Source organism: Scyliorhinus torazame, chromosome 2 (assembly GCF_047496885.1).
Source record: "Scyliorhinus torazame isolate Kashiwa2021f chromosome 2, sScyTor2.1, whole genome shotgun sequence".
NCBI classification, from domain to species: domain Eukaryota; kingdom Metazoa; phylum Chordata; class Chondrichthyes; order Carcharhiniformes; family Scyliorhinidae; genus Scyliorhinus; species Scyliorhinus torazame.
In genome coordinates, this window is record NC_092708.1 from 190,061,738 (window position 1) to 190,347,421 (window position 285,684).

The window sequence follows — 285,684 nt, forward strand, 5'->3', positions numbered from 1 at the left end:
TGGGACCCTGGAGCTGTGAAGCAACAGTGCTGCCCCCTGTGCTACCGTGTTGCAGCTGTACTGGAAGTTTGGCTGAGGGGGGCTTGGCAGTTCTGGAACATAAGTATTCAGTACAGTGTCGGAATATTGTCAGGGTCCATAGCCTTTGCAGTCTCCAGAGCCTTCAGTCATTTCTTGATATCACAGGGAGTGAATCGCATTGGCTGAAGATTGACATCTGTGATACAGGGAACTTCTGGAAGAGGCCAAGATGGATCATCCACTTAGTACTTCTGGCTGAAGATTATTGCGAATGCTTCAGCCTTATCTTTTGCACATACGTGCTGGGCTCCTTCATCATTGAGGATGGGGATATTTGTGGAGCCTCCTCCTCTAGTATGTTGTTTACCTGTCTGCTGCCTTTCGCCTTTATTCAATGCAAACTGATTATGAGCAACCACACCGAATAGATTATTAAGCAATCCATCTATTTTTATGGTGTTTGAAAATTGGACCCCATTTCTGACGGAAATCCTGCGCTGGGAGATTCAGAGGGTCTTTCAATGGAGCTTAGTTTGTGTAGGGCGGCATAAGAGCTCTTATTTTTCTACAAAATAAGGTAAACAGCCTGGTTGGAGGTGTCCAAAACACGATTTTATTGCTAAATATTCACTTATACACTTGTATAAGAACTGAATCAAAACTTAGATCAAAATAATACATAAACCTGTCAAGACATGGCGAGAAAGCGTTGAAACATAAACCCAAGAAAAGTGTAAAGAAATTAATTTAGCAGATGCTTCAAGAAATCAGGAAAGCTAGAATTCTGCACCCAAGTTAATCATAGAACATAGAACATACAGTGCAGAAGGAGGCCATTCGGCCCATCGAGTCTGCACCGAACCACTTAAGCCCTCACTTCCACCCAATCTCTATCACCAAATAACCCCTCCTAATCTTTTTGGTTACTAAGGGAAATTTATCATGGCCAATCAACCTAACCTGCACGTCTTTGGACTGTGGGAGGAAACCGGAGCACCCGGAGGAAACCCACGCAGACACGGGGAGAACGTGCAAACTCCGCACGGACAGTGACCCAGCGGGGAATCGAACCAGGGACCCTGGCGCTGTGAAGCCACAGTGCTATCCACCTGTGCTACCGTGCTGCCCTAATCATACGGTATTATTCTTAAGGAAATCCTGAAATGCTGAGATGCCCTGAATCATTCAAAAAGGTATCAATCACTCAACAGATGATTAGTTAATTAAACATTAATAACTTACTCAAGACTAATTTTTATTTCCCTGACACAATCCAATTTCTCTGGCGCTTTCGCACGGTTAGAGTATTCACGTCATGACTAGCCACGAGCCTTGCTATAGTTACATGATTGTTGCAATTTGCGAAATGTGCCTTCAACACAATGGCACATCCATATTATTGTTTCTTTAGGTAGAGCTTACATAGAACATTCTTTGAAACAATGTTAGTATCTGCAGACATGACCTTAAGAGTTCAACAGTTCACTCATTTTCCAGAACATTGATTATACTTTTTGCAGACAAAGTATTCAGGATGTAATTTTGATGATTTCTTAAAAGACGCTAAATAATTTAAAAATCCCACAAGCGGCTGTGAAAGGCTCTGAGAGACGGCTTGCGAACATCACTCAGGTTTAGTGGCCAAGAGACAATAATATTTGAGACTGAGTTCCACAATGGTCTCACTTGACCCTCCAAGTGCGTTTATAAGCCTAGAGGAAGAGGGAGAGAAAATTTATCAAAGTTTAATCTACAGAATCAAACTCTATTCAACGTATAGGAAACTGAAGTGCAGCCCTTCGAATAGACAATAAATTGAGGGAATCACAGCATCACACAGCATGAAGGAGATAATTCAACCCATCACATCCTTTGGAAGCGCTACAATACATCCCACAACCCCGCTCTTTCATTACAGCCTCAAGCTACCTTCCCTTCAAGGATTTATCAATTCTTTTCTGAAATAACTATTCTGGTATAAGGTTCTGGCATAGAAAAGTTTAACATGGGCCTGCGTACAGTACTGCCCCCAGTGTGATGTAAAAGAACTCAACAACACCCTGGGGGTAACCATTGGCCAGAAACTCAACACTATTCGGCATATAAACACTATGGCTACAAGAGCAAGTCAGAGACTAGGATTCTTGCAGAGAGTAACTGACCTCCCAACTCCCCAAGCCTGTCCACCATCTACAAGGCAAGGTCAGGAGTGTGATGGAATACTCTCCACTTCCCTGGATGAGTGCAGGCTCCAATGACACTCAAGAAACTCAATATCATCAAGAACAAAGCAGTCTGCTGATTTGGCATCCCATCCATAAACATGCACTCCCTCCATGGAACAAAACACAGTGGCAGCCGTGCGTACCATCTACAAGATGCACTGCAGGAACTCACAAAGGGTCCTTTGACAGCACCCATGACCATTACCATCTCGAAGGACAAGGACAGCAGACGCATGGGAACACCATCACTGGAAGTTCCCCTCCAAGCCACTGAACATCCTGATTTAGAAATATGTTGCCGTTCGTTCATTGATGCTCGTTTAAAATCCTGGAATTTCCTCCCTAACAGCATTGCAAAGTTGTGCAAAAGTTTTACTGTAATGGAAGTCGGAGTGAGTGGCTTCAGTTATCTGGAGGGACTGGAGAAACTTGGGTTGTTCTCCTTGAAGCAGAGAAGGTGAAGGGGAGATTTAATAAAAGTTTTCCAAATCTTGAAGGCATTTGAATGAATAAATAGGAAGGAAAATGTTTCCAGTGGCGGAAGGGTCAGTGGTTCAAAAAGGCAGCTCACCACCGCCTTCTCAAGGGCAATTAGGGAGGGGCAGTAAATGTTGGTCTGACCAGTGAAACCCACATCCTGTGAATGAATAACCTTTTAAAAAAAAGCCTGTTCAGTTGCATTGTAAATTGTACAACTCTCACTATAAACTCTTAATACATTTGTGATTTAGTGCAGGAAATTCTACCTGGTTACAGGATCCAAGGTGACATTTGAGAGTAGAGAAGCTGGACATTTTTATATTCATGCACAGGATGTGGACAACACTCGCAAGGCCAGCGTTTATTGCCCATTCCTAATTGCCCTTTAGAAGGTGGCGGTGAGCCGCCTTCTTGAACCGCTGCCATCTCTATGGTGTAGGTACATCCACAGTGCTGTTAGGGAGGGAGTTCCAGGATTCTGACTCAGCGGCCGATATATTTCCAAGTCAGGATGGTGAGTGACTTGGAGGGGGACCTCCAGGTGGTGGTGTTCCCAGGTATCTGCTGCCCTTGTCCTTCCAGGTGGACATGGGTTTGTAAATTGACGGTTCAGTCAAGGTGAAGGTTTGGGGAATGAAATCTGTCAAAACTGAAGATATTACAGCTGATCAAAGGAGGTTTTGCTGTGGGATATACTTTGTAACAGAGGAAAGGAAAGTTTAAAAAGCAGATGTTCAAAAAATACTTCAGAATTTAACATGGGTTGGCCTTTAAGTGTAATTATTATCGTTCTCATTTTATGTCTAATGTCTCTAAAATTCAATAAGTGCCTCTGAAATTTACTATCTTGTATCTTCATTATCAGTTACCTGTATATAATTTGCCAGATTACCTATTTGATCAAACGTATCTGTCAGTCCCCAGAATTTAACTGTCTGCTCATCTGACCAGTTCCTTCAGCCTTTCCGAATCTGAGTCATTCACATGAATTAGGGGCGTGAGGGGTTCTCCAAACATTGACCCTGTGGGCCAGCCTCTGGGAGTCACTGGGAGCCCTTAGCTAATCTCATACTATGGTCCAATTAAACATTACGAGACAGATCGGCAGAAAGGGTGTGGTTTTCATAAAGTTTTATACCTTTGTTCAACTTTGTCCAGTGAGGCTTTAGCATTTTCCGGATCATTCTTCAGGTAGATTTGATATACACCGAAGGACTTCAGATATCCCTTGATCCATGAGACAGGTTTTTTGAACTTGATGTAGATGTCTTCAGCTCTGTGTTAAAGAAGATGTTGTTAATGTAGGAACAAAACACTAATGTTGCACTGTCATGACACTCTTGGCTTGTGTGTGGTCAATTCAAGCCCCACTGGACCTGGAGTCGCAGCACAGGGGAAATAAGATTTTGTGCGTGATCTATCGGCCCCATCGCTCCGGACCCGGGACGCGGCGAAGCTGGTAAATCTCACGCAAGGCCTCTTGTGTGAGATGTATTTGGCTCATCACGCCTTGCAAGGTCTAACGAGATCTCACAATCTGGATCTCGTCCTCACTGGACGTGATCCAGTTTTGCATATTCAAGTGAGCAGCTAGTGTCACTTGTATGGCTCTATGCAGGATCTACCCAGCGCATTGGACCTAATAGCCTCACCTCGGAGACCCTGAGCGGGCGGTGTTTGGCATTGTTTCCACAAACATGGACCAAGTGTACCAACACTTGGGGAGGTCTTACAGGCTTTCGAGGGCCTCTGGATAGTCGGGCTCTGGGTAGGGTGGAACCCTGGCACCTCCGATTCCACCCTGGTACTGCCGATCCGGCACCTTGGCAGTGACACATGGGCATTCTGGCTGTGTCACCTAGGTGCCACCCTAGCAATGCCAGAGTGCCCAGGTGGCACTGCCAGGCTGACTGGGCACTGCCAGTGTGCCAGTACCAAGGTGGTATTTTTCCTTGCTGGGAATTGGGCCTGTGGTGTCCTACCCGTATGAGGTGGGGTTTGGGGGACTTGATGACCCCCCTAATTGGTGACTTGAGGTTTTGGGGTGGTCCAGGGTCCATGGTGGCCACCCCCCCCCCCTCCCCCCCTCCCCCCCCCCCCCCCCCCCCCCCGCCCCCGATCTCTTCCTGCACGGAGCGGAGATCGTTAGTTCAGGAATTGGGACTAAGTGCTGCTTCAGCGGGGCGTTCCTCGCCGAGTCCCATTTAAAAGCGGGGTCATTCTCGGCACTGCCAGCACCGGGCAACACCGGCTAAACGCACCCGACATGGAACTCATTTTCATTTCCGTTAAATCAAACCCTTTCATTAAAAATACCCAAAGTCCTTGGTTGAGTCCAATAAACTGCAGCCACCAGTTTGCAACCTTAACACAAGTGATCTTCTATTATGTACAGTATTATAATTAAACAGACAGAACATGTAAATGGCTATCTACTATCCTTTGCAATCCCCACCCCTTTCTAACTTCCCCCACACACAAAGAAACAACAGAGGGGAAAGGATGGTGGAAAGGGAAAGAAAGTATTAACAAAAATAAAAGGATATGGATCTTTGATGCACGGGAATGACCTTTAGCAAGAGAGAGAGAGCGAGAAAGGTTGTTCCTTTTGCTTCTAAGGTCTAAATGCCTCTGTTTAGTTCCCTCAGAAAGCATCACGCAGGAACCAATCACTGACCATTGTCAGGCAGAACACCATCCCTGGGAGCTAGCAAGATGGCGGAAGCTGGGCTGCCTGGTGGGGTTTACAGCAGAGAGGATGACTGAGGTGATGTCTTTGGAGCTGGAGATGCAGTTTGCCAAGCATATGGAGGCGTTGAGGAAGGAGATGGCGCTTGCTTTGAATATGTTGGTGGAGGAGGCAGTTGCCCCAGTGAGAGTAGCTGTGGCCGAGGTGAGGGAGCAGAGCGAGAGGTTGAAGAGAGTGGAGGAGGCCATGTCGCAGCACAGCAATCAGCTCACCTCGATGGGGGATGAGCTGCGGAGGGCGGTCAAGGCCAATAAGGGGCTTCGAGCAAAGCTAGAGGACTTGGAGAACCGCTCGAGGCGGCAAAATCTGAGGATTGTCGGCTTGCTTGAAGGGATAGAGGGCTCGATGGAGTACTTTGCCAAGATGTTGGCAGAATTGATGGGGGAGGATGAGGAGCCCTCCCGGTATGAACTGGACCGAGCTCATCGGTCGCTGAGGCTGAAGGCAAAGTTAAATGAACCGTCAAAGGCAGTGATCATCTGCTTCCACAAAGAGCACATGAAAGAGAAGGTGTTGAACTGGGCGAAGCAGAAGCGGGAGGTGCAGTGGGATGGTGCTGGAGTTCGCATATACCAGGAATTGACGGTGGAGCTGGCAAAGAGGCGATTGGCTTTCGGCCGAGTTAAGATGGCTTGAGACAATAGTGGGCTGCGATTTAGGGTGGTGTATCCAGCGAAGCTGAGGGTGACCTACGATGCCAGAGATTTCTACTTTGAGATGGTGCAGGCGGCGGAGGCGTTCGTGAAGGCAGAAGGCCTGGGATAGAAGTGAAGACTGGAACTGAAGAGGGGTTGTGGACTGCAAATGGGGAGTTGGCAGAGTGTGTAAATGTTTTAAATGTTTTGTTTTTTAATCTACATTGTTCTTTATTTACTTCACACTGTTATAGAGTTTAAGTTTTTTGATTGTCATTCTTTGTTGCGATGGTTTTCTGTTACGTTATTGAGATGTTTGGGTTTGGTTGTTGCTTCCTGGGACGGAGCGGGAGGGGAGGGGAGGGAAAGCCTTGGATGGAGGCCCCCGTGCTAGCTAACTTAAGTTGGCTAGTGAACGGAGGTGAGGTGGGGGGAGGGACTGCGGACATCGGAGCCCGGCGAGTAGGTTTCGATGGGCCTGAGGTGTGAAAGGAGGGGGAGGGGATCGATACTGGGTAAGGGTTTTTCGAGAGGAAGAGCAGGGAGGGATTCTGGGAGGGGATTCGATGTTAACAGTGGATAGGGGCGGGTCAGACACATGGGGCAGGGCCCGGTGGTATGATGATGGTGGATAAGAAGGGAGTGGGGTTAGGATAGTTACGTGGAAGATGAAGAGGTTGGGTGGCCCAGTCAAGAGATCAAGGGTGCTGACGTATCTGAAAGGTTTGAAGGCTGATGTGGCGATATTGCAGGAGCTGGGTTAGCCAGGTGTTTCATTCGGGATTTGACGGAAGGGCTCAAGGGGTAGTGATCCTGGTTAGCAAAAGAGTACGGTTCCAGAGGGAGAAAGTGTTTGCAGATCAGTGGGGTAGAGATGTGATTGTGGCAGGAGCATTGGAAGGGAGGTTGGTGGCGTTGGTAAGTGTGTATGGTCCCAACTGGGATGATGTAGGAGTTGTGAAGAAGGTGTGTGGGGCCATCCCTGACTTGGATTCACACAAATTGATAGTGGGTGGGGACTGGAACCTGGTGCAGGAGCCAAGATTGGACAGGTCACGACCACGCTCGCTTGTCCCGTCAGGGGGGGGGGGGGGGGGGGGGGGGCGCGGAGGTGGGGGGGGGTGTTGGCTGGAGTAATGGCGGAAATGGGAGGGGCGGACCCTTGGGAGGTTTCTGCACCCGGGGAATTGGAGTAATCTTTTTTTTCTCCTCGGTCCACAAGGCTGGTTTAGCTCAGTGGGCTAGATTGCTGGTTTGTGATGTAGAACAAGGCCAGCAGTGCGGGCTCAATCCCGTACCAGCTGAGAATTCTGAATTCTCCCTCTGTGTACCCGAACAGGCGCCGGGATGTGGCGACTAGGAGCTTTTCACAGTAACTTCATACTTGTGACAATAAATAGGTTATTATTATTAATTGCAAATTGACTTCTTGGTGGTGGGGATGGCGCTGTTGTCTGGGGTTAAGGGGTCGGAAATGCGATATCGGATCATGCGCCGCATTGGGTGGATATGGTGTTGGAGAGGGGGGCAGTGCAGAGGCTGGGGTGGAGATTGGATGTGGGGATGTTGGGGGACCAAGGGTTCTGTGATCAGATTGGGAAAGTAATCGAGGAATATATGGGATTCATTGTACGGGGGAGGTTTTGCAGGCGGTAGTTTGGGAAGCTGTAAAGGCAGTAGTGAGGAGGGTAGCTGATCTTGTTTAAGGCAAAGGTGGATAAGAAGGAGAGGGTGGCGCGGCAAAGGGTAATAGATGAGATGCTGGAGGTAGACAGGAGTAATGCAGAAGATGGGGATCCAGCAAAGTTGGAAAAGAGAAAGGAGTTGCAGGCAAGTTTTGACCGGCTGTCCACAAGGCGAGGAAAGTAGCAGGGCCAGATGGGTTTCCAGTGGAGTATTACAAGAAATTTAATGATACTTTGGCGCCGCTGATGGTGGGGATGTTTGAGGAGGCAATAGGGAAGGGGATGTTGCCACAGACTTTGGGACAGGCATCGATCTCCCTGTTACTCAAGAAGGATAAGGAGCCGACAGAATGTGGGTCGTATAAGCCCATATCACTTTTGAATGTGGTCGCAAAGGTGTTGCCGAAGGTATTGGCGGGTAGGTTGGAGGAGTGCCTCGCGAAGGTGATAGGCGAAGATCAGACGGTGTTTGTGAAGGGGAGGCAGCTCTTTTTGAACATTAGGAGGGTATTGAACGTGGTTATGGTGCCGGCGGAGGAGAGGGAGACAGAGCTGGTTGTGGTATTGGACACCGAGAAGGCGTTTGACTTAGTAGAGTCAGGGTATTTGATGGCAGTTCTGGAGCGGCTTAGGTTTCGGCCACGATTTGTAGATTGGGTAGGGCTGCTGTACAGGGAGCCGAGGGTGAGTGTCTGCACGAATAACATGAATTTGGAATATTTTGCTCTGCACTGTGGGACCAGGCAGGGATGTGATATGTCCCCCCTGTTGTTCGTGCTTGCGATTGAGCCATTGGCCATCGCATTGAGGAGTTTGGAGGTGTGGGAAGGGATAGTGGGGGGTGTGGCAGAGCATAAGGTAGCTTTGTAGGCAGACAACTTTCTGTTGTACGTATTGGAACCGAGTAGGTCGATGGATGACATATTGGAGTTGCTTCGGGTATTTGGGTCTTTTTCAGGATATAAACTTAATTTAGAGAAAAGTGAATATTTTGTGGTGTCTTGGCCGGGGGCGGGGGGTAGGGATGAGGGGTCTACCATTCCGTGGGGCGGGGTCCCATTTAAATATCTGGGGGTGCAGGTAGCACGGGATTGGGGGGGGAGGCGGGGGCAGGGGGGGGGGGACGCGGGGGGGGCAGGGCAGGGGTGGGGGCAGGCAGTGGCGGTCTGGACTGTGTATGTTGTTGGTGACTATATATGGGTGGATGGTGGATTCCTGATTCCTTTTCTTTGATGTTTGTATTTAAAATGTTGATGGTTGTTTGGGGGTTGGTGGGAGGAAGGGATTGTTGGCCGGGGGATTGACATTGTGTTTGTTACCGTTGATTGTTTGTTGGTGGGTTTAAATTTGGATGAAAATGTGAAAAAGGAGAATAAAAATATATTTTTTAAAGCATTTGTTTAGGGATGACCCTAAAGCATTGGAGAAGAGGTCAAACCCTGGCTTGTGACCAATCAAAATGGAGGAGGTCCATTCAGGAAGGCACTGAACACATCGAGAGGTTTGGGAGGGAACATGAAGAGGAAAAGTGCAGGTGTCGGAGAGAGTGCACTTCCAAACAAAACACCGACCCAGTCCTCCGAGTCCCACCTGCTCCATCTATGGCAGAGCCTGGAGATCGCACATTGGATTTATCAGCCATCTCAGAACCCATCAAACCAGAGTAAAACCAAGTCATCCTTGAGCACAAGGGACTGCATAAGCAGAGAAGATCTCCTTGAGAACTGCTGCCAGAGGATTTCAAGAATAGCTGTAAACATCTATTTAGTTAATTCAATATTAAGAACAAAGAACAAAGAAAAGTACAGCACAGGAACAGGCCCTTCGGCCCTCCAAGCCTGCGCCGACCATGCTGCCCGACTAAACTAAAATCTTCCATGCTTCCGGGGTCCATATCCCTCTATTCCCATCCTATTCATGTATTTGTCAAGATGCCCCTTAAATGTCACTATCGTCCCTGCTTCCACTACCTCCTCCGGTAGCGGGTTCCAGGCACCCACTACCCTCTGCGTAAAAAACTTGCCTCGTACATCTACTCTAAACCTTGCCCCTCTCACCTTAAACCTATGCCCCCTAGTAATTGACCCCTCTACCCTGGGGAAAAGCCTCTGACTATCCACCCGGTTTATGCCCCTCATACATTTGTAGACCTCTATCAATGGACTTTGTTCCAGTGAGAACAACCGAGTTTATTCAACCTCTCCTCATAGCTAATGCCCTTCATACCAGGCAACATCCTGGTAAATTTCTTCTGCACCCTCTCTAAAGCCTCCAGTAATAGTGGTCGTCTGGCGACCAGAATTGAACACTATACTCCAAGTGTGGCCTAACTAAGGTTCTAAAAAGCTGCAACATGACTTGCCAATTTTTATACTCAATGCCCCGGCCAATGAAGGCAAGCATGCCATATGCCTTCTTGACTACCTTCTCCACCTGTGTTGCCCCAGAGGGGGAGTCCTGCAACGACCCAGGGTGTACAGGCGTCACTGGTCATTCGAACAAATGACGGACAGCGTGTGCTGCAGCAGGCTCTGCCTCAACAAGGAGGTGGTGCGACACCTGTGCCATATCCTTGCTGACCAGGCACCACGAGGAGGAGGACGACACCCGCTCCCGGTGGCTGTCAAGGTTACCGAAGCCTTGAACCTTTATGCCACAGGATCATTCCAGGGCTCGAGCAGGGACCTGTGTGGTAGCGCATAGGCCACAGCCCACAGGTGCATCCAGCAGGTCATGAATGCCCTGTATGATTACATAGTCTTTGATATGAACCAGGCCCAGCAAGATGCCTGGGCAGCGGATTCTCCGCCATGCCGGGATGCCCCAGGTACAGGGGGTAATAGATGCCACACATGTGGCCCTGTGCTCACCGGGTCATCTGGGGATGCCCCACTGATGCACGATCAATTACACTCAAGCCGAAGTGATTTCATAACTGAAGGCTTTAATCGACTAGAACTGTTCCCCAGCAGCTTCGGTACAGAAAGTGAAGGCTGCTGGGATGTCACCGGTTCTTATACTCCGCCTGTCAGGGCGGAGCTATGTATCAACAGCCAATGGTAAACTCCTAGGTTTAACCAATGGTCATCAGCCTCTTAGGTACCGCAATAGCTGATAATACCACATTCACTCCCTGTTAAAAAAGAGTCCGGCGGGGGTGGTGGCCAGTGGTAACAATCTCATTTAACATGGTATGATCAGATATGGAAGTACCGTGATACCTCCTTACAGGGTTGTCGAGAATATTTACAAAGTGTTCGTTCAAGGTTAAAGTTACAGTGAAGCAATCAGTCGGTCGGGTGGCCTGGTCGTCCTCCTGGATCGTCTGGGCTTCGGTGGTGATTTTGGTGGGGGTCCAGGTGGTTGCGACTCTGGGAGCGTGGTTTTGGCCTCCATGGCAGCTTCGTCACCCCTAGGCGGCACTGTTGGGGTAAACGGTTGACACGGGAGGGGGGGGGGGGCGCCTGTCGGGGGCGTCGGTGGGTGGGCGGGCCTAGGCAGGAGCGGCGGGAGTACTGACCCTCCAGTTGTTGAGAAAAATGCAAAGGTGACATTTGAAACATGAAGGTCTGATGGAAAAAAAACCAAGAAACATGAGAAAAAGCAAAGTAACAGAAAAAATCCCATAAAAGTAAATGTAATGAAATGCTAAAATAAAATAGCAGAAGGCGCTCGAAGGGTTAACTGCAGACAAAGGTTCTTTAGAAAGCAGACAGCCATTATCACACAGGCCTTGAGATAAGGAAGCAGTTCATGCTGCAACTTAATATCTTTAGTTCAAGAAATTCTTATAAAAAATTAAGTTTTAAGTTAAATAAAGAGGATGAGTTTTATACCCTTTAATAGAAGTTAATTAGTTTAGCAAACAGTTGATTGGAATTATCAGAATCTTAATTTTGAATAATTTGAAACATTTAAGAATACAAGAAAATACAATACTTCCAAAAGATAAGGGAATGAAAGACTGGAATGCACCAGTATAATTAACAAGGAAACCTCCCTTCCAGTAAGCTGGCAGACCAAGGTCAGGTTTACATGAAGGCCCTCTCATGATATTATGAGGACTTGATGTGGAATCACATGGACAGGAAAAGTATTGCGATCAGGAGCAGAAGAAAATACTTTAGAATAATGTCATGCAATCAGCAAAGCTGTTTTAAAGGTGATATATATCCTAGATCGCCCCCAGCCAGGCACTCACTCTCAGCCTGCAGGGTGATTTCGGTACATGGGACTGACAGGAGACGAAAGCCGAGCAGAACCGTAGAACAACCGGGAAGAGACCAGCAGATAAAGGAGAGAGATTGTCGAGGAGGCCCAGGAAGGTCTGATCAACTGACCAGGAGAATCCAGAAGCAAGATCTTTTTATTTTTCTGTAAAGACAGTGATTTTATCTTTTAAAAGAAAAAATAAAATAGCTTAAAGTTTAAACCTGAAACAGTGGTTTATTACAAAAGTCTACTTTACTTATCTAGCAACGCGGGACCCAGGATCGAGGCTACTAGGTGGTAAGTAGATAAAATTCTTCTATGAAGATACGGGTTATCCCGGGGAATAACTTGAAACACTAGTTTGACCTGAATAGCACCCGTTAGTAAGTCTGCATAGGAGTCGGGGAGTGTGAATCCCTGTCCACCATTTAGAATCCCTTGACCCCTGTTCCGTAAAGGGGAAACCTAAGAATTCTAAGAATAGTGGTGATGTTTAAATACATGGCGCTCAAACGTGGTTCATTTTGAAAGTTGAAAGTTTGTGGGGCATCAGGACCTAGCGGGTTGTTTTGAATTACTCCATGGCACCCAACGTGGAGGCCTAGAATATTAGAAGTTTCTAGTTAAGCAGAGTGGGGGCTAGAATATTAGAAGTTTCTAGTTTCCAAATAACGGTTAGAATACTAGAAATTTCTAACCGGCACAAAGTCTGGAATATTAGAAGTTTTTGGTCTCTGTGTGAGTCAGACTTTACCTGCCGAGTTTAGTCTGGAAAGTCATGTGTGATTGACTTTTGGAAGGATATTCTGTGGATCGAGGGGGACATAAAACTCAGGTTGGGTGTGGAGATCAGTAGACTAGAAGATACTGACCCCGAGTAAAAGTCTGCGAGACATCTTCGTGACAGCACTAAAAATCTTGCATCCATTACTGGTAAAAGGAGGCCAAAAAATAAATCATCCTTCGAGTAAGGCAGATTGTGAGGTTACATCCCTAGAGAAATGGGGACGCCTAGCATCTTTAGCGACCAATAACCAATCGACCCTTAACTAAAACAGGAAGATAGTGCCTTAGTTAGCCTTTGATAGGGCCCAGAAAGGGTACTTGTCCTTAATTTCAGATTGCAACTGAAAGGGACAACCAGGAACAGAACTTAGAATTCCGAAAAATGGCAATTAGAATAATCCTCTTGCTCTGAAACACGGTCAAGAGAGTTGAAGCGATGAAACAAGAGTGGAAAAGAAATTAACAGAGGCAAAAACTCCTGCATAAGTGAAACTTTATCAGCATGGAGGGATCTCAATTTTTGTTAAGACTAACTAAAACCCTACAGAATAGAGGTCCAAGATCTGAGTGGATAAATGTGAGTGTGTATTTAATAAGGATTTGTGAAATCCTACAGAGTAGAGATCCAAGATCTGAGTGGATGAGTGAATGTGTGTGTGTCTAATAAAGAATTGTGAATTTCCTTTGGTGTTTGTATTTTTAAAAAAATGTTGTATTTTGTAAAACCGAGTTTCACATCAATTGGAAGTTATAAACGGCAGATAGAAATGTGATCAGTATTATAAGGTAGTAAATTAGTATGTTCAGAACTAAATTGGTCTCAGCATAAACACAAAGTGAAGTTTTACTCGCGAACAGTCAGAGCTTGGTGCAGAAAATTACCTTGAAACTAACACGTTGAAATTGACACGGCACAGCTGCACCAGGGTCCTAGTGCCCGATGATTCACAAGATAGTCACGGGCAGGGAAAATGATGTTTAGAATTTTAAATACATTGTAGAAGGAGCTTCAGGGAATAAAGATGTCAGACCAGGGGCGTCATTCTCCGACCCCCCCGCCGGGTCGGAGAATGGCCGTTGGCCGCCGTGAATCACGCCCCCGCCCCCGCCGAAGTCTCCGGTACCGGAGATTGGGCGGGGGCGGGAATCGGGCCGCGCCGGTTGGCGGGACCCCCCGCTGGATTCTCCGGCCCGGATGGGCCGAAATCCCGCCCAGAAATTGGCTGTCCCGCCGGCGTAAATCAAACCTGGTATTTACCGGCGGGACAAGGCGGCGTGGGCGGGCTCCGGGGTCCTGGGGGGGGCGCGGGGCGATCTGACCCCGGGGGTGCCCCCACGGTGGCCTGGCCGGCGATCGGGGCCCACCGATCCGCGGGCGGGCCTGTGCCGTGGGGGCACTCTTTCCCTTCCGCCTCCGCCACGGCCTCCACCATGGCGGAGGCGGAAGAGACTCTCCCCACTGCGCATGCGCGGGAAACTGACAGCGGCCGCTGACGCTCCCGCGCATGCGCCGGGAAACTGACAGCGGCCGCTGACGCTCCCGCGCATGCGCCGCATTTCCGCGCCAGCTGGCGGGGCAACAAACGCCATTTCCACCAGTTGGCGGGGCGGAAATCCCTCCGGCGTCGGCCTAGCCCCTCAATGTTGGGACTCGGCCCCCAAAGATGTGGAGCATTCCGCACATTTGGGCCGGCGCGATGCCCGTCTGATTGGCGCCGTCTTTGGCGCCAGTCGGCGGACATCGCGCCGTTGGGGGAGAATTTCGCCCCTGAAGTTAGATTAGGAGAATTACTTGCAGTATCAGGAAATGAGAATCTGATGGCAGGGAAAGATTTCATAAAAATAGATGTAGGAAAAATTAGGATATTAAAACCAATTGATAACACAGAGGAAGTTTGGGTGAAACTACCAACTAAAACCACGGGGAAAGTAATCAGTGAAGCTGTCAAAAGGTAAAGACAAGATCATTCAGAATTTAGGTGAACATACAGTTGAATTAGAGAAACATGGAATCTGGAGCAAAAAGACATTGTATCAGAACTAAAAAATCTGACCCAATTAAATAATAAGAGGGATTATTATAATCCATGGGCAACCTATTGGCAGCAAACGAGGAAACATAATCAGTGAGGAATATGGGATGATAGATCAAGGGCTGTTATTAATGGACCTCAGTTTAAATTGATTCATTGTGAACATAATGAAACATCGTGTCAAGGATGTGGCATGTTTTGTAGCCCAATGGTTTGGACAGGGAGTAGTCATATGAAACCTAGGAGAATGGCAGATACAGTGTATTCAGGCGATTTGATAGTGCATTTAAAACGACAACGATGGGGAAATGCTAACGCTCCCAGGGAAATTTGGGGAATTCCGATTGTCACAATTGTTTTGTGAAATATCAGGCAACACTGATGATTGAAGTTTGTGACCACAAGATAGATTTTGACCATGGGAGGTGTAATTGTGTATGGGATGGTGTGATAATGACTAATTGTGATTACTGCAGAGAAAACCTAGCTGACGAAAAAGTGGTTGTGAGAGGATGTGCAGAATTGTGGAGAAGTGGCAAACTTATGGTACTAGTCAGTGAGGGAGTGCATAGTTTAAAAAATGTTGGGATGACCCGGAGACGTAAAATTGGCCTGACAGTGTTTAGAGACTGTATCACTGCAATGATACCATGCCACAGGATAGATCATATCACCAAACCACTTGGACAAGGGAAAAAAGAATGTTGTACTAAATTAATGATTGACCCGGGATATGGATTTGGAAAATATATGAAGCAAAATAGACCCCAAGACAGGGAAGGGGGTTCTGTGGATAAATTAGAAACTCTGGACGATGGACAGGCTGTAGAGGGAAAGGAATGTTTAGTTATGAGTGTCAGGGGATTACTGCACTTACTGGTATCATGTGATGAAGTAGAGTGGGGGGCGGAATTCTTCGCAATCGGCGCGATGTCCGCCGACCGGCGCCAAAAGCGGCACGAATCAGTCCGGCATCGCGCCGCCCCAAAGGTGCGGAATCCTCCACATCTTGAGTGGCCGAGCCCTAACCTTGAGGGGCTAGGTCGGCGCTGGACTGATTTCCGCCCCGCCAGCTGGCGGGAAAGGCCTTTGGTGCCCCGCCAGCTGGCGTGAAACTGACTTTGCCAGGCGGCGCATGTGCGGGAGCGTCAGCTCACGGCATCCCCGCGCACGCGCAGTGGAGGGGGTCTCTTCCGCCTCCGCCATGGTGGAGACCGTGGCGAAGGCGGAAGGAAAAAAGTGCCCCCACGGCACAGGCCCGCCCGCGGATCGGTGGGCCCCGTTCGTGGGCCAGGCCACCGTGGGGGCACCCCCCGGGGCCAGATCGCCCCGCGCCCCCCCTAGGACCCCGGAGCCCACCCGCGCGGCTATGTCCCGCCGGTAAGTGAGGTGGTTTAATCCACGCCGGCGGGACAGGCATTCCAGCAGCGGGACTTCGGCCCATCCGGGCCGGAGAATCGCCGGGGGGGGGGCCCGCCAACCAGCGCGGCGCGATTCCCGCCCTCGCCGAATATCCGGTGCCGGAGAATTCGGCAACCGGCGGGGGCGGGATTCACGCCCGCCCCCGGCGATTCTCCGACCCGGCGGGGGGTCGGAGAATCTCGCCCCTGATGTCAGTGAATTGAAACCTGGGCCCGGATGGGCTGAAGTCCCACCGCTAAAATGCCTGTCCCGCCGGCGTAGATTAAACCACCTACCTTACCGGCGGGACAAGGCGGCGCGGGCGGGCTCCGGAGTCCTGGGGGGGGGCGTGGGGTGATCTGGCCCCGGGGGGTGCCCCCACGGTGGCCTGGCCCGCGATCGGGGCCCACCGATCCGCGGGCGGGCCTGTGCCGTGGGGGCACTCTTTCCCTTCCGCCTTCACCACGGTCTCCACCATGGCGGAAGCGGAAGAGACTCCCTCCACTGCGTATGCACGGGAATGCCGTCAGCGGCCGCTAATGCTCCCACGCATGCGCCGCCCGGAGATGTCATTTCCGCGCCAGCTGGCGGGGCACCAAAGGCCTTTCCCGCCAGCTGGCAGGGCGGAAATTCGTCCGGCGCGGGCCTAGCCCCTTAAGGTTGGGGCTCGGCCCCCCAAGATGCGGAGCATTCCGCACCTTTGGGGCAACGCGATGCCCGACTGATTTGCGCCGTTTTGTGCGCCAGTCGGCGGACATCGCGCCGATACCGGAGAATTTCGCCCCAGTTAGCAGCATAGATAGGACAGATGATAAAGTGAAAATGTCATGTTCAGAACTTATCTTTCATAAAAATAATGTCATAATCAGAAATAAAGAAATTGAAATAAAAGCAGTAGCAATACCAGAAATGTATCAGGCTAAGTTTTGACCTGATTGGACCACTGAGCGAGCAACAGAGGAGGAATTTGAGATTCTTAGAATCTCACTTAGGGGGGGGGGCAATGATAGAAGGAGGAGGCTTAACAGGCCTTAATTGTATGATGTACGTAAATGATCAGAAAAACAAACCAGTTAAAAAAGAAAAAAGAAAGAGATGGTGGCAAAGGAAATCCGGAAGTCCTGGAGAGGGCACTTCTGGAAAATCCAAACAAGAATAGAAAGATACAAATTTAGCATTCGGGCCCTCTCCAGCCTTAACCTGTTCTTTTGATTTTACAGATGGAAAAAATAATACAGATTAATTTGTTGGGATGGAGAAAGAGGACTACACTCAAGAGAAAAATAAGGATCAAGCTTGAAGAAGGAATGGAAGAAGCTAGGACTAGGAGTAGGCTTGTTGGTTAAAATGGAGGGCGACAATATTAATGGGGGTTACAGTAATTAGTTTGGGAATATTAGTACGGCTAATCACCATGGGAAAATCAAGTGAAGTAATGGGGGATGGAAAGATAGATACCAGATTGAATCACATAGAACATGTAATAAAAATAAGAATAAACAAATGTTTAAATGTAACAGAAGAAATCATTAATTTCCAGGACATCCAGGAGGTGGGGCTCAACAGCAGTATGTTAGAATCAAGCAACAGTGTCAGTAACAACATGTTCAGTAGAATGTGGGGGGCGTTTACAAGCAGCCTGGGATACATACTAAACCTATCCGACAGATTAAAGATTTTTCGACAGTATTCGGGGAAAATTAATGATACTCAATGGGACCCCGAGAAAAGGCAAGTTAAGAAAGGAAATACATTACAAAACAAAACCACAGATAGGAGAATGAAACAAAATAGATGGAAGAAATGCCAGAAACCACCAATAAAAGGAAGTTTATGTGAATTAAAAAATAATCTCACAGGGTGGAACATTAGTGATGTATGGGTGAAGGAAGGAAGTATTGAGTTAACTAAAGTGGACAGGTACAGAACAGGTATGGGTAAAGGAAATAATAGATAGATTAGAAGGCCGGCATGAAGTCACTATAACAAGGAATGTAATATTAATAGATGGGGGACATGTTATGAAGTAAAAAGCAAAGATGAAGTCACACAACAATTTGGCTTAAATAGTCCTAATCCTAATAACAATAACAATAATAATAATGATAAAAGTTCAGATAACCAGATGAAAACCTGGTGGACAGATTTAAAGGAGAAGTGGTGGAATGGATTACATGGCATTGCCTGTGCTCCCATGTTAACAAGAGGACCAGTGTGGCTGGTAATCAGACCAGAGGATAAGAGCAAAGTAAAAATAGCACTGAACAATTCATTTCCATGGGTACATTATAGAGAGGAACGGGGGTTAGCTATAGATTGGGACCAAAAAACTTCCGGACGAACAGCAAGTATAAAAGGAATTATTGGCATTAGAGGAGAGAAATTAAAAGAAAGTAGAGTAGGAATATTTTATCGTGAAGGATGGAACGTGGACATGGATAAAGTTAAGGAGATAGAAAAAGGGATGATGAGAAAAATAATGGAATTATGGCATGGTAGACAAAAGAAAGATGTTACTAACGGATGGAAGGGTTTGGCCACCCACTCAGAAGATGTTGAAGAATGGCTATTAGGATATAAGGAACAATGTGTCAGTAGTAGTCTCTCAGAAAGGGGCTTATTTTTTCAGGCTGCGTCACTGGTTAAAGCTCTTTGCACAGTCAGTGCTCTGTAATAGTCCCACATGGGTGTGTGTGTGTGTGTCTCAGTGTGTCTCACACGCAATGACTTGTGATGCTTCTGAAAGGAAATACAACTGTACTGAGCAGTTGCACGAAGAACGAATGGAAAGGTATCCAGTGAGACAAAGAGTAGCAGGAGGATTTAGTCAACTTGAGACCTATGAAGGAAGTATTGGCAAAGCCTATACATTTATTGGATTTACTGAAAGAGAACTGATTAAGATAGTAGAAAAACCAATAACGTGGACACCTGAATATACATTGATATTAGCGAAATGGTTTGGTGACTTCTACATCAAAAATTAATTAAAAGTAGCGACACCATTAAGAGGGAGACTATCAAGAGGGAGATACCTCTGGAACAGAGAAATTAAAATTGCACCAAGGGCAGTGGACACAGGATATAGGGCAGTTGTTCCAATCCCGTGGGTAAAAACCAAAAAAGGATATAAATTTGTAGGAGAATTTAGTAAATGGAGAGAACCGAAGAAGGAGATTGAATTTGAGCGATGTACATGGGGAAATATGATGAGGGTGAAAGATAGTAGTCAGGCAAAACCAGTATGTTTAAAAAGGGAACAGCCTGAGGTGCTGTGGAGGAGGGGGGGGGGGTAATAGTTCGGGTGCGCGTGGGGTTCCGGCGGGCGCCAGGTCCCGAAGGGAGACTGTATCTTGCCGGCCGTCAGGGAACGCCACGTAGGCGTACTGGGGGTTAGCGTGCAGCAGGTGGACCCTCTCGACCAATGGGTCCGACTTGTGCGCCCCCACTTGCTTCCGAAGCAGGATGGGTCCGGGTGTCGCTAGCCAGGTTGTGAGCGAGGTCCCGGAGGAGGACGTCCTGGGGAAAACAAGGAGACGTTCATGAGGTGTCTGATTGGTGGTTGTACAGAGCAGCGACCGGATGGCGTGGAGGGCCACCGGGAGGACTTCTTGCCAGCGGGAGACTGGGAGGTCCCTGGATCGTAGGGCCAGTAGAACAGTCTTCCAGACCGTTCCCTTCTCCCTCTCTACCTGCCCACTTCCCCGGGGGTTGTAACTGATTATCCTGCTTGAGGCAATGCCTCTGTTGAGCAGGAATTGACGCAGTTCGTCGCTCATAAAGGAGGACCCCCTATCACTGTGTATGTACGCGGGGAAACCGAACAGTGTAAAGATACCCTGGAGGGCCTTGATGACGGTGGTTGCGGTCATGTCTGGGCAGGGGATGGCGAATGGGAACCGGGAGTACTCATCAATCACATTCAGGAAATACGTGTTGCGGTCGGTGGAGGGGAGGGGGCCTTTGAAGTCCATACTGAGGCGTTCAAAGGGACGGGAAGACTTTATCAGGTGCGCCCTCTCTGGCCGGTAGAAGTGCGGTTTGCACTCCGCATAGATTTGGCAGTCCCTGGTGACGGTCCTGACCTCCTCGATGGAGTAGGGCAGGTTGCGGGTCTTGATGAAGTGGAAAAAACGAGTGACCCCTGGGTGCAGAGGTCATCGTGGAGGGCTCGGAGGTGGTCCACTTGTGCAGTGGCACAAGTGCCGCGGGACAGGGCATCAGGAGGCTGGTTTAGCTTCCCCGGACGGTACAGGATCTCGTAGTTGAAGGTGGAGAGTTCAATCCTCCACCGCAAGATCTTGTCGATTTTAATCTTGCCCCGCTGTGCATGATCGAACAGGAAAGCAACCGACCGTTGGTCCGTGAGGAGAGTGAATCTCCTGCCGGCCAGGTAATGCCTCCAATGTCGCACAGCTTCTACTATGGCGTGTGCCTCTTTTTCGACCGAGGAATGGCGAATTTCGGAAGCATGGAGGGTACGGGAGAAGAAGGCCACGGGCCTGCCCGCTTGGTTGAAGGTGGCCGCCAGAGCTACGTCGGATGCATCGCTCTCGACCTGGAAGGGGAGGGACTCGTCGATGGCGCTCATCGTGGCCTTTGCAATGTCTGCTTTGATGCGGCTGAAGGCCTGGTGGGCCTCCGTCGACAGGGGGAAGGTTGTGGACTGGATTAGGGGTCGGGCTTGTCTGCGTAGTTGGGGATCCACCGTGCATAATAGCTGAAGAACCCAAGGCAGCGCTTCAGGGCCTTGGGGCAGTGAGGGAGGGGGAACTCCATAAGGGGGCGCATGCGCTCAGGGTCGGGGCCTATAACTCCACTTCGCACTACGTAGCCTAGAATGGCTAGACGGTCGGTGCGAAACACGCATTTATCCTTATTGTATGTCAGATTAAGGATCTTCGCGGTCTGGAGAAATTTGCGGAGGTTGGTGTCGTGGTCCTGCTGGTCATGGCCGCAGATGGTGACGTTATCCAGATACGGGAAAGTTGCGCGTAAGCCGTACCGGTCAACCATTCGGTCCATCTCTCGCTGGAAGACCGAGACCCCATTAGTGACACCAAAGGGAACTCTTAAAAATTGATAGAGCCGCCCATCTGCTTCGAAGGCAGCGTACTTGTGGTCACTAGTATGGAGGGGTAGCTGATGGTAGGCGGACTTGAGATCCACCGTGGAGAAGACCTTGTATTGTGCGATCCTGTTTACCAGGTCGGCTATATGGGGGAGAGGGTACGCGTCCAGCTGCATAAACTTGTTGATGGTCTGACTGTAGTCAATGACCATCCTATGCTTCTCCCCGGTCTTTACCACCACTACTTGAGCTCTGCAGGGACTGTTGCTCGCTTTGATGACCCCTTCCCTCAGCAGCCTTTGAACCTCTGACCTGATGAAGGTCCGGTCCTGGGCACTGTACCGTCTGCTCCTGCTGGCGACGGGTTTGCAATCCGAGGTGAGGTTCGCAAACAGGGAAGGCAGGTCGACCTTAAGGGTCGCGAGGTCACAGACAGTAAGGGGGGGTAGAGGGCCGCCGAATTTAAAGGTCAGGCTTTGCAAGTTACATTGGAAGTCCAACCCCAGGAGTGTAGCCGCGCAGAGGTGCGGCAGGTCATAAAGGCGGAAATTGTTGAATCTCCTGCCTTGGACCATGAGGTTTGCTAGGCAGAACCACTTTATCTCCACCAAGTGTGACCCGGAGGCCAGGAAGATTCTTTGGTTTACAGGGTGGGTAACAAGTGAACAGCGCCTTACCGTGTCGGGGTGAACAAAGCTTTCCCTGTAAACCTCCCCTTACTGTCAGCGGCCTCGCGACCCTTAAGTCGACCCGCATGCCCTGTTTGCGAACCTCACCCCGGATTGCAAACCCGTCGCCAGCAGGAGCAGACGGTACAGTGCCCAGGACCGGACCTTCATCAGGTCAGAGGTCCAAAGGCTGCTGAGGGAAGGGGTCATCGAAGCGAGCAACAGTCCCTGGAGAGCCAAGTAGTGGTGGTAAAGACCGGGGAGAAGCATAGGATGGTCATTGACTACAGTCAGACCATCAACAGGTTTAAGCAGCTGGACGCGTACCCTCTCCCCCCGTATAGCCGACCTGGTAAACAGGATCGCACAATACAAGGTCTTCCCCACGGTGGATCTCAAATCCGCCTACCACCAGCTACCCCTCCGTAATAGTGACCGCAAGTACACTGCCTTCGAAGCAGATGGGCGGCTCTATCAATTTGTAAGGGTTCCCTTTGGTGTCACTAATGGGGTCTCGGTCTTCCAGCGAGAGATGGACCGAATGGTTGACCGGTACGGCTTACGTGCAACGTTCCCGTATCTGGATAACGTCACCATCTGCGGCCATGACCAGCAGGACCATGACACCGACCTACGCAAATTTCTCCAGACCGCGAAGATCCTTAATCTGACATACAATAAGGATAAATGCGTGCTTTGCACCGACCATCTAGCCATTCTAGGCTACGTAGTGCGAAGTGGAGTTATAGGCCCCGACCCTGAGCGCATGCGCCCCCTTATGGAGTTCCCCCTCCCTCACTGCCCCAAGGCCCTGAAGCGCTGCCTTGGGTTCTTCAGCTATTATGCACGGTGGATCCCCAACTACGCAGACAAGCCCGACCCCTAATCCAGTCCACAACCTTCCCCCTGTCGACGGAGGCCCACCAGGCCTTCAGCCGCATCAAAGCAGACATTGCAAAGGCCACGATACGCGCCATCGATGAGTCCCTCCCCTTCCAGGTCGAGAGCGATGCGTCCGACGTAGCTCTGGCCGCCACCCTCAACCAAGCGGGCAGGCCCGTGGCTTTCTTCTCCCGTACCCTCCATGCTTCCGGAATTCGCCATTCCTCAGGCAAAAAAGAGGCACAAGCCATAGTAGAAGCTGTGAGACATTGGAGGCATTACCTGTGCGGTAGGAGATTCACTCTCTTCACGGACCAACGGTTGGTTGCCTTCATGTTCGATAATGCACAGTGGGGCAAGATAAAAAACGACAAGATCTTGCGGTGGAGGATAGAACTCTCCACCTACAACTACGAGATCTTGTACCGTCCAGGGAAGCTCAACGAGCCTTCAGATGCCCTGTTCCGCGGCACGTGTGCCACCGCACAAGTGGACCGCCTCCGTGCCCTCCACGAGGACCTCTGCCACCCGGGGGTCACTCGCTTTTTCCATTTTGTCAAGACCCGCAACCTGCCCATCTCCATCGAGGAGGTCAGGTCAGTCACCAGGGACTGACAAATCTGCGCGGAGTGCAAACCGCACTTGTACCGGCCAGAGAGGGCGCATCTGATAAAGGCTTCCCGTCCCTTTGAACGCCTCAGCATGGATTTCAAAGGCCCCCTCCCCTGCTCCGACCACAACACCTATTTCCTGAACGTGATTGACGAGTACTCCCGGTTCTCTTTCGCCATCCCCTGCCCAGACATGACCACAACCACCGTCATCAAGGCCCTCCAGGGTATCTTTACACTGTTCGGTTTCCCCGCGTACATACACAGTGATAGGGGGTCCTCCTTTATGAGCGACGAACTGCGTCAATTCCTGCTCAGCAAGGGCATCGCCTCGAGCAGGACGACCAGTTACAACCCCCGGGGAAACGGGCAGGTAGAGAGGGAGAACGGAACGGTCTGGAAGACTGTCCTACTGGCCCTACGGTCCAGGAATCTCCCAGTCTCCCGCTGGCAAGAAGTCCTGCCGGTGGCCCTCCATGCCATCCGGTCGCTGCTCTGTTCTACCACAAATCAGACACCTCATGAACGTCTCCTTGTTTTCCCCAGGAAGTCCTCCTCCGGGACGTCGCTCCCAACCTGGCTAGCGACACCCGGACCCATCCTGCTTCGGAAGCACGTGTGGGCGCACAAGTTGGACCCGTTGGTCGAGAGTGTCCACCTGCTGCACGCTAACCCCCAGTACGCCTACGTGGCGTTCCCTGACGGCCGGCAAGACACAGTCTCCCTTCGGGACCTGGCGCCCGCCAGAAACCAACGCGCACCCAAACCATTGCCCCCACCCCCACCCCCCCCACAGCACCTCACTGGAGGGTCAGTACTCCCGCCGCTCCTGCCTAGGCCCGACCACCCACCGACGCCCCCTACAGGCGCCCCCCTCCCTGTCAACCTTTTGCCCCTACAGCGCCACCTAGGGGTGAAGAAGCTGCCAGGGAGGACGACACCACGCTCCCGGAGTCGCAACCGCTGGGACCCTCATTAGAATCACCGCCGAAGCCCAGACGCTCCAGAAGGATGACCAGGCCACCCGATCGCCTGATTGCTGCACTATGAACACTTTGTTAATACCCTCGACATCACGGTACCTCCATACCTGGTCATACCATGCTAAAGGCGACGATTAACGCTGGCCACCACCTCTGCCGGGCTCTTTTTTAACAGGGGGTGAATGTGGTAGTACCAGGTATTGCGGTACCCGAGAGGCTGATGACCATTGGTTAGACCCAGGAGTCTACCATTGGCTGTATTACGTAGCTCCGCCCTGAAGGTGGGGTATAAGAGATGGTGCCTTCCCAGCAGCCTTCACTTTCTTTATCGAAGCTGATGGGGAAAAGGTTCTAGTAGATTAAAGCCTTCAGTTATGAAATCACTTCGTCTTGAGTGTAATTGATTGCGCATCAGAAATCTCATCCTTAACGATGGATTCTAGAATCTTGCCAACAACAGAGGTTAGGCTAATTGGCCTATAATTTTCCATCTTTTTTCTTGTTCCCTTCTTGAACAGGGGGGTTACAACAGTGATTTTCCAATCCTCTAGGACTTTCCCGGACTCCAGTGACTTTTGAAAGATCATAACTAACGCCTCCACTATTTCTTCAGCTATCTCCTTTAGAACTCTAGGATGTAGCCCATCTGGGCCTGGAGATTTATCAATTTTTAGACCTCTTAGTTTCTCTAGCACTTTCTCCTTTGTGATGGCTACCATATTCAACTCTGCCCCCTGACTCTCCTGAATTGTTGGGATATTACTCATGTCTTCTACTGTGAAGACTGACGCAAAGTACTTCTTTAGTTCCTCAGCTATTTCCTTGTCTCCCATCACTAGATTACCAGCGTCATTTTGGAGCGGCCCAATGTCTACTTTTGCCTCCCGTTTGTTTTTAATGTATTTAAAGAAACTTTTACTATCATTCCTAATGTTACTGGCTAGCCTACCTTCATATTTGATCCTCTCTTTCCTTATTTCTCTCTTTGTTATCCTCTGTTTGTTTTTGTAGCCTTCCCAATCTTCTGACTTCCCACTACTCTTTGCCACATTATAGGCTTTCTCTTTTGCTTTGATGCATTCCCTGACTTCCTTTGTCAGCCATGGCTGCCTAATCCCCCCTCTGATAATCTTTCTTTTCTTTGGGATGAACCTCTGTACTGTGTCCTCAATTACTCCCAGAAACTCCTGCCATTGCTGTTCTACTGTCTTTCCCACTAGGCTCTGCTCCCAGTCGATTTTCGTCAGTTCCTCCCTCATGCCCCTGTAGTTACCTTTATTTAACTGTAACACCTTTACATCTGACCCTACCTTCTTTCTTTCAAATTGCAGACTGAATTCTACCCTTTTATGATCACTGCCTCCTACGTGTTCCCTTACTTTAAGATCTTTTATCAAGTCTGGCTCATTACATAACACTAAGTCTAGAATGGCCTGTTCCCTTGTGGGCTCCATCACAAGCTGTTCCAAAAAGCCCTCCTGTAAACATTCAATGAATTCCCTTTCTTTGGGTCCACTGGCAACATTATTTACCCAGTCCACCTGCATATTGAAGTCCCCCATGATCACTGTGACCTTGCCTTTCTGACATGCCCTTTCTAGTTTGTGGTGCATTTTGTGCCCCTGGTCCTGACCACTGTTAGGAGGCCTGTACATAACTCCCATTATGTTTTTTTTTTGCCTTTGTGGTTCCTCAACTCTACCCACACAGACTCCACATCATCTGACCCTATGTCGTTTAGTGCTATTGATTTAATTTCATTCCTAATTAACAAGGCAACCCCGCCCCCTTTGCCCACCTCTCTGTCTTTTCGATAGGTTGTGAATCCCTGGATGTTTAAATGCCAGTCCTGAACCCCCTGCAACCATGTCTCTGTGATGCCTACCACATCATACCTGCCAGTCACAATCTGGGTCACAAGCTCACCTACCTTGTTCCATACACTGCGCGCATTGAAATATTGCACCTTTAATTCTCTATCGACCGTCCCTTTTTGTTTTCTTAGTGTGGTGGACCTTGGTTTACTGAGCCTTTCCATACACGGTGTCATATTTTGTGGGATGGGGACTATCGTAACCTCTCCTGAGTTCTGTCTTTTCGTGCTTTTTTGTATTCCTAAGCAGCTACACTTCCCACTGATTACTTCACCTCTCGGTTCCCTGACTTTCCCTTCCCCCCAATCTCTAGTTTAAAGTCCTATTGACCACCCTATTTACTCTTTTCACCAGAACACTGGTCCCAGCTCGGTTCAGGTGGAGACCATTCCAACGGTATAGGTCCCCCCCTTTCCCAAAACTGATGCCAGTGTCCCATGAAAAGGAACCCCTCTTTCCCACACCGCTCTTTCAGCCACGTGTTAACTTCCCTTATTCTTGCCTCCCTATGCCAATTTGCACGTGGCTCGGGCAGTAATCCGGAGATTATGACCCTTGAGGACCTGTTTTTTTAATTTGAACCCTAGCTCTTTATAATCTCTAAACAGGTCCTCTTTCCTAGACTTGCCTATGTTGTTGGTACCGACATGGACCACAACAACTGGATCCTCCCCCTCCCTCTCCAGTATCCTTTCAAGCCGGTCAGAGATGTCCCGCACCCTAGCATCGGGCAGGCAACATACCATGCGGGTCTCTTCATCCTGCTCACAAAGGATACTATCTGTCCCCCTGATAATAGAATCCCCTACAACTACAACTTGCCTATTTACTCCCTCCCCTTGAATGGCCTGCTGAACCATGGTGCCTTGGTCAGCTGACTCATTCTTCCTGCAACCCTGTTCGCCATCCACACAGGGAGCAAGTGCCTCATACCTGTTGGACAGGGTCAAGGGCTGAGGCTCCTGAGTTCCTGACTGCTGGTTCCCTTTACCTGCCTGACTTGCAGTCACACCCTGCTGTCCCTGGCCACTGGCAGGATTTAAACTACTTACTCTGACAGGTGTGACTGCCTCCTGAAACACAGTGTCCAGGTAAGTCTCCCCCTCCCGGATGTGCCTCAGTGTTTGAAGCTCAGACTCCAGCTCATCAACTCTGAGCTGGAGCTCTTCGAGCAGCCAACACGTACTGCAGATGTGGTCGCTGCAGCTCGCAATGGGATCTGCCAGCTCCCAAATCAAGCAGCTCAAGCACATCATCTGACCAGCCATCACTAATTAATTAATTAGTTTAATTTAAGTTTACGAGTTTAGCTGTGTTTTTTTAAAATTTGGTGCAGATTTGCTATCAACCAATCAGGTCACAGCTTCCCTCTGACGTCACTGGAAAACAGGAAGTTACCGTTAGGTTTTTATACTCACACAGAGACTGCTCCTCCTCCTCTGAACGGCTCCCGAAATTAGGCCAGAAGAGAGAGAACAAAACAGTAGGGAAAAAGAACCTTCTCCCACTCTGCACCAAATTACCTCACTGCACCAAATTACCAAGTTTCAAATTCCCACTCTGGCTGTGTCTCACTCACTCAGGCTGTGTCTCTTTGACCAGCGCAATGCTTACTAAGTGCGCTTTCTGTCTGTTTTTTATACTGTCCGCATCCAGCAACTCCTCCAGCATGGTCTCTCGGGGCCCTAGGGTACTTCATCGTCTCCTTGCGTAGAAAGGTTTTGATTTGTAAATGTCAGAGTCTGAACATAGAACATACAGTGCAGATGGAGGCCATTCGGCCCGAGTCTGCACCGACCTATCCCTGTAACCCAATAACCCCTCCTAACCTTTTTTGGATACTAAGGGGAATTTAGCATGGCCAATCCACCTAACCTGCGTGTCATTGGACTGTGGGAGGAAACCGAAGCACCCGGAGGAAACCCACGCAGACGCGGGGAGAACGTGCAGACTCCGCACAGACAGTGACCTAGCAGAGAATCGAACCTGGGTCCCTGGCGCTGTGTAGCCACAGTGCTAACCACTGTGCTACCGTGCTGCCGACTACCGGTGGTGGTGTGAGTGGTCGTGCATTTGGCAGCTCCCGCTCGAGGCTGTTGTTTCGACCTCTTCCCCGTTTGTAGAGTGGGTGTTTTGTAGAAAAGAGGTGTAGGATCGGCTGGAGAAAAGTTTAAATCCACTGATGGGGCTGGTGGATGGATCCACAGACCAGAAGTGGGTCGAGAAGAAGGGAGCAGTTGGAGCAACAGAACCTTTGTGCGCCACAGGTCAAGATGGCAGAAGGTAAAGGGCCTGCTTTGCCTGTCCAGTGGTCGATGGGAGCAACTGGTGGACTTTTTAAGTGAAAGGTTTCGCTGACAGAGGAAGGAGGACCTAGCCAAGGCGGTGGAACCGTTAAAAGCGGGAATTGATCGTGTGGAGCAGAGGCTGGAGTCCCAGGGCCAGGCCATTCGGAAAGTGGGGGAAGCAGTGTGGGAGCGCGAGGAGCAGCTTGCCTCATTGGCGGCCGAGATAGGTGTGATGCGGGAGACTCATTCGCGGTTAAAGGAGAAGGTGGAGGACTTGGAGAACTGCTCCCGGCGGCGGAACCTAAGAATCGTGGGGTGCCTGAAGGCATCGAGGGAACGGACGCTGCCGCCTATGTGGCCAAGGTGTTGGAGAAGTTAATGGGGGAGGGGGCCTTTGGCCCCTGGAGATCGACCGAGCACACAGGACACTGATGAGGAAGCCGCAGGCGAATGAGCCGCCAAGGGCGATTGTGGTGCGTCTTCACTGGTTCCTGGATAAGGAAAAGGTATTGAGATGGGTGAGGCAGACGAGGAAGTGCACCTGGGAGGGGAGCAAGCTTTATGTGTACCAGGACCCGGGCCTGGCGAAGAGGAGAGCCAGGTTGAATCGGGTGAAGGCTGCCCTCTTTAAAAAGTGGTGTAGTTTGGGATGTTGTACCCGGCCCGCCTCTGGGTGACTTAATAGCTGAGAGCACTATTTTGGAACACTAGAGGAGGCGATGGAGTTTTTAAAGAGACAATGGACTGACAGGAGAAGGAGGACATTAACCTGTGGAGGAGGTGTGAGGAGATGGGTGCTTCCTCGGTCCGTTTTTTCTTGTACTTTGTTTTTGTTAGTTGTTGGAGAACTTTTCTCCTTCGTGATGTTTTGTTGCGATTGAGGGTGAATGCACCTTTTCTTTTTCTTGTTTCATTGTTGTTTGTGAGGTGTGCGAGTGGGGAGAAGGGGAATAAGCGGGGGGTAGGAGGCTTCGGCATCTTGGGCGGGAGCTGCCAGGCCAGCTGGGCGGGCTAGTTAACGGGAGCGCAGTGGGGGGTGATGAGGTGGCTAGTGTAGAAGAGGGGGATGAGGTAGTTGCTTTGTTTAAGGGAAGGGGGAGGGGAGGCTGTTGTTGCTGTGGCGTAGCATGGGAGGGTGTGGTGACAATGGACATCTGTGGGTGGGCCTGGAGGATCGTGTGGCACAGGCGGGGTCTGGCCTAAGAAGGGGTATGGTTGATCGGCAGGGGAGTGGGGGGGGGGGGGGGGGGGGCAGGGTACCCTCCAACCAAGCTGCTCACATGGAATGTGAGGGGGTCGAATAAGCCAGTTAAACGGTTGTGTGTTTTTGTGCACCTGAGGAGCTTGAAGGTGGACGCGGCCTTTTTACAAGAAACACACTTGTAGATCGGGGATCAGAGAAGGCTGATGCAAGGGTGGGTCGAGCAAGGGATTAGACATGAAGAAGCGGGATGTGGCGGTGCTGGTACATAAACGGGTGGCGTTTGAGGTGGGGAATATAGTAGCAGATTCGGGGGAGAAGGTTTGTGATGGAGAGTTGGAATTGGGGGGGATGCCTGTGGTCCTGGTAAATGTTTAAGCCCCGAATTGGGATGATGTGGTGTTTGTGAGGTGGGTACTGGGGAAGATTCCGGACCTGGACTCGCACCGGCTGATTATGGGTGGGGAGTTTAACATTGATCTTCGGGTTTGTGTAGGAGGGGAAAGCCCCTCAGTGAAGAAGGCACTGCTGGAGCGGGAACATGGGGGGGCTGGCTGGCCTTGCCAAACTTAACAAACTATTACTGGGCAGCTAATATAGCCATGGTAAGGAAGTGTGTAGTGGGGGGGTCGGTGTAGGAGCAGATGGAGGCAGCCTCGTGTCAGGGACTAGTTTGGGAGCACTGTTGACGCGCCTCTGCTGTTCTCGCAGGTCTGTACCTCTACAAGTCCGGTAGTGGTGGCGGTCCTGAGGGTGTGGGGGCAATGGCGACAGCTCCTGAGGCTGGAAGGGGCCTCAGTTTGGGCTCCTATTTGTGGAAATCACAGGTTTGTTCCAGGGAGGCTAGATGCAGGGTTCCGGGTGTGGCGGCGGGTGGGGAATGAGCGGTTTGGGGACCTGTTTGTGGGTGACAGCTTTTTGAGCTTGGAGGGATTGGTAGGGGAGTATGAGCTGCCCAGCGGGAATGGGTTCTGTACTTACAGGTTCGGGGCTATCGTCTTTTCCCGTCCTGCCGCCCCCGGGGTTGCAGGACAAAGTGGTGTCGCAAACAGGAGTTGGTGAGTGCAGGGTGCCGGAGATTTACACAGAATTAAGGAACTCGGAGGGCGCCCCATTAGGAGAAGTTAAGCGGAAGTGGGAGGAAGAGCTGGGGAGGGTGCTGGAGGCTGGATTGTGTGAGGAGGCTCTGGGAAGGGTGAATGCATCCTCTTTGTGCGCTAGGCTTAGTCTCATCCAATTTAAAGTAGTCACAGGGAGCATACGACGATGGACAAAATGAGCAGGTCTTTTGAAGGGGTGGAGGATAGGTTTACCCTGAATCCTCAGACTATGACCCCTGGTTCTGGACATACCCACCATTGGGAACATCTTCCCTGCATCTACCCGGTGTAGAATCATAGAATTTACAGTGCAGAAGGAGGCCATTAGGCCCATCGAGTCTGCACTGGCTCTTGGAAAGAGCACCCTACCCAAGGTTAACACCTCCACCCCATCCCCTTTATCCCCGTAACCCAGTAACCCCACCTAACCTTTTTGGACACTAATGACAATTTAGCATGGTCAATCCACCTAACCTGCACATCTTTGGAGTGGGAGGAAACCGGAGCACCCGGAGGAAACCCACGCAGACACGGGGAGAACATGCGGACTCCACACAGACCCAAGCCGGGAATTGAACCTGGGACCCTGGAGCTCTGAAGCAACTGTGCTAACCACTGTGCTACCGTGCTGACCCAGTCTAGTCCTGTTAGAATTTTATAGGTCTCTATGAGATCCCCCCCACATTCTTCTGAACAATCCTAACATTCTCTCCTCATATGACAGTCCCGCTATCCCTGGTAAACATTTGCCGCACTCCCTCGAGATCAAGAACATCGGGCGGAATTCTCCCCCCCACGCCGGGTGGGAGAATCGCCGGAGCACCGCGCGAGTCCCGCCACGCCGCCCCGGCACCCGCACGCGATTCTCCCCCCCCCCCCCCCAAAACCGTCGCGGCGAGAATCACGGCTGGCAGCTCGGAGAATCGCCGCTCGCTGTTTGTAACGGGCGAGTGGCTATTCTCCGGCCCGGATGGGCCGAGCGGCCTGCCCAACACGACAGGTTCCCACCGGCGCCGTCCACACCTGGTCGCTGCCGGCGGGAACAGCGCGGGAACGCTGGAGGGGCGGCCTGTGGGGGGGAGGGGGGTTCCTACACTGGGGGGGGGATTCAAAACGGGTCTGGCCCACGATCGGTGCCCACCGATCGGCGGGCAGGCCTCTCTGAAGGAGGACCTCCTTTCCTCCGCCGCCCCACAAGATCCATCCGACATCTTCTTGCGGGGCGGCTGCGGGGAGGACGGCAACCGCGCATGCGCGGATGACGTCATTTACGTGGTGCCGGCCGCGTCATTTACGTGGCACCACTTTTACGCGGTGCCAAGGCCCGGTGCGCGTAAATGGCGTGGTGCCGCTCCTAGCCCCCCGGGGACGGGAGAAAAGCGGCCTCCGACGCCGGAGTGAAACACTCACTCCGCGCTGGGACTTAGTCTCCCGATGGAGAATTGCGCCCATACTTCCTCAGAAAAAGAGACCAAAACTACACACATTGGGCGTCATTCTCCGCCGGCGGGAGTCTCCGTTCTGCCGGCGCCCGGGGGTTTCCCGACGGCGTGGGGCTGCCCCACAATGGGAAACCCCATTGACCGGCCGGTGTTACGGAGACTCCCGCCGGCCGGTCGGCGCAGAAATGTGGCGGGGCGGATAGGAGAATTTCGCCCAATATTCCAGGCAAGTGGAGAGTATTCCATTACACTCCTGACTTGTGCCTTGTAGATGGTGGACAGGCTTTGGGGGGGTCAGGAGGTGAGTTACTCGCTGTAGAATTTCTAGCCTTTGGCCTGCCCTGGTAGCCGCAGTATTAATGTGGCTAGTCCAGTTCAGTTCCCCCAGGATGTTAATTGTGGGGGAATCAGCGACAGTAGATCCTCACTTGTAGGAGATGGTCATTGCCTGGCACTTGTGTGGCGCGAAAGTAACTTGCCACTTGTCAGCCCAAGCCTGGATATTGTCCAGATCTTTCTGCATTTGGACATGGACATGGATTGCTTCATTATCTGAGGTGTCGCGAACATCCCCACTTCTGACTTTATGATAAAAGGCAGGTCATTGATGAAGCAGCTGTGGCTAGGACACTCCGAGGAACTCCTGCGGTGATGTCCTGGAGCTGAGATGATTGACCTCCAACCACCACAACCATCTTCCTTTGTGCCAGGTGTGACTCCAACTAGCGGAGAGCTTTCCCTCGATTCCCATTCCAGTTTAGCTCAGACTCCTTGATTCCATTCTCAGTCAAATGCTCCCTTGATGTCAAGGGAGTCACACTCACCTCACCTCTGGTATTCAGCTCTTTTGTCCATATTTGAACCAAGGTTATAATGAGGTCAGGAGCTGAGTGACTCTGGTGGAACCCAAACTGAGCGTCCGTGAGCAGGTTATTGCTGGGTAGGTGCTGTTTGATAGCACTGTTGATGACTCCTTCCATCACTTTGCGGATGATAGAGAGTAGACTGATAGGGCGGTAATTGGCTGGGTTGGATTTGTCCTGTTTCTTGTCTATAGGATACCCTTGGGCAATTCTATAACATTGCCGGGTAGATGCCAATGTTATAGAATTTTTGCAGCTTTTTCCCCTCCACCAGAAGCTCTGCGGTCGGGGCCTCGGAGTATTTTCTGTCGACCTCCAGGATGGAGTCTATCAGTTGCTGCCTAGCTGCTCTCTCTTCCCTGTCTCTACTAGCCTCGTAGGCTATAATCTTTCCCCTAATCACCACCATCTTTCTGATCTGCCTCGCCGCTGTCTGCTTCCTAAATTGGTGTTCCAGCATCCTACTCGCCTTCTCCCTGTACTCATACACTGCCCCTCTGACCCTCTGCAACTGCCCGACTGCCTTCCCCGTGGACACCAATCCAAACTCTATCTGGAGCTTCTGCCTCTCCTTCAACAGTCCTGCCTCCACGGCCTCTGAATACCTCCTGTCGACGAGCAGAATCTCATCCACCAGCCAGGCCATCGCTGCCCATTCCACCTTTTCTATAATCTTTATAATCTTTATTAGTGTCACAAGTTGGCTTACATTTTAACATTGCAGTGAAGTTACTGTGAAAAGCCCCTCGTCGCCACATTCCGGGACCTGTTCGGGTACACTGGGGGAGAATTTAGAATGTCCAAATTACCTAACAGCACGTCTTGAAGGACTTGACAATAATACTAATCTTTATTATTTCCACAAGTATGCTTATATTAACACTGCAATGAAGTTACAGTGAAAAGCCCCTAGTCGCGAATCACGTGCACATGTTTTGGGGTTGCGAAAAATTGGGAGGATTCTGGGCGGGTGTGTTCGCGGTCTTAGCCAGGATAGTGGAGAAGGAGGTGGACCCGGACCCTTTGGTGGCGATATTTGGGGTTTCAGAGAAGCCGGAGCTCATGGAGAGGAGGAAGGCCGATGTCGTGGCCTTCGCCTCTCTGACTGCACGGCGGCGAATTTTGCTGGAGTGATGGTTGGCATCGCCACTGGTGTTAGCGGCTTGGTTGCATGACCTGTACGACTTTCTGCGATTAGAGAAGATAAAGAGTTAAGGCAGGCTTTGTCAAAGTCGGGGGCGGGACCTGCGGGCGGGTCGCGGGCGGGTGTCGGGAGGGTCGCGGAGCCGTCCGTCGCGGTGTTCTCAATCGCGCAAATCCGCGTGCAACAGCCGCAGCAGCCGGGTTTAAATAATGCCGGCTGCGAGTGGCCTTCAAAATGGCCACGAACATATTTTTAAAAAAAATGCGGCCGCAATGCGCATACGTACCCGCTCATCGGTGCGCATGCAGAGTTTTGTGCATGCGCACCGATTAGTGGTCACACATGCGCAATGCTGCTGCATTTTAAAAAGTCTGGTCGCAGCCTTTTTGACGGCCGTTCGCAGCCGGCATTGTTAAAAGCCAGCTGCAAAAAGTTTGGGGAGGATGATGTGATTGGTTGCTTTCTGAACTTTGTTGCTGATGAAATGGAAGTCTCTTACTCCAAGAATGGTGAGTGTTTCACCGCAGCTGCAACTTCAACCAAGAGATGTCAACTTTTTAAATCTTGGTTTTTAAACATCCCAAAACATTTGGGCGGGATTCTCCCATCCCGCCGCAGAATGCCCACGCCATCGTAAACGCCGTCAACGGGCCGCTGCCAGGACTAATTCTGGCCCCTACAGGGTTTGCGCCGCTCCAGCTGCCGATCCCGGCGCGAACTGTGCGCTGCGGGATTTGCGCATGCGCAATGGCGCCAGTGCCAACGTGTGCTTGCGCAGTGGCCTCCTTCAACGTGCCAGCCCCGACGCAACATGGCACAGGGCTACTGGGGCCGGCGCGTAGGAAAGGAGGCCCCCAGCCAGAGGGGCCAGCCCGCCGATCGGTGGGCCCCGATCGCGGGTCAGTCCACATCGGAGGTGGCCCCCGGGATCGGACCCCCCTCTCCCCCTCCCCACAGGCCGCCACCCGACCCTTCAACGGCGCGTTCCCGCTGGCTCAGAGCAGGTTAGAACGGCGCCGGCGGGACTCGTTTTTTTTCTTACGGCTGCTCGGCACATCCGGGCTGGAGAATCACCGTGACCGGCGCCGCGCCAACCATGCCGGCGCCAATGGCGCCGATTCTCCACTCTGCGTGGCCCGGTCGCGAGGATTCTCCGGCCTGGCCCAGGGCTGGGAGAATCCCGCCCCAAGTGCCTGCAGGTCGTATTTGGAAGCTTTATCAATTAAAGGGTCATTTATTTTTTTACATTTTTAATTGTATGTTTAGGTGAAATGTGGTGAACCTCCAATTTCTAGAGGATGAAAACATTTTCGGTTTCTGCATTTTTTTCCTGTTAAACTTTATCAAATTAACCCCCCCTGAACTTTTGGAAAAAAAGCTGGCTGCTGCAGCTGTTGCCTGCGAATTTGCGCAATCGGCGACGCAGAAGATTTAAAACAAAGTTCTATGTAATCTTCCTGCCTGAAGGGAGGCAGAGAGCAGGTCATGCCCCCCGAACATTGACATCATGTGCTTTGGGCGTGATTGTGATTCCTCCATTTTGTTAGCAGCAAACAAGGTAAGAGAAAATGGTGGGTCGCGAAGGTCAGCTGGCGTGGGCCGCGAAGTTCGGCCGGCGTGGGTTGCAAAGGTCGGCTGGTGTGGGCTGCGAAGGTCGACCGGGTTGGGTCATGAAGGTTGCCCTGTTGGTAAAAATAGGTCCCCGGAAAAAAAGTTTGAAAAACACTGAGCTAAGTGGCTCAATAGGGGGGTTTGAGAAAAGGTGGGGGTTGTTTGTAACCGTGTTTGAGAAGCTGTTTGTTGCAGGGGTGTGAAAAAGGGGGACAATCTGTACAGACTGTGTAGTTGATTGTTGGGAAGTATTTTTCCCGGGATGTTTATTTGCTGTAAACTGTTTTGATACATGTTTGTAATCAAATACATTTAAAAAAAAAAAGAAAAGCCCCTAGTCACCACACTCCGCTGCCTGTTTGGGTACATGGAGTGAGAATTCAGAATCTCCAATTCACCTAAAAGTACATCTTTCGGGACTGGTGGAGGAAACAGGACCACCCGGAGGAAACCCAAGCAGACAGTGCGCCCGAATCAATATAAACTCCCCCCTGACCACTGTCTTAAGCATCTCCCATAGCCTGGCGGCCGACATCTCAACCGTATCGTTCAGTTCCACGTACCCCCCGAATGGCAGCCCTCAGCGGTTCACATGCACTCCATGAACCCCTTCAGCTCCTTCATCACTGCCGACACCCTCCCCGACTTCGGGCTCGACTGGTCCAACCCTGGTTCAATGACTGTGTTAAAATCCCTTCCCATGATCAACCGGTACGAGTCCAGGTCCAGGATCTTCCCCAGCACCGTCTCATGAACTCCACATCGTCCCAGTTTATGCCATAGGCATTCACGAAGACCACCGACATCCCCTTCAGCTTTCCGCTCACCATCAAGAACCTCCTTCCTGAATCTGCCACAATATTGCCCACCACAAACACCACCGCTTGTTTATCAGCACCGCCACACTCCGTGTCTTCATATCTAATCCCGAATGAAAAACTGGTCGTATGATACCAATCAATCCAGTCGAAACGGTAGTTAACAAGAACTATGGTTTTAATCAGCTAGAATGTGCCCACCAGTAGCTTCTCCCGCACTGAGAGGCTGTCCCGGATATATGGGTTATATACCTTCTCAGAGGGGCGGAGCCACAGGCGGAGCCAACAACAACATCAACACAACAACAGTAACAGTGAGTAAATACAATAATATATACAACAGCCATATGTGGCTCACCACACCGTACCCACCCTTTCCTTAGCCTAGTCTGGTCCCCGACCTTCAAGTGCGTATCATGCAAAAAGACCGCGTCGTCTTCAAGCTCCTCAAGTGCACGAACACACGTGACCGTTTGACTGGCCTATTCAACCCTCTCACATCTGTGTGGCCAACCTGATCGGGGGGCACCTCCTACTACCCTCCCCCCCCCACTCCCATTGATTTCTCTCACCACCGCTCGCAGGATCGTCTCCAGCGCAAGCATGTAGACCACGTTCGGTCCAGAAGACCATTTCTTCCAAAGTTTCCCTGCCCCCGGAGCTCACTTCTCACTTCTACAGCCACAGAAACCAGACATAGTGGAGAGTATTCCTCACAATCTTCCTCTGGTGCCGCACTCAAAGCCTGCGCAGGTCATTGCAGAACCGGGTGGAGATAGGGACGCCGAGGTGAAGGAGGCAGCAGACTCTGACTCCGAGATGGAGACTCAGGACGCCTCAGAGGGGGAATCCTCGGGCCCACGGGCTGTGGATGTACAACCGTTACACCGTTCATCACGGAAGCGCCGCTCTCCGCCTCGTTACACGCCGCCCGATCCAGCGCCCCGTGCAAATGGTGTCCGGTCTGCGGCAAAACATCCTCCTTCACCAGGGTCTTTGGTGGATTCCTTGGACTTTGGGGGGAGGGATGTTATAACCTGCCTGCTTACCACTGGCTGGGGACTAATGGCAATCCCACAATCCTTAGAGAGTATGAGCTTCCCCAATGAGGGAGGCGGAGAAATCATTAGCAGATTCCCTGCATAAATAGAGCTGGCCAGTATGGAACCAGCTAGAGAGGAGTGTGCAGCAAGGGAGTTACTGCTGCTGTTGTATTTAAATATGTTATTGTTAATGTTATTTCTTTCGATTGTACAACTCATGCTAGATTCTTCGTGGCCCTCACAAAAGTCAGGAAAAAGATACAAACGTTTGAGGTCACGTACCAACCGACTCAAGAACAGCTTCTTCCCTGCTGCCATCAGACTTTTGAATGGACCTGCCTCGTATTAAGTTGATCTTTTCTCTACACCCTAGCTATGACTGTAACATTACATTCAGTAGTCTCTCCTTCTTTCACTAAGTACGGTATGCGTTATCTGTTTAGCATGCAAGCATACTTTTCACTGTATACTAATACATGTGACAATAATAAATCAAATCAGGTCCATCATAGTTCTCTTCTTTCTCCCCGATGTTAAAATATTTTTATTAAAACATTTATATAAACATTAAACATGAACCATCACAAGAGTAAGAACAAACAGAAATCTCATAAAATAAATAACTACCCCAACACCCGACCTCCCTGCCATCCCCCTCTCCCGACCGACTTTCCCCATTTTAACCCCATTATCACCCCGCAACCCCCACCCCTGCGGACACCTCAATTTTCCTTGAAAAAGGTCAAAGAACGGCTTCCATCTCCGGGCAAACCCATGTTCCGGTTTCCTCCCACAAGTCCCGAAAGACGTGCTGTTAGGTAATGGGATACCCTCAATTACAACTCGAGAGAGATGGTTGGTAATACAAAGGCTTTAATTAGCAGGGGTTTAGAGAACCCCAAAGTGTATCATGGAGCTCACCTGACCCACAACTTTTAATAGATTGTGATATGGGGAGCACACGGCCCACTCTACAGGTGTGGTACAGCAGAAATGGAAAAGTATTTTTTAAAGCAAAACAATGTTTATTCTATGAACTCAAGTTAACCTTATTAAAACATACAGTAAACATCTTAGCAACCATTAATTCAAATACAACCCCCAAAGAATACAACACTGAGTAATCCTTAAGCTGTCCTTTTGACATCCATAAGACTTAAAAAAGAACTTTTAACAGAAGCACATCAGGTTAAAGTCACTACTGAGAGCAGTTATTAGTTTTAAATCACCAAAGGGTCAATTTACAGTTTTTAGATTACAGGGGGAGAGACTAATACCCCTTCTGGCTGTGACTGCAGCTATCCAGCTCGGAAAACCAAACTAAAACACACCCTGCAGCAAACAGCCTAAAACGAAAGTAAAAAGCTGACAGACAGCCCAGCTCCACCCACACTCTGACATCACTGCTAAACACCCATTTCTTAAAGGTACATTTCTTAAACACCCATTTCTTAAAGGTATTCTCACATGACACTGACCCCCACAAACAGGTCCACAAACACTCGATTCCTGCCCGTCTCCACCCCCGATATCCCGCATCTAACCCCCTGGTGCAAATCTATGGTTACCGCAAGTCCGTGGCACCTTCCGACCTCAAATGCTGCCACTACTGTCCCACACCCGGCAAGGCCACCACCACCACCAGGCTTGTGGAGTACTTGGCTACCGAGAACGGGAGAAGCGCCATCAACGCCCCCCCCCCCTCCAACCCGTGGGATTTCCACGCCCACATAAACCCCAAGATCAAAGCATTGACTTTCCTGAAGAATGATTTTTGGACAAAGTTCGGGAGATTCTGAAAAACAAATACAAGCCTCTGGAGCAACGTCATTTTCATTGTCTGCACCTGCCAGTGATAGCAGCAGCACATCCCACCTCTTAAAATCCCCCCTCATCTGTTCCACCAACCGCGCCAGATTCAATTTGTGCAGCTGTTCCCACCCCCGAACCACCTGGATACCCAAATATCTGAAGCTCGCCCCCACCATCCTAAATGGCAGCTCCCCTGCCCCCTGGCCTCATCGGGAAAACCTCACTCTTCCACATGTTTAGCTTATATCCGGAAATCCGGCCAAACTCCTCTGATACCCATAATTCCCCCGATGCCACCCAGTGGGTCCGAAATATAAAGCACTCGTCCGCATATAGCGAGACTCTGTGCTCGACCGCACAATCCTTCTCCAACTTCTGACGCTCTAAGCGCCATTGCCAATGGCTTTATTGCCAAGGCGAAAAGCAACGGGGAATGTGCTCACCCCTGCCTTGTCCCACGGTGTAACCTGAAGTACCCGAACTCACCTGGTTCATCCGTGTGCTCGCTGCCACTGCTATTTTTTTTTCTTTTTAATATTTTCATTAAGGTTTTTTAACAACACAATTTTTTCCCCTTACAAACAATAACCACCGCCGCCCCCCCCCCCCCCCCCCCCCCCCCGTAACAAAATAACGCAAATTCTCCCTGAGCAAGATATATACAAGGCAAGATGGTACATTTACATATCTTTATACACTGGCTCTTGGCCGCGCGAACCGTTTTCCCCACCCCCCATGCTATCTCCCGCTCGTCCATCCCCTCACACAGTCTCTCGTTCCCCCCTCTCCTCCGCCCCCCCCCCCCCCCCCCCCCCCCAGGGTTGCTGCTGCTGCTGATCGACCTTCTTCTAACGCTCCGCAAGATATTCTAGGAACGGTTGCCACCGCCTGTAAAACCCCTGTGCAGACCCTCTCAAAGCAAACTTAATTCTCTCCAATGTTATGAACCCCGCCATGTCATTAATCCAGGCCTCCAGGCTAGGGGGCTTCGCCTCCTTCCACAATAGCAAGACCCTTCGCCGGGCTACTAGGGACGCAAAGGCCAGAATTCCGGCCCCTTTCGCCTCCTGCACTCCCGGCTCATTCACTACTCCAAATATTGCTAGCCCCCAGCTTGGCTTGACCCGGACTTTCACCACCTGGGATATTACTCCCGCCACTCCTCTCCAGAACCCCTCCAATGCCGGGCATGACCAAAACATATGGACATGGTTCGCCAGGCTCCCTGAACATCTTTCGCATCTATCCTCTACCCCAAAGAACCTACTCAGCCTCGCCCTCGTCAAATGCGCTCTGTGAACCACCTTAAATTGTATCAGACTGAGCCTGGCACACGAGGAAGAGGTATTAACCCTACCCAGGGCGTCGGCCCATAGCCCTTCCTCAATCTCCTCCCCCAGCTCCTCCTCCCATTTACCTTTCAGTTCTTCTACTAGCGCTTCCCCCTCTTCTTTCATCTCTTGGTATATTTCCGATACCTTGCCCTCCCCGACCCATATCCCCGAGATCACCCTATCTTGAACTTCTTGTGCCGGGAGCAACGGAAATTCCCTCACCTGTCGCCTCACAAAAGCCCTCACCTGCATATATCTAAATGCATTTCCCGGGGGTAACTCAAATTTCTCCTCCAGTGCCCCTAGACTCGCAAATGTCCCGTCAATGAACAGGTCCCCCATTCTTCTTATCCCCGCCCGAAGCCAGCCTTGGAACCCCCCGTCCATCTTCCCTGGGACAAACCGGTGGTTACCCCTGATCGGGGACCACACCGATGCTCCCATTGCACCCCTGTGTCTTCTCCACTGGCCCCAGATCTTTAATGTTGCCGCCACCACCGGGCTTGTGGTGTATTTTGTCGGCGAGAGCGGCAGCGGTGCCGTTACTAACGCCCCCAGGCTCGTTCCTTTGCAGGACGCCATCTCTATCCTCTTCCATGCCGCCCCCTCTCCCTCCATAACCCACTTACGGATCATCGCCACATTTGCTGCCCAGTAGTAACTCTCTAGGTTTGGCAAAGCCAACCCTCCTCAGTCCCTGCTGCGTTCCAAGAACCCTCTCCTTACCCTCGGGGTCTTATTCGCCCACACAAACCCCATAATACTCCTACCTACTCTCTTGAAAAAGCCCTTAGTGATCACGATGGGGAGGCACTGAAACACAAACAAAAACCTCGGAAGGACCACCATTTTAACCGACTGCATCCTACCCGCCAACGAGAGCGGGAGCATGTCCCATCTTTTAAAATCCTCCTCCATTTGCTCCACCACCCTCGTCAAATTCAGTTCATGTAGGGCCCCCCAACTTCTGGCTATCTGGATCCCCAGATACCGAAAACTCCTCTCCGCCCTCCTCAGCGGCAGGTCCCCTATCCCTCTTTCTTGGTCCCCTGCCTGTAGTACAAAAAGCTCACTCTTCTCTACATTAAGCTTGTAGCCCGAAAACTCTCCAAACTCCTTCAGAGTCTGCATGACCTCCACCATCCCCTCCATTGGGTCCGCCACGTATAGCAGCAGGTCATCCGCATATAGCGATACCCGATGCTCCTCTCCCCCGCGGACTATCCCCCTCCATTTCTGAGACTCCCTAAGTGATATGGCCAAGGGTTCGATCGCCAATGCAAACAACAGGGGGGACAGGGGCACCCCTGTTGCTGCCACTGCTATATACAACAATCGGTCCCGGTCTACAAAACCCTGCCCGAACCCAAACCGTCTTAACACTTCCCACAGATACTCCCACTCCACCCGATCGAACGCCTTCTCCGCGACCATAGTAACCGCCACCTCCACATCCTGTCCCTCCGGGGGCATCATTATCACGTTCAGTAACTCCTGACATTCGCCACCAGATGCCTCCCCATTACGAACCCCATCTGGTCTTCCCCTATCACCCCCGGCACACAGTCCTCAATCTGTGAGGCCAAAACCTTTGCCAACAATTTGGCGTCCACATTGAACAACAAAATCGGGCGGCAGGACCAGACTGCTCCGGACCTTTATCCTTCTTTGATATTAGGGATATGGACGCCGGCGATAATGTAGTGGGGAACTCCCCCTTATCCCTCGCCTCATTATATCACCAGCAGGGGCCCCAGATCCTCAGCAAACGTCTTGTAAAAATCTACAGGGAACCCATCCGGGCCCGGGACCTTCCCTGCCTCATCGCCCCCATGCCCTTCAGCACCTCAAATCAGTCCAATGGGGGCCCCAACCCTCTCCATGAGTTCCTCCTCCACCCTGGGAAGCTTCAAACCATCCAGGAACCGCCGCATTCCTCCCCCCCAAAAAAACCCTACCGGGGGCTCCGATTTGTAGAGCCTCCTATAAAACTCCTCAAAAAACCCATTAACCGCCCCCTGTAGCTGCTTCCTCAGCTGGTGGGCCAGCATCCTGCTCACCTTCTCCCCGTACACTGCCCCTCTGGCCCTCCGCAACTGCCTATTGCCTTCCCTGTGGACACCAACCCAAACTCCATCTGGAGCTTCTGCCTCTCCTTCAACAATACCGACTCTGGGGTCTCCGAATACCTCCTATCTACTTTCAAGATCTCATCTGCCAGCCATGCCATCTCTGCCCACTCCACCTTTTCTATAATCTTTATAAGTATCACAAGTAGGCTTATATTAACCCGCAGTGTTAAAATAACAGTTTAAGCTTATATTAACACTGCAATGAAGTTACTGTGAAAAGCTCCTAGTCGCCTCATTCCGGCACCTGTTCGGGTACACGGAGGGAGAATTCAGAATGTCCAATTCACCTAAAAGTACGTCTTTCAGGACTTGTGGGAGGAAACCCACACAGACAGTGCGCCCAAATCGATATAAACTCTCCCCTGACCACTGCCTTAAGCATCTCCCATGGCCTGGCAGCCGACATCTCACCCGTATCGTTCAGTTCCACGTACCCCCGAATGGCAGCCCTCACCAGCTCACACACCCCTCATCTGCTAACAGCCCCACATCCAGTCTCCACTGCGGGTGCTGCCCCCCCGGATCCACTTATCCACTTGCAACAACCCCCGCCAGCAGTGCCTTGCCCACCACATAATAATCAATCCACGAGTACACCCTATGCACATGGGAGAAGTACAAGAACTCCTTCGCCCTCGGCCTCCCAAACCTCCACAGATCTACCCCCTCCCATGTGCTCCAGACCTCCTTCAGCACCTTCACCACCGCAGACACCCGCCCCAACCTTGGGCCCGACTGGTCCAGCCCTGGGTCAATGACCGTGTTACAATCCCCTCCCATGATCAACTGGTGCGAGTCCAGGTCCGGGATCTTTCTCAGCACCCACATTGTCCCTGTTTGGGGCATAGACATTCACCAAGACCGCTGGCATCCACTCCAGCTTCCCTCTCACCATCACGAGCCTTCCTTCCGAATCTGCCACAATATTGCCCACCACAAACGGCACCCGCTTGTTTCTCAGCATTGCCATCCTCCGTGTCTTCATATCTAATCACGAATGAAAACCTGCCCTACCCACCCTTTCCTTAGCCTACTCTGGTCGCCAACCTTCAAGTGTGTTTGTTGCAAAAAGGCCACGTCCGTCTTCAAGCTCCTCAAGTGTGCAAATACACGCGACCGTTTGACTGGCCCATTCAGCCCTCTCACATTCCATGTAACCCAATCTAATTCAGGGGCACCTCCTACCCAACCATTGATTCCCCTCCCCCCACTTGCACACCTCCATATCAGAAACAACAATGAAATAAGGAAAAGGTGCACTCACCCTCCATGTTTCCCAAATACCCTGCCACAGAACCCAACAAGACCCCTCAAAAAAGAGAGGTTTCCCCATAATCAACAAACAAAAGGCAGCAAAAATGACAAAGGTAGAAAAAAAACATCTCCTCAAACTTCTTTCACAGTTCAATGTCCACCTTCTCCTGCCAGTCCATTGTCCCTTAAAAACTCCGTCGCCTCCTCTGCTGTCCCAAAATAATGTTCTCGGCCGTTGTGAGTCACCCAGAGGTGGGCCGGGTACAGAATTCCAAACTTCACCCCCTCCTTGAAGAGGGCAGCCTTCACTCGGTTGAACCCGGCTCTCCTTTTCGCTAGGTCCGTGCCCAAGTCCTGGTACACGCAGAGTTCATTACCTTCCCAGGTGCACCTCCTCGTCTGGCTTGCCCACCGCAATATTTTCTCCTTGTCGAGAAATCGGTGGAGACGCACCGCCATCGCCCTCGGCAGCACGTTCCACTGGGGCTTTCTCATCAGTGCCCTATGTGCCTGGTCGGCCTCCAGGGGCCAACAAAGGCCACCTGCCCCATCAGATTCTCCAGCATGTTGGCTACATACGAGCCAGCGTCCGCTCCCTCGATGCGCTTGGCCATCCCCAGATTCTTAGGTTTCGCTTCCGGGAGCGGTTCTCCCGATCCTCCACCTTCTCCTGTAGCTGCTTCTGGGTCTCCCGCATCATCCCGATCTCGGCCGCCAACCAGGTAAACTGCTCCTCGTGCTCCCCCACGGCCTCCTCCACCTTCCGAAAAGCCTGGCCCTGGGTCTCCAGCCTTTGTTCCACCCGATCAATTCCAGCTTTTAGCGGGTCCACTACCTTGGCCAGGTCCTCTTGGTCCTTCCTCCTCTGCCAGGTGAACTTCCCATTTAAGAAGTCCACCAGCTGCTCTGTTGACCACTGGACAGGCAGGGCTGACCCTTTACCCTCTTCATCTGCGGCGCACAAAGAATTTCTTGCTCCAACAGCTCCTTCCATCTCGGCCCACTTCTGCTCCATGGATCCACCCACCACCAGTGGAATTTAACTTCCCTCGATTACCTTTACACCTTTTTCCACCAAAACATCTGCCCAACAAAAGGGGAAAAGGAACCAAAAAAACTGCCTCAAGTGGGATCTGCCAAATGTGAGACCACTCACTCCATGGCAGCCACCGGAAGTCCTTAAATCTCTCCATTTCCTTCCTCTGTTTTGCCCTCAGTGCTGCCTTTCCTGCCCCTTGTCCAGGCCATTTGTCCGCATGAACTCATCTGCCTCTGCTGGGGTGTTGAAATGGAGTTCCTTATATTGGAACATGACCCAGAGCCTGCAGGGAGCAGCATTCCAAACTTCACTCCGTTCCTGTACAGGCCGATTTCGCCTGATTGAACTCGGCCCTGCGATTTGCCAGGTATGGCCCAATGTCCTGGTAGACCCGGATTCTATGTCCTTCCCAGTTGCTCGCCTTCATCTGCCTTGCCCACAGCAGGATCCTCTCCCGGTCCTGAAACCGATGTAGTTCGGCAATTATAGCCCTTGGCCGCTCCTCCGCTTTGGGCTTCGGTCAGAGCGATCAGTGTGCCCTGTCGATTTCTGGCGGTTTGGGGAAGCTGTCGCTCCCAACCAGGTTGCCCAGCATCTGGGCCACATAGTCCATTGGGTCCCTGCCCTCGATCCCCTCTGGGAGGCCCACGATCCGTATATGTTGGCGCCAGGACCAGTTTTCCTGGTCCTCGACCTTCCCCTTTAGGTCCCCTGGGTTGTCACCAACCTTTTAATTTCGGCCTCCAGAGCAGTAATCCTGTCGCTCTGGTCTGTTGACGTCTTCTCAAGCCTCTGGATCGTCTTCCCTTGAGCTTCCAGCTTCTTCCCCAATCCGCCGATTGCCGTTTGCATGCCGACTAACGCCTCTGTCACCGCCACCTCGGCGGCCATCTGGATCTCCACCTTTAGCACCTCCCTCATTGCCAACAATTCCTTGATCAGGAACGTCTTCCATCCAACTCCAGGCGGGGGATGGGAAGGCTGTTGTTCGGGTCATCGGTCTTCCTCTCTCTGGGATGGTCAGGGACCCCTATCCTCCTGGGTCCGCCGACACGTTCACCCGCGCTCTTGGACTTTCTCTTCGCTCCTGCCATCTCTACGACCACTAGAGCTCCCGTTCGCTGGCATGTTGTTGTTCTTCTCTCCCTTTCTTATTTATGGGTGAACTAAGTCTGAGGTTTTGGGCTAAGCTCAACTGGAAGTGCCCGTTTGGTTGTATTCTGGAGGAGAGACACCTAATGTGTGACTGCTCAGCACATCACCGCCACCGGTGGGGGGGGGGGGGGGGGGGGACACATTCATAGTCAGAATCACCAAAACCAGTGTAAAAAATGTCACTTTTTGTTACCCTGGCTGCACCAATAATAATTTCAATGGGAGGAAAACAAGTGATGTCAAAGGGTAATAGATCTAATCCTGAGCAAGGATCCTGTGTAGTGTAGCTGCTGACTCTGAAATTGCACAATAAGATCGGGGCAGAATTAGGCCACAATTAGTTGTGTGTGTGTGGGGGGGGATGGCGGGGGGGGGGGGGGGGGGGAGGTGGCAGTTGAGGAGCAGAGAACACCATCATGGTGGCTGGCAGCAAAACCAAAGGCAGCATGAGGAAAGATGTTTCACGCTGCGAGTGGTTGGGATCTGGAACGCACTGGCAGAAGGCAGGGAGGCAGATTCACTCGTGACTTAGAGACAATTGCAGGGCTACAGGGAAAGAGTGGAACGAGCTGAACTGCTGTTGCAGGGAGCTAGCAGGGACAGGATAGGCTGAATGGCCTCCTTCTGTGCTGTGACCATTCCATGATGCTTCTAGCCCTAGAAAACTATCTGTTACCTTTCAGATTGGTGCCAGAAACATCATTGCAGAGTTAGACCATAAGACCATAAGACATAGGAGCGGAAGTAAGGCCATTCGGCCCATCGAGCCCACTCCACCATTCAATCATGGCTGATTTCAACTCCATTTACCCGCTCTCTCTCCATAGCCCTTAATTCCTCGAGAAATCAAGAATTTATCAACTTCTGTCTTAAGGACACTCAACGTCCCGGCCTCCACCGCCCTCTGTGGCAATGAATTCCACAGACCCACCACTCTCTGGCTGAAGAAATTTCTCCTCATCTCGGTTCTAATGTGACTCCTTTTTATTCTAAGGCTGTGCCCCCGGGTCCTAGTCTCCCCTGCTAATGGAAACAACTTCCCTACATCCACCCTATCTAAGCCATTCATTATCTTGTAAGTTTCTATTAGATCTCTAGAGTTAATGTTAAACATAATATTTCCCACTCAGGATCCAGGTGAGAGAATAAACTGGGGGTTTAATTGTTGATGGGTGTTGGTGAACATTGCTGTGTACATTATATATTTACCTCTCTTTGTCAGGGAAAGTGATTGCATCAAATAGTTCCTGGTAGTCAGTCCAAACCGTTTTATATCCTTTAGTTTCATAGGGCTCTAACACTGCACACATCTGTAAATGAAAAATACAAGAGAAAGAATGACCACATTGGATCATAGGCCTAATGGATATTACATTAACTCTGTGTTCAAACATGTTCAAAGTAAACTCTTATCAAAAATAATTCCTTCATTGGAAACCCAGGATACAGCTCCTGTGAAAGCAACTCCCACTGGACCACTGCCCTGTCAACACTGCAAAAAGCAGGACCACCGTCCCATGGCCTGGGCAGCCTCTCGGTAGTCAAGAGGTGGTTCACAGCTTTGCTGGATTCCAGATGTAACCTCTCCTCCGAACAATAGTAAGTGATCTTTAAATACATGGGAAATCTGGCCAGTTTTGCTGAACAGCAGAAAGCCAAATGGAGCAGTGCTCCTGCAATTGTTGTTAAGCATGAGCGCCGTTACTTTAAAAATTCCTCTCACTTTTGCTCTGGAGGGCAGCGCGGTGTTGAGCACTGCAGTCTCACAGCACTGAGGTCCCAGGTTCGATCCTGGCTCTGGGTCACTGTCCGTGTGGAGTTTGCACATTTTCCCCGTGTTTGCATGGATTTTGCGCCCACAACCCAAAGATGTGCAGGGTAGGTGGATTGAAGACGCTAAATTGCCCCTGAATTGGACAAAATGAATTGGGTACTCTAAATTAAAAAAAAAAAACTTTTGCTCTGGTTACCAACTGTGAGGAAATGAATTCCTGGAGGTTTCATCACATGACTTGCCCCCATGCACCAGCCATTTATTGACCAATACATCCACCCCGATGAAATACGCCTTCCTGCACCGATTGGAAAGCAAAGCGACTTGTTACCCAATTGGACAATGCTTGACGATCAGCTAAACAGTCTTTCTTTCTCCCCTCCTTTTCAACAGTTTTATATTGGGGAAAGAGAAAATTACAAACCAAAGCAATCTTTCTTTAATGTCACAATGATTTTTTTCCAGGGTCGAACACAGCAGTGTCCTGGAGATTGATCTTCAATTCCTGGAGATTCCAGGCCAGCCCTGGAGGGTTGGCAACCATAACAACTGCTGATAAATGTAATGGAGGGGTGGGAGGGGCGGGGGCGGGAGGGGGTTCAGGGCATTGGGAGGGGGATGCGAGGGAGGGGTGGTAAGGGGGAATCTCACACCCTCTTTGAGAGTCTGCTCCAGGAGGTGCAGGGAAATAATTTAGCCCAGTTTGGGAGCAAAGCAGAGGTTAAAGGTTGTAGCGTACGGAGAAAGTGAATAGAGTCTCACAGATTTAGGGAACTTGGAATCAGGAAGAGGTTATCAGGAAGAGGTTATATAGTTTCAAAATGAGTGAGAATAAAGTTACCCTAGGCCTGTATGTAAATATGTATGCTGCGACTCCCATGGAGAGTTTGCAAGGCAAATCATTTTTTCTTCTTTTTAACATGTTTTTAACGCCGTAAAATGAATATTTGGCAGGACATGCATACTTTGCACTGGGACACATATTAGAAGCTATGTTGCCATTGGAATCAGGTGCTGTGTTGAAATGTTTTGACTCTGAAATAGCCAAGGGAGCCACTGAGTTATATTCATGATGGAAGCTCCCCATCACCTGCAGGAGGTGCTGTCTCAGAATGGAGTCATGCAACAACAATAGCAACAACTTGCATTTATACAGCACCTTCAATGCACTAAAACATCCCAAACTCTTCATGGGAGTATCATATACATAATTTTCTCTTTCCCCAATATAAAACTGTTGAAAAGGAGGGGAGAAAGAAAGACTGTTTAGCTGATCGTCAAGCATTGTCCAATTGGGTAACAAGTCACTTTGCTTTCCAATCGGTGCAGGAAGGCGTATTTCACTGGGGTGGATGTATTGGTCAATAAATGGCTGGAGCGTGGGGGCAAGTCATGTGATGACAAGAATCAGGAGGAGGCCATTCAGCCCCTCGATCCTGCCCCATTTAATAAGATCATGGCTGATCTGATATAATCTCAAATTTGCACCCCTCCTACTCCTTGTCCCTTTGTACTTATAGTGAAATTGTGGAACATTACATTATGGGCACGATTCTCGGGAAAAAGTTCTAAGTGCTGCAGCGAGCAGGCATTGCCCCGTGTTTCCCGGCGCTCGGCCCAGCGAGGCCGGCAATAATATTCAACGTTAATTGGTCCACTTAACGAGATCTCAGGGGCTTCCCGCCCCGAATGCCGGCTCAGGAGCTGATTCGCCGGCACCGCGCTCGCCAGCCCCACGCTAACGACGTCGAGCAGCACTTAGCCTCACTTGCTCAGCCAACCCGAGCCAACTCGCAACAATGGCGCTGAGGACACCAGCGCCAAGATTCAGGGATGCTGACCTGGGGAGGCTCCTGGACACAGTGGAGGCCGGGAGTGTGACCTGGAGGACTGGCGTCCAGTGTCGGAAGATGGTCAACGATCTACAACGGGCAGCACGAGTGAGTAGACACCAGCGTCCCACCACCTCCTTCCCAAGGGAGCATCCCCCCAGGCGACCCCCAACCCTCCCTCCATCCCCCTCCCCCCTCAGCATTCCCACAACCCACCCCTTCAACTCTCCCTCTACCACAACCATTCTTTCACACACACCCTCCTCCACAACAGTGAACCATGCGTGTGGCTAACGATGCCCTCTGTGTCCCCTTAGGAAAGGCTCTCCCATAATCGGGGGGAGAGGGCCCAGACTGGCTGTGGGCTGCCAGACTTGTGGATCTTCACCCACTTTGAGGAGCGGGAGGCGACAGGTGTGGCCGAGGACAGGGTGGTCACCCACGCAGAGGCTGGCGGACGCCGCAGGGGTGAGGAACCACCGGGCCCCATCGGATGACCTGTCAAATGTGAGTAGTGACTGCTTTACTGACTGAACCATCCCTCCCACTGACCACATGTCCATTCTTCTGCAGGCCCTCCAGCCGACGGCGTCGGCCCATCCTGGGCAGCCCCCTTTCCGGACTCCGAGGAGAATATCTTGGAGGAGAGCTCCGAGGATGCAACTGGCACCAAGGGTGGTAAGACCGCAGTGGAGAGCCTGGTGCATGACGGCTGCACCATGAGTGAAGGTGTCCAAGGCATTGCGCAGTCGGTGATGGCCATGGCTGAGGGTCTTGGCAGTATGTTTGCCTCCCTGGGGATGACACCCAGCACCAGGCCGACCTTGATGGGGTTCTGCGGGACATGTCCTGTTCTCAGATGAGAATGGACGAGGCGCTGGGGAGCCTGTTCCAGTGACAGGTGGGCATGGCTGGGGCATTGCAGAGCACGGCCTTGTCACTGGGGGATGTGAGGAGCATCGCCAAGGGTGTCAACAGGGTGCAGACTATGGGGAACCCCCAGAGCTGGTAGAGCCAGATGATGCATGGGCAGCCGAGGCCCAAACTCGTTGCCCCTTCACCCAAAGGTGAACCCCAGGGCCCTATGGGCACCGACCAGGAGCAGGAGATGCTGAGTTCCATGGGGCGGCGACCGTGGCCACCAGCACTCCCGGGTTTCACCCCTCTGATGAGGCCGCGTCTCGGGGTCAGCACACGGGACAGGGCAGCACGGCTGTGCATGTGCCGCCTGCAATTGAGTCAGGGCCTTCCGGCCCCAGAGCCCCCTCACCAGGGGCATCGAAGGCCACGGGGCGAGGTAAGCAGCTGGCTGCCCCCACATCAGATGTGCATCATTGGGAAACATCAACACATAGTGGTAGATCGAGGAGGGCCAGGCACATTGAGCATCACTGAAGGCACTGAGGTGGGGGGAGGGGTTAGGTAGGGGGTTGGGGTCCGGGAGTTTGGTGGGGGCGGCCCTATCGGGAATGGGGTATCGTACAGCACATTAAACAACTTTTTGCACAACCATTATGATGCCTCTGTCACTTCCTTCCGCAATGCGGGCTGACCTCCGAACCTTTGCCTGTCTCTCCAGGCAAACCCCCTGTGAGCAAAGATTGCTACACCCTCCTCGGCACCCCACAGCTCTTCTGTCAGGTTATAATGATAAAAATCTTTCTTGTCACACGTAGGCTCACACTGCCATGAAGTTACTGTGGCTCACGTTTTTAAAAAGGAGTACTAATCGGCGCCAAGGTGAGCACTTGCTGGGGAGGTCAGTAAATGACGGGAGGCCATTGGATGACAAATAGCTCTCGTTAATTGTATGGAAATGGGGCTTAAATGGTGATAATTGGTTTTGCGCCACGCTCTGGCGAGATTCCGAATTCGCCTACTGGAGCAAGCCGGTTGCACCAAAAACTTTGGTGCCTGGCACGGTTTCCATTTTTGGCCTCTCCCGCTATTCACTGGCTTCGTTACGCTTGAGCACGAGTGTAACGAGGTCAGAAGATCGCCCCCATGTATTAAAGTGGCCCTCAATTCTGCACCCCTGGGAAATCGATTGAGGAATGATTATTGCAGTGTAGGTGGGCACTTATCCGGTGCCCAACTGGTCAAAGGGCAGCACGGTAGCACAGTGGTCAGCACTGTTGCTTCACAGTGCCAGGGACCCAGGTTCGATTCCCGGCTAAGGTCACTGTCTGTGTGACGTCTGCAGGTTCTCCCCGTGTCTGCGTGGGTTTCCTCCGGGTGCTCCGGTTTCCTCCCACAAGTCCCAAAAGATGAGCTTGTTAGGTGAATTGGACATTCTGAATTCTCCCTCAGTGTACCCGAACAGGCACCAGAGTGTGGCGACTAGGGGATTTTCACAGTAACTTCATTGCAGTGTTAATGTAAGCCTACTTGTGACACTAATAAAGATTATTATTAAATATAACTAGCCTATCCTTAGACACCGGTAAATTGCCACCTCCCTACTGTTGTGTTTTTTGTATTGTTCTTCAGGATGGTGAAGGTTGTAGTGTTGACAAAGAACCGCAAGCAGTGTTAACAAACAAAGCTAATTTATTACACTACACTTAATTAGATTTGAAGATTTGCAAAGGAATTAGATAAGTAAAGAATACACTACACTTCTACAATACGAAACTTTGCTATCAGCTAAACTATGTCACATCCACTCAGTCTGGCTCCCTTCCACTCTCTCCCAGAAGTCACGGAGGCATGTGATATTTAAATGGTTGCTCTATAGGACTATCTAGTGATTAGAGTAGTAACATTACATTATCTCTTTATGTTCCTCACAATATCCACATATTGTGATGCCTACCTTATCAAACACTCCCAGATGAGAGTTCTTCCACCCAGTTCTTAATTGTTCAATAATTTATACAATATGCTCTTCCACTTTTATATCACTGAGGTACTGAGAACAATTTCTGTTTGATTGGAAATTAGTTTGTACCGTGAGCCTCCTGTCAGCTCAAGGCCCAGTCGGTAGCCATCTTGTGGATTCAGACCCGTCTCCAGCCACTTGGGTGCAAAGGTCCAGCATTGACATTTCAGTTCAAAATTGAGGGAGTGCTGCACCATTGGAGGTGGAGTATTTCAGAAGAGATGTTAAACGGAGGCCCATCCTTTTGAATAGGAGATTTCCCATGGTGCTACTTTGAAGAAAGGCCAGTGAGTTCTCCTTGATGTCTGAACCAATGTTTATCACTCAAGCATCAATCACGAACATAGATTATCTGCTCATTCATCATCACCAGTTCCTCAAAATGAGGAAGGACACCGTCGGGCTTCAGGGTTTGTGTGTCCTTGGGTGACTGAGGACAATCCTGGAGCCACAGTCCTTTGGGCAGAGAGGTCACAAGTTGACCTGAGGAAAGGGGGTTCTTGAGCAAGGGTCCTGCTGCCTCCCAGCCGGGTTTATAAGGTCAGTTCCTGCTTTGATGTCATTGTGGCTTGTTGGATGAGGCACTTTTGTGAGGGCCACGAAGAATCCAGCACGAGTTTCAAGAATACAAGAAATAACATTTATTTACAATAACATATATATACATAACAGTAGTAACCTCACTTGCTGCTTACTCCTTTCTGCTAGTTCCAAACTGGCCAGCTTTATTTATACAGGGAGTCTGCAAAATGATTTCTCTGCCCCCCTCATTGGGGAAGCTCATACTCCCACAGGATTGTGGGATTGTCATTAGTCCCCAGCCAATGGTAAGCAGGCAGGTTATAACAGGCAATTTCATCGACTAATGGCAAGTCCCTCCCATGCTCCCATGTCAACTAGTCCCCTTTTCAATGAGGCCTTCAGAGTGTCTTTAAAACATTTTCCCCGGCCTCCTTGAGAGGAGCCATCTTCATGTTGTGAAGAGAGGGTGTGTTTTGGGAGGGGATTACTCACCATATGGATGCAGTGTCCAGTCGAGTTCATTTCACATGATCATGGATGGGATACTGGAGGAATTGGCTTCAGTGAGGAAACTGAAGAATGTTCACCTCTCCTCCACTTTGAATATCCTGTAGAGACACCAGCATTGGAAATTCTCCCATTGCCACTAGTGCCTTTGGTAGGTGACTCCAGTCTCACTGCCTTATAGAAGGTAGCGCCAGCAACAGTGTTACAGACTAAAGCCCGAGTCCTGTTGTGGAGATCTCTGTTTTACAAAGATCCGGTTGTATAATTTTTGGAAAGCTGGACTGACACAGCTGATCCTGAGCCAGATCTCCTCTTCGATTGTGATCTTCTGAGAAAGGTCACCATTAAAGTGGAGATCTGCTCATTAACCACCTCGTGGTGTGTGGGATCTTCCTGCGCACAATGTGGTTTCTACATTTTTGTGGCTACACTTCACTGGCTCTAAAGCACATTGGAATGTACTGAGGTTGTGGAAGTTGCTATATAAATGCAAGTCTTTCTTCCTGCTTACTTACCTCTTCGACAATCTGGGCTGGGTCCTCAGGACAATTGTCGTAACCTAACAAAGAGGGATAGTTGTAGCCATACAGAGCCACACAGCCTTTAGGTTTTAGAATCCTCTCAGCCTCCTTCATAAACTTCTCCATGTCAAACCAATGAGCTGCTGTTCCTGCTGTTACCAGGTCAACGGAACCATCCTCAAACTCCAGCTCCTCTGCAAGGCCCAGCCTGACAAATGAATCAACAAAACAAAAATACAGATTATCAATGGAAATACCGGGACATCACAGAATTGTTCCGTGTAGAAGGAGGCCATTTGGACCATGCTGACTGCACTGACTCTCCAAACCAGCATCATGACTGAGTGCCATCCCCCAGTCTTCTCCCCGTACCCCTGCACATTGTTTCTGTTCAAATCATCATCGAATGCCCTCTTGAATGCCTCGATTGAACCAGCCTCCACCACACATCCAGACGGTGAATTTCAGACCCCGACCACTCGCTGTGTGAAAAAGATTTTTCTCACATCACATTTGCTTATTTCACAAATCAGTTTAACTCTGTGCCTCCTTCCTTGATCCTTTTACAAACGGGAACAATTTCTCCCTATCTACTTTGCCCAGCCTCTTCATCATTTGCGCGGCACGGTAGCGCAGTGGTTAGCACTGTTGCGTCACAGCGCAAGGGTCAGGCAATCCGGAAGGTAGAGGAGGTGGTGGGGAAGCACAAGGAGCAGCTTGCTTCGGTGGCTGTGGCGATGGGGCTGATGAGAGATCAACAGAAGAGGCTGCAGGACAAGGTGGGGGTCTTGGAGAATAGATCGCGCAGGTAGAACTTGAGGAATGTGGGTCTGCCGGAGGGAAGTGAGGGAGCGGACGACGGTGCATATGTGGAGCGGATGTTCGAGAAGCTGCTGGGTGAAGGAGCGTTTGCTCGGCCCTTGGAGGTGGACTGGGCGCACGGGGCGCTTATGAGGAGGCCGCAGAGAAACAAGCCGTCGAGGGCGATGGTGGTGCGGTTCCACAGGTTCCTGGATAAGGAAAGGACTTTGAGGTGGGCCAGGCAGACAAGGCGCTGTACATGGGAAGGCAACGAGCTGTGTGTCTATCAGGACCTGGGTGTGGAGCTGGCCAAAATGAGGGCGAGCCTCAACAAGGTGAAGTTGGCCCTCTTTGAGAAGGGGGCGAAGATCAGCATGCTGTACCCAGCGCGTCTTTGGGTCAAGTACGAAGGCCGGGAACTCTACTTTGGGTCACCAGAGGAGACGATGGAATTTATTATTTTTTAAAAAAATAATTTTTATTAAAGGTTTTCATAAAATATCAATAACAAAATGAGAAAGAAAAAAGAACCCAACAGGGTTACGTACAAAACACAATCTAAAAAAGCAACCCCCCAAACCCCTCCCCCCCCCAGTACATAAATAATAAATTAACATTAACACCCCGACTTAACACAACAGGTGTATACACCCCCTCAGACCCTCCAGTGTAAATAACATAAACAAAAATAAAGTAAACCCCCTCCCCCCGAGCTGCTACTGCCATTGACCAATGTCTATCGTTCTGCCAGAAAGTCTAAGAATGGTTACCACCGCCTAAAGAACCCTTGCACCGACCCTCTCAAGGCAAATTTCACCCTCTCCAATTTAATGAACCCTGCCATATCGCTGATCCAGGATTCCCCGCTTGGGGGCCTCGCATCTTTCCACTGAAGGAGAATCCTTCGCCGGGCTACCAGGGACACAAAGGCCAGAATTCATGCCTCTTTCGCCTCCTGCACTCCCGGCTCCTCTGCCACCCCAAATATTGCGAGCCCCCAGCCCGGTCTGACCCTGGATCCTACCACCCTCGACACCGTCCTCGCTACGCCCTTCCAAAATTCCTCCAGCGCTGGGCATGCCCAGAACATATGGGTGTGATTTGCTGGGCTCCCTGAGCACCTAACACGCCTGTCCTCACCCCCAAAGAACCGGCTCATCCTTGTCCCGGTCATGTGTGCCCTGTGTAGCACCTTAAACTGTATGAGGCTGAGCCTCGCGCACGAAGAGGAAGAATTCACCCTCCCTAGGGCATCTGCCCACCTCCCCTCTTCGATCTCCTCTCCCAACTCCTCCTCCCATTTACGTTTCAACTCCACCACCGAGGCCTCCTCCTCCTCCTGCATCACCCGGTAAGTTTCCGAGATCTTCCCCACTCCCACCCACCCCCCCGAGAGCACCCTGCCCTGTACTGTGTGTGGCAGTAGCCGCGGGAATTCCACCACCTGCCGTCTGGCAAACGCCCTTACCTGTAAGTACCTGAAGGTGTTCCCCGGGGGGAGCCCGTACTTCTCCTCCAGCTCACCCAAGCTCGCAAACCTCCCATCCACAAACAGGTCCCCCAACCTTCGTATCCCTGCCCTGTGCCACCCCGAAAACCCTCCACCTGTTCTTCCTGGGGTGAACCGGTGGTTCCCCCGTAATGGGGTCCACGCCGAGGCCCCAACTTCCCCCCTATGCCGCCTCCACTGCCCCCAAATTTTGAGGGCCGCCACCATCACTGGACTCGAGGTATACCTCCTTGGAGGGAGCGGCAGCGGCGCTGTTGCCAGCGCCCCCAGACTCGTACCCACACAGGACGCCATCTCCAGCCTCTTCCATGCAGCCCCCTCCCCCTCCATCACCCACTTGCGCACCATTGTCGCATTGGCGGCCCAGTAGTACCCACAGAGGTTGGGCAGCGCCAGCCCCCCCTATCTCTACTCCGCTCCAAGAACAACCTTCTCACCCTCGGAGTCCCTCGCACCCGCACAAACCCCATTATACTCCTGTTAACCCGCCTGAAAAAAGCCTTCGGGATAAACACGGGGAGGCACTGGAACAGGAACAAAAACCTTGGGAGCACCGTCATTTTGATTGACTGCACCCTACCCGCCAAGGACAGCGGCAACGCGTCCCACCTCTTGAACTCCTCCATTTGCTCCACCAGCCTTGTAAAGTTAAGCCTATGCAGGGCCCCCCAGCTCCTGGCCACCTGGACTCCCAAATATCTGAAGCTCCTCTCCGCCCTTTTTAGTGGGAGCTCGCCAATCCCCCTCTCCTGGTCCCCTAGCTGAACTACGAACAGCTCGCTCTTCCCCATATTGAGCTTGTACCCCGAAAAGTCCCCGAATTCCCTAAGGATCCTCATTACCTCTGGCATTCCTCCCACCAGGTCCGCCACATACAGCAGCAGGTCGTCCGCATAAAGCGACACCCTATGCTCCTCCCCACCCCGCACCAACCCCCTCCAGTTCCTCGACTCTCTCAGTGCCATAGCCAGGGGTTCAATCGCCAGTGCGAAGAGCAGGGGGGACAGGGGACACCCCTGTCTCGTCCCTCGGTGCAACCGAAAGTACTCGGACCTCCTCCTATTTGTGGCCACACTCGCCATCGGGACCTCATACAACAGCCTAACCCACCTGTCAAACCCCTCCCCAAACCCGAACCTCTTCAGCACCTCCCACAGGTCCCCCCACTCTACCCTATCGAAGTCTTTCTCAGCGTCCATCGCCACCACTATCTCCGCCTCCCCCTCCCTCGCCGGCATCATGATAACGTTCAAAAGCCTCCGCACATTCGCGTTCAACTGTCTCCCCTTCACAAACCCCGTCTGGTCTTCATGGATGATCTGCAGCACACAATCCTCAATCCTCGTGGCTAAGACCTTCGCCAGCACCTTGGCATCTACATTTAGCAAGGAAATCGGTCTGTAAGACCCACACTGCAGGGGATCCTTGTCCCGCTTCAGGATCAAGGAGATCAGTGCCCGGGACATCGTCGGGGTTAAAGCCCCCCCCTCCCTTGCCTCATTAAAGGTCCTAACTAACAGCGGGCCCAACAGGTCCATATATTTTATATAGAACTCGACCGGGAAACCATCCGGCCCCGGTGCCTTCCCCGCCTGCATGCTTCCTATCCCTTTGGTCAGCTCCTCCAGCCCAATCGGGGCCCCCAGTCCCGCCACCAGTCCCTCTTCCACCTTTGGAAACCTCAATTGGTCCAGGAAACGGCCCATCCCTCCCTCCTCCCGTGGGGGCTCGGATTGGTACAATTCCTCGTAGAAGTCCCTGAAGACCCCATTGATGCCAGCCCCACTCCGCACCACGCTCCCTCCCCTGTCCTTAACTCCCCCGATCTCCCTAGCTGCGTCCCGCTTCCGAAGCTGATGCGCCAGCATCCGGCTTGCCTTTTCCCCATACTCGTAGACCGCCCCCTGGGCCTTCCTCCACTGCACCTCCGCCTTCCTGGTGGTCACCAGGTCGAATTCGGCCTGGAGGCTGTGCCTCTTCCTCAACAATCCTTCCTCAGGTTCTTCCGCATACCTCCTGTCTACCCTCACCATCTCCCCCACCAGCCTCTCCCTCTCCCCCCGCTCCCTCCGCTCCTTGTGGGCCCTAATGGAGATCAGCTCTCCCCTCACCACCGCCTTCAGTGCCTCCCATACTATCCCCACTCGGACCTCCCCGTTGTCGTTGGTCTCCAAGTACCTCTCTATGCTTCCTCGGACCCGCTCGCTCACCTCCTCGTCCGCCAACAGCCCCACCTCCAAGCGCCACAGCGGGCGCTAGTCCCTCTCCTCCCCCATCTCCAAGTCCACCCAATGCGGGGCGTGGTCCGAAATGGCTATTGCCGAAGACTCGGTATCCTCTACTCTCGCTATCAGCGCCCTACTCAAAATGAAAAAGTCGATTCGAGAATAAGCCTTATGGACATGTGAGAAGAATGAAAATTCCCTAGCCCCTGGCCTTGCAAATCTCCAAGGGTCCACCCCTCCCATTTGGTCCATAAATCCCCTCAACACTCTAGCCGCCGCCGGCTTCCTACTGTAGCCACGTAAAATGGCTGATTCCCGATTGGAATGGTCAAACCCCGATTTAAAATGGCGAACGAAAGAGGCCTTTGGGAAAATCAGCCAACAGGACTCAAACGGACAGCTGCAGGTAAAACAGTGTATTCGGCTCTGGGGAAGTCAGCCCAGACCGATACCTGCAGCAATCAACATCACAACTACCCAGCCATCTGCATAGTAAGCAGCCATCCCCGGGAACAATTGCTACACATTAGCAACATAAAGCCGATCCAGACCTTTCGGCGCCAGCAGTGGCTGTGACAAAGAAAGGTGAACGACCACCCCCCGATCAAGAAATCGCCCCATTATTGGAGAATATCGAACCAAGTGATTGGGACCAAGTCCAATCACTTGGAACCAGGTACGAGGTCCACCCCGAGAGGCGGGAAGCCCCTGGGGACTATAAGAATAGGGGCCAAGTTCAACTCGACCCTTCTCTTCCTGCTCGCAACCTTCGAGACCCTTCGACAAAGAAAACCGTAAGTCTTACTCCAGCGATCGCTACCAGATAGACACTCCTTACTATCGACTTGTACCAGCTTTTGAATCCCGCAGGCTCAGAACCAATTCGAAAGACCATTCGTTTCCCTGACCTGGTGGGCTATTTCCAAAGTTAAGTATTGGCCTTTAGTGGTAGGTAGTAGTTTAGAAGTAGGATTATTGTATAAGTATTAATTGCTGTATATAATAAATGAGCGTTGATTTAATTCTTACTAAGCGGTGTGTTGCATTATTAATCATTACTTGGACTTGAACCACGTGGCGGTATCAGAAAGATACCTGGCGACTCATGAGCAAAGGTGACAGAATTAGAATAAAGTAAACTAAGGCTAAAACGAGCAACACTACCCATCCTAGACCTGGAGCGATCCAGTGCCGGATCCAACACCGTGTTAAAGTCTCCCCCCATTATCAGGCCCCCCACTTCCAAGGTATGGGATCCGACCCATCATACGCCGCATAAAACCCGCATCGTCCCAGTTTGGAGCATACACATTGACCAGTACCACCCTCTCTCCCTGCAACTTACCACTTACCATTATGTACCTACCGCCATTGTCTGCCACAATGCTCGACGCCTCGAATAACACCTTCTTTCCCACCAAGATCGCCACCCCTCGATTCTTGGCATCTAGCCCCGAATGAAACACCTGACCTACCCACCCTTTCCTCAGTCTTACCTGGTCTGCCACCTTCAGGTGTGTCTCCTGGAGCATAACCACATCCGCCTTGAGCCCCTTCAGGTGCGCGAACACGCGGGCCCGCTTATCCGGCCCATTCAGTCCCCTTACATTCCAGGTTATCAGCCGGATCAGGGGGCTACCCGCCCCCCTCCCCCGCCGACTAGCCATAACCCCTCCTCGGCCAGCCACGCGCCCGCACCCCACACCCGGCCCGTTCCCCACAGCGGCAAACCCCCGCCTCGACCCCCCCCACTTGCTCCAGCTCCTCCTTGACCTTAGCAGCAGCAACTCGATCCCCCCCCCCCACCACAGCGGCATACCCCAGTGTCGACCCCCCCCCCCCCCGCCCACTCGCTCCAGCTCCTCCTTGACCTTAGCAGCAGCAACTCGATCCCCCCCCCCCCCCCCGCCCAGCCCCCCCACCCGGCTAGGTCCCATCCTAGCTGGTTTACTCCCCCCATTGCACTTCCGCAAGTCAGCTGACTCCTGCTGACCCCGGCCACTCCCGCCTCCCCTTCGACTCCTCCCATTGTGTGGCACACCCTCCTCTCCCGCTCCCCATCCACAGGTTCTCCCCCTCCCCCCTCCGTTCTATGCACGGGAAACAATCCTCGCTTCCCCACCCCGCCCAATCTTCGGCGCGGGAAAAAAGCCCGCGGTCTCCACCTACCAGGCTCTGCCACCAACCAAAACAGTGCCCAATCCGCCCCATCCACCCTCCCCAACCCGAAAGAGAAAAATACAGAGAAAAAGAAACCCAAAACAATGCAAAGGTCCCTACACCCCCCCGAACCAAAAATAGGCATAACATATCCACCGCAGTCCCCAATTGCCCATCCCGACCCTCAGTCTGTGTCCAGCTTCTCGGTCTGAACAAAGGCCCACGCCTCCTCCGGAGACTCAAAATAATGGTGCCGGTCCTTGTCGGTAACCCACAATCGCACCGGCTGCAACATGCCAAACTTCACCCCCCTCCTGTGCAGCACCGCCTTCGCTCGATTGTACTCGGCGCTCCTCTTCGCCACCTCCGCACTCCAGTCCTGATATATCCGAACCTCCGCGTTCTCCCACCTGCTGCTCCTCTCCTTGGCCCACCTGAGCACACACACCCGATCGACGAACCGATGGAACCGCACCAGCACCGCCCGCGGAGGCTCGTTAGCCTTGGGCCTCCTCACCAACACTCTATGGGCCCATTCCAGCTCCAGGGGCCCCTGGAAGGACCCCGCTCCCATCAGCGAGTTTAACATGGTGACCACATAGGCCTCCACGTCCGACCCCCCCAGCCCCTCCGGGAGGCCCAGAATCCGCAGATTCTTCCGCCTCGACCGATTCTCCATCTCCTCGAACCGCTCCTGCCATTTCTTGTGGAGCGCCTCATGCGCCTCAACCTTTACCGCCAGGCCTAAGATCTCGTCCTCATTGTCAGAGATCTTTTGTCGAGCCTCTCGGATCGCCACCCCCTGGGCCGTCTGTGTCTCCAGCAGCTTATCAATAGAAGCCTTCATCAGCTCTAGCAGGTCCGTTTTAATCTCTCTGAGGCAGCGCTGGATACCCTCCTGCTGCTCCTCCGCCCACTGCCTCCACTGCCTGGTCTCCACCTGCCGCCACTTTGTCCTTCTTCCCTCCCTTCTTCCGGTCCACCACCACCTTTTTTGTCACCCCGCTCCTAGTTAAAGCCATATACTGACGGGGAGCTATTAGTAAGTCCTTCCCACACCGGGAAATATCGGAAAAGCGCCCTTGGGGGCCCTGAAAAGAGCCCAAAAATCCGTTTTTGCGGGAGCCGCCGAATGTGCGACTTAGCTCCGCATAGCCGCAACCGGAAGTCTCGAGAGGGAATCCTTTTGGCAGTGTTCGCTTCACCAATCTGCCCCAAAAAGTCTGTGGAAACTTCTGAAAAAGGTCTGAGAGTCGGCTCCAGATGGGAGCTGCCGAATGCGCGACCTATTCCTCCATGGCCGCCACCGGAAGCCTCGTCCCCGCTTCTTCAGTGGCCTTGGTAGATCTTTTCACAGTTGTTCCCTCTGCTGCTAGAATTCACCTTGAATAAAGGCCCTCAAGTCAGCTTGCCCTTCCCCCGCCTGCATGCTGGAAGAGGCTTTGTTTATCCTGCAGTTACAGCCAAATCTTTTATTGTTTCTGCCGGGTCTGGTAACCAAGATAGATACCCTTCCTGGGGGACACTGTCGGGGGAGTGTTGCAATCGTCTTCCCACACCGGGAAATGTCAAACAAATGCCGTGGGGCCCCTGTAAAAGAGCCCAAAAGTCCGTTCCAAGCAGGAGCTACCGAACATGCGACCTAGCTCTGCATAGCCGCACCCGGAAGTCGTCCAAATTTATTAGAGACAATGGACTGGCAGGAGAAGGAGGACATTGAACTCTGGAGTGGTTGTTCCTATCTTTTATCTTGGTTTTCTTCAGGTTTGTATGAACCACTTTTGCACTGTACTTGGGGATGCAGTTCTGTTTTGGGCTTTGGGTCTGTTTTTTTTTGATGGGGGATGGTGGGTTGCTTTTTTTTCTTTCTTTGTGTTTGGTGTAGATTGTAAAGTTTACACTGGGAGGATGGTTGAGCGGGGGGGGGGGGGGGGTGAAATCAATTGGGGGGTAGGATGCTTGGTGCCATGGGCAGGGGCTACCAGGCTAGCTGGGCGGGCTATCTCATGGAAGCACAGTGGGGGGGCGAGCAGGTGGTAAGTGTGTTGATGGGGGTTAGGATTGTTATTTTGTTGTGGGGTGGGGGGGGGGGGGGGAGAGGGAGGGGGTTAGAAGTCTGCTGACAGGGGAGGGATTGGTGAAGGATGACAGGGTGAGGGTCGATGGTGGCGGTCGCCTGAAGCCAGGCCTGAGGAGGCGTGGGACGCTGGCTGGAGACTGGCCTACGAAGGACTATGGTTGATTAGCACTGGGTGGGGGGGGGGGGCACCAGGCTGATCACATGGAAAGTGAGAGGGCTGAATGGGCCAGTCAAGTGGGCCTGTGTGTTCGCACACCTGAAAAACTTAAAGGTGGACGTGGCAATGCTACAGGAGACATACCTGAGGGTGGTGGATCAGACTAGGCTGAGGAAGGTGTGGGGAGGGCAGGTATTCCATTCGGGGCTAGATTCCAAAACAAGGGGAGTGTCGATTCTGATTAATAAGCGGACGGCATTTGAAGTGAGAAGCATAGTGGTGGACTCGGGGGGGCAGATACATTATGGTGAGTGGGAAGTTGGAGGGGATGCCGGTGGTGCTGGTGAATATTTATGCACCAAACTGGGATGACGTAGAGTTTATGAGGCGGGTATTGGGGAATATCCCGGATCTGGACGAGCATCAGCTGATTATGGGAGGGGACTTTAATACGGTTTTGGATCCAAGGCTGGATTGGTTGAATTTGAAAACTGGAAGAGTGTCAGTGGCTGCGAAGGAACAAAAGGGGTTTATGGTACACATGGGGGGGGTGGATCCGTGGAGGTTTGGGCGGCCGAGAGCAAAAGAGTACTCATTTTTTTCGCATGTACACAAAGTGTACTCCTGAATTTACTTTTTGTCTTGGTTAGGACGTTGTTGGCGGGGTGGTGGATGTTGAGTACTCGGCGATAGTAATGTCAGATCATGCCCTGCACTGGGTGGATTTATGGGTGAGACAGGAGGGGGGCCTATAGGACAATTAGCAGAGGAGGAGGTGTATGTGCAGGTGAGGAAGGCCATTCGGAGGTATGTGGAGATAAATGATATGGGGGAGGTCTCAACAGCTACGATATGGGAGGTGCTGAAGGCAGTGGTGAGAGGGGAGTTTATCTCGATACGGGCACACAGGGAGAAGGTGGAGTGGGCGAAGATGGATAGATTAGTCAGGGAGATCCTCCAGATAGACAGGAGACACTCGGAGGCCCCGGAGGCAGGGTTGTTGAAGGAGCGGCAAAGCTGCAGATGGAGTTTGGGTTGTTATCTACGGCGAAGGCGATGGGGTAGTTGAGAAAAGCAAGAGGGGTGCTGTATAAATATGGGGAGAAGGCTAGTAGGATGCTAGCACACCAGCTAAGGAAATGGGAGGAGGCAAGTGAGATAGGGAAAGTAAAGTGTCATGTGAGAGTACCTTTAAGAAATGGATGTTTAAGCAATGTACCTTTACGAAATGGAGCTGATCATATTACTGAAGTGATGTCAGAGGGTGGGGGAGCTGAGCTCACTTCTGCTTTTTTGAGTTTCAGTTTGAGAAGGCAGCTGGGAGTGTTTGTGTGTTTTGCTGTGAGCTGCAGGAAGAAATACAGAGTTGGTCTGTTGATGTCTGCAATCCAAAGACTATAAATATATTAAATGTAACCTAATGTGTTCTTATTTTTGAAGGTTTGAAGTCTTTTGGATGTTTAAAGGAACAGTTTGAAGGATTATTGTAGTCTTTTGGGGTTATCTTTGAAGTAATGGGTGTTAAGATATTCAATGTTTGTTTTTAAAAGGTTAACTTGAGTTCATAGAATAAACATCATTTTGTTTTAAAAACCAATTGTCCATTTCTGCTGTATCACACCTGGAGAGTACGCCATCTGCTTCCCACACCACAATCTATTAAAAGTTGTGGGTCGGTTGAACTCCATGAAACATTTTGGGGTTCTGTAAACCCGGACACATAACAATTGGGGGCTCGTCCGGGATAAAAGTCTATCGATTGGATTGGTTTAACGAACTTAAAGACAGTGAGGGGTGAGCATATTGTGGTTGCTTTTCAGGTGTGGTATTTTAGTTTAAGTGGGGAGTGTGTTGTGGACAATGGCTCTTTCAGAGACTCAGAAGTTTTTGGAGGTCGACACGGTAACACGCAATACCTTACGGACAGAGACTAAAAGCAGACTGTTAGATTTGGCAAAAGCATTGCAGTTAACATTGCCTGGCAAAATGCGAAAAGATGAGGTACTTACTGCGATGGCTGAGTATTTAAATTTGCCTGAGATACATTCTGACTCATTAGAAATGGCAAAGCTCCAGTTGCAGATTAAGCAATTTGAACATGAAAAATAATTAAAGCAGCTTGAATATGCAATGAGAGAAAAAGAAAAGGAGAGAGAAGAAAGATACAAAGAAAGAGACAGATAGGAAAGGGAAAAAGAGAGAGAGTTTGAACTTCATAAAATGGCTATGAATCATGAAAATCAGTTAAAATTGGCAGATGCAAAGGGAAACATACAGTTGGATGAGATTGATGAGGATAGTGAGACTCCATGAAACATTTTGGGATTCTGTAAACTCGGACCCATAACAAAAGGATAGAGGTGGGAATACAATCTTGGACCCGGTGGGGGTGAATGAGGTGTTTAGGGACTTTCATAGCAGGCTGTACGAGTCAGAACCCCCAGCCGGGGTGGAGGGGATGAGGCCATTTTTGGAGGGTCTGGAGTTTCCGAGGGTGGAAGAAGAGCTGGTGGAGGGCCCAGCGGCCCCAATTGAGCTGTTTGAAGTGGTTGGAGACGATGCAGTCGGGCAAGGCCCTGGGGCCTGATGGATACCTGGTGGAGTTTTATAAAAGGTTTTCAGGAGTGCTGGGGCCCTCGCTGGTGAGGGCGTTTAATGAGGCTAGGGATCGAGGGGTACTCCCCCCAACAATGTCACAGGCCTCGATCTCTCTTATCCTGAAGCGGGATAAGGACTCGGAACAATGTAGGTCGTACAGGCCAATCTTCTTTTTAAATGTAGATGCCAAGCTGCTGGCCAAGATCTTGGCCTCGAGGTTAGAGGATTGTGTACCAGAGGTGATAGGGGAGGACCAGACAGGGTTTGTGAAAAGGAGGCAGTTAACGGCTAACATCAAAAGGCTGCTAAATGTGATTATGATGCCCTCCAAGGGAAGGGAGGTGGAAGTGGTGGTCGTCATGGATGCAGGGAAGGCCTTTGATCGGGCGGAATGGGAGTATCTGTGGGAGATCCTGGGGCGATTTGGGTTTGGGCAGTGTTCAGTGGACTGGGTCCGGTTGCTGTACCAGGCACCGGTGGCGAGCGTGCGGGTGAACTCGGATTATTTTTGGCTGCACCAATTCAGGCGAGGGGGCAGAAGAGGTGATTGGGGGTGGGTGCCGTTCAAGGTGGTGGGAGTGAGTTTGGGTATCTAGGTGGGACGGGACTGGGAGCAGCAACACAAGCTAAATTTGGTTCGGCTAGTGGAGCAGATGAAGGGGGACCTTCGAAGGTGGCATATGCTCCCGTTGTCACTGGCGGGGAGGGTGCTAACGGTAAAGATGACGGTTCTCCCAAGGTTTTTGTTTGTATTTCAGTGCCTGCCTATTTTTATCCCGAATACTTTTTTTAAAGAGGGTGAACACGGTGATCTCTGGTTTCATATGGGCAGGTAAAATAGCTGTTGCTGGAGCAGGGTCAATGGGGGGGTGGGGGGTGGCCCTACAGAATTTCAAGAACTACTATTGGGCGGCGAACATAGCAATGATCAGGAAGTGGGGGAGGGGTCAGTGTGGGAGCGGGCGGAGGCGGCATCATGTAGGGGCACAGATTTATGGGCACTGGTAATGGCACCTCTGCCGTTCTCGCTGGCTCGGTACTCCACAAGCCCGGTGGTAGTGGCAGCTTTGAGGGTGGGGGGACGGTGGCGGAAGCACATGGGAGTGGAGGGAGCATCGGTATGGACGCCAATTTGTGGCAATCACCGGTTTGTGCCGGGGGGGGGGGGGGGGGGGGGGTAGATGGGGAGTTTCGAAGGTGGCAGTGAGCTGGGATTGAGCAGTTAGGGGACCTGTCGGCAGCTTTCCGTGCTTGGAGGACTTGGAGGAGGAGTTTGAGCTGCCCGGGGGGAATGGGTTCTGGTATCGGCTGGTGAAGGACTTTGCACGGAGGCAGTTTCCGACCTTTCCTCACCTACCTTCCCAGGAGATACAGGACAACGTAGTGTCGAAAAAGGGAGTGGTGGAGGGTAAGGTCTCAGAAATTTATAAAGAGCTCATGGAATGGACGGGAGCCCCGATAGTGGAAGTAAAGTGAAAATGTGAGGAAGCGTTGGGCAAGGAATTCGAGGCGGGATTGTGGGTGGATGCCTTGAGTAGGGTTAATGTGGCCTCGTCGTGTGCCAGGCTTCGCCTGATACAATTCAAGTTGGTCCACAGGGCGCATATGACTGTGGCCCGTATGAGCAGCTTCTTTGAAGCGGTGCAGGATAAGTGTGGGCGGTGTGCGGGAGGGCCCACGAATCATGGCCACGTTTTGGAATTGTCCGAAGCTTCGGGGATTCTGGCAAGGATTTGCCGATGTCATGTTCACTGTATTAAGGGTACGGGCGTTTCCGGGTCCAGAGGTGGCAATTTTTGGTGTGTTGGAAGACCCGGGAGTCCAGGGGGCGAGAGATGGCGAAGTGTTGGCCTTTTCCGCCCTGGTAGCCCGGAGATGGATCTTGTCAGCATGGAGGGACTTGGAACCCCCAAAATTGGGGGTTTGGGTAAGTGACATGGCGGGGTTTCTCAGGCTTAAGAAGATCAAGTTTGCCCTGAGAGGATCGATGCTGGGGTTCGCCCGAAGGTGGCAGCCGTTAATTGACTTTTATGGGGAAAAGTAAGCTGTCAGCCGATACAAAGGGGGGGGGGGTTAAGGCAGGAAACAGTTAGTAGGAAAGGGGGACTGGGGAACTGTGTATGTAAGCCATGATGGCTGGGTCTGGTTGTTGGTTGGGTGAGTGTTCTTTGTCATGATATTCAAGTGAACATCACAGCACATACACACATACATAATGATAGACAGAGCAACGGACCAATTAGCACACATAACACGACAGCCAATCACAGACAAGAGCATACACAGTACAAAACAAGAAACACAACACTTCCTGGGCAGTCCATCAGGAGACGGCACAGGGCAAGGACCTCAAAGCCAGACACTCACACAGTCACCACGTGCTGAGTACCAAGTTTGTTATATAAATAGTTTAAAGGAATAAAACTGCGTTGTACCAATCGCAACCATGTTGGTTCGTCTGTATCTCAGAGCACCCAACACATCATTCTTTACTTTGTTATTTTACTTCTTGGCAATTGTTGTTAAAAATTATAAATGCTTTAATAAATATTTTTTTTTAAAAATAATCTGCCCTCATGACAGACGTTTCTCATTCCTGGCACCATTCTTGTAAACGTCTTCTGCATCCTCTCCAATGTGTTCAGGGACTGTCTATAGTGTGGCGCCCAGAACTGCACACAATATTCCAGTGAGGTGTAATTGGTGTTACGGTACCCTGAACAGACGCTGATTTTTTTCGGAAACCGGACAAGACGCCAACAATTTTTTGCTTTGTCAACTGTAAGGAAAGGATACTTTGCTTGAAGAGTGATTCCACTGACACCTCGGAATCTTGTATATTAAAATAAACGTTATTATTGACATGGGATTAAACCCATTGACATTCAAGGAAAAAACAGTTTTTCAATGAAGAGTGTAACATTTGTTTAAAAAAAAGCAGCCGGATTCTCCGTTCCTGAGACTAAGGGCTGGATTCTCCGATTTTGAGACTAAGTGCCAACGTTGTCGTGGAAACAGTGGTGTTTTACGACAGAGAGACGGCACAACTGCTGCATCAATTCAGCTAACTTAAATGAGCGAGCACCATCGCCACATGGAACACAGCCAATTCCTTGCAAAACGGCGCCGGATTCGCCGGGTCTGTGATTGGTACACGAGGCTCACACGCCGCAGCCGCATTTAAACGGTCCTTCCCCTCCTCATACACCGTCCCAGCCAACAAGATGGCTGGAAGGAGAGCAGCACCACGGTTCAGGGATGCTGAGCTGGACACCCTCATGGATGCCGTGGAGGAGAGAAGGATTACCCTGGACCCCGGCCCGGGAGGAAGGCCGCTCGGCGCCGCCGTTCGCCGTGCCTGGGCGCAGGTGGCAGAGGTGGTCAGTGCCGTGAGCAATGTCGCCCGGACTGGCATGCAGTACAGGAAGAAAGTGCACGGCCTCCTCAGGGAGGTCCCCAGGTCACCAAACCCTCCGGAAAAAGATCTGGGAGGGAAATGGAGGTGCCCAGTATCGAAGGTTGGGACGGAGAGGGGGGCCCTCCTCACCACCATCGTCCAGTGACCCAGGGGTCATGTCGCTGCCTCAGCCCCCCAACGCTTTAAAAATGAATGCCTCAGGGATTCCTCCAGCACTCGGCCCCGAGGCACCCTGCTCGGGCGACTTCGACAGCTCAGTGGCTTCTGCAAGTTTTCTTGTCTTGTGTGTCTTCTTCCGGGGGCATGGCATAAGGTCGAGGGATAGGAACAAGGATGTCATGTGTCTGGCACTGGGGGCGGTGATGTTCCTCTCCCTCCCCTCCAAGGAGTGGTGCCTCTTCTGGGGGGTGGCCTACCGTGGCCACCTGGTTCTGCAGAGTGCCACCGGCTGTATGAGTGCCCCCACCCCAACACCCCCAAACCCCAGCCCCCACTCTCCACCCCAACACCCCCAAACCCCAGCCCCCACTCTTCACCCCACCACCCCCAAACCCCAGCCCCCACTCTCCACCCCGCTATCCCTGCAACCCAGCCCACCCCACCCTCTGCCATACCACCCCCTCTCCCCCAACCGGCTGCCACCCACCGGCGGGGTATCACGCAGCCCATCCAAGGGCAATGACCACAGTAGCTCCTACAGGGGGGCGCCAGATGGTGGTCGCAGTGCATACTGCTGGCAAGGCAGCGGCAGCCATCGTTACCCCTGTCAGCAGGGACGGGCGCCAAGGTCAGTGGCCCCCATGGTGCCGGGCACTGATGGGGCCAGGGGTGCGGGGAGGGGGGTGGTGACATGCGGGGGCAGGGTCAACAGAGCCAACCGTGGCCACCATGTAGCCCGTTAGACCTGGTTGGGCATGGGGGTACGCACCATGCTAACATGTCTGCCTTTCACCCTGCAGCCAATGGATATCGGAATACAACCAGCAATGGTGGCCTTCCTGCTAGTCGCCACAGCGATAGGGATAAAATAATATTCTTTATTGTCACAAGTAGGCTTACATTAACACTGCAAAGAAGTTACTGTGAAAAGCCCCTAGTCGCCACATTCCGGCGTCTGTTCGGTGATACAGAGGGAGAATTCAGAATGTCCAAATTACCGAACAGCACGTCTTTTGGGACCTCCGGGAGGAAACCGGAGCACCGGGAAGAAATCTACGCAGAACGTGCAGACTCCACACAGACAGTGACCCAAGCCGGGAATCGAACCTGGGACCCTGGCGCTGTGAAGCAACAGTGCTACCGTGCCGTCCTTACTGAGAAACATTTTAGAATGCTATGCTGCTAGCTTGTGAGCCTGACCAACTTTAACTGCTTGTTCCAAAGACAGCTCCGATTCCCTCAGTAACTGTTCCCTCAGCTTATTTTCAGTCACACTGATGCACGATCAATTACACAAAGACGAGAGTTGGATGCAATCGAGGCTTTATTGCACTAAGATGTGTGGCCTCCCACAGCAGCTGGCGAAATGGCTGCTGGACGAGGAGCACACGTATTTTTACTCCGCCTACTGGGCGGAGCCAGCAGGCAGGGAATTACCCCCATGCCTGTAGTACAGGGCCTTACCACAAAGCACCTAATATATACATCAGTGGTGTCTACCACATTCACCCCCTGTTAAAATTGAGTCCGGCGGGGTTGGTGGAGAACTATATACAAGTAGATGTTTTAAAGTACAGGAAAAAAATTGAGTCCAGCGGGGGTGGTGGAGAGTTATACAGAGCTGATGTTTTTTTTTTTAAAGAGTCCCGATCAAGTTACAGATTCAGTCGGTCCGGAGCCTTGATCTGCTGTTGGGAGCGCCGCAGTGATGGCGGCGATTCCGGTGTCGGTCTGGTCTTTGGTGACTCCGGGAGCGTGCCAAAATCGTCTTCATCCTCGGGCGTGGGCAGGGGGAGGGCGGATTGTCCTGGGGCGGGGGTTGCGTCTGGGTGCTCTGGGGGAGGGGAGGGTGGCGCCAGGCCAGAGGGGTGTGTGTGTGTGGAACCAGCTGGTGCCAGGTCCCTGAGGGAGACAGTATCTTGGCGGCCGTCGGGGTACGCTACATAGGCGTACTGTGGGTTGGCGTGGAATAGCTGTACCCTCTCAACCCTCTCCTTGTGGAGTCATACGTGCTTACGGAAGAGTACAGGTCCTCGAGCTGCGAGCCAAGTCGGGAGCGACACCCCGGAGGTGGACTTCCTGGGGAAGGCAAAGAGACGTTCATGGGGTGTGTCATTAGTCGCAGTGCATAGGAGCGACCGAATGGAGTGGGTCGGGGAGGGCCTCCTGCCAGTGGGAGGCTGGGAGATTTCTGGACCATAGGGCCAGCTGGGCGGCCCTCCAGACCGTCCCATTCTCCCTCTCCACCTGCCCGTTTCCCCGGGGGTTATGGCTGGTCGTCCTGCTCGAGGCGATACCCTTGTTGAGCAGGAACTGATGCAGCTCATCGCTCATGAATGAGGCTCCCCTGTCACTGGATGTAGGCGGGGAAGCCGAACAGAGCGAAGATTGTGTTGAGGGCTTTGATGACGGTGGCAGACGTCAAGTCGGGGCATGGGATGGCGAAGGGGAATCTGGAATATTCATCGATCACATTGAGGAAGTACATGCTACGGTCGGTGGAGGGGAGGGGCCCTTTGAAGTCCACGCTGAGTCGTTCAAAGGGGCGGGAGGCCTTCACCAGGCACGCACGGTCCGGCCGTGTGTGGTTTGCATTCCGCGCAGACCTGGCAGTCTCTGGTGATTGCCCTGACTTCCTCGACGGAGTAGGGCAGATTGTGGGCCTTGATGAAGTGGTACAAACGTGTGACTCCCGGGTGACAAAGGCTGTCATGCAGAGTAGGTGGAGAGCTCGATCCTCCACCTCAAGATTTTATCGTTCTTGATCTTGCCCCACTGCGTGTTGTTAAACATGAAGGCTACCGACTGTTGGTCAGTGAGGAGAGTGAATCTCCTGACGGCCAGGTAATGCCTCCAATGCCGCACAGCTTCAACGATGGCTTGGGCCTCTTTTTCGACGGAGGAAGCCGAATTTCGGAGGCATGAAGCGTTCGTGAAAAGAATGCCACGGGCCTGCCTGCCTGGTTGAGGGTGGCGGCTAGCGTCGCTCTCGACTTGAAATGGTAATGTCTCGTCGACTGCGTGCATCGCAGCCTTGATGATGTCAGCCTTAATACGGTTGAAGGCCTGGTGAGCCTCGGCCGTTAGGGGAAAAAGAGTGAATTGAATGAGTGGGCGGGCCTTGTCCGCATAATTTGGGACCCACTGGGCGTAGTAAGAAAAGAACCCCAGGCAACGTTTGAGGGCCTTGGGGCAGTGGGGGAGGGGGAGTTCCATGAGGGGGTGCATGCGGTCGGGATCGGGCCCCAGAACTCTGTTCTGGACCACATAGCCGAGGATGGCTAAACGGTTCGTGCTGAACACGCACTTCTCCTTGTTATAAGTTAGGTTGAGGAGAGTGGCGGTGTGGAGAAATTTGGCAAGGTTGGCGTCATGGTCCTGCTGATCGTGGCCGCAGATGGTGACATTGTCGAGGTACGGGAAAATGACCCGCAGCCCGTACCGGTCAACCATTCGGTTGGTCACGCCAAAGGGAACCCTAAGAAAGTGGTAAAGGCAGCCGTCTGCCTCGAAGGCAGTGTATGGGCGGTTCGCCTTACGGATGGGGAGCTGGTGGGCGGATTTTAGGCCGACAGTTGAGAAGACCCGATACTGTGCAATCTGATTGACCATATCAGATATGCGTGGGAGGGGGTACGCGTCGAGCTGCGTGTACCGATTGACGGTCTGGCTGTAGTCCACGACCATTCTGTGTTTCTCTCCAGTTTTCACAACTACCACTTGGGCTCTCCAGGGGCAGTTGCTGGCCTCGATGATGCCTTCCCCAAGCAACCCCTGGACCTCGGACCTGATGAAGATCCTGTCCTGGGCACTGTGCCGTCTGGTGGTGACGGGTTTGCAATCTGGGGTTAAGTTTGCAAAAAGGGAAGGTGGGTCAACCTTTAGGGTCGCGAGGCCGCACACAGTAAGGGGTGGTAGGGGCCCGCCGAATTTCAATGTTAGGCTCTGGAGGTTGCACTGGAAGTCCAGGCCGAGTAGCAAGGCAGCGCAGAGGTTGGGGAGGACGTAGAGGCGGAAGCCGCTGAACTCCATGCCCTGTACAGTGAGAGTGGCTATGCATTACCCCCAGATCGCCACGGAGTGGGACCCGGAGGCCAGGGAGATTCTCTGATTGGCGGGGTGTACCGCGAGGGAGCAGCGCCTTACCGTATGGGGATGGATGAAGCTCTTGGTGCTCCCGGAGTCCAGCAGGCAGGAGATCTCATGCCCATCAGTTTTTACGTTGGTACAGGACGTTGCTCGGTTGCGTGGGTGGGACTGGTCAATCGTGACCGAAGAGAGAGGCGGCTGGTCGTTGATGGTGGCAGACGATGGGGTGCCTGGGGGGCATGAGTTCTGGTACGATGGCGGTGCCCACGGGCTGCACGTGTCGTGGGGGAAACAAGATGGTGGTGCCTGATGATCCTGGGGAGGACAAGATGGCGGCGCCCATGGGCCGCACGTGGTGGGGGTCGAACAAGATGGTGGCACCCATGGGCCGCACGTGGTGGGGGTCGAACAAGATGGCGGCGCCCACGGGCCGCACGTGGTCCGGGGAGGGGCAGATGGCGGCGCCCACTGGCCGTAAGTGGGGGGGGGGAGGGTCGGAACGATAGCGGCGACTGCGCGGGTCTGGCACACTGCAGCGAAGTGTCTCATCTTGCCGCAGGCCTTGAAAAGGGCGCTCCGGGTCGGGCAGCGTTGTCGGGGGTGTTTTGGCTGCCCACAGATGTAACATTTGGGACCCCGGGGTTGGTTGGCTGCCGCGCGGCTCAGGCGTGGGGCTGGATGAGGGTCGTCGCTGGTGGGGTCCCCGATGGGGCAGCCGTCTGCGGAGTCCACGATGCATAGGAGGGGTGGGCCGCGCGGATGGGGTTGTAGGCCTAGATGTTGCACGAAGCGACCGTCAGCGAGAGCGTTAGCTTTTTGCTTGCCGCGAGGTCGCGTGTGGCTCCTTCTAAGAGGCACTGGCGGATGTAATCCGACCCTATCCCCGTAACAAAAGCGTCGCTCATGAGCAAGTTCGAGTGTTCCGTGGCCGTGACGGCCTGACAGTCACAGTCTCTGAAGGGGAATTAGAGCACACCAGAAATCTTCCACTGACTCACCAGGAGTTGACGACGAGTGGAGAGGATGTGTCTGGCGTAGAGCGTGTTAGTCCACTGAGCATAGTTTTCAGTAGCGCCATGGCCGCTGCGTAGGTCGGCGCGTCCTGGATAAGTGGAAAGACGTTAGAGCTCAGCTGCGTGTAGAGGATCTGAATCTTCTGAGCTTCCAGAATTGGGTCTGGCGCAGACCCGATGTAAGCTTCGAAACAGGCTAGCCAGTGTTCAAAGTCCTTTTTGGCGTTGCCTGATTGCGGATCCAGCTGCAGGCGATCCGGCTTGATGCGGAGGTCCATCTTCTGAAAGCTTTAGTGTAATAAATTGATGCACGATCAATTCCACAAAGACGAGAGTTGGATGCAATCGAGGCTTTATTACACTAAGATGTGTGGCCTCCTACAGCAGCTGGCGAAATGGCTGCTGTACGAGGAGCACACATATTTATACTCCGCCTACTGGGCGGAGCCAGCAGGCAAGGAACTACCCCGTATCTGTAGTACAGAGCCTTACCGTAAAGCACCTAATATATACATCAGCGGTGACTACCACACATACCAAACACAATCTGGTCCCAATCAGGCTGTGTGGTCTGGACACTCCTGCAGCTGGGTGATGTGCACGGCGTGTTGGATGGCATCCTGAGGGATGGCAGGAGACAGGAGGATGGGGATGCTTCAGATCCGAATGTACCGGGGTGGAAGCCATCGTCAGTCTCACACCCGCTTCAATTCCTTACAGATATTACATTATGGATGATACCTTGGACCCTGCGGAAACTGCCCATCGCGGTGGCATTGGCAGGCCAGGCGGCTAGACAGCAGAGAAGGCGGCGGCACCAGCGGCGATAGAAGCTCGAGATTGCATCCTATGTGTAGAGCCCTATTCCACACCCTGAGGATCCGGCTGCCCATCAGTCCGGGGAGGTACCCAGAGGGGAAGGCCAGTAAAGGCCCAGGTTGTACAGGCAACACTGGTCTTTCGAGCAGATGACGGGCAGCGTGTGCTGCAGGAGGCTCCACCTGAACAGGGAACAGTGCGGCATCTGTGCCATGTCCTTGTGGACTTGGCAACACATGGAGGTACCCGGCGGCCGTCAAGGTTACCGCAGCCCTGAATCTTTATGCCTCAGGATCATTCCAGGGCTCGAGCGGGAACTTGTGCGACATTCCCCAGCCTTCAGCCCACAAGTGCATCCGTGAAGTCACTGCAGCCCTGTTTGTCCAGGCAGCTGGCTAGATGAACTTTGACCATGACCAAGTCCAGCAAGGTGCCTTGGCAGCAGGATTCTCTGCGCATCGCCGGAGTGTCCCAAGTCCAGGGGATAATAGATGGCACATTTATCGCCTTGCCCTTCATTAACAGGAAGGGGTTCCACTCTACGAACGCTCAATTTGCATGCGACCACCACCTGAAGATCATACACGTGTGCTTCCCAGGGAGTGTGCATGACAGCTACACCCTGGGGCAGTCAGAGATTGACAGCATCTTCTTGGGACACCGCAGGATGGGCTGCTGGCTCTTGTGGGAAATATGGGGTATCCATGAGGACCTGGCTAATGACGCCAGTACGGAGGCTGGAGACCGAAGTGGAGGCCCAATACAACGAGGCCCAAGTGGCCACCCGGGCTGTCATTGAGCGATGCATCGGACTGTTAAAATAAGGTTCCGATGCCTTAACCACTCTGGTGGTGCGCTGCAGTACACCACCCTGAGGATTGCCCGCTTTGTTGTGGTCTGCTGTGTCCTCCACAACCTGGCACAGCAGCGAGGCGACATGCTGGAAGTGGCAGAGGAGGAACATGCGACCATGTCGGAGAAGGAGGACAAGTAGGCTCCGCACCAGGAAACACTGGAGGATGAGGCCAGGGAGGACCCATGGGCCAAGCTGGATGGTGGAGGACAGGTGGTGGCAACAAGGGTCCAGCATGCCCGGAGGACCAGGGAGATCCTCAGCTTCGCCCACTTCTCATAAGACGTGGTTTTGTCCGTTATCTCTCGCCCTCTCCCCTTCGCACCGACCTACGCCCACACCAGTGCTCCACCCAGCCACCCAAATGTATTTTGGAAGGTCTAATACAGATGGGAAATATACCGTAAATGGCAGAATCCTTAAGAGTGTTGATAGGCAGAGGGATCTGGGTGTGCAGATACACAGGTCACTGAAAGGGGCAACACAGGTGGAGAAGGTAGTCAAGAAGGCATATGCATGCTTGCCTTCATTGGCCGGGGCATTGAGTATAAGAATTGGCAAGTCATGTTGCAGCTGTATAGAACCTTAGTTAGGCCACACTTGGAGTATAGTGTTCAATTCTGGTCGCCACACTACCAGAAGGATTTGGAGGCTTTGGAAAGGTTATAGAAAAGAGTTACCAGGATGTTGCCTGGTTTGGGGGGGCAGCACGGCAGCACAATGGTTAGCACAGTTGCTTCACACCTCCATGGTTCCAGGTTTGATTCCCAGCTTGGGTCACTGTCTGTGCGGAGTCTGCACGTACTCCCCATGGCTGCGTGGGTTTCCTCCGGGTGCTCCGGTTTCCTCCCACAGTCCAAAGATGTGCAGGTTTGGTGGATTGGCTATGCGAAATTGCCCTTTAGTGTCCAAAAAAGGTGAGTTGGGGTTAATGGGTTACGGGGATAGGGTGGAGACATGGCCTTTGTAGGGTGCTCTTTCCAAGGGCTGGTGCAGACTCAATGGGCCAAATGGCCTCCTCTGCACTGTAAATCCTATGATTCTATGATTAGCTATGAGGAGAGGTTGAATAAACTCGGTTTGTTCTCACTGGAACGACGGAGATTGAGGGGCGACCTGATAGAAGTCTACAAAACTATGAGGGGTAGAAGAGTCAATTACTAGGGGGCATAGGTTTAAGGTACGAGGGGCAAGGTTTAGAGGAGATGTACGAGGCAAGTTTTTTACACAGAGGGTAGTGGGTGCCTGGAACTCGCTGCCGGAGGAGGTGGTGGAAACAGGGACGGTAGTGACATTTAAGGGGCATCTTGACAAATACCATGAACAGGATGGGAATAGAGTGATATGGGGCGAAATTCTCTGTTATCGGCGCAAAGTCCGCCGATCGGCGCAAATCCGACTTGCGTCACGTCGGAAGAATGGTTCGAAAGTCTCCGGCCCGAAATGGGCTAGCAGCGACGTGACGGGATCCGCGCTTGCGGGCGTGGTTCACGCCGTTCAGCGTCATACACGCCGCATGGCGTGACGGCTCATAAGGCCGCGCTGCTCCCCCCCCACCCGACCGGAACACCCGACTGGATGGCTGGCCGCCGCTCAGCCCCGAGGTTCCAGTCACGGGATGTGGAGACGCTCCTGGACGCGGTGGAGCAGAGGAGGGACGCCCTGTATCCCGGGCACGGCCGCAGAGTTGCCCCACGCCACAGCCGGCGTCTGTGGAGGGAGGTGGCAGAGGTCGTCACCGCTGCGGCCCTGACACCACGGACAGGCACCCAGTGCCACAAGAAGGTGAACGACCTCGTCAGAGCAGGCAGGGTGAGCCTCCCCCATATCCCCCCCTCCCCCATATCCCCCCTCCCCCATAACCCCCCCCCCCATATCCCCCCTCCCCCATAACCCTCCCATATCCCCCTCCCCGTATCCCCCCTCCCCCATATCCCCCCTCCCCCATATCCCCCCTCCCCCATAACTCCCCTCCCCCATAACCCCCCTCCCCCATATCCCCCATATCCCCAAGTGAATCCAGCCCTAACCTTAACCTCTGCAATGCACGCGCAACCGATGGCGTGCATTCATACACCTGCCTAACAGTGTTGCCTTTTACCCCTGCCACCGCCCCCCCCCCCCCCCCCCCCCCACAGGAGAAACGCGCACACAACACCAGGGAGCATGTGAGGACTGGAGGAGGCCCCGCTGATGAGAGGCCACTGACCGAACACGAGGAAAGGCCCTGGAACTGGCTGGCGGACCTGACGACCGGGAGGTTGCTGATGCAGAGGTCGGGGGCGTACTAGCAAGTGAGCCACCGTCAGCCCGTCCCCATATCCCCCCTCCCCCATATCACCTGATCACTGCCTGATGTCTAACCATGCATGCTTCATTGTGTATCGCAGGAGCAAACGTCGAGGCACCCATCCCCGCAGATGCAGACCGCCCGCAGGATGCCCCTCGGAGGCCATGGGAGATGGAGAGACCCGGACCCTCCGGCATGCGAAGCCCGCAGGATGCTCCTCGGAGGCCACGGGAGACGGAGAGACCCGGACCCTCCGGCATGCGATGCCCGCAGGATGCCCCTCGCACACCACAGGAGACGGAGAGACCTGGAGCACAGGGAGACGACACCCCCGTCACGTGCGGGAGCGACGAGGCAGGCGGTGCCACCCAGCGACAAGGGGGGCAGCCACAGGCCCCCGTCACATCCGAGCCAGGACACCACTACCCAGGACACCACTACCCAGGACACCACTACCCAGGACACCCCTACCCAGGACAGCACTGCCCAGGACACCCCTACCCGGGACAGCACTACCCAGGAAGACGAAATACCGGACAGTGACTCAGAGTGGATGGGTGGAGACGAACCCCCACCCCAAAGTGCCATGGACTCAGAGTGGGACGAAGAGCACGACACAACGCCACTGCTGTCACCAACACCCTCCACCATCGCAGAAACACTCACCTCGGTTGGGCACTTTAGAGATGAGGCGTCTGGTACACTCACTGGTGCGCACAACACAGCCGTCCCGGTACAGCAGGTGGAGGTAGGAGCAACAGAGGGGCCGGGCGGTCGGAGGGCAGCCCAGCCCAAGCGAACATCTGCCGCCCAGATGGATCCCGGGTTCCTGGAGTTACCACACCCACACATAGATCCGATGCAACCACCGAACCGGAGACGAGCGAAGAGGGTGACGGCCGGCTTGCGGCGGCTGCGGTCGCAGGTGGAGGAGTCCACCCGCGTCCAGGAGCTGGGAGTGGTGCCGGTCATGCGTGCCACCCAGGCTGACACCGCACGGGTGGCGTCTGCGGTGGAGGCAATGGGTGCGACGGTGTCAGACATGGGGGGCGGTTTGCGAGGCCTGGGGCTTTCCGTGCAGGCGGCATCTGTGGCCCAGGACATGGCTGCCCTCTCACAGGAGGCCATGAGCCAGTGCCAGCGCCAGATGCGCTCAACGCCATGGCCCGGTCTCAGCAGGCCATGGCCCAGTCTCTGCAGGCTATCGCTGAGGGCATCGGCGCCAGTGGCCATGTGCGAGCCGGCGTCGCACTGTCACAGACAGGGTTTGCCAACCCCCTGGGCTCCATGGCTGCAAACCTGCAGACCCCTGTTGATACCAGCACGGGCCTCCAGGACTGGCAGCACCAGATGTCGGGGGGAGCGTCGGATGGCCAGTCCGTTCGCATCCCCCACCCATGTAGAGGCCTGGGGGCCATCGGGCACCCCGAGGGAGGAGGAGGTGGTGTGGTTCGTCCCGGCTCCCCCTGGAGGGGAGGTCCCGGAACACCGCGACACCTCGGACTCCCCCCCTTCCGTCCCAGGTGCATCGGGTGGGCAACGGGCAGGACAGGCTGGCAGCTCGCCATCCCAGTCGCCCGGGCCGCAGCCTGGCCTATCTAGGCCAGGACGCCCCAGGAAACGGCCGCCAAAGGGATCCAGTGTCAGAGGGCAGGAATCACAGGAGTCCACCTCCAGTTCTGCTGTACCGTCTGGGGAACCACGGAGACGTAGTCAAAGGGCCCGTAAGGCCAAACAATTAGACACTGAGTAAGTTGGCACGGGTGCAGGGCACAGATGAGTTTTAGGGGCTAGGGCACGTGCATGAACTCGTTTGGTTATTAAAGTCAATGTTACACCTACAGAAGCTGCCTTTGTGCTCTGTCCAAAGCGTGCGGGGGTGTCATGTACGTTGAGCGCAGCTGTGTGTGTGAGGGGTGGTCTCACCTCAGCCCCAGGTGAGTCTGCCCCCTTCCCCCTGGGCCGCCATCAACATCCCCCCGGGCAGAGGACGGGACTGTGCGCTGCAGTGTCACAGCCGCCTGCAGGGATGGTCCGGGTGGATGGTGGTACTGTGGCCATGGGTCAGACATAGTCCAACGATGTGGAGCCAGGAGCTCACCGCAGGGCGGGTTGTCATCATCCTCCATGGCCTGCGATAGACACGCGTCCACCCGCAACTGTGTGAGCCCGGCCGTTGTGCCGCAGGTGGATCGGCAATGGGGGGGGGTGGTGTGCATGCGGGTGGGGTTGGGGAGGGGGGTGAGGGTGCTGGGTGGGTGGATGGGTGGGGGGTGTGGGTGGTCAGCTGTTGCCATGGTGTGCGGTCTGTGGCCATACTACCCGATTCCCACGCCCATCTAGTCAGTGAAGCGGGCGGTTATCAGTCTGTCCCGTGCCCGCTGGGCCAGCCGGTAACGGTGGACAGCCACCCGCCTGTGTCTAGCCCGTCTGTCCTGACCATTGCCCCCATCCCCCTCATCTGGGGAGGACTGTGCCTCTTCCTGCTGCTCCTCCACTCCGCCCTCCTCTGCCTGCGGCACATCGCCCCTCTGCTGGGCTATGTTGTGCAGGACGCAGCACACCACAATGATGCGGCCGACCCTATCTGACCGTTACTGGAGGGCGCCCCCAGAGAGGTCCAGGCACCTGATACACATCTTCAGCACGCCAAAGCACCTCTCTATCACTCCCCTTGTCGCTACATGGGCATCATTGTAGCAGTTCTCCGCCTCATTGCGTGGCCTCCGTATAGGCGTTATCAGCCACGATCGCAATGGGTAGCCCCTGTCGCCCAGCAACCAGCCCCTCAGCCGGGGATGGCGTCCCTCGTACATGCCGGTGATGGATGACCGCGACAACACGTATGAGTCGTGTACACTACCTGGGTAACGGGCGCAGATGTGCAGGATCATCATGCGGTGGTCGCAGACCACCTGTCTGTTCATCGAATAGGTCCCCTTCCTATTGGTGAACACGGCCCTGTTATCTGCAGGTGGACGCACGGCGACGTGCATCCATCGATCGCGCCCTGGACCATGGGGAACCCGGCCACGGCAGAGAAGCCCACGGCCCGGGCATCTTGGCTGGCCCGGTCCACAGGGAAGCGGCTGTAGCGGTGCGCCATGGCATATAGGGCGTCTGTCACTGCCCGGATGCACCGATGTCTGCGATATGCCGGACAGGTCCCCACTCAGTGCCTGGAATGACCCGGTTGCATAAAGGTTCAGGGCAACCGTAACCTTGACGGACACGGGGAGAGGGTGTCCCCCGCCTGTGCCACGCAGTGACAGGTGTGCCAGCAGGTGGCAGATGTGTGCCACGGTTTCCCGCCTCACCCGGAGTCTCCTCCTGCATTCCCGGTCCGTGAGGTCCTGGTATGACTGCCGGGGCCGGTACACATGGGGCGCCCTTGGGTGTCTCCATTGCCGTGGGGCCGCGACGTCCTCCTCCCCCTCCTCGTCCTGTCGGTCAGGTGTCCATCCAGCCTGGGCAGCTGCCGCCTGCCCCTCTGCGGCAGCCTGCGCCGCCTCTCCAGCACGCTCCTCATCCTCCTCCTCCTCCTCATCCAGGGCAACATGGACATTAGCGGCTGCCGCCACGGCAGCCAACATCGCTGGATGATCGGAAAACATGACGGCCTGGTGGTGGTGTGGGGGGGTGGGGGGGGGGGGGGGGGGGGTGGGGGGGGGGAGGGACGACATGTCATCATTGCCCATCTCCCCGCCTTCCCCCCCAGCCAGGTGGCATGGACCGCATGTTGGAGGCTTGGCGCCTGGCCAGGTGGACCAACTCACTTGCCCCCCCATCCTCCTCCCCGGCACGGACCCCAACCTCCTCCCCGGCATGGACCCCCCATCCCCCTCCCCAGCACAGACCCCTCATCCCCTCCCCCGGCACGGACCCCCCCATCCTCCTGCCCGGCACAGACCCCATCCCCCTCCCCGGCACGGACACCCCCATCCTCCACCATGGCACGGACCCCCCATCCCCCTCACCGGCACGGACCCCCCCATCCCCCTCCCCGGCATGGACCCCAACCTCCTCCCCGGCACGGGCCCCCCATCCCCCTCCCCGGCATGGACCCCCCCAATCCTCCTCCCCGGCACGGACCCCAACCTCCTCCCCGGCACGGACCCCCCATCCCCCTTCCCGGCACGGACCCCCCATCCCCCTCCCCCGGCACGGACCCCCCATCCCCCTCCCCGGCATGGACCCTCCCATCCTCCCCCCCCGGCGCGGACCCCCCTCCACACCCCCCGGCATGGACCCTCCCATCCTCCTCCCCGGCACGGACCCCAACCTCCCATCATCCTCCCCGGCACAGACCCCCCATTTCCCTCCCCGGCAAGGAACCCCCATCCCCCTCCCCGGCACGGACCCCAACCTCCTCCCCGGCACGGACCCCCCATCCTCCTCCACGGCACGGACCCCCCATCCCCCTCCCCCGGCACGGACCCCCCACCCCATCCCCCTCCCCGGCACGGACCCAACCTCCCACCCTCCTCCCCGGCGCGAACCCCCCCATCCTCCTCCCCGGCACGGACCCCAACCTCCTCCCCGGCACGGACCCCCCCCCATCCCCCCTCCCCGGCACAGACCCCCCCATCCACCTCCCCGGCACGGACCCCCCCCATCCCCCTCCCCGGCACGGACCCCAACCTACTCCCGGCACGGACCCCAACCTCCTCCCCGGCACGGACCCCCCATCCCCCTCCCCGGCACGGACCCCAACCTCCTCCCCGGCACGGACCCCCCATCCCCCTCCCTGGCACGGACCCCAAACTCCCATCCTCCTCCCCGGCACAGACCCCCCATCCCCCTCCCCGGCACGGACCCCCCCATCCTCCTCCCCGGCACGGACCCCAAACCTCCTCCCCGCATGGACCCCCCATCCCCCTACACGACACGGACCCCCCAGCCCCCTCCCGGCACGGACACCCCCATCCTCCTCCCCGGTACGGACCCCAACCTCCTCCCCGGCACGGACCCCCCATCCCTCTCCCCGGCACGGACCCCCCCATCCTCCTCCCCGGCGCGGACCCCAACCTCCTCCCCGGCACGGACCCTCCATCCTCCTCCCCGGCCCGGACCCCAACCTCCTCCCCGGCACGGACCCCCCATCCCCCTCCCCGGCACGGACCCCCCCATCCTCCTCCCTGGCGCGGACCCCAACCTCCTCCCCGCACGGACCCCCCCCCATCCCCCTCCCCGGCACAGACCCCAACCTCCTCCCCAGCACGGACCCCCCATCTCCCTCCCCGGCACGGACCCCAACCTCCTCCCCGGCACGGACCCCCCATCCCCCTCCCCGGCACGGACCCCTCCATCCTCCTCCCCGGCCCGGACCCCAACCTCCTCCCCGGCACGGACCCCCCATCCCCCTCCCCGGCACGGACCCCCCCCCATCCCCCTCCCCGGCACGGACCCCAACCTCCTCCCCAGCACGGACCCCACATCCCCCTCCCCGGCACGGACCCCAACCTCCTGCCCGGCACGGACCCCCCATCCCCCTCCCCAGCACGGACCCCGCATCCTCCTCCCCGGCACGGACCCCCCTCCCGGCACTCCCCCGGAGCTCAGCCCACTCTAACCACCCCCCCCTCCCCGCCGCACACACACACACACAACCCGAGACACACCTCTCCCCACACATTCAGACTGCGGCCACGCCATCGCCTGCCCAGCGGCCAACCCCCCAGGCCGTCACTCACCTCCACGCTGGTCGGCGTGAGCCTGGAGCACAGGTTCACGCCGATGAAAAGCAGGTTTGATTTACGTCGACGTGAACGGTCATCACGTCGACGGGACTTCGGCCCATCCGGAAGGGAGAATATCGGCAGGCCGAAAATCGGCTGCCTTGCGCAGACCCGTGCCATTCTCCGACGTCTGCGGCGCCATTAACGCCCCGCCGACTTTTCTCCCTTCGGAGACTTCGGCAACCGGCGGGGGCGGGATTCACGGCGGCCAACGGCCATTCTCCGACCCTCTGGGGGGTCGGAGTATGACGCCCCAGATCCCTGGAAGGGTAGGAGGTTTTAGTTCAGATGGACAGCATGGTTGATGCAGGTTGGAAGGACAAAGGGCCTGTCCCTGTGCGGTAATTTTCTTTGTTCTTTACTCACCTCCCCCCCCACCCCCCTCACCCCCAATTGCCCTGTTCCACCCTCCCATTACATCACTCCAGTGTGATGGCCCTGTGTCAGCACTGTCAGGGGTCAATATACAAGGCAGGAGGGTGATGATAACCCACTGTGAGCTGAGCTCTGGTGCTCCCCAATCTATGGCTGACTCTGCCCGTCTGCTGAGTGGGCGGTCACACCCATCAATCGTGAACTTAATTGTCCCTGGTTACCGATGGTCCCCACCCGCCAGTGGCCCTCTCAGTGATCCTCAATCTGCTGCGCCCTCCAGGCTCGATCGTTATGTTGTGGTGTTTCCCCAGGAGGCACATAGGAGGTGGGGGCAGCCTGTTCTTTACCTCGTCCCTTGGCCTTTGACACCCCTGGCAGGCATCCACTGGAGGCTCTGGGGCCGGAGGGCCCCTGCTGACTTAGCAGTGGCACATGCCTTGCCGTGCCACCCTGTTCCGCAAGCTGACCCCGAGACGCACCATTGTTGGGGACGGATGGGGTGGACTCCGGTGAGCTGGTGACTGCAGTCGTCATTGTGTAGGGAGGCTCTAGGTTGGCCTCAGGTGCTCCCTCCTCCCGATCGGTGACCGGAGGGCCCTTGGGGGTCACCCCGGAACGGAGGGACAGCTGGATTGAGCTTCAGATGCCCCTCCACCATCTGGTTCTGCCAGCCCTCGTGTCTCCTCAATGTCTGCACCACAGTGTCGATGCCCTCAGAGGTGTTCCTCTGTGACCAGGCCATGCTCCGCAGTGCCTCGCCATTGTCCACCTGGGCCAGGAACACGTCCCCCAGTGGCTCGGATATGATGCTGAGGTGCTCAGCCATAGCTGTCACTGACTGAGCAATGCCTTGGATACCACCACTCATTGTGCTGACATCGTGCTCCAGGTTGTCCAGCCCGGCCACCACCCGAGCAGTATTGCCAGCGCAATCTCCTGTGCCCATAGTCTTTGAGACTCTCTAATCGGCTATGGACCTGCTAGAGTGTCGCTAATATCTCCCCCTGCATCACACAGCACACCCCATTGACTGGATCAGCTCCGGGTAACTCGGTTTCACAGGCTCAGTATCTGGCTGGGACCCAGCTGGGTTCTGGGTTCCAGCAGCCCTCCGACTGCTGTCTCGCCTGCGGGTTCCTGCCTCCACCTGATGTGCATCAGCAACTGTGAGGTGCTCACCAAATTGTGCCCCTGAAGCTTGCCCCTACTTTCGCCCACCAAGCGTGTGTCTCTGCGCTGGTGGAGGGTGGGTATACAGGTGTGACTTGATGATGGTGACATCCTCGGAGGCAAGGGGGTGACCGCCCCGGATGGGCCGGCACTGCTGGGTTGTGATCCTGTGGAGAATGGACATGTGATCAGTGAGAGGGAAGAATCATCACCCTGGAATGAACGACTGGCGTGTGACAGGTCATTTTGGTGAGGGCCGGTGGAGATTCTGAGTGAGCGCCGGTTGGTACTGTTCTCCACAAACCAGGAGCAGGCGTACTGGCACTTGTGGAGGGTCTCCCTGGGTGGGTGGGCTCTGGGCAGGGTGATACCCTGGCACCCTGATGCCATCCAGGCACTGCCAGGGCGCACAGCTGGCAGTGCCCAAGTGGCAGTTTGCCCACAACGTGGATTGGGCCCGGGTGTGCCCTTATTAGCTGGGATGTGGGGGGCTCGATGACCCCCTTATAGGTGAGTTGGGGCATTGGGGGTTTCTGGGGCCCGCGTTGGGGAGTCTCGAGCAAAGGTCTTCAGTGCAGGAAATGGGTCTCAGTGCGGCCCCAATGGGGTGCTCCCTGCTGAGCCCCAAAATGAAACAGATATTAGATAGCAGAGTCTTTCTCGATGCTGCAATTGCCGGATAACACCCGCTAAACGCACATGGCATGGGACTGTTTAGTTTCTGTTAAATCGCGCCCAATGTTTCTCTCTCCACAGATGCTGCCGGCCCTGTTGAGTTTTTCCAGCATTTTAATAATAATAATCTTTATTGTCACAAGTAGGCTTACATTAACACTGCAATGAAGTTACTGTGAAAAATCCCCAGTCGCCACATTCTGGCGCCTGGTCGGGTACACAGAGGGAGAATTCAGAATCCTCAGCTGGTACGGGAATTGAACCCGCGCTGCTGGCCTTGTTCTGCATCACAAACCAGCTGTCTAGCCTACTGAGCTAAACCAGCTGTGTTTTTATTTGAGATTTCCAGCATCCGCAGTATTTGTTTAGCACAGTGGGCTAAATCACTGGCTTTGAAAGCAGACCAAGGCAGGCCAGCAGCACGGTTCAATTCCCGTACCAGCCTCCCCGAACAGGCGCCGGAATGTGGCGACTAGGGGCTTTTCACAATAACTTCATTGAAGAATACTTGTGACAATAAGCGATTTTCATTTCATTTTTCATTTTCATACTTTAGACATGTGCAGAGCTTACGGGGAATCGACTGGAGGTTTATAAAACGACGAAGCGAATAGATTGTGTGTGAGTGGGAAGCGTGTTCAAATTTAATAGATTGGGAGGAGCAGGGACAGCGGGGGAATCACAATTCAATGTTCATAAAGACAGATCTCAGTTTGATATCAGGAGGTGGTTCCTCCCCTAGAGAACAATGAACCCCAGGAACAGGCTGTCATCTTAGTGGGAGTACATTGATTCACTGGAATCCTTCAGGCAGGAGCTAGTCCTGGATCAGTCTGGATGGAGATACCGGGTAACATTAATCAAGTCCAGAGTGATCTACTGAAGTTGCTTTCATTGTCTACGTGGGCCTGAGGGAGATTTCTCAGTTTCCATGTTGATTGATCTGGATTCTCACCTCTCCCAGGGGATCACCTCGTTTTGGAAGGGGTGTATATATTGCGATGGACAAGGCATCACTGTTGTGCACGACAGATAGATGGACCCAGTGTGTCTTTTCCTGACCATCAGTGTTCACATTCAAATTGTGGCCATACCAATAAATTCTACAGGATTAACATTGAATCTATAATCAGATCACCTCAATATAAAGCACAGGGCGTGAATGTTGACAATGGCATCACTTTGACTGGATATTTTGAGTCAATGACCCATAATCACATCCAAATCCTTTTTCAACATTCCTAATGAAACCTCCTTGTATCTGCATCCCAGATCCATATTTCCTGTTGTCACTCAGGTAGTTTTATTAAATCCCATCGAGAATTCCGATCAGCATGAACTTTATTGGTCTCGATCAGTCTGAATGTGATCAATCTTACTGAACTAAATTGGATCATTTTCAACAAGGCTGTCTCTTCAGTTTTTGTAGTCGCTGCAAAGCCCCGAGATCGCTATGGTTACCTGTAAGAGACGTTATCAGGCCCATCCACCTTCTTGGCTTCTTCAATCTGAGCTTCACTCACATCAATTCCGACCACTTTTTCAAAGTAAGGAGCCAATCCCCTGGTGCTCTGACCCGAACCACATCCAATATCCACTGCGAGGGTGAACGGCTTCCCCTTCTGAGAATAGAATCACACCTTGAGTCAAACACACCAGGGGACGGACACACAGGGGACGGACACACAGGGGACGGACACACAGGGGACGGACACACAGGGAATGGGCACACAGGGGACGGGCACACAGGGGACGGGCACACAGGAGACGGACACACAGGGGACGGACACACAGGGGACGGACACACAGGGGACGGACACACAGGGGACGGGCACACAGGGGACGGGCACAAAGGGGACCATGACCCGGGAGACCGCGGACTTCGGGTCAGATGAAGACATTGACGTTGCGGCACTGCTATCTCCTGCACCGTCCAGCACCTCAGAGACTATCACCTCTGTTGGGCAAATTAACGAGGAGGCTTCTGGGACAATCACTGGTGGGCACCACACAGTCAGTCCAGTCCAGGAGGTGGAGGTAGGAGCAGCCGAGGGCCCGGTCACTCGGAGGGCAGCTCGGACCCAGCAACCAGCTGCCATCCAGATGGGTCTTGGGTTCCTGGTACATCGATTCCCCCCTTGTCCCTGGTGCACCTGGTGGGCAGCGGGCAGAACAGGGCGCACCACGCCACCCGGGATGTCCAAGGAGCAGCCGGCCCCATCCAGGCCCGGCCGCCCCAGGAGACAAGCACCAACGGGGACCCTAGTCGCAGGGCAGGATGCTCAGCAGACCACGTCCACTCCTGCTGTACCGTCTGGGGAACCACCTGGACATAGTCTGAGGGCTCGGAAGGCCGAAACGTTAGACACAAGTTAACTTGGCACGGGTGCAGAGCACAGTTTAGTTATAGGGGCGAGGGCACAGACTGTATATACCTCTTCACATTAAACACCTATTATCACCGTTCAAACCTGCCTCTGTGCTCTGTCTGATTGGTGTGGGGGTGGGGCGATCAGTAATGGCCACTGGGGGTGAGGGGGGATGGTGGACGAGAGAGGCCCAATGGGTGGAACGTTCAGCCCCCCCCACCTCCCCTTCCCTAACCGTCCCCATCACTCCGTCCCCAGCTATTCGACAGGACCGTGTGATGGACTGTCCAGCCCGCATGCAGTGCTCACCCTGGTGGGAGGTGCTAAAGTGGGCATGAGTCGGATATTGTCTAAAGATGTGGAGCATGGAGCTCATCGCAGAGTCATCATCCTCCATCCCATGGACCAGACCCGGTGCCCCCAGTTCATTGTGCCGTAGGTATATATAATGGAGGGGGTGTGCATGCCGGTGGTTCGGTGGTGTGGGAGGGGAGGGTGTCAGGTGGTGTGGGAGGTGAGGGTGTCAGGTGGTGTGGGAGGGGAGGGTGTCAGGTGGTGCGGGAGGTGAGAGTGTCAGGTGGTGTGGAAGGTGAGGGTGTCAGGTGGTGCGGGAGGTGAGGGTGTCAGGTGGTGTGGGAGGGGAGGGTGTCAGGTGGTGTGGGAGGTGAGGGTGTCAGGTGGTGTGGGAGGGGAGGGTGTCAGGTGGTGTGGGAGGTGAGGGTGTCAGGTGGTGTGGGAGGTGAGGGTGTCAGGTGGTGTGGGAGGTGAGGGTGTCAGGTGGTGTGGGAGGGGAGGGTGTCAGGTGGTGTGGGAGGGGAGGGTGTCAGGTGGTGTGGGAGGGGAGGGTGTCAGGTGGTGTGGGAGGTGAGGGTGTCAGGTGGTGTGGGAGGTGAGGGTGTCAGGTGGTGTGGGAGGGGAGGGTGTCAGGTGGTGTGGGAGGGGAGGGTGTCAGGTGGTGTGGGAGGTGAGGGTGTCAGGTGGTGTGGGAGGGGAGGGTGTCAGGTGGTGTGGGAGGGGAGGGTGTCCGGTGGTGTGGGAGGTGAGGGTGTCAGGTGGTGTGGGAGGGGAGGGTGTCAGGTGGTGTGGGAGGTGAGGGTGTCAGGTGGTGTGGGAGGGGAGGGTGTCAGGTGGTGTGGGAGGGGAGGGTGTCAGGTGGTGTGGGAGGTGAGTGTGTCAGGTGGTGTGGGAGGGGAGGGTGTCAGGTGGTGTGGGAGGGGAGGGTGTCAGGTGGTGTGGGAGGTGAGGGTGTCAGGTGGTGTGGGAGGTGGGGGTGTCAGGTGGTGTGGGAGGGGAGGGTGTCAGGTGGTGTGGGAGGTGAGGGTGTCAGGTGGTGTGGGAGGGGAGGGTGTCAGGTGGTGTGGGAGGGGAGGGTGTCCGGTGGTGTGGGAGGTGAGGGTGTCAGGTGGTGTGGGAGGGGAGGGTGTCAGGTGGTGTGGGAGGTGAGGGTGTCAGGTGGTGTGGGAGGGGAGGGTGTCAGGTGGTGTGGGAGGGGAGGGTGTCAGGTGGTGTGGGAGGTGAGTGTGTCAGGTGGTGTGGGAGGGGAGGGTGTCAGGTGGTGTGGGAGGGGAGGGTGTCAGGTGGTGTGGGAGGTGAGGGTGTCAGGTGGTGTGGGAGGGGAGGGTGTCAGGTGGTGTGGGAGGTGAAGGTGTCAGGTGGTGTGGGAGGTGAGGGTGTCAGGTGGTGTGGGAGGTGAAGGTGTCAGGTGGTGTGGGAGGGGAGGGTGTCAGGTGGTGTGGGAGGGGAGGGTGTCAGGTGGTGTGGGAGGTGAGGGTGTCAGGTGGTGTGGGAGGTGAAGGTGTCAGGTGGTGTGGGAGGGGAGGGTGTCAGGTGGTGTGGGAGGTGAGGGTGTCAGGTGGTGTGGGAGGTGAGGGTGTCAGGTGGTGTGGGAGGTGAGGGTGTCAGGTGGTGTGGGAGGTGAGGATGTCAGGTGGTGTGGGAGGTGAGGGTGTCAGGTGGTGTGGGGGGGAGGGTGTCAGGTGGTGTGGGAGGGGAGGGTGTCAGGTGGTGTGGGAGGTGAAGGTGTCAGGTGGTGTGGGAGGGGAGGGTGTCAGGTGGTGTGGGAGGGGAGGGTGTCAGGTGGTGTGGGAGGTGAGGATGTCAGGTGGTGTGGGAGGTGAGGGTGTCAGGTGGTGTGGGAGGGGAGGGTGTCAGGTGGTGTGGGGGGGAGGGTGTCAGGTGGTGTGGGAGGGGAGGCTGTCAGGTGGTGTGGGAGGTGAAGGTGTCAGGTGGTGTGGGAGGGGAGGGTGTCAGGTGGTGTGGGAGGTGAGGGTGTCAGGTGGTGTGGGAGGTGAGGGTGTCAGGTGGTGTGGGAGGTGAGGGTGTCAGGTGGTGTGGGATGGGAGGGTGTCAGGTGGTGTGGGAGGGGAGGGTGTCAGGTGGTGTGGGAGGGGAGGGTGTCAGGTGGTGTGGGAGGTGAGGGTGTCAGGTGGTGTGGGAGGTGAGGGTGTCAGGTGGTGTGGGAGGTGAGGATGTCAGGTGGTGTGGGAGGGGAGGGTGTCAGGTGGTGTGGGAGGTGAGGGTGTCAGGTGGTGTGGGAGGTGAGGATGTCAGGTGGTGTGGGAGGTGAGGATGTCAGGTGGTGTGGGAGGTGAGGGTGTTCGGTGGTGTGGGAGGTGAGGGTGTCAGGTCGTGTGGGAGGGGAGGGTGTCAGGTGGTGTGGGAGGGGAGGGTGTCAGGTGGTGTGGGAGGTGAGGGTGTCAGGTGGTGTGGGAGGTGAGGGTGTCAGGTGGTGTGGGAGGGGAGGGTGTCAGGTGGTGTGGGTGGGGAGGGTGTCAGGTGGTGTGGGAGGTGAGGGTATCAGGTGGTGTGGGAGGGGAGGGTGTCAGGTGGTGTGGGAGGTGAGGGTGTCAGGTGGTGTGGGAGGTGAGGGTGTCAGGTGGTGTGGGAGGGGAGGGTGTCAGGTGGTGTGGGAGGGGAGGGTGTCAGGTGGTGTGGGAGGTGAGGGTGTCAGGTGGTGTGGGAGGTGAGGGTGTCAGGTGGTGTGGGAGGGGAGGGCGTCAGGAGGTGAGGGTGTCAGGTGGTGTGGGATGTGAGAGTGTCAGGTGGTGTGGGAGGGGAGGGTGTCAGGTGGTGTGGGAGGTGAGGGTGTCAGGTGGTGTGGGAGGGGAGGGTGTCAGGTGGTGTGGGAGGTGAAGGTGTCAGGTGGTGTGGGAGGGGTGTCAGGTGGTGTGGGAGGTGAGGATGTCAGGTGGTGTGGGAGGTGAAGGTGTCAGGTGGTGTGGGAGGTGAGGGTGTCAGGTGGTGTGGGAGGGGAGGGTGTCAGGTGGTGTGGGAGGTGAGGGTTTCAGGTGGTGTGGGAGGTGAGGGTGTCAGGTGGTGTGGGAGGTGAGGGTGTCAGGTAGTGTGGGAGATGAGGGTGTCAGGAGGTGAGGGTGTCAGGTGGTGTGGGAGGTGAGGGTGTCAGGTGGTGTGGGAGGTGAGGATGTCAGGTGGTGTGGGAGGTGAGGGTGTCAGGTGGTGTGGGAGGTGAGGGTGTCAGGTGGTGTGGGAGGGGAGGGTGTCAGGTGGTGTGGGAGGTGAGGGTGTCAGGTGGTGTGGGAGGTGAGGGTGTCAGGTGGTGTGGGAGATGAGGGTGTCAGGAGGTGAGGGTGTCAGGTGGTGTGGGAGGTGAGGGTGTCAGGTGGTGTGGGAGGTGAGGGTGTCAGGTGGTGTGGGAGGTGAGGGTGTCAGGTGGTGTGGGAGGTGAGGGTGTCAGGTGGTGTGGGAGGGGAGGGTGTCAGGTGGTGTGGGAGGGGAGGGTGTCAGGTGGTGTGGGAGGGGAGGGTGTCAGGTGGTGTGGGAGGTGAGGGTGTCAGGTGGTGTGGGAGGGGAGGGTGTCAGGTGGTGTGGGAGGGGAGGGTGTCAGGTGGTGTGGGAGGGGAGGGTGTCAGGTGGTGTGGGAGGTGAGGGTGTCAGGTGGTGTGGGAGGTGAGGGTGTCAGGTGGTGTGGGAGGGGAGGGTGTCAGGTGGTGTGGGAGGGGAGGGTGTCAGGTGGTGTGGGAGGTGAGGGTGTCAGGTGGTGTGGGAGGGGAGGGTGTCAGGTGGTGTGGGAGGTGAGGGTGTCAGGTGGTGTGGGAGGGGAGGGCGTCAGGTGGTGTGGGAGGTGAAGGTGTCAGGTGGTGTGGGAGGGGTGTCAGGTGGTGTGGGAGGTGAGGATGTCAGGTGGTGTGGGAGGTGAAGGTGTCAGGTGGTGTGGGAGGTGAGGGTGTCAGGTGGTGTGGGAGGGGAGGGTGTCAGGTGGTGTGGGAGGTGAGGGTTTCAGGTGGTGTGGGAGGTGAGGGTGTCAGGTGGTGTGGGAGGTGAGGGTGTCAGGTGGTGTGGGAGATGAGGGTGTCAGGAGGTGAGGGTGTCAGGTGGTGTGGGAGGTGAGGGTGTCAGGTGGTGTGGGAGGTGAGGATGTCAGGTGGTGTGGGAGGTGAGGGTGTCAGGTGGTGTGGGAGGTGAGGGTGTCAGGTGGTGTGGGAGGGGAGGGTGTCAGGTGGTGTGGGAGGTGAGGGTGTCAGGTGGTGTGGGAGGTGAGGGTGTCAGGTGGTGTGGGAGATGAGGGTGTCAGGAGGTGAGGGTGTCAGGTGGTGTGGGAGGTGAGGGTGTCAGGTGGTGTGGGAGGTGAGGGTGTCAGGTGGTGTGGGAGGTGAGGGTGTCAGGTGGTGTGGGAGATGAGGGTGTCAGGAGGTGAGGGTGTCAGGTGGTGTGGGAGGTGAGGGTGTCAGGTGGTGTGGGAGGTGAGGGTGTCAGGTGGTGTGGGAGGTGAGGGTGTCAGGTGGTGTGGGAGGTGAGGGTGTCAGGTGGTGTGGGAGGGGAGGGTGTCAGGTGGTGTGGGAGGGGAGGGTGTCAGGTGGTGTGGGAGGGGAGGGTGTCAGGTGGTGTGGGAGGTGAGGGTGTCAGGTGGTGTGGGAGGGGAGGGTGTCAGGTGGTGTGGGAGGGGAGGGTGTCAGGTGGTGTGGGAGGGGAGGGTGTCAGGTGGTGTGGGAGGTGAGGGTGTCAGGTGGTGTGGGAGGTGAGGGTGTCAGGTGGTGTGGGAGGGGAGGGTGTCAGGTGGTGTGGGAGGGGAGGGTGTCAGGTGGTGTGGGAGGGGAGGGTGTCAGGTGGTGTGGGAGGTGAGGGTGTCAGGTGGTGTGGGAGGGGAGGGTGTCAAGTGGTGTGGGAGGTGAAGGTGTCAGGTGGTGTGGGAGGGGTGTCAGGTGGTGTGGGAGGTGAGGATGTCAGGTGGTGTGGGAGGTGAAGGTGTCAGGTGGTGTGGGAGGTGAGGGTGTCAGGTGGTGTGGGAGGGGAGGGTGTCAGGTGGTGTGGGAGGTGAGGGTTTCAGGTGGTGTGGGAGGTGAGGGTGTCAGGTGGTGTGGGAGGTGAGGGTGTCAGGTGGTGTGGGAGATGAGGGTGTCAGGAGGTGAGGGTGTCAGGTGGTGTGGGAGGTGAGGGTGTCAGGTGGTGTGGGAGGTGAGGATGTCAGGTGGTGTGGGAGGTGAGGGTGTCAGGTGGTGTGGGAGGTGAGGGTGTCAGGTGGTGTGGGAGGGGAGGGTGTCAGGTGGTGTGGGAGGTGAGGGTGTCAGGTGGTGTGGGAGGTGAGGGTGTCAGGTGGTGTGGGAGATGAGGGTGTCAGGAGGTGAGGGTGTCAGGTGGTGTGGGAGGTGAGGGTGTCAGGTGGTGTGGGAGGTGAGGGTGTCAGGTGGTGTGGGAGGTGAGGGTGTCAGGTGGTGTGGGAGGTGAGGGTGTCAGGTGGTGTGGGAGGGGAGGGTGTCAGGTGGTGTGGGAGGGGAGGGTGTCAGGTGGTGTGGGAGGGGAGGGTGTCAGGTGGTGTGGGAGGGGAGGGTGTCAGGTGGTGTGGGAGGGGAGGGTGTCAGGTGGTGTGGGAGGGGAGGGTGTCAGGTGGTGTGGGAGGTGAGGGTGTCAGGTGGTGTGGGAGGTGAGGGTGTCAGGTGGTGTGGGAGGGGAGGGTGTCAGGTGGTGTGGGAGGGGCGGGTGTCAGGTGGTGTGGGAGGGGAGGGTGTCAGGTGGTGTGGGAGGGGAGGGTGTCAGGTGGTGTGGGAGGGGAGGGTGTCAGGTGGTGTGGGAGGTGAGGGTGTCAGGTGGTGTGGGAGGGGAGGGTGTCAGGTGGTGTGGGAGGTGAGGGTGTCAGGTGGTGTGGGAGGGGAGGGTGTCAGGTGGTGTGGGAGGGGAGGGTGTCAGGTGGTGTGGGAGGGGAGGGTGTCAGGTGGTGTGGGAGGTGAGTGTGTCAGGTGGTGTGGGAGGGGAGGGTGTCAGGTGGTGTGGGAGGGGAGGGTGTCAGGTGGTGTGGGAGGAGAGGGTGTAAGGTGGTGTGGGAGGGGAGGGTGTCAGGTGGTGTGGGAGGTGAAGGTGTCAGGTGGTGTGGGAGGTGAGGGTGTCAGGTGGTGTGGGAGGTGAAGGTGTCAGGTGGTGTGGGAGGTGAGGGTGTCAGGTGGTGTGGGAGGTGAGGGTGTCAGGTGGTGTGGGAGGTGAAGGTGTCAGGTGGTGTGGGAGGGGAGGGTGTCAGGTGGTGTGGGAGGGGAGGGTGTCAGGTGGTGTGGGAGGTGAGGGTGTCAGGTGGTGTGGGAGGTGAAGGTGTCAGGTGGTGTGGGAGGGGAGGGTGTCAGGTGGTGTGGGAGGTGAGGGTGTCAGGTGGTGTGGGGGGGAGGGTGTCAGGTGGTGTGGGAGGGGAGGGTGTCAGGTGGTGTGGGAGGTGAAGGTGTCAGGTGGTGTGGGAGGGGAGGGTGTCAGGTGGTGTGGGAGGTGAGGGTGTCAGGTGGTGTGGGAGGTGAGGGTGTCAGGTGGTGTGGGAGGTGAGGGTGTCAGGTGGTGTGGGAGGGGAGGGTGTCAGGTGGTGTGGGGGGGAGGGTGTCAGGTGGTGTGGGAGGGGAGGGTGTCAGGTGGTGTGGGAGGTGAAGTTGTCAGGTGGTGTGGGAGGGGAGGGTGTCAGGTGGTGTGGGAGGTGAGGGTGTCAGGTGGTGTGGGAGGTGAGGGTGTCAGGTGGTGTGGGAGGTGAGGGTGTCAGGTGGTGTGGGAGGGGAGGGTGTCAGGTGGTGTGGGAGGGGAGGGTGTCAGGTGGTGTGGGAGGGGAGGGTGTCAGGTGGTGTGGGAGGTGAGGATGTCAGGTGGTGTGGGAGGTGAGGATGTCAGGTGGTGTGGGAGGTGAGGGTGTCCGGTGGTGTGGGAGGTGAGGGTGTCAGGTGGTGTGGGAGGGGAGGGTGTCAGGTGGTGTGGGAGGGGAGGGTGTCAGGTGGTGTGGGAGGTGAGGGTGTCAGGTGGTGTGGGAGGGGAGGGTGTCAGGTGGTGTGGGAGGGGAGGGTGTCAGGTGGTGTGGGTGGGGAGGGTGTCAGGTGGTGTGGGAGGTGAGGGTGTCAGGTGGTGTGGGAGGTGAGGGTGTCAGGTGGTGTGGGTGGGGAGGGTGTCAGGTGGTGTGGGTGGGGAGGGTGTCAGGTGGTGTGGGAGGTGAGGGTGTCAGGTGGTGTGGGAGGGGAGGGTGTCAGGTGGTGTGGGAGGTGAGGGTGTCAGGTGGTGTGGGAGGTGAGGGTGTCAGGTGGTGTGGGAGGGGAGGGTGTCAGGTGGTGTGGGAGGGGAGGGTGTCAGGTGGTGTGGGAGGTGAGGGTGTCAGATGGTGTGGGAGGTGAGGGTGTCAGGTGGTGTGGGAGGGGAGGGCGTCAGGTGGTGTGGGAGGTGAGGGTGTCAGGTGGTGTGGGAGGTGAAGGTGTCAGGTGGTGTGGGAGGGGAGGGTGTCAGGTGGTGTGGGAGGTGAGGGTGTCAGGTGGTGTGGGAGGGGAGGGTGTCAGGTGGTGTGGGAGGTGAGGGTGTCAGGTGGTGTGGGAGGTGAAGGTGTCAGGTGGTGTGGGAGGGGAGGGTGTCAGGTGGTGTGGGAGGTGAGGGTGTCAGGTGGTGTGGGAGGTGAGGGTGTCAGGTGGTGTGGGAGGGGAGGGTGTCAGGTGGTGTGGGAGGTGAGGGTGTCAGGTGGTGTGGGAGGTGAAGGTGTCAGGTGGTGTGGGAGGGGAGGGTGTCAGGTGGTGTGGGAGGTGAGGGTGTCAGGTGGTGTGGGAGGGGAGGGTGTCAGGTGGTGTGGGAGGTGAGGGTGTCAGGTGGTGTGGGAGGTGAAGGTGTCAGGTGGTGTGGGAGGGGAGGGTGTCAGGTGGTGTGGGAGGTGAGCGTGTCAGGTGGTGTGGGAGGTGAGGGTGTCAGGAGGTGAGGGTGTCAGGTGGTGTGGGATGTGAGAGTGTCAGGTGGTGTGGGAGGGGAGGGTGTCAGGTGGTGTGGGAGGTGAGGGTGTCAGGTGGTGTGGGAGGGGAGGGTGTCAGGTGGTGTGGGAGGTGAAGGTGTCAGGTGGTGTGGGAGGGGTGTCAGGTGGTGTGGGAGGTGAGGATGTCAGGTGGTGTGGGAGGTGAAGGTGTCAGGTGGTGTGGGAGGTGAGGGTGTCAGGTGGTGTGGGAGGGGAGGGTGTCAGGTGGTGTGGGAGGTGAGGGTGTCAGGTGGTGTGGGAGGTGAGGGTGTCAGGTGGTGTGGGAGGTGAGGGTGTCAGGTGGTGTGGGAGATGAGGGTGTCAGGAGGTGAGGGTGTCAGGTGGTGTGGGAGGTGAGGGTGTCAGGTGGTGTGGGAGGTGAGGATGTCAGGTGGTGTGGGAGGTGAGGGTGTCAGGTGGTGTGGGAGGTGAGGTTGTCAGGTGGTGTGGGAGGGGAGGGTGTCAGGTGGTGTGGGAGGTGAGGGTGTCAGGTGGTGTGGGAGGTGAGGGTGTCAGGTGGTGTGGGAGATGAGGGTGTCAGGAGGTGAGGGTGTCAGGTGGTGTGGGAGGTGAGGGTGTCAGGTGGTGTGGGAGGTGAGGATGTCAGGTGGTGTGGGAGGTGAGGGTGTCAGGTGGTGTGGGAGGTGAGGGTGTCAGGTGGTGTGGGAGGTGAGGGTGTCAGGTGGTGTGGGAGGTGAGGGTGTCAGGTGGTGTGGGAGGTGAGGGTGTCAGGTGGTGTGGGAGATGAGGGTGTCAGGAGGTGAGGGTGTGTGGTATTGTGGTGTCTGTGCCCCTAGTTGGTGAAACGTGCGATGACTAAAGCGTCCCCTGCTCGCTGGCCCTGGCGATAGCGTAGTGCAGCTTCCCGAGCCTGGCCAGCCCCCATGTCTCGCCCATTGTCCCCCTCCCCCTCATGCTCCTCGCCCGACGAGGCATGCCCTTACTCCGCCTCCTCCTCCAGCACATCGCCCCTCTGCTCTGCTATGTTGTGCAGGACGCAGCAGACCACCATGATGCGGGCAACCCTCCTGGCCTTGCACTGGAGGGCACCTCCAGAGCTGTCCTGGCACCTGAAGCGCATCTTCAGGACCCCGAAGCACCGCTCCACCACACCCCTGGTCGCACAATGGGCATCATTGCAGCGGTGCTCTGCGTCACTCTGTGGCCTCTATTTAAGCGTTGTCAGCCACGACCGCAACGGGTAACCCCTGTCGCCCAGCAACCAGCCCCCAGCCGGGGGGGGTGGGGGGGGGGGGTGGCGGGGGGGGTTCCTCGAACATGCCGGGGATCACAGATTGGGCCAACACGAACGAGCCATGCACACTGCTCGGGTACTGGGCGCAGATGTGCAGGATCATCATCTGGTGGTCACAGACCACTTGACTGTTCATGGAGTGGTACTGTTTATAGTGGTGAACATTCTCCAGCCCCTGAACCCGGTATGTTATCCACTGGTGGCCGTGGGGCAACGAGCACCCGTTCGATTACTATCTGTACCCACGGCATCACGACGACGGCAGCGAAGCCCACTGCCCGGGCATCCTGGTGGGCGCGGTCCACAGGGAACTGGATGTAGCAGTCTGCCAGGGCGTACAAGGTATCCGTCATGGCACAGATGCACCTGTGCGCCGATGCCTGTGAGATGCCGGACAGGTCCCCAGTCGGCGACTGGAAAGACCCCATGGCATAGACGTTCAGGGCGACCGTCACCTTGACGGCCACCAGGTGCGGGTGTCCTCCCCCACTCCCCTGCGGTGCCGGGTGTGCCATTATGTGGCAGATGTGTCCGACAGTCTCCCGGCTCATCCGCAGTCTCCCCCTGCATGCCCGGTCAGGGGGTTCCCCAGAGGACATGCGGCGCCGGTACACGCAGGGCCTCATCCGGCGACTCCTTGGCGGTGGCACCACCTCCTCCTCCTCCTTCCCGTCTTATTCCTCCTCCTCTTCCTCCTCAAGCCCCGTTCCTCCTCCTCTTCCTCGGCCTGTCGGGTGGGTGGCCCTCCAGCCTGAACAGCTTCCACCCACCCCTCTGCAACCCGCTCCTCTGCTGCAGCCTCTGCCTCCTCTCCGCGCCGCCACCGCTGACGCTGCCACAGGGCTGCATGCAGGGCAGCGGCCCTGCCACGGCGACCAACATCGCTGGGTGGTGACCAAAGATGATACTCTGCAGGGGGTGAGGGGAGAACATGTTACCATGGCGCATACACCCGTGCACAACCAGGTACCATGGGCTACATGGTCGCCCCGGTTGGCACCGTACGACCCAGCGCCGCATGCCCCCCCACCCCTGCCCCGTAGGTGCCCCCGCTCCTGGCGCCCGTCCCTGTTGCTAGGGCCACTGTTTCATGGCACTGCCCTTGTTGGGGACTGGCGTCGCTCTGGCCCTGGGTGGTCCCTGGGTGGGTGTCGCCAGTTGAGTGGGGTTGCCGGGGAGGGGGGGCGGCACCCACCCATACGGCCATTAACCCTTCGTTCACCCAGCGTCCGGGGTGGGTGGCCAACAGGATGGCTGCGTAATGGCGCTCGGTGCGTGAGCCCCACCCTGCCATGTCGGGGGCTTCCCGACTCTCGGCCTGACACCCCCCCTTCCCCTCCCCTCCTCCAACCCTGGCAGGCCCCCCCCGCAGAAAGCACAGCCTCTGTGTCGGTTACGGGAGCCCACAGCCCCCTCCCACGCCAACTCCTACCTTCTCTCGAGGCCGCCTCAGCCAACACGCCGGAATCACGATTCTGAAAAGGTGGTTAGGACCACGCCGTCAGGAAATCAGCCCAACCGGGCCACAGAATCGCTGGGGCCCCAGAGAATTGGTCGTCGGGGTGGATATTGCGATTCTGCAGGCCGCGCGGTGGGCGCCGCCATTCTGTCAGGTTCAGGGGTCCGGAGAATCCGGATTCAGCGCGAAACCGGCATCAAACCCGCATTCGGCGTCGGGGCCGATCCTCCGGCCGATCGCGTTTCGCGATTTTGCCGCGATGTCTCGGAGAATCCGGCACAAAGTCGACGGCCAGAACAGGTCGTGTCGGCAGAAGCTGAGAATCATGGGGTGCCAGAGGGAACGGAGAGGAGAAAAGGGCTCTTTGAAGTGCATCCCAGTATAGGCCAGAGATGTACCGTCAGAAATTCTATCCCCTCAGGAAATGTCCTGAGCAGACATAACATTTGAAAGGCTTGAGCAGCGCGCTTTCTACCAGTGGGCTAAGGGAACTTAGTGGGGTGGGGGATATTAAAGCAAAGGCAATCCATGAAACCCCTTGTGAAATAATTCTCCTCATGGCGTTAGCCTTTCCCAATAATAACGCACAGAGAGTAATGGGGCAGGCAGTAACACTGGCTGATGATCATGAGCTGATCCACAAACATTCATCCCAAAGGAAACCCTTCCCTCCTCTTCCCCAACCACCTGAATCATAGAATCATAGAATTTACAGTGAAGAAGGCCATTCGGCCCATCAAGTCTGCACCGGTTCTTGGAAAGAGCACCCAACTTAAGCCCATGCCTCCACCCTATCCCCGTACCTCAGTAACCCCACCTAACGTTTTGGAGACTAAGGGGCAATTTAGTCTGGCCAATCCACTAACCTGCACATCTTTGGACTGTGGGAGGAAACTCCACACAGACACCCGAGGCTGGAATTGAATCCCGGTCCCTGGTGCTGTGAGGCAGCAGTGCTAACCACTGTGCCATCGCTCCCCTGAAAGGGATAGAAAGTGGAGGAGTGATAGGAAACCGAGCACCCACGGGGAGAGAAAGGACGTCTGGAACTGCAGGGGCCCTCCTCAGGCCTGAAAGGATGGTCCTGAGGAGAACGGCCAGGCCGGGAGGCCTGTGCCGAAAGGCAGCTGACTGCTGGAGTTTATGGGAAAGATCCATCGGATTTCTTGGGCCAAGTAAACCCTGTGCAGAAAGTGGGAGTCAGTCAGAGACCATAGCAGATCAGGCTATAGTTTGGACGGTGGTACCACATCCCAGTTGATGAGTGTGGGGGTGTTTAAGAGGGCTTCAAGGATTCTGAAGCTGGAATGTAACCTTTCCTCAGGACTGGTAACCATGGGATTTGTCCCCAGTTTGCCCATGGATGGGATTGACCTGCTCCTCAGCAGTTGTGGGATCAGGGAAGGGTTACTTATGATTAAAGAGGCTGGGAATTGTGGTGATATGCCTGTGGGCAATATCATAGATGGGTGGTGTGCGACCTCCAACCATCAGGTGGTGGTGCAGACACACCATGCCGTCCCAAGATCGTGGACATGTGACCAGCGACTCCCATATAAGGGGAGACACATCCAGCCATCACAAGATGGCAGTTAGACATACAGGTGAACGGTCGGTGCTAGGTGTAGTTCCAGAGGAGTATAGAGACTCCATGATAATGTGCTCTGAAACAGATTACAATCTTACCATGCAAGTGTCAATGAAGATCCTGGTTTGGACAAGTCAAGGTGTTTGGTGGATTCCTTTGCAAGGGAGAAGACCAAATATAACATGGTACCATGAGTGCTGAAGATTTAAAGATAGCGATGGCAGTGACAATGGTAGCCAAAAGTTAAAGAAGAAAGATTGTCAAGGCAGACCTGAAGGTCGAACAACTGCCCAGGAGGTTCCAAAGAAAAGATCTTTTTCCCTTTCTGTAAAAACAGTGATTTTATCTTTTAATTTGAAAATAAAACTAACTTAAATTGATAACCTGAAGGTTATTAGAAAGTTTACTTTACTCTACTTAGAAAAGCCGGACCCGTGAGTGAAGCTACTGAGTGGTAAGTAGACAGAATCTTCTATTAAGATATGGGTTATACCGGGGGATAACTTGAAACACTAGTTTGAACCAAATAGCACCCACTTAAGTCTGCATAGGAGTCAGGGAAAGAGAATCCCTGTTCACCATTTAGGACTAACCCACTCGTTTTGGTATAGGGGGAAATTCTAAGAATAATGGTCAGATCTCTGCTCACTATTCAGAACTAACCGATCCTTTTTGGTATTGGGGGGGGGAATTCTAAGAATAATGGTGAGATCCCTCTTCATCATTTAGTAAAATTTGACCCTTTTCCAGTATGAGGGAAAATTCTAAGAATAGTGGTGGAGTTTTAACTTCAATACCCAAAACCTGCCGAATCATTTGACAGTTTTGCCATTGACTTGAGGCTTAAGGCCCAGTTATGCAACTTCAGCAACCGGAAATCTTCATTGATCCACGACCAAATGGTCTTTGGTGAAGCTAATGATGAGCTTCGGGAAAGATTATTGCGGGAAGAAGGTTTGGTGCTGGCAGTGAAGATGTGACAGGTGAGCAAGATAGCTGCAGGGAATAGGCGCACTCTGCCTGAACAATTTTGGCGCCAACTCGGAAGAAGAAGCCAACTCGGAATAAGAAGCCAGCGCCATTAGTGCTGTGACGCATGTCGTGAAGGAACATGGTCTCAGTGCGGGCGACCATTTTAAGCATCCGACAGGAGCTGCCACCGCCATCTTGTGCCAAATGTGTGGCACTCGACATGCCCCACGGCAATGTCTGGCCTTTTGAACATTTGTTCCAGGTGCGGCCGAGTTGGACATTTTGCAAAACAATGTTTTGCGCATTCTCCAATGGGCCATGCACGAGCGGCGCATGCAGTTGATGAAATAAATACCGAAGAACAGTTTTCCATCAATCTCATCGTGGCAAGGAACCAGTAGTGTCCGAAGAAGAATGATGAAAACAAAATCTTAGGAATACTGAAGCTCGTGAGAACTTTCCGAAGTCCTTTACATCTAAATTGAAATCAATAGTGATATTGAACAATTCTTAAATATGTTGTGACTTTGACCCTAAACGGCAGCCGACCTCGTGAGTCAGTCTGCTTTGCAAAAGCTGAAAATGCAGCAGAAATTCGCTGATCGGCCAGGGTTGCTCAGAGAATCTAGTCGAGCGACTGTGTGCCCAAGAAAATGGCTTGTCAGCTGAACGCTTGGATCCCAGCAAGACATTATAGTGGGGCCAAACAAAGCAAATACATGAGCAAGAGCAGCATAGGGCGTTGTGAATAGGTCAGTCCGAGGGAGAGTCGTTGAGGAGTCTAGTAGCTGTGGGGAAGAAGCTGTTCCTCTGTCTGGATTCGTGGGTCTTCAGACTTCTGTATCTTCTGCCTGATGGAAGAATCTGGAAGAAGGCAATGCCTGGGTGGGAGGGGTCTCTGATAATGTTGTGCTTTCCTGAGGCAGCGGGAGGTGTATACAGAATCAATGTGGGGGTGGCAAGCTTGTGTGATGCTATGAACAACAAACAAAGAACAAAGAAATGTACAGCACAGGAACAGGCCCTTCGGCCCTCCAAGCCCGTGCCGACCATGCTGCCCGACTAAACTACAATCTTCTACACTTCCTGGGTCCGTATCCCTCTATTCCCATCCTATTCATGTATTTGTCAAGATGCCCCTTAAATGTCACTATCGTCCCTGCTTCCACCACCTCCTCCGGTAGCGAGTTCCAGGCACCCACTACCCTCTGCGTATAAAACTTGCCTCGTACATCTACTCTAAATCTTGCCCCTCTCACCTTAAACCTATGCCCCCTAGTAATTGACCCCTCTACCCTGGAGAAAAGCCTCTGACTATCCACTCTGTCTATGCCCCTCATAATTTTGTAGACCTCTATCAGGTCTCCCCTCAACCTCCTTCGTTCCAGTGAGAACAAACCGAGTTTATTCAACCGCTCCTCATAGCTAATGCCCTCCATACCAGGCAGCATTCTGGTAAATCTCTTCTGCACCCTCTCTAAAGCCTCCACATCCTTCTGGTAGTGTGGCGACCAGAATTGAACACTATACTCCAAGTGTGGCCTAACTAAGGTTCTATACAGCTGCAACATGACTTGCCAATTCTTATACTCAATGCCCCGGCCAATGAAGGCAAGCATGCCGTATGCCTTCTTGACTACCTTCTCCACCTGTGTTGCCCCTTCAATGACCTGTGGACCTGTACTCCTAGATCGCTTTGACTTTCAATACTCTTGAGGGTTCTACCATTCACTGTATATTCCCTACCTGCATTAGACCTTCCAAAATGCATTACCTCACATTTGTCCGGATTAAACTCCATCTGCCACCTCTCCGCCCAAGTATCCAAACAATCTAAATCCTGCTGTATCCTCTGACAGTCCTCATCGCTATCCGCAATTCCACCAACCTTTGTGTCGTCTGCAAACTTACTCATCAGACCAGTTACATTTTCTTCCAAATCATTTATATATACTACAAAGAGCAAAGGTCCCAGCGCTGATCCCTGTGGAACACCACTGGTCACAGCCCTCCAATTAGAAAAGCATCCTTCCATTGCTACTCTCTGCCTTCTATGACCTAGCCAGTTCTGTATCCACCTTGCCAGCTCACCCCTGATCCCGTGTGACTTCACCTTTTGTACTAGTCTACCATGAGGGACCTTGTCAAAGGCCTTACTGAAGTCCATATAGACAACATCCACTGCCCTACCTGCATCAATCATCTTAGTGACCTCCTCAAAAAACTCTGTGAGGAGCGGTTGAATCAACTCGGTTTGTTCTCACTGGAACGAAGGAGGTTGAGGGGCGACCTGATTATGAGGGGCATAGACAGAGTGGATAGTCAGAGGCTTTTCCCCGGGGTAGAGGGGTCAATTACTAGGGGGCATAGGTTTAAGGTGAGAGGGGCAAGGTTTAGAGTAGATGTACGAGGCAAGTTTTTTACGCAGAGGGTAGTGGGTGCCTGGAACTCGCTACCGGAGGAGGTGGTGGAAGCAGGGACGATAGTGACATTTAAGGGGCATCTTGACAAATACATGAATAGGATGGGAATAGAGGGATACGGACCCAGGAAGTGTAGAAGATTGTAGTTTAGTCGGGCAGCATGGTCAGCACGGGCTTGGAGGGCCGAAGGGCCTGTTCCTGTGCTGTACATTTCTTTGTTCTTTGTTCTTTGTTCTTTGTTAGGCCTATAGAGTTGAAGGAGATCCAGGAAGAATCAGTAGCCAAGCTGTACGGCTATAACACTGACATCTACCCGACAATGGTGAAACTTGCTCAGGTATGTTCTGTACACAAGAAACAGGACAAATGCAACCCAACCAATTACTGCCCTATCAGTCTATTCTCCATCATCAGCAAAGTAATGGAAGGAGTCATCAACAGCGCTATCAAACAGCACCTACTCAGCAATAACCTGCTCAGGGACGCTCAGTTTGGGTTCTGCCAGGGTCACTCAGCCCCTGACCTCATTACAGCCTTGGTTCAAACACGGACAAAAGAGCTGAATGCTAGAGGTGAGGTGAAGGTGACAGCCCTTGACATCAAGGCAGCACGTGACCGAGTGTGGCATCAAGGAGCCCGAGCTAAACTGGAGTCAATGGGAATCAAGGGGAAAACTGTCTGCTGGTTGGAGTCATACCTGGCACAAAGGAAGATGGTTGTGGTGGTTGGAGGTCAATCATCTCAGCTCCAGGATGTCACTGGAGGAGTTCCTCAGGGTAGTGTCCTAGACCCAACCATCTTCAGCATGAGGTCAGATGTGGGGATGTTTGTGAATGACTGCACCATGTTCAGCACCATTCGCCACTTCTCAGATAATGAAGCAGTCCATGTCCAGCAAGACCTGAACAATATCCAGGCTTGGGATGACAAGTTGCAAGTTGCATTTGTGCCAGGAAATGACTACTTCCTACAAGAGAGGATCTAACCATCGCCCTTTGACATTCAATGGCATTACTATCGCTGAATCACCCACACTCCACGTCCTGGGGGTTACCATTGATCAGGAACTGAACTGGACTAGCTACATCAATACTGTGGCTGCAAGGGCAGGTCAAAGGCTAGGAATCCTACGGCAAATTACTTACCTCCTGACCTCCCAAAGCCTGTCCACCATCGACAAGACACAAGTCGGGAGTGCAATGGAATACTCTCCACTTGCCTGGATGAGTGCAGCTCCACAACACTCAAGAAGCTCAACACCATCCAGGACAAAGTAGCCCGCTTGATTGCTCCCCCTTCCACAAACATTCAAACCCTCCATTACCGACGAACAGTGGCAGCCGTATGTACTATCTACAAGATGCACTGCAGTAACTCACCAATGTTTCTGAGACAACACCCTCCAAACCCACGACCACGACCACTAGAAGGACAAGGGCAGAGGATACCTGGGAACCCACCACCTGGAGGAACGGTAACACAGTGGTTCGCACTGTCGCTTCACAGCTCCAGGTTCGATTCCCGGCATGGGTCACTGTCTGTGTGGAGTCTGCACGTTCTCCCCGTGTCTGCGTGGGTTTCCTCCCCGTGCTCCGGTTTCCTCCCACAAGTCCCGAAAGACGTGCTGTTAGGTAATTTGGACATTCTGAATTCTCCCTCTGGATAACCGAACAGGTGCTGGAATGTGGCGACTAGGGGCTTTTCACAGTAACTTCTTTGCAGTGTTAATGTAAGCCACCTTGTGACAATAAAGATTATTTTAACAATTATTGAAGTCACTCACCACCCTAACTTGGAAATATATCATTGTCGCTGGGGCAATATCCTGGAACTCTCCCTAACAGCACATTGGGACTGCAGAGGTTCAGGAAGGCAACTCACCACCACCTTCTGAAGGGCAACTAGGGATGGGCAATAAATGCTGGCCTAACCAGCGACGCCCACATCCCCTAAATTAATTCTAAAAAAATTAAAAATTTAAAGAAATTAAAACAACAAAGAATGACCCGGAAATTAAGTCAGCAGCTTCTTTCTAATACAACAGGGACCAGGGAAGTCCCAAAGCAGGAAAGTGATAGTGAGGGAGATGCCACTCCCAGCGAGTAAAGTGATAGTGAGGGAGATGCCACTCCCAGCAGGTAAAGTGAGAGTGAGGGAGATGTCACTCCCAGGAGGTAAAGTGAGAGTGAGGGAGATGTCACTCCCAGCAGGTAAAGTGAGAGTCAGGGAGATGCCACTCCCAGCAGGTAAAGTGTGAGTGAGGGAGATGCCAATCCCAGCAGGTAAAGTGAGAGTGAGGGAGATGCCACTCCCAGCAGGTAAAGTGATAGTGAGGGAGATGCCACTCCCAGCAGGTAAAGTGAGAGTGAGGGAGATGTCACTCCCAGCTGGTAAAGTGAGAGTGAGGGAGGTGCCACTCCCAGCAGGTAAAGTGAGAGTGAGGGAGATGCCACTCCCAGCAGGTAAAGTGAGAGTGAGGGAGATGCCACTCACAGGAGGTAAAGTGAGAGTGAAGGAGATGCCACTCCCAGCAGGTAAAGTGAGAGTGAGTGAGATGTCACTCCCAGGTGGTAAAGTGAGAGTGAGGGAGATGCCACTCCCAGAGGTAAAGTGAGAGTGAGGGAGATGCCACTCCCAGAGGTAAAGTGAGAGTGAGAGAGATGCTACTCCCAGCTGGTAAAGTGAGAGTGAGGGAGATGCCACTCCCAGAGGTTAAGTTAGAGTGAGAGAGATGCCACTCCCAGCTGGTAAAGTGATAGTGAGGGAGATGCCACTCCCAGCTGGTAAAGTGAGAGTGAGGGAGATGCCACTCCCAGCAGGTAAAGTGAGAGTGAGGGAGATGCCACTCCCAGCTGGTAAAGTGAGAGTGAGGGAGATGCCACTCCCAGCTGGTAAAGTGAGAGTGAGGGAGATGCCACACCCAGCTGGTAAAGTGATAGTGAGGGAGATGCCACTCCCACAGGTAAAGTGTGAGTGAGGGAGATGTCACTCCCAGCAGGTAAAGTGAGAGTGAGGGAGATGTCACTCCCAGCAGGTAAAGTGAGGGAGATGCCACTCCCAGCTGGTAATGTGAGAGGGAGATGCCACTCCCAGCTGGTAAAGTGTGAGTGTGGGAGATGCCACTCCCAGCAGGTAAAGTGAGAGTGAGGGAGATGTCACTCCCAGCTGGTAATGTGAGAGTGAGGGAGATGCCACTCCCAGCAAGTAACGTGAGAGTGAGGGAGATGCCACTCCCAGCAGGTAAAGTGTGAGTGAGGGAGATGTCACTCCCAGCAGGTAAAGAGAGAGTGAGGGAGATGCCACTCCCAGCAGATAAAGTGAGAGTGAGGGAGATGTCACTCCCAGCAGGTAACGTGTGAGTGAGGGAGATGTCACTCCCAGCAGGTAAAGTGTGAGTGAGGGAGATGTCATTCCCAGCAGGTAAAGTGAGAGTGAGGGAGATGTCACTCCCAGCAGGTAAAGTGAGAGTGAGGGAGATGCCACTCCCAGCAGGTAAAGTGAGAATGAGGGAGATGCCACTCCCAGAAGGTAAAGTGAGAGTGAGAGAGATGTCACTTCCAGCTGGTGAAGTGAAAGTGAGGGAGATGCCTCTCCCAGCAGGTAAAGTGAGAGTGAGGGAGATGCCACTCCCAGCAGGTAAAGATAGAATGAGGGAGATGCCACTCTCAGCAGGTAAAGTGATAGTGAGGGAGATGCCACTCCCAGCAGGTAAAGTGAGAGTGAGGGAGATGCCACTCCCAGCAGGTAAAGTGAGATTGAGGGAGATGCCACTCCCAGCAGGTAAAGTTAGAGTGAGGGAGATGTCACTCCCAGAGGTAAAGTGAGAGTGAGGGAGATGCCACTCCCAACAGGTAAAGAGAGAGTGAGGGAGATGCCACTCCCAGCTGGTAAAGTGAGAGTGAGGTAGATGTCACACACAGCTTGTAAAGTGTGAGTGAGGGAGATGTCGCTCCCAGCAGGTAAAGTGTGAGTGAGGGAGATGCCACTCCCAGCAGGTAAAGTGTGAGTGAGGGAGATGCCAATCCCAGCAGGTAAAGTGAGAGTGAGGGAGATGCCACTCCCAGCAGGTAAAGTGATAGTGAGGGAGATGCCACTCCCAGCAGGTAAAGTGAGAGTGAGGGAGATGCCGCTCACAGGAGGTAAAGTGAGAGTGAAGGAGATGCCACTCCCAGCAGGTAAAGTGAGAGTGAGGGAGATGTCACTCCCAGCAGGTAAAGTGAGAGTGAGGGAGATGCCACTCCCAGCAGGTAAAGTGAGAGTGAGGGAGATGCCACTCACAGGAGGTAAAGTGAGAGTGAAGGAGATGCCACTCCCAGCAGGTAAAGTGAGAGTGAGGGAGATGTCACTCCCAGGTGGTAAAGTGAGAGTGAGGGAGATGCCACTCCCAGAGGTAAAGTGAGAGTGAGGGAGATGCCACTCCCAGAGGTAAAGTGAGAGTGAGAGAGATGCTACTCCCAGCTGGTAAAGTGAGAGTGAGGGAGATGCCACTCCCAGAGGTTAAGTTAGAGTGAGAGAGATGCCACTCCCAGCTGGTAAAGTGAGAGTGACGGAGATGCCACTCCCAGCTGGTAAAGTGAGAGTGAGGGAGATGCCACTCCAAGCTGGTAAAGTGAGAGTGAGGGAGATGCCACTCCCAGAGGTAAAGTGAGAGTGAGGGAGATGCCACTCCCAGCTGGTAAAGTGAGAGTGAGGGAGATGCCACTCCCAGCTGGTAAAGTGAGAGTGAGGGAGATGCCACTCCCAGCTGGTAAAGTGAGAGTGAGGGAGATGCCACTCCCAGAGGTAAAGTGAGAGTGAGGGAGATGCCACTCCCACAGGTAAAGTGAAAGTGATGGAGATGTCACTCCCAGCAGGTAAAGTGTGAGTGAGGGAGATGTCACTCCCAGCAGGTAAAGTGTGAGTGAGGGAGATGTCACTCCCAGCAGGTAAAGTGTGAGTGAGGGAGATGTCACTCCCAGCAGGTAAAGTGTGAGTGCGGGAGATGTCACTCCCAGCAGGTAAAGTGTGAGTGTGGGAGGTGTCACTCCCAGCAGGTAAAGTGTGAGTCAGGGAGATGTCACTCCCAGCTGGTAAAGTGTGAATGAGTGAGATGCCACTCCCAGCAGGTAAAGTGAGAGAGAGGGAGATGCCACTCCCAGCAGGTAAAGTGAGAGTGAGGGAGATGTCACTCCCAGCAGGTAAAGTGAGAGTGAGGGAGATGTCACTCCCAGCATGCAAAGTGAGAGTGAGGGAGATGTCGCTCCCAGCAGGTAAAGTGAGAGTGAGGGAGATGTCACTCCCAGCAGGTAAAGTGAGAGCGAGGGAGATGTCACTCCCAGCAGGTAAAATGTGAGTGAGGGAGATGTCACTCCCAGCAGGTAAAGTGAGGGAGATGCCACTCCCAGCTGGTAATGTGAGAGGGAGGTGCCACTCCCAGCTGGTAAAGTGTGAGTGTGGGAGATGCCACTCCCAGCAGGTAAAGTGAGAGTGAGGGAGATGTCACTCCCAGCTGGTAATGTGACAGTGAGGGAGATGCCACTCCCAGCAAGTAAAGTGTGAGTGAGGGAGATGCCACTCCCAGCAGGTAAAGTGATAGTGAGGGAGATGCCACTCCCAGCTGGAAAAGTGAGAGTGAGGGAGATGTCACTCCCAGCAGGTAAAGTGAGAGTAAGGGAGATGCCACTACCAACAGGTAAAGTGAGAGTGAGGGAGATGCCACTCCCAGCTGGTAAAGTGAGAGTGAGGGAGATGTCACTCCCAGCAGGTAAAGTGTGAGTGAGGGAGATGTCACTCCCAGCAGGTAAAGTGAGAGTGAGGGAGATGCCACTCCCAGCAGATAAAGTGAGAGTGAGGGAGATGTCACTCCCAGCAGGTAACGTGTGAGTGAGGGAGATGTCACTCCCAGCAGGTAAAGTGTGAGTGAGGGAGATGTCACTCCCAGCAGGTAAAGTGTGAGTGAGGGAGATGTCACTCCCAGCAGGTAAAGTGTGAGTGAGGGAGATGTCACTCCCAGCAGGTAAAGTGTTAGTGCGGGAGATGTCACTCCCAGCAGGTAAAGTGTGAGTGTGGGAGATGTCACTCCCAGCAGGTAAAGTGTGAGTCAGGGAGATGTCACTCCCAGCTGGTAAAGTGTGAGTGAGTGAGATGCCACTCCCAGCAGGTAAAGTGAGAGAGAGGGAGATGCCACTCCCAGCAGGTAAAGTGAGAGTGAGGGAGATGTCACTCCCAGCAGGTAAAGTGAGAGTGAGGGAGATGTCACTCCCAGCAGGGAAAGTGTGAGTGAGGGAGATGCCACTCCCAGCAGGTAAAGTGAGAGAGAGGGAGATGCCACTCCCAGCAGGTAAAGTGAGAGTGAGGGAGATGTCACTCCCAGCAGGTAAAGTGAGAGTGAGGGAGATGTCACTCCCAGCATGCAAAGTGAGAGTGAGGGAGATGCCACTCCCAGCAGGTAAAGTGAGAGTGAGGGAGATACCACTCACAGGAGGTAAAGTGAGAGTGAAGGAGATGCCACTCCCAGCAGGTAAAGTGAGAGTGAGGGAGATGTCACTCCCAGGTGGTAAAGTGAGAGTGAGGGAGATGCCACTCCCAGAGGTAAAGTGAGAGTGAGGGAGATGCCACTCCCAGAGGTAAAGTGAGAGTGAGAGAGATGCTACTCCCAGCTGGTAAAGTGAGAGTGAGGGAGATGCCACTCCCAGAGGTTAAGTTAGAGTGAGAGAGATGCCACTCCCAGCTGGTAAAGTGAGAGTGAGGGAGATGCCACTCCCAGCTGGTAAAGTGAGAGTGAGGGAGATGCCACTCCCAGCTGGTAAAGTGAGAGTGAGGGAGATGCCACTCCCAGAGGTAAAGTGTGAGTGTGGGAGATGTCACTCCCAGCAGGTAAAGTGTGAGTGAGGGAGATGTCACTCCCAGCAGGTAAAGTGTGAGTGAGGGAGATGTCACTCCCAGCAGGTAAAGTGTGAGTGAGGGAGATGTCACTCCCAGCAGGTAAAGTGTGAGTGCGGGAGATGTCACTCCCAGCAGGTAAAGTGTGAGTGTGGGAGATGTCACTCCCAGCAGGTAAAGTGTGAGTCAGGGAGATGTCACTCCCAGCTGGTAAAGTGTGAGTGAGTGAGATGCCACTCCCAGCAGGTAAAGTGAGAGAGAGGGAGATGCCACTCCCAGCAGGTAAAGTGAGAGTGAGGGAGATGTCACTCCCAGCAGGTAAAGTGAGAGTGAGGGAGATGTCACTCCCAGCATGCAAAGTGAGAGTGAGGGAGATGTCGCTCCCAGCAGGTAAAGTGAGAGTGAGGGAGATGTCACTCCCAGCAGGTAAAGTGAGGGAGATGCCACTCCCAGCTGGTAATGTGAGAGGGAGATGCCACTCCCAGCTGGTAAAGTGTGAGTGTGGGAGATGCCACTCCCAGCAGGTAAAGTGAGAGTGAGGGAGATGTCACTCCCAGCTGGTAATGTGAGAGTGAGGGAGATGCCACTCCCAGCAAGTAACGTGAGAGTGAGGGAGATGCCACTCCCAGCAGGTAAAGTGTGAGTGAGGGAGATGTCACTCCCAGCAGGTAAAGAGAGAGTGAGGGAGATGCCACTCCCAGCAGATAAAGTGAGAGTGAGGGAGATGTCACTCCCAGCAGGTAACGTGTGAGTGAGGGAGATGTCACTCCCAGCAGGTAAAGTGTGAGTGAGGGAGATGTCATTCGCAGCAGGTAAAGTGAGAGTGAGGGAGATGTCACTCCCAGCAGGTAAAGTGAGAGTGAGGGAGATGCCACTCCCAGCAGGTAAAGTGAGAATGAGGGAGATGCCACTCCCAGAAGGTAAAGTGAGAGTGAGGGAGATGTCACTTCCAGCTGGTGAAGTGAAAGTGAGGGAGATGCCTCTCCCAGCAGGTAAAGTGAGAGTGAGGGAGATGCCACTCCCAGCAGGTAAAGATAGAATGAGGGAGATGCCACTCTCAGCAGGTAAAGTGATAGTGAGGGAGATGCCACTCCCAGCAGGTAAAGTGAGAGTGAGGGAGATGCCACTCCCAGCAGGTAAAGTGAGATTGAGGGAGATGCCACTCCCAGCAGGTAAAGTTAGAGTGAGGGAGATGTCACTCCCAGAGGTAAAGTGAGAGTGAGGGAGATGCCACTCCCAACAGGTAAAGAGAGAGTGAGGGAGATGCCACTCCCAGCTGGTAAAGTGAGAGTGAGGTAGATGTCACACACAGCTTGTAAAGTGTGAGTGAGGGAGATGTCGCTCCCAGCAGGTAAAGTGTGAGTGAGGGAGATGCCACTCCCAGCAGGTAAAGTGTGAGTGAGGGAGATGCCAATCCCAGCAGGTAAAGTGAGAGTGAGGGAGATGCCACTCCCAGCAGGTAAAGTGATAGTGAGGGAGATGCCACTCCCAGCAGGTAAAGTGAGAGTGAGGGAGATGCCGCTCACAGGAGGTAAAGTGAGAGTGAAGGAGATGCCACTCCCAGCAGGTAAAGTGAGAGTGAGGGAGATGTCACTCCCAGCAGGTAAAGTGAGAGTGAGGGAGATGCCACTCCCAGCAGGTAAAGTGAGAGTGAGGGAGATGCCACTCACAGGAGGTAAAGTGAGAGTGAAGGAGATGCCACTCCCAGCAGGTAAAGTGAGAGTGAGGGAGATGTCACTCCCAGGTGGTAAAGTGAGAGTGAGGGAGATGCCACTCCCAGAGGTAAAGTGAGAGTGAGGGAGATGCCACTCCCAGAGGTAAAGTGAGAGTGAGAGAGATGCTACTCCCAGCTGGTAAAGTGAGAGTGAGGGAGATGCCACTCCCAGAGGTTAAGTTAGAGTGAGAGAGATGCCACTCCCAGCTGGTAAAGTGAGAGTGACGGAGATGCCACTCCCAGCTGGTAAAGTGAGAGTGAGGGAGATGCCACTCCCAGCTGGTAAAGTGAGAGTGAGGGAGATGCCACTCCCAGAGGTAAAGTGAGAGTGAGGGAGATGCCACTCCCAGCTGGTAAAGTGAGAGTGAGGGAGATGCCACTCCCAGCTGGTAAAGTGAAAGTGATGGAGATGTCACTCCCAGCAGGTAAAGTGTGAGTGAGGGAGATGTCACTCCCAGCAGGTAAAGTGTGAGTGAGGGAGATGTCACTCCCAGCAGGTAAAGTGTGAGTGAGGGAGATGTCACTCCCAGCAGGTAAAGTGTGAGTGCGGGAGATGTCACTCCCAGCAGGTAAAGTGTGAGTGTGGGAGGTGTCACTCCCAGCAGGTAAAGTGTGAGTCAGGGAGATGCCACTCCCAGAGGTAAAGTGAGAGTGAGGGAGATGCCACTCCCACAGGTAAAGTGAAAGTGATGGAGATGTCACTCCCAGCAGGTAAAGTGTGAGTGAGGGAGATGTCACTCCCAGCAGGTAAAGTGTGAGTGAGGGAGATGTCACTCCCAGCAGGTAAAGTGTGAGTGAGGGAGATGTCACTCCCAGCAGGTAAAGTGTGAGTGCGGGAGATGTCACTCCCAGCAGGTAAAGTGTGAGTGTGGGAGGTGTCACTCCCAGCAGGTAAAGTGTGAGTCAGGGAGATGTCACTCCCAGCTGGTAAAGTGTGAATGAGTGAGATGCCACTCCCAGCAGGTAAAGTGAGAGAGAGGGAGATGTCACTCCCAGCAGGTAAAGTGTGAGTGAGGGAGATGTCACTCCCAGCAGGTAAAGTGTGAGTGCGGGAGATGTCACTCCCAGCAGGTAAAGTGTGAGTGTGGGAGGTGTCACTCCCAGCAGGTAAAGTGTGAGTCAGGGAGATGTCACTCCCAGCTGGTAAAGTGTGAATGAGTGAGATGCCACTCCCAGCAGGTAAAGTGAGAGAGAGGGAGATGCCACTCCCAGCAGGTAAAGTGAGAGTGAGGGAGATGTCACTCCCAGCAGGTAAAGTGAGAGTGAGGGAGATGTCACTCCCAGCATGCAAAGTGAGAGTGAGGGAGATGTCGCTCCCAGCAGGTAAAGTGAGAGTGAGGGAGATGTCACTCCCAGCAGGTAAAGTGAGAGCGAGGGAGATGTCACTCCCAGCAGGTAAAATGTGAGTGAGGGAGATGTCACTCCCAGCAGGTAAAGTGAGGGAGATGCCACTCCCAGCTGGTAATGTGAGAGGGAGGTGCCACTCCCAGCTGGTAAAGTGTGAGTGTGGGAGATGCCACTCCCAGCAGGTAAAGTGAGAGTGAGGGAGATGTCACTCCCAGCTGGTAATGTGACAGTGAGGGAGATGCCACTCCCAGCAAGTAAAGTGTGAGTGAGGGAGATGCCACTCCCAGCAGGTAAAGTGATAGTGAGGGAGATGCCACTCCCAGCTGGAAAAGTGAGAGTGAGGGAGATGTCACTCCCAGCAGGTAAAGTGAGAGTAAGGGAGATGCCACTACCAACAGGTAAAGTGAGAGTGAGGGAGATGCCACTCCCAGCTGGTAAAGTGAGAGTGAGGGAGATGTCACTCCCAGCAGGTAAAGTGTGAGTGAGGGAGATGTCACTCCCAGCAGGTAAAGTGAGAGTGAGGGAGATGCCACTCCCAGCAGATAAAGTGAGAGTGAGGGAGATGTCACTCCCAGCAGGTAACGTGTGAGTGAGGGAGATGTCACTCCCAGCAGGTAAAGTGTGAGTGAGGGAGATGTCACTCCCAGCAGGTAAAGTGTGAGTGAGGGAGATGTCACTCCCAGCAGGTAAAGTGTGAGTGAGGGAGATGTCACTCCCAGCAGGTAAAGTGTTAGTGCGGGAGATGTCACTCCCAGCAGGTAAAGTGTGAGTGTGGGAGATGTCACTCCCAGCAGGTAAAGTGTGAGTCAGGGAGATGTCACTCCCAGCTGGTAAAGTGTGAGTGAGTGAGATGCCACTCCCAGCAGGTAAAGTGAGAGAGAGGGAGATGCCACTCCCAGCAGGTAAAGTGAGAGTGAGGGAGATGTCACTCCCAGCAGGTAAAGTGAGAGTGAGGGAGATGTCACTCCCAGCAGGGAAAGTGTGAGTGAGGGAGATGCCACTCCCAGCAGGTAAAGTGAGAGAGAGGGAGATGCCACTCCCAGCAGGTAAAGTGAGAGTGAGGGAGATGTCACTCCCAGCAGGTAAAGTGAGAGTGAGGGAGATGTCACTCCCAGCATGCAAAGTGAGAGTGAGGGAGATGCCACTCCCAGCAGGTAAAGTGAGAGTGAGGGAGATACCACTCACAGGAGGTAAAGTGAGAGTGAAGGAGATGCCACTCCCAGCAGGTAAAGTGAGAGTGAGGGAGATGTCACTCCCAGGTGGTAAAGTGAGAGTGAGGGAGATGCCACTCCCAGAGGTAAAGTGAGAGTGAGGGAGATGCCACTCCCAGAGGTAAAGTGAGAGTGAGAGAGATGCTACTCCCAGCTGGTAAAGTGAGAGTGAGGGAGATGCCACTCCCAGAGGTTAAGTTAGAGTGAGAGAGATGCCACTCCCAGCTGGTAAAGTGAGAGTGAGGGAGATGCCACTCCCAGCTGGTAAAGTGAGAGTGAGGGAGATGCCACTCCCAGCTGGTAAAGTGAGAGTGAGGGAGATGCCACTCCCAGAGGTAAAGTGTGAGTGTGGGAGATGTCACTCCCAGCAGGTAAAGTGTGAGTGAGGGAGATGTCACTCCCAGCAGGTAAAGTGTGAGTGAGGGAGATGTCACTCCCAGCAGGTAAAGTGTGAGTGAGGGAGATGTCACTCCCAGCAGGTAAAGTGTGAGTGCGGGAGATGTCACTCCCAGCAGGTAAAGTGTGAGTGTGGGAGATGTCACTCCCAGCAGGTAAAGTGTGAGTCAGGGAGATGTCACTCCCAGCTGGTAAAGTGTGAGTGAGTGAGATGCCACTCCCAGCAGGTAAAGTGAGAGAGAGGGAGATGCCACTCCCAGCAGGTAAAGTGAGAGTGAGGGAGATGTCACTCCCAGCAGGTAAAGTGAGAGTGAGGGAGATGTCACTCCCAGCATGCAAAGTGAGAGTGAGGGAGATGTCGCTCCCAGCAGGTAAAGTGAGAGTGAGGGAGATGTCACTCCCAGCAGGTAAAGTGAGGGAGATGCCACTCCCAGCTGGTAATGTGAGAGGGAGATGCCACTCCCAGCTGGTAAAGTGTGAGTGTGGGAGATGCCACTCCCAGCAGGTAAAGTGAGAGTGAGGGAGATGTCACTCCCAGCTGGTAATGTGAGAGTGAGGGAGATGCCACTCCCAGCAAGTAACGTGAGAGTGAGGGAGATGCCACTCCCAGCAGGTAAAGTGTGAGTGAGGGAGATGTCACTCCCAGCAGGTAAAGAGAGAGTGAGGGAGATGCCACTCCCAGCAGATAAAGTGAGAGTGAGGGAGATGTCACTCCCAGCAGGTAACGTGTGAGTGAGGGAGATGTCACTCCCAGCAGGTAAAGTGTGAGTGAGGGAGATGTCATTCGCAGCAGGTAAAGTGAGAGTGAGGGAGATGTCACTCCCAGCAGGTAAAGTGAGAGTGAGGGAGATGCCACTCCCAGCAGGTAAAGTGAGAATGAGGGAGATGCCACTCCCAGAAGGTAAAGTGAGAGTGAGGGAGATGTCACTTCCAGCTGGTGAAGTGAAAGTGAGGGAGATGCCTCTCCCAGCAGGTAAAGTGAGAGTGAGGGAGATGCCACTCCCAGCAGGTAAAGATAGAATGAGGGAGATGCCACTCTCAGCAGGTAAAGTGATAGTGAGGGAGATGCCACTCCCAGCAGGTAAAGTGAGAGTGAGGGAGATGCCACTCCCAGCAGGTAAAGTGAGATTGAGGGAGATGCCACTCCCAGCAGGTAAAGTTAGAGTGAGGGAGATGTCACTCCCAGAGGTAAAGTGAGAGTGAGGGAGATGCCACTCCCAACAGGTAAAGAGAGAGTGAGGGAGATGCCACTCCCAGCTGGTAAAGTGAGAGTGAGGTAGATGTCACACACAGCTTGTAAAGTGTGAGTGAGGGAGATGTCGCTCCCAGCAGGTAAAGTGTGAGTGAGGGAGATGCCACTCCCAGCAGGTAAAGTGTGAGTGAGGGAGATGCCAATCCCAGCAGGTAAAGTGAGAGTGAGGGAGATGCCACTCCCAGCAGGTAAAGTGATAGTGAGGGAGATGCCACTCCCAGCAGGTAAAGTGAGAGTGAGGGAGATGCCGCTCACAGGAGGTAAAGTGAGAGTGAAGGAGATGCCACTCCCAGCAGGTAAAGTGAGAGTGAGGGAGATGTCACTCCCAGCAGGTAAAGTGAGAGTGAGGGAGATGCCACTCCCAGCAGGTAAAGTGAGAGTGAGGGAGATGCCACTCACAGGAGGTAAAGTGAGAGTGAAGGAGATGCCACTCCCAGCAGGTAAAGTGAGAGTGAGGGAGATGTCACTCCCAGGTGGTAAAGTGAGAGTGAGGGAGATGCCACTCCCAGAGGTAAAGTGAGAGTGAGGGAGATGCCACTCCCAGAGGTAAAGTGAGAGTGAGAGAGATGCTACTCCCAGCTGGTAAAGTGAGAGTGAGGGAGATGCCACTCCCAGAGGTTAAGTTAGAGTGAGAGAGATGCCACTCCCAGCTGGTAAAGTGAGAGTGACGGAGATGCCACTCCCAGCTGGTAAAGTGAGAGTGAGGGAGATGCCACTCCCAGCTGGTAAAGTGAGAGTGAGGGAGATGCCACTCCCAGAGGTAAAGTGAGAGTGAGGGAGATGCCACTCCCAGCTGGTAAAGTGAGAGTGAGGGAGATGCCACTCCCAGCTGGTAAAGTGAAAGTGATGGAGATGTCACTCCCAGCAGGTAAAGTGTGAGTGAGGGAGATGTCACTCCCAGCAGGTAAAGTGTGAGTGAGGGAGATGTCACTCCCAGCAGGTAAAGTGTGAGTGAGGGAGATGTCACTCCCAGCAGGTAAAGTGTGAGTGCGGGAGATGTCACTCCCAGCAGGTAAAGTGTGAGTGTGGGAGGTGTCACTCCCAGCAGGTAAAGTGTGAGTCAGGGAGATGTCACTCCCAGCTGGTAAAGTGTGAATGAGTGAGATGCCACTCCCAGCAGGTAAAGTGAGAGAGAGGGAGATGCCACTCCCAGCAGGTAAAGTGAGAGTGAGGGAGATGTCACTCCCAGCAGGTAAAGTGAGAGTGAGGGAGATGTCACTCCCAGCATGCAAAGTGAGAGTGAGGGAGATGTCGCTCCCAGCAGGTAAAGTGAGAGTGAGGGAGATGTCACTCCCAGCAGGTAAAGTGAGAGCGAGGGAGATGTCACTCCCAGCAGGTAAAATGTGAGTGAGGGAGATGTCACTCCCAGCAGGTAAAGTGAGGGAGATGCCACTCCCAGCTGGTAATGTGAGAGGGAGGTGCCACTCCCAGCTGGTAAAGTGTGAGTGTGGGAGATGCCACTCCCAGCAGGTAAAGTGAGAGTGAGGGAGATGTCACTCCCAGCTGGTAATGTGACAGTGAGGGAGATGCCACTCCCAGCAAGTAAAGTGTGAGTGAGGGAGATGCCACTCCCAGCAGGTAAAGTGATAGTGAGGGAGATGCCACTCCCAGCTGGAAAAGTGAGAGTGAGGGAGATGTCACTCCCAGCAGGTAAAGTGAGAGTAAGGGAGATGCCACTCCCAACAGGTAAAGTGAGAGTGAGGGAGATGCCACTCCCAGCTGGTAAAGTGAGAGTGAGGGAGATGTCACTCCCAGCAGGTAAAGTGTGAGTGAGGGAGATGTCACTCCCAGCAGGTAAAGTGAGAGGGAGGGAGATGCCACTCCCAGCAGATAAAGTGAGAGTGAGGGAGATGTCACTCCCAGCAGGTAACGTGTGAGTGAGGGAGATGCCAATCCCAGCAGGTAAAGTGTGAGTGAGGGAGATGTCATTCCCAGCAGGTAAAGTGAGAGTGAGGGAGATGTCACTCCCAGCAGGTAAAGTGAGAGTGAGGGAGATGCCACTCCCAGCAGGTAAAGTGAGAGTGAGGGAGATGCCACTCCCAGAAGGTAAAGTGAGAGTGAGGGAGATGTCGCTTCCAGCTGGTGAAGTGAAAGTGAGGGAGATGCCTCTCCCAGCAAGTAAAGTGAGAGTGAGGGAGATGCCACTCCCAGCAGGTGAAGTGAGAGTGAGGGAGATGCCACTCTCAGCAGGTAAAGTGATAGTGAGGGAGATGCCACTCCCAGCAGGTAAAGTGAGATTGAGGGAGATGCCACTCCCAGCAGGTAAAGTGAGAGTGAGGGAGATGTCACTCCCAGAGGTAAAGTGAGAGCGAGGGAGAAGTCACTCCCAGCAGGTAAAGTGAGAGTCAGGGAGATGCCACTCCCAGCAAGTAAAGTGTGAGTGAGGGAGATGCCACTCCCAGCAGGTAAAGTGAGAGTGAGGGAGATGTCACTCCCAGCTGGTAAAGTGAGAGTGAGGGAGATGCCACTCCCAGCAGGCAAAGTGAGAGTGAGGGAGATGCCACTCCCAGCTGGTAAAGTGAGAGTGAGGGAGATGTCACTCCCAGCAGGTAAAGTGTGAGTGAGGGAGATGTCACTCCCAGCAGGTAAAGTGAGAGGGAGGGAGATGCCACTCCCAGCAGATAAAGTGAGAGTGAGGGAGATGTCACTCCCAGCAGGTAACGTGTGAGTGAGGGAGATGTCACTCCCAGCTGGTAATGTGACAGTGAGGGAGATGCCACTCCCAGCAAGTAAAGTGTGAGTGAGGGAGATGCCACTCCCAGCAGGTAAAGTGATAGTGAGGGAGATGCCACTCCCAGCTGGAAAAGTGAGAGTGAGGGAGATGTCACTCCCAGCAGGTAAAGTGAGAGTAAGGGAGATGCCACTCCCAACAGGTAAAGTGAGAGTGAGGGAGATGCCACTCCCAGCTGGTAAAGTGAGAGTGAGGGAGATGTCACTCCCAGCAGGTAAAGTGTGAGTGAGGGAGATGTCACTCCCAGCAGGTAAAGTGAGAGGGAGGGAGATGCCACTCCCAGCAGATAAAGTGAGAGTGAGGGAGATGTCACTCCCAGCAGGTAACGTGTGAGTGAGGGAGATGCCAATCCCAGCAGGTAAAGTGTGAGTGAGGGAGATGTCATTCCCAGCAGGTAAAGTGAGAGTGAGGGAGATGTCACTCCCAGCAGGTAAAGTGAGAGTGAGGGAGATGCCACTCCCAGCAGGTAAAGTGAGAGTGAGGGAGATGCCACTCCCAGAAGGTAAAGTGAGAGTGAGGGAGATGTCGCTTCCAGCTGGTGAAGTGAAAGTGAGGGAGATGCCTCTCCCAGCAAGTAAAGTGAGAGTGAGGGAGATGCCACTCCCAGCAGGTGAAGTGAGAGTGAGGGAGATGCCACTCTCAGCAGGTAAAGTGATAGTGAGGGAGATGCCACTCCCAGCAGGTAAAGTGAGATTGAGGGAGATGCCACTCCCAGCAGGTAAAGTGAGAGTGAGGGAGATGTCACTCCCAGAGGTAAAGTGAGAGCGAGGGAGAAGTCACTCCCAGCAGGTAAAGTGAGAGTCAGGGAGATGCCACTCCCAGCAAGTAAAGTGTGAGTGAGGGAGATGCCACTCCCAGCAGGTAAAGTGAGAGTGAGGGAGATGTCACTCCCAGCTGGTAAAGTGAGAGTGAGGGAGATGCCACTCCCAGCAGGCAAAGTGAGAGTGAGGGAGATGCCACTCCCAGCAGGAAAAGTGAGAGTGAGGGAGATGCCACTCACAGGAGGTAAAGTGAGAGTGAAGGAGATGCCACTCCCAGCAGGTAAAGTGAGAGTGAGGGAGATGTCACTCCCAGGTGGTAAAGTGAGAGTGAGGGAGATGCCACTCCCAGAGGTAAAGTGAGAGTGAGGGAGATGCCACTCCCAGAGGTAAAGTGAGAGTGAGAGAGATGCTACTCCCAGCTGGTAAAGTGAGAGTGAGGGAGATGCCACTCCCAGAGGTTAAGTTAGAGTGAGAGAGATGCCACTCCCAGCTGGTAAAGTGAGAGTGAGGGAGATGCCACTCCCAGCTGGTAAAGTGAGAGTGAGGGAGATGCCACTCCCAGCTGGTAAAGTGAGAGTGAGGGAGATGCCACTCCCAGAGGTAAAGTGAGAGTGAGGGAGATGCCACACCCAGCTGGTAAAGTGAGAGTGAGGGAGATGCCACTCCCAGAGGTAAAGTGATAGTGAGGGAGATGCCACTCCCACAGGTAAAGTGAAAGTGATGGAGATGTCACTCCCAGCAGGTAAAGTGTGAGTGTGGGAGATGTCACTCCCAGCAGGTAAAGTGTGAGTCAGGGAGATGTCACTCCCAGCTGGTAAAGTGTGAGTGAGTGAGATGCCACTCCCAGCAGGTAAAGTGAGAGAGAGGGAGATGCCACTCCCAGCATGCAAAGTGATAGTGAGGGAGATGTCGCTCCCAGCAGGTAAAGTGAGAGTGAGGGAGAAGTCACTCCCAGCAGGTAAAGTGAGAGCGAGGGAGATGTCACTCCCAGCAGGTAAAATGTGAGTGAAGGAGATGTCACTCCCAGCAGGGAAAGTGTGAGTGAGGGAGATGTCACTCCCAGCAGGTAAAGTGAGGGAGATGCCACTCCCAGCTGGTAATGTGAGAGGGAGATGCCACTCCCAGCTGGTAAAGTGTGAGTGTGGGAGATGCCACTCCCAGCAGGTAAAGTGAGAGTGAGGGAGATGTCACTCCCAGCTGGTAATGTGACAGTGAGGGAGATGCCACTCCCAGCAAGTAAAGTGTGAGTGAGGGAGATGCCACTCCCAGCAGGTAAAGTGATAGTGAGGGAGATGCCACTCCCAGCAGGTAAAGTGAGAGTAAGGGAGATGTCACTCCCAGCAGGTAAAGTGAGAGTAAGGGAGATGCCACTCCCAACAGGTAAAGTGAGAGTGAGGGAGATGCCACTCCCAGCTGGTAAAGTGAGAGTGAGGGAGATGTCACTCCCAGCAGGTAAAGTGTGAGTGAGGGAGATGTCACTCCCAGCAGGTAAAGTGAGAGTGAGGGAGATGCCACTCCCAGCAGATAAAGTGAGAGTGAGGGAGATGTCACTCCCAGCAGGTAACGTGTGAGTGAGGGAGATGTCACTCCCAGCAGGTAAAGTGTGAGTGAGGGAGATGTCATTCCCAGCAGGTAAAGTGAGAGTGAGGGAGATGTCACTCCCAGCAGGTAATGTGAGAGTGAGGGAGATGCCACTCCCAGCAGGTAAAGTGAGAGTGAGGGAGATGTCACTCCCAGCAGGTAACGTGTGAGTGAGGGAGATGCCACTCCCAGCAGGTAAAGTGAGAGTGAGGGAGATGCCACTCCCAGAAGGTAAAGTGAGAGTGAGGGAGATGTCGCTTCCAGCTGGTGAAGTGAAAGTGAGGGAGATGCCTCTCCCAGCAAGTAAAGTGAGAGTGAGGGAGATGCCACTCCCAGCAGGTGAAGTGAGAGTGAGGGAGATGCCACTCTCAGCAGGTAAAGTGATAGTGAGGGAGATGCCACTCCCAGCAGGTAAAGTGAGATTGAGGGAGATGCCACTCCCAGCAGGTAAAGTGAGAGTGAGGGAGATGTCACTCCCAGAGGTAAAGTGAGAGCGAGGGAGAAGTCACTCCCAGCAGGTAAAGTGAGAGTCAGGGAGATGCCACTCCCAGCAAGTAAAGTGTGAGTGAGGGAGATGCCACTCCCAGCAGGTAAAGTGAGAGTGAGGGAGATGTCACTCCCAGCTGGTAAAGTGAGAGTGAGGGAGATGCCACTCCCAGCAGGCAAAGTGAGAGTGAGGGAGATGCCACTCCCAGCAGGAAAAGTGAGAGTGAGGGAGATGCCACTCACAGGAGGTAAAGTGAGAGTGAAGGAGATGCCACTCCCAGCAGGTAAAGTGAGAGTGAGGGAGATGTCACTCCCAGGTGGTAAAGTGAGAGTGAGGGAGATGCCACTCCCAGAGGTAAAGTGAGAGTGAGGGAGATGCCACTCCCAGAGGTAAAGTGAGAGTGAGAGAGATGCTACTCCCAGCTGGTAAAGTGAGAGTGAGGGAGATGCCACTCCCAGAGGTTAAGTTAGAGTGAGAGAGATGCCACTCCCAGCTGGTAAAGTGAGAGTGAGGGAGATGCCACTCCCAGCTGGTAAAGTGAGAGTGAGGGAGATGCCACTCCCAGCTGGTAAAGTGAGAGTGAGGGAGATGCCACTCCCAGAGGTAAAGTGAGAGTGAGGGAGATGCCACTCCCAGCTGGTAAAGTGAGAGTGAGGGAGATGCCACTCCCAGAGGTAAAGTGATAGTGAGGGAGATGCCACTCCCACAGGTAAAGTGAAAGTGATGGAGATGTCACTCCCAGCAGGTAAAGTGTGAGTGTGGGAGATGTCACTCCCAGCAGGTAAAGTGTGAGTCAGGGAGATGTCACTCCCAGCTGGTAAAGTGTGAGTGAGTGAGATGCCACTCCCAGCAGGTAAAGTGAGAGAGAGGGAGATGCCACTCCCAGCATGCAAAGTGATAGTGAGGGAGATGTCGCTCCCAGCAGGTAAAGTGAGAGTGAGGGAGAAGTCACTCCCAGCAGGTAAAGTGAGAGCGAGGGAGATGTCACTCCCAGCAGGTAAAATGTGAGTGAAGGAGATGTCACTCCCAGCAGGGAAAGTGTGAGTGAGGGAGATGTCACTCCCAGCAGGTAAAGTGAGGGAGATGCCACTCCCAGCTGGTAATGTGAGAGGGAGATGCCACTCCCAGCTGGTAAAGTGTGAGTGTGGGAGATGCCACTCCCAGCAGGTAAAGTGAGAGTGAGGGAGATGTCACTCCCAGCTGGTAATGTGACAGTGAGGGAGATGCCACTCCCAGCAAGTAAAGTGTGAGTGAGGGAGATGCCACTCCCAGCAGGTAAAGTGATAGTGAGGGAGATGCCACTCCCAGCAGGTAAAGTGAGAGTAAGGGAGATGTCACTCCCAGCAGGTAAAGTGAGAGTAAGGGAGATGCCACTCCCAACAGGTAAAGTGAGAGTGAGGGAGATGCCACTCCCAGCTGGTAAAGTGAGAGTGAGGGAGATGTCACTCCCAGCAGGTAAAGTGTGAGTGAGGGAGATGTCACTCCCAGCAGGTAAAGTGAGAGTGAGGGAGATGCCACTCCCAGCAGATAAAGTGAGAGTGAGGGAGATGTCACTCCCAGCAGGTAACGTGTGAGTGAGGGAGATGTCACTCCCAGCAGGTAAAGTGTGAGTGAGGGAGATGTCATTCCCAGCAGGTAAAGTGAGAGTGAGGGAGATGTCACTCCCAGCAGGTAATGTGAGAGTGAGGGAGATGCCACTCCCAGCAGGTAAAGTGAGAGTGAGGGAGATGCCACTCCCAGAAGGTAAAGTGAGAGTGAGGGAGATGTCACTTCCAGCTGGTGAAGTGAAAGTGAGGGAGATGCCTCTCCCAGCAGGTAAAGTGAGAGTGAGGGAGATGCCACTCCCAGCAGGTAAAGTGAGAGTGAGGGAGATGCCACTCTCAGCAGGTAAAGTGATAGTGAGGGAGATGCCACTCCCAGCAGGTAAAGTGAGAGTGAGGGAGATGCCACTCCCAGCAGGTAAAGTGAGATTGAGGGAGATGCCACTCCCAGCAGGTAAAGTGAGAGTGAGGGAGATGTCACTCCCAGAGGTAAAGTGAGAGTGTGGGAGATGCCACTCCCAGCAGGTAAAGTGAGAGTCAGGGAGATGCCACTCCCAGCAAGTAAAGTGTGAGTGAGGGAGATGTCACTCCCAGCAGGGAAAGTGTGAGTGAGGGAGATGTCACTCCCAGCAGGTAAAGTGAGGGAGATGCCACTCCCAGCTGGTAATGTGAGAGGGAGATGCCACTCCCAGCTGGTAAAGTGTGAGTGTGGGAGATGCCACTCCCAGCAGGTAAAGTGAGAGTGAGGGAGATGTCACTCCCAGCTGGTAATGTGAGAGTGAGGGAGATGCCACTCCCAGCAAGTAAAGTGTGAGTGAGGGCGATACCACTCCCAGCAGGTAAAGTGATAGTGAGGTAGATGCCACTCCCAGCTGGAAATGTGAGAGTGAGGGAGATGTCACTCCCAGCAGGTAAAGTGAGAGTAAGGGAGATGCCACTCCCAGCAGGTAAAGTGTGAGTGAGGGAGATGTCACTCCCAGCTGGTAAAGTGAGAGTGAGGGAGATGCCACTCTCAGCAGGTAAAGTGATAGTGAGGAGATGCCACTCCCAGCTGGTAAAGTGAGAGTGAGGGAGATGTCAGTCCCAGCTGGTAAAGTGAGAATGAGGGAGATGCCACTCTTAGCAGGTAAAGTGAGAGTGAGGGAGATGTCACTCCCAGCAGGTAAAGTGATAGTGAGGGAGATGCCACTCCCAGCAGGTAAAGTGAGAGTGAGGGAGATTCCATTCCCAGAGGTAAAGTGAGAGTGAGGGAGATGTCACTCCCAGCAGGTAAAGTGATAGTGAGGGAGATGTCGCTCCCAGCAGGTAAAGTGAGAGTGAGGGAGATTCCATTCGCAGAGGTAAAGTGAGAGTGAGGGAGATGTCACTCCCAGCTGGTAAAGTGAGAGTGAGGGAGATGTCACTCCCAGCAGGTAAAGTGAGAGTAAGGGAGATGCCACTCCCAGCAGGTAAAGTGAGAGTGAGGGAGATGCCACTCCCAGCTGGAAAAGTGAGAGTGAGGGAGATGTTACTCCCAGCAGGTAAAGTGAGAGTAAGGGAGATGCCACTCCCAACAGGTAAAGTGAGAGTGAGGGAGATGCCACTCCCAGCTGGTAAAGTGAGAGTGAGGGAGATGTCACTCCCAGCAGGTAAAGTGTGAGTGAGGGAGATGTCACTCCCAGCAGGTAAAGTGAGAGTGAGAGAGATGTCACTCCCAGCTGGTAAAGTGAGAGTGAGGGAGATGCCACTCTCAGCAGGTAAAGTGATAGTGAGGAGATGCCACTCCCAGCTGGTAAAGTGAGAGTGAGGGAGATGCCACTCTCAGCAGGTAAAGTGAGAGTGAGAGAGATGTCACTCCCAGCTGGTATAGTGAGAGTGAGGGAGATGCCACTCCCAGCAGGTAAAGTGAGAGTGAGGGAGATGTCACTCCCAGCTGGTAATGTGAGAGTGAGGGAGATGCCACTCCCAGCAAGTAAAGTGTGAGTGAGGGAGATGTCACTCCCAGCAGGTAAAGTGAGAGTAAGGGAGATGCCACTCCCAACAGGTAAAGTGAGAGTGAGGGAGATGCCACTCCCAGCTGGTAAAGTGAGAGTGAGGGAGATGTCACACCCAGCAGGTAAAGGGTGAGTGAGGGAGATGTCACTCCCAGCAGGTAAAGTGAGAGTGAGGGAGATGCCACTCCCAGCAGATAAAGTGAGAGTGAGGGAGATGTCACTCCCAGCAGGTAACGTGTGAGTGAGGGAGATGTCACTCCCAGCAGGTAAAGTGTGAGTGAGGGAGATGTCATTCCCAGCAGGTAAAGTGAGAGTGAGGGAGATGTCACTCCCAGCAGGTAAAGTGAGAGTGAGGGAGATGCCACTCCCAGCAGGTAAAGTGAGAGTGAGGGAAATGCCACTCCCAGAAGGTAAAGTGAGAGTGAGGGAGATGTCACTTCCAGCTGGTGAAGTGAAAGTGAGGGAGATGCCTCTCCCAGCAGGTAAAGTGAGAGTGAGGGAGATGCCACTCCCAGCAGGTAAAGTGAGAGTGAGGGAGATGCCAGTCTCAGCAGGTAAAGTGATAATGAGGGAGATGCCGCTCCCAGCAGGTAAAGTGAGAGTGAGGGAGATGCCACTCCCAGCAGGTAAAGTGAGATTGAGGGAGATGCTACTCCCAGCAGGTAAAGTGAGAGTGAGGGAGATGTCACTCCCAGAGGTAAAGTGAGAGTGAGGGAGATGCCACTCCCAACAGGTAAAGTGAGAGTGAGGGGGGTGCCACTCCCAACAGGTAAAGAGAGAGTGAGGGAGATGCCACTCCCAGCAGGTAAAGTGAGAGTGAGGGAGATGTCACTCCCAGCAGGTAAAGTGAGAGTGAGGGAGATGCCACTCCCAACAGGTAAAGAGAGAGTGAGGGAGATGCCACTCCCAGCAGGTAAAGTGAGAGTGAGGTATATGCCACTCTCAGCAGGTAAAGTGATAGTGAGGGAGATGCCACTCCCAGCAGGTAAAGTGAGATTGAGGGAGATGCCACTCCCAGCAGGTAAAGTGAGAGTGAGGGAGATGTCACTCCCAGAGGTAAAGTGAGAGTGAGGGAGATGCCACTCCCAACAGGTAAAGAGAGAGTGAGGGAGATGCCACTCCCAGCTGGTAAAATGAGAGTGAGGTAGATGTCACACACAGCTTGTAAAGTGTGAGTGAGGGAGATGTCGCTCCCAGCAGGTAAAGTGGGAATGAGGGAGATGTCACTCCCAGCTGGTAAAGTGTGAGTGAGGGAGATGTCATTCCCAGCTGGTAAAGTGAGAGTGAGGGAGATGTCACTCCCAGCAGGTAAAGTGAGAATGAGGGAGATGTCACTCCCAGCAGGTAACGTGTGAGTGAGGGAGATGTCACTCCCAGCAGGTAAAGTGTGTGAGGGAGATGTCACTCCCAGCAGGTAAAGTGAGAGTCAGGGAGATGCCACTCCCAGCAAGGAAAGTGTGAGTGAGGGAGATGTCACTCCCAGCAGGGAAAGTGTGAGTGAGGGAGATGTCACCCCCAGCAGGTAAAGTGAGGGAGATGCCACTCCCAGCTGGTAATGTGAGAGGGAGATGCCACTCCCAGCTGGTAAAGTGTGAGTGTGGGAGATGCCACTCCCAGCAGGTAAAGTGAGAGTGAGGGAGATGTCACTCCCAGAGGTAAAGTGAGAGTGAGGGAGATGTCACTCCCAGCTGGTAAAGTGATAGTGAGGGAGATGTCACTCCCAGCTTATAAAGTGAGAGTGAGGGAGATTCCATTCCCAGAGGTAAAGTGAGAGTGAGGGAGATGTCACTCCCAGCAGGTAAAGTGAGAGTAAGGGAGATGCCACTCCCAACAGGTAAAGTGAGAGTGAGGGAGATGCCAATCCCAGCTGGTAAAGTGAGAGTGAGGGAGATGTCACTCCCAGCAGGTAAAGTGTGAGTGAGGGAGATGTCACTCCCAGCAGGTAAAGTGTGAGTGAGGGAGATGTCACTCCCAGCTGGTAAAGTGAGAGTGAGGGAGATGCCACTCTCAGCAGGTAAAGTGATAGTGACGAGATGCCACTCCCAGCTGGTAAAGTGAGAGTGAGGGAGATGTCAGTCCCAGCTGGTAAAGTGAGAATGAGGGAGATGCCACTCTCAGCAGGTAAAGTGAGAGTGAGGGAGATGTCACTCCCAGCAGGTAAAGTGATAGTGAGGGAGATGCCACTCCCAGCTGGAAAAGTGAGAGTGAGGGAGATGTCACTCCCAGCAGGTAAAGTGAGAGTAAGGGAGATGCCACTCCCAGCAGGTAAAGTGAGAGTGAGGGAGATGTCACTCCCAGCAGGTAAAGTGATAGTGAGGGAGATGCCACTCCCAGCTGGAAAAGTGAGAGTGAGGGAGATGTCACTCCCAACAGGTAAAGTGAGAGTGAGGGAGATTCCATTCCCAGAGGTAAAGTGAGAGTGAGGGAGATGTCACTCCCAGCTGGTAAAGTGAGAGTGAGGGAGATGTCACTCCCAGCAGGTAAAGTGAGAGTAAGGGAGATGCCACTCCCAGCAGGTAAAGTGATAGTGAGGGAGATGCCACTCCCAGCTGGAAAAGTGAGAGTGAGGGAGATGTCACTCCCAGCTGGTAAAGTGAGAGTGAGGGAGATGTCACTCCCAGCAGGTAAAGTGTGAGTGAGGGAGATGTCACTCCCAGCTGGTAAAGTGAGAGTGAGGGAGATGTCACTCCCAGCAGGTAAAGTGAGAGTAAGGGAGATGCCACTCCCAGCAGGTAAAGTGATAGTGTGGGAGATGCCACTCCCAGCTGGAAAAGTGAGAGTGAGGGAGATGCCACTCCCAGCTGGTAAAGTGAGAGTGAGGGAGATGTCACTCCCAGCAGGTAAAGTGTGAGTGAGGGAGATGTCACTCCCAGCAGGTAAAGTGAGAGTGAGAGAGATGTCACTCCCAGCTGGTAAAGTGAGAGTGAGGGAGATGCCACTCTCAGCAGGTAAAGTGATAGTGAGGAGATGCCACTCCCAGCTGGTAAAGTGAGAGTGAGGGAGATGTCACTCCCAGCAGGTAAAGTGAGAGTGAGGGAGATGCCACTCCCAGCAGGTAAAGTGAGAGTGAGGGAAATGCCACTCCCAGAAGGTAAAGTGAGAGTGAGGGAGATGTCACTTCCAGCTGGTGAAGTGAAAGTGAGGGAGATGCCTCTCCCAGCAGGTAAAGTGAGAGTGAGGGAGATGCCACTCCCAGCAGGTAAAGTGAGAGTGAGGGAGATGCCACTCTCAGCAGGTAAAGTGATAATGAGGGAGATGCCATTCCCAGCAGGTAAAGTGAGAGTGAGGGAGATGCCACTCCCAGCAGGTAAAGTGAGATTGAGGGAGATGCTACTCCCAGCAGGTAAAGTGAGAGTGAGGGAGATGTCACTCCCAGAGGTAAAGTGAGAGTGAGGGAGATGCCACTCCCAACAGGTAAAGAGAGAGTGAGGGAGATGCCACTCCCAGCTGGTAAAGTGAGAGTGAGGTAGATGTCACACCCAGCTTGTAAAGTGTGAGTGAGGGAGATGTCGCTCCCAGCAGGTAAAGTGTGAGTGAGGGAGATGTCACTCCCAGCAGGTAAAGTGGGAATGAGGGAGATGTCACTCCCAGCTGGTAAAGTGTGAGTGAGGGAGATGTCATTCCCAGCTGGTAAAGTGTGAGTGAGATAGATGTCACTCCCAGCAGGTAAAGTGAGAATGAGGGAGATGTCAATCCCAGCAGATAAAGTGAGAGTGAGGGAGATGTCACTCCCAGCAGGTAACGTGTGAGTGAGGGAGATGTCACTCCCAGCAGGTAAAGTTTGTGAGGGAGATGTCACTCCCAGCAGGTAAAGTGAGAGTCAGGGAGATGCCACTCCCAGCAAGTAAAGTGTGAGTGAGGGAGATGTCACTCCCAGCAGGGAAAGTGTGAGTGAGGGAGATGTCACTCCCAGCAGGTAAAGTGAGAGTGATGCGACTCCCAGCTGGTAATGTGAGAGGGAGATGCCACTCCCAGCTGGTAAAGTGTGAGTGTGGGAGATGCCACTCCCAGCAGGTAAAGTGAGAGTGAGGGAGATGTCACTCCCAGAGGTAAAGTGAGAGTGAGGGAGATGTCACTCCCAGCTGGTAAAGTGAGAGTGAGGGAGATGCCACTCTCAGCAGGTAAAGTGAGAGTGAGGGAGATGTCACTCCCAGCAGGTAAAGTGATAGTGAGGGAGCTGCCACTTCCAGCAGGTAAAGTGAGAGTGAGGGAGATGCCACTCCCAGAGGTAAAGTGACAGTGAGGGACATCTCACTCCCAGCAGGTGAAGTGAGAGTGAGGGAGATGTCACTCCCAGCTGGTAAAGTGATAGTGAGGGAGATGTCACTCCCAGCTTATAAAGTGAGAGTGAGGGAGATGCCACTCCCAGCTGGAAAAGTGAGAGTGAGGGAGGTGTCACTCCCAGCAGGTAAAGTGAGAGTAAGGGAGATGCCACTCCCAACAGGTAAAGTGAGAGTGAGGGAGATTCCATTCCCAGAGGTAAAGTGAGAGTGAGGGAGTTGTCACTCCCAGCTGGTAAAGTGAGAGTGAGGGAGATGTCACTCCCAGCAGGTAAAGTGAGAGTAAGGGAGATGCCACTCCCAGCAGGTAAAGTGATAGTGAGGGAGATGCCACTCCCAGCTGGAAAAGTGAGAGTGAGGGAGATGTCACTCCCAGCAGGTAAAGTAAGAGTAAGGGAGATGCCACTCCCAACAGGTAAAGTGAGAGTGAGGGAGATGCCACTCCCAGCTGGTAAAGTGAGAGTGAGGGAGATGTCACTCCCAGCAGGTAAAGTGTGAGTGAGGGAAATGTCACTCCCAGCAGGTAAAGTGAGAGTAAGGGAGATGCCACTCCCAGCAGATAAAGTGAGAGTGAGGGAGATGTCACTCCCAGCAGGTAACGTGTGAGTGAGGGAGATGTCACTCCCAGCAGGTAAAGTGTGAGTGAGGGAGATGTCATTCCCAGCAGGTAAAGTGAGAGTGAGGTAGATGTCACTCCCAGCAGGGAAAGTGAGAGTGAGGGAGATGTCACTCCCAGCAGGTAAAGTGTGAGTGAGGGAGATGTCACTCCCAGCAGGTAAAGTGAGAGTGAGAGAGATGTCACTCCCAGCTGGTAAAGTGAGAGTAAGGGAGATGCCACTCCCAACAGGTAAAGTGAGAGTGAGGGAGATGCCAATCCCAGCTGGTAAAGTGAGAGTGAGGGAGATGTCACTCCCAGCAGGTAAAGTGTGAGTGAGGGAGATGTCACTCCCAGCAGGTAAAGTGTGAGTGAGGGAGATGTCACTCCCAGCTGGTAAAGTGAGAGTGAGGGAGATGCCACTCTCAGCAGGTAAAGTGATAGTGAGGAGATGCCACTCCCAGCTGGTAAAGTGAGAGTGAGGGAGATGTCAGTCCCAGCTGGTAAAGTGAGAATGAGGGAGATGCCACTCTCAGCAGGTAAAGTGAGAGTGAGGGAGATGTCAATCCCAGCAGGTAAAGTGATAGTGAGGGAGATGCCACTCCCAGCTGGAAAAGTGAGAGTGAGGGAGATGTCACTCCCAGCAGGTAAAGTGAGAGTAAGGGAGATGCCACTCCCAGCAGGTAAAGTGAGAGTGAGGGAGATGTCACTCCCAGCAGGTAAAGTGATAGTGAGGGAGATGCCACTCCCAGCTGGAAAAGTGAGAGTGAGGGAGATGTCACTCCCAACAGGTAAAGTGAGAGTGAGGGAGATTCCATTCCCAGAGGTAAAGTGAGAGTGAGGGAGATGTCACTCCCAGCTGGTAAAGTGAGAGTGAGGGAGATGTCACTCCCAGCAGGTAAAGTGAGAGTAAGGGAGATGCCACTCCCAGCAGGTAATGTGATAGTGAGGGAGATGCCACTCCCAGCTGGAAAAGTGAGAGTGAGGGAGATGTCACTCCCAGCTGGTAAAGTGAGAGTGAGGGAGATGTCACTCCCAGCAGGTAAAGTGTGAGTGAGGGAGATGTCACTCCCAGCTGGTAAAGTGAGAGTGAGGGAGATGTCACTCCCAGCAGGTAAAGTGAGAGTAAGGGAGATGCCACTCCCAGCAGGTAAAGTGATAGTGAGGGAGATGCCACTCCCAGCTGGAAAAGTGAGAGTGAGGGAGATGCCACTCCCAGCTGGTAAAGTGAGAGTGAGGGAGATGTCACTCCCAGCAGGTAAAGTGTGAGTGAGGGAGATGTCATTCCCAGCAGGTAAAGTGAGAGTGAGAGAGATGTCACTCCCAGCTGGTAAAGTGAGAGTGAGGGAGATGCCACTCTCAGCAGGTAAAGTGATAGTGAGGAGATGCCACTCCCAGCTGGTAAAGTGAGAGTGAGGGAGATGCCAGTCTCAGCAGGTAAAGTGAGAGTGAGAGAGATGTCACTCCCAGCTGGTATAGTGAGAGTGAGGGAGATGCCACTCCCAGCAGGTAAAGTGAGAGTGAGGGAGATGTCACTCCCAGCTGGTAATGTGAGAGTGAGGGAGATGCCACTCCCAGCAAGTAAAGTGTGAGTGAGGGAGATGTCACTCCCAGCAGGTAAAGTGAGAGTAAGGGAGATGCCACTCCCAACAGGTAAAGTGAGAGTGAGGGAGATGTCACTCCCAGCAGGTAAAGTGAGAGTGAGGGAGATGCCACTCCCAGCAGATAAAGTGAGAGTGAGGGAGATGTCACTCCCAGCAGGTAACGTGTGAGTGAGGGAGATGTCACTCCCAGCAGGTAAAGTGTGAGTGAGGGAGATGTCATTCCCAGCAGGTAAAGTGAGAGTGAGGGAGATGTCACTCCCAGCAGGTAAAGTGAGAGTGAGGGAGATGCCACTCCCAGCAGGTAAAGTGAGAGTGAGGGAAATGCCACTCCCAGAAGGTAAAGTGAGAGTGAGGGAGATGTCACTTCCAGCTGGTGAAGTGAAAGTGAGGGAGATGCCTCTCCCAGCAGGTAAAGTGAGAGTGAGGGAGATGCCACTCCCAGCAGGTAAAGTGAGAGTGAGGGAGATGCCACTCTCAGCAGGTAAAGTGATAATGAGGGAGATGCCACTCCCAGCAGGTAAAGTGAGAGTGAGGGAGATGCCACTCCCAGCAGGTAAAGTGAGATTGAGGGAGATGCTACTCCCAGCAGGTAAAGTGAGAGTGAGGGAGATGTCACTCCCAGAGGTAAAGTGAGAGTGAGGGAGATGCCACTCCCAACAGGTAAAGAGAGAGTGAGGGAGATGCCACTCCCAGCTGGTAAAGTGAGAGTGAGGTAGATGTCACATCCAGCTTGTAAAGTGTGAGTGAGGGAGATGTCGCTCCCAGCAGGTAAAGTGTGAGTGAGGGAGATGTCACTCCCAGCAGGTAAAGTGGGAATGAGGGAGATGTCACTCCCAGCTGGTAAAGTGTGAGTGAGGGAGATGTCATTCCCAGCTGGTAAAGTGTGAGTGAGATAGATGTCACTCCCAGCAGGTAAAGTGAGAATGAGGGAGATGTCAATCCCAGCAGATAAAGTGAGAGTGAGGGAGATGTCACTCCCAGCAGGTAACGTGTGAGTGAGGGAGATGTCACTCCCAGCAGGTAAAGTTTGTGAGGGAGATGTCACTCCCAGCAGGTAAAGTGAGAGTCAGGGAGATGCCACTCCCAGCAAGTAAAGTGTGAGTGAGGGAGATGTCACTCCCAGCAGGGAAAGTGTGAGTGAGGGAGATGTCACTCCCAGCAGGTAAAGTGAGAGTGATGCGACTCCCAGCTGGTAATGTGAGAGGGAGATGCCACTCCCAGCTGGTAAAGTGTGAGTGTGGGAGATGCCACTCCCAGCAGGTAAAGTGAGAGTGAGGGAGATGTCACTCCCAGAGGTAAAGTGAGAGTGAGGGAGATGTCACTCCCAGCTGGTAAAGTGAGAGTGAGGGAGATGCCACTCTCAGCAGCTAAAGTGAGAGTGAGGGAGATGTCACTCCCAGCAGGTAAAGTGATAGTGAGGGAGCTGCCACTTCCAGCAGGTAAAGTGAGAGTGAGGGAGATGCCACTCCCAGAGGTAAAGTGACAGTGAGGGACATCTCACTCCCAGCAGGTGAAGTGAGAGTGAGGGAGATGTCACTCCCAGCTGGTAAAGTGATAGTGAGGGAGATGTCACTCCCAGCTTATAAAGTGAGAGTGAGGGAGATGCCACTCCCAGCTGGAAAAGTGAGAGTGAGGGAGGTGTCACTCCCAGCAGGTAAAGTGAGAATAAGGGAGATGCTACTCCCAACAGGTAAAGTGAGAGTGAGGGAGATTCCATTCCCAGAGGTAAAGTGAGAGTGAGGGAGTTGTCACTCCCAGCTGGTAAAGTGAGAGTGAGGGAGATGTCACTCCCAGCAGGTAAAGTGAGAGTAAGGGAGATGCCACTCCCAGCAGGTAAAGTGATAGTGAGGGAGATGCCACTCCCAGCTGGAAAAGTGAGAGTGAGGGAGATGTCACTCCCAGCAGGTAAAGTGAGAGTAAGGGAGATGCCACTCCCAACAGGTAAAGTGAGAGTGAGGGAGATGCCACTCCCAGCTGGTAAAGTGAGAGTGAGGGAGATGTCACTCCCAGCAGGTAAAGTGTGAGTGAGGGAAATGTCACTCCCAGCAGGTAAAGTGAGAGTAAGGGAGATGCCACTCCCAGCAGATAAAGTGAGAGTGAGGGAGATGTCACTCCCAGCAGGTAACGTGTGAGTGAGGGAGATGTCACTCCCAGCAGGTAAAGTGTGAGTGAGGGAGATGTCATTCTCAGCAGGTAAAGTGAGAGTGAGGTAGATGTCACTCCCAGCAGGGAAAGTGAGAGTGAGGGAGATGTCACTCCCAGCAGGTAAAGTGTGAGTGAGGGAGATGTCACTCCCAGCAGGTAAAGTGAGAGTGAGAGAGATGTCACTCCCAGCTGGTAAAGTGAGAGTGAGGGAGATGCCACTCTCAGCAGGTAAAGTGATAGTGAGGAGATGCCACTCCCAGCTGGTAAAGTGAGAGTGAGGGAGATGCCACTCTCAGCAGGTAAAGTGAGAGTGAGAGAGATGTCACTCCCAGCTGGTATAGTGAGAGTGAGGGAGATGCCACTCCCAGCAGGTAAAGTGAGAGTGAGGGAGATGTCACTCCCAGCTGGTAATGTGAGAGTGAGGGAGATGCCACTCCCAGCAAGTAAAGTGTGAGTGAGGGAGATGTCACTCCCAGCAGGTAAAGTGAGAGTAAGGGAGATGCCACTCCCAACAGGTAAAGTGAGAGTGAGGGAGATGCCACTCCCAGCTGGTAAAGTGAGAGTGAGGGAGATGTCACTCCCAGCAGGTAAAGTGTGAGTGAGGGAGATGTCACTCCCAGCAGGTAAAGTGAGAGTGAGGGAGATGCCACGCCCAGCAGATAAAGTGAGATGAGGGAGATGTCACTCCCAGCAGGTAACGTGTGAGTGAGGTAGATGTCAATCCCAGCAGGTAAAGTGTGAGTGAGGGAGATGTCATTCCCAGCAGGTAAAGTGAGAGTGAGGGAGATGTCACTCCCAGCAGGTAAAGTGAGAGTGAGGGAGATGCCACTCCCAGCAGGTAAAGTGAGAGTGAGGGAAATGCCACTCCCAGAAGGTAAAGTGAGAGTGAGGGAGATGTCACTTCCAGCTGGTGAAGTGAAAGTGAGGGAGCTGCCTCTCCCAGCAGGTAAAGTGAGAGTGAGGGAGATGCCACTCCCAGCAGGTAATGTGAGAGTGAGGGAGATGCCACTCCCAGCAGGTAAAGTGAGAGTGAGGGAGATGCCACTCTCAGCAGGTAAAGTGATAATGAGGGAGATTCCACTCCCAGCAGGTAAAGTGAGAGTGAGGGAGATGCCACTCCCAGCAGGTAAAGTGAGATTGAGGGAGATGCTACTCCCAGCAGGTAAAGTGAGAGTGAGGGAGATGTCACTCCCAGAGGTAAAGTGAGAGTGAGGGAGATGCCACTCCCAGCAGGTAAAGTGAGAGTCAGGGAGATGCCACTCCCAGCAAGTAAAGTGATAGTGAGGGAGATTCCACTCCCAGCTGGAAAAGTGAGAGTGAGGGAGATATCACTCCCAGCAGGTAAAGTGAGAGTGAGGGAGATGCCACTCCCAACAGGTAAAGAGAGAGTGAGGGAGAAGCCACTCCCAACAGGTAAAGAGAGAGTGAGGGAGATGCCACACCCAGCTTGTAAAGTGTGAGTGAGGGAGATGTCGCTCCCAGCAGGTAAAGTGTGAGTGAGGGAGATGTCACTCCCAGCAGGTAAAGTGGGAATGAGGGAGATGTTACTCCCAGCTGGTAAAGTGTGAGTGAGGGAGATGTCATTCCCAGCTGGTAAAGTGTGAGTGAGGGAGATGTCACTCCCAGCAGGTAAAGTGAGAATGAGGGAGATGTCAATCCCAGCAGATAAAGTGAGAGTGAGCGAGATGTCACTCCCAGCAGGTAACGTGTGAGTGAGGGAGATGTCACTCCCAGCTGGTGAAGTGAAAGTGAGGGAGGTGCCTCTCCCAGCAGGTAAAGTGAGAGTGAGGGTGATGGCACTCCCAGCAGGTAAACTGATAGTGAGGGAGATGCCACTCCCAGAGGTAAAATGAGAGTGAGGGAGATGTCATTCCCAGCTGGTGAAGTGAGAGTGATGGAGATGCCACTCCCAGAGGTAAAGTGAGAGTGAGGGAGATGTCACTCCCAGCAGGTAAAGTGATAGTGAGGGAGATGCCACTCCCAGCAGGTAAAGTGAGAGTGAGGGAGATGCCACTCCCAGAGGTAAAGTGAGAGTGAGGGAGATGCCACTCCCAGAGGTAAACTGAGAGTGGGGGAGATGCCACTCCCAGCAGGTAAAGTGTGAGTGAGGGAGATGCCACCCCCAGCTGGTAAACTGACAGTGAGGGAGATGCCACTCCCAGAGGTAAAGTGAGAGTGAGGGAGATGTCACTCCCAGCTGGTAAAGTGAGAGTGAGGGAGATGCCACGCCCAGAGGTAAAGTGAGAGTGAGGGAGATGTCATTCCCAGCTGGTGAAATGAGAGTGAGGGAGATGTCACTCCCAGCAGGTAAAGTGATAGTGAGGGAGATGCCACTCCCAGCAGGTAAAGTGAGAGTGAGGGAGATGCCACTCCCAGAGGTAAAGTGAGAGTGAGGGAGATGTCACCCCCAGCAGGTAAAGTGAGAGTGAGGCAGATGCCACTCCCAGCAGGGAAAGAGAGTGTGAGGAAAATGTCACTCCCAGCAGGTAATGTGAGAGTGAGGGAGATGTCACTCCCAGCAGGTGAAGTGAGAGTGAGGGAGTGCCACTCCCAGAGGTAAAGTGAGAGTGAGGGAGATGTCACTCCCAGCAGGTAAAGTGAGCGTGAGGGAGATGTTACTCCCAGCAGGTGAAGTGAGAGTGAGGGAGATGTCACTCTCAGCAGGTAAAGTGAGAGTGAGGGTGATGTCACTCCCAGCAGATAAAGTGAGAGTGAGGGAGATGCCACTCCCAGAGGTAAAATGAGAGTGAGGGAGATGTCATTCCCAGCTGGTGAAGTGAGAGTGAGGGAAATGTCACTCCCAGCAGGTAAAGTGAGAGTGAGGGAGATGCCACTCCCAACAGGGAAAGTGAGAGTGAGGGAGATGTCTCTCCCAGCAGGTAAAGTGAGAGTGAGGGAGATGCCTCTCACAGAGGTAAAGTGAAAGTGAGGGTGACGGCACTCCCAGCAGGTAAACTGATAGTGAGGGAGATGCCACTCCCAGAGGTAAAATGAGAGTGAGGGAGATGTCATTCCCAGCTGGTGAAGTGAGAGTGAGGGAGATGTCACTCCCAGCAGGTAAAGTGAGAGTGAGGGAGATGCCACTCCCAACAGGTAAAGTGAGAGTGAGGGAGATGCCACTCCCAGCTGGTAAAGTGAGAGTCAGGGAGATGTCACTCCCAGCAGGTAAAGTGTGAGTGAGGGAGATGTCACTCCCAGCAGGTAAAGTGAGAGTGAGGGAGATGTCACTCCCAGCAGGTAAAGTGAGAGTGAGGGAGATGCCACTCGCAGAAGGTAAAGTGATAATGAGGGAGATGCCAGTCCCAGCAGGTAAAGTGAGAGTGAGGGAGATGCCACTCCCAGCAGGTAAAGTGAGATTGAGGGAGATGCTACTCCCAGCAGGTAAAGTGAGAGTGAGGGAGATGTCACTCCCAGAGGTAAAGTGAGAGTGAGGGAGATGCCACTCCCAGCAGGTAAAGTGAGAGTCAGGGAGATGCCACTCCCAGCAAGTAAAGTGATAGTGAGGGAGATTCCACTCGCAGCTGGAAAAGTGAGAGTGAGGGAGATATCACTCCCAGCAGGTAAAGTGAGAGTGAGGGAGATGCCACTCCCAACAGGTAAAGAGAGAGTGAGGGAGATGCCACTCCCAACAGGTAAAGAGAGAGTGAGGGAGATGCCACACCCAGCTTGTAAAGTGTGAGTGAGGGAGATGTCGCTCCCAGCAGGTAAAGTGTGAGTGAGGGAGATGTCACTCCCAGCAGGTAAAGTGGGAATGAGGGAGATGTTACTCCCAGCTGGTAAAGTGTGAGTGAGGGAGATGTCATTCCCAGCTGGTAAAGTGTGAGTGAGGGAGATGTCACTCCCAGCAGGTAAAGTGAGAATGAGGGAGATGTCAATCCCAGCAGATAAAGTGAGAGTGAGCGAGATGTCACTCCCAGCAGGTAACGTGTGAGTGAGGGAGATGTCACTCCCAGCTGGTGAAGTGAAAGTGAGGGAGGTGCCTCTCCCAGCAGGTAAAGTGAGAGTGAGGGTGATGGCACTCCCAGCAGGTAAACTGATAGTGAGGGAGATGCCACTCCCAGAGGTAAAATGAGAGTGAGGGAGATGTCATTCCCAGCTGGTGAAGTGAGAGTGATGGAGATGCCACTCCCAGAGGTAAAGTGAGAGTGAGGGAGATGTCACTCCCAGCAGGTAAAGTGATAGTGAGGGAGATGCCACTCCCAGCAGGTAAAGTGAGAGTGAGGGAGATGCCACTCCCAGAGGTAAAGTGAGAGTGAGGGAGATGCCACTCCCAGAGGTAAACTGAGAGTGGGGGAGATGCCACTCCCAGCAGGTAAAGTGTGAGTGAGGGAGATGCCACCCCCAGCTGGTAAACTGACAGTGAGGGAGATGCCACTCCCAGAGGTAAAGTGAGAGTGAGGGAGATGTCACTCCCAGCTGGTAAAGTGAGAGTGAGGGAGATGCCACGCCCAGAGGTAAAGTGAGAGTGAGGGAGATGTCATTCCCAGCTGGTGAAATGAGAGTGAGGGAGATGTCACTCCCAGCAGGTAAAGTGATAGTGAGGGAGATGCCACTCCCAGCAGGTAAAGTGAGAGTGAGGGAGATGCCACTCCCAGAGGTAAAGTGAGAGTGAGGCAGATGCCACTCCCAGCAGGGAAAGAGAGTGTGAGGAAAATGTCACTCCCAGCAGGTAATGTGAGAGTGAGGGAGATGTCACTCCCAGCAGGTGAAGTGAGAGTGAGGGAGTGCCACTCCCAGAGGTAAAGTGAGAGTGAGGGAGATGTCACTCCCAGCAGGTAAAGTGAGCGTGAGGGAGATGTTACTCCCAGCAGATGAAGTGAGAGTGAGGGAGATGTCACTCTCAGCAGGTAAAGTGAGAGTGAGGGTGATGTCACTCCCAGCAGATAAAGTGAGAGTGAGGGAGATGCCACTCCCAGAGGTAAAATGAGAGTGAGGGAGATGTCATTCCCAGCTGGTGAAGTGAGAGTGAGGGAAATGTCACTCCCAGCAGGTAAAGTGAGAGTGAGGGAGATGCCACTCCCAACAGGGAAAGTGAGAGTGAGGGAGATGTCTCTCCCAGCAGGTAAAGTGAGAGTGAGGGAGATGCCTCTCACAGAGGTAAAGTGAAAGTGAGGGTGACGGCACTCCCAGCAGGTAAACTGATAGTGAGGGAGATGCCACTCCCAGAGGTAAAATGAGAGTGAGGGAGATGTCATTCCCAGCTGGTGAAGTGAGAGTGAGGGAGATGTCACTCCCAGCAGGTAAAGTGAGAGTGAGGGAGATGCCACTCCCAACAGGTAAAGTGAGAGTGAGGGAGATGCCACTCCCAGCTGGTAAAGTGAGAGTCAGGGAGATGTCACTCCCAGCAGGTAAAGTGTGAGTGAGGGAGATGTCACTCCCAGCAGGTAAAGTGAGAGTGAGGGAGATGTCACTCCCAGCAGGTAAAGTGAGAGTGAGGGAGATGCCACTCGCAGAAGGTAAAGTGAGAGTGAGGGAGATGTCACTTCCAGCTGGTGAAGTGAAAGTGAGGGAGATGCCTCTCCTAGCAGGTAAAGTGAGAGTGAGGGAGATGCCACTCCCAGCAGGTAAAGTGAGAGCGAGGGAGATGCCACTCTCAGCAGGTAAAGTGACAGTGAGGGAGATGCCACTCCCAGCAGGTAAAGAGAGAGTGAGGGAGATGCCACTCCCAGCAGCTAAATTGAGATTGAGGGAGATGCCACTCCCAGCAGGTAAAGTGAGAGTGAGGGAGATGTCACTCCCAGAGGTAAAGTGAGAGTGAGGGAGATGCCACTCCCAGCAGGTAAAGTGAGAGTCAGGGAGATGCCACTCCCAGCAAGTAAAGTGTGAGTGAGAGAGATGACACTCCCAGCAGGTAAAGTGATAGTGAGGGAGATGCCACTCCCAGCTGGAAAAGTGAGAGTGAGGGAGATGTCACTCCCAGCAGGTAAAGTGAGAGTGAGGGAGATGCCACTCCCAACAGGTCAGGAGAGAGTGAGGGAGATGCCACTCCCAGCTGGTAAAGTGAGAGTGAGGGAGATGCCACTCCCAACAGGTCAGGAGAGAGTGAGGGAGATGCCACTCCCAGCTGGTAAAGTGAGAGTGAGGGAGATGTCACTCACAGCTTGTAAAGTGTGAATGAGGGAGATGTCGCTCCCAGCAGGTAAAGTGTGAGTGAGGGAGATGTCACTCCCAGCAGGTAAAGTGGGAATGAGGGAGATGTCACTCCCAGCTGGTAAAGTGAGAGTGAGGGAGATGTCATTCCCAGCTGGTGAAGTGAGAGTGAGGGAGATGTCACTCCCAGCTGGTAAAGTGTGAGTGAGGGAGATGTCACTCCCAGCAGGTAAAGTGAGAATGAGGGAGATGTCAATCCCAGCAGATAAAGTGAGAGTGAGCGAGATGTCACTCCCAGCAGGTAACGTGTGAGTGAGGGAGATGTCACTCCCAGCTGGTGAAGTGAAAGTGAGGGAGGTGCCTCTCCCAGCAGGTAAAGTGAGAGTGAGGGTGATGGCACTCCCAGCAGGTAAACTGATAGTGAGGGAGATGCCACTCCCAGAGGTAAAATGAGAGTGAGGGAGATGTCATTCCCAGCTGGTGAAGTGAGAGTGATGGAGATGCCACTCCCAGAGGTAAAGTGAGAGTGAGGGAGATGTCACTCCCAGCAGGTAAAGTGATAGTGAGGGAGATGCCACTCCCAGCAGGTAAAGTGAGAGTGAGGGAGATGCCACTCCCAGAGGTAAAGTGAGAGTGAGGGAGATGCCACTCCCAGAGGTAAACTGAGAGTGGGGGAGATGCCACTCCCAGCAGGTAAAGTGTGAGTGAGGGAGATGCCACCCCCAGCTGGTAAACTGACAGTGAGGGAGATGCCACTCCCAGAGGTAAAGTGAGAGTGAGGGAGATGTCACTCCCAGCTGGTAAAGTGAGAGTGAGGGAGATGCCACGCCCAGAGGTAAAGTGAGAGTGAGGGAGATGTCATTCCCAGCTGGTGAAATGAGAGTGAGGGAGATGTCACTCCCAGCAGGTAAAGTGATAGTGAGGGAGATGCCACTCCCAGCAGGTAAAGTGAGAGTGAGGGAGATGCCACTCCCAGAGGTAAAGTGAGAGTGAGGGAGATGTCACCCCCAGCAGGTAAAGTGAGAGTGAGGCAGATGCCACTCCCAGCAGGGAAAGAGAGTGTGAGGAAAATGTCACTCCCAGCAGGTAATGTGAGAGTGAGGGAGATGTCACTCCCAGCAGGTGAAGTGAGAGTGAGGGAGTGCCACTCCCAGAGGTAAAGTGAGAGTGAGGGAGATGTCACTCCCAGCAGGTAAAGTGAGCGTGAGGGAGATGTTACTCCCAGCAGGTGAAGTGAGAGTGAGGGAGATGTCACTCTCAGCAGGTAAAGTGAGAGTGAGGGTGATGTCACTCCCAGCAGATAAAGTGAGAGTGAGGGAGATGCCACTCCCAGAGGTAAAATGAGAGTGAGGGAGATGTCATTCCCAGCTGGTGAAGTGAGAGTGAGGGAAATGTCACTCCCAGCAGGTAAAGTGAGAGTGAGGGAGATGCCACTCCCAACAGGGAAAGTGAGAGTGAGGGAGATGTCTCTCCCAGCAGGTAAAGTGAGAGTGAGGGAGATGCCTCTCACAGAGGTAAAGTGAAAGTGAGGGTGACGGCACTCCCAGCAGGTAAACTGATAGTGAGGGAGATGCCACTCCCAGAGGTAAAATGAGAGTGAGGGAGATGTCATTCCCAGCTGGTGAAGTGAGAGTGAGGGAGATGTCACTCCCAGCAGGTAAAGTGAGAGTGAGGGAGATGCCACTCCCAACAGGTAAAGTGAGAGTGAGGGAGATGCCACTCCCAGCTGGTAAAGTGAGAGTCAGGGAGATGTCACTCCCAGCAGGTAAAGTGTGAGTGAGGGAGATGTCACTCCCAGCAGGTAAAGTGAGAGTGAGGGAGATGTCACTCCCAGCAGGTAAAGTGAGAGTGAGGGAGATGCCACTCGCAGAAGGTAAAGTGATAATGAGGGAGATGCCAGTCCCAGCAGGTAAAGTGAGAGTGAGGGAGATGCCACTCCCAGCAGGTAAAGTGAGATTGAGGGAGATGCTACTCCCAGCAGGTAAAGTGAGAGTGAGGGAGATGTCACTCCCAGAGGTAAAGTGAGAGTGAGGGAGATGCCACTCCCAGCAGGTAAAGTGAGAGTCAGGGAGATGCCACTCCCAGCAAGTAAAGTGATAGTGAGGGAGATTCCACTCCCAGCTGGAAAAGTGAGAGTGAGGGAGATGTCACTCCCAGCAGGTAAAGTGAGCGTGAGGGAGATGTTACTCCCAGCAGATGAAGTGAGAGTGAGGGAGATGCCACTCCCAACAGGTAAAGAGAGAGTGAGGGAGATGCCACACCCAGCTTGTAAAGTGTGAGTGAGGGAGATGTCGCTCCCAGCAGGTAAAGTGTGAGTGAGGGAGATGTCACTCCCAGCAGGTAAAGTGGGAATGAGGGAGATGTTACTCCCAGCTGGTAAAGTGTGAGTGAGGGAGATGTCATTCCCAGCTGGTAAAGTGTGAGTGAGGGAGATGTCACTCCCAGCAGGTAAAGTGAGAATGAGGGAGATGTCAATCCCAGCAGATAAAGTGAGAGTGAGCGAGATGTCACTCCCAGCAGGTAACGTGTGAGTGAGGGAGATGTCACTCCCAGCTGGTGAAGTGAAAGTGAGGGAGGTGCCTCTCCCAGCAGGTAAAGTGAGAGTGAGGGTGATGGCACTCCCAGCAGGTAAACTGATAGTGAGGGAGATGCCACTCCCAGAGGTAAAATGAGAGTGAGGGAGATGTCATTCCCAGCTGGTGAAGTGAGAGTGATGGAGATGCCACTCCCAGAGGTAAAGTGAGAGTGAGGGAGATGTCACTCCCAGCAGGTAAAGTGATAGTGAGGGAGATGCCACTCCCAGCAGGTAAAGTGAGAGTGAGGGAGATGCCACTCCCAGAGGTAAAGTGAGAGTGAGGGAGATGCCACTCCCAGAGGTAAACTGAGAGTGGGGGAGATGCCACTCCCAGCAGGTAAAGTGTGAGTGAGGGAGATGCCACCCCCAGCTGGTAAACTGACAGTGAGGGAGATGCCACTCCCAGAGGTAAAGTGAGAGTGAGGGAGATGTCACTCCCAGCTGGTAAAGTGAGAGTGAGGGAGATGCCACGCCCAGAGGTAAAGTGAGAGTGAGGGAGATGTCATTCCCAGCTGGTGAAATGAGAGTGAGGGAGATGTCACTCCCAGCAGGTAAAGTGATAGTGAGGGAGATGCCACTCCCAGCAGGTAAAGTGAGAGTGAGGGAGATGCCACTCCCAGAGGTAAAGTGAGAGTGAGGGAGATGTCACCCCCAGCAGGTAAAGTGAGAGTGAGGCAGATGCCACTCCCAGCAGGGAAAGAGAGTGTGAGGAAAATGTCACTCCCAGCAGGTAATGTGAGAGTGAGGGAGATGTCACTCCCAGCAGGTGAAGTGAGAGTGAGGGAGTGCCACTCCCAGAGGTAAAGTGAGAGTGAGGGAGATGTCACTCCCAGCAGGTAAAGTGAGCGTGAGGGAGATGTTACTCCCAGCAGATGAAGTGAGAGTGAGCGAGATGTCACTCTCAGCAGGTAAAGTGAGAGTGAGGGTGATGTCACTCCCAGCAGATAAAGTGAGAGTGAGGGAGATGCCACTCCCAGAGGTAAAATGAGAGTGAGGGAGATGTCATTCCCAGCTGGTGAAGTGAGAGTGAGGGAAATGTCACTCCCAGCAGGTAAAGTGAGAGTGAGGGAGATGCCACTCCCAACAGGGAAAGTGAGAGTGAGGGAGATGTCTCTCCCAGCAGGTAAAGTGAGAGTGAGGGAGATGCCTCTCACAGAGGTAAAGTGAAAGTGAGGGTGACGGCACTCCCAGCAGGTAAACTGATAGTGAGGGAGATGCCACTCCCAGAGGTAAAATGAGAGTGAGGGAGATGTCATTCCCAGCTGGTGAAGTGAGAGTGAGGGAGATGTCACTCCCAGCAGGTAAAGTGAGAGTGAGGGAGATGCCACTCCCAACAGGTAAAGTGAGAGTGAGGGAGATGCCACTCCCAGCTGGTAAAGTGAGAGTCAGGGAGATGTCACTCCCAGCAGGTAAAGTGTGAGTGAGGGAGATGTCACTCCCAGCAGGTAAAGTGAGAGTGAGGGAGATGTCACTCCCAGCAGGTAAAGTGAGAGTGAGGGAGATGCCACTTGCAGAAGGTAAAGTGAGAGTGAGGGAGATGTCACTTCCAGCTGGTGAAGTGAAAGTGAGGGAGATGCCTCTCCTAGCAGGTAAAGTGAGAGTGAGGGAGATGCCACTCCCAGCAGGTAAAGTGAGAGCGAGGGAGATGCCACTCTCAGCAGGTAAAGTGACAGTGAGGGAGATGCCACTCCCAGCAGGTAAAGAGAGAGTGAGGGAGATGCCACTCCCAGCAGCTAAATTGAGATTGAGGGAGATGCCACTCCCAGCAGGTAAAGTGAGAGTGAGGGAGATGTCACTCCCAGAGGTAAAGTGAGAGTGAGGGAGATGCCACTCCCAGCAGGTAAAGTGAGAGTCAGGGAGATGCCACTCCCAGCAAGTAAAGTGTGAGTGAGAGAGATGACACTCCCAGCAGGTAAAGTGATAGTGAGGGAGATGCCACTCCCAGCTGGAAAAGTGAGAGTGAGGGAGATGTCACTCCCAGCAGGTAAAGTGAGAGTGAGGGAGATGCCACTCCCAACAGGTCAGGAGAGAGTGAGGGAGATGCCACTCCCAGCTGGTAAAGTGAGAGTGAGGGAGATGCCACTCCCAACAGGTCAGGAGAGAGTGAGGGAGATGCCACTCCCAGCTGGTAAAGTGAGAGTGAGGGAGATGTCACTCACAGCTTGTAAAGTGTGAATGAGGGAGATGTCGCTCCCAGCAGGTAAAGTGTGAGTGAGGGAGATGTCACTCCCAGCAGATAAAGTGGGAATGAGGGAGATGTCACTCCCAGCTGGTAAAGTGAGAGTGAGGGAGATGTCATTCCCAGCTGGTGAAGTGAGAGTGAGGGAGATGTCACTCCCAGCAGGTAAAGTGATAGTGAGGGAGATGCCACTCCCAGCAGGTAAAGTGAGAGTGAGGGAGTTGCCACTCCCAGAGGTAAAGTGAGAGTGAGGGAGATGTCACCCCCAGCAGGTAAAGTGAGAGTGAGGCAGATGCCACTCCCAGCAGGGAAAGAGTGAGCAAGATGTCACTCCCAGCAGGTAATGTGAGAGTGAGGGAGATGTCACTCCCAGCAGGTGAAGTGAGAGTGAGGGAGATGCCACTCCCAGAGGTAAAGTGAGAGTGAGGGAGATGTCACTCCCAGCAGGTAAAGTGAGCGTGAGGGAGATGTTACTCCCAGCAGGTGAAGTGAGAGTGAGGGAGATGTCACTCCCAGCAGGTAAAGTGAGAGTGAGGGTGATGTCACTCCCAGCAGGTAAAGTGAGAGTGAGGTAGATGCCACTCCCAGAGGTAAAATGAGAGTGAGAGAGATGTCATTCCCAGCTGGTGAAGTGAGAGTGAGGGAGATGTCACTCCCAGCAGGTAAAGTGAGAGTGAGGGAGATGCCACTCCCAGCAGGGAAAGTGAGAGTGAGGGAGATGTCTCTCCCAGCAGGTAAAGTGAGAGTGAGGGAGATGCCACTCACAGAGGTAAAGTGAAAGTGAGGGTGACGGCACTCCCAGCAGGTAAACTGATAGTGAGGGAGATGCCACTCCCAGAGGTAAAATGAGAGTGAGGGAGATGTCATTCCCAGCTGGTGAAGTGAGAGTGTGGGAGATGTCACTCCCAGCAGGTAAAGTGAGAGTGAGGGAGATGCCACTCCCAACAGGTAAAGTGAGAGTGAGGGAGATGCCACTCCCAGCTGGTAAAGTGAGAGTCAGGGAGATGTCACTCCCAGCAGGTAAAGTGTGAGTGAGGGAGATGTCACTCGCAGCAGGTGAAGTGAGAGTGAGGGAGATGTCACTCCCAGCAGGTAAAGTGAGAGTGAGGGAGATGCAACTCGCAGAAGGTAAAGTGAGAGTGAGGGAGATGTCACTTCCAGCTGGTGAAGTGAAAGTGAGGGAGATGCCTCTCCCAGCAGGTAAAGTGAGAGTGAGGGAGATGCCACTCCCAGCAGGTAAAGTGAGAGCGAGGGAGATGCCACTCTCAGCAGGTAAAGTGACAGTGAGGGAGATGCCACTCCCAGCAGGTAAAGTGAGAGTGAGGGAGATGCCACTCCCAGCAGGTAAATTGAGATTCAGGGAGATGCCACTCCCAGCAGGTAAAGTGAGAGTGAGGGAGATGTCACTCCCAGAGGTAAAGTGAGAGTGAGGGAGATGCCACTCCCAGCAGGTAAAGTGAGAGTCAGGGAGATGTCACTCCCAGCAGGTAATGTGAGAGTGAGGGAGATGCCACTCCCAACAGGTCAAGAGAGAGTGAGGGAGATGCCACTCCCAGCTGGTAAAGTGAGAGTGAGGGAGATGTCACTCCCAGCTTGTAAAGTGTGAATGAGGGAGATGTCGCTCCCAGCAGGTAAAGTGTGAGTGAGGGAGATGTCACTCCCAGCAGGTAAAGTGGGAATGAGGGAGATGTCACTCCCAGCTGGTAAAGTGAGAGTCAGGGAGATGTCACTCCCAGCAGGTAAAGTGAGAGTGAGGGAGATGCCACTCGCAGAAGGTAAAGTGAGAGTGAGGGAGATGTCACTTCCAGCAGGTGAAGTGAAAGTGAGGGAGATGCCTCTCCCAGCAGGTAAAGTGAGAGTGAGGGAGATGCCACTCCCAGCAGGTAAAGTGAGAGCGAGGGAGATGCCACTCTCAGCAGGTAAAGTGACAGTGAGGGAGATGCCACTCCCAGCAGGTAAAGTGAGAGTGAGGGAGATGCCACTCCCAGCAGGTAAATTGAGATTGAGGGAGATGCCACTCCCAGCAGGTAAAGTGAGAGTGAGGGAGATGTCACTCCCAGAGGTAAAGTGAGAGTGAGGGAGATGCCACTCCCAGCAGGTAAAGTGAGAGTCAGGGAGATGCCACTCCCAGCAAGTAAAGTGATAGTGAGGGAGATGCCACTCCCAGCTGGAAAAGTGAGAGTGAGGGAGATGTCACTCCCAGCAGGTAATGTGAGAGTGAGGGAGATGCCACTCCCAACAGGTCAAGTGAGAGTGAGGGAGATACCACTCCCAGCTGTTAAAGTGAGAGTGAGGGAGATGTCACTCGCAGCTTGTAAAGTGTGAATGAGGGAGATGTCGCTCCCAGCAGGTAAAGTGTGAGTGAGGGAAATGTCACTCCCAGCAGGTGAAGTGGGAATGAGGGAGATGTCACTCCCAGCTGGTAAAGTGTGAGTGAGGGAGATGTCACTCCCAGCAGGTAAAGTGTGAGTGAGGGAGATGTCACTCCTAGCAGTTAAAGTGTGAGTGAGGGAGATGTCATTCCCAGCAGGTAAAGTGAGAGTGAGGGAGATGTCACTCCCAGCAGGTAAAGTGAGAGTGAGGGAGATGCCACTGGCAGAAGGTAAAGTGAGAGTGAGGGAGATGTCACTTCCAGCTGGTGAAGTGAAAGTGAGGGAGATGCCTCTCCCAGCAGGTAAAGTGAGAGTGAGGGAGATGCCACTCCCAGCAGGTAAAGTGAGAGCGAGGGAGATGCCACTCTCAGCAGGTAAAGTGACAGTGAGGGAGATGCCACTCCCAGCAGGTGAAGTGAGAGTGAGGGAGATGCCACTCCCAGCAGGTAAATTGAGATTGAGGGAGATGCCACTCCCAGCAGGTAAAGTGAGAGTGAGGGAGATGTCACTCCCAGAGGTAAAGTGAGAGTGAGGGAGATGCCACTCCCAGCAGGTAAAGTGAGAGTCAGGGAGATGCCACTCCCAGCAAGTAAAGTGTGAGTGAGGGAGATGACACTCCCAGCAGGTAAAGTGATAGTGAGGGAGATGCCACACCCAGCTGGAAAAGTGAGAGTGAGGGAGATGTCACTCCCAGCAGGTAATGTGAGAGTGAGGGAGATGCCACTCCCAACAGGTCAAGAGAGAGTGAGGGAGATGCCACTCCCAGCTTGTAAAGTGTGAATGAGGGAGATGTCGCTCCCAGCAGGTAAAGTGTGAGTGAGGGGGATGTCACTCCCAGCAGGTAAAGTGGGAATGAGGGAGATGTCACTCCCAGCTGGTAAAGTGTGAGTGAGGGAGATGTCACTCCCAGCAGGTAAAGTGTGAGTGAGGGAGATGTCACTCCTAGCAGTTAAAGTGTGAGTGAGGGAGATGTCATTTCCAGCAGGTAAAGTGTGAGTGAGGGAGATGTCACTCCCAGCAAGTAAAGTGAGAGTGAGGGAGATGTCACTCCCAGCAGGGAAAGTGAGAATGAGGGAGATGTCAATCCCAGCAGATAAAGTGAGAGTGAGGGAGATGTCACTCCCAGCAGGTAACGTGTGAGAGAGGGAGATGTCACTCCCAGCAGGTAAAGTGTGTGAGGGAGATGTCACTCCCAGCTGGTGAAGTGAAAGTGAGGGGGATGCCTCTCCCAGCAGGTAAAGTGAGAGTGAGGGTGATGGCACTCCCAGCAGGTAAACTGATAGTGAGGGAGATGCCACTCCCAGAGGTAAAATGAGAGTGAGGGAGATGTCACTCCCAGCTGGTGAAGTGAGAGTGAGGGAGATGTCATTCCCAGCTGGTGAAGTGAGAGTGAGGGAGATGCCACTCCCAGAGGTAAAGTGAGAGTGAGGGAGATGTCACTCCCAGCAGGTAAAGTGATAGTGAGGGAGATGCCACTCCCAGCAGGTAAAGTGAGAGTGAGGGAGATGCCACTCCCAGAGGTAAAGTGAGAGTGAGGGCGATGCCACTCCCAGCTGTAAAAGTGTGAGTGAAGGAGATGCCACTCCCAGCAGGTAAAGTGAGAGTGAGGGAGATGCCACTCATGGAGGTAAAGTGAGAGTGAGGGAGATGGCACTCCCAGCAGGTAAAGTGATAGTGAGGGAGATGGCACTCCCAGCAGGTAAAGTGAGAGTGAGGGGGATGCCTCTCACAGCCCGTAAAGTGAGAGTGAGGGAGATGCCACTCTCAGCAGGTAAAGTGAGAGTGAGGGAGATGTCACTCCCAGCACGTAAAGTGAGAGTGAGGGAGGTGCCAATCCCAGCTGGTAAAGTGAGAGTGAGGGAGATGCCACTCCCAGAGGTAAAGTGAGAGTGAGGGAGATGTCATTCCCAGCTGGTGAAGTAAGAGTGAGGGAGATGCCACTCCCAGAGGTAAAGTGAGAGTGAGGGAGATGCCACTCCCAGCTGGTAAAGTGATAGTGAGGGAGATGCCACTCCCAGCTGGTAAAGTGATAGTGAGGGAGATGTCACTCCCAGCTGGTAAAGTGATAGTGAGGGTGATGTCACTCCCAGCTGGTAAAGTGAGAGTGAGGGAGATGCCACTCTCAGCAGCTAAAGTGAGAGTGAGGGAGATGTCACTCCCAGCAGGTAAAGTGATAGTGAGGGAGATGCCACTCCCAGCAGGTAAAGTGAGAGTGAGGGAGATGCCACTCCCAGAGGTAAAGTGAGAGTGAGGGAGATGTCACTCCCAGCAGGTGAAGTGAGAGTGAGGGAGATGTCACTCCCAGCTGGTAAAGTGATAGTGAGGGAGATGTCACTCCCAGCTTATAAAGTGAGAGTGAGGGAGATTCCATTCCCAGAGGTAAAGTGAGAGTGAGGGAGATGTCACTCCCAGCTGGTAAAGTGAGAGTGAGGGAGATGCCACTCCCAGCTGGTAAAGTGAGAGTGAGGGAGATGCCACTCCCAGAGGTAAAGTGAGAGTGAGGGAGATGTCACCCCCAGCAGGTAAAGTGAGCGTGAGGCAGATGCCACTCCCAGCAGGGAAAGAGAGAGTGAGGAAGATGTCACTCCCAGCAGGTAATGTGAGAGTGAGGGAGATGTCACTCCCAGCAGGTGAAGTGAGAGTGAGGGAGATGCCACTCCCAGAGGTAAAGTGAGAGTGAGGGAGATGTCACTCCCAGCAGGTAAAGTGAGCGTGAGGGAGATGTTACTCCCAGCAGGTGAAGTGAGAGTGAGGGAGATGTCACTCCCAGCAGGTAAAGTGAGAGTGAGGTAGATGCCACTCCCAGAGGTAAAATGAGAGTGAGAGAGATGTCATTCCCAGCTGGTGAAGTGAGAGTGAGGGAGATGTCACTCCCAGCAGGTAAAGTGAGAGTGAGGGAGATGCCACTCCTAGCAGGGAAAGTGAGAGTGAGGGAAATGTCTCTCCCAGCAGGTAAAGTGAGAGTGAGGGAGATGCCACTCACAGAGGTAAAGTGAAAGTGAGGGTGACGGCACTCCCAGCAGGTAAACTGATAGTGAGGGAGATGCCACTCCCAGAGGTAAAATGAGAGTGAGGGAGATGTCATTCCCAGCTGGTGAAGTGAGAGTGAGGGAGATGTCACTCCCAGCAGGTAAAGTGAGAGTGAGGGAGATGCCACTCCCAACAGGTAAAGTGAGAGTGAGGGAGATGCCACTCCCAGCTGGTAAAGTGAGAGTCAGGGAGATGTCACTCCCAGCAGGTAAAGTGTGAGTGAGGGAGATGCCACTCCCAGCAGGTACAGTGAGAGCGAGGGAGATGCCACTCTCAGCAGGTAAAGTGACAGTGAGGGAGATGCCACTCCCAGCAGGTAAAGTGAGAGTGAGGGAGATGCCACTCCCAGCAGGTAAATTGAGATTGAGGGAGATGCCACTCCCAGCAGGTAAAGTGAGAGTGAGGGAGATGTCACTCCCAGAGGTAAAGTGAGAGTGAGGGAGATGCCACTCCCAGCAGGTAAAGTGAGAGTCAGGGAGATGCCACTCCCAGCAAGTAAAGTGTGAGTGAGAGAGATGACACTCCCAGCAGGTAAAGTGACAGTGAGGGAGATGCCACTCCCAGCTGGAAAAGTGAGAGTGAGGGGGATGCCTCTCACAGCCCGTAAAGTGAGAGTGAGGGAGATGCCACTCTCAGCAGGTAAAGTGAGAGTGAGGGAGATGTCACTCCCAGCACGTAAAGTGAGAGTGAGGGAGGTGCCAATCCCAGCTGGTAAAGTGAGAGTGAGGGAGATGCCACTCCCAGAGGTAAAGTGAGAGTGAGGGAGATGTCATTCCCAGCTGGTGAAGTAAGAGTGAGGGAGATGCCACTCCCAGAGGTAAAGTGAGAGTGAGGGAGATGCCACTCCCAGCTGGTAAAGTGATAGTGAGGGAGATGCCACTCCCAGCTGGTAAAGTGATAGTGAGGGAGATGTCACTCCCAGCTGGTAAAGTGATAGTGAGGGTGATGTCACTCCCAGCTGGTAAAGTGAGAGTGAGGGAGATGCCACTCTCAGCAGCTAAAGTGAGAGTGAGGGAGATGTCACTCCCAGCAGGTAAAGTGATAGTGAGGGAGATGCCACTCCCAGCAGGTAAAGTGAGAGTGAGGGAGATGCCACTCCCAGAGGTAAAGTGAGAGTGAGGGAGATGTCACTCCCAGCAGGTGAAGTGAGAGTGAGGGAGATGTCACTCCCAGCTGGTAAAGTGATAGTGAGGGAGATGTCACTCCCAGCTTATAAAGTGAGAGTGAGGGAGATTCCATTCCCAGAGGTAAAGTGAGAGTGAGGGAGATGTCACTCCCAGCTGGTAAAGTGAGAGTGAGGGAGATGCCACTCCCAGCTGGTAAAGTGAGAGTGAGGGAGATGCCACTCCCAGAGGTAAAGTGAGAGTGAGGGAGATGTCACCCCCAGCAGGTAAAGTGAGAGTGAGGCAGATGCCACTCCCAGCAGGGAAAGAGAGAGTGAGGAAGATGTCACTCCCAGCAGGTAATGTGAGAGTGAGGGAGATGTCACTCCCAGCAGGTGAAGTGAGAGTGAGGGAGATGCCACTCCCAGAGGTAAAGTGAGAGTGAGGGAGATGTCACTCCCAGCAGGTAAAGTGAGCGTGAGGGAGATGTTACTCCCAGCAGGTGAAGTGAGAGTGAGGGAGATGTCACTCCCAGCAGGTAAAGTGAGAGTGAGGTAGATGCCACTCCCAGAGGTAAAATGAGAGTGAGAGAGATGTCATTCCCAGCTGGTGAAGTGAGAGTGAGGGAGATGTCACTCCCAGCAGGTAAAGTGAGAGTGAGGGAGATGCCACTCCTAGCAGGGAAAGTGAGAGTGAGGGAAATGTCTCTCCCAGCAGGTAAAGTGAGAGTGAGGGAGATGCCACTCACAGAGGTAAAGTGAAAGTGAGGGTGACGGCACTCCCAGCAGGTAAACTGATAGTGAGGGAGATGCCACTCCCAGAGGTAAAATGAGAGTGAGGGAGATGTCATTCCCAGCTGGTGAAGTGAGAGTGAGGGAGATGTCACTCCCAGCAGGTAAAGTGAGAGTGAGGGAGATGCCACTCCCAACAGGTAAAGTGAGAGTGAGGGAGATGCCACTCCCAGCTGGTAAAGTGAGAGTCAGGGAGATGTCACTCCCAGCAGGTAAAGTGTGAGTGAGGGAGATGCCACTCCCAGCAGGTAAAGTGAGAGCGAGGGAGATGCCACTCTCAGCAGGTAAAGTGACAGTGAGGGAGATGCCACTCCCAGCAGGTAAAGTGAGAGTGAGGGAGATGCCACTCCCAGCAGGTAAATTGAGATTGAGGGAGATGCCACTCCCAGCAGGTAAAGTGAGAGTGAGGGAGATGTCACTCCCAGAGGTAAAGTGAGAGTGAGGGAGATGCCACTCCCAGCAGGTAAAGTGAGAGTCTGGGAGATGCCACTCCCAGCAAGTAAAGTGTGAGTGAGAGAGATGACACTCCCAGCAGGTAAAGTGACAGTGAGGGAGATGCCACTCCCAGCTGGAAAAGTGAGAGTGAGGGAGATGTCACTCCCAGCAGGTAATGTGAGAGTGAGGGAGATGCCACTCCCAACAGGTCAAGAGAGAGTGAGGGAGATGCCACTCCCAGCTGGTAAAGTGAGAGTGAGGGAGATGTCACTCCCAGCTTGTAAAGTGTGAATGAGGGAGATGTCGCTCCCAGCAGGTAAAGTGTGAGTGAGGGAGATGTCACTCCCAGCAGGTAAAGTGGGAATGAGGGAGATGTCACTCCCAGCTGGTAAAGTGAGAGTCAGGGAGATGTCACTCCCAGCAGGTAAATTGTGAGTGAGGGAGATGTCACTCCCAGCAGGTAAAGTGAGAGTGAGGGAGATGCCACTCGCAGAAGGTAAAGTGAGAGTGAGGGAGATGTCACTTCCAGCTGGTGAAGTGAAAGTGAGGGAGATGCCTCTCCCAGCAGGTAAAGTGAGAGTGAGGGAGATGCCACTCCCAGCAGGTAAAGTGAGAGCGAGGGAGATGCCACTCTCAGCAGGTAAAGTGACAGTGAGGGAGATGCCACTCCCAGCAGGTAAAGTGACAGTGAGGGAGATGCCACTCCCAGCAGGTAAATTGAGATTGAGGGAGATGCCACTCCCAGCAGGTAAAGTGAGAGTGAGGGAGATGTCACTCCCAGAGGTAAAGTGAGAGTGAGGGAGATGCCACTCCCAGCAGGTAAAGTGAGAGTCAGGGAGATGCCACTCGCAGCAAGTAAAGTGATAGTGAGGGAGATGCCACTCCCAGCTGGAAAAGTGAGAGTGAGGGAGATGTCACTCCCAGCAGGTAATGTGAGAGTGAGGGAGATGCCACTCCCAACAGGTCAAGTGAGAGTGAGGGAGATACCACTCCCAGCTGTTAAAGTGAGAGTGAGAGAGATGTCACTCGCAGCTTGTAAAGTGTGAATGAGGGAGATGTCGCTCCCAGCAGGTAAAGTGTGAGTGAGGGATATGTCACTCCCAGCAGGTAAAGTGGGAATGAGGGAGATGTCACTCCCAGCTGGTAAAGTGTGAGTGAGGGAGATGTCACTCCCAGCAGGTAAAGTGTGAGTGAGGGAGATGTCACTCCCAGCAGGTAAAGTGAGAGTGAGGGAGATGCCACTGGCAGAAGGTAAAGTGAGAGTGAGGGAGATGTCACTTCCAGCTGGTGAAGTGAAAGTGAGGGAGATGCCTCTCCCAGCAGGTAAAGTGAGAGTGAGGGAGATGCCACTCCCAGCAGGTAAAGTGAGAGTGAGGGAGATGTCACTCCCAGCAGGTAAAGTGAGAGTGAGGGAGATGCAACTCGCAGAAGGTAAAGTGAGAGTGAGGGAGATGTCACTTCCAGCTGGTGAAGTGAAAGTGAGGGAGATGCCTCTCCCAGCAGGTAAAGTGAGAGTGAGGGAGATGCCACTCCCAGCAGGTAAAGTGAGAGCGAGGGAGATGCCACTCTCAGCAGGTAAAGTGACAGTGAGGGAGATGCCACTCCCAGCAGGTAAAGTGAGAGTGAGGGAGATGCCACTCCCAGCAGGTAAATTGAGATTGAGGGAGATGCCACTCCCAGCAGGTAAAGTGAGAGTGAGGGAGATGTCACTCCCAGAGGTAAAGTGAGAGTGAGGGAGATGCCACTCCCAGCAGGTAAAGTGAGAGTCAGGGAGATGCCACTCCCAGCAAGTAAAGTGTGAGTGAGAGAGATGACACTCCCAGCAGGTAAAGTGATAGTGAGGGAGATGCCACTCCCAGCTGGAAAAGTGAGAGTGAGGGAGATGTCACTCCCAGCAGGTAATGTGAGAGTGAGGGAGATGCCACTCCCAACAGGTCAAGAGAGAGTGAGGTAGATGCCACTCCCAGCTGGTAAAGTGAGAGTGAGGGAGATGTCACTCCCAGCTTGTAAAGTGTGAATGAGGGAGATGTCGCTCCCAGCAGGTAAAGTGTGAGTGAGGGAGATGTCACTCCCAGCAGGTAAAGTGGGAATGAGGGAGATGTCACTCCCAGCTGGTAAAGTGAGAGTCAGGGAGATGTCACTCCCAGCAGGTAAATTGTGAGTGAGGGAGATGTCACTCCCAGCAGGTAAAGTGAGAGTGAGGGAGATGCCACTCGCAGAAGGTAAAGTGAGAGTGAGGGAGATGTCACTTGCAGCTGGTGAAGTGAAAGTGAGGGAGATGCCTCTCCCAGCAGGTAAAGTGAGAGTGAGGGAGATGCCACTCCCAGCAGGTAAAGTGAGAGCGAGGGAGATGCCACTCTCAGCAGGTAAAGTGACAGTGAGGGAGATGCCACTCCCAGCAGGTAAAGTGAGAGTGAGGGAGATGCCACTCCCAGCAGGTAAATTGAGATTGAGGGAGATGCCACTCCCAGCAGGTAAAGTGAGAGTGAGGGAGATGTCACTCCCAGAGGTAAAGTGAGAGTGAGGGAGATGCCACTCCCAGCAGGTAAAGTGAGAGTCAGGGAGATGCCACTCGCAGCAAGTAAAGTGATAGTGAGGGAGATGCCACTCCCAGCTGGAAAAGTGAGAGTGAGGGAGATGTCACTCCCAGCAGGTAATGTGAGAGTGAGGGAGATGCCACTCCCAACAGGTCAAGTGAGAGTGAGGGAGATACCACTCCCAGCTGTTAAAGTGAGAGTGAGGGAGATGTCACTCGCAGCTTGTAAAGTGTGAATGAGGGAGATGTCGCTCCCAGCAGGTAATGTGTGAGTGAGGGATATGTCACTCCCAGCAGGTAAAGTGGGAATGAGGGAGATGTCACTCCCAGCTGGTAAAGTGTGAGTGAGGGAGATGTCACTCCCAGCAGGTAAAGTGTGAGTGAGGGAGATGTCACTCCTAGCAGTTAAAGTGAGAGCGAGGGAGATGCCACTCTCAGCAGGTAAAGTGACAGTGAGGGAGATGCCACTCCCAGCAGGTGAACTGAGAGTGAGGGAGATGCCACTCCCAGCAGGTAAATTGAGATTGAGGGAGATGCCACTCCCAGCAGGTAAGGTGAGAGTGAGGGAGATGTCACTCCCAGAGGTAAAGTGAGAGTGAGGGAGATGCCACTCCCAGCAGGTAAAGTGAGAGTCAGGGAGATGCCACTCCCAGCAAGTAAAGTGTGAGTGAGGGAGATGACACTCCCAGCAGGTAAAGTGATAGTGAGGGAGATGCCACACCCAGATGGAAAAGTGAGAGTGAGGGAGATGTCACTCCCAGCAGGTAATGTGAGAGTGAGGGAGATGCCACTCCCAACAGGTCAAGAGAGAGTGAGGGAGATGCCACTCCCAGCTGGTAAAGTGAGAGTGAGGGAGATGTCACTCCCAGCTTGTAAAGTGTGAATGAGGGAGATGTCGCTCCCAGCAGGTAAAGTGTGAGTTAGGGGGATGTCACTCCCAGCAGGTAAAGTGGGAATGAGGGAGATGTCACTCCCAGCAGGTAAATTGTGAGTGAGGGAGATGTCACTCCCAGCAGGTAAAGTGAGAGTGAGGGAGATGCCACTCGCAGAAGGTAAAGTGAGAGTGAGGGAGATGTCACTTCCAGCTGGTGAAGTGAAAGTGAGGGAGATGCCTCTCCCAGCAGGTAAAGTGAGAGTGAGGGAGATGCCACTCCCAGCAGGTAAAGTGAGAGCGAGGGAGATGCCACTCTCAGCAGGTAAAGTGACAGTGAGGGAGATGCCACTCCCAGCAGGTAAAGTGACAGTGAGGGAGATGCCACTCCCAGCAGGTAAATTGAGATTGAGGGAGATGCCACTCCCAGCAGGTAAAGTGAGAGTGAGGGAGATGTCACTCCCAGAGGTAAAGTGAGAGTGAGGGAGATGCCACTCCCAGCAGGTAAAGTGAGAGTCAGGGAGATGCCACTCGCAGCAAGTAAAGTGATAGTGAGGGAGATGCCACTCCCAGCTGGAAAAGTGAGAGTGAGGGAGATGTCACTCCCAGCAGGTAATGTGAGAGTGAGGGAGATGCCACTCCCAACAGGTCAAGTGAGAGTGAGGGAGATACCACTCCCAGCTGTTAAAGTGAGAGTGAGAGAGATGTCACTCGCAGCTTGTAAAGTGTGAATGAGGGAGATGTCGCTCCCAGCAGGTAAAGTGTGAGTGAGGGATATGTCACTCCCAGCAGGTAAAGTGGGAATGAGGGAGATGTCACTCCCAGCTGGTAAAGTGTGAGTGAGGGAGATGTCACTCCCAGCAGGTAAAGTGTGAGTGAGGGAGATGTCACTCCTAGCAGTTAAAGTGTGAGTGAGGAAGATGTCATTCCCAGCAGGTAAAGTGAGAGTGAGGGAGATGTCACTCCCAGCAGGTAAAGTGAGAGTGAGGGAGATGCCACTGGCAGAAGGTAAAGTGAGAGTGAGGGAGATGTCACTTCCAGCTGGTGAAGTGAAAGTGAGGGAGATGCCTCTCCCAGCAGGTAAAGTGAGAGTGAGGGAGATGCCACTCCCAGCAGGTAAAGTGAGAGTGAGGGAGATGTCACTCCCAGCAGGTAAAGTGAGAGTGAGGGAGATGCAACTCGCAGAAGGTAAAGTGAGAGTGAGGGAGATGTCACTTCCAGCTGGTGAAGTGAAAGTGAGGGAGATGCCTCTCCCAGCAGGTAAAGTGAGAGTGAGGGAGATGCCACTCCCAGCAGGTAAAGTGAGAGCGAGGGAGATGCCACTCTCAGCAGGTAAAGTGACAGTGAGGGAGATGCCACTCCCAGCAGGTAAAGTGAGAGTGAGGGAGATGCCACTCCCAGCAGGTAAATTGAGATTGAGGGAGATGCCACTCCCAGCAGGTAAAGTGAGAGTGAGGGAGATGTCACTCCCAGAGGTAAAGTGAGAGTGAGGGAGATGCCACTCCCAGCAGGTAAAGTGAGAGTCAGGGAGATGCCACTCCCAGCAAGTAAAGTGTGAGTGAGAGAGATGACACTCCCAGCAGGTAAAGTGATAGTGAGGGAGATGCCACTCCCAGCTGGAAAAGTGAGAGTGAGGGAGATGTCACTCCCAGCAGGTAATGTGAGAGTGAGGGAGATGCCACTCCCAACAGGTCAAGAGAGAGTGAGGTAGATGCCACTCCCAGCTGGTAAAGTGAGAGTGAGGGAGATGTCACTCCCAGCTTGTAAAGTGTGAATGAGGGAGATGTCGCTCCCAGCAGGTAAAGTGTGAGTGAGGGAGATGTCACTCCCAGCAGGTAAAGTGGGAATGAGGGAGATGTCACTCCCAGCTGGTAAAGTGAGAGTCAGGGAGATGTCACTCCCAGCAGGTAAATTGTGAGTGAGGGAGATGTCACTCCCAGCAGGTAAAGTGAGAGTGAGGGAGATGCCACTCGCAGAAGGTAAAGTGAGAGTGAGGGAGATGTCACTTGCAGCTGGTGAAGTGAAAGTGAGGGAGATGCCTCTCCCAGCAGGTAAAGTGAGAGTGAGGGAGATGCCACTCCCAGCAGGTAAAGTGAGAGCGAGGGAGATGCCACTCTCAGCAGGTAAAGTGACAGTGAGGGAGATGCCACTCCCAGCAGGTAAAGTGAGAGTGAGGGAGATGCCACTCCCAGCAGGTAAATTGAGATTGAGGGAGATGCCACTCCCAGCAGGTAAAGTGAGAGTGAGGGAGATGTCACTCCCAGAGGTAAAGTGAGAGTGAGGGAGATGCCACTCCCAGCAGGTAAAGTGAGAGTCAGGGAGATGCCACTCGCAGCAAGTAAAGTGATAGTGAGGGAGATGCCACTCCCAGCTGGAAAAGTGAGAGTGAGGGAGATGTCACTCCCAGCAGGTAATGTGAGAGTGAGGGAGATGCCACTCCCAACAGGTCAAGTGAGAGTGAGGGAGATACCACTCCCAGCTGTTAAAGTGAGAGTGAGGGAGATGTCACTCGCAGCTTGTAAAGTGTGAATGAGGGAGATGTCGCTCCCAGCAGGTAATGTGTGAGTGAGGGATATGTCACTCCCAGCAGGTAAAGTGGGAATGAGGGAGATGTCACTCCCAGCTGGTAAAGTGTGAGTGAGGGAGATGTCACTCCCAGCAGGTAAAGTGTGAGTGAGGGAGATGTCACTCCTAGCAGTTAAAGTGAGAGCGAGGGAGATGCCACTCTCAGCAGGTAAAGTGACAGTGAGGGAGATGCCACTCCCAGCAGGTGAAGTGAGAGTGAGGGAGATGCCACTCCCAGCAGGTAAATTGAGATTGAGGGAGATGCCACTCCCAGCAGGTAAGGTGAGAGTGAGGGAGATGTCACTCCCAGAGGTAAAGTGAGAGTGAGGGAGATGCCACTCCCAGCAGGTAAAGTGAGAGTCAGGGAGATGCCACTCCCAGCAAGTAAAGTGTGAGTGAGGGAGATGACACTCCCAGCAGGTAAAGTGATAGTGAGGGAGATGCCACACCCAGATGGAAAAGTGAGAGTGAGGGAGATGTCACTCCCAGCAGGTAATGTGAGAGTGAGGGAGATGCCACTCCCAACAGGTCAAGAGAGAGTGAGGGAGATGCCACTCCCAGCTGGTAAAGTGAGAGTGAGGGAGATGTCACTCCCAGCTTGTAAAGTGTGAATGAGGGAGATGTCGCTCCCAGCAGGTAAAGTGTGAGTTAGGGGGATGTCACTCCCAGCAGGTAAAGTGGGAATGAGGGAGATGTCACTCCCAGCTGGTAAAGTGTGAGTGAGGGAGATGTCACTCCCAGCAGGTAAAGTGTGAGTGAGGGAGATGTCACTCGTAGCAGTTAAAGTGTGAGTGAGAGAGATGTCACTCCCAGCAGGGAAAGTGAGAATGAGGGAGATGTCAATCCCAGCAGATAAAGTGAGAGTGAGGGAGATGTCACTCCCAGCAGGTAACGTGTGAGAGAGGGAGATGTCACTCCCAGCAGGTAAAGTGTGTGAGGGAGATGTCACTCCCAGCTGGTGAAGTGAAAGTGAGGGGGATGCCTCTCCCAGCAGGTAAAGTGAGAGTGAGGGTGATGGCACTCCCAGCAGGTAAACTGATAGTGAGGGAGATGCCACTCCCAGAGGTAAAATGAGAGTGAGGGAGATGTCACTCCCAGCTGGTGAAGTGAGAGTGAGGGAGATGTCATTCCCAGCTGGTGAAGTGAGAGTGAGGGAGATGCCACTCCCAGAGGTAAAGTGAGAGTGAGGGAGATGTCACTCCCAGCAGGTAAAGTGATAGTGAGGGAGATGCCACTCCCAGCAGGTGAAGTGAGAGTGAGGGAGATGCCACTCCCAGAGGTAAAGTGAGAGTGAGGGCGATGCCACTCCCAGCTGTAAAAGTGTGAGTGAGGGAGATGCCACTCCCAGCAGGTAAAGTGAGAGTGAGGGAGATGCCACTCACGGAGGTAAAGTGAGAGTGAGGGAGATGGCACTCCCAGCAGGTAAAGTGATAGTGAGGGAGATGGCACTCCCAGCAGGTAAAGTGAGAGTGAGGGGGATGCCTCTCCCAGCCCGTAAAGTGAGAGTGAGGGAGATGTCACTCCCAGAGGTAAAGTGAGAGTGAGGGAGATGCCACTCTCAGCAGGTAAAGTGAGAGTGAGGGAGATGTCACTCCCAGCAGGTAAAGTGAGAGTGAGGGAGATGCCAATCCCAGCTGGTAAAGTGAGAGTGAGGGAGATGCCACTCCCAGAGGTAAAGTGAGAGTGAGGGAGATGTCATTCCCAGCTGGTGAAGTAAGAGTGAGGGAGATGCCACTCCCAGAGGTAAAGTGAGAGTGGGGGAGATGCCACTCCCAGCTGGTAAAGTGATAGTGAGGGAGATGCCACTCCCAGCTGGTAAAGTGATAGTGAGGGAGATGTCACTCCCAGCTGGTAAAGTGATAGTGAGGGTGATGTCACTCCCAGAGGTAAAGTGAGAGTGAGGGAGATGTCACTCCCAGCTGGTAAAGTGAGAGTGAGGGAGATGTCACTCACAGCTGGTGATGTGAAAGTGAGGGAGATGCCTCTGCCAGCAGGTAGAGTGAGAGTGAGGGAGATGTCACTCCCAGCTGGTAAAGTGAGAGTGAGGGAGATGCCACTCCCAGCAGGTAAAGTGAGAGTGAGGGAGATGTCACTCCCAGAGGTAAAGTGAGAGTGAGGGAGATGTCACTCCCAGAGGTAAAGTGAGAGTGAGGGAGATGTCACTCCCAGCTGGTAAAGTGAGAGTGAGGGAGATGCCACTCTCAGCAGGTAAAGTGAGAGTGAGGGAGATGTCACTCCCAGCAGGTAAAGTGATAGTGAGGGAGATGCCACTCCCAGCAGGTAAAGTGAGAGTGAGGGAGATGCCACTCCCAGAGGTAAAGTGAGAGTGAGGGAGATGTCACTCCCAGCAGGTGAAGTGAGAGTGAGGGAGATGTCACTCCCAGCTGGTAAAGTGATAGTGAGGGAGATGTCACTCCCAGCTTATAAAGTGAGAGTGAGGGAGATGCCACTCCCAGAGTAAAGTGAAAGTGAGGGTGATGGCACTCCCAGCAGGTAAACTAATAGTGAGGGAGATGCCACTCCCAGAGGTAAAGTGAGAGTGAGGGAAATGTCACTCCCAGCAGGTAAACTGATGGTGAGGGAGATGCCACTCCCAGAGGTAAAATGAGAGTGAGGGAGATGTCATTCCCAGCTGGTGAAGTGAGAGTGAGGGAGATGTCACTCCCAGCAGGTAAAGTGAGAGTGAGGGAGATGCCACTCCCAACAGGTAAAGAGAGAGTGAGGGAGATGCCACTCCCAGCTGGTAAAGTGAGAGTGAGGTAGATGTCACACCCAGCTTGTAAAGTGTGAGTGAGGGAGATGTCGCTCCCAGCAGGTAAAGTGTGAGTGAGGGAGATGTCACTCCCAGCAGGTAAAGTGGGAATGAGGGAGATGTTACTCCCAGCTGGTAAAGTGTGAGTGAGGGAGATGTCATTCCCAGCTGGTAAAGTGTGAGTGAGGGAGATGTCACTCCCAGCAGGTAAAGTGTGAGCGAGGGAGATGCCACTCCCAGAGGTAAAATGAGAGTGAGGGAGATGCCACTCCCAGAGGTAAAGTGAGAGTGAGGGAGATGTCATTCCCAGCTGGTGAAGTGAGAGTGATGGAGATGTTACTCCCAGCTGGTAAAGTGTGAGTGAGGGAGATGTCATTCCCAGCTGGTAAAGTGTGAGTGAGGGAGATGTCACTCCCAGCTGGTGAAGTGAAAGTGAGGGAGGTGCCTCTCCCAGCAGGTAAAGTGAGAGTGAGGGTGATGGCACTCCCAGCAGGTAAACTGATAGTGAAGGAGATGCCACTCCCAGAGATAAAATGAGAGTGAGGGAGATGTCAATCCCAGCAGGTAAAGTGAGAGTGAGGGAGATGTCATTCCCAGCTGGTGAAGTGAGAGTGATGGAGATGCCACTCCCAGAGGTAAAGTGAGAGTGAGGGAGATGTCAATCCCAGCAGGTAAAGTGATAGTCAGGGAGATGCCACTCCCAGCAGGTAAAGTGATAGTGAGGGAGATGCCACTCCCAGCAGGTAAAGTGAAAGTGAGGGAGATGCCACTCCCAGCAGGTAAAGTGATAGTGAGGGAGATGCCACTCCCAGCAGGTAAAGTGAGAGTGAGGGAGATGCCACTCCCAGAGGTAAAGTGAGAGTGAGGGCGATGCCACTCCCAGCTGTAAAAGTGTGAGTGAGGGAGATGCCACTCCCAGAAGTAAACTGAGAGTGGGGGAGATGCCACTCCCAGCAGGTAAAGTGTGAGTGAGGGAGATGCCACCCCCAGCTGGTAAAGTGTGAGTGAAGGAGATGGCACTCCCAGCAGGTAAACTGACAGTGAGGGAGATGCCACTCCCAGAGGTAAAGTGAGAGTGAGGGAGATGTCATTCCCAGTTGGTGAAGTAAGAGTGAGGGAGATGCCACTCCCAGAGGTAAAGTGAGAGTGAGGGAGATGTCACTCCCAGCTGGTAAAGTGAGAGTGAGGGAGATGCCACGCCCAGAGGTAAAGTGAGAGTGAGGGAGATGTCATTCCCAGCTGGTGAAGTGAGAGTGAGGGAGATGTCACTCCCAGCAGGTAAAGTGATAGTGAGGGAGATGCCACTCCCAGCAGGTAAAGTGAGAGTGAGGGAGATGCCACTCCCAGAGGTAAAGTGAGAGTGAGGGAGATGTCATCCCCAGCAGGTAAAGTGAGAGTGAGGCAGATGCCACTCCCAGCAGGGAAAGAGAGAGTGAGGAAGATGTTACTCCCAGAAGGTAATGTGAGAGTGAGGGAGATGTCACTCCCAGCAGGTGAAGTGAGAGTGAGGGAGATGCCACTCCCAGAGGTAAAGTGAGAGTGAGGGAGATGTCACTCCCAGCAGGTAAAGTGAGCGTGAGGGAGATGTTACTCCCAGCAGGTGAAGTGAGAGTGAGGGAGATGTCACTCCCAGCAGGTAAAGTGAGAGTGAGGGTGATGTCACTCCCAGAGGTAAAGTGAGAGTGAGGGAGATGCCACTCCCAGAGGTAAAATGAGAGTGAGGGAGATGTCATTCCCAGCTGGTGAAGTGAGAGTGAGGGAGATGTCACTCCCAGCAGGTAAAGTGAGAGTGAGGGAGATGCCACTCCCAACAGGGAAAGTGAGAGTGAGGGAGATGTCTCTCCCAGCAGGTAAAGTGAGAGTGAGGGAGATGCCACTCACAGAGGTAAAGTGAAAGTGAGGGTGACGTCACTCCCAGCAGGTAAACTGATAGTGAGGGAGATGCCACTCCCAGAGGTAAAATGAGAGTGAGGGAGATGTCATTCCCAGCTGGTGAAGTGAGAGTGAGGGAGATGTCACTCCCAGCAGGTAAAGTGAGAGTGAGGGAGATGCTACTCCCAACAGGTAAAGTGAGAGTGAGGGAGATGCCACTCCCAGCTGGTAAAGTGAGAGTCAGGGAGATGTTACTCCCAGCAGGTAAAGTGTGAGTGAGGGAGATGTCACTCCCAGCAGGTAAAGTGAGAGTGAGGGAGATGTCACTCCCAGCAGGTAAAGTGAGAGTGAGGGAGATGCCACTCGCAGAAGGTAAAGTGAGAGTGAGGGAGATGTCACTTCCAGCTGGTGAAGTGAAAGTGAGGGAGATGCCTCTCCCAGCAGGTAAAGTGAGAATGAGGGAGATGCCACTCCCAGCAGGTAAAGTGAGAGCGAGGGAGATGCCACTCTCAGCAGGTAAAGTGACAGTGAGGGAGATGCCACTCCCAGCAGGTAAAGTGAGAGTGAAGGAGATGCCACTCCCAGCAGGTAAATTGAGATTGAGGGAGATGCCACTCCCAGCAGGTAAAGTGAGAGTGAGGGAGATGTCACTCCCAGAGGTAAAGTGAGAGTGAGGGAGATGCCACTCCCAGCAGGTAAAGTGAGAGTCAGGGAGATGCCACTCCCAGCAAGTAAAGTGTGAGTGAGGGAGATGACACTCCCAGCAGGTAAAGTGATAGTGAGGGAGATGCCACTCCCAGCTGGAAAAGTGAGAGTGAGGGAGATGTCACTCCCAGCAGGTAATGTGAGAGTGAGGGAGATGCCACTCCCAACAGGTCAAGAGAGAGTGAGGGAGATGCCACTCCCAGCTGGTAAAGTGAGAGTGAGGGAGATGTCACTCCCAGCTTGTAAAGTGTGAATGAGGGAGATGTCGCTCCCAGCAGGTAAAGTGTGAGTGAGGGAGATGTCACTCCCAGCAGGTAAAGTGGGAATGAGGGAGATGTCACTCCCAGCTGGTAAAGTGTGAGTGAGGGAGATGTCACTCCCAGCAGGTAAAGTGTGAGTGAGGGAGATGTCACTCCTAGCAGTTAAAGTGTGAGTGAGGGAGATGTCATTCCCAGCAGGTAAAGTGAGAGTGAGGGAGATGTCACTTCCAGCAGGTAAAGTGAGAGTGAGGGAGATGCCACTCGCAGGAGGTAAAGTGAGAGTGAGGGAGATGTCACTTCCAGCTGGTGAAGTGAAAGTGATGGAGATGCCTCTCCCAGCATGTTAAGTGAGAGTGAGGGAGATGCCACTCCCAGCAGGTAAAGTGAGAGCGAGGGAGATGCCACTCTCAGCAGGTAAAGTGACAGTGAGGGAGATGCCACTCCCAGCAGGTAAAGTGAGAGTGAGGGAGATGCCACTCCCAGCAGGTAAATTGAGATTGAGGGAGATGCCACTCCCAGCAGGTAAAGTGAGAGTGAGGGAGATGTCACTCCCAGAGGTAAAGTGAGAGTGAGGGAGATGCCACTCCCAGCAGGTAAAGTGAGAGCGAGGGAGATGCCACTCTCAGCAGGTAAAGTGAGAGTGATGGAGATGCCACTCCCAGCAGGTAAAGTGAGAGTGAGGGAGATGCCACTCCCAGCAGGTAAAGTGAGAGTGAGGGAGATGTTACTCCCAGAAGGTAATGTGAGAGTGAGGGAGATGTCACTCCCAGCAGGTGAAGTGAGAGTGAGGGAGATGCCACTCCCAGAGGTAAAGTGAGAGTGAGGGAGATGTCACTCCCAGCAGGTAAAGTGAGCGTGAGGGAGATGTTACTCCCAGCAGGTGAAGTGAGAGTGAGGGAGATGTCACTCCCAGCAGGTAAAGTGAGAGTGAGGGTGATGTCACTCCCAGAGGTAAAGTGAGAGTGAGGGAGATGCCACTCCCAGAGGTAAAATGAGAGTGAGGGAGATGTCATTCCCAGCTGGTGAAGTGAGAGTGAGGGAGATGTCACTCCCAGCAGGTAAAGTGAGAGTGAGGGAGATGCCACTCCCAACAGGGAAAGTGAGAGTGAGGGAGATGTCTCTCCCAGCAGGTAAAGTGAGAGTGAGGGAGATGCCACTCACAGAGGTAAAGTGAAAGTGAGGGTGACGTCACTCCCAGCAGGTAAACTGATAGTGAGGGAGATGCCACTCCCAGAGGTAAAATGAGAGTGAGGGAGATGTCATTCCCAGCTGGTGAAGTGAGAGTGAGGGAGATGTCACTCCCAGCAGGTAAAGTGAGAGTGAGGGAGATGCTACTCCCAACAGGTAAAGTGAGAGTGAGGGAGATGCCACTCCCAGCTGGTAAAGTGAGAGTCAGGGAGATGTTACTCCCAGCAGGTAAAGTGTGAGTGAGGGAGATGTCACTCCCAGCAGGTAAAGTGAGAGTGAGGGAGATGTCACTCCCAGCAGGTAAAGTGAGAGTGAGGGAGATGCCACTCGCAGAAGGTAAAGTGAGAGTGAGGGAGATGTCACTTCCAGCTGGTGAAGTGAAAGTGAGGGAGATGCCTCTCCCAGCAGGTAAAGTGAGAATGAGGGAGATGCCACTCCCAGCAGGTAAAGTGAGAGCGAGGGAGATGCCACTCTCAGCAGGTAAAGTGACAGTGAGGGAGATGCCACTCCCAGCAGGTAAAGTGAGAGTGAAGGAGATGCCACTCCCAGCAGGTAAATTGAGATTGAGGGAGATGCCACTCCCAGCAGGTAAAGTGAGAGTGAGGGAGATGTCACTCCCAGAGGTAAAGTGAGAGTGAGGGAGATGCCACTCCCAGCAGGTAAAGTGAGAGTCAGGGAGATGCCACTCCCAGCAAGTAAAGTGTGAGTGAGGGAGATGACACTCCCAGCAGGTAAAGTGATAGTGAGGGAGATGCCACTCCCAGCTGGAAAAGTGAGAGTGAGGGAGATGTCACTCCCAGCAGGTAATGTGAGAGTGAGGGAGATGCCACTCCCAACAGGTCAAGAGAGAGTGAGGGAGATGCCACTCCCAGCTGGTAAAGTGAGAGTGAGGGAGATGTCACTCCCAGCTTGTAAAGTGTGAATGAGGGAGATGTCGCTCCCAGCAGGTAAAGTGTGAGTGAGGGAGATGTCACTCCCAGCAGGTAAAGTGGGAATGAGGGAGATGTCACTCCCAGCTGGTAAAGTGTGAGTGAGGGAGATGTCACTCCCAGCAGGTAAAGTGTGAGTGAGGGAGATGTCACTCCTAGCAGTTAAAGTGTGAGTGAGGGAGATGTCATTCCCAGCAGGTAAAGTGAGAGTGAGGGAGATGTCACTTCCAGCAGGTAAAGTGAGAGTGAGGGAGATGCCACTCGCAGGAGGTAAAGTGAGAGTGAGGGAGATGTCACTTCCAGCTGGTGAAGTGAAAGTGATGGAGATGCCTCTCCCAGCATGTTAAGTGAGAGTGAGGGAGATGCCACTCCCAGCAGGTAAAGTGAGAGCGAGGGAGATGCCACTCTCAGCAGGTAAAGTGACAGTGAGGGAGATGCCACTCCCAGCAGGTAAAGTGAGAGTGAGGGAGATGCCACTCCCAGCAGGTAAATTGAGATTGAGGGAGATGCCACTCCCAGCAGGTAAAGTGAGAGTGAGGGAGATGTCACTCCCAGAGGTAAAGTGAGAGTGAGGGAGATGCCACTCCCAGCAGGTAAAGTGAGAGTCAAGGAGATGCCACTCCCAGCAAGTAAAGTGTGAGTGAGGGAGATGACATTCCCAGCAGGTAAAGTGATAGTGAGGGAGATGCCACTCCCAGCTGGAAAAGTGAGAGTGAGGGAGGTGTCACTCCCAGCAGGTAATGTGAGAGTGAGGGAGATGCCACTCCCAACAGGTCAAGAAAGAGTGAGGGAGATGCCACTCCCAGCTGGTAAAGTGAGAGTGAGGGAGATGTCACTCCCAGCTTGTAAAGTGTGAATGAGGGAGATGTCGCTCCCAGCAGGTAAAGTGTGAGTGAGGGAGATGTCACTCCCAGCAGGTAAAGTTGGAATGAGGGAGATGTCACTCCCAGCAAGGAAAGTGAGAATGAGGGAGATGTCAATCCCAGCAGATAAAGTGAGAGTGAGGGAGATGTCACTCCCAGCAGGTAACGTGTGAGAGAGGGAGATGTCACTCCCAGCAGGTAAAGTGTGTGAGGGAGATGTCACTCCCAGCTGGTGAAGTGAAAGTGAGGGGGATGCCTCTCCCAGCAGGTAAAGTGGGAGTGAGGGTGATGGCACTCCCAGCAGGAAAACTGATAGTGAGGGAGATGCCACTCCCAGAGGTAAAATGAGAGTGAGGGAGATGTCACTCCCAGCTGGTGAAGTGAGAGTGAGGGAGATGTCATTCCCAGCTGGTGAAGTGAGAGAGATGCTACTCCCAACAGGTAAAGTGAGAGTGAGGGAGATGCCACTCCCAGCTGGTAAAGTGAGAGTCAGGGAGATGTTACTCCCAGCAGGTAAAGTGTGAGTGAGGGAGATGTCACTCCCAGCAGGTAAAGTGAGAGTGAGGGAGATGTCACTCCCAGCAGGTAAAGTGAGAGTGAGGGAGATGCCACTCGCAGAAGGTAAAGTGAGAGTGAGGGAGATGTCACTTCCAGCTGGTGAAGTGAAAGTGAGGGAGATGACACTCCCAGCAGGTAAAGTGATAGTGAGGGAGATGCCACTCCCAGCTGGAAAAGTGAGAGTGAGGGAGATGTCACTCCCAGCAGGTAATGTGAGAGTGAGGGAGATGCCACTCCCAACAGGTCAAGAGAGAGTGAGGGAGATGCCACTCCCAGCTGGTAAAGTGAGAGTGAGGGAGATGTCACTCCCAGCTTGTAAAGTGTGAATGAGGGAGATGTCGCTCCCAGCAGGTAAAGTGTGAGTGAGGGAGATGTCACTCCCAGCAGGTAAAGTGGGAATGAGGGAGATGTCACTCCCAGCTGGTAAAGTGTGAGTGAGGGAGATGTCAATCCCAGCAGATAAAGTGTGAGTGAGGGAGATGTCACTCCCAGCAGGTAACGTGTGAGAGAGGGAGATGTCACTCCCAGCAGGTAAAGTGTGTGAGGGAGATGTCACTCCCAGCTGGTGAAGTGAAAGTGAGGGGGATGCCTCTCCCAGCGGTTAAAGTGGGAGTGAGGGTGATGGCACTCCCAGCAGGTAAACTGATAGTGAGGGAGATGCCACTCCCAGAGGTAAAATGAGAGTGAGGGAGATGTCACTCCCAGCTGGTGAAGTGAGAGTGAGGGAGATGTCATTCCCAGCTGGTGAAGTGAGAGTGAGGGAGATGCCACTCCCAGAGGTAAAGTGAGAGTGAGGGAGATGTCACTCCCAGCAGGTAAAGTGATAGTGAGGGAGATGCCACTCCCAGCAGGTAAAGTGAGAGTGAGGGAGATGCCACTCCCAGAGGTAAAGTGAGAGTGAGGGCGATGCCACTCCCAGCTGTAAAAGTGTGAGTGAGGGAGATGCCACTCCTAGCAGGTAAAGTGAGAGTGAGGGAGATGCCACTCCCAGAGGTAAAGTGAGAGTGAGGGCGATGCCACTCCCAGCTGTAAAAGTGTGAGTGAGGGAGATGCCACTCCCAGCAGGTAAAGTGAGAGTGAGGGCGATGCCACTCCCAGCTGTAAAAGTGTGAGTGAGGGAGATGCCACTCCCAGCAGGTAAAGTGAGAGTGAGGGAGATGCCACTCCCAGCTGGTAAAGTGTGAGTGAGGGAGATGCCACTCCCAGCAGGTAAACTGACAGTGAAGGAGATGGCACTCCCAGCAGGTAAACTGACAGTGAGGGAGTTGCCACTCCCAGAGGTAAAGTGTGAGTGAGGGAGATGGCACTCCCAGCTGGTAAAGTGTGAGTGAGGGAGATGCCACTCCCAGCAGGTAAACTGACAGTGAAGGAGATGGCACTCCCAGCAGGTAAACTGACAGTGAGGGAGTTGCCACTCCCAGAGGTAAAGTGTGAGTGAGGGAGATGCCACTCCCAGCAGGTAAAGTGAGAGTGAGGGAGATGTCACTCCCAGCTTATAAAGTGAGAGTGAGGGAGATTCCATTCCAGAGGTAAAGTGAGAGTGAGGGAGATGCCACTCCCAGCTGGTAAAGTGAGAGTGAGGGAGATGTCACTCCCAGCTGGTGAAGTGAGAGTGAGGGGGATGCCTCTCCCAGCCCGTAAAGTGAGAGTGAGGGAGATGTCACTCCCAGAGGTAAAGTGAGAGTGAGGGAGATGCCACTCTCAGCAGGTAAAGTGAGAGTGAGGGAGATGTCACTCCCAGCAGGTAAAGTGAGAGTGAGGGAGATGCCAATCCCAGCTGGTAAAGTGAGAGTGAGGGAGATGTCATTCCCAGCTGGTGAAGTAAGAGTGAGGGAGATGCCACTCCCAGAGGTAAAGTGAGAGTGAGGGAGATGCCACTCCCAGCTGGTAAAGTGATAGTGAGGGTGATGTCACTCCCAGAGGTAAAGTGAGAGTGAGGGAGATGTCACTCCCAGCTGGTAAAGTGAGAGTGAGGGAGATGTCACTCCCAGCTGGTGATGTGAGAGTGAGGGAGATGCCACTCCCAGAGGTAAAGTGAGAGTGAGGGAGATGCCACTCCCAGCTGGTAAAGTGATAGTGAGAGAGATGCCACGCCCAGCTGGTAAAGTGAGAGTGAGGGAGATGTCACTCCCAGCTTGTAAAGTGTGAATGAGGGAGATGTCGCTCCCAGCAGGTAAAGTGTGAGTGAGGGAGATGTCACTCCCAGCAGGTAAAGTGGGAATGAGGGAGATGTCACTCCCAGCTGGTAAAGTGTGAGTGAGGGAGATGTCACTCCCAGCAGGTAAAGTGTGAGTGAGGGAGATGTCATTCCCAGCAGGTAAAGTGAGAGTGAGGGAGATGTCACTTCCAGCAGGTAAAGTGAGAGTGAGGGAGATGCCACTCGCAGGAGGTAAAGTGAGAGTGAGGGAGATGTCACTTCCAGCTGGTGAAGTGAAAGTGATGGAGATGCCTCTCCCAGCATGTTAAGTGAGAGTGAGGGAGATGCCACTCCCAGCAGGTAAAGTGAGAGCGAGGGAGATGCCACTCTCAGCAGGTAAAGTGACAGTGAGGGAGATGCCACTCCCAGCAGGTAAAGTGAGAGTGAGGGAGATGCCACTCCCAGCAGGTAAATTGAGATTGAGGGAGATGCCACTCCCAGCAGGTAAAGTGAGAGTGAGGGAGATGTCACTCCCAGAGGTAAAGTGAGAGTGAGGGAGATGCCACTCCCAGCAGGTAAAGTGAGAGTCAAGGAGATGCCACTCCCAGCAAGTAAAGTGTGAGTGAGGGAGATGACATTCCCAGCAGGTAAAGTGATAGTGAGGGAGATGCCACTCCCAGCTGGAAAAGTGAGAGTGAGGGAGGTGTCACTCCCAGCAGGTAATGTGAGAGTGAGGGAGATGCCACTCCCAACAGGTCAAGAAAGAGTGAGGGAGATGCCACTCCCAGCTGGTAAAGTGAGAGTGAGGGAGATGTCACTCCCAGCTTGTAAAGTGTGAATGAGGGAGATGTCGCTCCCAGCAGGTAAAGTGTGAGTGAGGGAGATGTCACTCCCAGCAGGTAAAGTTGGAATGAGGGAGATGTCACTCCCAGCAAGGAAAGTGAGAATGAGGGAGATGTCAATCCCAGCAGATAAAGTGAGAGTGAGGGAGATGTCACTCCCAGCAGGTAACGTGTGAGAGAGGGAGATGTCACTCCCAGCAGGTAAAGTGTGTGAGGGAGATGTCACTCCCAGCTGGTGAAGTGAAAGTGAGGGGGATGCCTCTCCCAGCAGGTAAAGTGGGAGTGAGGGTGATGGCACTCCCAGCAGGTAAACTGATAGTGAGGGAGATGCCACTCCCAGAGGTAAAATGAGAGTGAGGGAGATGTCACTCCCAGCTGGTGAAGTGAGAGTGAGGGAGATGTCATTCCCAGCTGGTGAAGTGAGAGAGATGCTACTCCCAACAGGTAAAGTGAGAGTGAGGGAGATGCCACTCCCAGCTGGTAAAGTGAGAGTCAGGGAGATGTTACTCCCAGCAGGTAAAGTGTGAGTGAGGGAGATGTCACTCCCAGCAGGTAAAGTGAGAGTGAGGGAGATGTCACTCCCAGCAGGTAAAGTGAGAGTGAGGGAGATGCCACTCGCAGAAGGTAAAGTGAGAGTGAGGGAGATGTCACTTCCAGCTGGTGAAGTGAAAGTGAGGGAGATGCCTCTCCCAGCAGGTAAAGTGAGAGTGAGGGAGATGCCACTCCCAGCAGGTAAAGTGAGAGCGAGGGAGATGCCACTCTCAGCAGGTAAAGTGAGAGTGATGGAGATGCCACTCCCAGCAGGTAAAGTGAGAGTGAGGGAGATGCCACTCCCAGCAGGTAAAGTGAGAGTGAGGGAGATGCCACTCCCAGCAGGTAAATTGAGATTGAGGGAGATGCCACTCCCAGCAGGTAAAGTGAGAGTGAGGGAGATGTCACTCCCAGAGGTAAAGTGAGAGTGAGGGAGATGCCACTCCCAGCAGGTAAAGTGAGAGTCAGGGAGATGCCACTCCCAGCAAGTAAAGTGTGAGTGAGGGAGATGACACTCCCAGCAGGTAAAGTGATAGTGAGGGAGATGCCACTCCCAGCTGGAAAAGTGAGAGTGAGGGAGATGTCACTCCCAGCAGGTAATGTGAGAGTGAGGGAGATGCCACTCCCAACAGGTCAAGAGAGAGTGAGGGAGATGCCACTCCCAGCTGGTAAAGTGAGAGTGAGGGAGGTGTCACTCCCAGCTTGTAAAGTGTGAATGAGGGAGATGTCGCTCCCAGCAGGTAAAGTGTGAGTGAGGGAGATGTCACTCCCAGCAGGTAAAGTGGGAATGAGGGAGATGTCACTCCCAGCTGGTAAAGTGTGAGTGAGGGAGATGTCACTCCCAGCAGGTAAAGTGTGAGTGAGGGAGATGTCACTCCTAGCAGTTAAAGTGTGAGTGAGGGAGATGTCATTCCCAGCAGGTAAAGTGAGAGTGAGGGAGATGTCACTCCCAGCAGGTAAAGTGAGAGTGAGGGAGATGCCACTCGCAGGAGGTAAAGTGAGAGTGAGGGAGATGTCACTTCCAGCTGGTGAAGTGAAAGTGAGGGAGATGCCTCTCCCAGCAGGTAAAGTGAGAGTGAGGGAGATGCCACTCCCAGCAGGTAAAGTGAGAGCGAGGGAGATGCCACTCTCAGCAGGTAAAGTGACAGTGAGGGAGATGCCACTCCCAGCAGGTAAAGTGAGAGTGAGGGAGATGCCACTCCCAGCAGGTAAATTGAGATTGAGGGAGATGCCACTCCCAGCAGGTAAAGTGAGAGTGAGGGAGATGTCACTCCCAGAGGTAAAGTGAGAGTGAGGGAGATGCCACTCCCAGCAGGTAAATTGAGAGTCAAGGAGATGCCACTCCCAGCAAGTAAAGTGTGAGTGAGGGAGATGACATTCCCAGCAGGTAAAGTGATAGTGAGGGAGATGCCACTCCCAGCTGGAAAAGTGAGAGTGAGGGAGGTGTCACTCCCAGCAGGTAATGTGAGAGTGAGGGAGATGCCACTCCCAACAGGTCAAGAGAGAGTGAGGGAGATGCCACTCCCAGCTGGTAAAGTGAGAGTGAGGGAGATGTCACTCCCAGCTTGTAAAGTGTGAATGAGGGAGATGTCGCTCCCAGCAGGTAAAGTGTGAGTGAGGGAGATGTCACTCCCAGCAGGTAAAGTGGGAATGAGGGAGATGTCACTCCCAGCAAGGAAAGTGAGAATGAGGGAGATGTCAATCCCAGCAGATAAAGTGAGAGTGAGGGAGATGTCACTCCCAGCAGGTAACGTGTGAGAGAGGGAGATGTCACTCCCAGCAGGTAAAGTGTGTGAGGGAGATGTCACTCCCAGCTGGTGAAGTGAAAGTGAGGGGGATGCCTCTCCCAGCGGTTAAAGTGGGAGTGAGGGTGATGGCACTCCCAGCAGGTAAACTGATAGTGAGGGAGATGCCACTCCCAGAGGTAAAATGAGAGTGAGGGAGATGTCACTCCCAGCTGGTGAAGTGAGAGTGAGGGAGATGTCATTCCCAGCTGGTGAAGTGAGAGTGAGGGAGATGCCACTCCCAGAGGTAAAGTGAGAGTGAGGGAGATGTCACTCCCAGCAGGTAAAGTGATAGTGAGGGAGATGCCACTCCCAGCAGGTAAAGTGAGAGTGAGGGAGATGCCACTCCCAGAGGTAAAGTGAGAGTGAGGGCGATGCCACTCCCAGCTGTAAAAGTGTGAGTGAGGGAGATGCCACTCCCAGCAGGTAAAGTGAGAGTGAGGGAGATGCCACTCCCAGAGGTAAAGTGAGAGTGAGGGCGATGCCACTCCCAGCTGTAAAAGTGTGAGTGAGGGAGATGCCACTCCCAGCAGGTAAAGTGAGAGTGGGGGAGATGCCACTCCCAGCTGGTAAAGTGTGAGTGAGGGAGATGGCACTCCCAGCTGGTAAAGTGTGAGTGAGGGAGATGCCACTCCCAGCAGGTAAACTGACAGTGAAGGAGATGGCACTCCCAGCAGGTAAACTGACAGTGAGGGAGTTGCCACTCCCAGAGGTAAAGTGTGAGTGAGGGAGATGGCACTCCCAGCTGGTAAAGTGTGAGTGAGGGAGATGCCACTCCCAGCAGGTAAACTGACAGTGAAGGAGATGGCACTCCCAGCAGGTAAACTGACAGTGAGGGAGTTGCCACTCCCAGAGGTAAAGTGTGAGTGAGGGAGATGCCACTCCCAGCAGGTAAAGTGAGAGTGAGGGAGATGTCACTCCCAGCTTATAAAGTGAGAGTGAGGGAGATTCCATTCCAGAGGTAAAGTGAGAGTGAGGGAGATGCCACTCCCAGCTGGTAAAGTGAGAGTGAGGGAGATGTCACTCCCAGCTGGTGAAGTGAGAGTGAGGGGGATGCCTCTCCCAGCCCGTAAAGTGAGAGTGAGGGAGATGTCACTCCCAGAGGTAAAGTGAGAGTGAGGGAGATGCCACTCTCAGCAGGTAAAGTGAGAGTGAGGGAGATGTCACTCCCAGCAGGTAAAGTGAGAGTGAGGGAGATGCCAATCCCAGCTGGTAAAGTGAGAGTGAGGGAGATGTCATTCCCAGCTGGTGAAGTAAGAGTGAGGGAGATGCCACTCCCAGAGGTAAAGTGAGAGTGAGGGAGATGCCACTCCCAGCTGGTAAAGTGATAGTGAGGGTGATGTCACTCCCAGAGGTAAAGTGAGAGTGAGGGAGATGTCACTCCCAGCTGGTAAAGTGAGAGTGAGGGAGATGTCACTCCCAGCAGGTGAAGTGAGAGTGAGGGAGATGTCACTCCCAGCTGGTAAAGTGAGAGTGAGGGAGATGTCACTCCCAGCTTATAATGTGAGAGTGAGGGAGATTCCATTCCCAGAGGTAAAGTGAGAGTGAGGGAGATGTCACTCCCAGCTGGTGAAGTGAGAGTGATGGAGATGCCACTCCCAGCAGGTAAATTGAGAGTGAGGGTGATGTCACTCCCAGCAGGTAAAGTGAGAGTGAGGGAGATGTCACTCCCAGCAGGTAAATTGAGAGTGAGGGAGATGTCACTCCCAGCTGGTGAAGTGAAAGTGAGGGAGATGCCTCACCCAGCAGGTAAATTGAGAGTGAGGGAGATGTCACTCCCAGCTGGTGAAGTGAGAGTGAAGGAGATGTAACTCACAGCAGGTAAATTGAGAGTGAGGGAGATGTCACTCCCAGCAGGTAAAGTGAGAGTGAGGGAGATGTCACTCCCAGCTGGTGAAGTGAAAGTGAGGGAGATGCCACTCCCAGCAGGTCACGTGAGAGTGAGGGAGATGTCACTCCCAGCGAGACGACGAACACAGAATCTGCTCAGTCGGCGACTATTGGTTTGATCCGCAAACCATTAGTACAGATAGGACAATTAGGGAGGTCCGAAGGAAACACAAAGCATCCTTCACCCAGCACAAGCATGACTGTGGAAACATTCCGGGAACAGTCGCCATTACAGGTCCCGATCCCAAGCCCCAGAAACAATACGGCTTCCCACAGCAAGCCGAGGGAGAAATTGCAAAAGAAATTCAAAGTTTGCTAGACCAAGGTGTAATTCGGCCGTAGCCTGAACAAACAATGCCCCAATTTGGCCCGTAAAGAAACCCGACGGTTCATGGAGACTGACCATCGATTACAGAGAACTCAATAAAGTAACTCCATTAGCAGCCCTCACCGTTGCCACGAGTCCCGAGACAATGCTAAAGCAGAGACTACAGTCAAGGTATTTTATGGTACTGGACATTAGCAATGGATTCTGGTCCATTCCATTAGAAAAGAGTTGTCAATATAAATTAACCTTCACGTTCCAAGGACAGCAATATACATGGACATGCTTTCCGCAAGGTTTCCACAACTCCCCCTCCATTTTCCACTGACGATTGGATTATTCAAATTTTCCCGCCCCGAATACCTCATTCAGTATGTGGACGACTTGCTCCTAACAAACTGATACCAAGGAAGAGCCCATTTCGCTTCTTTCCGAACGATTAGGTCTCCTACACATCAATTGGATCTAAAGTCAACCTGAAAAACGCCCAAATCCTAAAAGAAAAGGTCTTTTATTTAGGCACAGCCATCACACACGGAAAAAGAGAGATAGAGCAAAAACGGATTGATTTGATAGTTAAATTGCCCTTGCCCCATAATGTCACTGCACTCCAGTCATCTTTAGGGTTGGTTACTGCAGGAACCACTTTCCGAGCTCCTAAAAAAGAATGCCCTTTGGGAATGGCTTCCGGAGCATACGGAAGCCACTCCCCATACGCCATTGAAGTAGCGACCACCGACCGAACCCTATCGGCCGTACTACCCAAGAAAGGCACGATCGTTTAGGACCCGTAGCCTATGCCTCACGAGTTTTGGACCAAGTCGAGCAAAGATTTTCAGCCTGCGAAAGGCACTTGCTCGCAGTTTTTTGGGCTGTTCAGTACTTCGCATACATCACAGGCCTCAACCCCGTAACGATTTTAACCGAGTACACCCCAATGCAACTACTGTTAGATGGTAGGTTAAAATACGGTTCAGTTAGCCAGATTAGAGTAGCGCCCTGCACCCTACTCTTACAAGGAAGGAACATCACAGTAAAAAGGACAAAGACACACACATTTTTAGCAGATAATTTGCAGTATGAAGGAACCCCATACGAGTGTGAAATCATCGCAGCCAGGCACAACACAGGACCCTTTGTTCCGAAATCGCTACCCACAAAAGCAGGCATCAGACTGCAGAGAACACAGCAGAGGGACTGTTTTTTCAGAAAGAAAGGACACCGGCTAAAGATGGCTACCACCGGTCACCTGGGGCGGGATTCTCCAATAATGGGGCTAAGTGTTGACGGCGTTGTAAAAATTGAAGCATTTTACGACGGCGTCAACGGGCCCCATTCAGCGGCCCACAAGGGGCCAGCATGGGCGCCACGAGAAGTGCACGGGGGTGCAGCCTGTGATTGGCGCCCGATTCGCGGGTCGCGCGCCTTAAAAAAACGCATCCGCCCACACACAGCCATTGGAGGGAAGATGGCCGTCCGTCATGCAGCACCCAGGTTCCGTGATGGCAATCTGCACACGCTCCTGGAAGCCGTGGAGCAGAGGAGGGAGGCACTGTACCCCGGACCCGGCCGTAGGACCCCAGGCAACACCGTTGGTGTCTGTGGCGGGTGGTGGGCACTGCCATCAGCGCTGTTGGACCGGCAGCCAGGATAGGCGACCAGTGCCGTAAAAAGCTGCACGGCCTCCTCAGGTTCGCCAGGGTGAGTTCCCAGCACCGTGCCCCTGGCACCAACCCCCCCCCCCCCACTCCCCAGGGGGACAGTACAACCCCCGCCCAGACCCACACGGCTGCACCCACCAATGCCAGCTGCATTGGCCGGGTGCCCTGTGCACCTACGCCATCAAAGACCCAACCGCTGGGTTGCATGCGTCCGACCGACTAACACTGTTGATGTTTGTGTGCCCCCCGCCCCCCAGGAAAAAAGGTCACAACTGCAGGGAGCGGGAGAAATCCGGACAAGGTGCACCTGTACTGCACCCCCACACCGGGTGGCCGGTTTCCTCCCACAGTCCAAAGATGTGCAGGTTAGGTGGATTGGCCATGATAAATTACCCATAGTGTCCAAAATTGTCCTTAGTGTTGGGTGGGGTTACTGGGTTATGGGAATGGGGTGGAGGGGTTGACCTTGGGTAGGGTGCTCTTTCCTAGAGCCGGTGCAGACTCAATGGGCAGAATAGCCTCCTTCTGCACTGTAAATTCTATGAAATCTATGAAACCATGCACGAGCAGAGGGCGCTGGAGCTTGCTGACAGACCCCAGGACCAGGTGGTTGCTGATGCCCAGATCGAAGGCGCGCCACCAAGTGAGGGGAGACTCCACCCCCGCACCCCACCCCCTCACCCTGCCCCCTCACCCCACCCTCTACCACAGCCCCTCACCCCCCCCCCCCCCCAACCCGTCTGCCTGTCTAACCATACATGCTGTCTTGTGTTTTCCAGGAGCAGCCGGCAGTGGTCCCGGCCCATCCGGCGCTCCCCGCCCCCAGCCAGTGCCAGGGCCAGTGGCCCACAGGGACGCAGGGACCGACGGGGAGGGCAGTTGTTACAGCAGCCCTGCGCCCGACACAGAGACCGAGGACACAGAGACCGAGGACACAGAGCCCCAGGGCACAAGAGGCCCAGGGCACAAGAGGCCCAGGGCACAAGAGGCCCAGGGCACAAGAGGCCCAGGGCACAAGAGCCCCAGGACACAAGAGCCCCAGGGCACAAGAGCCCCAGGACACAAGAGCCCCAGGACACAAGAGCCCCAGGACACAAGAGCCCCAGGACACAAGAGGCCCAGGGCACAAGAGCCCCAGGGCACAAGAGGCCCAGGGCACAAGAGCCCCAGGACACAAGAGTCCCAGGACACAAGAGCCCCAGGACACAAGAGCCCCAGGACACAAGAGCCCCAGGACACAAGAGCCCCAGGACACAAGAGCCCCAGGACACAAGAGCCCCAGGACACAGACACACAGAGGACAGGAACGTCACCTGAGACGACACAGGAGACCCTGGTTTTTGCCTCTGATGGCGACACAGACTTACGCTTACCGTCACAGCTATCTCCTTCACCCTCCACCATCGCAGAGACTATCACCTCGGTTGGGCAATTTAGTGGCGAGACTCCTGGGACACTCACACTTTGGCAGAACACAGCAGGCCAAAAGCGCACGGGTGGCGTTCACGGTGGAGGCTATGGGGGCGACGGTGTTGGGTATGGGTCAGGTTATGCAGGGCTCAGGGCTTTCTGTTCATGCGGTTTCCGTGGCCCAGGACAGGGCTGCCCACGCACAAGCAGCCATGAGCCAGTGTCAGCTGCAGATTGCAGTGACGCTGCTCATCGTGGCCCAGTCTCAGCAGGCTATCGCTGAGGTCATCGGCGCCATAACCCAGGTGCTGGTCGGCATCGCACAGACCCAGACAGGGATGGCCAACTCCCTGAGCTCCATTGCTGCTAACGTGCAGACCCTGGTCGACACCAGAGCGGGCCTCCAGGACTGGCAGCGGCAGGTGTCGGGGGAGCCTCGGGGGATGGCTCCACTCGCAACCCCTTCCAATGGAGAAGCTCGGGGGCCATTGGGCACCACGAGGAAGGAGGTGGTGCTGGGGCCCGTGCCAGTGACTGCTGTAGGGGAGGTCCCGGAACACCGCAGCACCTCGCCCGCCCCCCCCCCCCCCCCCGCCCCAACCGTCCCTGGTGCATATGGTGGGAAGCGGGCAGTACAGGGTGGCACTACACCAGCCGGGACGCCCGAGGTGTAGCCTGGCCCATCCAGGCCGGGCTGCCTCAGGAAACGAGCGCCAATGGGGACCCTAGTCGCAGGGCAGGCGTCTCAGCAGTCCGCCTCCATTTCTGCTGTACCGTCTGGGGAACCACAGAGACGTAGTGATAGGGCCCGTAAGGCCAGAAAGTTAGACACCTAGCAAGTTGGCACGGGTGCAGGGCACAGCTTAGATTTAGGGGCGAGGGCACATGTGTATACGGTTTGTTATTGAACACACTGTACCATCGATGAAAGCTGCGCCTTTACTCTCTCCGATGCGTGCGGGGGTAGGACGGGAATTAAGTGCCACTGTGGGTGAGGGGTGATGGAACGTTGAGCCCCAGTGTGTGTGACGTGCCCCCATCCCCCCAACCCTCCCGCTCCCCTGGATGTCCCATCACCCCATCCCCAGCAAAACGACAGGGCCATGTGATAGAGTGTCCAGCCCGCATACAGGGACCACCCAGGTGGAGGGTGTTACTGGGCTCATGAGTCAGACATTGTCTAACGATGTGGAGCTCCGGGCTCATCGCAGAGCGGGCTGTCATCATCCTCCATGCCAAGGACCAGGCCGCTGTCATTGGCAACCGTGTGAGTCCTGCCTGTTGTGCCGCAGGTGGGTGTGTCATGGAGGGGCAGTGTGCATGTGGGTAATGCGGTGGTGTGGGAGGGGAGGGTGGTGGGTGGTTGGGGAGGTGAGCCTCATTGATGTTGTGGGAGGTGAGGGTGGTGGGTGGTGATGTGCTGCCATGCTGTGGTGTCCAAGCCCCTGCTCAGCAAACCCGCCCTAGTTGGTGAAACGTGCGGCTATTAACCCGTCCCATGCTCGCTGGCCTTGCCAGTGGCACAGTGCAGCCTCCCGTCCATGTCCAGCCCCCATGTCCCATGCGTTGCCCACCCCCCCGCCCCCTCCTCGTCTGGAGAGGTGTGCCCCTTCACTGTGATCCTCCCTCTCCTCCTCCCCCTCCAGCACATCGGCCCTCTGCTGGGCTGTGTTGTGGAGGACGCAGCAGACCACAGCGATGTGACCGATCCTCATTGAGTCGTACCAGAGCGGTCCAGGCACCTGAAGCACATCTACAGCAGCCCCAAGCACCGCTCGATCACACCCCTGGTTGCACAATGGGCATCATTGTAGCGCGTCTCCGCCTCGGTCTGTGGCCTCCGTATAGGCGTCATCAGCCATGACCGCACCGGGTAACCCTCGTCTCCCAGCAACCAGCCCTGCAGCCGGTGGGGGGACCTTCCTCAAACATGTGGGGTATGAATGACTGTGCCAGGATAAATGAGTCACGTACACTGCCCGGGTACTGGGCGCAGACGAGCAGTACCTTCATCTGATGTCACAGACCACCTGAACGTTCATGGAGTAGGACCCCTTCCTGTTCATGAACATCGGCCTGTTATCCCCTGGTGGCCGCATGGCGTCGTGCACCCCATCAATTACCCGCTGTACCATGGGTATCCTGCCACTGCAGCGAAGCCCGCTGCCCGGGCATCCTGGTGGGTGCGGTCTGCAGGGAACTGAATGTACCTGTCAGCAAGGGCATATAGGGCGCCAGTCACTGCACGGATGCACCGGTGCACCGATGCCTGGGGGATACCGGAGAGGTCCCCACTCGGAGACTGTAACGAGCCCGTGGCTTAGAAGTTCAAGCGACTGTCACCTTGATGGCCACCGGAAGGGGGTGCCACCCCCAGTCCCACACGGTGCCAGGTGTGCCATCATGTGGCAGATATGGGCGACTGTCTCGCTGCTCATCCGGAGTCTCCTCCTGCTTGCCTGGTCCGGGAGATCCTGGAAGGTCGGTACATGAGGCCTCATCAGGCGCTTCCGTGGTACCAGCTCCTGCCCCCCTCCCCGCCCCCCTCCTCATCGACATCCTCGTCCTGTGGCTCCCCCTCGTCTTGGTCCTCCTCCTCCTCCTCATGTCGGGCGGGCGCCCTCCAGCCCGAGCGGCTGCCACCTGCCCCTCTGCGGCCGCTCCTGTACTGCAGCCTCTGCCTCCTCTCTGAGACGCCCCTGCTGCAGCTCCCACAGGGCTTCATACAGGGCAGCAGCCCCCGCCACGGCGGCCAACATCGCTGAGAGATGCCCAAACATTATGATCTGCAGGGGGTGGCGGGAGACAAATTGTACACCCCCTCCACAACCAGGTGCCATGGGCTACATGGTCGCCCCTGTTGGCAGTTCGCACCCCAGACACGCATGCCCCCCACCCCCTCGGTGCACCGACTCCTGTCGCCCGTCCCTCCTGCCAGGGCCACCGTTTAATGGCACTGCCCTCACTACGATGCGGCCCTGGATCTACCCGCCGGTGGGTGCCGCCGACTGGGTGTGGTGCCCCGTGTGGGGTCCGGCACCCATCCAAACATCCGGGAGGCCTGCGCTCAGCCAGCGCCCGGGGTGGGTGCCCATCAGCATGGCCGCCTTAATGGCGTCAGTGCCGTTGGCACCGCCCTGTTATCGCGGGTGCTTCCCGGCAGCCACGACTGTCTTCCCCCCCCTTCCCCGACACCCCCTGACCCAGGAAGGCCTCCCCCTCCCACCCCCGCAGCAGCCATGGCCGTGCCTGTTTCGCCAGCCCAAGGTCCCCCCCATGCCGACCCCTACCTCCTCCGAACACCTCGTCAGCCAACACGTCTGCTGACGATTTTTTCAGTGGTTGGAACCACGCCGTCGGGACTTCTGACCGCCGTCGGGACTTCTGACCACGCCGTCGGGACTTCTGACCACGCCGTCGGGACTTCTGACCACGCCGTCGGGACTTCTGACCACGCCGTCGGGACTTCTGACCACGCCGTCGGGACTTATGACCACGCCGTCGGGACTCCTGACCACGCCGTCGGGATTTCTGACCACGCCGTCGGGACTTCTGACCACGCCGTCGGGACTTCTGACCTCGCCGTCGGGACTCCTGACCACGCCGTCGGCACTTCTGACCACGCCGTCGGCACTTCTGACCACGCCGTCGGGACTCCTGACCACGCCGTCGGGACTTCTGACCACGCCGTCGGGACTCCTGACCACGCCGTCGGGACTTATGACCACGCCGTCGGGACTTCTGACCACGCCGTCGGGACTTATGACCTCGCCGTCGGGACTCCTGACCACGCCGTCGGGACTTCTGACCACGCCGTCGGGACTTCTGACCGCGCCATCGGGACTTCTGACCACGCCGTCGGGACGCCTGACCACGCCGTCAGGACTTCTGACCTCCGTCGGGACTTCTGACCACGCCGTCAGGACTTCTGACCACGCCGTCGGGACTTCTGACCACGCCGTCGGGACTTCTGACCACGCCGTCGGGACTTCTGACCACGCCGTCGGGACATCTGACCACGCCGTCGGGACTCCTGACCGCCGTCGGGACTCCTGACCACGCCGTTGGGACTTCTGACCACGCCGTCGGGACTTCTGACCACGCCGCCGGGACTTCTGACCACGCCGTCGGGACTCCTGACCGCCGTCGGGACTCCTGACCGCCGTCGGGACTTCTGACCACGCCGTTGGGACTTCTGACCACGCCGTCGGGACTCCTGACCACGCCGTCGGGACATCTGACCACGCCGTCGGGACTTCTGACCACGCCGTCGGGACTTCTGACCACGCCGTCGGGACTTCTGACCACGCCGTCGGGACTTCTGACCACGCCGTCGGGACTTCTGACCACGCCGTCGGGACTTCTGACCACGCCGTCGGGACTTCTGACCACGCCGTCGGGACTTCTGACCATGCCGTCGGGACTTCTGACCACGCCGTCGGGACTTCTGACCACGCCGTCGGGACTTCTGACCACGCCGTCGGGACTTCTGACCACGCCGTCGGGACTTCTGACCACGCCGTCGGGATCTCAGACCACGCCGTCGGGACTTCGGCCCATCCGGGTGCAGCATCGTGGGGGTCGTGGAGAATCGCTCGTCGCGCCACCTCCCGCCATTCTCCGGGCCGTGGGGCGTACGCCGCGATCGCGCGGATTTCGGGGCAGCGCAAAATCGCAAAACGGCGTCGGAATGGCGTCGCGGGCCGTTCTGGCGTGATCGCCTATTCTCCGGCCGTGCACCGGCTCGGGGAATCCCGTCACTGATGTCTGGTTTTGTAAGTTGACCAGTTTACTGAAATGTTCTAATGTGAATTGTGCTGCAGACCTGCCCTGGCACGTTGGGTGATATTTCCCACCTGGGGGCGCGGTTCCATTTCAAAGAGGGATTCTGGAATTGAAGAATTTAAAAAATGCTAAGTGCTGCTCTTTCATCAACAGTAATTCTGTCACCACAATGGGAACTGTCGACCAGCCAGGTACACACCCCGACAGACACTAAAACCCCACGTGAAAGATGAAATAACTCAAACACCCAATCTCCTGTTGGTTATGTAGCCACCTGAGTTGGCCACTTCCCAACTTAAAATGGAGAAACGCAAAGGCTGAAGGGAAATTCAGGCAACACAGGCAAAGACTAGCAAATACAGAAATCATGTATATTGAAACCTGCAAAACAACCAGACAGCACGGAATGCAGCAGCCATCCGCATAGTAATGAGCGATTCCAAGGCACAATGGCAACAGTTAAGGTGAATAAAGCCAAGCCAGACTCCTCGGCGCCAGCAGGAGCCAAGACAAAGGAAGGCCAACGGACACTTAGGGACTGCCCAACGATCAGGGAACCGCTCCAGCATTGGAGAAATCGAACCAAGTGATTGGAACAAAGTCCAATCACTTGGAACCAGGTACGGGGTCCGCCCCGAAGGGCGGAAGCCCCTGGGGACTATAAAGTAAAGCCCCCAAGTTCAAATCGTCCTTCTTTGGCAGGGTCACTCAGCAGCTCGAACCAACCCTTGACAGTGACCTGCCTCGCTACCGCATCAACCAAGTAAGTCTCAAGTCAACGCTCGCTACGAGATAGGCGCTCCTAGCTACCAGCCCATACCAGCTTTTGAATCCCGCAGACTCAGGACCTGAACGAAAGGCCATTTGTTCCCCTGACCTGGTGGGCCAGTCCGAAGCTAAGTATTGGCCTGTTAGTTATAGGAATAGCCTAGAAAGTAGAGTTTATGCATGAGTAGTGATTTACTGTGTATAATAAATGTGTTTTGATTTGAATCTTACTAATTGGTGTGTTGAGTTATTAATCAGTACTTGAACTTGAACCTCGTGGCGGTATCATAAAGATACCTGGCGACTCCAGAGCAAAGGTTATAAAACAGAGCAAATTACGATTTAAGAGCCAACCAAAAGTTAGCAACAGTTTCTACGATCTTTGAATGTGGCAAATGTTTCTGAGGTGAAAAATCAAGAACCTCTCCCAGTCTTAATGCCTGCCATTGGCTTGAGTTGGAAGGATTTAGAAGGTGTCCCCAATGCGCCACAAAGCCTGCTTTTCAGAACAATACCACATCGGTACATTTATCCAGTCCGGATCAGAGTGGAACAGGTTGGCTGCTTGGAGGGAAAGGCAGGCTCCTTATAGAATGGTGACAGCACAGATGGAGACCATTCAGCCTGTCATTCCTGTGCTGGCTCACTGCAAGAGCAACTCAGTTCCTCCCACTGCCTGTCCCTTCCCCCATGTCCCTGCAAACACATTGGCCGTGATTCTCCCTTCTGGGGACTAAGCCCCACGGCAGCGGGAAAACCGGCACCAACCACTCCGGCGTCAACAGCCCCCGGAAGTAAGGAATTCTCCGCACTTTCGGGGGGCTAAGTGGACGGCAGAGGGGTTGGCGCCGCTCCAGCCGGCGGCGAAGGGCCGATGCAAGTTCGCGCATTCGCGGAACGGCCGGCGTGATCTCGCGCATGCGCAGACCGGCCGGAGTATGCGCGGTTGCTTCTCTTCTCCGTGCTGATCCCCGGGCAATATGGCGGAGCCCGACAGGGGCCCGGCGCAGAGGAAAGAAGTTCCCCCAGGGAACAAGCCTGGCCGCAGATCGGTAGGTCCCGATCGCGGGCCAGGCCACCATGGGGGCCCCCCTGAGGTCAGATTCCCCCCCCCCCCCCCCCCCCCCCGAGGACTGCCTCCGTATACTCACCGGCCAGGTCCCGCCGTGCGGGAGGTGAGTAATTCACGCTGGCGGGACTGGATGGCTGCTCGGCCCATCGGGGCCTGGAGAATCGCTGCCCCCGACCGCCGTGGCGGGAATCCCGCTGCCGCTCGAAAAACGGCGCAGGAGAATAGGGCAGCCAGCCTCGGAGCGGGATTCGCGCCTCCCCCCGGGGATTCTCCTACCCGGCGGGAGGCCGGAGAATCCCGGTCACAATAATCCAATTCCCTTCTCAAAGCCACAATTGAACCTTCCTCCACCACAATCTCAGGCTGCGTATTCCACACCTTGTGTGAGAAAAAGATAGAATTATAATCCTTTATCTTCTTTCACAATCTCAGAAAGTCCTTTGCATGCCAGTCACGGCCCTGTTGTAAAGTAGGGTAAATGTCCCACAATATTAACAGAGCAAGATCCAACTAGCAGCGATGAGGTAAATAACCAGCGGGGCAGCGCTGTAGCGCAGAGGTTAGCACAGTTGCTTCACAGCTCCAGGATCCCAGGTTTGATTCCCGGCTTGGGTCACTGTCTGTGCGGAGTCTGCACGTTCTCCCCGTGTCTGCGTGGGTTCCCTCCGGGTGCTCCGGTTTCCTCCCAAAGTCCAGAGATGGGCAGGTTAGGTGGATTGGCCATGATAAATTGCCCCTTAGTGTCCAAAAGGGTTACCTGGGCTCACTGGGTTATGGGAATAGGGTGGAAGCGTGGGCGTAAATAGGGTGCTCTTTTCAAGAGCCGGTGCAGACTCGATGGGCCGAATGGCCTCCTTCCGCACTGTAAATTCTCTGAAACCAAATAAGCTGCTTTCTGGGATGTTGATTGAGAGTGTAAAGATTGGCCAGGACACTGGGGGAGCGCCCGTCCTCTTCTTCAAGGTAGTGTCACCGGGTCTGGGGAGCGAGAAGGGGGGCTGCTCAGCATCTCTGGCAGTGTGGCACTCCCTCACTACTGCACCAGAGTGCCGGTCTGGATCACAATTTCAGCTCTCGAGTTTCTCACCCAGGCTGCTGATTTTTCACATTGACCACATTCTTACCTTTTTCTCCAGATAGTCGAAGATCGACTTGTGAACTTCACTGGCTGAAGGAAGCCTGTATTTCCGATACATCGCAGCGTGTTTCTTCTCCTCAAATAAACGCCACGCCATGTTGCTGTCGCTCCGAGTCAATGAACCTCCAGCAGAGTTTGGTTAGTACGATCTCAGGAAAATGTATTTGCATAAAGAACACTCGACCCAATGAAAACTTTGCATTGCTCCATGAATGTTTTCACCAGTTAGAAATCTGCGCTGCCTTGAACAGCAATAATTAACCATTCACATCTCGGGATTCCTGAGGAGAATTTTAACAAGGAAAGAGCGGATAGGTTGGAGTCATTTTCTGTGAACCAGAGGAAGCAGAGGGGAGATTTAATTGAGGTTTCTGAACTCATGAGGGGCCTCGATAGGAAAGACCGATTTCCTGAGCTGGGAGGTGAATATTTAGCGGGAGGGGGGATTGATTTGAAGTGAGTGGCTGAATGATTAAAGGAGAGTTGAAGAGTATTTCCTTTCACACAAAGGGTGGTAGGAATCTGGAACTCACTTCTTGACAGGCAGCTTGAGGCAGAAATCCTCACCACATTTCCAAAGGACTTTGGGGTGTGGACTTGAGGCAACCTGCAGAGTTTCAAGAGCTGGGATGTGTGATTGGACGGGATAGCTCTTTCTCAGCTGTTATACCCATAGAATCATAGAATTTACAGTGCAGAATGAGGCCATTCGGCCCATCGAATCTGCACCGACCCACTTAAGCCCTCGCCTTCCACCCTATCCCTTTAACCCAATAACCCCTCCTAACCCTTTTGGACACTAGGGGCAATTTATCATGGCCAATCCACCTAACCCGCACATCTTTGGACTGTGGGAGGAAACCAGAGCACCCGGAGGAAACCCACGCACACACGGGGAGGACGTGCAGACTCCGCACAGACAGTGACTCAAGCCGGGAATCGAACCTGGGACCCTGGAGCTGTGAGGTACTGTGCTAACCATTGTGCTACCGTGGTGCCCATGGACATGATGGGTTGAATGGCCTCCTTGTGTTAATGTTACATCTGGATAACCCCCTCCCTTTTTACTCATCAGTTACTTCCAGAGTCTTCAGAATATTATTCTTTTTTAACATAAATTTAGAGTACCCAATTCATTTTTTCCAATAAGGGGCAATTTAGCGTGGCCAATCCACCTAGCCTGCACATTTTTGGGTAGTGGGGGCGAAACCCAGGCAAACACGGGGAGAATGAGCAAACTCCACATGGACAGTGACCCAGAGCCGGGATCGAACCTGGGACTTCGGCGCTGTGAGGCAGCAGTGCTAACCCACTGCGCCACCGTGCTGCCTCAGAATATTATATTTAAGAGAGTGATTATTGACTGTGCCACAATACCACAAAGTACTTCCTGTATGTGTTGCTCTGCAGTGTGCTACGTTCTCACACGAGTGATTCAGCTCTGATCAGCTCCGCTGGCAGCGGCCCCCCAGCAATTCTCCGGGCCCCAATGGGCTGAGCGGCCACCCGTTTTCGCCCAGTTCCACCGGCGTGAAATAGACATAGTCCATCCCGGCAGGACCTGGCTTGAAGGGCAGCTAGCGGAGTCCTCGGGGAGGCGCGGGGTGTCCGGTCCCGGGAGGGCGCCCACGGTGGCCTGGCCCGCGATCGGGCCCACCAATCTGCGGGTGGGCCTATGCCGTGGGGGCACTTTTTCCCTCCGCGCCAGCCTCTGTAAGCCTTCGCCATGGCCAGCGCGGAGAAGAAACCCCCTGCGCATGCGCAGGAAACATGCCGGCGGTTCTGCGTATGCGCCAACTCGCACTGGCCCACGGCGGCCCTTCAGCACCGGTTGCCGCAGCACCAAACCCGCCGGCGCCGGCCTAGCCCCCGGAAGTGCGGAGGATTCCGCAACTTCCGGGCAGCCCGATGCCGGAGTGGTTCGTGCCGTTCTTGGCGCCGGTACGGGTCACCCTGCCAACTGCGGGAGAATCCCGGCCCTGTTTAGGTAATTTGAAGATTCTGAATTCTCCTGTGTACCCGAACAGGTGCCGGAACATGACGACTAGGGGCTTTTCACAGTAAAGTCACTGCAGTGTTAATGTGAGCCCACTTGTGACAATAAATATTATTATTATTATTAATAAACCCTGGGGTCTCCCACACAAAACACTGGGGTCTCACACACTAATGCCTGGGGTCTCACAAACTAAACTCTGGTCTCTCACACTAAATTCTGGGGTCTCACACAGTAAACCCTGGGGTCTCACACACTAAACCCTGGGGTCTCACACTCAACCTTGGGGCCTCACACACACTAAATTCTGGGGTCTCACACAGTAAACCCTGGGGTCTCACACACTAAACTCTGGGATCACTCACAAAACTCTGGGGTCTCTCACACTTAACACTGGATCTCGCACACTTAACTCTGGGTCACAAACGAAACACTGATGTCTCACACACTTAACTCATGCGTCTCACATACTAAACCCTGGGGTGTCACACACAAAACTCTGGGGCTTCAAACACTAAATTCTGGGGTATTGCACACTCAACCTTGGGGCCTCACACGCACAGCTCTGGGTTCTCACACACTACACTCTGGGGTCTCGAACACCAAACCCTGGGGTCTCACACTAAACCATTGGGGCACACAGTAAACTCTGGGGTTTCACAAAATTAACCTTGGCGTCACATACACTAAACCCTGGCTACACACACACTAAACTCTGGGATCTCACAAACTAAAACCTGGGGTCTCACAAACTACACCCTGGGGAAAATTATGTTACAGTTATATAGAACGTTGGATAGGCCACATTTGGAATACTGTGCCCAATTCTGGTCACCACACTACGGAGGCTTTGGAGAGAGTACAGAAAAAGTTTCCCACGATGTTGCCTGGTATGGAGGGTATTAGCAATGACGAGCGATTGAATAAACTGGGATTGTTCTCCCGAGATCGGCGGAGGCTGAGGGGTGACCTGATAGAAGTTTATAAAATTATTAGGGGTATGGATAGGGTGAACAGTTGGAGACTTTTTCCCAGGGCGTAATTGAAAATTACAAGTGAGCACAAGTTCAAGGTGAGGGGGGATAGGTTCAGTGGAGATGTGGGGGAAAACTTTTTACACAGAGGGTAGTGATGGCCTGGAATGCACTGCCAAGTGAGGTGGTTGAGGTAAATACGTTAGCGACCTTTAAGACTTATCTGGATAGGCACATGAATAGACGGGTATAGAAGGTTACAGGCGGTTGGTCTAGATAGGACACATGATCGGCGCAGGCTTGGAGGGCCGAAGGGCCTGTTCCTGTGCTGTATTGTTCTTTGTTCTTTGTTGTTCTTTGACACACACACTGAACTCTGGGGTCTCTGATACTAAACTCTGGGGTCACACACAAAACTCTGGGGTCTCACACACTGAACTCTGGGGTCTCTGATACTAAACTCTGGGGTCACACACAAAACTCTGGGGTCTCACACACTGAACTCTGGGGTCTCTGATACTAAACTCTGGGGTCACACACAAAACTCTGGGGTCTCACACACTGAATTCTGGGGTCTCACACACTATACCCTGGGGTCACACACACTAAACCCTGGGGCCTTACACACTAAACCCTGGGGTCTCACACACTAAACCCTGGGGTCTCACACACTAAACCCTGGGGCCTCACACACTAAACTCTGGGGTCTCACACACTAAACCCTGGGGCCTCACACACTAAACCCTGGGACTCACACGGGGGGTTTTCACATTAACTTCATTACAATACAAGCCAAAATGTGCCAATAAAGATTATTATTATTCCTAAATTCTGGGGTCTCATACATTAAACTCTGGGGTCTCACACACAGAACGCTGGGGACTCTCGCACTAAACCATGGGGTCACACACAGTAAATTCTGGTATCTCACACACTGGGGTCACTCACACCATACCCTGAAGTCTCACACAGTAAATGCTACGGTCTCTCACACTAAACCCTGGCATCACTAACACTAAACTCTGGGGTCTCACATACTAAATCCTGGGCTGGGATTCTCCAACCCTATGCAGGGCCGGAGAATCCCCAGGGGGAGGCGCGAATCCCGCCCCCCGGCTTCATTATTCTCCGGCGCTGTTTTTCGGGCACTGGCGTGATTCCCATCGCGCCGGTCAGGGGCCGTTGATAGCGGCCCCCCTGGCGATTCGCCGGGCCCCGACTGGCCAACGTGTTTGGCCCAGTCCCGCCGGCGTGGATTACTCACCTCACACGGTGGGACCTGGAAGGTAAGGGTGCGGGGGCTGTCCTGTGGGTGGGGGGGGGGGGGGGGGGAGAGAAAGACCCCGGGGGGGGCCCTCACGGTGGTCTGGCCTGTGATCGGGCCTACCGATCAGCGGGCGGGCTGGTTCCATGGGGACCTACTTTACTCCGTGCCGGGCCCCTATAGGGCTCCGCCATATTGCCCGGGGTCCGGCGCGGAGAACATAAGAACATAAGAACTAGGAGCAGGAGTAGGCCATCTGGCCCCTCGAGCCTGCTCCACCATTCAATGAGATCATGGCTGATCTTTTGTGGACTCAACTCCACTTTCCGGCCCGAACACCATAACCCTTAATCCCTTTATTCTTCAAAAAACTATCTATCTTTATCTTAAAAACATTTAATGAAGGAGCCTCTACTGCTTCACTGGGCAAGGAATTCCATAGATTCACAACCCTTTGGGTGAAGATGTTCCTCCTAAACTCAGTCCTAAATATACTTGCCCTTATTTTGAGGTTATGCCCCCTAGTTCTGCTTTCACCCGCCAGTGGAAACAACCTGCCCGCTTCTATCCTATCTATTCCCTTCATAATTTTGTATGTTTCTATAAGATCCCCCCGCATCCTTCTAAAGTCCAAAGAGTACAGCCCCAGTCTACTCAACCTCTCCTCGTAATCCAATCCCTTCAGCTCTGGGATTAACCTAGTGAATCGCCTCTGCACACCCTCCAGTGCCAGTACGTCCTTTCTCAAGTAAGGAGACCAAAACTGAACACAATACTCCAGGTGTGGCCTCACTAACACCTTATACAATTGCAGCATAACCTCCCGAGTCTTAAACTCCATCCCTCTAGCAATGAAGGACAAAATTCCATTTGCCTTCTTAATCACTTGTTGCACCTGTAAACCAACTTTTTGCGACTCATGCATTAGCACACCCAGGTCTCTCTGCACAGCAGCATGTTTTAATATTTTATCATTTAAATAATAATCCCTTTTGCTGTTATTCCTACCAAAATGGATAACCTCACATATGTCAACATTGTATTGCATCTGCCAGACCCGAGCCCATTCACTTAGCCTATCCAAATCCCTCTGCAGACTTCCAGTATCTTCTGCACTTTTTGCTTTACCACTTATCTTAGTGTCGTCTGCAAACTTGGACACATTGCCCTTGGTCCCCAACTCCAAATCATGTATGTAAATTGTGAACAGTTGTGGGCCCAACACTGATCCCTGAGGGACACCATTAGCTACTGATTGCCAACCAGAGAAACACCCATTAATCACCACTCTTTGCTTTCTATTAATTAACCAATCCTCTATCCATGCTACTACTTTACCCTTAATGCCATGCATCTTTATCTTATGTAGCAAACTTTTGTGTGGCGCCTTGTCAAAGGCTTTCTGGAAATCCAGATATACCACATCCATTGGCTCCCCGTTATCTACCGCACTGGTAAGGTCCTCAAAAAATTCCACTAAATTAGTTTGGCACGACCTGCCCTTTATGAACCCATGCTGCGTCTGCCCAATGGGACAATTTCCATCCAGATGCCTCGCTATTTCTTCCTTGATGATAGATTCCAGCATCTTCCCTACTACCGAAGTTAAGCTCACTGGCCTATAATTACCCGCTTTCTGCCAACCTCCTGTTTTAAACAGTGGTGTCACGTTTACTAATTTCCAATCCGCCGGGACCATCCCAGAGTCTCGTGAATTTTGGTAAATTATCACTAGTGTATTTGCAATTTCCCTAGCCATCTCTTTCAGCACTCTGGGATGCATTCCATCAGGGCCAGGAGACTTGTCTACCTTTAGCCCCATTAGCTTGCCCATCACTACCTCCTTGGTGATAACAATCCTCTCAAGGTCCTCACCTGTCCTAGCCTCATTTCCATCAGTCACTGGCATGTTATTTGTGTCTTCCACTGTGAAGACCGACCCAAAAAACCTGTTCAATTCCTCAGCCATTTCATCATCTCCCATTATTAAATCTCCCTTCTCATCCTCTAAAGGACCAATATTTACCTTAGCCACTCTTTTTTGTTTTATATATTTGTAGAAACTTTTACTATCTGTTTTTATATTCTGAGCAAGTTTACTCTCATAATCTATCTTACTCTTCTTTATAGCTTTTTTAGTAGCTTTCTGTTGCCCCATAAAGATTTCCCAGTCCTCTAGTCTCCCACTGATCTTTGCTACTTTGTATGCTTTTTCCTTCAATTTGATACTCTCCCTTATTTCCTTAGATATCCACGATCGATTTTCCCTCTTTCTATCGTCCTTCCTTTTTGTTGGTATAAACCTTTGCTGAGCACTGTGAAAAATCGCTTGGAAGGTTTTCCACTGTTCCTCAACTGCTTCACCATCAAGTCTTTGCTCCCAGTGTACCTTAGCTAGTTCTGCTCTCATCCCATTGTAATCTCCTTTGTTTAAGCACAAAACAGTAGTGCTTGATTTTACCTTCTCACCCTCCACCTGTATTTTAAATTCCACCATATTGTGATCGCTCCTTCCGAGAGGATGCCAAACTATGAGATCCTGAATCAATCCTGTCTCATTACACAGGACCAGATCTAGGACCGTTTGTTCCCTCGTAGGTTCCATTACATACTGTTCTAGGAAACTATCGCGGATACATTCTATAAACTCCTCCTCAAGGCTGCCTTGACCGACCTGGTTAAACCAATCGGCATGTAGATTAAAATCCCCCATGATAACTGCTGTACCATTTCTACATGCATCCGTTATTTCTTTGTTTATTGCCTGCCCCACCATTATGTTACTATTTGCTGGCCTATAGACTACTTCTATCAGTGACTTTTTTGCCTTACTATTCCTGATATCCACCCAAATGGATTCAACCTTATCCTCCATAGCACCGATGTCATCCCTTACTGTTGCCCGGATGTCATCCTTAAATAACAGAGCTACACCACCTCCCTTACCATCCACTCTGTCCTTCCGAATAGTTTGATACCCTTGGATATTTAACTCCCAGTCGTGACCATCCTTTAACCATGTTTCAGTAATGGCCACTAAATCATAGTCATTCACGATCATTTGCGCCATCAATTCATTTACCTTATTCCGAATACTATGAGCATTATGGTAAAGTACACTTATGTTGACTTTTTTACCTCTGTTCTGAATCTTAACACCTCGATCAGTAACCTCTCCTAAGTTATATTTCCTCTTAACCTTTCTCCTAATTTTCCTTGTCGTTGAACCCATATCTTCATGTAACAACCTGCCGCGTTGCTTACCATTAATGTTTTCATTTCCCGTTTTATTCCTTTTAGTATTCCTGGTCCTATTCACTGAGCTCCCCTCAGTCACTGTACCTTGTACTGTTGCCCTTTTTGATTTTGACGATGGCTTCTCCGCCTTAGACTTTCCCCCTTACTGCCTTTTGTTTCTGTCCCTGTTTTACTATCTTCCAACTTCCTGCATGGGTTCCCATCCCCCTGCCACATTAGTTTAAACTCTCCCCAACAGCTCGAGCAAACCCCCCCCCCCCCCCCCCACCCTAGGACTTTGGTTCCAGTCCTGCCCAGGTGCAGAGCGTCTGGTTTGTACTGGTCCCACATACCCCAGAACCGGTTCCAATGCCCCAGGAATTTGAATCCCTCCCTCTTGCACGATCACTCGAACCACGCATTCATCCTATCTATCCTGACATTCCTACTCTGACTAGCTCGTGGCACTAGTAGCAATCCTGAGATTACTACCTTTGAGGTCCTACTTTTTAGTTTAACTCCTAACGCCCTGAATTCAGCTTGTAGGACCTCGTCCCGTTTTTTACCTATATCGTTGGTGCCTATGTGCACCACGACAGCTGGCTGTTCACCCTTCCCCCCCCCAGAACGTCCTGCAGCCGCTCCGAGACATCCTTGACCTTTGCACCAGGGAGGCAACATACCATCCTGGAGTCTCGATTGCGTCCGCAGAACCGCCTGTCTATTCCCCTTACAATTGAGTCCCCAATCACTATAGCCCTGCCATTCTTCTTCCTGCCCAGCTGCGCAGCAGAGTCAGCCACAGTGCCATGAACCTGGCTGCTGCTGCCTTCCCCTGGTGAGCCATCTCCCTCAACAGTATCCAAAGCGGTATATCTGTTTTGCAGGGAGATGACCGCAGAGGACACCTGCACTGCCTTCATACTCTTGCTCTGTCGTTTGGTCACCCATTTACTATCTCCCTCAGTACCTTTCACCTGCGGTGTCACCAACTCGCTAAATGTGCTATCCACGACGTCCTCAGAATTGCGGATGCTCCAAAGTGAGTCCATCCGCAGCTCCAGAGCCGTCAAGCGGTCTAACAGGAGCTACAACTGGACACACTTCTTGCACGTGAAAGGAGCCAGGGACAGTGGACGTGTCCCTGAGCTCCCTCATCGCACACGAGGAGCATGACACGGGTCTGAGATCTCCTGCCATGTCTTAAACCTTTGGTTAACTTCAACAATTACAATTTCACAAAAAAAAATAACCAACAAAGAAAAAAATAAAATAAATATACCAATGAAAAGAAAAAGAAAACAGAAACACTACTTAGCAGTCACTTACCAGGGATAAAAAGCACTTCCTCCCGCCAAGCTTCGAATTCCCACCTAGATTCAAATTACCAAACTCACTCTTGGTTCCGTCTCACTCTTGGCTGTGTCTTCTCTGGCTCACTGGGAGAACTCACTGGGAGTGAGTTTACAAATTGGTCTTTTTAAATTGTCCTGAATTGACTCCCCACCCCCACCTGCTTTTAGATCAAAGTAGATTAAAGTGACTGACACTTAACTGCCAACCAGTTATGTGAGTGTGTGGGGCAGTCCTTGTTAACCTACACTGTACAATTCTAGCTCAATTTAAATTAATTTAAACTCCTGAAATGTAAAAGGAGATGCCTTACTGATTTGATTCAATTCCCACCTAGATTATAATTCCCAAACTCACTCTTGGTTCTGTCTCACTCTGGCTGTGTCTTCTCTGGCTCACTGGGAGAACTCACTGGGAGTGAGTTGACAAGTTGCTCTTTTTAAATTGTCCAGAATTAACTCCCCTCCCCCACCTGATGTTAGAGTAAGGTAGATTTAAGTGACACTTAACTGACACTTAACTGCCAACCAGTTATGTGAGTGGGTGGGGCAGCCCTTGTTAACCTACAATGCACAATTCTAGCTTAATTTAAATTAATTTACACTCCTGAAATGAAAAAGGAGCTGCCTTTCTGATTTGATTCAATTCCGACCTAGATTCAAATTCCCAAACTCACTCTTGGTTCTGTCTCACTCTGGCTGTGTCTTCTCTGGCTCACTGGACTCAGTTTAAAAGTTGCTCTTTTTAAATTGTCCTGAATTGACTCCCCTCCCCCACCTGCTTTTAGATCAAGGTAGATTTAAGTGACTGACACATAACTGCCAACCAGTTATGTGAGTGGGTGGGGCAGCCCTTGTTAACCTACACTGCACAATTCTAGCTCAATTTAAATTAATTTAAACTCCTGAAATGTAAAAGGAGCAGCCTTACTGATTTGATTCAATTCCCACCTAGATTCAAATTCCCAAACTCACTCTTGGTTCTGTCTCACTCTGGCTGTGTCTTCTCTGGCTCACTTGGAGAACTCACTGGGAGTGAGTTGACAAGTTGCTCTTTTTAAATTGTCCTGAATTGACTCCCCTCCCCCACCTGATTTTAGAACAAGGTAGATTTAAGTGACTGAAACTTAACTGCCAACCAGTTATGTGAGTGGGTGGGGAGCCCTTGTTAACGTACACTGCACAATTCTAGCTCAATTTAAATTAATTTAAACTCCTGAAATGTAAAAGGAGCAGCCTTACTGATTGGATTCAATTCCCACCTAGATTCAAATTCCCAAACTCACTCTTGGTTCTGTCTCACTCTGGCTGTGTCTTCTCTGGCTCACTGGGAGAACTCACTGGGAGTGAGTTGACAAGTTGCTCTTATTAAATTGTCCTGAATTGACTCCCCTCCCCCACCTGATTTTAGAGCATGGTAGATTTAAGTGACTGACACTTAACTGCCAACCAGTTATGTCAGTGGGTGGGGCAGCCCTTGTTAACCTACACTGCACAATTCTAGCTTAATTTAAATTAATTTAAACTCCTGAAATCAAAAAGGAGCAGCCTTACTGATTGGATTCAATTCCCACCTAGATTCAAATTCCCAAACTCACTCTTGGTTCTGTCTCACTCTGGCTGTGTCTTCTCTGGCTCACTGGGAGTACTCACTGGGAGTGAGTTGACAAGTTGCTCTTTTTAAATTGTCCTGAATTGACTCCCCTCCCCCACCTGATTTTAGAGCAAGGTAGATTTAAGTGACTGACACTTAACTGCTAACCAGTTATGTGACTGGGTGGGGCAGCCCTTGTTAACCTACCCTGCACAATTTTTGCTTAATTTAAATGAACTTAAACTCCTGAAATGAAAAAGGAGCTGCCTTTCTGATTTCATTCAATTCCGACCTAGATTCAAATTCCCAAACTCACTCTTGGTTCTGTCTCACTCTGGCTGTGTCTTCTCTGGCTCACTGGGAGAACTCACTGGGAGTGAGTTTACAAGTTGCTCTTTTTAAATTGTCCTGAATTGACTCCCCTCCCCGACCTGCTTTTAGATCAAGGTAGATTTAAGTGGCTGACACTTAACTGCCAACCAGTTATGTCAGTGGGTGGGGCAGCCCTTGTTAACCTACACTGCACAATTTTGGCTGAATTTAAATTAATTTAAACTCCTGAAAATTAAAAGGAGCTGCCTTACTGATTTGATTCAATTCCCACCTGATTCAAATTCCCAAACTCACTCTTGGTTCTGTCTCACTCCTGGCTCTGTCTTCTCTGGCTCACTGGGAGAACTCACTGGGAGTGCGTTTACAAGTTGCTCTTTCTAAATTGTCCTGAATTGACTACCCTCCCCCACCTGCTTTTAGATCACGGTAGATTTAAGTGACTGACACTTAACTGCCAACCAGTTATGTGAGTGACTGGGGCAGCCCTTGTTAACCTACACTGCACAATTTTGGCTGAATTTAAATTAATTTAAACTCCTGAAATTTAAAAGGAGCTGCCTTACTGATTTGATTCAATTCCCACCGAGATTCAAATTCCCAAACTCACTCTTGGTTCTGTCTCACTCTGGCTATGTCTTCTCTGGCTCACTGGGAGTGAGTTTACAAGTTGCTCTTTTTAAATTGTCCTGAATTGACTTTCCTCCCCCACTTACTTTTAGATCCAGGTAGATTTAAGTGACTGACACTTAACTGCCAACCATTATGTGAGTGAGTGGGGCAACCCTTGTTAACCTACCCTGCACAATTCTAGCTTAATTTAAATTAATTTAAACTCCTGAAATTTAAAAGGAGCTGCCTTACTGATTTGATTCAACTCCCACCTGATTCAAATTCCCAAACTCATTCTTGGTTCTGTCTCACTCTGGCTGTGCTTCTCTGGCTCACTGGGAGAACTCATTGGGAGTGAGTTTACAAGTTGCTCTTTTTAAATTGTCCTGAATTGACTCCCCTCCCCCACCTGCTTTTAGATCAAGGGAGATTTAAGTGACTGACACTTAACTGCCAACCATTATGTGTGTGGGTGGGGCAACCATTGTTAACCTACCCTGCACAATTCTAGCTTTATTTAAATTAATTTAAACTCCTGAAATTTAAAAGGAGCTGCCTTCCTGGTTTGATTCAATTCCCACCAAGATTCAAATTGCCAAACTCACTCTTGGTTCTGTCTCACTCTGGCTGTGTCTTCTCTGGCTCACTTGGAGAACTCACTGGGAGTGAGTTGACAAGTTGCTCTTTTTAAATTGTCCTGAATTGACTCCCCTCCCCCACCTGATTTTAGAACAAGGTAGATTTAAGTGACTGAAACTTAACTGCCAACCAGTTATGTGAGTGGGTGGGGCAGCCCTTGTTAACCTACACTGCCCAATTCTAGCTTAATTTAAATTAATTTACACTCCTGAAATGAAAAAGGAGCTGCCTTTCTGATTTGATTCAATTCCGACCTAGATTCAAATTCCCAAACTCACTCTTGGTTCTGTTTCACTCTGGCTGTGTCTTCTCTGGCTCACTGGGAGAACTCACTGGGAGTGAGTTGACAAGTTGATCTTTTTAAATTGTCCTGAATTGACTCCACTCCCCCACCTGATGTTAGAGCAAGGTAGATTTAAGTGACTGACACTTAACTGCCAACCAGTTATGTGAGTGGGTGGGGAGCCCTTGTTAACGTACACTGCACAATTCTAGCTTAATTTAAATTAATTTGAACTCCTGAAATTTAAAAGGAGCTGCCTTACTGATTTGATTCAATTCCCACGTAGATTCAAATTCCCAAACTCACTCTTGGTTCTGTCTCACTCCTGGCTCTGTCTTCTCTGGCTCACTGGGAGGACTCACTGGGAGTGAGTTTTCAAGTTGCTCTTTTTAAATTGTCCTGAATTGACTCCCCTTCCCCACCTGCTTTTAGATCAAGGGAGATTTAAGTGACTGACACTTAACTGCCAACCATTATGTGTGTGGGTGGGGCAACCATTGTTAACCTACCCTGCACAATTCTAGCTTTATTTAAATTAATTTAAACTCCTGAAATTTAAAAGGAGCTGCCTTCCTGGTTTGATTCAATTCCCACCAAGATTCAAATTGCCAAACTCACTCTTGGTTCTGTCTCACTCTGGCTGTGTCTTCTCTGGCTCACTTGGAGAACTCACTGGGAGTGAGTTGACAAGTTGCTCTTTTTAAATTGTCCTGAATTGACTCCCCTCCCCCACCTGATTTTAGAACAAGGTAGATTTAAGTGACTGAAACTTAACTGCCAACCAGTTATGTGAGTGGGTGGGGCAGCCCTTGTTAACCTACACTGCCCAATTCTAGCTTAATTTAAATTAATTTACACTCCTGAAATGAAAAAGGAGCTGCCTTTCTGATTTGATTCAATTCCGACCTAGATTCAAATTCCCAAACTCACTCTTGGTTCTGTTTCACTCTGGCTGTGTCTTCTCTGGCTCACTGGGAGAACTCACTGGGAGTGAGTTGACAAGTTGATCTTTTTAAATTGTCCTGAATTGACTCCACTCCCCCACCTGATGTTAGAGCAAGGTAGATTTAAGTGACTGACACTTAACTGCCAACCAGTTATGTGAGTGGGAGGGGAGCCCTTGTTAACGTACACTGCACAATTCTAGCTCAATTTAAATTAATTTAAACTCCTGAAATGTAAAAGGAGCAGCCTTACTGATTGGATTCAATTCCCACCTAGATTCAAATTCCCAAACTCACTCTTGGTTCTGTCTCACTCTGGCTGTGTCTTCTCTGGCTCACTGGACTGAGTTTAAAAGTTGCTCTTTTTAAATTGTCCTGAATTGACTCCCCTCCCCCACCTGCTTTTAGATCAAGGTAGATTTAAGTGACTGACACATACCTGCCAACCAGTTATGTGAGTGGGTGGGGCAACCCTTGTTAACCTACACTGCACAATTCTAGCTCAATTTAAATTAATTTAAACTCCTGAAATGTAAAAGGAGCTGCCTTTCTGATTTGATTCAATTCCGACCTAGATTCAAATTCCCAAACTCACTCTTGGTTCTGTCTCACTCTGGCTGTGTCTTCTCTGGCTCACTGGACTGAGTTTAAAAGTTGCTCTTTTTAAATTGTCCTGAATTGACTCCCCTCCCCCACCTGCTTTTAGATCAAGGTAGATTTAAGTGACTGACACATAACTGCCAACCAGTTATGTGAGTGGGTGGGGCAACCCTTGTTAACCTACACTGCACAATTCTAGCTCAATTTAAATTAATTTAAACTCCTGAAATGTAAAAGGAGCAGCCTGACTGATTTGATTCAATTCCCACCTAGATTCAAATTCCCAAACTCACTCTTGGTTCTGTCTCACTCTGGCTGTGTCTTCTCTGGCTCACTTGGAGAACTCACTGGGAGTGAGTTGACAAGTTGCTCTTTTTAAATTGTCCTGAATTGACTCCCCTCCCCCACCTGATTTTAGAACAAGGTAGATTTAAGTGACTGAAACTTAACTGCCAACCAGTTATGTGAGTGGGTGGGGCAGCCCTTGTTAACCTACACTGCACAATTCTAGCTTAATTTAAATTAATTTACACTCCTGAAATGAAAAAGGAGCTGCCTTTCTGATTTGATTCAATTCCGACCTAGATTCAAATTCCCAAACTCACTCTTGGTTCTGTCTCACTCTGGCTGTGTCTTCTCTGGCTCACTGGGAGAACTCACTGGGAGTGAGTTGACAAGTTGCTCTTTTTAAATTGTCCTGAATTGACTCCCCTCCCCCACCTGATGTTAGAGCAAGGTAGATTTAAGTGACTGACACTTAACTGCCAACCAGTTATGTGAGTGGGTGGGGACCCCTTGTTTACGTACACTGCACAATTCTAGCTCAATTTAAATTAATTTAAACTCCTGAAATGTAAAAGGAGCAGCCTTACTGATTGGATTCAATTCCCACCTAGCTTCAAATTGCCAAACTCACTCTTGGTTCTGTCTCACTCTGGCAGTGTCTTCTCTGGCTCACTGGGAGAACTCACTGGGAGTGAGTTGACAAGTTGCTCTTTTTAAATTGTCCTGAATTGACTCCCCTCCCCCACCTGATTTTAGAGCATGGTAGATTTAAGTGACTGACACTTAACTGCCAACCAGTTATGTGACTGGGTGGGGCAGCCCTTGTTAACCTACCCTGCACAATTTTTGCTTAATTTAAATTAATTTAAACTCCTGAAATGAAAAAGGAGCTGCCTTTCTGATTTGATTCAATTCCGACCTAGATTCAAATTCCCAAACTCACTCTTGGTTCTGTCTCACTCTGGCTGTGTCTTCTCTGGCTCACTGGGAGAAGTCACTGGGAGTGAGTTTACAAGTTGCTCTTTTTAAATTGTCCTGAATTGACTCCCCTCCCCGACCTGCTTTTAGATCAAGGTAGATTTAAGTGGCTGACACTTAACTGCCAACCAGTTATGTCAGTGGGTGGGGCAGCCCTTGTTAACCTACACTGCACAATTTTGGCTGAATTTAAATTAATTTAAACTCCTGAAATTTAAAAGGAGCTGCTTTACTGATTTGATTCAACTCCCACCTGATTCAAATTCCCAAACTCATTCTTGGTTCTGTCTCACTCTGGCTGTGTCCTCTCTGGCTCACTGGGCGAACTCACTGGGAGTGAGTTAACAAGTTGCTCTTTTTAAATTGACCTGAATTGACTCCCCTCCCCCACCTGCTTTTAGATCACGGTAGATTTAAGTGACTGACACTTAACTGCCAACCAGTTATGTGAGTGGCTGGGGCAGCCCTTATTAACCTACACTGCACAATTCTAGCTCAATTTAAATTAATTTAAACTCCTGAAATTTCAAAGGAGCTGCCTTACTGATTTGATTCAATTCCCACCTGATTCAAATTCCCAAACTCACTCTTGGTTCTGTCTCACTCCTGGCTCTGTCTTCTCTGGCTCACTGGGAGAACTCACTGGGAGTGCGTTTACAAGTTGCTCTTTCTAAATTGTCCTGAATTGACTACCCTCCCCCACCTGCTTTTAGATCACGGTAGATTTAAGTGACTGACACTTAACTGCCAACCAGTTATGTGAGTGACTGGGGCAGCCCTTGTTAACCTACACTGCACAATTTTGGCTGAATTTAAATTAATTTAAACTCCTGAAATTTAAAAGGAGCTGCCTTACTGATTTGATTCAATTCCCACCGAGATTCAAATTCCCAAACTCACTCTTGGTTCTGTCTCACTCTGGCTATGTCTTCTCTGGCTCACTGGGAGTGAGTTTACAAGTTGCTCTTTTTAAATTGTCCTGAATTGACTTTCCTCCCCCACTTACTTTTAGATCCAGGTAGATTTAAGTGACTGACACTTAACTGCCAACCATTATGTGAGTGAGTGGGGCAACCCTTGTTAACCTACCCTGCACAATTCTAGCTTAATTTAAATTAATTTAAACTCCTGAAATTTAAAAGGAGCTGCCTTACTGATTTGATTCAACTCCCACCTGATTCAAATTCCCAAACTCATTCTTGGTTCTGTCTCACTCTGGCTGTGTCTTCTCTGGCTCACTGGGAGAACTCACTGGGAGTGAGTTTACAAGTTGCTCTTTTTAAATTGTCCTGAATTGACTCCCTTCCCCCAACTGTTTTTAGATCACGGTAGATTTAAGTGACTGACAGTTAACTGCCAACCAGTTATGTGAGTGGCTGGGGCAGCCCTTGTTAACCTACACTGCAAAATTTTGGCTGAATTTAAATTAATTTAAACTCCTGAAATTTAAAAGGAGCTGCCTTACTGATTTGATTCAATTCCCACCTAGATTCAAATTCCCAAACTCACTCTTGGTTCTGTCTCACTCTGGCTGTGCTTCTCTGGCTCACTGGGAGAACTCATTGGGAGTGAGTTTACAAGTTGCTCTTTTTAAATTGTCCTGAATTGACTCCCCTCCCCCACCTGCTTTTAGATCACGGTAGATTTAAGCGACTGACACTTAACTGCCAACCAGTTATGTGAGTGGCTGGGGCAGCCCTTGTTAACCTACACTGCACAATTCTAGCTTAATTTAAATTAATTTGAACTCCTGAAATTTAAAAGGAGCTGCCTTACTGATTTGATTCAATTCCCACGTAGATTCAAATTCCCAAACTCACTCTTGGTTCTGTCTCACTCCTGGCTCTGTCTTCTCTGGCTCACTGGGCGGACTCACTGGGAGTGAGTTTTCAAGTTGCTCTTTTTAAATTGTCCTGAATTGACTCCCCTTCCCCACCTGCTTTTAGATCAAGGGAGATTTAAGTGACTGACACTTAACTGCCAACCATTATGTGTGTGGGTGGGGCAACCATTGTTAACCTACCCTGCACAATTCTAGCTTTATTTAAATTAATTTAAACTCCTGAAATTTAAAAGGAGCTGCCTTCCTGGTTTGATTCAATTCCCACCAAGATTCAAATTGCCAAACTCACTCTTGGTTCTGTCTCACTCTGGCTGTGTCTTCTCTGGCTCACTTGGAGAACTCACTGGGAGTGAGTTGACAAGTTGATCTTTTTAAATTGTCCTGAATTGACTCCCCTCCCCCACCTGATGTTAGAGCAAGGTAGATTTAAGTGACTGACACTTAACTGCCAACCAGTTATGTGAGTGGGAGGGGAGCCCTTGTTAACGTACACTGCACAATTCTAGCTCAATTTAAATTAATTTAAACTCCTGAAATGTAAAAGGAGCAGCCTTACTGATTGGATTCAATTCCCACCTAGATTCAAATTCCCAAACTCACTCTTGGTTCTGTCTCACTCTGGCTGTGTCTTCTCTGGCTCACTGGGAGAACTCACTGGGAGTGAGTTTACAAGTTGCTCTTTTTAAATTGTCCTGAATTGACTCCCCTCCCCCACCTGCTTTTAGATCACGGTAGATTTAAGTGACTGACACTTAACTGCCAACCAGTTATGTGAGTGGGTGGGCAAGCCCTTGTTAACCTACACTGCACAATTCTAGCTTAAATTAAATTAATTTGAACTCCTGAAATTTAAAAGGAGCTGCCATACTGATTTGATTCAATTCCCACCTAGATTCAAATTCCCAAACTCACTCTTGGTTCTGTCTCACTCCTGGCTCTGTCTTCTCTGGCTCACTGGGAGGACTCACTGGGACTGAGTTTTCAAGTTGCTCATTTTAAATTGTCCTGAATTGACTCCCCTCCCCCACCTGCTTTTAGATCATGGGAGGTTTAAGTGACTGACACTTAACTGCCAACCATTATGTGTGTGGGTGGGGCAACCATTGTTAACCTACCCTGCACAATTCTAGCTTTATTTAAATTAATTTAAACTCCTGAAATTTAAAAGGAGCTGCTTTCCTGGTTTGATTCAATTCCCACCTAGATTCAAATTGCCAAACTCACTCTTGGTTCTGTCTCAATCTGGCTGTGTCTTCTCTGGCTCACTGGGAGAACTCACTGGGAGTGAGTTTACAAGTTGCTCTTTTTAAATTGTCCTGAATTGACTCCCCTCCCCCACCTGCTTTTAGATCAAGGTAGATTTAAGTGACTGACACAGAACTGCCAACCAGTTATGTGAGTGGATGGGGCAGCCCTTGTTAATATACACTGCACAATTCTAGCTCATTTTAAATTAATTTAAACTCCTGAAATGTAGAAGGAGCAGCCTTACTGATTTGATTCAATTCCCACCTAGATTCAAATTCCCAAACTCATTCTTGGTTCTGTCTCACTCTGGCTGTGTCTTCTCTGGCTCACTTGGAGAACTGACTGGGAGTGAGTTGACAAGTTGCTCTTTTTAAATTGTCCTGAATTGACTCCCCTCCCCCACCTGATTTTAGAACAAGCTAGATTTAAGTGACTTAAACTTAACTGCCAACCAGTTATGTGAGTGGGTGGGGCAGCCCTTGTTAACCTACACTGCACAATTCTAGCTTAATTTAAATTAATTTACACTCCTGAAATGAAAAAGGAGCTGCCTTTCTGATTTGATTCAATTCCGACCTAGATTCAAATTCCCAAACTCACTCTTGGTTCTGTCTCACTCTGGCTGTGTCTTCTCTGGCTCACTGGGAGAACTCACTGGGAGTGAGTTTACAAGTTGCTCTTTTTAAATTGTCCTGAATTGACCCCCTCCCCACTTGCTTTTCGATCACGGTAGATTTAAGTGACTGACACTTAACTGCCAACCAGTTATGTGAGTGGCTGGGGCAGCCCTTGTTAACCTACACTGCAAAATTTTGGCTGAATTTAAATTAATTTAAACTCCTGAAATTTAAAAGGAGCTGCCTTACTGATATGATTCAATTCCCACCTAGATTCAAGTTCCCAAACTCACTCTTGGTTCTGTCTCACTCTGGCTGTGTCTTCTCTGGCTCACTGGGAGAACTCATTGGGAGTGAGTTTACAAGTTGCTCTTTTTAAATTGTCCTGAATTGAGTCCCCTCCCCCACCTGCTTTTAGATCACGGTAGATTTAAGTGACTGACACTTAACTGCCAACCAGTTATGTGAGTGGCTGGGGCAGCCCTTGTTAAACTACACTGCACAATTCTAGCTTAATTTAAATTAATTTAAACTCCTGAAATTTAAACGGAGCTGCCTCACTGGTTTGATTCAATTCCCACCTAGATTCAATTTCCCAAACTCACTCTTGGTTCTGTCTCACTCTGGCTCTGTCTTCTCTGGCTCACTGGGAGTGAGTTTACAAGTTGCTCTTTTTAAATTGTCCTGAATTGACTCCCCTCCCCCACCTGCTTTTAGATCACGGTAGATTTAAGTGACTGACACTTAACTGCCAAGCAGTTATGTGAGTGGGTGGGCCAGCCCTTGTTAACCTACACTCCACAATTCTAGCTTAATTTAAATTAATTTGAACTCCTGAAATTTAAAAGGAGCTGCCTTACTGATTTGATTCAATTCCCACCTAGATTCAAATTCCCAAACTCACTCTTGGTTCTGTCTCACTCCTGGCTCTGTCTTCTCTGGCTCACTGGGAGGACTCACTGGGAGTGAGTTTTCAAGTTGCTCTTTTTAAATTGTCCTGAATTGACTCCCCTCCCCCACCTGCTTTGAGATCAAGGCAGATTTATGTGACTGACACTTAACTGCCAACCATTATGTGTGTTGTTGGGGCAACCATTGTTAACCTACCCTGCACAATTCTAGCTTTATTTAAATTAATTTAAACTCCTGAAATTTAAAAGGAGCTGACTTCCTGGTTTGATTCAATTCCCACCTAGATTCAAATTGCCAAACTCACTCTTGGTTCTGTCTCACTCTGGCAGTGTCTTCTCTGGCTCACTGGGAGAACTCACTGGGAGTGAGTTGACAAGTTGCTCTTTTTAAATTGTCCTGAATTGACTCCCCTCCCCCACCTGATGTTAGAGCAAGGTAGATTTAAGTGACTGACACTTAACTGCCAACCAGTTATGTGAGTGGGTGGGGAGCCCTTGTTAACGTACACTGCACAATTCTAGCTCAATTTAAATTAATTTAAACTCCTGAAATGTAAAAGGAGCAGCCTTACTGATTGGATTCAATTCCCACCTAGATTCAAATTCCCAAACTCACTCTTGGTTCTGTCTCACTCTGGCTGTGTCTTCTCTGGCTCACTGGGAGGACTCGCTGGGAGTGAGTTTTCAAGTTGCTCTTTTTAAATTGTCCTGAATTGACTCCCCTCCCCCACCTGCTTTTAGATCAAGGGATATTTAAGTGACTGACACTTAACTGCCAACCATTATGTGTGTGGGTGGGGCAACCATTGTTAACCTACCCTGCACAATTCTAGCTTTATTTAAATTAATTTAAACTCCTGAAATTTAAAAGGAGCTGCCTTCCTGGTTTGATTCAATTCCCACCTAGATTCAAATTCCCAAACTCACTCTTGGTTCTGTCTCACTCTGGCTGTGTCTTCTCTGGCTCACTGGGAGAACTCACTGGGAGTGAGTTTACAAGTTGCTCTTTTTAAATTGTCCTGAATTGAGTCCCCTCCCCCACCTGCTTTTAGATCACGGTAGATTTAAGTGACTGACACTTAACTGCCAACCAGTTATGTGAGTGGCTGGGGCAGCCCTTGTTAACCTACACTGCACAATTCTAGCTTAATTTAAATTAATTTGAACTCCTGAAATTTAAAAGGAGCTGCCTTACTGATTTGATTCAATTCCCACGTAGATACAAATTCCCAAACTCACTCTTAGTTCTGTCTCACTCCTGGCTCTGTCTTCTCTCGCTCACTGGGAGGACTCGCTGGGAGTGAGTTTTCAAGTTGCTCTTTTTAAATTGTCCTGAATTGACTCCCCTCCCCCCACCTGCTTTTAGATCAAGGGAGATTTAAGTGACTGACACTTAAGTGCCAACCATTATGTGAGTGGGTGGGGCAACCCTTGTTAACCTACCCTGCACATTTCTAGCTTTATTTAAATTAATTTAAACTCCTGAAATTTAAAAGGAGCTGCCTTACTGGTTTTATTCAATTCCCACCTAGATTCAAATTCCCAAACTCACTCTTGGTTCTGTCTCACTCTGGCTCTGTCTTCTCTGGCTCACTGGGAGTGAGTTTACAAGTTGCTCTTTTTAAATTGTCCTGAATTGACTCCGCTCCCCCACCTGCTTTTAGATCACGGTAGATTTAAGTGACTGACACTTAACTGCCAACCAGTTATGTGAGTGGGTGGGCCAGCCCTTGTTAACCTACACGGCACAATTCTAGCTTAATTTAAATTAATTTGAACTCCTGAAATTTAAAAGGAGCTGCCTTACTGATTTGATTCAATTCCCACCTAGATTCAAATTCCCAAACTCACTCTTGGTTCTGTCTCACTCCTGGCTCTGTCTTCTCTGGCTCACTGGGAGGACTCTCTGGGAGTGAGTTTTCAAGTTGCTCTTTTTAAATTGTCCTGAATTGACTCCCCTCCCCCACCTGCTTTGAGATCAAGGCAGATTTAAGTGACTGACACTTAACTGCCAACCATTATGTGCGTGGGTGGGGCAACCATTGTTAACCTACCCTGCACAATCCTAGCTTTATTTAAATTAATTTAAACTCCTGAAATTTAAAAGGAGCTGACTTCCTGGTTTGATTCAATTCCCACCAAGATTCAAATTGCCAAACTCACTCTTGGTTCTGTCTCACTCTGGCTGTGTCTTCTCTGGCTCACTTGGAGAACTCACTGGGAGTGAGTTGACAAGTTGCTCTTTTTAAATTGTCCTGAATTGACTCCCCTCCCCCACCTGATTTTAGAACTAGGTAGATTTAAGTGACTGAAACTTAACTGCCAACCAGTCATGTGAGTGGGTGGGGCAGCCCTTGTTAACCTACACTGCCCAATTATAGCATAATTTAAATTAATTTACACTCCTGAAATGAAAAAGGAGCTGCCTTTCTGATTTGATTCAATTCCGACCTAGATTCAAATTCCCAAACTCACTCTTGGTTCTGTCTCACTCTGGCTGTGTCTTCTCTGGCTCACTGGGAGAACTCACTGGGAGTGAGTTGACAAGTTGCTCTTTTTAAATTGTCCTGAATTGACTCCCCTCCCCCACCTGATGTTAGAGCAAGGTAGATTTAAGTGACTGACACTTAACTGCCAACCAGTTATGTGAGTGGGTGGGGAGCCCTTGTTAACGTACACTGCACAATTCTAGCTCAATTTAAATTAATTTAAACTCCTGAAATGTAAAAGGAGCAGCCTTACTGATTGGATTCAATTCCCACCTAGATTCAAATTGCCAAACTCACTCTTGGTTCTGTCTCACTCTGGCTGTGTCTTCTCTGGCTCACTGGGAGGACTCGCTGGGAGTGAGTTTTCAAGTTGCTCTTTTTAAATTGTCCTGAATTGACTCCGCTCCCCCACCTGCTTTTAGATCAAGGGATATTTAAGTGACTGACACTTAACTGCCAACCATTATGTGTGTGGGTGGGGCAACCATTGTTAACCTACCCTGCACAATTCTAGCTGTATTTAAATTAATTTAAACTCCTGAAATTTAAAAGGAGCTGCCTTCCTGGTTTGATTCAATTCCCACCTAGATTCAAATTGCCAAACTCACTCTTGGTTCTGTCTCACTCTGGCTGTGTCTTCCCTGGCTCACTGGGAGAACTCACTGGGAGAGAGTTGACAAGTTGCTCTTTTTAAATTGTCCTGAATTGACTCCCCTCCCCCACCTGATTTTAGAACAAGGTAGATTTAAGTGACTGAAACTTAACTGCCAACCAATTATGTGAGTGGCTGGGGCAGCCCTTGTTAACCTACACTGCACAATTCTAGCTTACTTTAAATTAATGTACACTCCTGAAATGACAAAGGAGCTGCCTTTCTGATTTGATTCAATTCCCACCTAGATTCCAATTCCCAAACTCACTCTTGGTTCTGTCTCACTCTGGCTGTGTCTTCTCTGGCTTACTGGGAGAACTCACTGGGAGTGAGTTTACAAGTTGCTCTTTTTAAATTGTCCTGAATTGACTACCCTCCCCCACCTGCTTTTAGATCACGGTAGATTTAAGTGACTGACACTTAACTGCCAACCAGTTATGTGAGTGGCTGGGGCAGCCCTTGTTAACCTACACTGCACAATTTTGGCTGAATTTAAATTAATTTAAATTCCTGAAATTGAAAAGGAGCTGCCTTACTGATTTGATTCAACTCCCACCTGATTCAAATTCCCACACTCATTCTTGGTTCTGTCTCACTCTGGCTGTGTCTTCTCTGGCTCACTGGGCGAACTCACTGGGAGTGAGTTTACAAGTTGCTCTTTTTAAATTGTCCTGAATTGACTCCCCTCCCCCACCTGCTTTTAGATCACGGTAGATTTAAGTGACTGACACTTAACTGCCAACCAGTTATGTGAGTGGCTGGGGCAGCCCTTGTTAACCTACACTGCACAATTCTAGCTTAATTTAAATTCATTTAAACTCCTGAAATTTCAAAGGAGCTGCCTTACTGATTTGATTCAATTCCCACCTGATTCAAATTCCCAAACTCACTCTTGGTTCTGTCTCACTCTGGCTGTGTCTTCTCTGGCTCACTGGGAGAACTCACTGGGAGTGCGTTTACAAATTGCTCTTTCTAAATTGTCCTGAATTGACTCCCCTCCCCCACCTGCTTTTAGATCACGGTAGATTTAAGTGACTGACACTTAACTGCCATCCAGTTATGTGAGTGGCTGGGGCAGCCCTTGTTAACCTACACTGCACAATTCTAGCTTAATTTAAATTAATTTAAACTCCTGAAATGAAAAAGGAGCTGCCTTTCTGATTTGATTCAATTCCGACCTAGATTCAAATTCCCAAACTCACTCTTGGTTCTGTCTCACTCTGGCTGTGTCTTCTCTGGCTCACTGGGAGAACTCACTGGGAGAGAGTTTTCAAGTTGCTCTTTTTAAATTGTCCTGAATTGACTCCCCTCCCCCACCTGCTTTTAGATCAAGGTAGATTTAAGTGACTGACACATAACTGCCAACCAGTTGTGTGAGTGGATGGGGCAGCCCTTGTTAACCTACACTGCACAATTCTAGCTCAATTTAAATTAATTTAAACTCCTGAAATGTAAAAGGAGCAGCCTTACTGATTTGATTCAATTCCCACCTAGATTCAAATTCCCAAACTCACTCTTGGTTCTGTCTCACTCTGGCTGTGTCTTCTCTGGCTCACTTGGAGAACTCACTGGGAGTGAGTTGACAAGTTGCTCTTTTTAAATTGTCCTGAATTGACTCCCCTCCCCCACCTGATTTTAGAACAAGGTAGATTTAAGTGACTGAAACTTAACTGCCAACCAATTATGTGAGTGGCTGGGGCAGCCCTTGTTAACCTACACTGCACAATTCTAGCTTACTTTAAATTAATGTACACTCCTGAAATGACAAAGGAGCTGCCTTTCTGATTTGATTCAATTCCCACCTAGATTCCAATTCCCAAACTCACTCTTGGTTCTGTCTCACTCTGGCTGTGTCTTCTCTGGCTTACTGGGAGAACTCACTGGGAGTGAGTTTACAAGTTGCTCTTTTTAAATTGTCCTGAATTGACTACCCTCCCCCACCTGCTTTTAGATCACGGTAGATTTAAGTGACTGACACTTAACTGCCAACCAGTTATGTGAGTGGCTGGGGCAGCCCTTGTTAACCTACACTGCACAATTTTGGCTGAATTTAAATTAATTTAAATTCCTGAAATTGAAAAGGAGCTGCCTTACTGATTTGATTCAACTCCCACCTGATTCAAATTCCCACACTCATTCTTGGTTCTGTCTCACTCTGGCTGTGTCTTCTCTGGCTCACTGGGCGAACTCACTGGGAGTGAGTTTACAAGTTGCTCTTTTTAAATTGTCCTGAATTGACTCCCCTCCCCCACCTGCTTTTAGATCACGGTAGATTTAAGTGACTGACACTTAACTGCCAACCAGTTATGTGAGTGGCTGGGGCAGCCCTTGTTAACCTACACTGCACAATTCTAGCTTAATTTAAATTCATTTAAACTCCTGAAATTTCAAAGGAGCTGCCTTACTGATTTGATTCAATTCCCACCTGATTCAAATTCCCAAACTCACTCTTGGTTCTGTCTCACTCTGCTGTGTCTTCTCTGGCTCACTGGGAGAACTCACTGGGAGTGCGTTTACAAATTGCTCTTTCTAAATTGTCCTGAATTGACTCCCCTCCCCCACCTGCTTTTAGATCACGGTAGATTTAAGTGACTGACACTTAACTGCCATCCAGTTATGTGAGTGGCTGGGGCAGCCCTTGTTAACCTACACTGCACAATTCTAGCTTAATTTAAATTAATTTAAACTCCTGAAATGAAAAAGGAGCTGCCTTTCTGATTTGATTCAATTCCGACCTAGATTCAAATTCCCAAACTCACTCTTGGTTCTGTCTCACTCTGGCTGTGTCTTCTCTGGCTCACTGGGAGAACTCACTGGGAGTGAGTTGACAAGTTGCTCTTTTTAAATTGTCCTGAATTGACTCCCCTCCGCCACCTGCTTTTAGATCAAGGTAGATTTAAGTGACTGACACTTAACTGCCAACCAGTTGTGTGAGTGGGTGTGGCAGCCCTTGTTAACCTACAATGCACAATTTTGGCAGAAATTATATTAATTTAAACTCCTGAAATTTAAAAGGAGCTGCCTTACTGATTTGATTCCATTCCCACCTAGATTCGAATTCCCAAACTCACTCTTGGTTCTGTCTCACTCTTGCTGTGTCTTTTCTGGCTCACTGGGAGAACTCACTGGGAGTGAGTTTACAAGTTGCTCTTTCTAAATTGTCCTGAATTGACAACCCTCCCCCACCTGCTTTTAAATCACGGTAGATTTAAGTGACTGACACTTAACTGCCAACCAGTTATGTGAGTGGCTGGGGCCGCCCTTGTTAACCTACACTGCACAATTTTGGCTGAATTTAAATTAATTTAAACTCCTGAAATTTAAAAGGAGCTGCCTTACTGATTTGATTCAATTCCCACCTAGATTCCAATTCCCAAACTCACTCTTGGTTCTGTCTCACTCTGGCTGTGTCTTCTCTGGCTCACTGGGAATGAGTTTACAAGTTGCTCTTTTTAAATTGTCCTGAATTGACTCCCCTCCCCACCTGCTTTTAGATCACGGTAGATTTAAGTGACTGACACTTAACTGCCAACCATTATGTGAGTGGGTGGGGCAACCATTGTTAACCTACCCTGCACATTTCTAGCTTTATTTAAATTAATTTAAACACCTGAAATTTAAAAGGAGTTGCCTTACTGGTTTGATTCAATTCCCACTTAGATTCAAATTCCCAAACTCACTCTTGGTTCTGTCTCACTCTGGCTGTGTCTTCTCTGGCTCACTGGGAGAACTCACTGGGAGTGAGTTTACAAGTTGCTCTTTTTAAATTTTCCTGAATTGACTCCCCTCCCCCACCTGCTTTTAGATCACGGTAGATTTAAGTGACTGACACTTAACTGCCAACCAGTCATGTGAGTGGTTGGGGCAGCCCTTGTTAACCTACATTGCACAATTCTAGCTTAATTTAAATTAAATTAAACTCCTGAAATTTAAAATGAGCTGCCTTACTGATTTGATTCAATTCCCACCTAGATTCAAATTCTCATACTCACTCTTGGTTCTGCCTCACTCCTGGCTCTGTCTTCTCTGGCTCTCTGGGAGAACTCACTGGGAGTGAGTTTTCAAGTTGCTCTTTTTAAATTGTCCTGAATTGACTCCCCTCCCCCACCTGCTTTTAGATCCAGGTAGATTTAAGTGACTGAAACTTAACTGCCAACCAGTTATGTGAGTTGGTGTGGCAGCCATTGTTAACCTACACTGCACAATTCTAGCTCAATTTAAATTAATTTAATCTCCTGAAATGTAAAAGGAGCAGCCTTACAGATTTGACTCAATTCCCACCTAGATTCAAATTCCCAAACTCACTCTTGGTTCTGTCTCACTCTGGCTGTGTCTTCTCTGGCTCACTGGGAGAACTCACTGGGAGTGAGTTTACAAGTTGCTCGTTTTAAATTGTCCTGAATTGACTCCCCTCCACCACCTGCTTTTAGATCAATGTAGATTTAAGTGACTGACACTTAACTGCCAACCAGTTATGTGAGTGGGTGGGGCAGCCCTTGTTAACCTACACTGCACAATTCTAGCTGAATTTAAATTAATTTAAACTCCTGCAATTTAAAAGGAGCTGCCTTACTGATTTTATTTAGTTCGCACCTAGATTCAAATTCCCAAACTCACTCTTGATTCTGTCTCACTCTGTCTGTGCCTTCTCTGGCTCACTGGGAGAACTCACTGGTAGTGAGTTTACAAGTTGCTCTTTTTAAATTGTCCTGATTGACTCCCCTCCCCCACCTGCTTTTAGATCACAGTAGATTTAAGTGACCGACACTTAACTGCCAACCAGTTATGTGAGTGGGTGGGGCAGCCCTTGTTAACCTACACTGCACAATTCTAGCTTAATTTAAATTAATTTGAACTCCTTAAATTTAAAAGGAGCTGCCTTCCTGATTTGATTCCATTCCCACCTAGATTCAAATTCCCAAACTCACTCTTGGTTCTGTCTCACTCCTGGCTCTGTCTTCTCTGGCTCACTGGGAGGACTCACTGGGAGTGAGGTTACAAGTTGCTCGTTTTAAATTGTCCTGAATTGACTCCCCTCCACCACCTGCTTTTAGATCAATGTAGATTTAAGTGACTGACACTTACCTGCCAACCAGTTATGTGAGTGGGTGGGGCAGCCCTTGTTAACCTACACTGCACAATTCTAGCTTAATTTAAATTAATTTAAACTCCTGCAATTTAAAAGGAGCTGCCTTACTGATTTTATTTAGTTCCCACCTAGATTCAAATTCCCAAACTCACTCTTGATTCTGTCTCACTCTGTCTGTGCCTTCTCTGGCTCACTGGGAGAACTCACTGGGAGTGAGTTTACAAGTTGCTCTTTTTAAATTGTCCTGAATTGACTCCCCTCCCCCACCTGCTTTTAGATCAAGGTAGATTTAAGTGACTGACACTTAACTGCCAACCAGTTATGTGAGTGGGTGGGGCAGCCCTTGTTAACCTACACTGCACAATTCTAGCTCAATTTAAATTAATTTTAACTCCTGAAACGTAAAAGGAGCAGCCTTACTGATTTGATTCAATTCCCACCTAGATTCAAGTTCCCAAACTCACTCTTGGTTCTGTCTCACTCTGGCTGTGTCTTCTCTGGCTCACTGGGAGAACTCACTGGGAGTGAGTTTATAAGTTGCTCTTTTTAAATTGTCCTGAAATGACTCCCCTCCACCACCTGCTTTTAGACTGCACAATTCCATCTTAAGGAGCTGCCTTACTGATTAGATTTTTAACTCTCTGTCCTCGTCCATCTCTGCGCTCCTCTCTTGTTAGGACTGGATTCCCAGTGCAACCTCAGAAGCTTGACCCTGAAGTTCGGCAGACCCCTACCCCCTCTCCCCGTATGTAGCCTCGCGACCCTTAAGTCGCCCCTCACTCGATCTTCGCGATCCTCACCGCCGACTGTAAACCCGTCGCCACCAGGAGCAGGCGGTACAGTGCCCAGGACAGGACTTTTATCAAGTCGGAGGTCCAGCGGCTCTTGAGGGAGGGGATCATCGAGGCCAGTAATCGCCCCTGAGAGCCCAAGTGGTGGTCGTCAGGACCGGGGAAAAGAACCGGATGGTTGTAGACTACAGCGAGACCATAAATCGTTACACGCAACTCGATGCGTACCCCCTTCCCTGCTTAGCGGACATGATTGTACACTACCGAGTTTTCTCCACGGTAGATCTGAAGTCCGCATCCCACCAGCTTCCGATCCGCCCAGAAGGCAGACACTACACTGCCTTTGAGGCAGACGGCCGCCTCTTCCACTTCCTCAGGATCTCCTTCGGCGTCACCAATGGGGTCTCGGTATTCCAAAGAACGATGGACCAGTACGGGCTGTGGGCCACGTTCCCGTACTTGGATAACGTCACCATCTGAGGCCATGATCAGCAGGACCACAACGCTACCCTTCAGAAATTCCTCCAAACCGCCCAAGCCCTCAATCTCACCTACAACAAGGAGAAATGCGTTTTCCACACAACCCGACTAGCCATCCTCGGCTATGTCGTGGAAAACGGAGTCCTAGGGCATGACTCTAACCGCATGCGCCCCCTCCTGCAACTTCCCCTTCCCCACTGCCCCAAGGCCCTGAAAAGATGCCTGGAGTTCTTTTCATATTATGCCCAGTGGGTCCCCAGCTATGCGGACAAAGCCCACCCACTTATCAAAGCCACCATCTTCCCCCTGACGACTGAGGCCCGCCTGGCCTTCAGCCGCATCAAGGCAGACATTACGAAGGCCGCGATGCACGCGGTGGACGAGTCCATCCCCTTCCAGGTGGAGAGTGACACGTCGGATGTCACCCTGGCCGCTACCCTTCACCATGCAGACAGGCCCGTGGCCTTCTTTTCCCGTACCCTCAACTCCTCCGAGATTCGACACTCCTCTGTCGAAAAGGAAGCTCAAGCCATTGTGGAAGCTGTGCGGCATTGGAGGCACTACCTAGCCGGTAGGAGGTTCACCCTCGTCACCGACCAACGATCGGTAGCCTTTATGTTCAACAACACACAGCGGGGCAAGATCAAGAATAATAAAATTTTGAGGTGGAGAATCGAACTCTCCACCTATAATTATGATATTGTGTATCGTCCTGGGAAGCTCAATGAGCCCTCAGATGCCCTGTCCCGCAGCACATGTGCCAGGGCGCAAGATGACCGACTTCGGACCATCCACAATGACCCCTGTCACCCAGGGGTCACCCGACTTCTCCACTTCATCAAGACCCGCAACCTGCCCTACTCCACCGAGGAGATCAGGACCATGACCAGGGACTGCCAAGTCTGCGCGGAGTGCAAGCCGCACTTCTATCGGCCAGACAAGGCCCACCTGGTGAAGGCATCCCGCCCCTTTGAGCGCCTCAGTGTCGACTTCAAAGGGCCCCTCCCCTCCACTGACCGCAACGTGCATTTTCTCAACGTCGTTGATGAGTACTCCCGTTTCCCCTTTGCCATCCCAAGCCCCGACATGACCGCGGCCACTGTCATTAAGGCCCTGCCTAGTATCTTCACCCTGATCGGTTTCCCCACTTACGTCCACAGTGACCGGGGCTCCTCGTTTATGAGCGATGAGCTGTTCAGTATCTGCTCGATAAGGGCATTGCCTTGAGCAGGACTACCAGCTACATCCCCGGGGAAACAGACAGGTGGAGAGGGAGAACGCGACGGTATGGAAGGCCGTCCTTCTGGCCCTACGGTCTAGAAGTCTCCCGGTTTCCCGCTGGCAGGGGGTCCTCCCCGACGCGCTCCACTTCATTCGGTCGTTCCTTTGCACAGCCACGAACGAGACCCCTCACGACCGTCTATTTGTCTTCCCCAGAAAATCCACCTCCGTGTTCTCGCTTCCGTCCTGGCTGACAACACCAGGGCCTCTCCTCCTCCGGAAGCACATGAGCAGCTATAAGTCCGACCCCCTGGTCGAGAGGGTCCAGCTCCTAATTGCCAACCCTCAGTATGCCTACCTGGCGCACCACGACAGCTGACAAGATACAGTCTCCCTCCGTGACCTGGTTCCCCATCACCTATGCCCCCCCCTACACCGAACACCGCCCCCCCGCCCCCCCCCCCCCCCCCCCCCATCGCTGACCCACCGTGATGAAGCTCCAGCCAACACGCTCCCGGAGTCAACGAGCCCAACACCCGTGCCAGCAGCGAAGCTGGAGCTGAGGCGAGGCGATCACAAAGAACAATCAAGGCGCCGGACAGACTCGATCTGTGAGCCCACTTCACCCCCGCTGGACTTCAATTTTTTAACAGGGGGTGAATGTGGTGAAAGTATTCACCACTGTATTGTATTGTACTATGTTGATGCTCTTGTGGGCTCCGCCTGTGGCTCTGCCCCCTCGGGGGTGGTATATAGATCTGCAGCCTGTAGGCGGCACTCAGTACAGAGCAGTCGCAGGCAGGCACAGATCTAGCTTATTAAAACCACTGTTTACTTCTACTAATCGCCTCGTGTGAATTGATGGTTGCATCAATGACACAAGGGGGTTTCCAATTAGCTCTTAAGCCTAATTTATTTGACTTTTTTTCTCCTGGGCTAAATCACCTACTTGGGGCATCCAAGTGTCCAGTGGGGGAATTGTTACTTCAGGGGTTACAGAAATTAGCAATCTCAGTTCTTCAGTGAGCTCTGAGTCAGGCTCGGGAAGGGGAATTGGAGCATATTGGGATAAAGGGGTGTTCATGTGTATCCCATACATTAAACGGTAGGGAGTAATATTTTGCTGCACGCCAAACTTAGCTAAATGCATGTTATTACGACACATTTGCACCTCAGGTACCAGGTTAGCCCACTTTGATCCCCTGATCATCATCAGTTTTGCCAGGCCTCTCTTGATTCCTACGCTCCACTATCCCACTAGATCTGGGATGGTAAGGAGTACTGAATTCCAATTGTATACCTGATCGTTCACACATGTCCCTGGAACTTTACCAATGAAGGCTGAGCCTCGATCGGCATGTATGCAGGTTGGAAATCCAGTAACAGGGAATAGTAAGAAGAGAGTGCGGTGATCGTTGCGAGTTCTGAACAGCGGGCGGTTGGGAGTAACCAGGTAAATGCGGTACAACAATCTGCCACTACCAAGATGTATTGGTTCTTTTGCCCATAAGGTTTTTTTTTCCACGGATAGGGTAAATGGTCCAATATAATCAATTTGCCATTTTACCATTGGCTTGTCTGGTTTGGCAGGTCGAATCAAAGATGGTCTCGTGACTGCTCCTTTATTATGGAGGAGACAAGGTTTGCCATTTGCAACAAATCGTTTGTGTTGGAGGGAAGAAAAACCTCAAAGTCTGTTCTCGACCGCGTGGTGTTGGTAAAACTTTGTTTAATTCGGAAAAACTGTGTGCACACAGGAGAGGCAGACCCCGCGACCACCTTGCAGGTCGCAAAAGTCAGCTCTGATCATAGTCAGAATTCCATGCATATATATTTAAAGTTCTTTGGAGTCACAAGCAGGTATTGATGTCACTGAATCATTCGGAACAATACAAAGTGATCAGTATGCATATTTTCTGGTCCCGTAATGGGAAAACGATTAAAGAATACAATGTTTCCTTACAAGCTCATCGGTTTGTAACATGGGTTCTGAACATATTTAACTTCTAGAAGAGGTGCGAATGTGTTGGACAATGGATCCCTTAGACTTACTGGGGCCTCCTGTGTTTCCCTTTTCATATTCAAATGCTCTGTGAGATGATTAAATCATTTCCAATGTGGGTGACTTTAACCCCTTGCTTGCTGGTTTTCCCTTGGTATATGTTTAACCCCTTGCCTGCTGGTTTGCCCTTGACCTGTGCTATTACAATACTTTGAGACATCTTTATTATACCAATCCTGACACATATAGCAATTTCTTCCGCCAATAGTTTGCAATCAATTATCATTTTTGGCCACCAATAGTGCATTCCTAATGTGCACATAAGAACATAAGAACTAGGAGCAGGAGTAGGCTACCTGGCCCCTCGAGCCTGCTCCACCATTCAATGAGATCATGGCTGATCTTTTGTGGACTCAGCTCCACTTTCCGGCCCGAACACCATAACCCTTAATCCCTTTATTCTTCAAAAAACTATCTATCTTTATCTTAAAAACATTTAATGAAGGAGCCTCTACTGCTTCACTGGGCAAGGAATTCCATAGATTCACAACCCTTTGGGTGAAGAAGTTCCTCCTAAACTCAGTCCTAAATCTACTTCCCCTTATTTAGAGGCTATGCCCCCTAGTTCTGCTTTCACCTGCCAGTGGAAACAACCTGTCCACATCTATCCTATCTATTCCCTTCATAATCTGATATGTTTCTATAAGATTCCCCCCTCATCCTTCTAAATTCCAATGAGTACAGTCCCAGTCTACTCAACCTCTCCTCGTAATCCAACCCCTTCAGCTCTGGGATTAACCTAGTGAATCTCCTCTGCACACCCTCCAGTGCCAGTACGTCCTTTGTCAAGTAAGGAGACCAAAATTGAACACAATACTCCAGGTGTGGCCTCACTAACACCTTAAACATTTGCAGCATAACCTCCCTAGTCTTAAACTCCATCCCTCTAGCAATGAAGGACAAAATTCCATTTGCCTTCTTAATCACCTGTTGCACCTGTAAACCAACTTTTTGCGACTCATGCACTAGCACACCCAGGTCTCTCTGCACAGCAGCATGTTTTAATATTTTATCATTTAAATAATAATCCCTTTTGCTGTTATTCCTACCAAAATGGATAATCTCACATTTGTCAACATTGTATTCCATCTGCCAGACCCTAGCCCATTCACTTAGCCTATCCAAATCCCTCTGCAGACTTCCAGTATCCTCTGCACTTTTTGCTTTACCACTTATCTTAGTGTCGTCTGCAAACTTGGACACATTGCCCTTGGTCCCCAACTCCAAATCATGTATGTAAATTGTGAACAATTGTGGGCCCAATACTGATCCCTGAGGGACACCACTAGCTACTGATTGCCAACCAGAGAAACACCCATTAATCCCCACTCTTTGCTTTCTATTAATTAACCAATCCTCTATCCATGCTACTACTTTCCCCTTAATGCCATGCATCTTTATCTTATGCAGTAACCTTTTGTACATGTGGCTTGGGCACCTCCATGGAGATGACCTTGACCTTGGTGAGCTTCCCTTATGAATTCCAATCGTTTAGTTTTAGGAGGGATCACTCGGTCTGATTTTTTTGGGCCTTGATACCAAAAGCTTCCCTTCTTTATTTGTTTGATAGAGATACTTTGAAGGATATCCAGGCAGGTTTTCTTTACATGGGTCTAGCAGTATTTGTAATTCTTCATCTTGATTTTCTGCTATTTGCTGTCTTGTTATGACATTGACCCTGGCCTCCCTAACCTCAGTTAGATCCATCCCTACAGCTTGTTTGGCTTGCTCGTCTGCTAAGTTATTTCCGGAGCTGTGCTGCTGGCCCTTGGTGTGTCCTGGGATGTGTAACACCTGTATGCTTGGTTTGTCTGTTCTCAATATAGCTACTGTTTGCCAAATAATAACAATAACAATACTAACAATCCTTGCCAATGTATCGCAAGCCCTGCCTTTTGCTTGCTCTTCTGCGGTGTTAATTATTCCTGCTGATAGCATATCTAAGACTCGCACTAGCCCTTCTCCTTGTAGGTTTATGGCAGTCAGTGCATATTCAGTCCCATAAGCTCCGTACTGCAGCCCCTTTCCTACTTCGGCTGCTACCCAGGAGGCATAACTGTTGGCCTCCACTAACTGTGCTGAATTCATAACAGAATGTGCGCTGCCAAACAACCCGCCAAGTCCCCTCTGATACTGCGTTTGCTGCGCCTGTATAACTTTGATTTGGGGCGATCCTGTAGGTATAGTCGTCTATGGCTTCCTGCAGTCTGGTCTCTGCCCAAATGAGAGCACTAGGGTGATCATAGCATTTGGAGCGCAAAACGTCCAATAACCTTGTAACGTTATATGTGACTTCTAGCGACACCATGGTGACATCATGTCGTAGTCATTTTGGCTGCCCAATCCTAACTAACCCGTCCGGGGGAAGTTCAACCATATGGGGGCATTTCATGGGCTTTTGATATCCACAAGTGCTGAGATTGTAGCATCTTACATCTTTACATCCTAATCTGTCTATCACATGGGTGCAATATTCCTGACAGTACAACCCTCCAAGGCCAGGCTCCCACAGAAAGGGGGTCAGACTGGCCCATCCGGCTGTTATATTTAAATACGGACCAAATACCCAAGCTTCCCCTTGTGATCCTGTTACATTGCATGTATATCCCCACATTCCCAAACCCGTGTGAACATCATAGATGTCTTTTATGCGCAAATGTCATTTTGTGTAACAGTCCAAGTAACAAAATCCCGAATTTGCGAAGGTGGCGAAACTTTGTCCTTTTCGGAGTTCCTGCAGGAATTGTCCTCTTCTGTTGCTTTCCAATGTGTGGTCGCCGGTGGGAGCTCCCCGATTTGAAGTCCTCGTGGTCTTCCTGCCCCCCTGTGGGGGCTGGGCGCCTTGTCTCGGGCGCCGGCCGACATCCTCCTCCCCGTATAGAATCTAGGAAGAAGGTGATATTAACCCCTCCAGCCGGGGGGAAAGGTAGATCTCTTTAAATTCTTTACACAACTTAAACTGGGTATAGTGTTTCCACCTCGGGGAGCCTTTCCTTTCAATTAAGGCACATGAATCCCTGCAACAATCACTCCATGTGGTCCTCCCATCTGGGCTGTAAGCCTGCCCTTTCTGGAAGTACTTTAATCTCTGTCCCCTGCCTTTGGGGTCTGGCTGCGGGTGAAATCCCTTTTTCCCAATCTTTAATTCTCTGCATGTCCATCACCTCCCCCGTTAGGCTACGCAGCAGTTAGCCAGGAGTCTGGTAAACTTTTTTTTAAAAAAAAATTTTATTGAGGTTTTCACAAAATATCAACAACAGAATGAAAAAGGAACCCAATAGAATTAAATACAGAACAAAGTAAAACAACCCCGTGCCCCCCTCCCCCCTATACATGAATAATAAATTAACATCCCGAGTTAACACAAAGCAAACATAGCAAATATATATACCCCCTCAGATTCCCCAGTGTAAACAAACAAAAATAAAATAGAACCCCTCCCCCCCCCCCCCCCCCCCCCCCCCCCGGTTGCTGCTGCTGCTGACCATTGTCTACCGTTCTGCCAGGAAGTCTAAGAACGGTTGCCACCGCCTGAAGAACCCTTGTACCGATCCCCTCAAGGCGAATTTCACCCTCTCCAATTTAATGAACCCTGCCATATCGCTGATCCAGGATTCCACGCTTGGGGGCCTCGCATCTTTCCACTGAAGGAGAATCCTTCGCCGGGCTACCAGGGACGCAAAGGCCAGAATTCCGGCCTCTTTCGCCTCCTGCACTCCCGGCTCCCCTGCAACCCCAAATATTGTGAGCCCCCAGCCTGGTTTGACCCTGGATCCTACCATCCTCGACACCGTCCTCGCTACGCCCTTCCAAAATTCCTCCAGCGCTGGGCATGCCCAGAACATATGGGTGTGATTTGCTGGGCTCCCTGAGCACCTAACACACCTGTCCTCACCCCCAAAGAACCGGCTCATTTTTGTCCCGGTCATGTGTGCCCTGTGCAGCACCTTAAACTGTATGAGGCTGAGCCTCGTGCACGATGAGGAAGAGTTCACCCTCCCAAGGGCATCTGCCCACCTCCCCTCCTCGATCTCCTCTCCCAACTCCTCCTCCCACTTACCTTTTACCTCCACCACCGAGGCCTCCTCCTCCTCCTGCATCACCTGGTAAGTTTCCGAGATCTTCCCCAGTCCCACCCACCCCCCCGAGAGCACCCTGTCCTGTACTGTGCGTGGCAGCAGCTGCGGGAATTCCACCACTTGCCGCCTGGCAAACGCCCTTACCTGTAAGTACCTGAAGGTGTTCCCCGGGGGCAACCCATACTTCTCCTCCAGCTCACCCAAGCTCGCAAACTTCCCGTCCACAAACAGGTCCCCCAAGCTTCTTATCCCTGCCCTGTGCCACCCTGAAAACCCTCCATCTATTCTCCCTGGGACAAACCGGTGGTTCCTCCGTAATGGGGTCCACACCGAGGACCCCACTTCCCCCCTGTGCCGCCTCCACTGCTCGCAGATTTTGAGGGTAGCCGCCACTACCGGGCTCGTGGTATACCTCATTGGATGGAGCGGCAGGGGCACCGTTGCCAGCGCCTCCAGACTCGTACCCTCACAAGACGCCGTCTCCAGCCTCTTCCATGCAGCCCCCTCCCCCTCCATCACCCACTTGCGCACCATCGCCACATTGGCGGCCCAGTAGTACCCACAGAGGTTGGGCAGTGCCAACCCCCCCCCCATCCCTACTCTGCTCCAGGAACACCCTTCTCACCCTCGGAGTCCCTCGCACCCACACAAACCCCGTTATGCTCCTGTTGACCCGCCTAAAGAAGGCCTTCGGGATAAGAATGGGGAGGCACTGCAACAGGAACAAAAACCTTGGGAGCACCGTCATTTTGATTGACTGTACCCTACCCGCCAGGGACAGCAGCAACGCGTCCCACCTCTTGAACTCCTCCTCCATTTGCTCCACTAGCCTCGTGAAATTAAGTCTATGCAGGATCCCCCAGCTCCTGGCCACCTGGACCCCCAAATACCTGAAGCTCCTTTCCGCCCTTTTTAGTGGGAGCTCGCCAATCCCCCTCTCCTGGTCCCCTGGGTGAACCACGAACAACTCGCTCTTCCCCATGTTGAGCTTGTACCCTGAGAAATCCCCGAACTCCCTGAGGATCCTCATTACCTCCGGCAGTCCCCCCACCGGGTCCGCCACATACAGCAGCAGGTCGTCCGCATAGAGCGACACCCTATGCTCCTCCCCACCCCGCACCAAGCCCCTCCAGTTCCTCGACTCCCTCAGTGCCATAGCCAGGGGTTCAATCGCCAGTGCAAATAGCAGGGAGGACAGGGGACACCCCTGCCTCATCCCTCGATGCAACCGAAAGTACTCAGACCTCCTCTTGTTCGTGGCCACATGCGCCATCGGGACCTCGTACAGCAGCCTAACCCACCTGACAAACCCCTCCCCAAACCCGAACCTCTTCAGCACCTCCCACAGGAACCCCCCACTCTACCCTATCGAAGGCTTTCTCAGCGTCCATCGCCACCACTATCTCCGCCTCCCCCTCCCTCGCCGGCATCATGATAACATTCAGGAGCCTCCGCACATTCACGTTCAACTGTCTCCCCTTCACAAACCCCGTCTGGTCTTCATGGATCACCTGCGGCACACAATCCTCAATTCTCGTAGCAGTTGGTCATAAAAGTCCCTGAAGACCCCATTGATGTCAACCCCACTCCGCACCACGCTCCCTCCCCTGCCCTTAATTCCCCCGATCTCCCTAGCTGCGTCCCGCTTCCGGAGCTGATGCGCCAGCATCCGGCTTGCCTTTTCCCCATATTCATAAATCGCCCCCTGGGCCTTCCTCCACTGCACCTCCGCCTTCCTGGTGGTCACCAGGTCGAATTCGGCCTGGAGGCTGCGCCTCTTCCTCAACAGTCCCTCCTCCGGCACCTCCGCATACCTCCTGTCTACCCTCACCAGCTTCTCCCTCTCTCTCTGCTCTCTCCTCTCCTTGTGGGCCCTAATGGAGATCAGCTCTCCCCTAACCACCGCCTTCAGCGCCTCCCATACCATCCCCACTTGGACTTCCCCATTATCGTTGGCCTCCAGGTATCCCTCTATGCTTCTCCGGACCCGCTCGCTCACCTCCTCGCCCGCCAACAGCCCCATCTCCAAGCGCCACAACGGGCGCTGGTCCCTCTCCTCCCCCAGCTCTAGGTCTACCCAATGCGGGGCGTGATCCGAAATGGCTATCGCCGAGTACTCAGTATCCTCTACTCTCACAATCAGCGTCCTGCTCATAACAAAAAAGTCGATCCGGGACTAGGCCTTATGAACATGTGAGAAGAATGAAAATTCCCTAGTCCCCGGCCTTGCAAATCTCCAAGGGTCCACCCCTCCCATCTGGTCCATAAACCCCCTCAGCACTTTAGCCGCCGCCGGCTTCCTACCCGTCCTAGACCTGGAGTGATCCAGTGCCGGATCCAACACCGTGTTAAAGTGCCCCCCCCATTATCAGGCCCCCCACTTCCAAGTCCGGGATCCGACCCAACATGCACCGCATAAAACCCGCATCGTCCCAGTTCGGGGCATACACGTTGACCAGCACCACCCTCTCCCCTTGCAGCTTACCACTTACCATTACGTACCTGCCGCCATTATCTGTCACAATGCTCGACGCCTCGAATGACACCCTCTTTCCCACCAAGATTGCCACCCCCCGATTTTTGGCATCCAGCCCCGAATGAAACACCTGACCTACCCACCCTTTCCTCAATCTTATCTGGTCTGCCACCTTCAGGTGTGTCTCCTGGAGCATAACCACATCCGCCTTCAGCCCCTTCAGGTGCGCGAACACCCGGGCCCGCTTAACCGGCCCGTTCAGCCCCCTTACGTTCCAGGTTATCAGCCGGATCAGGGGACTACCCACCCCCCCACCCCCGCCGACTAGCCATAACCCCTCCTCGGCCAGCCACGCGCCCGCACCCCACGCCCGGCCCGTTCCCCACGGCGGCATACCCCCGTCCCAACCCCCTCTACTCGCTCCAGCTCCCCCTTGACCATATCAGCAGCAACCCGGTTCCCACCCCCCCCACCCCCCAAACCCCCCCCCCCCCCCCCCCCGCCCCCACCCCCAGCTAGGACCCCTCCTAGCTGCTTTACTCCCCCCATTGCACTCCCGCAAGTCAGCTGACTCCTGCTAACCCCGGCCACTCCCGCCTCTCCTTCGACTCCTCCCATTGTGGGACATACCCTCCTCCTCCATTACCCATCAGCAGGCTCTCCGCCTCTCCCTTCCATACCAAGCGTGGGAAACAACCCTCGCTTCCCCGCCCCGTCCCCTCCAGCCTTCAGCGCAGGAAAAAGCCCGCGCTTTCCACCTGCCCGGCCCCGCCTCCTCTGTCGCAGCTCATTTTACAGGCCCAGTCCCCTCACCCCCGACTCGGGCCTCACCCTCTCCCGCGGGGCCCCATCCCCCCTACCGACCATCCACCCCTACTCCATTTACTTACCCCCCTCCAAAAGCCCACCCGACAGACCCAACCAAAACAGTGCCCAAACCGCCCTAACCACCCACACCGAACCAAAACTAAACAAGAGCAAAGAACCCCCCCTCAGAATGTAACACACCAACAGCAATCCCCGACCACCCATCCCGACCCTCAGTTTGTGTCCAGCTTCTCGGCCTGAACAAAGGCCCATGCCTCCTCCGGGGACTCAAAATAATGGTGCCGGTCCTTGTAGGTAACCCACAATCGCGCCGGCTGCAACATGCCAAACTTCACCCCCTTCCTGTGCAGCACCGCCTTCGCTCGATTGTACCCGGCCCTCCTCTTCGCCACCTCCGCACTCCAGTCCTGATATATTCGAACCTCCGCGTTCTCCCACCAGCTGCTCCTCTCTTTCTCGGCCCACCTGAGCACACACTCCCGATCGACGAACCGATGGAACCACACCAGCACCGCCCGCGGAGGCTCGTTAGCCTTGGGCCTCCTCGCCAGCACTCTATGGGCCCCTTCCAGCTCCAGGGGCCCCTGGAAGGACCCCGCTCCCATCAGCGAATTTAACATGGTGACCACATAGGCCCCCACGTCCGACCCCTCCAGCCCCTCCGGGAGGCCCAGGATCCGCAAATTCCTCCGCCTCGACCGATTCTCCATCTCCTTGAACCGTTCCTGCCATTTCTTGTGGGGCGCCTCGTGCGCCTCCACCTTTACCGCCAGGCCTAAGGTCTCGTCCTCGTTATCTGAGATCTTTTGTCTGACCTCGCGGGTCACCAGCCCCTGGGCCGTCTGGGTCTCCAGCAGCTTGTCAATAGAAGCCTTCATCAGCTCCAGCAGGTCCGCTTTGATCTCCCTGAAGCAGCGCTGGATAGCCTCCTGCTGCTCCTGCACCCACTGCATCCACGCTGCCTGGTCCCCGCCCGCCGCCATCTTGCTCTTCTTCCCTCGCACTTTTTCTGGGTTCACCACCACTTTTTTAGTCGCCCCGCTCCTGGTCCAAGCCATACACTGTCGGGGGAATGTTGCAGTCTTCTTCCCACACCTGGAAATGTCGAAAAAATTCCGTTGGGAGCCCTGAAAAGAGCCCCAAAATCCGTTCCAAGCGGGAGCTGCCGAACAAGCGACTTAGCTCTGCATAGCCGCAACCGGAAGTAAAGTCTGATAAACTTAAATACCCTTTTCCCTTGCGCTGCAAAATTCAGCGCCCCTTGGCTCGCATTGGGCACAGACTATACGCTGCTTGATTCTGGCTATCTCTTTTAAACCTCTTCCACCACCAGCACTTGCCCATTTGCTTAATCTTGCTATCTCCCTTGATGGGCACTATCCCATGCTAAGGTCTTTACTAAGGTTTGTTTTATACACTGTGGAGCTACTGAATGGTTTTTCTTACACCAGTTTTTTTTTCTCTGAATACAGTTCTTATTTACTTCATCCAGAATATTTAAACATCATTTTTCCCGTGAGTGACTATCGTGTGAGTCTTAGGGCACTAGGACCCCGGTGGAGCTGTGCCCTGTGAATTTCACCGCGTTAGTTTCAAAGTAATTTTCTGCACAGAGCTCTGACTGCTCCTCCAGTAGAACTTCTTTTTGTGGTTATAGTAAGACAATTTTTTTTTGTTGAACATACTGGTTTACTACCTCCTAATACTGGTCACATTTGGTCCCCGTGTTTCTGGCCCCTTACTGCCGTAATGCCCCTCTCCACCATCCCAATATAACGTGAGGGCATGTTTTAATTAATTTTTTCTTGAAAGCGGTATCCTGCTACAGCCCCCATTCTACCTGCTCTCGGGACTGCCTACCCCCCTGGGGTCAGTGCTTGCAGCGTCCCCTGAATCTGTGAGCACTTATACACCAAGGCCCTACAGTAGTCGAATAGTCCCCAGTGTTTGCCTATCCTCTCTTACGGTCTGGGGTTTGGGCATCTCTAAAATGGATTTCTTCCTTTCTACTGGGATCTGCCCTTCTCCCTGTATAATCTTAAAATAATGTTAAAAATCCATAGTCTTCGCTATATGAAAATCCCCGATCAGTAAATTTGATGTGTAGTGAGTTTACAGAGAAAATACTGAAATCTCGACAAATTTGGAACACACAGAACAAAGTTTTTAAATGTAGGTACATCATGGCTTCCTCTAACAAAGGAGCCCATGGACCCAGCCCACACCGAATGCCCTGTCTTCGCATTTCAATTTTAGATTCCTTTGTTCTCTCCTTTTTTTAAAGAGCAGCCAAGACTATGCCGAGTTCAACTACTCATTTACAAATCCCAATTAATACATTTTGATTTTGCTTTTTCTTTACTTCCTGAGAATTGTGTTCTAAATAACTTCCACAACGTTAATCATTATTAATGATTTTCTAAAGAACTTTCAAATACTTATCCCGTTTTAAACCTCACTTTAACAGCCATGTGTGGTAGTCACCACTGTTGTATTGTATATACTGCACACGAGGGTATTACGGTAAGGCCCCTGTACTACAGGTACGGGGGTAGATCCCTGCCTGCTGGCTCCGCCCTGTAGGCGGAGTATAAATGTGTGTGCTCACCAAGCTGCAGCCATTTCAGCAGCAGCTGTAGGAGGCCACACATCTCTGCGTAATAAAGCCTCGATTACTCTCTTCTCTCGTCTCGTCGCAATTGATAGTGCATCAATTTATTACACAGAGATTTTACAACGATGGATCTCCGCATCAAGCCTGATGGCCTGCAGCTGCACCCTCAAGCAGACAATGCCAAATCAGCCTTCGCACATTGGCTAGCTTGCTTTGAAGCGTACATTGGATCTGCGACGGACCCACCCTCAGAGGCACAGAAGCTCCAGATCCTTTACACGCGGCTGAGCTCCGATATCGGTCCCATCATCCTGGACGCACCGACCTACGCTGAGGCCATGGCGCTACTGAAGGAGAACTACACTCAGCAGACCAACAAAATCTATGCCAGGCACCTCCTGTCCACGTGGCATCAACTCCCCGGTGAGTCTATGGAAGATTTCTGGCGTGCCCTGCACGCCCTGGTGAGAGACTGCGATTGCCAGGCCGTTTCGGCCGCCGAACATTCTGACCTGCTACTTAGAGACACGTTCGTTACGGGCATAGGGTCGGCCTACATCCGCCAGCGCCCCTTAGAAGGGGCTACCCTTGACATCGCAGCGACCAAGAAACTAGCGCTCTCGCTCACAGTCGCCTTACGCAATATACAGGCGTGTGCCCCCGATCGCACGGCCCACCCCTCCTGGGCATCGTGGACCCCACCAGCGAACATCCCACCGTGGACCCCATCAGCGACCTCCCCCAGCCAACCCCAGGCCTGCGCCGCGCGGCAGCCAACCAACCCCGGGGGACCCAAGTGCTACTTCTGTGGACGCTCAAAACGCCCCCGACAGCGCTGCCCGGCATGGAGCGCACTCTGCCAGGCCTGCGGGAAGAAAGGACATTTCGCTGCTGTGTGCCAGGCCCGCTCGATCGCCGCTATTGTCCCTGCACCCCCCATGTGCGACCCGCGGGCGCCGCCATCTTGCTCCCCACACAACACGTGCGGCCCGTGGGCACTGCCATCTTGCTCGCCCCACAACACCGTGTGGCCCGTGGGCGCCGCCATCTTCCCCGCCTCAGGACCCCTGCTTGTCGGGCACCTCATCTGGCCGCTCATCGCCTGCAACTGCCGCCGACCAGCCACGTCTGGCCTCCATCACGATCGACCAGTCCCGACCGCACAACCTCGCGACCATGTCGGAGACAGTGAAGGTCGACGGGCACAAGATATCCTGCCTTCTGGACTCCCGGAGCACTGAGAGCTTCATCCACCCTAATACAGTAAGGCGCTGCTCCCTCACGGTACACCACATTAACCAAAGAATCTCCCTGGCCTCCGGATCCCACTCCGTGGTGATTCAGGGGTACTGCATCACCACCCTCACCATCCAGGGCGTAGAGTTCAGCGGCTTCCGGCTCTACGTCCTCCCCAACCTCTGCGCTGCCTTGCTACTCGGCCTGGACTTCCAGTGCAACCTCCAGAGCCTAACCCTGAAATTTGGCGGACCCCTACCACCCCTTACTGTATGCGGCCTCACGACCTTTAAGGTCGACCCGCCTTCCCTGTTTGCGAACCTCACCCCGGATTGCAAACCCGTCGCCGCCAGGAGCAGACGGTACAGTGCCCAGGACAGGACCTCCATCAGGTCGGAGGTCCAGCGGCTGCTGCGGGAAGGTATCATCGAGGCCAGCAACAGCCCCAGGAGAGCCCAAGTGGTAGTTGTGAAAACTGGGGAGAAGCACAGGATGGTCATTGACTACAGTCAGACCATCAATCGGTACACACAGCTCGACGCGTACCCCCTCCCATGCATATCTGATATGGTCAATCAGATTGCACAGTACCGGGCCTTCTCAACAGTGAACCTGAAATCTGCCTACCACCAGCTCACCATTCGCAAGGTGGACTGCCAGTACACCGCGTTTGAAGCGGACGGCCACCTTTACCACTTCCTTAGGGCTCCCTTCGGCATCACTAACGGGGTCTCGGTCTTCCAATGGGAGATGGATCGAATGGTTGACTGGTACGGACTGCAGGCCACTTTCCCGTACCTGGATAACGTCACCATCTGCGGCCACGACCAGCAGGACCACGACGCTAACCTTTCCAAATTCCTCCACACCGCCAAACTCCTCAACCTAACCGACAACAAGGAAAAGTGTGTGTTCAGCACGAACCAATTAGCCATCATCGGCTATGTGGTTCAGAACGGAGTTCCAGGGCCCGACCCCGATCGAATGCACCCCCTCATGGAACTCCCCCTTCCCCACTGCCCCAAGGCCCTCAAATGATGCCTGGTGTTCTTCTCATACTACACCCAGTGGGTCCCTAACTATGCGGACAAGGCCTGCCCACTCATCCACTCCACAGTTTTTCCCCTGCCGGCCGAGGCTCACCAGGCCTTCAACCGTATCAAGGCCGACATCGCCAAGGCCGCGATGCACGCAGTCGATGAGACACTCCCGTTCCAAGTCGAGAGCGATGCATCAGACGTCGCTCTGGCCGCCACCCTCAACCAGATAGGCAGGCCCGTGGCATTCTTTTCCCGCACCCTCCATGCCTCTGAAATTCGGCACTCCTCTGTCGAAAAGGAGGCCTAAGCCAACGTTGAAGCTGTGCGGCATTGGAGGCATTACCTGGCCGGCAGGAGATTCACTCTCCTCACTGATCAACGGTTGGTTGCCTTCATGTTTAACAACACACAGTGGGGTAAGATCAAAAATGATAAGATCTTGAGGTGGAGGATCGAGCTCTCCACCTACAATTACGAGATTTTGTATCGCCCCGGTAAGCTCAACGAGCCCCCCGATGCCCTATCCCGAGGTATATGTGCCAGCGCACAAGTGGACCGACTCCGGACCCTGCACGACAATCTCTGTCACCCAGGGGTCACCCGCTTTTATCACTTCATAAAGGCCCACAATCTGCCCTATTCCATTGGGGAAGTCAGGGCTGTCCCCAGAGATGCCAGGTCTGCGCGGAGTGTAAACCACACTTCTATTGGCCAGACCGTGCGCGCCTGGTGAAGGCCTCCTGCCCCTTTGAACGCCTCAGCGTGGACTTCAAAGGGCCCTACCCTACACCGACCGCAACACGTTTCTTAATGTGGTCGACGAATATTCAAGATTCCCCTTCTCCATCCCATGCCCCGATATGACGTCTGCCACTGTCATCAAAGCCCTCAACACCATCTTCGCTCTGTTCGGTTTCCCCGCCTACGTCCACAGCGACCGGGGATCCTCATTTATGAGTGATGAGCTGCATCAGTACCTGCTCAACAGGGGCATTGCCTCGAGCAGGACGACCAGCTACAACCCCCGGGGAAACGGGCAGGTGGAGCGGGAGAATGGGATGGTCTGGAAGGCCGTCCAGCTGGCCCTACGGTCCAGATATCTCCCGGCCTCCCGCTGGCAGGAGGTCCTCCCCGACGCCCTTCACTCCATTCGGTCGCTCCTGTGCATTGTGACAAACAAAACCCCCCATGAACGTCTCTTTGCCTACCCCAGGAAGTCCACCTCCAGGGTTTCGCTCCCAACATTGCTGGCAGCTCCAGGACCCGTTCGCCTCCGCAAACACGTGCGGCTCCACAAGGCGGACCCATTGGTTGAGAGGGTACAGCTCCTCCACGTGAACCCGCAGTACGCCTACGTAGTGTATCCCGACGGCCGCCAAGACACAGTCTCCCTCAGGGCCCTGGCGCCAGCTGGCTCCCCACACCCCCCCCCCCCCCTCTGCCCCAGCGCCACCCTCCCTCCCCCCGTCACACCCCACCACAGCCCCCGCTCCAGGATGACACGTCCTCCCCTTTGCCCCACCCGAAGATGAGGTTGACACGCTCCCGGAGTCACTGACGATCGAAACGAAGCCTGAATCGCCACCAGAACGGCGGCACTCGCAACGACGGATCAAGGCGCTCGATCGTCTAAATTTGTAACCTCTTTCCTAAATGTTAAACAACCTGTATGTAAATAATTTTCCACCACCCCCGCTGGACTCTTTTTTAACACTCTTTGCCTGTTTTAGTATTTCTGGCCATCTCAGCCAGTCGCACACTTCTATCCTTGCTCCTCTCGTGAGGCCCCCCCCCCCCCCCCCCCCACGGCCCAACCCTCTCGCGGTATTGTACAGTGAAGGTTTTTTAATTAAGACTCCTTGTTGTGAGTCAGTTGTTTTAATGAGATTTGCTCTACCCCTGTGTTCCGGGATATGCCATTGTTTCTGGACAGGGAATGGATTAACCCCTAGTTGGGTTGGTTCAATTTGTAACTTGCCGCAGTGATTTGCGTGCTGCTGTAAAGATTCCCAATGGTGATTTAAAAGGTGTTTTAATTTAGCTCTCACTGTGCTGTCTGCGTGACATTCAAGCTGTTTTACAACATGCTCAGCTCTTTCATCCACGTCAAAATTAACAGGGAATGTGTTAAACCAAAGTCCTGAATCTTTATCTCCAATTAGTAACAAAATCTTTTTACCAGAAGGCGATGTCTGATTGCAGTTTTTAAATTGTGCTGAATTCCATAGAGCAATCAAAAACCTGAGTTGACTGTGATTGTCCTGTTATTCCCACAACTTCAATATGTTCTTTAGGTTTTCCCAGCCGGCATTTAGAATTTACTTGGGGGTCTACTATTGAGATATCTGCCCTGTGTCAATTAATGCTGTTCCAAATAAATCTCTGATTTTAATGTCTACGTAAGGGCAATGATTTCTTTGCCTTGGGCTGGGTGTGCCAATTTTTTGTTGTCAAACCTGATAATTCCTTGGCTGCTTACATTTTACCATTTTAGTCAGGGCGTGTGCTGAGGTCTCTGTGATTTACAGTCACCTCTTTTAGAAGATTGTTTTTTAAAATCGAATGCTGCTATGAGACCACTATCTTTAGCTCTCTTTTTATTTATGTATTTATTTATTTATAACCAATGTCAATTTTTAGTTACTTAGCAAAGTTTGCAAGTAGTTTTAACAGTTTTTTTAAACGTCTAATGTTTGAAAATTCAAATTGAATTACTGGTAAACTGCAAGCTTAGCTCTGATCTTAAAACAGAACGGAATTTAAGATTTGCTTAACAAGAGCTTGTATAACTTTTAGAACTTAATTCCTTATCTCAACAATGTTCTGACATTGACAAAAATGTTGGCTGCTTTTGGGAGGAAGTCCTCTCCAGATCTACACTTTTTTTAAAACTGGTGTCTGTCAATTCACAAATTCTGTCAAAGTTTCTGTCAATTCACAAATAAACTTTATTTCAAGTAATTTAAATTTAGGTTTCTGGCAATTCCAATCAATTGCTTGCTAAGATAATTAACTTTTATCAAAGGTGGAGAGTGGGTGGATAACTCAGCAATCCACTGAGTCCTTTTATGTAATTTAAAACTTAACTTTGCTCGAATTTCTCTGAACTGAAAGAAAGGCATCGGGTTACAGCATGAGCTGTTTCAAGGTGTTACCTCAAAGCCTGTGTGACAAGCACTGAATCTGCAGTCTAAAACGTTTGGCTCCTGTTAACTCTTTGAGGGACTTCTGCTTTAATCACCATGTGGTATCCAATTCTATGGGTGCATCCTTGTTCTTAATCTAAAATTTTCAGGGTAAACAATGAATTGTCTGCAACTTGGAATAGGGCAGTTCCATTTATTACTTCATTTAATTCTTGGGCAACTTTATATATTCTCCCTGCATTTGGAGTATTTGCCATATTTACAGGGTCGAAAGTACTTTCTATTTTAGGGATCACACCGTTTTATCTCTGCTTTTATTTTTAATATTTAATATTTTTATGAGTCCCACATTGGGCGGCAACTGTGATGGATTTAGGTTATTTAGGACCTGATAATACTTTCTTACAAACCTATGATTTAGATTAAGCCATCAAAAGAGGGAAATGTGTTTCTCTGCTAAGACTCAAAATAGATCTCACAAAGGGAGAATGCTTTTCCGGGTCTCAGACAGTTAAACAGAATCTCAGTTACTTTCTATCGGAAAAAGTTCAGATGCGTCACTTATAACTAAATCGCTACCTCTGTCGTTGTGGGTCCTAGTCATTTAAGACTTCCTAAATGGGTGTCTAGGATTTTAAACTTTGAGAGTAAGTTGACACAGTATAATTTTTAATTAAAGTATTTTTATGTAAAATACTCTCAATTGGTACATACAGAATTGCAGAGTTAAATAACATAAAACCGTAAACAATCCTTTGTTATCTGCTAACACACTTAACTTCTCTTAAGAGAATGATATATCTAAAGCATGGAAATTCCTAAAGTATCTCCTATCAATTTCTAATACATTTCTAAGAAGTTTAACAGCAACATAATTCACAAAAAACCACAACGTCTTTGTGTGACAAGGCAAGCTGCTTGAACAGAGCTTTACTCACTTCAGTAGCACTGAAGGAGAAGAGGAGTAACTTTTGCTAAAGTGCCTCTTTATATACATTAATTCCTCCATTCAGTCAAGGACTTTTCCTGTTATCACTTATTGTTGGTCAATTACCTATAGCCAAATGGTTAATTTGATGTGTTATCAACAATAAGTGTTTGAACGATCTTAGTGTCTGCTTCAATACCAGGTGTCTTAAGATATATAGGTGAAGAGGGACTCGTAAAAGAGATCTGCCTATTTTCAATGTGCCATGGGGCGGGGATGGGGGGAGGGGCTGGGGCGGTTGGGGGGGCTGTGGCGGAGGGGCAGGGGGAGGGGAGGGGAGGGGGGTTGGACAGGGTGCGTGATGGAGAGGGTGCGTGAAGGAGAGGGTGCGTGAAGGAGAGGGTGCGTAATGGAGAGGGTGCGTGATGAAGAGGGTGCATGACGGAAAGGGTGCATGACGGAGGGGTGCGTGTCGGGGAGGAGGGGGGTGGTTTGGGGAGGGTGCGTGCCAGGGAGGAGTGGGGGGGTGTTTGGGGAGGGTGCGTGCCAGGGAGCTGAGGAGGGGGGGTTTGGGGAGGGTTCATGCCGAGGAGGAGGGGTGGGTTGGGGAGAGTGTGTGCCGGGGAGCTGCGGGGGATGGTGGTTGGGGGAGGGTGCGTGCCGGGGAGGAGAGGGGGGGGGGGTTTGGGGAGGGTGCGTGCCGGGGAGCTGAGGAGGGGGGGTTTGGGGAGGGTTCATGCCGAGGAGGAGGGGGGGGGGGGATTGGGGAGAGTGTGTGCCGGGGAGCTGCGGGGGGTGGTGGTTTGGGGAGGGTGCGTGCCGGGGATGAGAGGGGGGTTGGGGAGGGTGCGTGTCGGGAAGGAGGGCGGGGGGATTTGGGGTGGGTGCGTGCCGGGGAGGAGAGGGGGGGGGGGTTGGGGATGGTGTGTGCCGGGGAGGAGGGGGGGGTTGGGGAGTCTGTGTGCCGGGGAGGAGGGGGGGGGGGGTTGGGGAGGGTGCGTGCCGGGAAGGAGGGGGGGGATTTGGGGAGGGGTGCGTGCCGGGGAGGAGGGGGGGGGGCGGGTTTGGGATTTGGGGACGGTGCGCGCCGGGGGGGGGGGGGGTGTGCGTGCTGGGGAGGAGGGGGTTGGGGACGGTGCGTGCCGGGGAGGGGGGGTTCCGCCTGGCCAGGTGCCAGCTGGCAACAGTCGCGACCATGCAGCCCATGGCACCTGGCTGCGGGGGTGTATGGGCAATGGTGACATGTCGTTTATCCCCCCCCACCCCCACCCCTACCCCCACCCCCTGCAGGCCGTTATGTTTGGTCATCACCCAGCGATGTTGGCCGCCGTGGCGGGAGCCGTGCTTCTACATGTTGCCCTGGGGGAGCTGGAGCAGGAGTGTGCCAGGGAAGCGGCGGAGGCTGCCGCAGAGGAGCGTGCCGCAGGGAGGCAGGTGGCAGTCGCCCAGGCTGGAGGGCAGCCCGCACGACAGGACGAGGAGGAGGAGGAGGTGGTGGTGGTGCCACGGCGACGGAGACGCCCGTTGAGGCCCCGTGTGTACCGGCCCCGCTCGTCGTACAGGACCTGACGGACCGGGCATGCAGGAGGAGACTCCCGATGAGCCGGGAAACCGTGGCACACATCTGCCACCTGATGGCACACCTGTGGCACTGGGGGAGGACACCCTCTCCCTGTGGCCGTCAATGTTACCGTGGCCCTGAACCTCTATGCCACGGGGTCATTCCAGGCGCTGAGTGGGGACCTGTCCGGCATCTCGCAGGTATTGGTGCACCGTGCAGTGACAGATGCCCTATATGCCATTGCAGACCGCTACATCCAATTCCCTGTGCACCGGGCCAGGCAGGATGCCCGGGCAGCGGGTTTCGCTATGGCGGCCAGGATGCCCATGGTCCAGGGGCGATCGATGGGATACACAATGCCGTCCGGCCACCTGCGGATAACAGGGCCGTGTTCACGAATAGGAAGGGGACCTGTTCAATGAACATTCTGGTGGTCTGCGACCACCGCATGAGGATCCTGCACGTCTGCGCCCAGTACCCGGGTAGTGTACATGACTCATTCATATTGGCGCAGTCTTTCATCCCACCGTGTTCGAGGGATGCCCACCCCGGCTGAGGGGCTGGTTGCTGGGCGACAGGGGTTACCCGTTGCGGTCGTGGCTGATGACGCCGATACGGAGGCCAAAAACTGCCGCAGAGAACCACTACAACGATGCCCATACAGCGACCAGCGGTGTGAGGTAAGTGCCATATTATATTATTATTATCAGCATTATTATATTATATTATTAGCATTGCGCAGGTCAAGGAGACACAGCCGGAGTGAGAGAGATACTGCACCAAACTACCAAACTCTCACTGTCTGTAAGGTAACCAGGAAAGGTAAGTGGTTAATCTAATTGTGCTGTTTTTCAGTTAAAAGTGCAGGGTAGTGTCTGATTGGCTGAAGCTGCCCCCACCATAAACTTAAATTAAACTAATTAATTAATTAGTGATGGCTGGTCAGGTGATGTGCTTGAGCTGCTTGATGTGGGAGCTGGCAGATCCCATTGCGAGCTGCAGCGACCACATCTGCAGTACGTGTTGGCTGCTCGAAGAGCTCCGGCTCAGAGTTGATGAGCTGGAGTCTGAGCTTCAAACACTGAGGCACATCCAGGAGGGCGAGACTTACCTGGACACTGTGTTTCAGGAGGCAGTCACACCTGTCAGAGTAAGTAGTTTAAATCCTGCCAGAGGCCAGGGACAGCAGGGTGTGACTGCAAGTCAGGCAGGTAAAGGGAACCAGCAGTCAGGAACTCAGGAGCCTCAGCCCTTGACCCTGTCCAACAGGTATGAGGCACTTGCTCCCTGTGTGGATGGCGAACAGGGCTGCAGGAAGGATGAGTCAGCTGACCAAGGCACCATGGTTCAGCAGGCCATTCAAGGGGAGGGAGTAAATAGGCAAGTTGTAGTTGCAGGGGATTCTATTATCAGGGGGATAGATAGTATCCTTTGTGAGCAGGATAAAGAGTCCCGCATGGTATGTTGCCTGCCCGATGCTAGGGTGCGGGACATCTCTGACCGGCTTGAAAGGATACTGGAGAGGGAGGGGGAGGATCCAGTTGTTGTGGTCCATGTCGGTACCAACAACATAGGAAAGTCTAGGAAAGAGGACCTGTTTAGAGATTATAAAGAGCTAGGATTCAAATTAAAAAACAGGTCCTCAAGGGTCATAATCTCCGGATTACTGCCCGAGCCACGTGCAAATTGGCATAGGGAGGCAAGAATAAGGGAAGTTAACACGTGGCTGAAAGAGTGGTGTGGGAATGAAGGGTTCTTTTTCATGGGACACTGGCATCAGTTTTGGGACAGGGGGGACCTATACCGTTGGGATGGTCTCCACCTGAACCGAGCTGGGACCAGTGTTCTGGCGAAAAGATTAAATAGGGTGGTCAACAGGACTTTAAACTAAAGAATGGGGGGGGAAGGGAAAGTCAGGGAACCAAGAGGTGAAGTAATCAGCGGGGAGCGTAGCTGCTTAGGAATAAAAAAAAACACGAACAGACAAAACTCAAGAGTGGTTACGATTGTCTCCATCCCACAAAATATGACACAGTGTATGGAAAGGCTCAGTAAACCAAGGTCCACCACACTAAGAAAACAAAAAGGGACGGTCAATGGAGAATTAAAGGTGCTATATTTAAATGCGCGCAGTGTATGGAACAAGGTAGATGAGCTTGTGGCCCAGATTGTGACTGGCAGGTATGATGTGGTAGGCATCACAGAGACATGGTTGCAGGGGGTTCAGGACTGGCATTTAAACATCCAGGGATTCACAACCTATCAAAAAGACAGAGAGGTGGGCAGAGGGGGCGGGGTTGCCTTGTTAATTAGGAATGAAATTAAATCAATAGCACTAAACGACATAGGGTTGGATGATGTGGAGTCTGTGTGGGTAGAGTTGAGGAACCACAAAGGCAAAAAAACCATAATGGGAGATATGTACAGGCTTCCTAACAGTGGTCAGGACCAGGGGCACAAAATGCACCACAAAATAGAAAGTGCATGTCAGAAAGGCAAGGTCACAGTGATCATGGGGGACTTTAATATGCAGGTGGACTGGGGAAATAATACTGCCAGTGGACCCAAGGAAAGGGAATTCATTGAATGTTTACAGGAGGGCTTTTTGGAACAGCTTGTGATGGAGCCCACGAGGGAACAGGCCATTCTGGACTTAGTGTTATGTAATGAGCCAGACTTGATAAAAGATCTTAAAGTAAGGGAGCACTTAGGAGGCAGTGATCATAATATGGTCGAATTCAATCTCCAATTTGAAAGAAAGAAGGTAGAATCAGATGTAAAGGTGTTACAGTTAAATAAAGGTAACTACAGGGGCATGAGGGTGGAACTGACGAAAATCGACTGGGAGCAGAGCCTAGTGGGAAAGACAGTAGAACAGCAATGGCAGGAGTTTCTGGGAGTAATTGAGGACACAGTACAGAGGTTCATCTCAAAGAAAAGAAAGGTTATCAGAGGGGGGATTAGGCAGCCATGGCTGACAAAGGAAGTTAGGGAATGCATCAAAGCAAAAGAGAAAGCCTATAATGTGGCAAAGAGTAGTGGGAAGTCAGAAGATTGGGAAGGCTACAAAAACAAACAGAGGATAACAAAGAGAGAGATAAGGAAAGAGAGGATCAAATTTGAAGGTAGGCTAGCCAGTAACATTAGGAATGATAGTAAAAGTTTCTTTAAATACATTTAAAACAAACGGGAGGCAAAAGTAGACATTGGGCCGCTCCAAAATGACGCTGGTAATTTTGTGATGGGAGACAAGGAAATAGCTGAGGAACTGAATAAGTACTTTGCGTCAGTCTTCACAGTAGAAGACATGAGTAATATCCCAACAATTCCGGAGAGTCAGGGGACAGAGTTGAATATGGTAGCCATCACAAAGGAGAAAGTGCTAGAGAAACTAAGAGGTCTAAAAATTGATAAATCTCCGCGCCCAGATGGGCTACATCCTAGAGTTCTAAAGGAGATAGCTGAAGAAATAGTGGTTCTATTGGTTATGATCTTTCAAAAGTCACTGGAGTCAGGGAAAGTACCAGAGGATTGGAAAATTGCTGTTGTAACCCCCCTGTTCAAGAAGGGAACAAGGAAAAAGATGGAAAATTATAGGCCAATTAGCCTAACCTCGGTTGTTGGCAAGATTCTAGAATCCATTGTTAAGGATGAGATTTCTAAATTCTTGGAAGTGCTGGGTCGGATTAGGACAAGTCAGCATGGATTTAGTAAGGGGAGGTCGTGCCTGACAAACCTGTTAGCGTTCTTTGAAGAGAGAACAAATAGGTTAGACCAAGGAGAGCCAATGGATGTTATCTATCTTGACTTCCAAAAGGCCTTTGATAAGGTGCCTCACGGGAGACTGCTGAGTAAAATAAGGGCCCATGGTATTCGAGGCAACATGGATTGACTATTGGCTGTCAGGCAGAAGGCAGAGAGTTGGGATAAAAGGTTATTTTTCGGAATGGCAACCAGTGACGAGTGGTGTCCCACAGGGTTCAGTGTTGGAGCCACAGCTGTTCTCTTTATATATTAACGATCTAGATGACGGGACTGAGGGCATTCTGGCTAAGTTTGCCGATGATACAAAGATAGGTGGAGGGGCAGGTAGTATGGAGGAGGTGGGGAAGCTGCAGAAAGATTTAGACAGTTTAGGAGAGTGGTCCAAGAAATGGCTGATGAAATTCAACGTGGGCAAGTGCGAGGTCTTGCACTTTGGAAAAAAGAATAGAGGCGTGGACTATTTTCTAAACGGTGACAAAATTCATAATGCTGAAGTGCAAAGGGACTTGGGAGTCCTAGTCCAGGATTCTCTAAAGGTAAACTTGCAGGTTGAGTCCGTAATTAAGAAAGCAAATGCAATGTTGTCATTCATCTCAAGAGGCTTGGAATATAAAAGCAGGGATGTACTTCTGAAGCTTTATAAAGCACTAGTTAGGCCCCATTAAGAATACTGTGAGCAATTTTGGGCCCCACACCTCAGGAAGGACATACTGGCACTGGAGCGGGTCCAGCGGAGATTCACATGGATGATCCCAGGAATGGTAGGCCTACCATACGATGAACGTCTGAGGATCCTGGGATTATATTCATTGGAGTTTAGGAGGTTGAGGGGAGATCTAATAGAAACTTACAAGATAATGAATGGCTTAGATAGGGTGGATGTAGGGAAGTTGTTTCCATTAGCAGGGGAGACTAGGACCCGGGGGCACAGCCTTAGAATAAAAGGGAGTCACTTTAGAACAGAGATGAGGAGAAATTTCTTCAGCCAGAGAGTGGTGGGTCTGTGGAATTCATTGCCACAGAGGGCGGTGGAGGCCGGGACGTTGAGTGTCTTTAAGACAGAAGTTGATAAATTCTTGATTTCGCAAGGAATTAAGGGCTATGGAGAGAGAGCGGGTAAATGGAGTTGAAATCAGCAATGACTGAATGGTGGAGTGGACTCGATGGGCCGAATGGCCTTACTTCCGCTCCTATGTCTTATGGTCTTATGGATAGAGAGGTACTTTGGGCTGCTAAAGATGCACTTCACGTGCCTGGACTGCTCTGCAGGGGCGATGTGCTGCAGGCAGAGGAGGGGGAAGGGGAGGAGCAGCAAGACGAGACGCAGACCTCCCCAGATAAGGAGGATGGGGGCAATGGTCAGGATAGACGGGATGGACATGGACGGGAGGCTGCCCACCGTTATCGGCTGGGCCAGCGGGCACGGGACATGCTGATAGCCGCCGGTTCACAGACTAGGGGGGCGTGGGAATCGCCAAGTATGGGCACAGACTGCTCACTCTTGTTGCTAACTTTTTGTTGGCTCTTAAATCGTAATTTTCTCTGTTTGTTTAACCTTTGCTCTAGAGTCGCCAGGTATCTTTATGATACCGTCACGAGGTTCAAGTTCAAGTAATGATCGCGGTATGCATTTCTGCAAGGGTGCCTCCTCCTACATTCTGTGGGTCGGGAAGGGCTGCTACAACCGAAGGGTCTGAACTCAAAACTGTGAGCTTTACTTGCTCTCGCTCATCCAGGCAGTACATGGTAGCCTGCTGTTTTACTCTGGCAAAGAAGTGGTGGGGGTGTGAGGTGGGGAGGAACGGTTTGATTTTATCGCACGCGTCCCGTAATTGGGTCACTGTTAAGGGGGTGATGTACAGAAATTCAGTGTTGTCCGATGTGGCTGTGCAGTGGGTGGTGACTAGGTTCATTGGAGCTTGAACTATTTGCTCTCTTCTGGGAATTTCCCTGCGCACATGTTCCCTGAACATACCTCTGCGCTGTCTCACTCAATTCTTCTGAATCAGGGCCGTCTTCCTCATCTAACTGTGATCCAAAGGTTTCCTGGAATCCTTTTTGAACTGAAAGCAGAGATTGCAGTTCTGCAATCAGCTTCCGGCATTTTGCGTGGTCTAATGAGTTTTGTCTTTGCTCTGTGGTGGTAGTATGGAATGCTCTTAACCCTGCCTTCAGATCACTACACTGCCTCTGCAATGCCTCTTCCTGCTTCTCTGTTTCCTCTCGTACCAGGACTGCACGTTGCGTGTCCTGATAGGCCTTTTCGTACTGGGATTGGAAGCTGCTTAAGTGCTCCAGACAAGACTGGTGTGCCCACTTGGCATCATCCACCTCTCCGTCTTTTGCTGCTAACTTCCTCCTTAACTCTACGTTCTCTTTCTCTACCTCACTGACATCGACCTTGCTCATTCGATGTATGCCTTCTATCTCTTTTCGGAGCGTCCTAATGACCTCCTCTGTGCCTCGCAATTGTGCCAAACAGGACATGATTGCCATCGGCTTGCGAGCTTTTCCCAAGCTTTTCTTATGGATTTCGCTCAGGTTCTCCCAGCAAGTATGTCCTATACTCCTGGGACCTGCTTCCTCATTTTCACAGAATTCGCTCCAGAGGGGCCATCCTTTCCCTTTGAGGTACTTTCTGATTTCCTCTTCCCAAACGGGACACTGTCCTACTCTACTGCTGGTCGCTGCGACCACAAATTCTTCGGGGTTCATGAGGCGTTGCATTGCCTGCATTGCCAGCTTTCCTCTCTGAATACTTCTCTTAAAATTTGGAGCAAGGGGTATTAAGGCGGTGCTGTAATTACGGGTACGGCTTTCGCTATTTTCCAGAATACAAACTCCCGACAGTTTTGTCGCAACAAAAATCTATCATTTTGCCTTATCGCCCTGTTAGTTACGCATGCATTTAACACACTTCCGAATTATGAGTATTGATCAGAACTGCTTGAACACTTGTGGTTTTTCTGTTCCCAATTGGATTTCCAATTCAAATTTTGGGTTCTCCCGGAGTGGTTAAGCCACTTCTAGATCGGGTCCCGTCAGGATGTCACCAATAATATGTTGCTAACTTTTGGTTGGCTCTTAAATAGTAATTTGCTCTGTTTGTTTAACCTTTGCTCTAGAGTCGGCAGGTATCTTTATGATACCGTCACGAGGTTCAAGTTCAAGTAATGATCAATAACTCAACACAACAATTAGTAAGATGCAAATCAAAGCACATTTATTATACACAGTAAATCACTACTCATGCATAAACTCTACTTTCTAGGCTAATCCTATCACTAACAGGCCTATACTTAGCTTCGGACTGGCCCACCAGGTCAGCGGAACAAATGGCCTTTCGTTCAGGTCCTGAGTCTGCAGGATTCAAAAGCTGGTGTGGACTGGTAGCTAGGAGCGCCTGTGTCGTAGCGAGCGTTGACTTGAGACTTACTTGCTTGGAGGCAGCGAGGCAGGTCACTGTCAAGGGTTGGTTCGAGCTGCTGAGTGACCCTGCCAAAGAAGGACGATTTGAACTTGGAGGCTTTACTTTATAGTCCCCAGGGGCTTCCGCTCTTCGGGGTGGACCCCGTACCTGGTTTCTCCAATGCTGGAGCGGTTACCTGATCGTTGGGCGGTCTTTAAGTGTCCGTTAACCTCTTTTGTGTTGGCTCCTGCTGGCGCCGAGGAGTCTGGCTTGGCCTTGTTTACCTTAAAATGTTTTGATTGTTCCCGGGGATCGCTCATTCCTATGCAGATGGCTGCTGCATTCCGTACTGTCTGGTTGTTTTGCAGATTTCAATATACATGATTTCTGCACTTGCTAGTCTTTGCCTGTGTTGCCTGAATTTCCCTTCAGCCTTTGCGGTTCTCCATTTTAAATCGGGAAGTGGCCAACCCAGGTGGCTACACTGGCACCAGCCTACCACCCTGACCCCACCCACCCAACACCAACCACCCTCACCCCACCTGTATGCGCACCACCCCTCCATTGCACATCCACCTGCGGCACAACGGGCCGGGCTTACATGGTTGCCGGTGGCAGCGCGTCTATTGCAGGCCATGGAGGATGATGACAACCCCCCTGCGATAAGCTCTGGGCTTTACATCGTTGGACAACGTCTGTCCCATGGCCACAGTACCACCCTCCACCCGGACCATCCCTGCATGCGGCCATGACACTGGGTAGGCTGTCATAGTCATCATGCTGTGCACTTGAGCGAGGCAGACTTGCATCGTCTGCTGCTGGTTGCTCAGGTAAGGTTGCTAGACCTTCATGGTCTTGTTCATGCAAGGACTGCGCTCTGGAGTCTTGCGTTGCTTCCATCGTGGAGTCTGTCAATGAGCTCGCTGTGGAGGCTTGTATCGCGCTCTCTGTGGAGTCTGGCATCGTTCCCTGTGTGGAGTCATGCAGTGGTCTCACTGTGGAGTCGATCTGTGCGCTCTCAACAGAGTCATGCAGTGGTCCCGCTGTGGAGTCTTTCTGTGTTCTCTGTATTGAGATGTGCAGTGGTCTCGCTGTGGAGTCTGTCATCGCTTTCTGTGTGGAGTCGGGGACTCTTCGTGGTGCATGGACCACTCTCTGTTTGGAGTCGGGGACTCTTCGTGGTGCATGGACCACTCTCTTAGTGTCAGGCCGCTCTCTGTGGGCTTGTACTGCTCTCTGTCTCTTGGCATCAGGCGGCAGCAGAATCCTGTACTCATGGGCCGGGATGTCGTCTATGCTGGGCTGAGGAACCTCAAATCCGAAGAACTCGTCCATGACTGTGTCGGATGCTTCAATGTACAACACATCTCGTTGCGGTTCGGATTTGGTAGTGAGGTCGCCACGTCCAATGATGAAATCATCGTCTGAGTCGTAGCCTTCAAGGACTAAATCATCTCTTAGGTTGGTGCTAACTGCTTTTGCAGTGTTCTGCGGAGGTTACTTTCAGCTACTGGTCGAAGTTCAGGCATTGTGCTGTCGTTTCAGGTGAAAGAATTGTGTTTTCTGACTATCAAAGTTTTTGTCACTAATTTCGGACATTTCCCCTTTAAGTGGATGTGGTCCGCGGCCTCTGACATCATGATGCTTATGACGTAGAGCGTAGGAATGGATTGCGCATGCGCAAATCACTTTTCTTTTACTGTGCACTCTTTGCTGTTTTGCCGGTTCTCGTCTTCTGGGGAACTGCGCATGTGCGGCTCCTTGCGCAAGATGGCTGCCAATCAAAATTGCCGTTTGCTTCTGTTGCAAGCCTACCTTTGTCTCGTGGTGAGTATAGGCGCCAGTTTTACCGATTTCTGTTGTGTTCACCTCGCAGTAGTTTTCAAACTTGTCCAGGACTGTCCGGAAGTCTCTCTTGTCCTGCCCTTTAGACTACTTGAAGGAGTTGAAGATTTCTGTTGCACTTTCACCCACAATGGTGAGTAGAAGATCTATCTTCTCAGCATCGGCAATTAACAATTCTCCTTCTTGAATTTGACTCTCCTGCTAATCTTGCTATAGTAACTCAGTCTAACTAACCAGTCTGCTCTAAGCCACGTGGTGGGCGTGATGCTTCTGATCTGCCCCTGTCCTTCTCTCTGAGTGTCGCCTGTGGAAAGAGACAGAGCATATGTGCCCTGTCCTTTTATATGGGTTGTGTAATGCCCCCTTGTGGTAGTGTCACCTCTGGGTGTCTTGACTGCCCATTGGTCGTGTCCCAGTCTATGTGCTCATTAGCTGTATGTCTGCATGTCATGACATTTCCGGTGCTCCCTCTAGTGTTTACTTAGTTGTAGTGTATTTACATTAACCCCTTATGTATTTACAGTGATGCATATCACCACATCCCCCTTCTTTATCTGTATTTATCCGGTGCTTTAATAGTGTAGTCTCCAGGACCCCGGGGTACCCTGCTGTCTCTTTGCGGAGGGAGTACCTTATTTGCAGGTGTCTCATTTCCTGCCCTGTCGGCAGTTCCCATTCCTCCGTTAGTTCATCCAGTATCGCCAGTAAATGTCCCTAACTGTGCTCCGGTCCCATCTCCATTTCTTAAAGGTGCCGTCTAGCATCGCTGGGGGGGGGGGGGGAAATCTGTGGTTGCCTCAGGTGGGGGCCATGGGGGACATCCTAGTCACCCCGAAGCATTGTCTTAATTGGGCCCACGTTTTCAGTGCAGCCGCTACCACTGGGCTCGATGTGTATTTCGCCGAGGGGGATGGGAGTGCTACTGTAGCCAGGGCACGGAGGGTTGTTCCCTTGCAGGAGGCCTCCTCCGTCCACACCCACTCTGAGTTGGGTTAATTTACCCATCCCCTCACTCTTTCTGCCGTTGCTGCCCAGTGGTAATATTGCAGGTTTGGCAGTGTCAGGCCTCCTTTAATTTTCCTCCTTTGCAGCGTTGGTTTGGGAACTCTCTGGTCCTTACCCCCCCACATAAACACCATTATTAAACTATCTAGGTTTTGGAAGAAGGCCTTGGGGATGAAGTTTGGTATGGACTAAACAGGAAGTGGAACCTCGGCAGCACATTCATTTTGATCATCTGCACTCTCCCTGCCAGGGAGAGTGGGAGTGTGCCTCACCTCTGTAGGTCCTTTTTAACTTCCACCACCAGGCTGGTCAGGTTCCACTTGTGGATCTGTGTCCAGTCTCTGGCTATTGGATCCCCAGGTATCAGAATCTGTTTTAGGCTGTTTTAAACGGGAACCCTTCCAGCTCTGACCCTCCCTGTTTGGGTTCACTGGGAATGCCTCATTCTTGCCCAGGTTGGGTTTGTAACCCGAGAAGGTTCCGAACTCTTTCGGGATCCACATGATTGCTTTCAGTCCTTCCTGTGGCTTTGAGACGTACAGGAGCAGCAGGTCATCCGCATAGAGTGAAACTCTGTGCTCTCTGTCTGCTCTCTGATGCCCTTCCAGCTTTTCACGTCCCGCAGGACTATTGCCAGGGGTTTGATTGCTAATGCAAACAGGAGCGGGGACAACGGGCATCCTTGCCTTGTGCCTTTTTGCAGCTGGAAGTATTCAGAGCTGGTGGTGTTGGTTCGAAAGTTCGCCTTGGGAGCGTTGCATAGGACTCTCACCCAGGCGGTGAATCCCGCTCCTAGCCCAAACTGTTCCAGTACCTCGAGGAGGTACTTCCATTCAACTCTGTCGAGGCCTTTTCTGCATCCAGGGAGACGATCACCTCTGGTGTTCTCTCCCGGGGGATCATTATTACATTCAATAGCTGCCAGATGTTCACAGTTGCCTCCTCTTTTTCTTAATAAACAATTTTATTGAGGCATTTTGGCATAACAAACAACAACAATACAAAACTGTGTGCAAAGAACAATCAACATAGTGCAAAAAAACCCCGGCTCTCCTCCCACAAAGACCCGCTCAACTAATCCCCTAATCTACATGACTCTAACCCCCACCCCCCTGCTGACGATTAATTTTCCGCAAAGAAGTCGATAAATGGTTGCCACTGGCGGGCGAACACTGACAATGACCCTCTCAAAGCGAACTTAATTTTCTCCATCCCGAAAAAGCTCGCCATGTCCGATAACCAGGCCTCCGACTTCGGGGCCTTGAGTCCCTCCACGCCAGCAGAATTTGTCGCCGGGCTACCAGGGAAGCAAAGGCCTCTCTCTCCTCCTGGACTCGCGGGTCCTCCGAAACCCCAAAATTGCCACCTCTGGACTCATCACCACCCTTGTTTTCAATGCCCGGGACATAACGTCCGCGAATCCCTGCCAGTACCCCCCACGTTTCCCCCCCCACCGTCGACTACCTTCCCTATTTCCCTGGCTGCCTCCCTTTTCCTCAATTGCTGTGTCAGCATTCCACTGGCTTTCTCCCCGTGCTTGTAAATCGCACCCCTCGCCTTCCTGAGCTGCTCTACCGCCTTACCTGTGGACAACACCCTGTGGTATTATAGGTATTACGATACCTGATAGGCTAAAACACCATTGGTGGAAAATGTATGCTTTCTATTGGTTAGAATGTATGATAGCTCCGCCCTGCTAGGCGGGGTATAAGAACCCATGCCGCCCCAGCAGCCTTCATTCTGTACCTGAGCTGCTGGGGGAAACATCTAGCTTATTAAAGCCTTCAGTTGGACTGCAACCTCGCTTTAGTGGTCATTGATCGTGCATCAATTTAATAAGCTAGTTTTTTAAGAAGAAAGGATGGAGCTCCGAATCAAGCCGGAGTGTCTGCAACTTAGCCCCCACGCGGCGAACGCAGCGGCAATCTTTAAGCACTGGCTGGAGTGCTTTAAAGGGTATCTCGGGACCGCCGAAAACACACCCACGGGAGAGCAGAAACTGCACGTCCTGCACTCAAGGGTGAGCCCGGAGATCTACACCCTCATCGAGGAAGCGGAAGACTTCGATGCAGCAATCGAGCTGCTAAAAGGACACTATATTCGCCTGGTAAACCAGGTCTACGCCCGGCACCTTCTTGCAACAAGATGGCAAACCCCTGGGTAATCGCTGGAGGAATTCTACCGTGCACTCCTGGTGTTGGGAAGAAGCTGCAGCTGCCCGCAAGTTTTGGCGAGCGAACACACGGAACTCTTAGTCCGGGACGCTTTCGTGGCAGGTATGCTAGCTTCACAAATCCGCCAGCGTCTGTTAGAAAAGGACATCCTGGGTCTCAGGGAGGCACGGGCCTTTGCAGGCTCCCTGGACGTGGCCTCCAGGAATGCCCACGCTTACGTTCCCGAAAGCGCGGCAGCCCCCTGGGCAGCGTGGAACCCCTCCGCGACCGACCCCGAGACTGCCCCCATTCTCCACAGGCCTGCGATGCAAGGCGGCCTGGCAACCCCGGGGGGCCCCGCTGCTACTTTTGCGGGCAGGCCAAGCACCCCCACCAGCGCTGCCCGGCCCGCGCATCCACCTGCAAGGGATGCGGCAAAAAGTGCCATTTCGTGGGGGTATGTCAGGCCCGTGCGGTTGCCGCGGTCTCCGGCGGCGAATGCGGACCGCAACCACAAACTTCTCCACGGGCCCTGTGCGGCCAGCGGTCGCCGCCATCTTCATATTCCAGGGCCACGTGCTGGACCCCGGGCGCCGCCATCTTGTTCCGCGGACGCCACATTGGAGGGATGGGCACCGCCATTTTGTGCACCCCCAGCCATGTGCGACCAATGGGAGCCGCCATCTTGGATGAACCCCCAGGACCCCAGCACTGCCCGAAGAGAACTCTCAACTGCTGCGATTAGCGTTGGTGACCCCGGATCAGTCTTGGCCTCGAACACGCTCAACTGCTACGACGACCGTACTCATCAACGGGCACGAGACGTCCTGCCTAATCGACTCTGTGAGCACGGAGAGCTTCATACACCCTGACACGGTAAGGCGCTGTTCTCTCCTCATGAAATGAAATGAAAATCGCTTATTGTCACAAGTAGGCTTCAATGAAGTTACTGTGAAAAGCCCCTAGTCGCCACATTCCGGTGCCTGTTCGGGGAGCTTAATCAAAAAATCTCCCTGGCTTCCAGTTCCCACTCAGTGGAGATAAAGGGGTTTTATGTAGCAAACCTCACAGTCCAGGGAAGGGAGTTCAAAAATTTCCGTCTCTACGTCCTTCCCCACCTCTGCGCGGCTACACTCCTGGGTTTAGACTTCCAGTGTAATCTTCAAAGTCTGACCTTCAAATTCGGTGGCCCTATACCCCCCCTTACTGTCTGCAGCCTCGCGACCCTTAAGGTCGACCCGCCTTCCCTGTTTGCGAACCTCACCCCGGAATGCAAACCCGTCGCCACCAGGAGCAGACGGTACAGTGCCCAGGACCAGATCTTTATTAGGTCAGAGGTCCAAAGGCTACTGCGGGAAGGGGTCATTGAAGCCAGTAACAGCCCCTGGAGAGCTCAAGTAGTGGTGGTAAAGACCGGGAGAAGCATAGGATGGTCATCGACTACAGTCAGACCATCAACAGGTTTACGCAGCTGGACGCGTACCCTCTCCCCCGCATATCCGACCTGGTAAACAGGATCGCGCATTATAAGGTCTTCTCCACGGTGGACCTCAAGTCCGCCTACCACCAGCTCCCCATCCGTACTAGTGACCGCAAATACACTGCCTTTGAGGCAGATGGGCGGCTCTATCACTTCTTAAGGGTTCCCGTCGGTGTCACTAACGGGGTCTTGGTCTTCCAGCGCGAGATGGACCGAATGGTTGACTGGTACGGTTTACGGGCAACATTCCCGTATCTCGATAATGTCACCATCTGCGGCCATGACCAGCAGGCCACGACACCAACCTCCGAAGATTTCTCCAGACCGCTAAAATCCTTAACCTTACATACACCGACCGTCTAGCCATCCTCGGCTATGTAGTGCGAAATGGAGTTATAGGCCCCGACCCTGAACGCATGCGCCCCCTTATGGAGTTCCCCCTGTTCACTGCTCCAAGGCCCTGAAACGTTGCCTTGGGTTTTTTAGCTACTTCGCCCAGTGGGTCCCCAACTACGCGGACAAGGCCCGTCCCTTGATCCAATCTACAGCTTTTCCCCTGTAAATAGAGGCCCACCAGGCCTTCAGCCGCATCAGAGCAGACATTGCAAAGGCCACGATGCACGCCATCGACGAGTCCCTCACCTTCCAGGTCGAGAGCGATGCGTCCGACGTAGCTCTGGCGGCTACCCTCAACCAAGCGGGCAGACCTGTGGCCTTCTTCTCTCGTACCCTCCATGCTTCCGAAATCCGCCACTCCTCAGTCGAAAAGGAGGCCCAGGCCATAGTAGAAGCTGTGCGACATTGGAGGCATTACCTGGCTTGCTTTCATGTTTGATAATGCACAGCGGGGCAAGATAAAAAACAACAAGATCTTGGAGGATCGAACTCTCCACCTACAACTACCAGATCTTGTATCGTCCCGGGAAGCTAAACGAGCCTCCCGACGCCCTGTTCCGCGGCACATGTGCCACCGCACAAGTGGACTGCCTCCGAGCCCTCCACGAGGACCTCTGCCACCCGGGGATCACTCGCTTTTTCCACTTCATTCAGACCCGCAACCTGTCCTACTCCATCGAGGAGGTCAGGACAGCCACCAGGGACTGCCAAATCTGCGCGGAGTGCAAACCGCACTTCTACCGGCCAGAGAAAGCGCACCTGATAAAGGCTTCCCGTCCCTTTGAACGCCTCAGCATGGACTTCAAAGGCCCCCTCCCCTCCACCGACCGCAACACGTACTTCCTGAACGTGATTGACGAGTACTCCTGGTTCCCATTCGCCATCCCCTGCCCAGACATGACCGCAACCACCGTCATCAAGGCCCTCCAGGGTATCTTTACACTGTTCGGTTTCCCCGCGTACATACACAGTGATAGGGGGTCCTCCTTTATGAGCGACGAACTGCGTCAATTCCTGCTCAACAAGGGCATCGCCTCGAGCAGGACGACCAGTTACAACCCCTGGGGTAACGGACAGGTAGAGAGGGAGAATGGAATGGTCTGGAAGACCGTCCTACTGGCCCTACGATCCAGGAACCTCCCAGTCTCCCGCTGGCAAGAAGTCCTCCCGGATGCCCTCCACTCCATCCGGTCACTGCTTTGTACCACAACCAACCAGACACCTCACAAACGTCTCCTTGTCTTCCCTAGGAAGTCCTCCTCTGGGATCTCGCTCCCGACCTTGTTGGCAGCACCCGGACCCAGCCTGCTCCGAAAACACGTGCGGGCACACAAGTCGGACCCGTTGGTCGAGAGGGTCTATCTGCTCCATGCTAACCCCAGTACGCCTACGTGGCGTACCCCGATGGCCGACAAGATGAGGCCTCCCTACGGGACCTAGCGCCCGCCGGAACCCCACGTACATCCCAGCCACCAGTCCCACCCTCCCCTCCGCTGCAGCACCTTACAGGAGGATCGGTCCTTCCGCCGGCCCCGTCTAGGCCCCCCCACCCACCGACGCCCCCCGCAGGTGCTCCCTTCCCAGGTCAACCGTTTTCACCACCAGCGCCATCTAGGGGTGCCGAAGCTGCCATGGAGATCGAAGCCACGCTCCCGGAGTCACAGACGCCCAAGCCTCCACCAGAGTCACCACCGAAGCTCCGACGATCACAGAGGACTACCAGGGCCCCCGATCGACTGATTGCTTCATTTTAAATGGTAGACTGTAAACTGTAATCTAATTGCTCCATTTTATTTGTAAACTGTAAATATAAACCATCAAATGTACATAGCTATCAGAATTGTAAATAGTTACTAAACATTGTACCGAGGTTTTATGGTACCTCCATAACTATTTATACCACGTTGCCATGTTTTGTAGTTTCAGGCCACCACCCCCGCCGGACTCTTTTTTAACAGGGGGTGAATGTGGTATTATAGGTATTACGGTACCTGATAGGCTAAAGCACCCATTGGTGGAAACTGTATGCTTTCTATTGGTTAGAATGTATGATAGCTCCGCCCTGCTAGGCGGGGTATAAGAACCCGTGCCGCCCCAGCAGCCTTCATTCTGTACCTGAGCTGCTGGGGGAAACATCTAGTTTATTAAAGCCTTCAGTTGGACTACAACCTCGCTTTAGTGGTCATTGATCGTGCATCACACCCCAAACTCAGTCTGTAGCCTTCGTCGTTCCTTAAAAGCTCTGCCCTCGGGGCCTCCGCATATCTCCTGTCTATCTGTAAAATCTCCTTCACCAGTCGGTCCTTTTCTGCCCTGTCTGACCTGTCCCTATGAGCTCTAATCGAAATCAGCTCCCCTCTCACCACTGCCTTCAGCGCCTTCCAGAGCACGGCAGCTGAGACTTCCCTGTGTCATTGACCAGCAGGTAATTTTGCATACATTTCCTCACCCTCTCACACACCACCCCGTTTGCCAGCAGACTGACCTCTAGCCTCCATTGAAGGCGCTGAAAGCTTTCCTTACAGACCTGCAGATCAACCCAATGTGGAGCATGGTCCGAAATAGCGTTCGCTGAATATTCTACGTCCATCATCCCCGCTAACAAATCCCTGCTCATGATGTAAAAATCAATTTGGGAATACACCTTATGAACATGTGAATAGAACGAAAACTCCTTCCCCATCGGCCGATTAGCCCTCCACGGGTCAGCCCCCCCCATTTGCTCCATGAACCCCCTCAGTTCCTTGGCCATTGCCTGCACACTACCCGTTTTTGAGCACGACCGGTCCAGGTAGGGGTCAAGGACTGTTAAAATCCCCTCCCATAATCAACCTGTGCGAGTCCAAGGCAGGTATCTTCCCCAGCAGTCTCTTAATAAACTGCACATCATCCCAATTTGGGGCATATACATTGACCAAGACTACCCTCATCCCCTCGAGCTTGCCACTCACCATGACAAATCTGCCTCCCCCATCCGAGATTGTGCTGCCGACCTCGAATTGCACCCATTTGTTAACTAAAATCGCGACCCCCCTGGTTTTGGCATCCAGCCCCGAGTGGAACACCTGGATTATCCAGCCCTTCCTTAATCTGACCTGGTCAGCTATTTTCAGATGAGCCTCCTGAAGCATTATTACGTCCGCCTTCAGCGCCCTCAGATGTGCGAACACACGTGCCCTCTTTACCGGCCAGTTTAACCCCCTAACGTTCCAGGTGATCAGCCTGGTTGAGGGTGTAGCCATGTAAAATGGCTGCATTCCAATTAATCTGGCCAAAACCCAGTTTAAAATGGCTAACCCGAAAGACTGCTGGGAAAAGCAGCTAACAAGACACAAGCAGGCAGCTGCAGACAGTATTGCATATTCGGCTCTGGGAAGGTAACCCAGATCGATACTCAGGGCTATCAACAACCCATCAACCCAGGTATTCACAGTTGCATTCAGGACTGTTTGCAGCCCATCTATCCAGACATCTGCAGTTTAATCGGCTATCCCCGGGAACAATTGCAACATATTAGCAATTGAATACTGGGCCAGACCTGTCGGCGCCTGCAGTGGCCGAAACAAAGGCAGGTGAGAGACCCCCCCCCCGATCGAGGAATCGCCTCACCATTGGACACATCGACCCCAGAGATTGGGGACAGATCCAATCACTTGGGACTCAGGGTCAAGGGCCGCCCCGGGAGGCGGGAAGCCCCTGGGCCCTATAAAAGTGAGGGTCCAAGTTCAGATCTCTCTCTCTCTCCTCTTCGCCTGCTCGAGACCTTCGCAAGAACAGCAACCGGCAACAGTAAGTTTGAATCCAGCGATCGCTATCCGGTAGCGACACCTAGCCACCGACCTGTAGCAGCCTTTTGAATCCCACGGGCCAGATCTGATTGGACAAGCCATTCGTTTCCCTGACCTGGTGGGCTCTTCCAAAGTTAAGTATTGGCCAGTAGTGATAGGTTTATTATACAGAAAGTAGTATTAGGGTATTAATATTGCTTGTTGTATATAATAAATGACCGTTGTTTTAATCCTTACTAAGCGGTGCTGTATTATTAATCATAAGCTGAACTTGAACCACGTGGCGGTATCATAAAGATACCTGGCGACTCATGAGCAAAGGTGACGTAATCAAAGCAAATAGATTAAGGTTAAAAAGAGCAACAAGGGGCACCATGCCCCCCCCCCCCCTCGCCGATCAGCCATCTCCTTTCTTGGGGCCGCCCCAAGCCCCTGTGTTGCGCTTCCCCTGGCCCGCCTCCTGGCAGCCCCCAACCCCGACCTCCTCCATGTTACCAAACCCAAGTCCCTCCCTCATCAGCAGATCAACTACCCCCCTTCCCCCCCCTAGCAACAACACCCTGTAACCTAACCCCTGCCATAAACTAGCTATGTACACACCCCCCACCTGGCTTCCGTAGACCAGCTCACCCAGCTAGCCTGGTGACTCTCGACTCCGGCGCTAACAAGTCTCCCACCTATTGTTCCCGCTGGCCCATCCCCCCCGCCCATCGCCACCACTTCCCCAAACCAGCCATCCTCGAGCAATTGCTCTGTAAACAAAACAAGGAACAAAGAAACGCTAGTGCAATTCAAGTAATACAAAGTAAGTAATAGGCACATCCAACCACCCCGATCAGAACCCAAAAAGCCCCCAGCACCCAATACCTTAACTTCCCTCTTTTCCAACGAAAACTCGAATACAGAAGAGAAAAAAACAAGAAACAAGAAAAACCTGTAAACATCGCTTCGTAACTTTTTAACTTAAGTCCAAAAGTCCTCAGTTCAGCACCAGCCCTTCTCTCTTGGCGAAGTCCATTGCGTCCTTGGGCTCCTCAAAATAATGGTGCTGTCCCTCGTGCATGACCCAAAGGCGCGCCGGGTACAGCATCCCAAACTTCACCTGCTTCTTAAACAGAATCTCTTTGTCCTACCTGTAGCCTGCCCTTCTTCTGGCCACCTCCACGCTCAGGTCCTGGTAGATGCGCAAGACACTGTTATTCCAATTACAGCTCTGCGTGCGCCTGGCCCTCTGTAGCACCCGCTCCTTGTCCAGGAACCTGTGAAACCGGACCACCATCGCTCGGGGGGGCACCCCGCTCACATGCCTCGCCAGCGCTCTGTGCGCCCTGTCCACCTCCACCGGGCGAGGGAAGGCATCATTCCCCAACAGCTTCTGGAACATGTCTCCCACATACGTGTCGGCATCCACTCCCTCAGCCCCCTCTGGTTGACCAACAATTCTTAAATTCTGCCGACGGGACCTATTTTCCAGGTCCTGCACCTTTTCCAGAAGCCAGAGGCACGGAACGGTTTCCAGAACCGTTTGGTGATCCTCCTGCTCCTCCAGCGCCTTCTCCAGCTTCTGGACCGTCCGATCCTGGGCATCCAGCCTATGCTCCAGGCGCTCAATTGATTTCTGAATCGGGTCTAAACTGTCCCGTTTCAGCGCGGTGAAGCATTCTTGGATGACCTTCAACAGATGCTCCATTGTTGGCTGGGCTGTCTTCACCGGGGTCCGGACATCGGCCATATTGTCCTCAGCAGCAGCTTCTACACTGCCCTCGTTTCCCCACTTCTTCAACTGTTTACGATTCTTTCTGCTTCTTAATTCCATACACCTGTGTCTGGCGTCAGTGCCTGAGTGCCTATGCCTTCAGATCCAGCGCTCAAAAGTACAAAGAAGTCGGGGGGAAAGGTCCAAAAGTCCGACCGGAGCGAGAGTCCAAATGTGCGACTCACTCCCTCATAGCCGCCACCGAAGTCCGTGAGTTGCCTACTCTTGACAATACCCGTTTAGTCCACGATGACCACCTCCGGTACGCAGCTTTCCAGCCTTTTAGCCAAGACCTTTGCGAATATTTTCACGTCTACATTTAGTAATGAAGTGGGTCTGTATGATCCACATTCCGTCGAGTCTTTATCTTTTTTGGGTATCAGTGAGATTGTGGCCTGCACCAGCGTAGAGGCAAGGTCCCCCTTGCCAGCCAGTCCGCGAACATGTCCCTTAGGTATGGAGCCAGAGCTGGTGCAAATATTTTATAGAAGTCCGCCGGGAACCCGTCCAGTCCCGCACCTTCCCCGCCTACATGGAGCTGATGCTCTCCATGATTTCTCCCAGCTTCTGTCACGAGACGACGGACTTCCTACAGAAACTCAGCACCCATGGACCAGTTGAACCAGGAACATTCCTCGTCACAATGGACGTCTCAGCACTCTACACCAGCATCCCCCATGACAACGGCATTGCTGCAACAGCCTCAGTACTCAACACTGACAACTGCCAATCTCCAGATGCAATTCTGCAACTCATCCGCTTCATTCTGGATCACAAAGTCTTCACCTTCGACAACAAGTTCTTCATCCAGAGTCACGGAACAGCCATGGGAACCAAATTCGCACCTCAATATGCTAACATCTTCATGCACAAGTTTGAACAGGACCTCCTCACCGCACAGGACCTTCAACCGACGTTATACACCAGATACATCGATGACATTTCTTTCCTTTGGACCCACGGCGAAGAATCACTGAAACGACTACACGATGACATCAATAAGTTCCATCCAACCATCAGACTCGCCATGGACTACTCTCCAAAATCGGTTGCATTCTTGGACACACTCATCTCCATCAAGGACGGTCACCTCAGCACTTCGCTTTACCGCAAACCCACGGATAACCTCATGATGCTCCACTTCTTCAGCTTCCACCCTAAACACATTAAAGAAGACATATCCTATGGACAAGCTCTCCGTATACACAGGATCTGCTCAGACGAGGAGGAGTGTAACAGACATCTACAGATGCTGAAAGATGCCCTCGTACGAACGGGATATGGCACTCGACTCATCGATCGACAGTTCCAACGCGCCACAGCAAAAAACCGGACTGACCTCCTCAGAAGACAAACACGGGTCACAACCGACAGAATACCCTTCGTCGTCCAGTACTTCCCCGGAGCGGAGAAACTACGTCATCTTCTTCACAGCCTTCAACACGTCATTGATGACGATGAACATCTTGCCAAGGTCATCCCCACACCCCCACTACTTGCCTTCAAACAACTGCACAACCTCAAACAAACCATTGTTTGCAGCAAACTACCCAGTCTTCAGGAGAACAGTGATCACGACACCACACAACCCTGCCATGGCAATCTCTGCAAGACGTGCCAGATCATCGCCATGGGTACCACCATTACACGTGAGAACACCACCCACCAGGTACGCGGCACATACTCATGTGACTCAGCCAATGTTGTCTACCTCATACGCTGCAGGAAAGGATGTCCCGAAGCGTGGTACATTGGCGAGACCATGCAGACGCTGCAACAACGGATGAACGGACATCGCGCAACAATCGCAAGGCAGGAATATTCACTTCCAGTCGGGGAACACTTCAGCAGTCAAGGGCATTCAGCCTCTGATCTCCGGGCAAGCGTTCTCCAAGCCAGCCTTCTGTACATGCGACAACGCAGAATCGCCGAGCAGAAACTTATAGCCAAGTTCCGTACACACGAGTACGGCCTCAACCGGGACCTTGGATTCATGTCGCATTACATTCACCCCCCCACCATCTGGCCTGCGAAATCCTACCAACTGTCCAGGCTTGACACAATTCACACCTCTTTAACCTGGGGTCACCCCTCTCTCTGGAGCTGTAAAGACTTAATTACCTGCAAATGCTCACATTCAAAGCATTGTCTTGCATCTTTGAATTTGTCTATATATATGTTTCTGGAACGTACCTCATCATTCATCTGAGGAAGGAGCAATGCTCCGAAAGCTAGTGATTTGAAACAAACCTGTTGGACTTTAACCTGGTGTTGTAAGACTTCTTACTGTGCTCACCCCAGTCCAACGCCGGCATCTCCACATCATTCCTGGTAGATAGCAGGTTAAAGTCCATTTGTTGCTTTTTCCTCTCCGCCAGCAGATCTTCGGTCGGGGCCTTGGAGTACATTCTGTTGACCTCCAAGATGGAGTCGACCAGCTGCTGCCTGGCCGCCCTCTCTTCCCTATCACTGCTTGCCTTGTAGGCTATGATCTCTCCTCTGATCACGGCCTTCAGTGTCTCCCAGAACGTGGAGAGTGAGACCTCCCTGTTTTCGTTGTCACTAACGTAATCGCCTATGGCCTGCGATGTTTTCTGGCAGAAGGCCTTGTCGACCAGGAGGTCCGTGTCCAGCCTCCATGTGGGGCACTGGGCACGGCCCGGCTCCAACCTCACATCCACGTAATGTGGAGGGCGATCGCGGCGTATTCCGCTCCGATTTCCCCACTGCAAAGAAATCGTGGCGGGTGTACACGCTGTGCACATTACAACAGGGCCTTGACTGGCATGGAAAAGACTTTCTGAGATTGTGAAAGAAGATAAAGGATTATATTTCTATCTTTTTCTCACAGCGAGTGGTTGGGGTGTGGAATACACAGCCTGAGATTGTGGTGGAGGAAGGTTCAATTGTGGCTTTGAGAAGGGAATTGGATAATATGTGTTTGCAGGGACATGCGGGAAGGGCCAGGCAGTGGGAGGAACTGACTTGCTCTTGCAGTGAGTCAGCACAGGAATGACAGGCTGAATTGTCTCCATCTGTGCTGTAACCAGGCCAAGGCATTACTTTCTCTCCAAGCAGCATCCTGTTCCACTCAGATCTGGACTGGATAACTGGCCAGGTGTGGTATTGTGCTGAAAAGCAGGTTTTGTGGCGCAATGGGGAACACACATGTCTCTGGGCTCAGGACCCACCCCAGGACTGGACGGTCTTGGGTGTGTTCATAACACGAATAAACATGTTGTGCTTCAACTTGTAAATCCTTCCAACACAAGCAAACGGCAGGCGTTAAGAGTGGGAGAGATTCCTTGGGCCGGGATTCTCCAATCCTGCGGCCACGTTCTGACGCCGGCGTCAAAAGCGACGCGAGCGACGCCAGGCCCAGGCATTCACCCCTTTCTTGGGGGCTAGTATGGCGCCAGAGTGGTGTCCGCTGCTCCCCCCGGAGTCGGATCCCCCGCCCCACCCCCCCCACCCCACCAGGACAGCCCCCGCAGCCAGAACTCCGAGGTCCCGCCGGGTAGGACCATACATAACCCACGCTGGCGGGACACGGCCGAACATGGTGGGCACTTGGCCCGTCGAGGCGCGGAAAATCGCCGGGGAGGCCGCTTTCAACGGCCCCCAACCGGCGCGCCGGCGACCCCGCGAGCTCGATTGCCGGTGATTCTCTGGTTGCCGGAGAATCGGCGGCCCGGTGTCGGAGCGGCGTGCAGGAGCTCGCGCTCCCCGGTGATTCTCCGACCCGGCCCGGTGTCGGAGCGGCGTGCAGGAGCTCGCGCTCCCCGGTGATTCTCCGACCCGGCCCGGTGTCGGAGCGGCGTGCAGGAGCTCGCGCTCCCCGGTGATTCTCCGACCCGGCCCGGTGTCGGAGCGGCGTGCAGGAGCTCGCGCTCCCCGGTGATTCTCCGACCCGGCCCGGTGTCGGAGCGGCGTGCAGGAGCTCGCGCTCCCCGGTGATTCTCCGACCCGGCCCGGTGTCGGAGCGGCGTGCAGGAGCTCGCGCTCCCCGGTGATTCTCCGACCCGGCCCGGTGTCGGAGCGGCGTGCAGGAGCTCGCGCTCCCCGGTGATTCTCCGACCCGGCCCGGTGTCGGAGCGGCGTGCAGGAGCTCGCGCTCCCCGGTGATTCTCCGACCCGGCCCGGTGTCGGAGCGGCGTGCAGGAGCTCGCGCTCCCCGGTGATTCTCCGACCCGGCCCGGTGTCGGAGCGGCGTGCAGGAGCTCGCGCTCCCCGGTGATTCTCCGACCCGGCCCGGTGTCGGAGCGGCGTGCAGGAGCTCGCGCTCCCCGGTGATTCTCCGACCCGGCCCGGTGTCGGAGCGGCGTGCAGGAGCTCGCGCTCCCCGGTGATTCTCCGACCCGGCCCGGTGTCGGAGCGGCGTGCAGGAGCTCGCGCTCCCCGGTGATTCTCCGACCCGGCCCGGTGTCGGAGCGGCGTGCAGGAGCTCGCGCTCCCCGGTGATTCTCCGACCCGGCCCGGTGTCGGAGCGGCGTGCAGGAGCTCGCGCTCCCTGGTGATTCTCCGACCCGGCCCGGTGTCGGAGCGGCGTGCAGGAGCTCGCGCTCCCCGGTGATTCTCCGACCCGGCCCGGTGTCGGAGCGGCGTGCAGGAGCTCGCGCTCCCCGGTGATTCTCCGACCCGGCCCGGTGTCGGAGCGGCGTGCAGGAGCTCGCGCTCCCCGGTGATTCTCCGACCCGGCCCGGTGTCGGAGCGGCGTGCAGGAGCTCGCGCTCCCCGGTGATTCTCCGACCCGGCCCGGTGTCGGAGCGGCGTGCAGGAGCTCGCGCTCCCCGGTGATTCTCCGACCCGGCCCGGTGTCGGAGCGGCGTGCAGGAGCTCGCGCTCCCCGGTGATTCTCCGACCCGGCCCGGTGTCGGAGCGGCGTGCAGGAGCTCGCGCTCCCCGGTGATTCTCCGACCCGGCCCGGTGTCGGAGCGGCGTGCAGGAGCTCGCGCTCCCCGGTGATTCTCCGACCCGGCCCGGTGTCGGAGCGGCGTGCAGGAGCTCGCGCTCCCCGGTGATTCTCCGACCCGGCCCGGTGTCGGAGCGGCGTGCAGGAGCTCGCGCTCCCCGGTGATTCTCCGACCCGGCCCGGTGTCGGAGCGGCGTGCAGGAGCTCGCGCTCCCCGGTGATTCTCCGACCCGGCCCGGTGTCGGAGCGGCGTGCAGGAGCTCGCGCTCCCCGGTGATTCTCCGACCCGGCCCGGTGTCGGAGCGGCGTGCAGGAGCTCGCGCTCCCCGGTGATTCTCCGACCCGGCCCGGTGTCGGAGCGGCGTGCAGGAGCTCGCGCTCCCCGGTGATTCTCTGACCCGGCCCGGTGTCGGAGCGGCGTGCAGGAGCTCGCGCTCCCCGGTGATTCTCCGACCCGGCCCGGTGTCGGAGCGGCGTGCAGGAGCTCGCGCTCCCTGGTGATTCTCCGACCCGGCCCGGTGTCGGAGCGGCGTGCAGGAGCTCGCGCTCCCCGGTGATTCTCCGACCCGGCCCGGTGTCGGAGCGGCGTGCAGGAGCTCGCGCTCCCCGGTGATTCTCCGACCCGGCCCGGTGTCGGAGCGGCGTGCAGGAGCTCGCGCTCCCCGGTGATTCTCCGACCCGGCCCGGTGTCGGAGCGGCGTGCAGGAGCTCGCGCTCCCCGGTGATTCTCCGACCCGGCCCGGTGTCGGAGCGGCGTGCAGGAGCTCGCGCTCCCCGGTGATTCTCCGACCCGGCCCGGTGTCGGAGCGGCGTGCAGGAGCTCGCGCTCCCCGGTGATTCTCCGACCCGGCCCGGTGTCGGAGCGGCGTGCAGGAGCTCGCGCTCCCCGGTGATTCTCCGACCCGGCCCGGTGTCGGAGCGGCGTGCAGGAGCTCGCGCTCCCCGGTGATTCTCCGACCCGGCCCGGTGTCGGAGCGGCGTGCAGGAGCTCGCGCTCCCCGGTGATTCTCCGACCCGGCCCGGTGTCGGAGCGGCGTGCAGGAGCTCGCGCTCCCCGGTGATTCTCCGACCCGGCCCGGGATCGGAGAATCCCGGATCTTTCACCTCAGAAACATTTGCCTGGGCCACACGGTGGCGCAATGATAGCCCTGCTGCCTCACGGCGCCGAGGTCCCAGCTTCGATCCCGGCTCTGGGTCACTGTCCGTGTGGAGTTTGCACATTCTCCCCGTGTTTGCGTGGGTCTCACTCCCACAACCCAAAGATGTGCAGGGTAGGTGGATTGGCCACGCTAAATTGCCCCTTACTTGGAAAAAATGAATTGGGCACTCTAAATTAAAAAAAGAGAAACATTTGCCACATTTCAAAGATCGTAGAAACCAACAGGAGATTGGGTGTTTGGGTTATTTCATCTTCCACGCGGGGTTTTAGTGTCTGTCGGGGTGTGTACCTGGCTGTGCGAAATATCACACAACATGCCAGGGCAGGTCTGCAGTACAATCCACATAGGAATATTTCAATAAAGTGGTCAACTTACAAAACAAGATATCTGGTGTGTTGTGCTATTCACCCTGGGGTAACACGGACTGCAACAGGATGCAGATGGATTGTAAAGCACACACCAAACTTAGGCGTTGGTTCAATACGATTTATTGAACTTCTGTAACAATGCTCACAGCTGGCTGTAGGTTGACACTCTACTACTCTAAGTGTACTAACTCTAACTAACTCGACCAGACTAGTTCTGATCCATGTGTAGAAGGTGCTGACTGATATGTACACCCTGACTGTCACTACAGTTGTCACCAGTGGAAAGAGGCGGAGAACTGATGTCTCGTGTGTTTTATAGTTGGAAGCCCCCCTCTAGTGTTCTGTCTGGTGATTGGTTGTGTTCTGTCCTGTATGTTGATTGGCTAACCTGGGTGTCTGACACTGCCTGTCTTTACCTCATGATGTGCATGGGTGCATATTATAACATCCCCCCCTTTTAAAAAAAATTTTGTCGGTTGCTTAGATCCTCTACGACATATATACAAATATGACTATTTACAGCAAATGGCGAGTGAATGCATATGTACATGTAAGGTGTCTAGCGTGCAGATACAGAACAATATGTACAAAGGAAATATTTATAAGTTCAATCTCTGGGGCTGGCGTCGGATCCTTGTCAATCGCCTGAGAGGTGGAGGTGGGGACGACGGTGCCTTGACAGGCGGGATTTGAGCCAGATTGGTGGCCTCGTGGAGCGAGGTGTCTGGAAAAGGCATAACGACAGCTGGAAACGTGAGATTCGGTGGTGGGCAGGCAAGTTTGCCTAGTGCCCTTCTGTTGCGCCTGACAATGGATCCATCAGCCATGCGAACCACGAATGACCTGGGAGCAGCCTGTTGAACAACAACAGCTGGAGCTGACCAGCCTCCATCAGGCAACTTGATGCGAACAGCAACTTCCGGAGAGAGCATCGGCAAAATCAGTAGCATGAGCATCGTATGTCAGCTTCTGCTGGTTTCTGAGTCGCTGCACCTTTTGCAGCACTGGGAGGTGATCCAGGTCAGGTAAATGAATGGCCGGAACAGTAGTCCGCATGTCACAATTCATAAGGAGTGCCGGAGACATACCGGTGGACAGAGGGGTTATCCAGTACGCCAGCAGCGCAAGGTTAAAGTCAGGAGCTGAGTCCGCAGCCTTTCAGAGCAGTTGCTTCACGATATTGTTGTGGGAAAATCAACCACTCCGGGAGTCAGACTTGCTGTGTTCAATCAGTGCAGTTTATTGTTACACGAAGCTTCGGGAGAAAGCGTACGTACCCCGCGGTACAGTAGCCAGCCTTTCTCCCGGTTTGAATGGCAGTCATTCATTTTATACTTCGGGTTCACAATGAGCCCAGATACAAAACAATTATCACCTTGTTATCTTTAAACATTTTATAGATAGTACGTCGCTATTTGTAAGCGTTTTGCCATTTACACATGGCCACAGTCAAAATGGTTTTACAGGTTACAGGCAGCAGCAGGAAAGTAGTATCGATTGTCCCTTTGTTTTAGGAAATGGCCCAAGACATTCGTATTAGCATATCATTGTGTACACCTTGGCTGAAATAAGCTTTACTCAAGTGGTGTCCCGCATTTATGTATTTCTTAATCTTCCTGTCTGGCTCCCTTTGTCCTGGATCTGTTCCTATTTGTCCCACTGGCACCCTGCTGGACTCCAGGCATCAGTTATGTCTGCTTTATTCTCCGTGTCTCCATCTGTGTGTCAGGCAGCCATCTTCTGTGCCAAGTGCCCTTCTGAACCATTTCCCACTTCAACCCCTCCTTGTTGTCTCCCCAACAGCCCCTTAGACCAACACCACGGTACCTCTCATAGGTATAGGTCCACAACTTCCCGTCTTTCTCCGCATCTCCTGGAGTCTTCGGGGAATATTGTGGTTTCGTTAAGGGTGACACTGGCTCCTGACACAACCTTTGTTCCGGTACTACAGCAGATTTTTAGTGTGACTGATATGAACATGACCAGTCCGTGTATTAAATAGCGTCCCCAGATATTTCCCACTAGCCACTCTAGCCAGCTACTTCCTTTTGTGGGTCCCTGTCTGAAGTTATCCAGTTGCTCCCTGATATTGTGAATGGCCTCTGTAATATAGGATTTGTCTATGACATGGGTTATACATTTATCTCCTATGATTGTACACACTCCCCCTTGTTGGGCTAACTGGTAGTCTACTGCATACCGTGTCTGTTGTGCATATAATCTGAGTTCAGCCATTTCTTGGTTGACAGCCTCTAGCGCTTTTGAGGTACTGTTTCCCAAGATTGTTAATCCACAAACAATTACATTTCTGTTCTTAGCACTAATCACTCCTGCTGCTCCCCCCAGAGATAGAGTCCCGAGGAACCCGTACCCCAGGGATGATCCTAATGTGCCCGGGGTTTCCCAATCAGTGCAGAATTCCTTGCTGATAGCCCGGGTCACTATTCTTCTCTGAATATGTCCCTTCTGAGGGCATGGTACGGTGAGTGGTCCTATGGTTCCCACTGCGAAAAGGCCTGGGAGATGTAGTGTTTCTGTTGCGTACATTCCATTGAAGAGGAACACGTATCCCTCCTTTGCCCGGTAGCATGTAGTGTCCTGATTATGAGTCTGCCTGTACTCCCAATTTCTCGGTTCCCCTGACTCCCCATTGGATTCCACCACCTGGTAAGTATCAAACGGGTATGTCCATGTGAGCTTACGTGAGTCCCATTGCACTGCCCACACATGAGCTGTCTTCCTGCGGTTATGTTCAGGCATTTTAGTTCATTGCAGGTGCAAGTAAACTGTCCTTTATTAACCCGACAATGCTGGCGGATGCACTGCGTCTGTATGCAGGAATTATTTGTGGGGACCAGGGCATAGGCACATCCCCATCCCTGCCCTGTGAAAAAAAGTGGATAGCTTGCTGTATCTTGACCAGCTTTCCCTCCCTCCTTTTGGAGCTCCCCACCCGCAGAGTCGGTGGGATTTACAAGTTTCACACATCTCCCCTGTATCCCCTTTTTACACTTTCCGATTTCTCCCTTACAGGGTGCACCTGATGTATCAACTATATATAAATTGCTCGGGATCCACCCAGGGTTGGCTACAAATAGGGCTTCTACCGACTGCTAATGGGTAGCATACAGTTCGATTCCCGTGTAAGTTTATGTGGGCTTTGTAAAATAGATTATCCTCTAGCCCAGTCAAATTTACAGTCGCGACAACGCAAAGTATCATAATCACACCCTTGGTTACACACATTTTTACAACGAGCAAGTATCAATTCTAACACTATAGTTTATAATCTGTCTGTATGCTTGGTTGCGGAACTATTCTACACTTTCCGAGTACACTGGACGTTCGCTCGCGGTCTCCTGTGTTTGGGGGGAAAGCAATCGGATTAGTTCATTCATGTTCAGGTTTATACAATACTAGCTGGGTCCAGTGTTTCCATGTTCCCTTCCCTCTTATGTCAATACAGGCACAGGTGTCTCCACTAATTATGACTTCATATGGCCCATTCCATTTTGGGGCAACTCCTGGCTTAACAGGTAAGTGTTTTTATTAGGACGCGACTCCCAGCTGCTGGGACACCAGGGAATATTTCAAGCTCCCTTTGTGTGTCTTTTTGTTCCTGATTGTCTTTTACGAATTTGCGCATCCCTTTTAGTTGGGTGCTCAGTTCCGAAACATATCTCCTGATTCTGTCTTTTAGCGGACCTACATCGGTTCCAGCTGTTATGATGCTTTCTGGTAATTGCATCGCCCGTCCTGTCATTAGCTCATAAGGGGTTAATCCGGTTGTCCGGTTTGTAGTAGCTCTTAGCCTCATTAGTATAGTGGGCAATACCTCTGTCCACATTTTTCCCGATGTTTGCATGGCTTCAGCTAATGTATTCTTAAGTGTTCTATTCATATGTTCCACCATCCCAGAACTCTGTGGATGATAGGGGACATGGAATCTTTGTTTTATCCCCATCAGCTTACATACTGTTTTCATCACTGTGGTAATACCAGGTATTGCGGTACCTGAGAGGTGGATGACCATTGGTTAGACCCAGGAGTCTACCATTGGCTGATGTACGTAGCTCCGCCCTGAGAGGCAGAGTATAAGAACCGGTGCTGTCCCAGCTGCCTTCACTTTCTGTATCGAAGCTGCTGGGGAAGAGTTCTAGCAGATTAAAGCCTATTAGTTATGACTCACCTTGTCTTGAGAGTAATTGATTGCGCATCAATTTAATCTGCTACAACTTCAGTTGAAAGGATGGATCTCCGTATCAAACCAGAGTGCCTTCAGCTCAGCCCCACGCGGACAACTCTGCTGCTATTTTCAAACATTGGCTGGCGTGCTTTAAGGGCTACCTCGACACGGCCACCGACACCCCCACGGAAGGACAAAAGATGCATCTCCTACGCTCACGGGTCAGCCCTGGGATCTACCCTCTTATCGAGGAGGCGGAGAATTATGCTGCCACGATCGAGCTGCTAGAAGGACATTATATCCGCCGTGTGAACCAGATCTACGCTCGTCACCTGCTGGCGACTAGGTGGCAAATCCCCGAGGAAACGTTGGAAGACTTCTACCGGGCGCTGCTGGTGCTGGGCTGAAACTGTGGCTGCCCGCCAGTTTCGGGGAGCGAGCACACAGAACCTTTGATCAGGGATGCTTTCGTGGCACGTATGACCTCCCCCGATATCCGCCGAAGGCTTCTAGAAATGGACACTCTGGGACTTGCAGAGGCACGGGCCCTGGCAGGGTCCATGGACGTTGCCTATAAAAATGCGCTGTCCTTTGGACCCGATCACGCGGCGGCCCCCTGGGCTGCGTGGCACCCCGTAGCGGCAGCCCCTCAGACCTTTCCCCTGACCTCGCAAGCCTGCACGGCGAGACGGCCCGCTACCGCCGCCGGACAGCGCTGTTTCTTCTGCGGGCAGGCGAATCATCCCCGCCCGCGCTGCCCGGCCCGCACTGCCACCTGCTAAGGGTGCGGCAAGAAGGGCCACTATGTCAGGGTCTGCCAGGCCCGTGCCGTGGCTGCGGTCTCCAGTGACTATCGGCAACCCCCCTTTCGGGCCCCCACCGCCCAGCGCTCACCGCCACCCTACCGGCAACCCCTCTTTCAGGCCCCGACCACCCAGCGCTCACCACCACCCCCCTATCCTAAGGCCACGTGCTACCCGCCGGCGCGGCCATCTTGCCCCCCAGGCACCTCGCTGGATGGGTGGGCGCCGCCATTTTGCCCCTCGCCGCCGCCATCTTCTTCATCCCCGGACACCATGTGCGACGCATGGGTGACGCCATCTTGGATGGGGCCCCAGGCCCCCAGCACAGCCGACTACATGCTGCCCGACCAGAACTCTCAATTACTTCAGCTGACCTCGGTGACTCTGGACCAGAGTCAGCCCCGGATGCTTGCAACAGCTACACGACGACCTCCATCAACGGCCACGAGACGTCGTGCTTGATTGACTCTGGGAGCACGGAAAGCTTTGTTCACCCTGACACGGTAAGGCGCTGTTCTCTTGTCACCCATCCCGTAAATCAAAGGATCTCCCTGGCCTCCGGGTCACACGCGGTGGAGATAAAGGGGTTCTGCCTAGCGAACCTCACTGTCCAAGGATTCCTCACCCCGGATTGCAAACCCGTCGCCACCAGGAGCAGACGGTACAGTGCCCAGGACCGGACCTTTATCAGGTCGGAGGTCCAAAGGCTGCTGAGGGAAGGGGTCATCGAAGCTAGCAACAGTCCCTGGTGAGCTCAAGTAGTGGTGGTAAAGACCAAGGAGAAGCATAGGATGGTCATTGACTACAGTCAGACCATCAACAGGTTTACGCAGCTGGATGCGTACCCTCTCCCCCGTATAGCCGACCTGGTGAACAGGATCGCACAATACAAGGTTTTCTCCACGGTGGATCTCACGTCTGCCTACCACCAGCTGCCCCTCCGTCATGGGGACCGCCAGTACACTGCCTTCGAAGCAGACGGGCGGCTCTATCACTTTTGAAGGGTTCACGAATGGGGTCTCGGTCTTCCAGCGAGAGATGGAGCGAATGGTTGACCGGTACGGCTTACTCGCAACGTTCCCGTATCTGGATAACGTCACCATCTGTGGCCATGACCAGCAGGACCACAACACCAACCTCTGCAAATTTCTCCAGACCACGAAGATCCTTAACCTGACGTACAATAAGGATAAATGCGTGTTTAGCACTGACCATCTAGCCATTCTAGGCTACGTAGTGCGAAGTGGAGTCATAGGCCCCGACCCTGAGCGCATGCGCCCCCTCATAGAGTTCCCCCTCCCTCACTGCCCCAAGGCCCTGAAGCGCTGCCTCGTTTCTTCAGCTATTATGCACAGTGGGTCCCCAACTACGCAGACAAAGCCCGACCCCTGATCCAGTCCACAACTTTCCCCCTGTCGACGTAGGCCCGCCAGGCCTTCAACCGCATCAAAGCAGACATTGCAAAAGCCACGATGCGCGCCAATCGACGAGTCCCTCCCCTTCCAGGTCGAGAGCGACGTTTCTGACGTAGCTCTGGCGGCCACCCTCAACCAAGCGGGCAGGCCTGTGGCTTTCTTCTCCCGCACTCTCCATGCTTCCGAAATTCGCCACTCCTCGGTCGAAAAGGAGGCCCAGGCCATAGTCGAAGCTGTGCGACACTGGAGGCATTACCTGGCCGGCAGGAGATTCACTCTCCTCACTGACCAACGGTCGGTTGCCTTCATGTTCGATAATGCGCAGCGGGGCAAGATTAAGAACGACAAGATCTTGCGGTGGAGGATTGAACTCTCCACCTTCAACTACAAGATCTTGTACCGTCCGGGGAAGCTGAACGAATCTACTGATGCCCTCTACCGCGGCACTTGTGCCACCGCACAAGTGGACCGCCTCCGATCCCTCCTCGAGGACCTCTGCCACCCGGTGGTCACTAGTTTTTTTTCATTTTGTCAAGACCCGCAACCTGCCCTACTCCATCGAGGAGGTCAGGACCGTCACCAGGGACTGCCAAATCTGCGCGGAGTGCAAACCGCACTTCTACCGGCCAGAGAGGGGCACCTGATAAAGGCTTCCCGTCCCTTTGAACGCCTCAGCATGGATTTCAAAGGCCCCCTCCACCCCACCGACCGCAACACGTACTTCCTGAACGTGATTGACGAGTACTCCCGGTTCCCATTCGCCATCCCCTGCCCAGACATGACCACAACCACTGTCATCAAGCCCCTCCACGGGATCTTTACACTGTTCGGTTTCCCCGTGTACATACACAGTGATAGGGGGTCCTCCTTTATGAGCGACGAACTGCGTCAATTCCTGCTCAGCAAGGGCATCGCCTCGAGCAGGACGACAAGTTACAACCCCCGGGGAAACGGGCAGATAGAGAGGGAGAACAGAACGGTCTGGAAGACCGTCTTGCTGGCCCTACGGTCCAGGAATCTCCCAGTCTCCCGCTGGCAGGAAGTCCTCCTGGTGGCCCTCCACTCCATCCAGTCACTGCTTTGTATGACCACCAACCAGACACCTCATGAACATCTCCTTGTTTTCCCCAGGAAGTGCGGGCAGCACGGTAGCATTGTGGATAGCACAATTGCTTCACAGCTCCAGGGTCCCAGGTTCGATTCCGGCTTGGGTCACTGTCTGTGCGGAGACTGCACATCCTCCCCGTGTGTGCGTGGGTTTCCTCCGGGTACTCCGGTTTCCACCCACAGTCCAAAGATGTGCAGGTTAGGTGGATTGGCCATGATAAATTGCCCTTAGTGTCCAAAATTGCCCTTAATGTTGGGTGGGGTTACTGGGTTATGGGGTTATGGGGATAGGGTGGAGCTGTTGACCTTGGGTAGGGTGCTCTTTCCAAGGGCCGGTGCAGACTCGATGGGCTGAATGGCCTCCTTCTGCACTGAAAATTCTATGAAGTCCTCCTCCGGGACTTCGCTCCCAATCTGGCTAGCCACACCCGGACCCATCCTGCTTCTGAAACATGTGAGGGCGCACAAGTCGGACCCGTTGGTCGAAAGGGTCCACCTGCTGCACGCCAACCCCCAGTACGCCTACGTAGCGTTCCCTGACGGCCGCCAAGACACGGTCTCCCTTCGGGACCTGCCGCCCGCCGGAACCCCATGCGCACCCGAACCATTGCCCCCACAGCACCTAACTGGAGGGTCAGAACTCCCACCGCCCCTGCCTTGGCCCGAGCACACACCGACGCCCCCTACAGGCGCTTTCCCCCCCTGACCACCTTTTGCCCCAACAGCGCCGCCTAGGGGTGACGAAGCTGCCTGGGAGGACGACATCACGCTCCCGGAGTTGCAACCGCCGGGACCCCCATCAGAATCACCGCCGAAGCATAGACGCTCCAGAAGGACAACCAGGCCACCCGATCGACTGATTGCTGCACTATGAACACTTTGTTAATACCCTCGACATCACGGCACCTCCATACCTGGTCACACCATGCGAAAGGCGACTATTAACGCTGGCCATCACCCCGCCGGGCTCTTTTTTAACAGGGCGTGACTGTGGTAGTACCAGGTATTGTGGTACCTGAGAGGTGGATGACCATTGGTTAGACCCAGGAGTCTACCATTGGCTGATGTACGTAGCTCCGCCCTGAGAGGCGGAGTATAAGAACCGGTGCTGTCCCAGCAGCCTTCACTTTCTGTATCGAAGCTGCTGGGGAAGAGTTCGAGCAGATTAAAGCCTTCAGTTATGAATCACTTCGTCTTGAGAGTAATTGATTGCGCATCAATCACTTTCCCAGTGAAGTGTGTCCCCTGGTCCGAATCAATTTGTAGGGGTATTCCCCATCTAGGGATTACTTCCTCTGCCAATATTCTGGCTACCGTGGTAGCAGTACAATTTCTGGTAGGGAATGCTTCTACCCACCGGGTGAATTGGTCTATGATGACCAGACAAGTTTTCCCATGGGATTGTGGTAGTGTCCCTGTGAAATCCATTTGCAGGTGTTCCCAGGGTCCCTTGGGTCTGGGTTGGTGTCCCATTTTAATTTTTATGTGTTTACCAGGGTTGTGTTGTGCACATATCACGCATCGGTGGCCGTGTCGGGCTACGTCTCTTCCCATCCCTTTCCACCACCATTCTCTTCCTAAGCTGGTTATCATGGCCTCTCTACCCACATGCGAGAGCCCATGGTGTAATTCCAATAGGGTGTTCTGTATGCATTCCGGTGCTATCACCTTATCCTCTCTTGTCCAATCATTATCAGCCCCTTTGGCTCACCCTGCGCTTCCCATCTCTCTCTCTCCTCACTTGGGGTGTTCTCCTGTAATTCCCTAATATCTATATCTTCTCCTGGTTCTGTAGCTGCTATTGGTAGCTCGCTAATTGTTTTTTGTTCTAGAGCCAGTTGTGCTGCTGCATCAGCTGCTTGGTTTCCTTTGAAATTCAACCAATCCAGGTTGTCTCTTCCTGGCTCCTTCTGGTGCGCTTTAATTTTGATTACTGCGGCTTCTCGGGGTTTCTCACTGGCTTTTAATAGCACCTTAATTATTTGCTGATGTTTGATAGGGGTTCCGCCAGTGTTTATGAACCCCCTCCTTCCCCATGTTGTCATGTAATCATGTATAATTCCAAATGCATATCGGCTATCCGTGTATATGTTCACGGTTTTTCCCTCAGATAACTCTAGTGCCTGTGAGCACCACGAGTTCAGCTACTTGCGGGGATTGACCTCCGTCAATCCTTCCTGACCTTATGGTTTCTAACTTATCGTTCACTACTGCCCACCCTGTCCGGGGTGATCTTTCCACATATTTTTGTGACCCATCTACAAAGAGGGTCTCCTCAGCTGTTATTAATGATGTGTCTTTTATTCTACCTTCTCCTTCATCTCTGTCTACATCTCCACAGGTGTGTGGCTCTCCTGTATCTAAAATCCCTTCTACTGGATTCTCCCCTATATCTCTTACTATTACTACGGACTTGCTTTGGGGGTAGGAGGACAGCTTCCCACTTGGCCCTCCTTATGTCCGAGACTGACCTCAATTTCCCTGTATTTAACATTTCCACCAAGGTGTGCTTGGTGTGGAGGATTATGTTCCCTGCCATCACTACTGGTTCGCTAATTCTTGCGGCCCAGGCGGCACAATCTAAAGCGGCTATGCATCTTGGCAACCCAGTGACTGTCGGTCCCTCTGCAATCGAATAGTACCCTATGGGTCTCCTCTTGTCGCCATGGTCCTGTGTCACTACTGCGGAATAGAATCCTCCCTCATTGGTACAATGGATATGAAAGTCTTTATTCGAATCTGGTAACCCTGGTCCAGGGGCTGATATTAGTTCTGTTTTTAGTTTGCTGTAAGCCTCTTCCTGCTCCGGTCCCCATTTTACGGGCTCTAATGCTGGTTTTCCCCCTTTGACTAGTCCCTGTATTGGTTCGGCAAATTTTGCGAACCCCGGGATAAAACTTCGGCTATAGTTGAATAACCCTAACACCTTCCTGACCCCTCTAATGGTGACGGGTGGTGGCATTTGTTGAATTGCCTGCTTCCGATCTGCTGGTATTTCTTTCAGTCCTTGGGATATAAGGCGTCCTAGATATAGGACCTGTGCCTTCCTGAATTTGTGCCTTCTTGGGGCTTACCTTTAACCCTGCAGTTTCTAACTCGTGTAGGATTAGGTACAGTGCCCCCTGGTGTCCCGACTTGGACCCTGAAGCTATTAGGATATAATCTACATATTGTAGGGCCGTGCTGCCCTCTGGTAGTTCTACCCTACTCAGGATGTCACTCATTACCCGATGGAAGATAGCGGGGCTGTTGTGGAATCCCTGCGGTAGGTGAGTCCACGTGTATTGTCTGTTCCCTACTGTAAAGGCAAATTTGTCCTGGGATTCTGGATCCAATGGTAGGGACCAGAATCCTTTGGCTATGTCCAATACTGTGAATATTTTATGTTCCTGCGACAGTCCGTTCAGGATTGTCGAGGGGTTTGCTACAATGGGGTGCAATTTGGGCGTGACTGTATTAAGTCCGATATAGTCTATTGTGAGCCTATAGCTCCCATCAGGCTTGATTACTGGCCAGGTTGGGGAGTTAGTGGTGCTTGTGGTCTCCCTGAGGATTCCCCTCTCCACTAACCCTTTGACTATTTCTACTATGGACCTTTCTGCCTCAGGCTTAATTGGATACTGTCGGTGGGGCTTATGCTCTGGTCCTGGTACCCTTATCGGGTCCGTTTTAGTCAGTCCAGTATCTAATTTTGTCTCCGCCCACACTCTGGGGATGGAAGCACAGATGGCTCCAAACCCCCCTGTCTCTAATTCCCAATTTCTGGCGGTGACTGGCCACCTTAATGGTTTCCAAGTGATTTGTAAATTTCCCTATTTTAGTTTTCTGACGGTCCTGTCTTGGCCAAATCAATTCTCCCTTTCCACAATCTATTAAAACTTTATATTCCTTCATTAAATCATTTCCCATTCTTGTACCCTCGTTATTTTGGCATACATAGAATCTCATGGGTATGTACAAATTATTTATTTCTACCAACGTAGTTTCGCTCAGGTAGGCGGGTGTTTTGTTCCCTCCTATCCCAGTTAGGTGAATCATTTTGTTTGTATGGGGTAAGGGTAGGTTGGTAACAAGATATGGATGCTCCTGTGTCCACTAGCATCTCACATTGTCTGCCCCCTACTAGTGCAGGCACATAAATTCTTCCCTCCTTTTTACCCTTGTGAGTGGGGGCTGCAGACAGTCAGCCCTGCTGACCTCGGAGGTTCCGTGATCCCTCCGGTTCTGTGGTGGTCCTGGATCGGGTCGGGGGTCTCCCATGCTTCTCCCAACACACTGCCTCTGAGTGTCCATACTTATTTCAGTGGCTGCAATGCTTCCCACTGTCTCCTGGTCTGTCTCCTTTCTGTGGGGCCCCACAATCCCTCGCATAGTGCCCTTGCCGGCCACAATTGTGGCAGGTCAGTTTCGGCTTGGCCCAGTTCCTGTTACTGGAAACTGATGTTGCTACTCTTTCTGGTCTTGCTCTGACCTGGGATGTCTCCTCTACCTGTACACCGCTAGCCCACTCTACCAACTCGCCGTAATCCTGGGACATAATCACTCCCATTTTTAGGTTAGCCTGGTGGGCACTAGAGTGTCCATCTTTAAAAGCTTGGATGAACGCCCAATCCCCACGGCATGGGTTCCCTTGCCCTGAGCACTCTTGGTACACGTGGAACAATCGTTCCCTGTATTCAGAAGCTCCTTCCCCTTTCTTCTGTCTTGTGGTAGTGATCTTGCTCCAGTTAGTGGGAGCGTTCCCTAACACTCTGGATTTCCGTTTTAAATTGGGTGAAGGGGTCCTGCTGTGCATCTATCTCTGCTGTTAAAGCGACGGCATGTGTCCACCGTGCCCCGTTATAATCCTGGGCTGCAGGAGTGGTGGGTCCGCCAGCTACCTGCCTCCACTTATCTGCTGGACAGGCTGCCCTGACCAGCTGGTGTACGTCTCTTAGGTGTAGATTAGTCGATTTCAGCGGGAGCGGTGCGCAAGTGATTTCAGGGAGGTAAGTGTATCCTTTAAAAACACTTACCTTCACAGGAGCAGGCCAGTCGATTTCAGCGGGAACGGTGCGCAAGTGATTTCTGGGAGGTAAGTGTATCCTTTATAAACTCTTACCTTCGCAGGAGCAGGCCAGTCGATTTCAGCGGGAGCAAGTGATTTCAGGGAGGTAAGTGTATCCTTTAAAAACACTTACCTTCACAGGTGCAGGTCAGTCGATTTCAGCGGGAGCGGTGCGCAAGTGATTTCAGGGAGGTAAGTGTATCCTTTAAAAACACTTACCTTCACAGGAGCAGGCCAGCCGATTTCGCGGGAGCGGTGCGCAAGTGATTTCTGGGAGGTAAGTGTATCCTTTAAAAACTCTTACCTTCAGAGGAGCAAGTCGGTCGATTTCAGCGGGAGCGGTGCGCAAGTGATTTCTGGGAGGTAAGTGTATCCTTTAAAAACTCTTACCTTCGCAGGAGCAGGCCAGTCGATTTCAGCGGGAGCAAGTGATTTCAGGGAGGTAAGTGTATCCTTTAAAAACACTTACCTTCACAGGAGCAGGTCAGTCGATTTCAGCGGGAGCGGTGCGCAAGTGATTTCAGGGAGGTAAGTGTATCCTTTAAAAACACTTACCTTCACAGGAGCAGGCCAGTCGATTTCGCGGGAGCGGTGCGCAAGTGATTTCTGGGAGGTAAGTGTATCCTTTAAAAACTCTTACCTTCAGAGGAGCAAGTCGGTCGATTTCAGCGGGAGCGGTGCGCAAGTGATTTCAGGGAGGTAAGTGTATCCTTTAAAAACACTTACCTTCACAGGAGCAGGCCAGTCGATTTCAGCGGGAACGGTGCGCAAGTGATTTCTGGGACGTAAGTGTATCCTTTAAAAACACTTACCTTCACAGGAGCAGGCCAGTCGATTTCAGCGGGAACGGTGCGCAAGTGATTTCTGGGACGTAAGTGTATCCTTTAAAAACTCTTACCTTCACAGGAGCAGGCCAGTCGATTTCAGCGGGAGCGGTGCACAAGTGATTTCAGGGAGGTAAGTGTATCCTTTAAAAACACTTACCTTCACAGGAGCAGGCCAGTCGATTTCAGCGGGAACGGTGCGCAAGTGATTTCTGGGACGTAAGTGTATCCTTTAAAAACTCTTACCTTCACAGGAGCAGGCCAGTCGATTTCAGCGGGAGCGGTGCACAAGTGATTTCAGGGAGGTAAGTGTATCCTTTAAAAACACTTACCTTCACAGGAGCAGGCATGTCGATTTCAGCGGGAACGGTGCGCAAGTGATTTCTGGGAGGTAAGTGTATCCTTTTTAAAAAAACACTTATTTTCTGTTTTATTTTTTTTCGACCCGCTGGGAAGACCCCCCCCCCACCACCACCAATAAATTCTGGTGGAGAGGAATCCCAAGACTCTACACGTGTAGTGTCTCCCACCCGCCCTCCTCCTCTAACCTAATAATAAGACCCATTGGTGTGAAGTAAGTGCCATATTATATTATTATTATATTATATTATTAGCATTGTGCAGGTCAAGGTTCGGAGGTGGAGGAGCAGTCTCTGTCAGGGAGAGAACCTAAGAACATCTAAGACACTCAGAAGGTAAGTAGGTAAGTAAGTGATTTTTACTCATTTTTACTTTTATACCTCTTTCAAATTGTGTGTGTCGGGGGAAACTGAAGTGACATCACAGAAAAGCTGTGACCTGAGTGGCTGGTTGGGAATCTACACTAAATTAAAAAAATTAAGCATTGGTAACTAATTAAACATAATTACTTAATTATAATTTAGAGGGGTATCTAAGCCAGAGATCGGAGAGTACTATATTTAGCTTTCGCATTTATATTAGAAATCTAGTGCTAGGAAACAGATAGTTAGCTCAACTTTTAAATTCAAAAAATATATATATTAAAATTAAAAAAAAATTAAAAATGTAATTTTAATTATTTGACGCAATGTCAGTTAGAGGGGTGCAGTGCTCTGACTGTGAGATGTGGCAGGTCCGGGAGGCTTCCAGCGTCCCGGATGGCTTCATCTGCAGAAAGTGCACCCAACTGGAGCTCCTCACAGACCGCATGGTTCGGTTGGAGCAGCAATTGGATGCACTTAGGAGAATGCAGGTGGCGGAAAGCGTCATAGATCGCAGTTATATAAATGTGGTCACACCCAAGGTGCAGGCAGAGAAATGGGTGACCACCAGAAGGGACAGTCAGTGCAGGAATCCCCTGTGGTTGTCCCCCTCTCGAACAGGTATACCCCTTTGGATACTGTCGGGGGCGATAGCCTATCAGGGGAAAACAGCAGCAGCCAGAGCAGTGGCACCACGGCTGGCTCTGATGTTCAGAAGGGAGGGTCAAAGCGCAGAAGAGCAATAGTAATAGGGGACTCTATAGTCAGGGGCACAGATAGGCGCTTCTGTGGACGTGAAAGAGACTCCAGGATGGTATGTTGCCTCCCTGGTGCCAGGGCCCAGGATGTCTCCGAACGGGTAGAGGGCATCCTGAAGGGGGAGGACAAACAGGCAGAGGCCGTTGTACATATTGGTACTAACGACATAGGCAGGAAGGGGCATGAGGTCCTGCAGCAGGAGTTCAGGGAGCTAGGCAGAAAGTTAAAAGACAGGACCTCTAGGGTTGTAATCTCGGGATTACTCCCTGTGCCACGTGCTAGTGAGGCTAGAAATAGGAAGACAGAGCAGCTAAACACGTAGCTAAACAGCTGGTGTAGGAGGGAGGGTTTCCGTTATCTGGACCACTGGGAGCTCTTCCGGGGCAGGTGTGACCTATATAAGAAGGACGGGTTGCATCTAAACCGGAGAGGCATAAATATCCTGGCCACGAGGTTTGCTAGTGTCACACGGGAGGGTTTAAACTAGTATGGCAGGGGGGTGGGCACGGGAGCAATAGGTCAGAAGGTGAGAGCATTGAGGGAGAACTAGGGAATAGGGACAGTGTGGCCCTGAGGCAGAGCAGACAGGGAGAAGTTGCTGAACACAGCGGGTCTGGTGGCCTGAAGTGCATATGTTTTAATGCAAGAAGTATTACGGGTAAGGCAGATGAACTTAGAGCTTGGATTAGTACTTGGAACTATGATGTTGTTGCCATTACAGAGACCTCGTTGAGGGAAGGGCAGGATTGGCAGCTAATCGTTCCAGGATTTAGATGTTTCAGGCGGGATAGAGGGGGATGTAAAAGGGGAGGCGGAGTTACGCTACTGGTCGGGAGAATATCACAGCTGTACTGCGGGAGGACACCTCAGAGGGCAGTGAGGCTATATGGGTAGAGATCAGGAATAAGAAGGGTGCAGTCACAATGTTGGGGGTTTACTACAGGCCTCTCAACAGCCAGCGGGAGATAGAGGAGCAGATAGGTCGACAGATTTTGGAAAAGAGTCAAAACAACAGGGTTGTGGTGATGGGAGAATTCAACTTCCCCAATATTGACTGGGACTCACTTAGTGCCAGGGGCTTAGACTGGGCGGAGTTTGTAAGGAGCATCCAGGAGGGCTTCTTAAAACAATATGTAGACAATCCAACTAGGGAAGGGGCGGTACTGGACCTGGTATTGGGGAATGAGCCCGGCCAGGTGGTAGATGTTTCAGTAGGGGAGCATTTTGGTAACAGTGACCACAATTCAGTAAGTTTTAAAGTACTGGTGGACAAGGATAAGAGTGGTCCTAGGATGAATGTGCTAAATTGGGGGAAGGCTAATTATAACAATATTAGGCGGGAACTGAAGAACATAGATTGGGGGCGGATGTTTGAAGGCAAATCAACATCTGACATGTGGGAAGCTTTCAAGTGTCAGTTGAAAGGAATTCAGGACCGGCATGTTCCTGTGAGGAAGAAGGATAAATACAGCAATTTTCGGGAACCTTGGATAACGAGAGATATTGTAGGCCTCGTCAAAAAGAAAAATGAGGCATTTGTCAGGGCTAAAAGGCTGGGAACAGACGAAGCCTGCTTGGAATATAAGAAAAGTAGGAAGGAACCTAATCAAGGAGTCAGGAGGGCTAGAAGGGGTCACGAAAGGTCATTGGCAAATAGGGTTAAGGAAAATCCCAAGGCTTTTTACACGTACATAAAAAGCAAGAGGGTAGCCAGGGAAAGGGTTGGCCCACTGAAGGATAGGCAAGGGAATCTATTTGTGGAGCCAGAGGAAATGGGCGAGGTACTAAATGAATACTTTGCATCAGTATTCACCAAAGAGAAGAAATTGGTAGATGTTGAGTCTGGAGAAGGGTGTGTAGATAGCCTGGGTCACATTGAGATCCAAAAAGACGAGGTGTTGGGTGTCTTAAAAAATATTAAGGTAGATAAGTCCCCAGGGCCTGATGGGATCTACCCCAGAATACTGAAGGAGGCTGGAGAGGAAATTGCTGAGGCCTTGACAGAAATCTTTGGATACTCACTGTCTTCAGGTGATGTCCCGGAGGACTGGAGAATAGCCAATGTTGTTCCTCTGTTTAAGAAGGGTAGCAAGGATAATCCCGGGAACTACAGGCCGGTGAGCCTTACTTCAGTGGTAGGGAAATTACTGGAGAGAATTCTTCAAGACAGGATCTACTCCCATTTGGAAGCAAATGGACGTATTAGTGAGAGGCAGCATGGTTTTGTGAAGGGGAGGTCGTGTCTCACTAACTTGATAGAGTTTTTCGAGAAGGTCACTAAGATGATTGATGCAGGTAGGGCAGTGGATGTTGTCTCTATGGACTTCAGTAAGGCCTTTGACAAGGTCCCTCATGGTAGACTAGTCTAAAAGGTGAAGTCACACGGGATCAGGGGTGAGCTGGCAAGGTGGATACAGAACTGGCTAGGTCATAGAAGGCAGAGAGTAGCAATGGAAGGATGCTTTTCTAATTGGAGGGCTGTGACCAGTGGTGTTCCACAGGGATCAGTGCTGGGACCTTTGCTCTTTGTAGTATATATAAATGATTTGGAGGAAAATGTAACTGGTCTGATTAGTAAGTTTGCAGACGACACAAAGGTTGGTGGAATTGCGGCTAGCGATGAGGACTGTCAGAGGATACAGCAGGATTTAGATTGTTTGGAGACTTGGGCGGAGAGATGGCAGATGGAGTTTAATCCGGACAAATGTGAGGTAATGCATTTTGGTAGGTCTAATGCAGGTAGGGAATATACAGTGAATGGTAGAACCCTCAAGAGTATTGAAAGTCAAAGAGATCTAGGAGTACAGGTCCACAGGTCATTGAAAGGGGCAACACAGGTGGAGAAGGTAGTCAAGAAGGCATACGGCATGCTTGCCTTCATTGGCCGGGGCATTGAGTATAAGAATTGGCAAGTCATGTTGCAGCTGTATAGAACCTTAGTTAGGCCACACTTGGAGTATAGTGTTCAATTCTGGTCGCCACACTACCAGAAGGATGTGGAGGCTTTAGAGAGGGTGCAGAAGAGATTTACCAGAATGTTGCCTGGTATGGAGGGCATTAGCTATGAGGAGCGGTTGAATAAACTCGGTTTGTTCTCACTGGAACGAAGGAGGTTGAGGGGAGACCTGATAGAGGTCTACAAAATTATGAGGGGCATAGACAGAGTGGATAGTCAGAGGCTTTTCCCCAGGGTAGAGGGGTCAATTACTAGGGGGCATAGGTTTAAGGTGAGAGGGGCAAGATTTTGAGTAGATGTACGAGGCAAGTTTTTTACGCAGAGGGTAGTGGGTGCCTGGAACTTGCTACCGGAGGAGGTGGTGGAAGCAGGGATGAGAGTGACATTTAAGATGCATCTTGACAAATACATGAATAGGATGGGAATAGAGGGATACGGACCCAGGAAGTGTAGAAGATTGTAGTTTAGTCGGGCAGCATGGTCGGCACGGGCTTGGAGGACCGAAGGGCCTGTTCCTGTGCTGTACATTTCTTTGTTCTTTGTTTTGTAACTGGTGTCCTACCCAGATTGTGTCTAATTCTTCCCAAAATTTGGTGTTTGCGCTTCTCGGTCGTAATTTGCCCAGGGAAGCCATTATCTGCTGTCTCTCACCTGGGGTAAAGGGTTTATAATTCGCTTTTGGCTGCGCATCTGTTCCCCCTCGGGTTACTGGCGCTAAATTGTATTGTAACGCACCCCACCCTGCCGGAGGGGCGGTTGGCCCCTGCTGTGTGGGCTCGTAAGGGGGTAGGGAATCAGTTTCCCCCCCTCCCTTGTTGTTCTCTCAACACGTGGTTGTGTTTCTCCAGTTCCCTTACTCTAGATTCTAATTCCCTCATCTGATCTTTTTGTCTTCCTTCCACTTTTCAGTAGAGGTGCCTACTTGTTCAATTAGTCCTGCTAACTGATGTACTAACATTATCCCTATCTTTTTAGTCTTGTTTCTCTTCTCTTTGCCTATCCAACCCCTCTGTTGTTCTAAGGTCTGGGAAGTGTCCCAGCCGTCCTTCTTCATCTTTTTTATCAACACTTGTCTGCCTGTCATATATGTCTCGATAAGAGAACCTGCAGATCCCCTTTTTATATCATTGCCTGCCATCTCGCAGACTTCAATACCCCCAGTTACTACGAGTAAAGTGTGCTCTCTACTGGAGGGACTTCACTACCCCCCAGCCACTATTACTATTCCAGCGCCGCGCTATCGCTACCGTCTCAGGGTTTGACTTATACTCAGTGTCCACTATTACCACCTCAGCAACGTGCTTCTCCACCGGAGTTCGGCTCTAGGTCAGAGTTGATCAGCTCCTTTTCCGCACCGCTAATACGACGTTGGACAGCCCAGTACCCAACTTATGCTCTACTTTCATACAAGAACTCTGCGTTTGTTCGCCACTACAGAGTTCGGGGTTAGCCGATTTCTGCCACTTGTGCTTCACAATCCTTAGTGCCTTTGGTGCCTCAATACCCACTTCAAATCCTGACCTTCGCGTGGGAGATTCCTCTTGACAGCCAGTCTAAGGCTGGGCGTTTGGGGCAGCACTTCCTTGTCCGTTTGTTGATCAGCACAAGCCGCAAATCCTTAATACCATCAGCAGTTAGTACCAAACCTGATCTATTATGTCACTATACAGTCAAGACTTGTATCACTATGCTTATCACTATAGGTACCTTATTTTAAACTGCACCTTTTGACCTGTCTGACTCCTGCAGATTCGAAACTATCTTTACCCCGGCTTTCCGATCGAGGCCTTCGATCGGAACTCACCAGAAGTAAGATCCTGCCAGACTACACCAATATGTTGTGGGAAAATCAACCACTCCGGGAGTTAGACTTGCTGTGTCCAATCAGTGCAGTTTATTGTTACACGAAGCTTCGGGAGAAAGCGTACGTACCCCGCGGTACAGTAGCCAGCCTTTCTCCCAGTTTGAATGGCAGTCATTCACTTGATACTTCGGGTTCACAATGAGCCCAGATACAAAACAATTATCACCTTGTTATCTTTAAACATTTTCTAGATAGTACGTCGCTATTTGTAAGCGTTTTGCCATTTACACATGGCCACAGTCAAAGTGGTTTTACAGGTTACAGGCAGCAGCAGGAAAGTAGTATCGATTGTCCCTTTGTTTTAGGAAATGGCCCAAGACATTCGTATTAGCATATCATTGTGTACACCTTGGCTGAAGTCAGCTTTACTCAAGTGGTGTCCCGCATTTATGTATTTCTTAATCTTCCTGTCTGGCTCCCTTTGTCCTGGATCTGTTCCTATTTGTCCCACTGGCACCCTGCTGGACTCCAGGCATCAGTTATGTCTGCTTTATTCTCCGTGTCTCCATCTGTGTGTCAGGCAGCCATCTTCTGTGCCAAGTGCCCTTCTGAACCATTTCCCACTTCAATATGGACCCCTTTTTCGACCTTCCCATTGGATTGCGGGTAATGAGGGCTCGAGGTAATGTGCTTGAATTGGTAAAGCTTCGCAAAGTTGGACCACTCTTGGCTATAGAAGCAAGGACCGTTATCGCTCATGACCGTGAGCGGAATACCATGCCTGGCAAATGTCTCCTTGCAGGCCTTGATGACAGTCCTTGATGTGAGGTTGGACAGTTTCACCACTTCGGGGTAACTCGAGAAGTAGTCAATTATAAGCACGTAGTCACGCCCATTGGCATGAAAAAGGTCGATTCCCACCTTAGACCACGGAGAGGTCACGGTCTCGTGTTGCTGGAGTGTTTCTTTGGGCTGGCAGGTCGCACAATTGAGGACCGTGTTGGATATGTCCTGGTTGATTCCAGGCCAAAAGACAGCCTGCCGGGCCCTGAACCTACATTTCTCGATACTGAGGTGTCCCTTGTGGATCTGTTTGAGCACTAAGCTTTGCAGGCTGCGAGGAATAACAATACGATCCAGCTTGAGGAGGATCCCCTCGACAACTGTTAGGTCATCCTTGACATTAAAAAACTGGGGGCATTGCCCTTTCTTCCAACCATTTGCAAGGTGATGTATGACCCGCTGCAGAAGAGGGTCCTTGGCAGCCTCTTCTCGAATGTTGACGACTCATTCGTCTGAGGCCGGGAGGTAGCTGGCACACAGTTGCACCTGTGCCTCAATTTGGCGGATGAAGTCGACCTGTTCACAGGGCGAGGTGATGGCGCGAGACAGGGCATCCGCAATGATTAGCTCCTTGCCCTGTGTGTAAACCAATTCGAAATCATACCTGCGGAGTCGAAGGAGAATGGGCTGAAGCCAGGGCATCATGACATTCAGGTCCTTGTGAATGATATGGACAAGGGGTCTGTGGTCAGTCTCTACTGTGAATGCTAGTAGACCGTAGACGTAGTCATGGAACTTTACAATACCGGTGAGGAGGCCCAGGCACTCTTTCTCTATCTGAGCATACCTCTGCTCAGTGGGAGTCATGGCCCTGGATACATAGGCCACTGGAGCCCAGGACGAGGAGTCATCCTTCTGGAGGAGCACCGCACCAATTCCGTCCTGGCTGGCGTCCGTGGAGATTTTTGTCTCCCTGTCCGGGTCAAAAAACGCTAGTACCAGAGCAGTGGTGAGCTTTGCCTTTAGCTCGAGCCACTCTACTTGATGTGTGGGTAGCCACTGGAATGCAGTGGACTTCTTCACCAGATGCCTGAGAGCCGTGGTGTGTGATGCAAAGTTGGGAATGAACTTTTCCAAGAAGGTAACCATACCCAGGAAGCGGAGTACCGCCTTTTTGTCTTCCAGGGTCTTCATGGTGTTGGTGGCCTTGACTTTGTCCGAGTCCAGTTGCACGCCCTGCTGGGATATTTGATCACCCAAAAACTTGATTGATGACATGCCAAAGGAGCATTTGGCCTTGTTCAACTTGAGGCCGTTGGCATGTATGCGTCTAAAGACTTGTTGGACACGAGATATGTGTTCCTCTGGGGTCGTGGACCATATAA

General features: G+C 52.6%; 1 protein-coding gene across 1 annotated transcript; it reads right to left on the bottom strand.

Annotated features, from left to right (window-relative positions):
* Positions 1–611: 611 nt before the first annotated feature.
* Positions 612–187,755, bottom strand: LOC140394408 (putative methyltransferase DDB_G0268948). The gene is made up of 6 exons (XM_072481657.1): positions 187,444–187,755; positions 88,181–88,341; positions 54,584–54,797; positions 47,762–47,862; positions 3,865–4,002; positions 612–1,733 (listed from the first exon to the last, which is right to left on the bottom strand). The coding sequence occupies exons 1-6, from the start codon at positions 187,552–187,554 to the stop codon at positions 1,646–1,648; spliced, it is 813 nt and encodes a 270-aa protein (XP_072337758.1). The 5' UTR covers positions 187,555–187,755; the 3' UTR covers positions 612–1,645.
* Between the last annotated feature and the right edge of the window lie 97,929 nt (positions 187,756–285,684).

Bases quoted from the DNA above. Each gene is read 5' to 3' on its own strand.
- LOC140394408 (XM_072481657.1), bottom strand. From the start codon at position 187,554: ATGGCGTGGCGTTTATTTGAGGAGAAGAAACACGCTGCGATGTATCGG. The intron at 88,342-187,443 runs GTAAGAATGTGG...TTCTATTCTCAG, and splicing joins TCGACTATCTGGAGAAAAAG to AAGGGGAAGCCGTTCACCCT. The intron at 54,798-88,180 runs GTAACCATAGCG...TTCATTTGTCAG, and splicing joins CCTGATAACGTCTCTTACAG to GCTGGGCCTTGCAGAGGAGC.